This window comes from Melospiza georgiana, chromosome 1 (genome assembly GCF_028018845.1).
Source record: "Melospiza georgiana isolate bMelGeo1 chromosome 1, bMelGeo1.pri, whole genome shotgun sequence".
Taxonomy (NCBI): domain Eukaryota; kingdom Metazoa; phylum Chordata; class Aves; order Passeriformes; family Passerellidae; genus Melospiza; species Melospiza georgiana.
Genome location: NC_080430.1, coordinates 42684620 through 42964159, shown reverse-complemented (window position 1 = coordinate 42964159; position 279540 = coordinate 42684620). Strand labels below are relative to the sequence as shown.

The 279540-nt window shown below is 40.1% G+C and overlaps 3 protein-coding genes across 5 annotated transcripts; 2 read left to right on the top strand and 1 right to left on the bottom strand.

Annotated features, from left to right (window-relative positions):
• Positions 1–63798: 63798 nt before the first annotated feature.
• SNRK (SNF related kinase) lies at positions 63799–103562 on the top strand. The gene is made up of 7 exons (XM_058036785.1): positions 63799–64003; positions 74361–74458; positions 75762–76455; positions 90899–91040; positions 93773–93985; positions 95062–95196; positions 99736–103562. Exons 3-7 carry the CDS (start codon positions 75867–75869, stop codon positions 100952–100954), a joined length of 2298 nt encoding a protein of 765 aa, XP_057892768.1. The 5' UTR covers positions 63799–64003; positions 74361–74458; positions 75762–75866; the 3' UTR covers positions 100955–103562.
• Positions 103563–107657: 4095 nt separating this feature from the next.
• ANO10 (anoctamin 10) lies at positions 107658–229881 on the bottom strand. Of its 3 annotated transcripts, none has more exons than XM_058025904.1 (14): positions 229796–229881; positions 228576–228697; positions 226509–226682; positions 225375–225557; positions 223843–223977; positions 222262–222381; positions 219758–220327; positions 217357–217412; positions 215875–215949; positions 214730–214912; positions 211207–211398; positions 208985–209113; positions 148723–148839; positions 107658–108511 (listed from the first exon to the last, which is right to left on the bottom strand). In XM_058025904.1, exons 3-14 carry the CDS (start codon positions 226666–226668, stop codon positions 108476–108478), a joined length of 1956 nt encoding a protein of 651 aa, XP_057881887.1. In that variant the 5' UTR covers positions 226669–226682; positions 228576–228697; positions 229796–229881; the 3' UTR covers positions 107658–108475. The 3 variants fall into 3 exon arrangements, with proteins under 3 accessions (XP_057881887.1, XP_057881876.1, XP_057881866.1); XM_058025893.1 differs by having other exon boundaries at positions 228580–228697; XM_058025883.1 differs by lacking the exon at positions 228576–228697 and having other exon boundaries at positions 229796–229878.
• Positions 229882–250882: 21001 nt separating this feature from the next.
• On the top strand, positions 250883–279054 carry ABHD5 (abhydrolase domain containing 5, lysophosphatidic acid acyltransferase). The gene is made up of 7 exons (XM_058037821.1): positions 250883–251013; positions 264728–264813; positions 265091–265463; positions 268889–269043; positions 273163–273274; positions 273809–273995; positions 275969–279054. The coding sequence occupies exons 1-7, from the start codon at positions 250883–250885 to the stop codon at positions 276056–276058; spliced, it is 1134 nt and encodes a 377-aa protein (XP_057893804.1). The 3' UTR covers positions 276059–279054.
• Positions 279055–279540: the final 486 nt, after the last annotated feature.

The window sequence follows — 279540 nt, the reverse complement described above, 5'->3', positions numbered from 1 at the left end:
CTTTGTGTCACTCAGTGACTGAATTGATGGTGCTCTGCTCTCTGTGGTGTTCTCTATGTGTAGTCTGCCTGTTTAAGGTGACAGTACTGTCACGTATTTAACTGCTGAGGTGAGGAGCTGTCCAGCAGAAAGTGGGAGAGCATGGGCCCAGAACCCATGAGAAACATTACATAGGTTGTAAGAGACCAGTTCCCTTCTGCACTGAGCAGTGTCCCCAGCAAGATGGATTTTTGGAAGTGGCAGGAGCAGTGCTGGCAGTTGCCACTGTGGCAGGGCATGAGAGGGCTCTAGATGCAGAGAGAATGTGATCCATTTAATCGCTCTTCTTCCATACAGGATGTCTATGAGACCTGCTAGTCATGTCTTGTCATTACAAGTCCTCCAACTTCAGTGCTTGCCATCCCTGTTCATTGAGAATGACTCCCATATTTGATTATGTTCTTGCCTCCTGCTTTCCCAGCTCGTTGTGCTCTGACCTACCCTCTCACACCTGCTGTTCTGCATAAAGAGGGCCTCCTATCACCACAAATTCTTTCATCTTCCCACCCTTCCTGGCAGGAGTTCCTCTAGCAGAGAGCTGTGTCCTGCTTCCATGAGAATTACTGCTGGTAAGAGACATGACTGAAAATGTGCAATGTGTCTGTCTGTTCACCAAACTGTGACTACATAAATTTTGGTCTTTGACTTGGCTTGATACATCTGGTCTTATCTTCTTTTTTGTATATCATGAGGTGTAATTTATCAATTTCCTTTTTTGTTTTTGATTAATATTCCCCATCTATTTCTTCTGCCTCTTCCTGTAAACTATGCATGTATAAAGGCTGATTCCAGCCCGTTGTCACAAGGGGATGCATTAAAGCTGCAGATCTGCCTTTGCAAAGCCTTAAGCACCTGATTTTGTAAATTAAATAAAATACCATCTACATGTTACTGCTAAAACTACCTAGTATCAGCTGCGTTTCAGTACCACAGGGCTTCCCTGCTTCTGTTTGAGAAAGAAAACTAACACCAGCAAATGGTAACATGAAAAAGAATTTGTTCTTTAATAAAATAACAAAACAAAGTCTTCACAGAGGAGTAGTTTCCTTTTTTCCTACATGTAAGTGTTTGTAACAAAATAAAAGAGCGTTTAACTCTTCAGGCTGGTGATAACAAATAAAGATGTGGTTCACCTCGACTTTCACACGCTCTGTCTCTCTTTTCAAAGAGCCTCTTTCCTTTATTCATGAGCTCTTCAGGGACAGGATTTTTAACAGTTCTTTCTGCCAACTTGTGGTTAGCAGAATATTTGCTTTCCTTTTTTTTTTTTTAAGTGTGTGTTGTGGCTCCCAAGTATCCATCTGTAACTCTCTGAAAAATATCTGGTAGCTTGCGGCTAGAATATATTTTGGGATGCTTAGTTTATCACTGGTTAGCTCGGATGCTGAAGTTTAATCTGACACCTGAAATTCACCAAGATGAGCAACCCTTTGGAGACCCTCTCTTCAGCCATCTCTTCCAGGTCACCCCACAGAGATTATTGACATTGGTACTGAGCTGTCACACAGGAGAGAATTTTGATTTTTTTTTTTTTGCTTTAATACTGCTTATGCCACAGATCTTCCGCATTCCCTGGATCCCTTCTGCACCTCTAATGAAATATGATGCCCTTCATTCATGTAAGGTTTTGGCAGTGCATATCCTATTTTTAGGAAGTTATTTTGCAGGAGAGGAATCAGTTTTATGTGTTACACCTCCATAGGAAAAGTGTGAGGTCTGGACATAGAAGATAACTATCCCTCCTTCACTTGATGGTTGAACAGTCCAGCCTTTTGCTCTCTAAAGCATCTGCTTTTTGTAAGATGTGAGCTTTGCCCCAGTGTAGCATAGCCTAACTTCTGTCACCTTCATTTAATGACACACGGATATGAAACAAGGAGGCATTGTACCTCCTCCCAAGACTGCAACTTGAGAGCCATGTCCGTCCTGCAAAACAATGGGAAACATCAAGCCTAGTGCTAAGAAATCCTTGCTTTGCACCCCAGTCTTCCTTCACGACAATTACTTTCGTTTTCAGCAATTTGTTTGTTTTTGCATGCATGCAAAACCCTTGTGGTTCCAAATCCAAGTGGGGATGAGTTACAGTGATTCCTCTGCTCCATAAACACCACTGCCCACCACCTGGGTACATGGTCATCATTCCACCCTTCTCCCACTTGCAGAGGAGTCTGGGCTAGCTGACTCCTGCCTAAAAAGGTTCAGATCTCTCTTCTCAGTGAGACCAAATGGTCTCTTTGTCTTTTCCTTTGAGGGCCAGACTGTGACAGAGAATGGAAACTGGTTGTCCTGCTTTTCAGGATGATCCTGCTCCAGGCCAGGCAGAAGGCAACTACCAATCCTTGTGTGGCATCGTTTTCCAGTGGGAATGTTTGGTCTCAGTGAACTTTCCCACAACTTAGCTAGAACCTTGCCCTCCTTGACAGCAGCCCTAGGTACCACAGAAGTGAATTGGGAGAGCCAGGCCAGGTAATAATGCTGGCTCCCTTGTTGGATTCTGTCTGCCCCAGGAAGTATTTTCCTATGAGCTCAATTTTTACCTAGCACAGCAAATTAAATGAAACCAAGGCAAAGAATAATGCTCCACTTCTCTGGGAACACAGGGCCTCAAGGATGTAACACAAATTCAGCATTTGTCTGTTTGCTGAAGAATTCATACATAGGATTGAAAAGAATACTCCAGGGAACAGCAACACACTTCCCTTCCCTTCCCTTCCCTTCCCTTCCCTTCCCTTCCCTTCCCTTCCCTTCCCTTCCCTTCCCTTCCCTTCCCTTCCCTTCCCTTCCCTTCCCTTCCCTTCCCTTCCCTTCCCTTCCCTTCCCTTCCCTTCCCTTCCCTTCCCTTCCCTTCCCTTCCCTTCCCTTCCCTTCCCTTCCCTTCCCTTCCCTTCCCTTCCCTTCCCTTCCCTTCCCTTCCCTTCCCTTCCCTTCCCTTCCCTTCCCTTCCCTTCCCTTCCCTTCCCTTCCCTTCCCTTCCCTTCCCTTCCCTTCCCTTCCCTTCCCTTCCCTTCCCTTCCCTTCCCTTCCCTTCCCTTCCCTCTTATTGTTTTCTTTTCATTTTATTTTTTTCTTTTTCTTTTCTTGTATTGGAAAACATATAGCATTTGCCTGTGTATTTGAGCAGGGAGTTTGGCTCCTTCCATTCATGTCACAGCAAGACAGAGCATCTCTCAGGCAGGATCATTTCCCTGCTCTTTCAAAGCACCACTGTCTGTGAGCGTGCCCCAGCTCTCCCCTCATGTGCTTTGTGTTGACAGAAAAATCATCTCCATGTGAAGCTGCTCCATCTCCCTGCAGCTACAGCCCCCTGTGAGCTGCTGCTGCCTTCCCCCCGCTCCCTCCCTTACAGATGACACATCCCATCTCATTTATATTATTAAAATGATTTCCACGGGGTCACCTTCTGCTTCACGCCTGAAATGATAGAGAAAATTAAGCTCTTCCTCTTGTGCCACTTGGATTTAAATTGTAGATTTTAAATCTCTCCTCACTTCTGCATCCTTTAATTTTCCACAGGCAGCGCCACTGCAGCGGCAGCTCCTGGTGACTGCATTAGACATTGGGAAAAAAAAAAGAAATCACAGGCACATCGACTCATATGGCGTTATGATGAGTGAGGTGGATAATAACAAACATGCAGTACTCCTGTCACCCACTGGGTCTCTTTCCATTTTCTTCACAGAAAACCTAAACAGCCTGCTGTGTGGAGTATGAAAAAGGTCGTATCAAAAGAACATCTGCACATCACCGTGGTGATTAGCTTGTAGAGTAGCACCCAGTGGTGAAAGGGCTTTTATCTTCTTTTCCACGCACAAAAGGGATGGGTCACGGGGAGGGATGCTTACACTGAAGTCAGACCTGATGTCTGTTGTGACTTCTCAAGCGTTTCATCAAAAGTGTTTCCATGCAGGTGAGTTTGGCAAAAGGCATAGGGCTGTTTAAGGTAAAGTGCTGGACTTTTTTAGGAAGTGTAATTGCAAATACTGTTTCGCAGGCAAAAATGCTGCCAGGAATGAGTAATTCTTGGTATGGGATGCAGACAATACAGTAAATATGCAAACCAATACTTTGGAAATTGTGTCTTTCACTTAAGCTTGATTTAAAAGTGTGAATTCTTTGCAGCTTTCTGGTATCTACTAGTCTTTACCATTGTCTTTCTTTATTACAGGTCTGAAAGAAGCTGCTGCCATATGGAGAGCTGGAGCAGCCAAGAGTTATATTCACCAGCAATGCACCATTCAAAGCAATTAGAAGCTGCCAGTCCTCATGGTCCCAGACCAGAGCTAACCTTTGTAGCAGCACTGTTAGGTTTTCTTGCTTCTTTTTCCAAGTCAGATTGTGTTGGCACTCTCTTGTGAAGAACACTGGATCAGATGGTCTGAGGGGTTAGCAGCTCCTGTGCTAACTCAGATGCAGCTGCGTCCCCAGTTACATTCAGTTCAGGGGACAGAATAATCCTCTGCATTTTTTCACTGTTTGCAGCGCAGATTTGATGGGTCTCACCTGAGTGCTGGAGCAGGGATGGAAGAAAGGAGGAGCTTTTGCTTTTTCTTTGGGCAAATGACTGAGCTATTCCACAGAGAAGGCTACACAATAAAAATTAATCCAGCTCTTTCATAGTGGCTGCTGACTAAATACACAGCTGTTTAAAGAAGCACCAGGCTATCTATTCAGCCTTCCTTGCAGCACATCCTTCTATCCAGAGCATACTCCAGAATGTGGCTGGGGAGTGAGACAGGTCAGAGACACTGGAAAGATCAAAGTTATTGGATTAGCATTTTTGTGGGCTGTAATAGAAATCTTTAGCAAGCAAAGCCCAGGCATGAAAATCACATTGTAGCTTGAAGTCCAATTTTGAGCTGAAATTCACTCCCTTTAGCGGTCTCAAGGCCAAAGTATGCACAGAGACTCTGTACGTCCTATTTTCAGGGTGTTAGCAGCACAGAGATCCCTCTGCTGGTTCGTCTGTACGTGCATGAATTGGATCCAGAGCACAACACAAGCTCATGTCAGAGCACTGCGGTGGGCATGTTTGGAGACAACTTTACCGGTTCCAAAATGAAAGATTAAAAGAAAAACTGACCAGAGGAGTGCTGACACATTCTGAAAGTTTAGAGGTGAAAGGAATCTGAGGTCTTCTAATAAACTGTTCTAAAAGTAAAACTGCAAAATACCACTCTTTTGTGTGGAAACCTCAAGGCACGTTCCCAACTTTGAATCTAACTTGCAGACTGTATTCCACTTCTGTTTCCTTTTACAAGACACAGTGATATTCTGCCTCATGAAGAGGGCCCATGCAAATTCCTCTGAGGTGTAAACATCTCATTCTGCTGATGGGACTCTTATGGACAAATTTATGCTACAGAACTTTTCTTCAAACAGATAGCAGATGTAATGTGTGACTGTGATAGTTATAGTCCAAGCCTTTCAGCTGTGGCTTTGGTTCTAGGATCATTTACTCCTGTAGGATTACCCACCAAAGTGGTCTTAGTTCTCTATTAACACACAATCTGCTCAAGGACAGTCTTCATGCAGAACAAGGAATGGAATAAGGAACCACAGGCAGCACTCTGAGACCAGGCAGCCTCAGACAATAATGCCCCCTACTGATATTTGAACAATTCCAGGGGAAAGAGATGTCTCAGAGAGCTGGCAATGGCAGCAAGGCTGATAAAAGCAGCAAGAATGTGTGTGAGGAGAGCAGACAGACAGCTTGAAGCTCCAGACAATTAAATGCATAGAGGAAAGTAACTGCTCAGAAAAAAATCATATTTTGAGAAAAGGCTGGTTTGAAGATCTTGTATTTTAGGGGAAAGGAGCCTCAGTTGCTAAAAGTTAAAATTTGGCATTTCAGCTGCCACAGAAGTGCATGAACTGTCTCATCCAGGCCAAGGGAACTGTGGGCTTGGGCTGCCTGGGAGCTGCAGGAGCACCACGAGCACAGCTCACACCAAGACTTTTGCAGACCCACACCAAGGTCAATATTACAGACCATGGTCACCTCACCTGGGGGGAAACTGAGGCAAGATGGCAGTGACATCACTGAAGGTATAAGCACGTACAGGTAGGCATATTACTTCCTTTCTAATTAGGGTTTCTGTAGTGCCTGAGTCCTCTTACCAGCCCAGCAGTTATAATTCTTTACAGCCAAATACTGACAGCAATTTCATTGCCTATGAACCACTACTTGTAACAACTTTACTGAAATTTGGTGTTGAAACTTGGGTTGCTCTGCTTTATGTTCCATTATTATATATAGAGCAGTTGTTTCCTGCGTGTCAAAGGAAAAACATTTTATATTTTATACTGGGTATCTGTAGCCAAGGAGTTACAAACTTGTATTTTTAAAATTAAAATAAAGCTCGGATATTCGAGCAAAAAGACTGCTGCTTAGTTTCCTCACCTTCCCAGGAACAAATCCAGACATTCTGTTACCTCCACTGAGGGCCAGCCTTGGCTCAGAAGAGCACTCCTGTAAAATTCCTGTGAGATGCCATCAACTCTGTGGCTCAGTGGAGGTTGCTGAAATTCCATCCACACACCTTCAGCAAGTCTTAAATTGTCCTAGGAGCCACATCCATGCAAAAAATGCAAGGATGAGCATGTCATTTGCTCGTCACACATGTACCCGTGGTCTAGGGGGGAAGAACACCCTCCTCAGCCACAGAAAAGCTGTTTGCTCTCTGGTGATCAGGGCAAGGCATTTCAGTCAATGCAGTCCTCTGGACTGGGAGCCTCAGGGCAAGAGACAGGAGCTGGCTTTGATGCTACCCTTAGGTGAGTTACTTCCTACTGTAAAAGCCCATGTTTCCAAACAGCTTCTTCCTGCCCATGGACTTGCTTAGAGCATCAAGGTAACTTGCTGTAAGTTTGCTGTGGCAGCCTGTCAGCATTTGCAAAAAAAACAAGACACCCTAAGAAATCTGAAAAGTGAGGCTGGATTTTCCTATTCCACTACCCAAAAACCAATGTGTATTAGTCTGCCCTTGGGAATACATTCAGACAGTGAAATCCAGTTTCCTTATCGCGTGCAGTAAACACTGTGAAGTTAAAACCCTCGGTGGCTTCTTAAGCTTTTATCACTGGATTTATGTCAGCAAAATAGCATGGAAAGTGTATTCAAGTGGTTATTATGCACCACTCTGATCAGGCCACATGAAGTTGTATCTGGCACCTTGCATGCAAAGGAAATCTGCTTTTGATGGAAACTAATGCATGGTTAATTTGCTACATTAGCATGTGATAATTAGTACGCAGGGCTTAGGATGTATTACAACTACATCTTAGTATGCATGCATGCAAATAGACACATAATACATCAGTGTGTTAAATGCAGGCATCTCTAGGACAGAAGGTGATATAAACAAATCTAAGCAGAAGTTTTGGACACAGAATGAGGGCTGCATAATGAGTGCCTCAATTTACAGTCCAATAACGTATTATATATTCCTCTGCACACCCTGAGCTGTGTGCATATATTAAAATCTCTAATCTGTCTACTTTCATATTCGTGAATATATTAGGACTTTCTGTGGTTCTTTCTTTTTCAAATGCACAGTCCAGGGTCACTTAAATAGTTGCAGCTTGAAGATGAACACTGTGGCTGTGTCAGAGCAGGACATCTCATCACTCTGAGTTTTGTGCATCTGTAACCATGGTGACTTTGTGGCTGCAGCTTTCCCCAGACTTGGTGTAACCTGGGGTGGATAAAGGCATGCTTCTCCGTCTGCTGCGGATGTCACGTACAGCATCTCTTAGGATACATTTTTAATTACCATGTTCTCTTAATTACTCCTTCTGATTTCCCTGGTGAATTGCCTTTCTCGAGTTTCAGTGACTCATTGTGAAACCAAGTGATATCTTTGCTGTCTTCAGTCAGGAAAATTCATCCCAGACCTCTGCACCTTCTCAAGGACAGCACTTGTCTGAAAAGCAATGCAACCTGGTGCTTTGTGCTTGTGGCTACTGAGCAAAAACAATGTTTTACAAGTGCACATTTACTTCCCTCAGCTGCTGGCCTTGCCAAACCACACTGGAGAGCGTGTCCATCCTGTCCAAAGTGGCCTTTGAGGGCAGCCATGCTTTGGCTGCAGGCTGGCTGAGCTCAAGGTGGGCTCCTCTGTAACATCTCCTCTCAGGGAGGTGCAAGGACTGCATGGTGGTGACTCCAGAAGAAATGCAAAGGTGACACATGGTGGGGTGTAAGGACAAGGGAGGCTGTCATCACCCCCTTGGCCATTTGGTCCCCTCCATGGCTGTCAGGCACTCTGGAGAGAGACTCATGGGCCTGTGGGACATGGTGCCATAGAAAAGCTGTCTTGTGTTCAGTGGGGGCAGCAGTGGGCTGCCCAACACACATACAGCTACAGGCAGCAGTCTGTAAGTCTGCACTGTGTAAATCTCACCAGCCCATGCTGAGAGGGGGCTTAGCCAGGCAGTGTCCCCTGTCACCACAATCTTTTTAGATTGTCCTCATACAGCACACTGTGCTGGGACTAAACAACTCTGGGTTTAGCCTTTTGACAAGGTACATAGCTAAGAGCTGTAATTTATCCCTTTTGAGCAGTCACTTCTCCAGGTGTGTTAAAGCCACCCCTGGGCAGAGGTCCAGGCAGCACAAGCCCTGCACCTGGGTGCAGAAACAGTCCATACCCAGGTTTTACAACCACACAGCATGGGACTGAGCAGCTGGGGAGGGACAGTGCCAGACTGCAGGGGTGTTTTTCTCCCTGTGTACCTGGGGGATTTGTCTTCAACTTGGCCTTCATGAACTGCAAAATCACCTTACACAGTAGATTAATCAGCATTTAACAGAGCACCCATGTATTCTTCCACTGAAACTGCACTAAACACAAGCAATAACTGCACTATTTCTCTTTTCTACCTGGGCTGTCATAGATCTTCTTTTCATGAAGTCATCCTTAGCTGAGCCATCTCTGTGAACAGCTGAGCTGCTGAGGTGCATTATTTATTGCCGTCAGGTGTTTAGCACAGAACCCGAGCAGCAGGCGGCCGTGGGATCACCTTCTCGCCCGGATGGGATCAGAGGGATTTATGGCAAAAGCTGTGCCACGGAGAGAACACACAGTACTTGTTAATAAAGGACAAGCAGCTGAAGACCAGTTCTGCTGCATTTCTGACAGAGGGCAGCATTGAGTTTTTTATCATATAAAATAAAACCCCAACAAAACACTTCTCGGCTCTCCAGTGATTGCGCAGTTCAGAAAGAAGAAAAGCTTCTCACTCACATTTTTCAAAAAACTGTGCTATCAACCGGCTTTTAACTAAAATTTCCTTTTAAAGCTGGCTATTTTTTGAGACTGTTTTGGCAGAGGGAGGGCAGGCTTGGGGTTGTTTGCTCACAGCTTCATGGAAAATGCTGCTTTCTGGTCTACCCCTTGCCAGGCCTTTGCTGCTTCTCCTCTACCCTGGCCATGAAAGTCACCAGAACTAGATACTACCTGGGCACCTTTGTCAGGGAAACATGTCCTGTAACACCCAGCTGCTGTTCCAATGTTTTGGGGGCCTGTGGAAAGGGAGGACCTAGGGGTACTCAGAAATCATCTGGGGAGCCATCAGCTCCTGCTGCAGACAGCAGTTTTGTGAACCAGCTTTGGACTTGAATTCCTTTCTCACTAAAAGTCTCTGTTGCCTCCTGAGTTTTAATAAGACCAGATAGCAGAGAGGGCATGCCCACAGCTGCAGCAGGAGGGGGTGCTGCTGAATGGCACCCTGGGGAAAAGGCTGCACTCAGGGAGTTCTGAAGGGAGGATTTAGCTGGTGCAGTGTTTACAGACACTGTCTCTAACTCTCTGGTTTCTGTTAGAAGCACATCTTTTTTCCCTGCCAGCAAGGAATCAACTGATTTAATTCCTGACCAACATAATTTATGATTAGAAACAATCCCTGATGTGGAAATTTACAGCAAAGTCTGTATCTAACTTTCTAGTGTTCCCAGCCTGTTTCATCTCTGGGCTCTGGCTGCACCTCCATTTGTAATTGAAAGGAGGCAATTCCTACATGAAATTGCTGGAAGAGTGGGTGCATCATGAACTTGACAATTGGAAGCTTGCCCACTTAGGAGACATTTTCCAGTAAATGTGGATGTTTCCCAAAACCAGTGGGTGTGAGAGTGTGTGTGTTATCTGCTGCAATACCGCCTCCCTGTAGGCATTTTCATTATAAGTTTGGGAGAGAACTGCTGCATATTCCATCTTTGCCCTGTCTCATTGATATTCATTCATTCTCCAGTGGGCTTAATGTTGCTGTCTGCACAGAGGAAAAAATTAAAATAACAAGACAAGGAAATAATAGAAGAAGGAGGTGATTCTTTTTTAAACTTTTCTTGTGAGTGAAGACAAGGATTCATTCGTCCCGAGCCTTTGTTCTGGGAGCCCTCGGCACAGCAGTTGTCAGAGCAGGTTGCAGGAACAAGGTATTCAAATGCCTCAGAATACATCTATAAATCATGTCACTACTTTTCTCTGCAGGAGCCAAAGAGTAGGAGGGAAGAGAGATGAGAACAGCGAACAGATCAAACAAGCAACCTTCGGAGGAGACATCAGCCCCACCATGATCCTTGGCGTGATGTGAGCATCTTTGAGGGTTCCTGTGGGTAGTTTTATTTGTCTAAAATAGAATGGACCTTGTGCAAATATTTATGTGTCTCTCCAGTGGCATTCAAAATATTGGAAGTTCTTTGCTCATGTGGACTGAAAATCTTCAAAGGAGTACAAGTCCTCTTGACTTGCAAGAAGATATGAGCACCTATGTCACACGTCTGCTTTTAGAAATACTTCTTGCAGTACAGCCAAGGCAGACTGATGGATTTTGTCCAGCTGTCCCAGCAGGCAGAAGTTGTGCAACCCCTCCAGGCCAAAGGATATTTGGACAATGAAAGGGAAATGAGGATATTCCTGCCTTGCCCAGCCCTGATTGCCTTAGGAAGGATGCAAATGTCTGTACAGCTTTACCTGGAGGTCAAACGGGACCTGATCAGGCCAGGGTCTGTGGAGGGAAGCTCAGCTAAGTGATCACAAGCTGAGTATGAGGGTCCTGGGGCCACTTGGTGCTCCTGTGCCATAGGCTGGGGCCAGGCATTGGGGTTGCTCCCCAGCTCTGGTACCCCTCATGCCACAAAGCCAGGCAGCCCAGCATGGGCACTGCTGACTGTCTGTGGAGCTGGTGGCCAGTCACCATGGGGGGACAGGCTGCTGTGCCCCCCTTCTGGCTCCTTGGGCCCATTGTCCCCTTCCATCCCTGCACATTGCCAGTTACTGTCTTTCTGCTGTAATCTCTGCCAGATCTCACTCCATGTCTGGTCACCCCCTGGGGCCTGAGGTGTGTAATTGGCTGCCATTTCTGTCCCATTGATCACTGCCCACCCCAAGAGGACCTTGAACATTTGTGTGCTCAGAGGAGGACAACATTTTGGCTGTAGCTGCCAACAGTTTGCCTACTTTGTAAGGGGTCTTTGAGTGAAATCCTCACAGGTCCGCTGCTTTCACCTATGGACTGCAGAATTTGTACAGAGGGGTTCATGACAGGCTTTATGAGTTCTGGTTTTATGGGCTTTTAGGTGCTGTGCTTCATTTGTGCCTCCACCTCCCTTGTCTGCCTTTCTGCATGTCTGGGATGTGGAATGAAAAGCTGTTGAAGTTCAGGTTAGCCACACCATCTCCTTACGTGCCTTAACTACTCCAGCTCAGGACTAACGTAGGACAGCTGAAATTGAACCTGCTTATATTTGCACCTGGAAGGAGAGCAGATTTCCCACTTTTATCCCATGAGCTGTGCAGGAATGGAGAGATCAGAGGCACCAAGAGTTCAGCCAAGTACAAAACTGTCCATGGCACTACCATGCTGCTGTCTGTCAGAGCCATGAGGACCGAGCCTTGCAGATACCAAACCCAGCAACTCTGTTTATCTTCTGTGCAAATCCAGAATACTATTGGTTATCTTAACCTTAACATACCAAATTTTAAACTTTGTTCGGAAAGAAAACTTCTAAAGGTGGCAAATGCTTGCAGTGTTGTTGGCAACATCCTTTAATGATCTGCAGCATTCCAGATGTAGGTCATGTTTACTACATCAAATGCCAGCAAACAGCAACAATACAATTTCGCAGAATAAACCACAAATTTTAAGCAGCAAAAATGCTGCTGTTCTAGATTCAGCATCTTTTAAGCCCCAAACAGACAAAAAAATTAGGCTTTCCTTTTTCACACCTTACCTCAAGATGACTGAAGCATTTATTGAGTGCTCCTAACATACTGTGTGATTGTAGTAGCAAGCAAAGCAAACTGGGCCACAGAAGAGCTGTAATGCCAGAGGAAAGCAAAACAGCACTATTGAGCAGATGATTTCATGCCTGGAAGAAAAACTCTCAGAATTCACACCTGGAGAACATGGAGGCTGTGCACAGTTCAGTGCCAGGGCTGAGGGTAGGGTACAAACCTTTAGCAGACAGCAAATCACCATTTTGGATATGAGCTGCCTCCACACCAATGTGGGGAAAGCCTTGAAGGTTCCTGCCCTGGCCAGCCTGGGCATGTGGCTGTGTGTTTCATCCTGCCTGGCATCCAAGTGTAGGTGCCAGCAGGAAAATGCATAAGGGCATTGAGCCAGCTTCCTGAGAACATGGCACTGCTTCACCCTGCAGCCAACAACAGCAATCACCTTCAGTGCAACAAAGCCAACTTTGCTTCTGCAGATACGTCCCTCACATGCTCTGGGGTGCCGGACTTTGCCTCTGCAACCTGCTGGAATGGGTGTGCCAGCATAACTGGGAGATACAGGATGGCTTAAGGCAGTGGAAATGATGGGAAAGAAGAAGGAAAAATCTTCTGAGGGGAAACATCTGTTCTCTTTACCATTAGCTACAAGTGGTACCTTTTTAATTATTGAGATGCTGGAGCTGGCAGAGGTTGTGAATTGACTTGGTAATTATTTAGAAGAGCCCCAATTGCTGGCAAGGATTCCCATGCAGTCATTTTCTAAATGGATAGAGGGAGAAATAAACTCTTCAAGTATTTATTATTATTACAGCCTGTCAATTATGAAGATTTATTCATTCCTGCTGAGCTACCTTGAGACTTGGCTTTATCACTTCACTGCTGCTGCCACAACACTATTATATATGTGAAAATGTGAAGGTGAGGCATGCTTTTTGAAGTTAGACACAATTCATCTTCCTGAGTTTTGACAGCTCCCCACCATGTACAAGATAACACTGTCTAACACACCGACCACGGCACTACAGCCTGCTTTTCTCAGGTTTGATTCAGCACAGCTTCTTAGCTCACACACTGTAACATCTTCAAGCAAGTTGAAAGTGCAGTGAGACCCAGTCTTAGCATTTTCCACAGCTATCCAGACTGCTGTGTAAAACACCCTGGTCCATCGGGCTCATGTGCTGCTGAGGTCATGTTTAAGCCCATTGAAATTGGGATTTCAGTTGATAAATTTGCCATCTTTCAAGTCAGTCAGGTCCTGAATTTAGGGCAGGCTTACCAGGATCTTTAGGAAATGTGGGGATTTTGGTGTCTTGTCCTGTGTAGCTTGTTTAAGCCTGTTCATGGATGCAATAGAGGCTCAGCACAAAGCTATTGTTTTCCGCTTCAAGAAGGAAGTGGCTTATGATGTCATTTCCCTTGGGATTTGTGTCCTTTACATTCCCCTTCCTTTTCCATCCCTTTCCTTTCCCTTTTCCTTAAAAAAAAAACAAAACAAAACAAAAAAAAAAAAAAAAAAAAAAAACAACAAAAAAAAAAAGGCAGCAGTCTTTTATGGTTTTGTTGAGTGAGAGGCAGATTGATTGGGGCAGAATTAAGGAGATAAGAGAATGGGAGCCCCCCTTTTTCAGACCTCAGTTGGAAAGCTGCCTGTCACACTGCTCACAGTGCCCCCACAGAGGCTGATAGGTGATTCCAAAACTTGCTTTATTTTGGGAGCCATCTGAAGGACATGGGCTGTCTGTGAGGATTTGAAGCCCTGCTGCCTTGTGTGCTGCAGCCAGGATACAGAGGGTGCCAGCAGAGAGCCTTGAATGGGTGGGACCCCTCCAGTCCCACCCCAAATGGGGGGTCAAGGTCCCAGGCAGGGGACTTGCCATAAAAATGCTCTTTGCAGTCTCATCCCAAGCAACTGTGACAATTTGGGGCCATCTGCGGATTTGCCACCTCACTGCTCACCTCTTTTCCAGATCATTAAGGCATGCTTTAAACAGCACCGGCCCTCTGAACAAATTTGCCAGTCACTCCCACAGCTAGCTGGGAAAATGGTCCCAATATATATGTAATACAGCCTCACCATGGCCAGCCCTGAGCAATACAGCCCTTGTTTTCAGCCTCCATGTCTGTTTTTTGCTGTGCTTTCCCTGGTGGGATGGGGCGATTTCCCAGTCAGGGTTATGCAAGGTGTGTTAGTCAGGATCCCTCACATCCTGGGCACAATCAGGGCTGGAATTTCTGCATGAGCCTTTGGGGAAGAGCAGGTGCTGCTGCTGTGCTTGCCAGCTTCCCAGCTGTGCTGCAAGGTCTTTGCTGCCTGTGTCAAGGTTGTGCCATGCAACTCTTCCAGAGGCATGGGAGAGGCATTTGGAGAAGTTTCTGGTCTGCTCTGTGGCTTCTTGCAGGAAGCTGTGCTGCACCTGCAACCTGGGATAGGCAGAACCTGGAAAGAAAAAAAATATAAACAGCAAAACCAGAGTTACTGCCAGACTGGGCAATTAGCTGTATTTATACAAACATGCCTCCCCACTGTAGTTTTTGCTTCCCTGGCACATGTTCATTTTTCTTCCTCCTCTCTTCTTCTCAGAACATTGTGGGGCCATGAGTTTCCCAGCCTGTTCCTCTGGCTGGCCACCAGCCCTGCTGCTGGGTCAGCACAAGCACAATGCCCTCGTGCAGCAGCCCCATGGCAGATGTGTCACAGCCAAGGCAGATGTGCCATGGGAGTCTGCACTCTGCACCCCATGCTTCCCTCTGCCTCCCAGTTTTGGGGAGCTGCTCCTGAGCTCACTGTAAGGGACAGGTAGCTCATTAAACTGCTTGCTGTGCTCTGCAGCATTCCCACTTGGCAAGGTCATCACTGCCACCTCGAGCCATTCCTCCCTCCGGAGGGAGAGGTGGGGGGGAACCTGCCAGGAAACCTTCCTGTGTGCTAAACCATGCTTGCAAAAGATATACCATGGGACAGAGCCCTGAGGAAGCAAAACAGCCTGGAGCCAGCCTCATATTTTATCTTCCCTGTCCACCAACCATTTTAAAGAAAGGGACACAACCCCAGTCAGATGGTTTGTACCTTAACACTTGGGATGGATGGCAACCTCATCCTTTGCCGCCTTCCCTGGTTGCCAGTGGTTGCCATTGGTGGCTGGGGCATCATCCCAGTTCTTAGCCATGAACCTGGAGATGGGCAAAGCACAACTCTTCTTCCCAGCATGCAGCCACTCAGAGGAGCCAGCTTTAGGGGTGACAGGAAGAAAAAAAAACCATCCCCAGCTGTGGGATCTCTTGGGGTGGTGGGGAGGGCAGAGCCCTAACTACAGGTCTCTGCTGGAGGGGAATGTTTGCAGCCCCGGGCTGTTCAGAGGATTCTCCAGCCCAGCTGGATTGCATTTTTTTTGGATGCACCGAATGGAAAATATTAGCCTGTAGACAAAACAGACACTGTGAGGAGGAGCAGAGGGCAGAATGCCACTGCAGGAGCCAGGGCTGGAGAAGCAAGCTCCCCACATGGCCAAGCCATTCCAGCTATGGGCTGCTGGGCAGCAAGGCTGGAATGTCGCCATTTTCCAGCATCACTGGGATGTGGTGATCCTCAACCATCCTCAGCCATCCCATGCTGGGAATAGCTTCCACTGCTGCAGTCACCTGGGCAGGCTCCATGGAAAAGCTTTTTTAACAGGCTGAAAATTCCTCTTTGCCTTCCCATCACTTGCTGAGGATATTGGGGAAGGGTTCAGTGCTCATCTGCCTGTGTCTCCAGAGATAACAGGGAGGTGGCCAGCAGTTGGCCTCCTAGCCTAAAAATGGTTTTCTTCTACAACAAACATCCCACTTGTCTTAGGCAGGTGGTAACCATGAGGAGGTCTGACACACAAGCAGGACAGGGCTCATCTCCCTGCATGGTAAATATAGGGCTGGAACCTGCATCACACTGGAGGTGACAACCTAGAGCAGCCCCACAGTCACACATAGGGGAAAATCCCAACCCTGGGCATGCACCTCAGTCAATTTTCCATAGTGCTTTTTTGTCTCCTACTTTAAATAAACCCAGAATTCATTAATTCAGAGCCTCTGTTTTTCTGTACCATCTGCTTGTGGGCCAGCATAGCTGAGAGTACCTGGAGTCAGCTCTCCTGCCACCTGCTCCTGCTGGGTTTTCCTCCTCCAGCAAAGCTTTAACCTTTGGTTTGCAGCCTGCTCAAATGTGGTTCATTATTAATTGGCTGGAAAAGCGGGGCCACTGCAATGGAACTTCTGGAGCTCCTCCCTCCCACCCGTCTCCTTGCATGACCCAGCCTGGTCCAGCAGGCCAGGCAAAGCGTGTCTCTGAGCTCAGCCAAGGAGGATTGCAAAGGAGGGCCACGCTGCATGGCATCCCACAGCTCCTGTGCCCAGTGTCCTCTGCAATTCGCCATCTGGATGCCAGAACTGATGGAGGGTCCTCAGGAGGAGGTACTGATTTAGGGACAGCCTTGTTGCTATCCAGCAGGGCAGCACAGCCTTCCCCATGCTCTGCTTTTACCAAGCTGGGCTCTGTCTTGCCCCCTTGCTGACTCATCCATGTTCAGGCCAGAAGAGACCATCACCAAAATCTGGTTTTATCTTCTCACAACTCAGCTGTAAATCTTCACCCAGTGATTTCTGCCCTGAGATCACAAGCGCTGCCAGAGGTAGCACCTGGCTTTTCAGAGGTTCAGACCTGATTCAAAGACTTTGAACATCATTACAAAACTCTTTGGAATCTCTTCAAAAGTCTATTAATACTCCCTGTCACTTGTTCAGATGGGAAACACAGCTTTCTGTCCTCCCATCCTGACACAGGGCATGGAAGGCTGTGTCCACAGTGGATACAGTCCAGCCTCCATGAGAGGCTATGCACCTCCAACACAGCACTAGTGTGGAAGATAAAGAAAACAGCAACCCCCTCCCCAGAAGATGAGATCAGGATGTTTCCATCCTGGTCATTTTGGGAAGGGGGAAAGCAGCAGCTCACCATCTGAAATCCCAGCCCAGCTGGTGAGGCTGCCAGGCAGGTACTTGTGGTACAGGGCTCCAAGGCTCTCTCTACAAAGTCCCCAGAATGTGGGGTGCCTGCACAGCCAACACCCCTGCTGCTGGTGCCACAGCCCTGCTGGGGGACCAGGGGCTGGGGCAAACCCTCCACAGCTCTCCAGGAAGCACTGGCCATCCAAAACAAACTTACAACCCAAGCTTTCCAGCTGGCCTTCTTTTTGTAGTCCTGGAGAGAACTTCTGGGTACAAAAAAACAATCCCAAAGACCTAAAAATAACCGTGCACTTCTTCAACAGGGCAGTTGCATTTTGAGGTATGTAGAATGTTATTGAGCACTGAGACCTCCTGCTAAAACTGGAGGAGATGAAAGCCCCTTAATTCCTTTTCTCTTGTCACCTGAGCTGACCTTCAGGCCTGGGAGTGCTTTTATTCGAGCTCATTCCAGGACTCAGGCAGTGGCTGGTGCTTGACTGGGACAAGGACATGCATTTGTCATTGGTGTTCTCTGCTCCTTCTGCGTCAGAGGGCTCTGCTTTCTTTCTCTTCCCAAGACTAGCCAGGGAATACACAAGCAATGTTTAAACAAGCAATGGACATATTATTTTATTGAAATGATAAAAAAAATAAATTAAAGGACACATTTGTTTTATAAACCTGGAGGTTCTGGCTCAGGCCCTCTGACAGCATCCCTTCAGCATAAAGCAAATCTAGAAGAAACATGACAACAAGATATATTAGCAGCTTGAACACTCAGCTCAGTTTAAAGCTATGTGTTATTGCAGGTCTAAAATGTTATTTCTGTTGGATATACAAACCCTCTTCTTACAGATTTACTTCTTCACTGCTCTCAAGCTTGTCTCCAGCAGCAGGTTTTTGTGCTCTGTCTCCAGAGTCCAGAGCTCACTCACCCCACCAGGGCTGATATTGCCATGCTTTGCTCTGCTGAGTGCTCCCAATGTTTTTGCCAGCTGCCTGCTGCTGCTCCAACCCTGTTTCAAATGCCCATTTCAGGAAGAGAAACCCGCTTGCCTGGGCTGCAGCAAAAAGAAAAGGCTCTTCTGAACTGGGGGGGATGAATAACCATCCCTTCTTTTATGCTAGTAACTTTAAAAGGCATTAAAATAGAAGGCTTTCAGGGCAGAAAAATCCCCATCACCAGGCTACAGATGCTGCAGAAGGTGTTTTCATTATGAGCAAAGAATGTCTGGAAACAGATATTCCTTTTAACAAGTACTCCAGTCACTGTCTTGAAAAAAAATTGGGTCTGTCACCTGCTCTGCTCACCTGTGAATGTGCATTGCCTCCAAATTCAGAGTTTCTTAGATCATTATATTGTCTACAATGGGGCTGCTGCCTGCAGAGAGCTGCAGATCCCTGACCCCTGCACACACACACACACACACACACACACACACACACACACACACACACACACACACACTCTGTCTCTGTCTCTCTCTCTCTTACCCATGACAACAGCTATCTTTATGGCCACAAAATCCCATGAAAACAGATGGTGCTGTAGTAAAACTATGATAAACAGAGTGATTTACATACACAGGCAGCTCCAGCTCTCATTAAGAATAAATTAAGTAAAGAGACCCAAGATGCAAGCAGCTCTCCAGCTCCAGCTCCAGGCAGTCCCAACATTGTTGATGCCTGAGTCTGGGATGCTGCTACAGTCCCAGGTAATGCTGAAGCCTGGGAACTCCAGACTTGCATTTCATATCTAATTTGAGATGGAGTGTGCACCCAGAGCTTCAATCTGAGCCCACCTCCAACAGAAAGCAAAGGAAAAGATGCTTTATTTAGATTTTATGATTTAAAGTTGAAGCTGAGCCCCGTGGTGCAGGTGTTTCTCCCTTCAAAGCTGGAGCCCAGCACCACTTGGTGTGCTTCAAGCACAGCCTGCAGCCCCCAAGCCTCCCATGAGCTCAATAAAGTTGGCAAGGACAAATTTGTCACCTTTCACCTCCCCTTTGGCCATGGCCTCTGTGCAGGACTAGCCCAATTATCCAGAATGGGGTGGCCAGTGATGAGCCCAGCATTCCCAGCCCCCTCCCAGGGAAGTTTCAAGGGATCTGAGTCAAGGACAAGTGTGACAGCAGGGATGGTGCGACCACACAGGAGCACACCTCAGCCCTCCCTCCCTGTGCACTGAGGAGGAGGAATCAGCATCCTTTGGGCCTCCTGTGCCTGCTGGGAGTGTGCATGGCCCCTCCAGCAGCTCCCACTGCCCCTGGCTCTGCCAGCCTGGACACGGAGCCAACAGCTGAGCAGACAGCCGAGCCCTGGGCAAGGGCTGTGCAGTGCTGCACCTTTACCTCTGCAGAGGGATTCTGAGATGGTGGGCTCAGCCAGCCCTTGGCAGACACAGCTGCTGTACCTGGAAAGATGAAGGGTAAACCCAGAGACCCACTGGTCTGTCTCTGCTCCACAGGGCTCCCCAAGGGCTTGCCAAGGCAGTGTCTCTCCTTGTGACCCCTTTTGTATCCTGCGGGACTTGCTTTGTGAGAAGGAGGGGGAGGAAGGACGGAAATCCCAGATGAAGCGCAATTAAAGCCGCTGGGAACCTGATGAGCTAGCTGGTCCCCAGGCAAGCACCCTCAGGGACGTCCCCAGGGAGCAGCTCCAGGGGCTCTTGCAGCAAACTCTCTGGGCAGCCTCTTCCCACGCAGTACAGCCTGCCTTGCCTTGCCTTTCCTAACGCTTTCATTTACAGGATTTTCACCTGTGTGGTTTAGTTTTTGTTCACAGTGTGTTCCCATATGGTTTAATTTGCACCTCTAAAATTAAAACAAGATTCCTTGCTGTTAGGGGGCAGCAGGTCTGAGCACCAAGCCACAGAATTTTCTATTTTTCTGTCCCAATGAGCTTAGTCAAGCTCAGGGCTCCTTGCAGCCCTGGTGTTCCAAAGCTACAGGAATGGGGAGCTGTGGAAATGCCAGAAAATTTTCATGAAAGATTTTTTATGTGTCATCAAGCTGCACAATTAAATGGCATCGAAAGGTGCCAGCTGAGGAACTCTGAAATTTGCATTTAATTTGGTGTGTGGTTGGGTTTTTTAAAATCCATCATTAATCACTGCTCGTGATATTCACAAGGAGCAAAATATTTCTTTGCAAAACTGAGGCTACCATACTCTTGAAGTGTGAAAAGGGGGGTGAGAGCAAGTCAGGAGCCCTGTGACAAATGTGTGCAGAATATTCTGGCATATCACTGGAAGGCTGCAGTCTCCATGTGCAGCATGGATGGAGATGCACTCAGAGCTCCCTGAAGCGTGTAGCTCAGGGCAGACCTTCCCCACCAGGCTGGGTGCTCTGGGCCCCTGCAGCTCCTGCCCTTTCCATGTCTAATTCCATAGGAAAGCTGGCTGAGGTGATTCACTCAGCCAGAACGTCAACAGAGCACATCAGGCTGCAAGGAGAGAAAGCAGCCAGCCCCTGCCAGCTCCTGCCCAGCAGCCAGAGGAGATGTCCAGCGAGGGCATGAGGAAAGCACAAGCATACAATGAATCTGTCCCATGGAAAGTCCACCCAGTGCCTCACAGGCATCACCTGCTTGAGATGATGTCCTTGAGTTCCATGGCCCTTGAAGGATTTTAGTTACTTAAATCTGTAAAGCTGCTTTCTGACCCTTGACAAATCTCCCAGGGCCTACACCATCCTGTGCCAACAACCTCAAATGGCAGTGAAATGCAGAAACACTGTTTCCTCCTGCTTCTATAAACGCGCTGCCTAAGAAATTTACATCGTGATTTCAGGCCTGGTGAGAAGAAATGGAAGTTTCTTTCTGTTTCCCTTTCCATCATGGACCTCCTGCACGCTCACCCTACAGATGGCCCTGCAGCCATCTCACTTCCAGTCTATCCAGCCCATCCTCCCACAGGCACTGTTCCCTATTTCTGGCTGCCTTTTTCCCCCAGCAGGGCAGCATTAGCCTCTATCTGAGGCACCTCACAATGAATGAATGGAGGTACAGGTAGAAGAGCCACATCATTGGGATGATCTCTCTGAGGGCATTGTGTCATGCACAGCATTGCCTTTTACATAGAAGATTTCCCCATTGTCCCTGGAAGCTCCAGATTGTTCAAGTTCAGCTGCTGGCATGACTGAATGATGGCAGGGATCACTCGGTCCATCTTGGAAAGCAGCACGAGTGAAGAAGGAACAGCATAAGTGCCTCAGTTTCTCAGTCTCTGCCACAGAGTACCCAGAAAGCAAACACAGAGCCCACACTAGAGGGAGGCTCAGGAGCAACCACTGAGGAAATGTCTTCCTTCACATCCTGAGCAAAGAATGCCTCTCTCAGCAGATAAAACAGGCTGGAGGGGGTGGATGCACCTCTTCCCTCTCAGGAGGAGCAGAGGGAGAACTCTCCTGCTGGGCAACCCCTTCCCCTTTGCCTTGCTGTTCCTGAGCTCATGAGCATCTTACAATTTTCTTTAATTACTGCCTTTACCTCCTGATTTGAGAAGCTGCCCTCCCACCTCCTTCTTGAGTGAGGAATGATATTTTACCATCATTAAACCAGGCAGGCTGGCAATATCCCATATGTTTTCATATCTGCCTGGCTTTCACTATGGACCAGCTGTAAGGAGCATTGAGGAGCAAACCCATTCACAATCTATGCAGAATCCCTCTGTGTCTGCCAGTGTTAGGGACCAACCTTGTTCAGTTTTCTCTGCTGCAGGTTGTGTACCTGGCCTGACCACATCCACCTCTCATGGTTTCATGCCCTTTCTGTCTGTTCACTTGATGGGGAGCTGAACAAAACCAGTACAAAAGGAGGCTATGGCAAAATTTGCACTGACATTATTCTTGTTTTTTGGTAACTTGAATGTAGAATGTGTCTGATATTCATCACGAAAAAAAAAGCCACATCCTTTCTCTTCCTCCTGATATTTATTAAAAAATAGAAAGGCAGTCTGGAAGCTTTTAGAGGCCTCTGTTCTTCCACCAAAGACAGTCACAGATGCCTAAATGCTTAAGCACAGATGCACAGCATGAACCCCAAGGAGATTACCTTTCAGGAGATCCTTCCTCATGCTGGATTACTTCTAAATGATGCAACGTGATTCTAGTCTTTGCAGCCTCACGCTTGATGTTCTGGAAATTGCCTGGCCATGTTTGTACCATGGGAAAATGACAAGAGTGGAGGGCTGCATGTTCCCCTGTCCTTGGTCAGTCCTGCCTGCTGGTGTTCCCCTGTAATGAAAAATATTACATCAACAACACCTTCTTGGGTGGAAAAACCCAGCCTGAACACTTGCCCCTCTTTGTCTTTTAGGTGTCTTTTCCCCTTTTTATCTCAATTTGTGACCTGTTGCATGGCACTTTGGTGGAAAGGCCTATGGACAGGAGCAGTGTGAAGCACAGCCATGGTTTCTGTGCTTGCAGATATGTGGATGTAGAGCTGTGAGCCTGCCTGCTTTCATGTGTAAATATGCATATATGCCAATAGGTGAGCTGATCAGAGTATTGCCCCTGAGTATTTATCAGTTATTATAATGCATGGCATTAAAAAGGATAGCATAGCAGATGTAATATGTAATGCAAATATCATATGCAAATAATTTACTTAGTGTCACAGCGAGAGCAACAGAAGAGAAGGAATCCGACTCTCAGCAGGTCTGTGGGGTTTACATTTCACATTACATCCTCACTCCATTTGCTGGGATGGCACAAGGAAAGTAGCTGTCAGTAATACTTTGTGTGGCAGCAGACACAACGTGCAGAGCTGTGAGCAGCCTGATGCAGTACCTTTTATTACCCAGATTAAGGATGGCAGGCAATTTACTTGCTAAAGGCCAACAGCAAATAATCTTTTCCCTGCAAAACGAATTTAGGCAGCTTGAGGTGGGGCTAGAAAGCAATTAAGTATATTATTAAAGCAGGGCAGGAGATTGTAATCATACATATGTATATTACATACTTACATATAGAGAAAGGCAAATAAGTCTGCAGCCACCTTTGGAACCAATATATTCAAGTTTGAAATGCAATAAGGCTGGAAATTAAGTGCTTATCTTCCTCTGTTAATGTGTAATCTTCCCCTTTAATCAGCTGCATTAATTATTCCATCACACTGAGTTTTTTACATTTCTGAAAAGCAGGAAAGTTAATTCTGTTGTGGTTCGTGGCTTTTGAGAATTACCTGGGGCAGAGCAGAGCAGGGGTGAGGATGGGCTGGCTGCTGGCTGCCTCCCTGCCCTTGCAGGCAGCCTGCTAACAGGACCTTCACCCCCTGCTCCAGGCTGAGCCCTCCTGCCCCCCGGGACAGCGAGATTCCCGAGATTGCCGCAGCATCTGGGACAGAGGGACACTCTGCTCTGGATGTTGTCTGTCGTCAAGGAGACAAAGTATCCAGATTATCAGGCCGAGCCATAATATGATGGACATTCAGTGAAATGCAGCTTTCAAGAAAAAGTAATCAGAAATCTTCCATGGTAAGACAGGGATTTTGCCTCCCTTACTTAGGAGGTCTCATTTATCCAGTACAAACAGAAGACAGGGTTTGCTTTTGGCTGTAATGAAGATGCAGACTGAGACATGCTACTTACATACAGAATGTTAATAAATACATGATGGGACAATATTTTCCTCTATCATAAGGGCAACAGCCACAAAAAAGCCTGATTAAGTATGCTCCATTTATGACATCTGATTGCAGAAGATAATCCCTGCTTGCTGAGGACGTGGCAGTCACGGGCACAAACCACAAGCTGAGCAAAAGGTCATCAGGACGTGGAGCAAGGGGTACCACGTCTGCTCCAGGGGCATGCCTCAAAAATCTTCCAACCCCACTTCCACAGGGGCAGAGTGAGCATGTCACCCTTTGGCAAAAGAGGGTGAAACAGGGATCCCAAAGCATTATTTCCCCTCATGGAATAGCTGATATCTGAGGGCAGATGTTGCTCTGCTGGGATCACTGCTCTGAGATGCCAGCACCTCCACTGAGCCCATATTGCCGCTGCTGTGGCAGGCAACGCGGCGGGGCTGAGCGTCCACTGCCAGACACAGATGTATAAACTGCTACTGCTCTAATTAAAATGTGGATTTCTTTCTTCTGGGGCTCTAAAAAATGGTGTCACAAACTGAGGTCAACACAGGAAAACCAAGTCACTCTTTTTACCCACTTCCCCTTTAGACAGAAAGATTGATGTTTCCCCACACTGAGCACACGCCCCACGTACTGGTTTTGATAAAATTACATTTTTCTTTGTTTAAGCAAAGTGTGCTGATATTATTAAAACATCCCAGATCCATCATGTTATTGAAAACCTTTCAGTTAACCCAAAAGCCAGTTGAAAAGTGAATTTTAATTTCAGGACATATTTTAAAATTTGTCATTTACTTTGGGATTAGGAGTGGAATAAAATCAGGAAACTGCAGGAACAGAAACTACCCTGGTAATTTTTATATTAACTGACACGACTCTCAGATTAACTGCTTCAGGGTTTTATTGCAGGACAGGGTTAAATTCAAACTAATGAAGTGAGGCCAATATACAGGCCAAATAACGCAACAGCTGGCACAGTGCTCCGAGAACTAAAGGAGGTCACTAAAAACGATGCCAGCTCACAGTGGTTTATATAAAATGTACTTTTTCAAACCTACCAGCCGCCTTTGATGAGACGATAAATTTTGCTGAAAGCAATAAAATGCCTTGGACTTGGTACTGCGTGACATTGGCTTAGAAACCAAGATGGCTTGAAATCAATGTGTCAATATTAAATGAAATTAAGCAACTACAAGCTGCTTAATGTCAACATCATGAAGTAAATTGTAAATGAGAATCACCTTGTGTGCATTGTGTGCAGGCCCCTCTGGGATCATGTGTTTTGTGCCCATTACTGCTAATATTTTTGATAACTACTTAGAAGAAAAAATTTAAAAAAAACTTAATCATCACTGATGATGCTTGTGGGTGACACAGACCTTGGGGGATAACAGCAATACCAAAGAAAGGATAGCACAGATCAGCATCACCTCAACCTGAGCAAAAAACACTCAGCTGAGCAGAGCCAAACATAAACCCATAAATCTGAGGGCCAGAAGATGATGATGAGGCAGGTGATCCATGCCCACGTCCAGCTTGTGAGGTGAACTACTCCAGCAAGAGCCCTATTACAATTTAACATCCCAGAAGATCCTGCCAGAGCCCCAGAGGCATATACATAGCTAGCCTTGACCACCTCAACATTTGGGTGCCTCCTGAGCTCCTCCTCCTGTTTGTTGACTTGCCTGTTACTCTGTTAAGGGCTCCTCGTAGTTGCTGTGCTTTCTTCAGTCCCGGTTTTGAGGCACTGCACTCCCTATAGAGGCAGGACTGCAATTACATTCCACCTCGACTCGTGGCCTCCCAGCAGCCTTCCTGCATTCATCCTGCCCCTCGGGGACAGGGGACAGTGTCCCTTGCTTGGCTCTTTCCTCAGGGCCTCTGGACTGCTGCTGATCTGGGATCTCTGGAGGACTTGCTCACAGGCTCAAACCGTCCTTCTTTCAAACATGACAAATAAATCTTTGCCTTAATAGCCTTGCATTTTGTGCCATCTTTTATGCCCTCTCAGGATGTTATATGCCACATAAAACATGAGAGGTCATTAAAGTTGAAGTGAGAAACTAATTAGCCCACATTTATGCTGAGGGATGCAAATAAATTATGTTATTCAAATATCAGGCGTGCCTTTTTAAATATTGGCTAATATTCTAGGAGGATCCTCAGGTTATAGAGACCACAGAAGATGCTTAATTTACAACAAGCACCCAAATATGTGACTACACTGGGGTAACACCAACACCAGATGAGAGATGACCCCAGTACCACCTGCAGAGCTGCACTGAAGGCATTGCTACAGGGATTCCTACAGCTGCTGCCCCTCACAGGGGAAACAAAGAGCTGTGGACCCTTCCCCATGAGCCCATCAGCTCTGGCCCCAGAGGCTACAAGGTGCTAACATATGTTCCAACCAAAATATATCCCCTGTATCCTCAAGGGAACCAATTGCCGAAGCAGAGAAAGGATATTTAATCTCTTGTCCAGTGAAGGCTGAGCGCCTGCTGCTTCCCTCTGTTTGCTGCTTTTATTGGGATCTCTGCTATGCTCAGCTCCTGTTTTCATGAAACTTGTGGGAAGTCAATATCTTTGTGCCTTTTGTTCCTCTGTCAGGTTTGTCTGAGGGCAGCCAATGATTCCAGTGTAATACCGGGAATGCAAAAGGAGCAAGCAAGTGATTGCATAGCTGTATTTCCGTACAAAGTAGGCTAAAAATAACAGTGACCTTTACAAGCTCTATTTTTCCATGGTTTGGAGCAGAGTTGTGAAATTTGGCAGGTGCAAGAGACCTTTGGGGTGTGCCTTCTGCTGTTCCTGTGAAAATCTTCTCAAATTTGGGCTAGGTATAAGCCTTTGGAAAACAAGACCATATGTTAAGAACACGGTTCAGAGGCATGTAAGAACTTGAGTAATTCAGAGGAATTCCCCCATAATTTCACCCTCCCCGAGTCTCATGCCACTTTCCTACTCAGTGCCCCTGTTTGGCTCTGGGGTCTTCACCTGGATATCCCCAGGACCCACTGTGAATACTGAGGTGTAAAACAGGGGCAGAGTTTCTTCAGAACTCCATGTTCTCACCCTGCTAACAAACACAAACACATCCTTTCAACACAGGCTGAAAGGATGCTCAGAGCAACCACACAAAGGGACAAGAACATGGAGCAGATGGTGGATCAAGGTGGCCCTGAGTCACCACATGCTGCAAAAGGCAGAGCCAGTGGACAGCCTCTCAAACCCATTCCTGTTTGGAGAAGGTGGACTTGCCCCGAGTGTGCTTTCAGACAAAAGCTGTGTGTAAGCTGCGTGCATTAATCTCTGGCATGTGAGTAAATTTCCTCATGTGAGTAAATGGTCCCGGTTACGCGGGGTTGTCTCACACACGGCCATGTGGAGGGAAGGTCTCAGTCTGAGATCTGAGTGTGCAGCCACAACGAGGAAGAGAATGTTTGGCTTCACAACAGATTAGTCATTTGCTTGTAGTTTAAATAAGCCTCTGAGAAGTTGCTGTCTTGACACTGTTTTCTGGCTGGACTGGTAAGAGTGGCTCTGAGCCGTGTCCGTGGAATATCTGCCTTGCTGAGCCGGAGGGGCGAGCAGTGACAGAAGGTGGTTTGGTGACTCTTGCCTGAGTGAAGGACGCTTCCACAGACAGCAAACAAGTGCTTTTTTTACTCCTTATTTACACAAGCTTGTTTTAGTAGAAGGCAATTTTGAAGCAGAGGATGAGCTTTGAGGTCCTTCATCCCTACAGGCTCCAGCCTGTTTTTCCCCTGGCACTGCATGGCCCTGCTCTGACCTGCACAGGCCACACTGGGAGCTGGCATGAGGCAGGTCAGTGCATGGAAGAAGAGTCACCAAGTCACCAAGTGTTGGCAGGCAGATCATTCCATCTGGAACAGATTGATATGGGCACACCTGATCCCTACGGGACCCAGGAAAGCTCGTCACAGCCACCAATACCAGCAGTGACTGTGGAGGTTGCAGGTGGCAGGCACACAGTGATGGAAGGAAAATTAATGAGGAATTGAATGAGAATTGGGATTGCTTGGGCAGAAAAGAATGAAATTGAACTGAAAGGTAAGGGAGAGACAAGATGGGAAAATGGAAAATACTATATTCAGTAGTGGCTATCAAATAGGATTTCTATCCTATGCACTCATGATGGCAAGGATCCCATAGAAAAAATAGACTTTGATTAACATGCACTCAATTACATTAGTAATTAAAGTCTATGTGTTGTAGGGACTGTTCAATTAAAATTGCACTACCCATGTCCTTAACAGCTCCTGATTTCTGGGGGGCTGACTTTGTGATGTTGCTCTGCCATTGCTGTTTTCTTGACCAAATTCTAAACCTTCAAGAGCAGGGAGGTGCCAGTGGATGCCTGTGGGATATCTCTACACACAGAAATCACAAAGGGAGAGAGAGCTGGAGCAAGTATTTAAAGGAAGCATTAGCAGAAGGGGTGGCTGTCCTTGTGCAATGCCTCACTGCATTCCCCACGGTGTCCTGAAAATGCCCACTTGTGGGCAAAATACTGCTAGAGCCTGGAGTGACTGCAGGGGGAATGTCATGAGCCGCATGTTTTGCGAGCATTACTGGCAGTGGGTTAGGGACTGCCCTTGCACAGTCCTTAACCCTGCCTGGTCAAGCTTGGGGTACCCTGGCATGGGGAAACGAGAGGGTTGTGACACCCTCAGCCCCAGCACTGATGCCACCAGAGCCCGTCTGTCAGAGCCCCGGGTGTCAGCAGGATCGGAGCTGACTATGCTTGGTGAGCAGAGGGAGACTTTGCCCTTGAGATCAAGGCTGGCCCTGTGGTGCAGGCAGGTGCCTGCAGCTGGGTGTTTGAGCCTGGCTGTAATGTGTGCATGGGACAAGCCTGGCAGATCTCACACAGCCGCTCTCTTCATCACATGGTGTGTCCTGGTGCTGTGGTCCTGCTGAGCTGATGGCTCGGGCTGAGGACCCCATGCAGAGCCCCGTGGGGACAAGTCCTCATCCCCTGGGCCCTGTGCTGAGGCCTGCACAGCTCAATGCACGAGCCACGGCACTGCCAGGTATCAGACACCCATCTCTCCATGCCCATTTCAGATTGCAGGCTGCACACTACTAAAAGGGCTGTTTCACAAAGGACTCTCCATCCTATTTGTGATAATCCAAAGCCCTTTTCCTCTTGTTCATGGCTGTGTAATAGCCCTGGTGGCAAATGCATCAGCTGCTTATTCCGGAGAGAAATCCTGGCAAGGCTGAATGCAAATTTACGTAAGCCACATGGCACACAAGTTTTCCAGAGAACACTGGCAGAGCCCCACTGGTTTTCAGAAATATCTATTCTTTTAATAGCTGATGGACAGGTTCATTAGGTACCTATTTTTAACAAGATGAAATAGATTCTGAATAACTGATGTGACCAACACGTCAGTCCTGAGCAGACAAAACTTGGATGCAGTCACTGGGGATTTTTCCCATGTCAAAATGTGGCAAAGGCTGCAATAATTGACTCCTGTGGAGCTGAGGACCCCCAGTTAGACATTTTGTTTTATTCCTGGTCATGAGTGAGGAATTGCCTACTGATCACAAAAAATACAAAACAACCACATTCTCCCCAGACTTTTCTTAGCTAAACTTCCTTATTACCTACTTGCCTTAATTAAAAAAAATATTAAATTTGGAGGTAGCTCAGATGAGAGTTCTGCTGCCACCTTGGCACAGTTCAGGTCTCTTTTTTTTTGAGAAAAAGCTGTGAGTATTTCATGGTTGATTGTCAGCAAGATTTACCTGGGCAGGTGTTAACACTGAGGACAATTTGTTGTGTGTACATATATGGAATTGATTTTGGTTAGGAGTCTAATGAATTTTTAAGCAGATGGCAAACTGGGCAGTGTAACAGGAGGAAAAGCCAGGCAGATACAACTCTAATCTTGTTATACATGTTATATCTACTGGAGACCACCTGTGTCGCTGGGTCTGCAATGTCCCCTTGGATTCAGGATGGCAAGGGCAGAACCACCAAAGTCTGGTGCTCTGAATCCAGGGGCTTATAGTCTTAGATGCTTTCCATATTACTGCCAGGATAAACTGGGCCAAGCAGATCTGGGGAGGTGCTACATTGGTTTTGCTGGGGTCTTCGGGGAGGATAAGGTTGGATCACCAATCACCATGGCATGTACTGTGCCAAAAAAACCTTTTCTGATGTCTAATGATTTGCAGCCCGAAGAGCAAGCTAGTATTTTAACAGATGTAGACTTGCCTCCTTCACCAATCCCCTTATAGGGAGGGTTCATTGGAAGGTTAATAGGATGCTGAGAAGACAGACTGATTAAAATTAAATTAATCCAAATTAAATTAGGGGAAAGTCAAGTAACCTAGTTAGTTCATAAGAATTCATAGGAAAAGTATTAAAAAGAAGCAGTTCAGACTGTAAGGAAACAAAGGATCAGGACCCGAGAGCGTTCTTGCCCCGGCATCACCGGGATGGATTAGGCTGAGGAGTTCGCACGGCTTGTACGACCAGTCTCGGGAGCAGCCGGGAACACGCTGTGCCTGCTCCTCAGCCCTGCAGCGCAGCCAGCCGGCTCTGGGACAGCCTGCGGACTGCCCAGGGGACAGCGTGGCTGCGAGGACCTGCCGGAGGGACCTGTCACACGCCCCTGCACGAGGTCACAAGCATCCCCTGCAGCATCCCCTCCCGTCCCGTCCCGTCCCGTCCCGGGAGCTCCGCATGTGCGCGTCGGGAAGCAGGGTGAGGATCCTCCTCGCCTCCTTCACCCGTGCTGCCCCAGCAGCCTGACCGCCTCCGCACACGGCATCCACGGCACGGGAGGTTTGCACGGTCTGCAACCACCCCCGAGCACTTTGGAGAAAGCACTTAGCACAGGGAAGGGGGTTTTAAAGTAAGAGTAATAAGGATCAAGTGAGCTACGTTCATCTCTCATGCTATTAAAGCTATTTCATAAAGCAACAAATCTCTCCGCAGTTATATCTACGTTATCCACACCCCCAGCACATCCTCCAGGAATTCAGATGGTTATCTGCTTGCACATGCAACAAAGGCAAGCTCCTTTTCCCCATCATGTGAAGTTAGGAGAGAAACTGCTTCAGAAACAAAGGGTCACAAAATATTCACTACCCTAAAGAGCACAGAGCCACAGTTATCCTGCAGTTCAATATGTAACACCCCTAATATAACATGTGCCTAATTTTCTTTTAATTTCAAAGTATCTGTATAGCACTTGTCTTTGAATTTTTGTTTTTTTTTGTTCTTACTCTATGAACTAAGAGAGGCTCTTTAAAATCCATAGTGTGCAATATCTCCGTCTAAGGAGGCAATCATCTCATCACAAGATGAAACAATATGTATGTAAATGTACATTGATACATAAAAACTGAAATAAGGCATTAACATCTACATTTTGATGCACTAATTTGGGCCTAGTTATGTTGACACAGATGGAGTGAATTACTGGAGGAGAAAAAGCACATCTGTTAAATGTTATTGTTTAATTAAGCCATTAGCAACTGAAAGACAAGGGCCTTTAAATTATAGTATTTTATATTTATCCCAGCCCGTGGTAGTCGCATCCCTGAGCACTTGGGGTGTGCTGCAGCCTTTAATGCAACCAGCACAACAACCTCTCTGTGAAAGGGACCAAGAAGGGTCCCTCTCTCTGCCTTGCAGGTGGGGAGCTGAGCTGTTTGGCGTAGGGAATTTGGGCAAATCACCCTGGGCTGGCTGGGGTTGGCATTGTGACACTGACCTGCTTGGTTAGCCTGTGTGGCAGAGCCTCACAGGGCCTCCAAGGAGATCTTTATCTGGGGATGAACATCCCTGAAACCTCTGGTCATTGCTCAGTGAGGGCTTGGCACCCTGGCATTCATGTTCACCCAGCTGTGGGGTTTTGGACACATGAGATTTTCTACCTGAGTGCCAAGCTCTGTGTGCACAGCCAAAGAAATTGGCAATAATCCCTTATTACAGCCACAGGCTCTCTCTGGAAATCTTATTCTCCTGTTCAATTTTACAGAGAATAAATTTCCTAGCTGGAGGGAAATTTCTTCCTGTGAGAGGGAAGAAAATGTCTCTGTGAGACACCTTACCAGCGGACTTACTATGACACAGAGGGGAAAAACTCTCATCTTGTGTTCCAAAAAGCCTTCAAATTCACCTGGGAAGGGTCCACTGCCACTCCAAGGATGCAGGGTCAGCCATGAGGAGATGTCCTGCAGACTGTCCCACTGAACACCTGCCCCCTTGTTTAAGTCACATTTACTGTGGAAATAGAATTTTACAGAGGTCTAGAGAGCTTAAAGATATTAAGCATCCAGAAGCAGTGCAAAACCAGAATCCATAAAGAACAAAGACACCCTTTTAGCAGTTTTAGGGTGGAGGAGGTGAACACCATCAGCCCTGTCTTTGTCCAGGAACTGAGGCTTCCCAGGTTCTGCTGCCCAGCAATGCCTGGTAGCTGTCATGATGGGGTCAAAAGCAGTGCCCATAAATTGTTTATTTAATTTTTCTGTGCCATTTACACCATCACTGCCAGGAAAGTGACACCTGATAAATAGAAATAAGAAATGCTTTCAGCTTTAAAAATAGAAATGTTTTTCACTTTAGCTGCTGCAGGAGGAAGGCCCAAGTCTGCTCTCACTTACACTGGCATAAAATAAAATTAGCTACACAGAAATGAATGGAGTTTCATCTATCAAAAAACTGCACAAGGGGCAGCAGAACTGACCTCTTTTCTTTTAAACTCCTTCCTGCTCAATACTCTATGAACATCTTTTATATTTGATGCAATAATCTTTTAGAGCTGACCCCTGCCCCCCACATCAGAGCTGATGGGAACTAACATGGATGCAGCTCAGAGAGGAAAATCAGCCTTGGTGAAGGCCCAGGCAATATGGGAAGCAGGCCTTGGGCCAGCACAGAGCAGTGTAAAGTGCCACCACAGAGGGCCAGCATTTGCTTTTCCTACACTAGGAAATATTGAAGCACAGCACAGTGCTTCAGGGAGGGAGCTCATGGGGCCCTCCAGGAAGAAACACCAAGGGACTGCTGATGGTGGCTCATTGTCCAGGTTTAGAGCAAATTTGGGGAAGAATCCCCCAAAGGAGCTCGGTGGGAAAAGCAGATCCAATTGGCCCCTCCCCCCAAATGGTCTGGGAGGAAAAAATACCTCCTTGGAGAAAGGTGGAAAAAAAATGTTTATCAAACAATAAAACCAACACAATATCAAACAATGAGACCCTTTGCCACTCTAAAAGAGACGACAAACTGAGAAAACCCCGGGTTGAAGCTCAGCTCACTCAGTCTCTGATCAGTCCCTCAGTGCTGGAATTGTCGCAGGCCAGGCCCGGCCCGGTGGGCCACAGCTGCAGCTGCCGGTGCTCTCCTGGGCGTTCAGTCCAGAGCAGTTTCAAGAGGTCCAAAGAAAAAGGAAAAAAAACAGTCCAGGGAACTTCTTTGCCTCAGCTAGCTAAAACTAACTAAAAAGCAAAAGAAGAGCTCTGTCCCGCTGTCTGTCCGCAGACAACACAGTCCAGGAGCAGGAATGTGGAGGAGTGAGTGCAGTGCCTGAAAACAAACTGCGCGCTTCTTCTCTCCCCCCCCAACCTCACTCTCTGGAACAAGTCTTAAAGGTGCAAAATTTATTATTCAACATAAACAGAATGAGACGACTGGGGATAAAAGCATCATATAGTCAACCCAGGACACCCATTCAGCTGTCCTTGTCCAGAGCCATTGACTTTGGCCAGGCATGACCAAGCCTCTGTGGGACCTAAGGAGGTTGGCAGAACACATGGAAACTTCCCGAGGGATGTGCCAGGGAAAGGTGACAGCATATCCCTCCTAATGAAAGCAGTGGCTCAAAGACAACAAATCCCTTCTCCCAGGGAGCTGGATCCCAGTGCCCTACTGTCTGAGGTGGCAGCAATTTGAAAACTAACCAGAAGCCTTGCTGCTATTCCAGAGTACTGCATTAAATAATTGAAAAATGAATAATTAAATTAAAAGAGGATTATTTCCCACAGGCAGGGAGAAAATTGCTGCCTGCAGGACAAAGAATGGTGGCAACACTTTGTTTTCTGCAGTTCTCAGCAGTTAGGAGAGAGGTGATATGAAAACATCCACAGTGGGCAGGAAGAGCCCCCCTGAGTCACATTGGGATTTTGGCTCACAGTTTATTCCCAAATTGTCTATCACCAAGTGCAAGATTAGTGATTTCTAAAGAGCAAGGAAGCAAATCAGGAAATACAAGACATTCCTTTTCCTAAGAATGTCACCCTTGGGGTGTGGGGGCATCTATTTACGCAGAGGTACCTGAGGGATTTGCACAGATCAGTCCCATTGACTCACAGTGAGCTGCTACGTACATTTGTAGGATACATTCCTATGTTTAGTCATCTGCATTTATTTTATTGCTGGATATGAGGAGACGTGCATGTGTGCTTTGTTCTAGCACTGTATAAGAGCAGCATAATGGCACTATTATATTTTTCCCTCAGATGTATATATCTGTTTGAACAGACGACGCATTGTAAGAGTCTGTATTTCTCATGAACTATAATTAAACATGAACAACTCTCCACATAGGATAACAATACTGTAATATACTTGTTCTCCTCACAAAACTTTAAACAAGTCGACATGCTGAGTGAATAATGATCCTACATTTATGCAGAATTATTTTCTCTGAGTAGCTACAAGCCCTTGGAACACTGATACCCTGACTGTATGAGGCACTACAGCAGGGTCTGACCATGACCTGAGGGGAGTAAGTTGTCCTCTTCAACTCACCCACCTTGCCAGCACCTCAAGCTCTCCTCACCCAGCCCCTACATCCCTTCATGGTGCCACTTCATTTTTCATTCCTTTTTCATCTGGAAGCCTTGTTTTTATCCTGTGTGTAAGGTTCCTTCGGACAGCCCTCCTACGCCCCTCCCTTAAACTCATATTTGTCCAGTGAAGCAATTTCTTCACTCACCACATCAGCGTTGGCTATAAAAGGTCACAGTATTTTTCCAAGAGCTGTGACATTTTCCCTAAGCCCATCTTCTTGTCTCTATCTATCCAGAAACTTTATAGTCCCCACCATGGCGGTCATAGCTGTGACTGAGCTGTCACAAGCCAGATGGCTGTGAGGGTGCCATGGGATTCAGAAACACACATGCAGCATCAGGAAGGGTAAGGCTTCAACCCTGCTAGTTGCCCTTCCTCCCTCCACCAGCAAGTCCATACTCATCACCATGTCACATGTATATCTGGAAGCTGTGACCCAGTGCGGAAGGCCCAGGATTCCCACAGCAGATTTCTCATTCTCCACCCCCTGTGCCACAGCAGATGGGCAGAGGAAGCTCAGCAAGTAAACAGCATGCTTGACACTATGGAGCTGTGCTGCAGCAGAACAATTTCTGAATGCCAACCCAGGGCCCCAGTCCCAAAACCAGCCCCTTCCTTCCTTCCTTCCTCTGCAGAGAGAATGTCTGCAGGCTGCGTTGTGTGAGAAGACATCTTTTGTGAGAGGAGGCTTTTGAACACGGGAGCAATGAAGCCATGCTGGAGCCCAGAGCCAACGAGGCCAGAGCAGAGGAGAGGCAGGGATGAGGGTCTGTCTGGCCATGCAGACAGTGCCCATTGCCCTCCTCTCACAAAAGTCCAGCTAAACCGAGGCCAGCTCTCAGCACTGAAGTGTGCAGAGCAGCACAGCAGCTTCTTCCTCCATGTCAAACCATGAAGGAGGCTGGTGGAGAGGATATTTCAGTACATGCCTTTTCATTAGAACACCCTTGCCTTCGGTAAATGGTAAATGAATCTCCAGTCCCTTCAGGAATGGCTTTGTGGCGACACATTCCAGGGCCAGCCATCACTGATCCAAGAGTAACATTTACACACACAGGAGTTGAAAGCTGGTATTCACACAGGACCCAGCATCAACGCTCCTCTCTCTGTCCCTGCAGCCATTCCCTTGTCTCAGCCTGTCTAATAGCCACAGGAATACAGTTGGTGATGTTCTCCTCTGTCCTGAAGCCCACCCAGCTAAAGCAGTGGAAAACATCTTTGTCCTGCTCAGCTCCAGTCCCATGTCCCTCCATGCTCCAGCGGGGGCTAGAACCGCCTGAGGGACACTCTAATCCCAGCCATCTGTCAGGGGTCCCTGGGGCACAGTCCTCCAGTTCCAGACTGTCAGCGTGCTGCCAGATGAGTGCTCCCTGCTGCTGGAACAACTCCCAGCCAGCTGGCCTCCAGCCTCCAGCCTCTCCTTCCCATAAGTGCAGAAGAAAGAGCTGGTTTGGGGATGAGGGAGGGGGGAATTGAGCTTGGACCCTCCAGAGAGGCATTCATTTTCTCTTGCTCATCAGGAGACACTAAAATACAGTTTTTGTGAAGGCGTACCAGCCCCTGTGATTTAATGCCAGCCCTGGCTCTTTGCATCTTCAAAGCTCTTTACTATCAGCTGGCTGTGGTCTCCTCTCAGGAACCACCAGGATGGGACCAGTGGCACCATGCAGAGCCTGTCCCCCTCCCAAATGACTCAGGCCCTGCAGGGGTACCTTCACAAGGCAGGGAGAGTTATTCAGTGTTATTCCTTCTGACAGATGAGAAAAATGAGAGGAGGTGCAATGGCAAGAGTCGCCCAGGGCCTTCCTGATAACCTGGGTTGTGAATGTCTGAATTACTCAGCCCCAGCCAGTCAGCTCAAACTGCCTCTGGTTCTCTCTGCTGCAAACCACTTATAAAAGCATCAGTGCATCAGTTCTGGGTCAGGCCAAGGCCCCGTCTACCTCTGTATCCCATCTCTGATCAGGGCTTGGCTGGGCACTGACAGAAAGGCTTTGCCAACAAGACTGGTACGGAGCATCTCCTTCCCATTGAAAAGTGAGTGACTCCTTTGCATCCCCATCACCTCTCATAATGATTAAAGCATTGAATCATGCTTTTGGCTTACAGAGCTTGCATTGTGCAGGTCTGTTTGAATTGAAGAAAAGAAAGGCTTTGATGATCTTAATCAGAACTTCCCTCTAAACACACATTTCCGTCCCCGCCGCGGCAGGAGCAAAACCAGCACTCTGCTGCCCAAGAGCTCACGTCCAAAACATGCTTCCAGCCCCAAAGGTCACCAGCAATGGAGGAAAAAATGTAACCCTGCTCTCAAGTCATTAGCCAGACCTAACAAAATATCCCTCTCCAGTACAAAGAGGAAGAAGGTTTCTGGTAGACAGTGGGGCATCAGTGGGAGATCAGTGCATTTCAGCCTGGTCCCAAAGCAGCTGAGGTGGAGAGGAGGTTTTTGGTGGGGTGCAGATGAGGTCCTTGGGAAGCATGTCAACAGCATGACTGGGTGTCTGGATCCAAGATCTGAACCATGTCATAAGAGCACACAGCAACACTTCAGGCAGGAGCTGAAGAAGAGAGTTATTCACCATATGCTTTTGATCCTCCCTTTTACCTTGTGAAGATGTTTTATATATTTTGCATCAGAGGTAAAATTTACCCAAGGAATGTAATAAACAGCATTGCCTCGAAGACTGTGCACAAACTTTACACTACTGGCAGATTAAAAAGTCATCTGCTCCCTAGCGATTTCCTCCTGCACGTACCAAAGGAGTCCAAGTCTGGATAAATTTAACACAGATGATTCTCATTTTTTGCTTCTGGAAAATGTTGCCCTGGCAGATCATGGAGTCAAGCTATGCATCTGTCACTCCCTCCAGTCAAGTCCTTGGGAATCTATATTTATAATCCTAGACTTTGTTCAGTTAGCGTCCATGCCAAAGCCTGCCTCAGTCAATGGAAATCTTGGGGAAGAAAAACATTGAAAATGTTTTATAAAAGCACAGTTTTGATGAAAGTATGTTAAAATGTTAGAATATGTAAAAATTTTTCAAAAATATTTTTTAAACATTTCAAAGAAAAACCTATGCAAGCAGTAGATTCTGAAATGAACTGTGGATGTGTGCTTGTGAAAATGCTCAGGGCAGTGAGATTACCTGAGCACAGCCTGCCATGTACAGCACCTTGTGCTCCTCCAGCACGTCAGCCTCTGAACTGGGTCACAGGGAGTTTTGCATAGCTGACTCGGGTGAATTCCAATTCCATTTTAGTCTATCTTTCTGTTAAATAAATGCCATTCCACAACTTCATTATTTGTTGTTACCAATCACTGAGAAACCAGCAGGTGTTTTCATCAATAAAAACAGGGAGATTTTTCTCACTTTTGAAGTTTGCTGAGAAACAACAGTGTTTCCTACAAGAATTTTTGGATGGGCATCATCTCCCTCTGGGACTCTACTGCAAAATATTGGCACTTTTTTTGTGTATAACTGCATCAATGTCAATATATTTTCTGTCTTGTTCTCTTTCAGCTTTTGCCAGGTTTTACAACCCCCTTGAAATCTGGTCTACAAGGGCCTAGAATGTCTGATCTGTAGGTCAGAGATACAGAAGAAGACACACATACATGAAGGGGGCACACATACAGAGCAACACATGACCGTAAAACCTCAGGGTGATAAATGGATGAGCAAAAAATATGCATCACAACTTCAAAATCCTGCAGCTACTGAAGTAAGCAATAAGAAGTCCTATAAGTAAGTCCAAAACATCAGCTTTTCCAGATTAGGTAACCAAGTCACAAAGTAAAATAAAATGCTGAGCAGGAGCGTTTGTAGGTGGTACAAACACTGTAAGACTTCTCCAGTAAACTTGGCTTCTCAAGGTTGAAAAAGGCTTATACCAACCTTTGCTGAGCCTTGCACAGCTGGCAGAGGCCTCAGCTGAAAGGATCTGGCAAGCCTGAAGCCAGTTTTAGCATCTCTTGGCAACAGAGCATCACCAAGCCAAACATTTTCCAGTGATCCCACATCCACTTGTATTTTAGTATCAACTACAACAAATCCATGACTGAGGATATATAAAAGAAGACATTGATACAGTTGCCCATGGGCTCCCCATGAAGTATCTGTAGCACCAAATTTCCTGTGCAGACGCCCCAATTTCAATATTTAGACACTTCTGTGCTGAAAGAGCAAAGTCAGAGGTGATGCGGGCCCCATTCCTGCCTGCATGCTGCCCACATGGGTATTGTTTGATTTAGCTTATCTACTGCCAGAGCATATCTTGGACGTGAAGATCCCTAGGGCAGCATCCTTAGGGAAGACTGAGTTCAGCTGTAAAAATACTTATGGTCCAGCATGTCCTTCTGCACATTGCTTCTGATCACCTTAGACATGTTTGGACTCTCAAAATCTTGCTTGGGGAGCTGCTGTGTGCAAAAAGCAGTGGGGAAAAAAAGCCCCCAAGCATTTCCCAGACAGTGCTGTCAGGTGGTTATCTCTGTACAGTACAATTTTCATGGGGCTGCATAACAAGGTCCAAAATTAGGAGCTCCTTTACCCATGACATCCATTAAACCTCACCTAGGAAGTGCTCTCACCACACACGTGGCCAGTCCATTCTGCCCAAAATTGTGAAATAAGTAGAGCAATTTACTCTTACTCTGCATCTTCTGCTTTTTACAGCAAGAAGCTTCATCCACAATGTGGGAATCCCAGGCATAATTTCCTCTCCTAAAAGAGCAGGAATATCTGTGTCCTAGATACATGCTGTGACTACCAAATAACAGGTTCTATCCTGGGGAGGTGCTCCATGCCCAAAATAAAACAGGGACACTTGGCAAGAAACAACAAGATTTGGTGGGGAAACGGGAGCTGTCAAGGGAAATTGTGCTGCTGCAGCAGCAGTGGAGAGGAAGAGGCTGCAGGACAACAGAGGCCATCGAGCAAGGTCACCGCTAACTTCAGCAGTCTGGGTCAGGGTCCAAACTCGTACCTTCCCATCTCACCCGAATTCTGGATTTTTAGAAATTTCCTTATAAACTTCATGTAACTTCTCTTCCTCTTCATGAGGCTCATGCTGCTTTTAGCGGGTCCTTTTGCATGCCATGCTACCATGGGAGCTATTTAATGTCTTTCACAGTGTCTGATGATAGCGAGTGGCTTTTCCGTGCCTTGCACAATCATCCTGCTACGTGCTCAGGAAATGCATGTCCCAGGACTCCAGGAACGCCTGTTTCCATGAGGTACCTGTTGCTTTTATAATATGCAAATATCTGTTAGCTGGTTTTGTAATTTGGTGAAGTTATGAGCCAGTGAAATTAGAGAGTGGATGGCTTTGCACTACAGAAACCCAAAGCAGAGCTCCAGCATGTGTAAATCAGTGTAGCTCCTCTGAGTCAGATGGAGCTGGGTCAATTTATTCTAGGTGAGGAGCTCTTGTAACAGGAGACACAGCCCCCAAATGGCCTGTAATAAGACACCATCCTGCTTTTTCTCTCTTCAAGCCTGCTATCACTGCATCCCTGCAGACTGCATGTTATGCCACGTGCTGGCCCTTCGCACACAGCAAGGGGCACTGATGTTTATCACATGCACTGCGTGAGGTGAGAGGGAAACCACCACAGCAAAAGCTTTGGCACTGCTTTATTCTCATCTGAGCCTTGCTTTGGAGTGTTCAGAGGCTCTGCCTGCCTGCTTTGTGTGGGCATGAACAGCAGCCTTTGATTCCCGGGTGGCACTGTTTCCTGCCCTTTGCTGTGGCTTTAAGACACAGGGGCATTGTAAGTGCCTGGCTGCAGTTCTTAGGAATACCAGCACTTTGGGCTCTTGGAGCAGCTGCATCCTTATCCCCAGCATCTGAAAACCACTTGTATTATTAAAGTGGCAGATTTCAGAACTGGCATTTCCCCACAACCACAGGTATTTAAAAAATTTAGCAAAACAAAATGGCACGCTGGGATGGTTCTTATGGGTCCTGCGTAGCACTTAGGCAGGAGACAAAAAAATCCCAGAGTTGGCTCTATGCAAGATGAGCTTTGGATGTGATGCTTCCTCTGTCTCTAGCAGTATTCAACCACCATGCTAACAAAACCATGGAGACTTTTCCAGAAACATTGCTCTTGAAACTTTTCATGGCCTTGTACACAAAATGCTGCAAGACTCATACCCTATTTAAGGTTGGTGATGCAGAGTGGGAAATAGTTGTCCCCAGGAAGTGGCTGGCTGATGAAAGTTCCACTGGTGTGAATAACCAGCACAATTACAGGGAAAGGCAGCTGTCTTGAACAAACTGGTAATGGGACACTGAGCCTTTAACTGCTAGATCAAAGTGCAAATGTGTCCCAGAGCAGCACTGACTCACGTTATTTGATGTCCTATGGGAAACGTGCTGGTAAGGCTCATTCCAGCTCCTTAACTCATCAGAATCATTGAAACTGAAGGAGCTGTGGCATTCAGCAAACTGAGACGCTTCTGTCAGTCCTACCAGAAATGTATCTACACCTTTGGAAACCTGACCTTACTTGTCTCTGCCACAAGGGCCACCAGTGTCACTCACACAGGCTGTCTCAATTTTTGGCCAAGAACAGAAACAGCATGAAAACGAAAATCCCATTTTAGCACTCATGTCAATTATTTATTCATGAATGCTGATTTATTCATCAAGATGTCTGCCTTCAGCTGTGATTTAACAGCTTTGCTAAACATGGGTTTCATTTAAGTAACAAGGAACTTCACTCTGGTCCTTCATCTATCTAATAAGGGCCAGCAGGGGTCCTTATTTAATAAGGACTGCAAATGGACCGATCTGAATTCTGGCTTTAATAGACAAAATTAATAGCAAAGATTAATTTCCTCCACTGCAGGAATGAGCATTAGGATGGGCATCATGAGGAAGTCAAACTAAATGATTGTAATTTCTAAGCCTTAATATCTATTTAGGTAGTCATTTTGCAATAACAAACAATTAGATCTATGCAAAAGGCAGATAATGAATAGGAAAAGGAAGTGTTCTGTGCACCTTTCTGGACCATAAATGTCTATCATCTGGTTGCCCAAGACTGTGTGGAACCAGAGTAAAAGAGGCCAGTTCTATTTTTTTAGTGAACATGAAGTAATTCATTTATTTCTCAGAGAAGATAAGTTACAGCTATCCCAAATTTAGATAAAAAGTAAAAGCCTTTCTAAGCTACCCAACCATGAAAGTCCCAACCAGGACTTTACATGGAGTGCTAGCCATACATTGCATGAAGGCTCTCTATAATGCTGGATATGGTACAGCAAGTCTGAACTGTGGTATGAATTCTTGGTCTAAGCAAATTCATTCTGTAAAACAGGAAGTTCTGACACGGTGCTGCCCTTGCACACTTGAGTGGGCTCAGTGAGGATATTTGATGCAAATGGTATAAACAGCAGCCAAATTACCTAGAGAGCTGATCTAGACCCAGTAGGAACAAAAGGCAGTAAGGTCATCTGATTGTGATCAGTCACCATGAGCCTGAGCTCTGGTAAAAGCACAGCTTTAGTCCATGGTAATTACAGCTCTCCAGTATTGTTCTGCTTCTCAGCTGCAATGTGCCAGGGGCTGAGTGTGGCTCAGATCAGAAGCAAGACTGAGCCCGTGCCACCTCTTACTAACACTGCTGAGCTGAAGGACAAAATGACCAGCCCCAGCTCTGACACAGCCTCCCTGCTGCCATCCACTGTTCCCTCACATCTCCTGGTGTGATGTTGCCAACATCCCCACCAAAGGCACAAGACTGATCAGTTTAAATGGTCCCAAAGAAGTTGTGAAGTGCCCAGAGAACCAACTGAGCACACAGAGTACCTGGGTAGAGAGAGTCTGGAGGGTACCAAGAAACCACAGACAGTGACCTCTTAAGCCAGCCAAAAGAAGACACGCACCCACAACCTAGCTTGCCAAAAAACCTGTAGCTCTGTCACATAGAAATATGTGAAAATACCCAGAGCCACATACTGCTCTACTTTCCCCTCTCTGGATGTTGTTTTTTAACAAATATTTCTACAAGCCTGGGGGAAAGACACTGGGATGAAACAAAGTAGGTACTGGCAGTGAATATGCACCATGGTTTGCTATATGCTTGCCTGACTTTTTAAGTGCCAATGTTTTTCTTCTTAATTTTTTTTTTCTTCAAAGCCTGGCACACTACCATGACAGCTTTACAGTGAGACTCTAGTCCAACATGCTGACATCAACTAACAAGGCATAGCAACAACCCAGCCCTTTCACATACTTTACGAGTACAATGTGTTAGTGTTAAGCAATATTTGAAGAAATACTAGGCAAAATAATTCCCAGGAAGACGTGGATTCTGACTTTATGCAGGCAAAGAAATATATGACAGAAATGGTAAATCCTAATGACATTGCTGGTGGCCCACCTAGTCCATCAGCAATGGAGGAGTTGTAGGACTCAAGTGCAAGCAACAGCCCATGAAAGAGCATCCTCTTTGTTCCTTTCAGTTAATTTGCTCTGCTTTTATGCCGGCAAGTGTTGTTTGGTAACACAAAGCAGCATAATGGGGCAAGAGGTTTGCTTATTTGGCATCTAGTGAAGATAAAGAGGTTAAAAAAGAAAAGCCCTGCTAATAATAACAACTAGTATTACAAAGGGCTGAGGTGTACAATGTACTCTTCTAGAACCACACTGAAGCCCAAAAGCGTGGCATGTTGACACTATCAAAAGTCTGCATGTTTCACAAAGAAAACAGCATTTAATCTCTAAAACTGGACAGATAAAAGGTCCAGCAAAATCTCTACAGACATACAGTCCATCACTTCTTTACAATGTTCAGGTCTTATGCAATTCACTCAGCTTCCCCCACTCCCCTTTGCCTTATTCAGGGATGGAAATGTTCTGCTGGCTTGTGTGCTGTAGCAGCTGCTCCTCTTGACATTTCTGCTGCAGGCTGGGATACAGACCTTGAGAATTAGTTCTAATGAAATAGCTAATATAACCCTTCCTCTCATTTCCCAATATTTCATGTGAATCAGAAATTCTAATTTAGGCAATCATTTATCTGAGAAATTTTCCTAGGTTAGTGGAGATTCAAAAATAGTTTGAAACAGCACAACAAAACCAAGGGTGCTTCAGGCTTTAATTTTGTTCCAACAACTTCTGTGGCTTATTAGAAAAATATAGATGCTATTTCTATCAGGTATCCTGCTAGGAAATTCAGTCTATTAGTTATTGGCTCCCACTCTTGGTGGGTGTTCAGGTGAATAGAATAAGATACAGAAAGCTAATCATAGAACCATAGACTATCCTGAGTGGTGCAGGACCCATAAAAATCATTGAGTCCAACTGCTGGCCCTGCACAGGACACCCCAAGAATCACCTCATGCCTGTCCAAATGCTTCTTGAGCTCTGTCAGCCTTGACCTGTGACCTGCTCACCTCTTGTGGCCACTTCTGTGGGGAGCCTGTTCCGGTGCCCAACCACCCTCCGAGTGAAAAACCAAAGGGTGGTTGGGCACTGGAATAGGCTCCAGTGCCCAACCAACCCAATAGGCTCCAATAAAACAAACAAAAAAATAAATATTCAAACTAAACCCTCCCCTGACACAACTTCACGCCACTGATCACGATAGAAAAGAGATCAGTGCCTGCCCCTCCTGTTCCCCTCACAAGGAAATTGTAACTGCAATGAGGTCTCCCCTCAGTCTCCTCTTCTCCAGGCTGAACCAACCAAGTGCCCTCATCCACTTCTCATACATCTTCTGTAGGTCCTTTGCCATCTTTGTAGCTCTTCTCTGGACACTCTGTAATAGCTTTATATCTTTTTTATATTGCAGTGCCCAAAACTTGAGCGCAATACTCAAGGTGAGGCCACACCACTACAGAGCAGAGAGGGACAATCACCTCCCTCAACCAGCTAAATTCTGGTGCTGAGAATATGTGGACATGACACAATAAGAGAGTGTGGCATTAACATTCTCTGAAAAAATCTCTTTGCCCAGGATTTTTTCTCCTGGGAAGCTGAGAAGCCTCAGAGAAAAAGGAAAACAAATTCTTATCTCATTTGCTTCTCCTATGTTTTGCTTGTCTGGAATGTGTTTTGAGATTGTTTCCCCACAGGTGTTTGTTTCATGGAATTTTCATGTGTTGTTTTAACTCTTTGGTCAAATGGGGCCAAGCTGTGTTGAGACTCTAGAAAGAGTCACGAGTTTTCATTTTTATCTTTTTAGCATTTAGTAAGTATTCTTTCTGTATTTTTTAGTATAGTATAGTATTCTTTAATATAATATAGTATTATAAAGTAATAAATTAGCCCTCTGAGAACATGGAGTCAGATTCATCATTCCTGCCTTCATCGGGACATTCCCAGCAAATACAATAAGAGGGCATGATTTTGCCTCCCAGGGTGCATTTGTAGCTCTAAAAGTACAAGGGAGAAAGTGTCTTTGTGGCAATTATTAATGTTGTGTTTCCATGACAGAACATCCAAGATGCAATTCATGATACAGGGGCTTTGCCTTGTCGGGCCATTTCTGCACCGGGCCTGCAGGAGCTGCTCATTAGGAGGGTTTCAATCACCACCAGTGACCACTGAAGACTGCACAGAAAGACTCCATTCGTTCCCATCACACTGCAAATACACAGCCCATACAAACATTTGGGTTTTTTCAAGATCCACTGTGACTGCTGCCTAACAAAATCATCAGCATCACACTGAGCAAATTTGAAAAAATAAGAAGAAAGCCGAGTCCCAGTCAATGAGACCTGGGAGCAGAGATATCTATCTTGAATTACCCTTTCTGTGCTTCTGCCCATTACCTGAAGAAATGTGGGACATCTGGGAAGCAGGAATTGCAAATGCAATTCAGAGTCAGTTACCCTCTCAGCTGTGACAGATTTAGTTTGAGTTCTGCTTGTATTGCTCAATAATTTCTTTAGGGAAAGGTGTATCGCAGGAACAATTAATTGAAAAAATGGTAATTAATTGACATATACACCCCATCTCAGCAGTAGAAAATGTTTGTTCTTGGCACTAGAAGGAGACAAGTCTCCTCATCCCAAGTTGCTTTACAGCTCCATTAATCACCTGTGTTTGTTCCAATGGAGAATGTGCTTACTGCAAGTCCTTTTTCTCATGCCTGCATACATTTCCATGCCCTGACTCCTGCATAGCCTCCAGGAAACTCCTCAGTGCAGGCAAATTTCTTCTCGAAGTTCACAGAGGCACTCAACCATGCTGCTTGGCCAGCTCCATCAGTATCATCATGCAGCATAGTGGTACTGCTTTATATGCATGTGTGTTTTTCAGATAACAGGGAATTAACCAGCTAAACAGAGTATGTAACCTATGGTGAACATTTCTCAACAAATGCCACCCTGGTGGAAGCTTACTGCTGGATTGCCATGCACCTGTTTCCAAGGTCACTCTTCTATTGGCCTGTTTCTGTATGCTGATGTCTTGTACCCACACATCAAAACAGGGCCTACCTGCCCTAGAGATGCACTGGGTTACTACAATTCAGCAGTGAATTCCCATTGGGAATCCCCCAAAAGATGTGAGGTACAACCTGTTGATCATACAGCCTCCCCTCCAAACACTCTGTCTGTCAGCTTCCTCCCTGAAACCTGCATTTCCCTCAAGATCTAGTATTGATTCCTCAGACTCAGCCCAGAGATTATAAATATCCCCAATCTCCTATGTTCCACTTAGCATTTTGTGAGAAAACCTGAGGAAATTCAGCAACACAGCTAGCTTCTACACAGCATCCTAAAACAGCTCCTTTAAAGCAAACAAACAAGAGCTCCCCAAACCCCAAGCCCTTTCTGAAATGCAGCTTCCCTCCATCTAATTGTGTCCCACTTCAGAAGTCCTTGCAGCAAGAATGGCAAACAGGCAGCTCAGGGGGTACCCTCATACTTTAGCTTTCTTGTGCATCTCCTTCAGACTTCACCCAGGAGACCTTTGAAACCCTCTTTTATCACCTCTTTAACATTGCAGAGTTGCTGGCAAGCTGCCAGTGCTCCTGGAAGAAAGGGTACTAGTTTGTATTCAGAGATAATGTAGTCAATGGAACAAAACCCATTATGCCATCCAGCAGCAGCAGCAATCCAAAAAGTCTTCACATTTGGGAGTATCAGGAGACACCTCAGCTGAAAACCCCTCAGTGTATGCATTAGGGCTTGCCTGTCATCTTAGATTTTAGGGATCAGCCTCCAAGCAGATGCACAATTTCCTGTCCCTATTCCTGATCAGCAATCACTGATGAAATCTCTTTTGAATTTTTGCCAAGAGGAAAACAATAGGCTGCTTGAGAACTTCAGCTTGAGGTGTGAGTTATTGTGCTTCCTCTGCTTAGCCGGATCCTGTGAGAGGGCTGGGGGATCAGAATTCCGTGTATGTGCTGAGAAGAAAGATGCATATCTTCTTTTTCCTTGCATACTTTATTGTCCCACTGGGGAGGATGGAGCTATGGAGATACCACTGCAACTATCAGCTGAAGTTGAGAGATCAGTTCTGACAGCAGCACAGAGAATGTCATGAATGAATGCATCTTATGAATGCATCGACCCTGAAGTCACTAACTCACCTCAAAAATTTTGTTGTTCTCTTTAAGTGCCAGGTTTCATTCTGTTGGACATCAACAATTATATGATCCCACAAACTAGTCAGAGCTTGGGCTAGAAAATGTGTGTGGTATGAAGGTGCACCTGGAACATCAGGAAAAGGTTCTTCACCCAGAGGGTGGTCTGTCACTGGAATAAACTTCCCAGGGCACCAAGCTTGCCAGGATTCAGGGAGGGTCTGGATGATGCTCTCAGCCATGTGGTTTAGTTTTAGGTAGTACTGTGAGGAACAGGGAGGTGAGCTCTATGATCCTTATGGATCCCATCCAGCTTGAGACATCCTATGATTCTATTATTCTCTATCAGGCAATCAATAAACAGGTTCTCCCCAGCAGTTTTAGAAGTAAGAGAACCTTAAAAAATGGCAAGTGGGTAAATGAAGTAATGAAACATAACATCTGTTTCTCTAATATTAGCTTTGTTTTTTGTGAGACTTGCCACAAAAATAAAGGCATGAAGGAAAACAGGTTGGTTACATTAAGTAAAATTCTCTAAACTGAGAAAGATGAGTTTTTTTGAGAAATAGAAAATAAAGATGTTCCTTGCTTTGAGAATCCTGAAAGATGACACTACTATATAAACCAACTACAGACTATGAATATAATTTGTTATTATATTATTTCAGAAAACATGTTTGCTCATCCTCTTTTAACTGTAGCTGAAAAGGATTTTAAAAAAATGCAATCAACACATATTTCATTGTACTTATATGCTAGCAGAATAGCACATAATCCTCTCAGTTTTACTATCAATTTCTCATAGTTAGAATAAAAGTCTGAATTTGCAGCTGTCTGAAGGGACTGTTTGTTTTTGACACATACCTCTTTCTTAGTCAGCTGGTGCAAAATAGTCATCGTGGAAATCTGAAATTCATTGTGGAACAAGATATTGTACACTGCGGGGAATGTTCCGTGACTAACAAGGGATAATTTTTTAAATCTGAATTTATTTTCAAAATGAAGTGGCTTTTGACTTCTCATTTTAGGCTTGGGAATGAAGACTGTGTTGGAGAGTGCATCTCCTGTGTGTACTGCTTGAAACTGCAGAGATGCAACAGCTTGCCTGTGGAGATGGAAACCAAAGGTCAGTTTGCCTAATGTTGGGATGTGGGCCAGGCCTTCTCTGTGTTTTTCTCTCTCTCCCAATATCCCTCTTGTATCAGTGCCAGGAATTAGGATATTCATCTTCTCTAGGTAAACATCAGTTTATAAAACAGAGAATACAATTGCACAGAAGCAGCTATGATATGCCTTGGGATTAGTGAATGCCTCCTAATTGAGCCTCAGTGAAAGCGGCAGTTCTGGCATTATTTTTATTCACCTTGTGGAAAATTATTGGAGCATATTTCATACAATTAGGATCAAGAATGGATTTGGCATCACTTCCAGCAAATGCCCCTGAACACTAATCTGGTTTATTTGGCACCACTGATGAAGCTTCTCTTGTGGGGAATACAATGACAACAATTAACCTGGCAATACAGAACAGAAATGGGAAGTGGGAAATTGTCTTGTCTTTTATCCACATACAGGGTGAAGTGTGGCCTCGTTCAGCAACAAAGCAGTGCCTTGAATTTATTTTCTTCTTTTGTTTTTTTTTTTTCTCCCATCTTGAGATGCCTTAAGGAATCTTCTATTTTTTTCCCCATCTGTCTGAAAAATCTACATTTTTCATGCTCTTCAAGAGGATCCCAACAAACAGACCTATTGAAAGTGTTTGTAGCTTGATGTGCTGGATAGAAATGGGTGTTGTTGAATGACCAAAAGTCTCTTTCTAGAATTAGTCCAATATTGACTTTCAACAGCTGCCAGCTCAGAGCAAGAAATCAATAGCAGGATTTGGGCAAGGTCTTTAGGTTACTGCACCAGGATGTACTCATGTACTTTTTTTTTTTTTTTTTGATAATTGCATATGACCCATACATACTCCAGTTTTCAGCAAGTTCTGTTTGTTCCTTCTCAGTGAGTGTTCTGGCCAATTCAAAAAATCTCCTTTTTTTGTCTTCTTTATTCACTCGTTATGAATTCGGCACTGACAGTACATTTTAAGATTTCCAGGTCAGGTAAAATGACAATTCATCCATCTGTAGCTTTCTTTTCCTTTGATCTAGTCCTCAGGCTAGAGGCCACAGTGAGGCTTGGGAAAACTAGTCCTCCAAAGTTTGTTTTCAGGGAGAATGTTTGGAAGGAGAGACTTTCACTAGAAGCAGGACAAAGAGATTAGGTATTAACCTGGGATATTAAATACAGCAAAGCTTGAGAGACTTAGGGAGATTTACAGACACAGGGAAGCATGACAAAGAAGAGGAAGAGTAGAGTGATTTGCTTTAGCTGCTGAGCCAGCTGAGAAAGGGATGAGAAGAACTCTGAGGGCAGGAGTGAGAGAAGAGGATCCTGTGTACTCAGGGAACCTTAGACTTAACCCCAAAGAACACCATAAAGCAGTGACAAAATTTAAACAAGGAAATATATAGAGTTGCTTATTGGCATTATGCAGGGTTTGGTTTTCTTTTTTTTTCCTTAGAGCAGTATATGTTTTTTGCCAGACATAAGACCTAAAACACAATAAATTTCTTGCCCAGACTCATATTCCAGTCCCTGATCATGGCATTAGGAAACACCATCCGGGCAAGCATGCTCCTTTTATTTAGGACTTGTCACAAAACCTGCCTGTTTCCTCTCTCCCTGGTGGCTGAAAAGGTGAGATGAGAACCCTGAAGCACTTGCAGCTCTGGGGGTCAGGGCAGGAGCTTGCTTAAGCTGCTGAACAGCACAAGGAGGGCAGCTGTGGGGCTGGGACACACGATTTCTACAGAGTCCCAATTCTTTTAGTGGGAAGGCAGAGAGAGCCTACGGCCAAGCAGTGTGTGAGAGAGACTGAGGAACAGTCAAGTGCTGTTGTGTGCTTCTGTGCAGAGCACCTGAGGAACCTCCTGTAAGCTCAGTGTAGTGGGGCCAAGGTGTAAAACCCTGGTGAGAGCCATGCTAGTGTTTACAACAAGCAGCTGGAGATCACAGGATTGTATTTCAGTCATATTTTAAAAAATCTTTACAAACACAACAGATTTGGGGAATGGTGTCAGGTCTAGCCCCATCCTTTCTGAAATCCTGGAAAAATGGAGGAGACTCACAGCCTGTCCTGATGATTAACACCCCCCTCCCCACAGCCCCCAAACAGCCTCAAGCAAACGCCAGAACTGAGAGCTCCTCACAGAAAGCGTCCTTCCATTATCCTGAGCTGCAATCTGTGCTCTATCCTCTTCTCTGACAGCAGAGAGGGGATGCAGTAAATCCTGTGCAAGCTGTTCACATCAAAACCAGCTGATGATCTTGTAAAATTGCTGCTCCTGGTAAAATACCTTGCTCAATAAGAGAGCAGCTGCATTCAGCTCCTGTGTTGACTATAGATGTAGCCCAAAGAAGGGAGAGTTGCAGCAATTTAGCTGTGAAGCAACAAGTAACTGACTTGCAATAGGCAAGGTCTAGTATGGTAAAAAACACACTGTAACAACATCCCAGCCAGACAAAAATGAGAAACTTCCTAGAAAATGCTGATTTGTGATGTGCAAGAGGAACCCAGCAGAGCCTCCATGTGCAGACCAAGGAATGGCAGGCACACAGGTTCCATGAGGAGTGGAAATGACTATTTCTCCTGGGCAAATAACTCACTTTTGCCAGGTGTTAATTTTTGCCAAGCCATTTCATCATGAACTCGGTCCTCCAGCAATTATCTGTGAAGTTTTCAACACCTCACCAGCCTTGTTGCCAGGTGAGCCAGAGAAAAGGGACTGGTTTATTGCCAACACAGCTGAACTTCCATGGCCTATTTTCCCTACTCTGTCCCTCACAAAAAATAATTTACAAAGCAGAGAGGGGCAAAGGACAGGGCAAACACCACTGTACACAGGGGATCTGATCCTTGCTCTGGAAATGCCTGGTGTGGAAGGAATCGCAAATCTCTCAGGGCAGACCTGCCAGCTGCCACCATCATCAGGGGACTGAGCAGTGCCCTGCAGCTGTGGCTGGTCCCTGTCCCATGTTTGTTATGTGTGTCCCCTGGTTTTACTCATGCTTCTGCTCATGGAAAGTGATACACACCATAATGGGGCCCCAGACCTTACCCTATGCACTGGCTTACACCAGATATTTTGGCTCACTTTTCAGCAGTTTTTGTTTTAAATTTTATTTTTATGCACACATAGCATTGCATTTCATTTTTCAATTTAGAGGTTCTTAAATTAATCCTTAACTCAAAAGTCTTGGATACTCACCATCTGGCACCTCAGTTTAAAAGCTCTGGCCTGAATGTTTTGTGTCCTCTCTTGTGCCAGACACTGCACAGCCCCCTAAACAGTGACAGAGAATGAATGAATTTAATGTACTTCAATACCAAGTTTCATGAGCAGAAAATAGGATGTCACCCTTAACCATGAATTTTCTTCTCTCCTCTTCTAAAAACTTGTGTAATAATAATTAGCACAGCTTAAATGTGTACTGTACTCTTTCACAGGATTTGGACACAAATATATTTACCTCACACTACACCAGAATTAGCAATTTAGCAATGTTCCCTGTCAGCACAAAGAGAAGTGAAAGATAATAAATCATTGACTTGTAAACTGCATCCAAGAATCAATAAAATGTAAATGGCTACAACACAGAATGTAGAAACACATTAAATATGAATGATAAGAAAGAGTAATAAGACTGGAAAACGATAAGGCTCTGTATTTCTTTACATGAGACAGAAGCTATGGAGAATGTTTCTGGACTGGTAAAAGGAGAGAAGTTCTTTTCAAACAAAATTGTATCTGACCATGTAACTCTGTCCACTACCTCTTAATGGAGATAGAATATATCATATGAGTGTCAACAAACTTTTACAAACTTTACACATCACTGATTACAAATGAAAATGTAATGCTGCCTACACATGTTCTGGCTCTTATCTCTCCTCTAGGGGAAAGCATTAAATCCTCAGCCTGCCATGGAAAATGTAGCGTTCAGACATCTGTGACCAGTATGTGTAAAGAAGAGAAGATAAGGTGCATATCAAGCCTACATCTGCGACAGGGGTCTCTGAGTCTCTAGAGATAGATGAATGAGCACATATGAAGACTGACTGAAAAATCTCCTAATTAAACCTTTGCTTTCCCCAGAAGCATTTGCTCTCTATGGAGAATTTTCTGTTTTGAAAGAAAAGCTCACTGAAAAGATTTTGGTCAATACCCTCGATATCCAGTGCTCACACACACGCACACACACTCTCTTCTTTTAAGAAATAAATAACCTACTCTTGAGCAAAGATACTTTGTGTTCTTTAAAGACTCCTGGAGGAAGTTCAGCCTGCTTGCCTACTGTGCAAGGCAAGAGGTAAGCTGTTAATGGTTGCAGGATGACACTGGATATTTGGGCTGTGAGACAGATTTGGATCTTTGAAGAATAACTGGTTCTTGAACAATAGGAGACAAATAAACCAGAACCAAGCCACAGGTAAGATGCTTGGATGAACAGTGGCCTGCCAGTCAGAGCTGGTCATTAGCCCACACTGGCAGTGTAGGTGAGATGAATAAGGTACAGCTTCAGCTTCAAACTTCTAGGCAAGGCTCTTGAGTTTTACAGCCAGAATTACAACGGCTTTGTATGGTCAGCAATTAATCTTTTTCCTTTAGAAATTTAAGAATAAAAAATGCAAATGCACCTTTCATGCGTTGATTACTTAGGGATGTATAAAACCATGAACAGTGGCAGGAACTGAATATCTCTTGGGTGCCTCTGAACACCACAGGAGGACACAGGCGAGGTTCCCTAGGAAACCAGAGATGCACTGCAAAGCATGTGCAAGTTTGGCCAGCTGACAGTCACCCAGTTGTGCTCTGAACATCACTGCTAGAAGGTGTCTGATTCAACTCTGGAGTGTAGTCGGAAGGACTAATTGTGGAAAGCCTAGAGGAGGTTGGGATAGATTTATTCCTGGTTGCATAAATATTCAGACCTCTAAAAGAAAGAAAAGGCTGATTGCTAGCTATCCAAAATGAGGGGGAGAGAACGGTGAATAACACCTTCAATTAATCTAAATATTGATCTTAGTCCCAGACTCTGCTGGACTAAATTCCACCTAAATCCTTGTGCCTACTGTGTTCTATTGGCTGGGACCCCAAAGGCTTCAGAATAATTATTCCAGAGATGCGAGTAAGGCTTAGATCCCAGAGCCGCCAGTGCTCAACACTAAGTACTCAGATTTATGTGGAATCTAGTCCTGGCAAAACTGGGATTTCGTGGGGATTCGATGTACCTCCAAGGTGCTTATGAGGGAAGGTGCCTGCACACCCAATGCTTGACCTCGCCTCTTCCAACTTCTAGACAAAATATCAATTTAGGGTTCTTGGGAAGTACAGTATAGCGCCTTCTCCTAAGCTTCATTCTCTTTCTGCATCCCAGCACTTCCAAACCCTCACTGGGTTTTCTCTGAAGAGAGAGTTAAGGCCATATGTACAGGTGACCCTCAGGGGGAATGTGAAGAGAAAAAGCAAAAAAACTTTTGCCCTCCTTGGCCAGATGATTACTAATGCTTTGCAGATCTATCGTCTCTTACTACTAGAAGACCTTTTTACAAGGGCGGAACAGTGGAGTTTCTCATACTGCTGTGGAAGTCGTGACATGACAGAATTCCTTTCAGGTTGCATTTCTCTGACTCCCTTAATGCCTGTATCTACCAAAGGCTGGAAAGCAATCACAGAGATTTCCAAATCAGCGAGTCCTTCCCAATGATCTGTGGATCAAATACCCTTAATATCAGATATTTGAGGATTGGGATGTTTGGAGCGGAAAGGTCTGCCACACATGAACATTCTTACAAAGCTTTCCATGCATTGAAGGAGCACTGCTGTTCCCCAGCTCCCCTGCCCTGGTGTGAGCCAGAGCAGACAGGTGTGGCTGTAACTCCAGCACGAGTAATAAATACATTTAGCAGCTAGATTAGCATAATTGCTTGCCTAGTCAGCTAGCATGCAAAGTGCACAAACAAGTATCATAACAGTTTTATTACATGTACATGCTTGCGTTTCCTTGAGATGTGATAAAACAAACAGATCAGTAATTTTAGAACAAGCAGTCAAAAAACCTAAAAAATACAATGAGTAATTTAAAACAAATGTTAAGAAAATTGTGCCTTTCAGAAATACTCTCCAAGCTCTGCCCCAGTTATACTGTATCAATGTGAATTATATGATGACAAAATGTATTGCTGGTCACAAAAACTTACATTTAGGTAGTTTTTTGTTCCATTACGAAATATGTTTTGTTTTGTTTCATTATGAAATGTACTTCACTGCAGTCATTTATACTCTTCAGTGTGAAAGGTATGATTCGATCTGGAAATATTTTGAATGGGTGATTGCTTGAGAAATGCTCCCACCCTTTTCTTTGTTCAAACAACAGATAAGGAATGTGCCTCTTATTTCTCAAGTAGAATATTTAGTTCTTGCTGATAATATTGCACAGTGCCTTTTGAAGAACTTGAATATCAGTGATTAAAAACTGTTCTAAATACATTTCTAACAACCCACTATAATTTCACCAGTATTACATGAGCTAGCTAACAAGTTTGCTAGTCAAAACAAATAAGCTAAAACATCTTTGGGGTTACACCAAGATGCACTCAGCTGTTAAATGAACTAAAATCAGCTGTTGGAGTTTGTTCCTTTTACAAATGGCCTATTGTGTGTGTTTCAGGGAACAGTGGGAGCAGTGAGCAAGACATGAATGGAGTAGTCTGTCAAATTCTCTGTTTGATTTATAATAATGGGGTTGCATTGACATGAGAATAAAATACAGCAAAGCATATGTTCACTGTGAGTAATACAGACTCATTTATATATTACAGGAGTATTAAATAAATAGTCTTGATGATTTTCTAAAATAGTCCTACAGTGAATGTGGTTATAATGCCATGGGACAAATTCTGATTCACAGGCAGTGATCAAACAGACAGAAAAAATATTAACCCTGGGTTTTCTTTCTCCTTCTGTTGCCAGTCCTTAGACTGGTGGAGGGAGTTGAAACAGCATATATTTTCCTGTTGTGGGTCTAAAGAAAAGCTAATCCTGGTCTTCCTCTTGAACAGAGAACAAGAACAACAGTGGCTTCATGACATAACTTGCTCGGTTTCAGTCCTCAAAGAATCTGGTCGCCTGAATTCTCAGTCAGATGTAGGCAGGAAAGGACCGGGTAGGACTTCAAGACAACATTGACACAGTTTCAGAGATGTCAGTGACAAATCCAACTCAGCTATAAAACAGTTACTGTGGGAACCCTGAGAAATACATGCATCTATCATGAAGACTGGCAACACTTCCACATGAATGTTCTAATTAGGAATCATGACATCCTATTTCTTTTTTTAATACCCTAGTTGTAAATGGACAACAAATGTTATTTACCAGTGATTGAGCAAGAGAATGTCATTGTTTAAACATGGAAATGGAATTTCAAGTTCTGCATTTAATTATGTTTGGGGTTGCTTTTCATTTGGAGCTAGACCTGAAGATTTTTAAAAATGTGGTCCAATATTGTTTCTCTTTGTAAAATGGGAAGAATGTTAATGAACACATCCAAGCTGCCTTTAACAGCATGAAAATTGTCTAAAACACAGTAAATCTCCTACTTGTTCAAATAATCATGCATTGTATGAGCATGGTTATTTTGTGTTGTGGCTCTAACCACTACATTATGTGACAGTTCTTACAAACCAGAAGTTTCTGAAGTCTCATTTCTATTCCTTTTCTTTCCTATTTTTCAGTGAAAATGGCTCTTTATTTATCTCTCCCAGAGACTCAATTTGTGCACCTATTCAGTGTCAGAAGCAAAGTCATCATAAGAAAACTGTTTGGTTTTTTTTTTTTCATTTCCAGCCTGAATTGAGAAGTTCTAAACATTTGCCAGAAACTTTGTAAATCAGATATCTGATAAATTAAGCACACAGCATTCTTCTCAGACCACCTAGAGAAAAGGAAGACTAAGAAGAAAAAGGAAGACTGAACAAAAGTTAAAAAAAACCACAAGGAAAATAGAAGGACTGTTTGCTGAGCTCTAAGGCACGGGCCAAAGTGAAGCTGAGGTGTAGGTGGATACAATTTCTCCAGCTCTGGTAGCAAAGCCCAGGCCAAGGCTGGAGCTGTGAATTCTTCGGGAATGTAGAGCTTCAGTCTGCTAAACCTGGAAAGCTGCTCTGCCCTTCAGTCTTCATTCCAGAGTGTGAGTTTAACCACACAGCTTGAACCATTGGCCTTTACTGTGCTGGCAGAGGTCATTCTGACTACACTTGTTGAGTGCTGATAGCAGATGTGTAAGTGTTCAGTACAGCATACATCAGAATTTAAAAAATAAATCAAACAAAACCCCCTAACTCCAAACCCTTTGTTGACATGAATTTTTGAAATGTTTCATTTCAAAATAAAAGTGTTGTACTTGTGAAAATGGCAACACTATCCTTTTAGATGAACATCAGTTATTCCAAAGAAACACATTTTGCTGTGTAAAACATTATTACTGCTGTTCCATGACTACAATTGCCCTCAAAGGTGCAACTCAAGCTTTCCTTCCAAGAAATATCTTATTTTTAAGTCCATGGCATTACATGGTTGTACAGGTCTTCAGCTACAAGTTTCCACATTGCATCTTGCTAATTCCTACTCTGCACTGGCTGCAATTAAGTGTAAATCAGGGGTATGTACTACTAAGGACCCTTCTGTAGGCAATGTGTGTTTGAACATTGCTGAAAGTAAGCAACAATTATAATAGTGCAAAAAGCTTTTAAATATTTGCTTTTTAGGACATGATGGTCCTGTTTCATCCATTAAAGAGGCAGGGTGGAATATAGGTCATATCCTAGCCATTAGCACTTACGCTTCAGTAGCAAACAACTGGGGTTAAGTAATCTGTCACATGATCAGAATTCTAATTTTGATTTTAATGCAATAATTGTGTGCTTTTTCCCTGTAGCAGCACACATATGGCTGCTTTTCTACACTTTCTACTACATTTAGGGTATTCAAGCCCATACTTCCCAGAGAATTTGAAAGAATTCTTTCTGCCATTCATACCTGTCCTTCCTCATCCCAGGTCAATGCTGCTTTCTTTATTATTCTACCCTGGCAAGGTGATAAGGGGTTTTGGGAATCCAGTTCAGACAAAGTCTTCCCCAGCCAGTGTGACACCTGCACAAGGAAACCTGGCACTTTGTCCCACACAAAAGCCTCCCAACCTTTCCCAGAACAGAGAAGGACAGGGAGTACTCCTGAGTTAGGCTCCTGACTACTATAAAGAAACATGTTGGCACTAAGGGATTTTTTTTCTACAACTGACTCACTTTTTCCTATGCTGGCTCTTCTAGAAGAGTTACTAGGAATCCCTAAATAACTTGGGCCGAGCCCAAAACCATAAGTGAAAAAGTATGCAAGGCACCAGCCCTAGAACCACTCCTAACTTTACTATGTTTAATTAGTTTATCACTTAGAACACTAATACCCTGTCCACAGACTTTCTGCCTCTACCTTTCCTTCCAGAGTGACACATTTTTATCCTTTCAGAATGAGGCATTATGAATCCATGTCAAACCTTATTTCATTCATCATTTCTATGCCTGATGTTCTTTTAATGTCCTGTTCCTTCCTGAGTGAAGCAGGAGCTTCTGAACTGTGTCATCAGCTCACCAGAACAAGATGTGGGACAAAGGTATCATAGGAAGGGCAAAGTTTCTGCACTGCCTCTGTGCTAGTCAGGACCCACAGAGGTTGCATGCTGGTTCTCAGCCTGATATTTTTGCCCTCCTTGCCTAAGTCAATTTGGGCCCCATCCCAGTTTTCCTGTCAGTCCAAGGGTCCCCTGTATCACTGTCCCTGCTATGTGTGTCACCAAGTGGGATTAGTTGCTTTGACTAAGAAGCAAATGAGGAGTTAGGGGATACAAAATGTGCTTCCTTCACAGCAGGCAGCAACTCTAACTGTCCTTGGCACCAGTGGGAAACACTTCTCTCCACCCATGGCAGGAAGCACACACCTTCTTCCTCCACAGCACTAGAGCACCCATGGCCTTGCTTTGTGTTTCCTCCTCTGTAGTACAGGCTGTGTGTGGGTGTTTGTGCCTCTTTCTTCCTAGGAGAAGGAGGGAGAAACCTTTAGGAAAGGCCTGCAGCAGCATTGTAGAGCAACTACATGGTGGTGGAAAAGCACAGTACTCCAGATGCAGTCTGAGTGCCAAATAGAGGACGGTAATTGCTTCCCCCCTTCTCCTGGCTGTGCTCCAGCTGACACAGCCCAGGGTGCTGTAAGCCTTCATCGCTGGCTGGGGCTTACCCCAGCTGTCCCTCAGGACTCCAGGCCCTTCCCTGCAGTGCTGTACCCTGCACAGAGTCAGTCTGTCCCAGATACTGTTTGTCCTGCTTGAATTTCATGAGGTTCTTGTCATACCATTCCTTCAGCCTGAGTCCCTCTGAGTGGCAGCTCTACCCTAGACCATATTGGCTCTCCCACTAATTTGCTGTCATCCACAAACCTGATGAAAGGGCACTCTGTCACTGCCTCTAGGCATTCCTACAGACATTAAACAGGTCAGGTCCCAGGATAGATCCCTACAGTACTTGACTTCTTACTGGTCTCCAGAGAGAGTACAGCCCTTTAACTGCTGGCCTCTGTGTCCTATCATCCGGTATTTTACCCATGTGGTTGTCCATCTATCTAGCCCACAATGTGTTAATTTGGATGCAAGACAGTAGACGGTGCCAAAAGCATCGCAAAAGTCAAGGTACACAACATCCTCTGCTCCTCCTCATCTACAAATCCGGTCATTTTGCTACAGAAGGCAATTGGATTGGTGAGAAACACTGGCTGTTCCCAATCACCTCCTCCTTCCTGTGTTCAGAAAAGTGTTCCAAGAGGACATGGATTTCCACATGGACTGCAGTGAGGCTGATCAGCTAACAGTTTTCCTTTGGAGTTTTTTCAAGACTCATTGGAGAGCACTCCAATGGTTGTGGAGACCCCAGTCTCCACTGTCAAAGACAAAAGCGCAGTCTTGCAGTGAAACCAGACAGCTCCCTCAACAGCACAGATACAGCTCTGTTGATCCCATGAATGTTTATGGGTCAAATCCTCCCATGCAATCCGTGAATTGATCCTCACCCATTGCTGGCAGCTCTCCCCCCATGAATTCTAAGCACAGAGATCTTGGAGACCTTGACGATATGCCTGAGGCAACAGTGGCTCTGAGTGCCACAACCTCATCTGTTTCCATTGCCAGATCACTTCCCCCACTCAGGAAGAAAATCACTCCTGTTTTCAGTCTTTTACTCTTGGAGTTGTGGCAGAAGCTCTTCTTGTTGCCTTTGAGATCGTTTGCAAATCTTAAATACAGCTTTGACCTCAGAAAAGGCTTGATTTCTTTGGATATTTCCAGCAGTTTCTGCATCAGCCCAGAAACTTGAGTTAGCTCCCCTGATCATGGAAATGTACGGATCTGAATGTCCTCCATAAGCTGCAGTATAAATTGTACTCTTCTATATCTGTCCAAAGGCAGCTGCTTTGTTCTGCTTTGTCAGGGAAACTGTTAATAATTTAATAATGAAAGGGAACTAATGAGGCCTATGGATTTGAGCCTCATGCTCCGATTATCCAGTATCTAATGAAGTGTGAATTTTGACTGAAGCTTTTTCCACCCTGAGGGGAAAAAGCCACTCTCATCCATGCGGATTCTCCTGTGACTAATGAAGGGTGAGCTCACACTGCAGCTTTTGCTATAGAGGGAATACAGGTAAGGCTACTGTTTGCTGCACAGGCCTAGTTTCATGACACTTATGAAAACATGTAATTCTGGGAATATCTACCCCTTTAATTCAGATTTGACCAGTGGGTTTGGGAATTACTAGGGAGAATGGACATACTCACAAAGGCTGGTCCAAGGTCATTATTCCAGCCTCAAGCATTTTGACACATCCCAACATTTTCTTGCACTACTTTGCATTTCAAACACATTGCATTGGAAAGGTGCAAAATAATTTACATTGAGTATTAGCCTAATTTTGGAGAGAGGTGAACCGTAATGATTCATCTTTTAAAGAACATATCCCTTCTCAAATCCTGTAGACCAACAATCTCACATGTGTGTATACACTCCAGACTTTTGACAGATGGCTTACACTTTCTGTGTCTTATCTGAAACTAGGTTATTTCTAATGTCAGCCAGTAGGTATTCTGTAAAAACCAATATTATCTACCATTTTCTTGCTGCAGTAGATTATGGATTGGATTTAGCAAGGAGGAATGTCGTCTGGTCTGATCTGGATGCATGTCTGCCATGAGCAATCCCTCAGACAGATGCATGAGGCTGTTGCTGTCACCTTCCCTAGACAAATACATTCAGGCTGATGACTGACAGGGGAGGTGTGTTTTGCTGTGGCACAGCTATCATGCATTAGCTGTCCTGTTTTATAGCTGACGTGGGCACCGAGGCACGGCACTTTTATTGCAGGGCAAACCAGGCGGGGCCAACCAAAAGCAGCAGCACAGGGCCAACCTCCCCCAGCAACCTCGCTGCAGCTCATGTGATTTTGCAGGCAGGTACCTAGCACATTAATTATGTTTTCACTGCAAAAAAACCCTCACAAAATCAAAACAAGGCCCCGGCCACTGAAGACAAAGCCCAGTGTAAGTGACTGTATATGTGACAGGAGATTTACATTACCTTGTCGGGGGGATGGTATTGGTCTCAGAAGTGTCTGATGTGATCCAGTGTAAACAGTGATAAAGCTGCCTGAAAACAGGCAATTCCATCCCACTACAGACTGCCAGACTCCTGCCAGTCCCTGCTGTCTCCACTTGAGCACAGCGTGTAGTCTTGACCCTCTTCTTGGTCTCACACATACTCATCTACAAAGACTCATCCCATTGAGCAAAAGAGCTGTTGTGTTGCACAAGTGACCCTAACTACAGTATCTCAGAATAGCTATGTTGCAGGTGAGAATTTTCTTTTTTCTTCCCTGTAAATGTATACTTTTCCACCCACCTGCTCTCCCACATAAGCAAACATACAGAAAAGCTGAGTACACCTGAGTGCAATATCCTGTGTGGCAGTGCAATAGATGAAAAGGTGATTTCTAGCTGATATAAAAAAGTCCTTTATGCCAAAATATTTTGCTAAGACTTAGTGGCACTGAACCGAATCATCATTTGGCCTTTGTGAGATGTGCCTTCTTCAACATGCCAATGAAAACCAGCTGGAAATACATAATTATTATTAACTAGAGACGGAATCTAGATTTAAGTTTTACAACACAATAAGCACGAGGCATCACCTGAGCACAGCAGGCTCAGAAATCCAAGTGGTGTGTATCACACACGTGTGCAAACTTAGACTTGAGAAATCAGTGATAATCAGGCAGACACAGGTGGTGGGCTGGTTATTGCAATCTCCTACATCAAATCCATCTCATAAATTCAGCAATCAGTTGTGTTTTATTGGGGCCTGAATGGTGCAAGAGTGGAGAATCAAGCCTGATTGGAGACCATGGAGTGGTCTAAATTATGACCAAATAATGAAATTCTCATTCTTGTAGGAGGCAGTGCTCAGACTAAATATATCCTGTAACCTTCATGTATTTTTACTTTATTTCCCTTTTGAAACCTTAAAAATACAGAATCATTATGTTCTTTTTATCACAGATGATCACACTATTTCAGTTTAGTTATTTCCTGAACTGTATTGTCTGGCTTAGTGTATTCACAAAGACTGGTTTCAAGCTAAGAAATTCCAGGTTAATTCAATAGCCTCTACTGTACATAAGCTATTAACAAAAGAATGATATCTAAATTTTGTAAAAGCATGGGGGAAAATGAACAGCATTTCTCAAAGATTTTCTTAAAATTAGGCTTAGCTATATAACGAGGTTTTGTATTCTCTCTCCATAATTCTTGATTGGCTATTTCTATTTGGAAAAAAAAAAATCACCAGGGCACTTTTCAAAGTGACACTTTCAAGTCTTTTGATTCCCTGGCTATTCGAAGATTTTCCTTCCTTGATCTTCAGATCAAACTCTTGCTTTATTTCTGATGCTCCGAGCAACTGCTTTGCTCATCCCTTCTTAGCACCTACTTAGCCCAAACACTCGAGGTGTTTCCCTCACCTTCACTACCCGAACAGCATACATGTACAGGGTACATGAGCAGGGAAACTGCTCTGCCAGGTGTGTGTGTGTTGGGAAACTCTGCTCTGCCAGGTGTATGTGTGCAGGGAAACTGCTCTGCCAGGTGTACATGTGCAGGGAAACTGCTCTGCCAGGTGTGTGTGTGCAGGGAAACTCTGCTCTGCCAGGTGTATGTGTGCAGGGAAACTGCTCTGCCAGGTGTATATGTGCAGGGAAACTCTGCTCTGCCAGGTGTATATGTGCAGGGAAACTCTGCTCTGCCAGGTGTGTGCGTGCAGGGAAACTCTGCTCTGCCAGGTGTATATGTACAGGGAAACTGCTCTGCCAGGTGTGTGCGTGCAGGGAAACTCTGCTCTGCCAGGTGTGTGCGTGCAGGGAAACTCTGCTCTGCCAGGTGTATATGTGCAGGGAAACTCTGCTCTGCCAGGTGTGTGCGTGCAGGGAAACTCTGGAGCCCCTGCCAGGCTTGTTTCTTGCCCTGTTTTCTCCCACTGCCTTCCGCACCATCCTTTCCTCACACTCTGTTTCCAGATGCCCCCCACCATCCATTGCACTCCCAGCCTGCCCACCACAGGGGAATCCAACAGCAGCGTGCCTCGCTGCCCTCACACCATCGCTGCCCAGGGCACAAGGGGCACCAAGGCCTGCTCGGGGAGGTAATGGAGTCACCATTCCTGGAGGTGTTTGAGGACAAACTGGACGTGGCACTCAGCGCCATGGTCCAGTTAACACGGTGGTGTTCGGTCACGGGTCGGACTGGATGATCTCAGAAGTTTATCCCAATTTAATTGGTTCTGTGATTGGTGCAGTCTCATTTATACTCTATTATTTCTACCCAGGAATCACAGGCCTGGCCCTTTCATAACTTTAAGCAGCCCTCCAGCCCAGCGTCCCCTCCAGAGGGACAGGGCGCCGTCAACTCGCCGCAACGCAGGTGGCGGACGCACGGGCTTCTTCACCCTCTACCTCCGACCTTCAGCACTCCGCCCTCCGCTCTTTCTCCCATGTCTAAGGGAAATTGCTCAGGACCTCCTTGAAACCCAGGACAAGACCGAACCGGGCGGTCCCGCTCCGCTCAGACCCCCCATCCGCTGCCCGGCCCCGCCGCCGCCATTGGCCCCCGCCGCGGCTGCGCTCGGCGCGCGGCCTCCCCTCCCGTCCCCTCCCGCCGAGCGGCGCAGGCGCGGCTGCGCGCGGGCGAGCGTTGGCCCCGCCCCGCCCCTCGCGGCCCCGCGCGAGCCGCGGCCGTTGTTGTCAGTCGCGGCTCGGAGGCGCAGCGGGAGCGGCCGCAGCGCCGGGTCCCGTCCGAGCGCAGCGCGGGCGAGGGGCGCCACCCGCCGCAGCCCCGCCGGCCTTCCCCGCTGGGCTCTTGGACCCTCTCCGTCTCCTCCTCTGTCCCTCCTTCCCTCCCCGCCGAGCTCCCCGTCCCCGCCGCCGCTCCCGAGGGCAGTCGCAGCGGGCGCTGCCCATGCAGGGGGCGGCGCGGGGCGCGGCGCCCCGAGGAGACGCCGCCGCTGCCGCCGCTGCGGGCAGTAAGTTGCCGGCGGGGTTGGGCCGCGTTCGGCTCGGGCTGGGCCGGTGGGGTGTGGTGGGTTCCTTCCTCCCCCTCCCGGAGCCGGCCGAGCCCAATGGCGGCCTCGGCCCGGGGGGAGGAGGAGGCGGTGAGGGGACGTTTCCCGGCCGCCACCGAAGGTCGGTGTGTCGGTGCCGGCGGGGCTGGAGGGGAGGGCTCGGGGAAGGGAGGGGAGAAGCGGTTGTTTCTGCGGGCACGGCGCGCTCCCAGGATGCGGGTGTTCGTGCGGGATCGGCGGGTCCCGGAATGCGGGTGTTCCTGCGGGGACGATGGGCTCCCCGGACGCGGCTGTTGCTGCGGGGACAGCGGGCTCCCGGGATGCAGGTGTTCGGCAGGGACGGCGGGCGGCCGGGAGCCTGCCGTGCCCCCGGCGCGGCTCAGTGTCCGTGCGGCACGGCCCCGTGTGACCGCGGTGACACCGGCCCCGCGCGTGTGACCGCGGTGACACCGGCCCCTCCGCCACTCCCCCGCTGCTGCTGCTGCCCGCGCCGGCCCCGCCGCGTGTGCTCTGCTGCCGGGAAGGGGAAAATAAAATAAACAAGCCAGGCGAGAGCCTCGGGTCCGGCCGCGGGTGCGTTTTAGGGGAATGACGGTGCATCTCGCCCCTCGGAATCCGGTGCGTAGCCAACAGGTTTGCCTTGGTCTCCTTGTGCCCAGGGCTGGAGCGTGCCCCTCCTGACAGAGGCTGGAAGTATCCCTCGTTCTTTGTCAGTACGTGCCGTGCTGCTGTCAGCGCACTTACTACGTTCGATTCACTGCCTAGAGATTAGGATAGAAATTGGTAGAATAACTAGCAAGGTCCTGCACAGAGATCTTTGTGCTTATTGTCAGGTGAGTTTTGCACCCAGGTGCTTAAATTAGTAGAAGATGATTTTTAAAAATAGTTGATGTGCCGTCGTGGTAATAGTTGAAGGGCGGATACATGTGGTTGGTTTTATTTGTTTTGGTTTGGGTTTTTTTTATTTTTTTCTAGTAAGTAGGGTTTTACTCAGTAGACTGAGTAACGTGTTGGAGATATCCACTAGGGCAAAACCCCCTGTACTGGCCAGAGGATGGTTGGTGACAAAAGTGACCTATTTTCAGCTTGGATATTTTTATTGGTAGGAGATGCTAGTATACCTGTGAAGGAGAACCCTTTATATGGGATACACGCTTTGGATTTTTGCTTATTCATAGATAGTTTCTTCTTGATCATCTCACTTCCAAGAGCTTGTTGTGAGCAGATGAGGGCAAAGCAGTCGTTTCTTTGGTGGTACCATTACAGTTCCTGGAGCAGCTGAAGCGTATTGTATGATTTTCAGCCATCTAGCATGAATGAAGTGCATGCAAATATGCTTACGCCTGCCCTCTGTAGTGCAGTCGCTACTTAGTCATATCTGCTGCTTTTTTGGAGTTGTTTATTATGGATATATTTGGATCTTCAGGCTCTGGGGAAGGACCAGTTTAACGAATCTCTGCAAAGTGAAATCTGTATAGAAGTGTTTACTAACAAATGTTTATTGTGTTGCAGTTAAGCTTTTTTTTTTTTTAAGGCGTGCACCATTAGGAACTGAGTTAAGGAATCCTGGGACTTTTTTGGCAGATATATCACAGAAAGTGGGGAATTGGCTTGTGGGTGTTTTTGTACTATTGCTGATCCTTCAAAGGAATCTGAAACAAATAAGAACTAACAATTCTTAAGAATAAGAACTGCACCAAACAGTGCAGTCAAATTTTACCTTGTGAAACATGTCAAAATGTTTACTTAGACTAATGTATGCCCCTTTGACTTCTAGTGCATACAATATCCAGATTAGAGGACTTAATAATAAAAACTAAGGGGGAGGAAGTCCAGTCTTGTCTCTTAATTTCCCTGAATATCCTAAATGATGAAAAAAGTGGTAGAATGATGACATATTTTTTTCAAGTGATAGGAAAGGGAAGCTAACCTGACTGCTGGAGCTTTGCCTGGTAGGCAAGGTAGCATCTAAGACAGCACATTCGTCTGGCTCTTTTAAGAGCATCTTTATGATCCACACTTGAGGCTTTCATCAAAAACAGGGAAAAGGGAGAATTGCATCTTAAATGTACTTACTGTGTTATGGTTTTTGTTGTCATTTTACCCAACTGAGAAGCAGGAAAGTACAGTTTGAGCACGGGACACCCTACAGGTTACTGGTGTTCCTTGAATCATTGTGCTATGAGAACTGATACTGCCATGTGGTGTGGGTGGTTGCACTGTAATAAATAGTCTGCTTTCTGATTATTTTAAAGAAATATCATGCTAAGGGTGTGCATGCTAATATGCTACAGCAGATATTCTTTTACTTGCAGCAGTCATCTTGTGCACTGTTCTGACCAGCCTGGTCCCTTCTAACTGCCTTTGAATCATACTTGAATAATTCTTTTGCAGTCTACACCTTCAGTGTATCATTGTCCCTTTTATCCCACTGGCAACTGTAATGCCAAAGTAGCACCTTTGTCTTGCTTGGCCTGCCTTGCTTTCAAGGACACAGTATCCTGATGCAGCTACGTTTTTTCCTCACAATGTGTCTCTTGTGAAATACATTATTTCCTTTTCTGGATTCTCAAAATTTCACTGAAATGCCGTAGCTGCGAAACTTATTGGTGAGCATCTGCCCAATCCTACTTAATTGTGTTTATAATTGTGTCTTAAAATAAGAAACCAATGAAATGTGGTTCAGATCAGGGATATAGAGCTGAGCTGCAGTTTATGATGAATATAGTAATATTAAATTCTGTAAGCTCTTAACTTTAGTAGCCTCTAAGGTTCTGCCCATCTTCTGTGTCACGTTATTTTCAAGCACTTAACTGAAATGCTACAGCTGCTATAATAATGTAAAGTACCTGTTGTTTTAATACACATAACAGTATTATGTAAGAGCTTAAGAGGATTTGAAAAAAACGTATATTCCCTTACAACTCTAGGATAACTCACCCTGGCGGAGTTCTAGTACACATAAGTTGATTGAGTCACCAATGTTAAGAACTTAATGAGAAATAATTATACTTGCAAAGTATAAAACAGTGCATGTTCACTTTCTGAAAAGCTGAAGCCCTCTGTTACAGTGATCTTCTACAACTGTGCTGGGACACAAATGTTACACTGTATTTGACAGCCTGTTTTCTTTTCATTCTTTATGTATCATTGTTGGTTTTTCTGCAGCAGAAAGTTGCAGAAAAAGGAGTTACTGACTACTATCTAGTTACTGACTGGACTTTACTTGAGAGATGATGGCCTAGGCTTTATTATAATCTTAGTTCATGATGAAGCATGGCAGATTTCAGGTATCTGGCTGTTCCTGACTAATTTGGGATGCTATAAATGAGAATAAGCTATTGAAACTGAGTAACTGTTGGTTGGAGTCAACATATTTGTCAAGATTTAAGCAGTTTGTATCCTAGATGGAAAACACCAGTCTCACAGTGGCAACTTAAGTGGCAAAATTCAGTACTTGAATTTTGTGTTACCAGATTTATTGCCAGTCAAACAAAACTATATGATATTTGACCTTGAAGATATTAAGAAATTTAATAGCAATTATTGTTGTTTGTAACAGGTACTAAGGGTATGCACACATACTTGCATCTGAACATTTGTGTTTGAGATGGCATGTGATGCTTTCACCTCCCTTGATATGGGAAGACAATCGTATTTGTGGTTCTGAATTTACAACAAAGATGTAGGTGTTTAAACAGGGCTAACATTGAAATGTTATGCCACACTGAAGTGTTCACTGATTAATGGCAGAATGTTTAGAGCTCCTCTTAATGGTCTTAGCTGCACTGCCTGGCGTGACAAAATTATGTGGTAATGTTAATAAATAGACATTGGAAAAAGGTGAAACAATTCTGAGAGTTCATGAACATGGAGTAGATGAAGCAGCTTCTCTAAAGGAGTTTAGTTTGGTGGAGAAATCGAGTTACCTGCTTTCTGCAAAGTTTCTGCAGTAAGTTTCATAGATGTAAAGATTTAGCATGCTGTCTAAAAGATAGTGATACTGTCACAAATCATCTGATATGCAAAATATTTCTTCATCAGTTCATGTTCCTAGCTATTTTGGGGGAAGAAAAAAGAAGAAAAAAAAAGAAAATATGATGGGATTTAGAATATTAAAAATCTTCAAAAATCTCAAAAATCTACTCAGATACTGTTTATCAAGCTTGGAAAAGTATAATTCTGGGCTAGGGCGTCCAACTACCATGAGTTATCTCTGTTGCTTATACAATTGTTGACAGAAATACCAGATCTGGATTGCTTAAATGTATGAATGTCTGTAACTAAGAAATCCGTACAAATTATAGGTAGTTGATGAAAATTTTTTCTGTTAGTGGGAACTGCAAAACATGAGATTATCAGCTGAAACTAGTTTTTCTATATGTTATGACATCACAGGGTCTGAACAAAGTTTTATAACTGATTTACAGATACAGAAAGAAAGTACTAGCACATATCACAAAACTTGGAATAAGTACTTTTAAAAGACATTGTCACATACTACTATGCAGAAGATAATTTATGGCTATTCAGGAAGATCTGGTATTTATACAGTAATGCTTCAGGAGCAGCTTCAGAGCTTAAGTGCTGTATTGCTGAAGCCTCTGGTATGTAAACAGGGTAATGTCTCTCTTGCTTTTTTTCTTTAAAAATGAAAGGCCACAGGCTTTCCTTTGAGAGAAGGCATAAGAGGAAAACAGATACAACATGAGATTAATTGCTTTTGGAGCTGTGGCTTGTGTGAGGACTTTAAATGGTGTAAAGCTATTGCTGAGTTCTTAAATCTGTAGGGCAACTAGTATTTGTCTTGTGTAATACCTCCTCTTAGAAATGGAAAGTACCTTGTGAACTGCAGCAAATTATCAGCAAGGTTGTGAAAGTACTTTGGGCTTTTAACATATTTCACAATTGGAACCAGTGCCAGTAACTACCAGTGATGGGTTTGTCAGTGGCTCGTAGTTCCATCAGTCTTAGTGCCTCTGTCCTCTTAATAACTTTGGGTCTAGTGTAAAATCATCATCTCGCTGTTACTGCTACTCTCTTACTATTGCTTTGGAGTCTACGTCAGCGTAGCCTCTGTTTTTTCTCATTCACCTGCTTGGAAAGAAAAAGGAAATAAACATTCTTGACTTTTAAAAGGGAGGCCTTGAAGGACCAATTCAGATCCAGTGGCTTCTTTAAGTTGTCTGTATGGAGGGTGATTCTCACACAGATACCAACTATTAAGTGGAGTTTCTACAACACAGTTCTCAAATTTTAGTTTGCTTTTTGCTAGTGTTCTGAAGATCACTTACCACAGCTTAACTGCGTGAAAGAGGAAAGCTTATATTGTCTATGGTTGATGTTACTGCGCTAGTCTTAAGAAAAGAGATGGTAGACAGCAATCTGTAGATCTGAAAGTTTGGGAATTCCTTATTTAAGAAATAAATGTGTTTTTTAATTGATGATATCCAGAATCCTGCGTTGTATCTTTTACATTTTCTTTTTCTCATGCATTTGATCTACTTCAAAGTGTCCTGCTCTTAGGTCATGCAGGCTCTCATCGTTTTCTGTTACAAAATTCTGTTTGTAACTTTTTTCTTCTCAAATCTATAATAGTGCTGCCCTTCCCATCCTCCAACATTTTGCTGGCCCAGGAGCAATGTTTTACCAAGTTTATTGACCTGCCAAATATTTCTGCTGCTGGCTGTTTACTGAATAATGGACCTTAGATTTGAAGAATTCTTGTTGGCATTTTGCTTTTACTTCAATACTAAGAAGAGTTAAGTCTAGACATCGGTGGCTCTAATGCCTGCAATACATTCTAAAATGGTGAAACACATTTCATTAGGGATTTCCCAAATGTTTAGAATGGCAAAACTTCATCAGCAATTGATGCCTCTTGTATCTTTTCAGAGCAAAATTCTACAGACTGTTTAAAACTAGGGAGTACAGTTAGGTTTTGCAGGTTAATTCTTCTTTTTATGCTTGTAACACAGCATTACTTGATAACTCTTCATCACGATCTTCATCATTTTAGAGGTAGTCAGTGCTGAATAGTAGAGAGAGTAGAGAGATTTCCTGATATAGCTTGACATGTCAGTAACACAGTGGACCCTGATGCTTAATAGGAAAATTAAAGAAGTGCATGTACCCCTTGAAAAAATCTCCTGTAGTGTTTTATCACGGAATTTACTGGGAGCAGGAGAGTTTATAGGGTTTGTCATCAGTGGAAGGGAAGATGTGTCTGTATGCTGTGGTGCAGTCACTTGAAGTAGAAAATAAAGCTTTAGAGGCCATTGCATATATACCGGCTGAGTTGTAACACTGCTGCCTCTGTGAATTGTTTTCCTCTGCCCCCCAAAAACGCTGCATGTACAAAATGTTTGGCTGTAGGGTGAGTGTAGATTGCCATGGTTTCTTTGAGTACCTTTGAGTGGTAGTTGTGAAGGCCATAGGAAGGTGGAGGAAGAAAGGCTTTGCTGGATCATGACACCTGCATGCAAACAAAGGAGAATACACTTTCCTGGGATACTGACTCCCACATTGAGTCTTGAATACTCAAGAAATACTGGGTACTAGGAGCTTCAGAAGTCTGAAATACGCTTGAGGAGTTGCATAATGACAAGTTTTCAGGCCATGTGATAAGCACTGAGTGTATGTATTTTTCACATGTCACTCTTGCAATGCCTTTTGCCTGCTTCTAGTGCGTTGGTGCTCCCTTATACCGAAGGAAAGGTGATAAAAAGTCCTCTGGGGGAAAGCAGGTTGATACATAAGTAAAGCTGTAACAGTGCAAGTAGTGGTCATATAGTAACGAGACAGACTGTTTTTAAAGGTTCATAGATTACCCTGTAAAGACACCTTACATTAGGATGGCAGATAAAAATTGGGAGGAAATATTGGAAAAAAATATAAAAAATTATACTTGCAGTTTATTTTACTGAGTTAATATGTTATTCAGATTGCTCTCAGATTCCTATGATTTGTACGAATTATTTTCAGAGTGAAAGAAAAATTGCTTCTGAATCTTCACATTCTGTGTATGTCAGATTTTGTATTTAGTGTTTCTAGGAACACAATCAACATAAGTCTTACCATCAACATACAATTATATAGTAAATAAATAATTGGTTTAGATGCTGTTACTTATCTGAGACATAAGAGAGCAAAAGGAGAAGCAGGGTAAAACTTTAATCTCTCTGGTGGATGTGTGTAATGTGTGCATCCACTGAACTATTCATTCTAAACTCCTGTTACAGAAAATGAAAGCATGTGCTTTTACAAAATGATTCATCTGATCTCTTAGGCTATCTGCTTTAGGGTGCAATTTGTTTTATCACAGACTCTTATCTGTGTTGACCGAATCTCCATTTATCGTGAAGGGAGACAGGAATGGTTAGCTGTCTGTGGACAGACAAGTCCCAGTGAAGATTACTTCAGCTTTTATGTCTGTTGGACTGATGATGCAGGGAAGTCTTTGCATTGATAGTTTTTCAACATTTTGTTTAAATGGGACCATGAAGCTTCATTTTCTAAAGTAAGCTAATGCACACATTAGGGTAAGATGAACTAGGCTGGTCTTACATGCGGTGTGTAATCTAATGAAACTTTTTGAATAGGGTGAAATGCTTAAAGAAAAACTAGTGTCTGAAACATGCTCCTTTTTCTAAACAGATCTATTCATCCATCTTTTAAAGATGGTTGAATCACAATGCTGTTGCTAAGCTTTTTAATAGGATGCATGTGATATTACAAAACAGCTCCTGCAGATCTCCATTAGGGGCTGTTTGCAGTGTTTTGAGGGATAGGTATATGAGCTTCTGTGGAAAGAAGGATCTGTTCTGAATTTATTTACTGGTAAATGTCTACACTGCATAAAATGAGTATTGGGGGCGTAGCTGAGTTCTGGTATAATTAGGGAAAAATGCATTTTTAGAACCATAATTAGCCACGTGGATTAAGCGCTGCTAATGGTTAGTTAACTCACCAACTAGAAAAACCAAACTCTAATGCTGAAAAATGAACTTATCAGGGGTTTAACATAATGTGAATGAAAAGACAGGTAAATATTTTCTGTGATATAGCTGTCTTAAATGCTTTTTTGCAGGCTGTCATTTGGCTTGCTGTTAACATGTGGCTGGTGGAAATTTTGCTTGTTGTCTGCTTTAGTTGGAATTGCTTCACTTGGGAAAATGTTCAAGAGATCACACTGTAAACTGGATCACCAAAATGATCCTTCATTAAAAGTAATCCTGTTTTGGAGGGTCATGGCAAAACTAGAGGCTTGTGTGGTTTCATTTGTAGTCAGCCCCAGAAGTTGTACTGTTGTAACTAAGGAGACAACAACAAAGGGGCTCAAAGAAGCTCTAGCTTGAAATAGTGGATCCTAAAGTACTGTCAGAATTCTACTTTCTTAGTCTTAAGAGAAACTGAGAAAAAGAAACTGCTCTGAAATGTATTGGTATGGCAACTGTGCTCCTTTAGATAGCATATTTAAATTGTAACCAAGGCTTGTATCTATATACACCGTGACATTTTTGCATCCACTTCCTACTACTGAACAATTCTAAACTTTTGTACTTTCCAACCATGTGTTACATCTGAGATCTCTGTATTTAGCGGTGGGAGCTTCATCTATGCAGATTTATTTTGAAACTACAGAGTTAAGGGTTAGTTGGTCTGTTATTGTGGAGACTTTAAGTTAAACTGTTAATGAATTTGCATTAATTTCGTTACAGCTAATGGGGCTGCAACATTAGTAAACATAGTTTATCTTCCATTTCAGTAAGCTCTTATCCTATTGATTACTCTCTGATATATTTCTCCATTGCTTAAATGTAACTGGGTTTTGCTGGAATTCTGTTGACAGGTTGATTTTTATGTGTATTCTGTGATTTAAAGTTAAATCACTTGTTGAGCTTGTACAATGATGTTTGAGAATGTGCCAAGTGAACAAAGTAATGAACATAAATCTTTCCTTACTGCTCAGTGTTGCAGTTGAATTCAGACAAGCTGTCTTTAATTTGTGTGCTCCAGTTCCCTTTAATTTCTTTAATCTAGAAGCAGTTAGGAGTCAGATTGGGATACTGTGGAGACAGCAGCACTATAAAGCATGTTTGTTGTGGGGGGTTTTTTTATTGTTGTTGGGTTTTTTTAAATGCTGGCAATCTCTTCAGGAGTGAGACTCTGGAGTTGCATGACCATATGGGGCACAGCTGATTAATATATCCCCTTCTGCTTCATACAGGCTAAGATTAGGTGGTTTATGTATGTACATGGACTGGTTTTCATTAGTGTTCATTTTGGGGTTAGGTCAGTATGATGGAACACTACACAACTATAAAGCAAAGTATTGCTTGGAAGCATTGTTAGTGTGCAGTAGTAGTGAAAGAACCCTCAAAATGGCCTTAGAAAGTAGAATAGAACAAACCAGAAAATGAGTAGAGATGGGTGAGAGGAATGCTAAAGCCTGTGGAATAACCTCTGCAAAAGGATTTATAGACTAGGATTAGAACAAAATTGAGTTGAAGCTAGGAAGGAAGGAAACTAATTCTGAGTTGCTTGAGGCAAGGTAAATGGAGTATGGTGGTTCTTGTTTTGGAACAGATGGTGAATGAGAAGATGCACAAATTATCAAGAGATTAAAAACAAACAAGAGGAAGTGGTTCTTCTCACAGCACATAGTTAAGTTATTCAGCTCTGTTGCAGTATGTTCTTGATGCTAAAAATTCACATGCTTTAATAAAGCACCTGCCCAGTTTCACAGGGAGGGGTGGGGTAGAATCCATCAAGTGCTATTAAACACAAACCCACTGCTCTCCGATGTAAAGAAGTTTTTGAGTCTCTGAAAGATAAGGAGAGTTTTATTGTTTATTGTTGTATTTGCCATTGTATTATGTTGTTCCCTATGCATTCTGTAATAGTGCCTACCAGGAAGGAGAGTGGGCATTTAGCTTAATGTAGCTTGCTTTAATTCAGTTTTGTGCTTTTTTGAATAAGGATGGGATGTTGTTACATGGGAATGTAGGGGAAGCACTGTAAGATGAGCAGTTTGTGAAATGTTGGGAAGCAGATATGCCAAACATCTTCTAGTGGAGTGGTTTTTGAAAGTACATGTGAAGCATAGTGCTTAGTAGCAGAAGAAAAGGGTGCATACAGCAACACAAAACCCAGTGAAGTCTGTTGAAGCTTGATGACTATCTTTAAAGAAACACAAAACCCCAAACCTCAATGTTTACTTTGTTTGTTATTGTATTAATGCTTGTTGTACTTAACCCTGTTCCTTGTCTAGGTTATGACGTTTTGGAAGCTAATTGATTTCATTCAAATTTTACAGGCGTGGAGGTCTCAAACTGAATTCTATGGGTTTTGTGGAATCAGACAGCTGGATAGCGAAGAGGTTGTACCATGGCTCCAGCTGAGAGAAGCAGTAAGGTGAGCTTGTTAAACATCACAGAATCCTCATAGGACCCCCAACCTTGTAATTGAATTCATATGAAACAGGTTCATTAGTTTCACTGTCTGTGAAATAACTTGTTTAGCAGGGAGTGTTTTTAATCTAATGCTTACATTTCAACTTGAGAATAACTAATGTAAGGGGCTGTTTGGTTGCCAGCTTCCTTTTCAAAGTTTTTCTTTTTGAAGTTCAGTTTTGAAACTGAAAATATATTCTAAAGAGCTGTTTTTTCTGTGTTTTAGAGTTGGCAATGAGCCATCTAATTTTCATATTTCTAACTGCTTTGTACTCAAAGTTGGAGAAATGGTTAGCTTTTTGATAGCTACAGTTTTTTTTTAAACCTCAATCTAAGTTAACAATACAGGAAAAATTCTGGTAGGTTTTGTATGTGGAAAAACAAAAAAAGACAATGGGACATAAGACCTTCAAAACTAGTTTTGAGTATGAATATTTTGTAAGTTTGGTCTTGTTTGCTTAAATGCCAAATACCTGGTAAGCAGGAATTCACTACACAAAAGCTGAACTCTTCCCCTTCTCCTCACTCATTCCCAGGCCTGATGAGCATATGCAGCCTACCTCCAAACTTTTTATCACCAGTTTGTGTAACTTCAGTCAAAATGTTTAACAAGCTTTATTTACCACTGAGTGCATCCAACCCAAATGTTTCATTTCAGCCTTCAAAGCTTTGTTCCTTTGCTGTAATTACAGTATTGATTGATAATGCTTAAGCTAATTAGAGTAACACAATTAAGTATTGTATGTTACTTTACTAAACAGAAAGCTGTTTAAAAGGGGGAGGTAAAAGTCCCAAGTCATGCCATCTGAACTTTGTATTAAAGCTGTTTCATGTGCAATATGAAGGGATGTGCCAAAAAAGGGATGTGTTAAGTATGTTCCTCTTGATATTCTGTGCTGCCCAGCTGTTTTATAGTGTATCTGGAAAAGTTACAGATTTCAGCTTTGCCAGTTTTATCAGTCTTTATAACATCGAGTTCAAGTGCTGCTTGAAATGTTTCTGACTCATGACAATGAAGGCCACTGAATTTGTGACAAGTTTTCATTATTGAAGTGTTAAAACTCACTTTCTTCAAGCATACTGATAATGTGATGTCAGAAATCTGCAAGTTAGCACAGCCTGCCTTACTAAATTCTTTGCAAAAATTTCTGAAGATGATTTCATAAATAATCTGTAGTAATGTGCTAATGTAACCTGGGATAATTACAGGATAATAATTTTGCTTACTTTTATACAAGTATGTAATCTTGTCTCTTTGTTTTTAGGTATGCTTGACAATGATTATGGACTATTTATTTGCATCAGATACTCTTATATGAAAATACCACGTTTCCAAAGAGCTTAAATATTATTTCATCTTCTGAAACAGAATGGCAGGCTTCAAACGAGGATATGATGGAAAAATTGCAGGATTGTATGACTTGGATAAAACTTTGGGCAGAGGCCATTTTGCTGTGGTCAAACTTGCTCGGCATGTCTTTACAGGTGAAAAAGTAGCAGTAAAAGTCATTGACAAGACCAAACTGGACACTCTTGCCACTGGACATCTCTTTCAGGAAGTCAGGTGCATGAAGTTAGTGCAGCATCCCAACATTGTGCGGCTGTACGAAGTGATTGACACCCAGACAAAGCTTTATCTCATCTTAGAGCTAGGGGATGGCGGAGATATGTTTGATTACATCATGAAACACGAGGAAGGTCTCAATGAGGATCTGGCAAAAAAATACTTTGCTCAAATAGTTCATGCTATATCATACTGCCATAAACTGCATGTAGTTCATAGAGACTTAAAACCAGAGAATGTGGTTTTCTTTGAAAAACAAGGACTTGTGAAATTGACTGATTTTGGCTTCAGCAACAAATTTCAGCCTGGAAAGAAGCTCACCACAAGCTGTGGATCTCTTGCCTATTCTGCTCCTGAAATTTTACTTGGGGATGAATATGATGCACCAGCAGTGGGTATGTATGTCTGTTTTGAATTCAACCAGTAATCTATAAATATAAATACCACGATCTTGTACCTCTGTGTTCTGTTTCAAGATAATGCCAAATATGGAAGGCAGCTAATTGGCAAGAAGCAATATAACCTCGATGAGCTGTGGATGAGGTCATGCTGGAGCAGCTCTGTTTGGAGGAGATACTCAAACATTCTCAAATATGCTTTAAAATTATTTTTGTATGAAATGGTGCTATTGTATAGATTGTAATTGTTTTTTAAAAATGAGTAATAATGTGGATGCAATGAGTATATTTGTAAATACTGTTTTAGAGAGAACCCATCATCTTTTCTGAAAAGTTGTCTTTTTTGAATTTATTTTTAACAAGACCCCCCACTCCCTTGCACCCAGCCACGAGTGACTTTCTTTGCTCAATTTGGCCATGTAAGAATAGCATTGTGAGCCCAGGCTGCTTACATGTTCTGCTGCAAGGTGGTGGGAAGCCCTGTGTACTAACTCAGCTATCAAAGGAGGAGACAGGGAGTTAGGTCAGAGAAAGCCTCAACTCCCTCTATCCCACCTCTGCCCTTTCATTGTCTGAGAACCAAAAGTAGTGGATGAGTTCTCAGTTGCTCCTGATTGTGTAAAAGGTAAAAGAAATAGTAATGTGTAAATGAGTCTACATGTTTCTAGCTGCAAAGTGGAGTGTGCAGGGCGGACTGCTACATGTAATTCTCTTGCTGTCTCTCTTAGGTCTGCTGCTTATTGTAGTAGAAGTAATTTAGAGTCTTTTTAGAAAATAACTTTAGAATTGATGGGGTCACTGAATATTGTCCTGTAGTCATACAGATTGCTTAAATCTGTTTGTTGAGGTACAGCTCACTTCCCCAGCAGGTGTAGGCACATATAATTGCAAATGGTGCTCCAAGAATAGCTTCTGGTAATCAAAATGCCTCTTGTTTTTATCAGTATCTGATACTTTCATGGGTGTTACAGCACCCATTAGGACTCTACATGGCTCTGTGTGTTTTGTTATATTTTATAGTAGTGACTGTAGTGATGGTTTAAATTAAGGCAGAGTTGTCCAGGTTTATGCTAATTTTCCTGAGGTGAACAATCAGCTAATTTTGTGTGCTGACAAGCACAATGCTGAACTACAATTCTTGCATTATTTTTAAACATAAATATTTTTAGCTGTTAGGTAAAATATTTAGGTTCTTTGCCTAAACATGTGAATAGCACTTTGTGGCTTCTGTCTTTGAATAGGTATTGTCCTCTGGGTTTTCCAGACTTGAAAGTACTTTCCCAAGTGTGCTATAATTAGGAATTTTGGATCTTTGTTATCTCTGGGTTTGCAAATTGATGTTGATGCTACAATGATACTTTACAAAATGATTTCTGTTTGGAGTCAGATGATTCAGATGAGTTGATTCTGGTATTATTAGTGGCAAACTAGAGCTCCTAACTCCTGAGTTTTTCTGTGTTCTCTTATCTCCTTTTGAGAATTTCCTGAAGCACAAGTGTAACTGACAGAGTGGCCTTCAAAACTAGATGGAAAAGTGCATTTGTTAATTACAAGTTATACAAAGCCTTGTGTGAATTATTTCTTGAAAAATGGAATAGCAGTCAAATTCTGGAGGATGAGCAGAAAATTAGATTTTGATATTGCTGCCCAGTTGAAGATGCTTGGAAAAAGGAGGTGTGTGGAGATTAATGGGGGAAGGGGAATTAGGAGCATTATGACCAGACAGTCCAAACTGAATTATATAGTTAACAAATCATGCTTTGGACCTCTTAATGATAAATGTAATAATGTTTGTTAGAGGACTTTGTAAACAACTAGGGAGGTAAACTTCTGAATAGTGCTAAAAGAAAATTTTTGAATGGATTCAGAGAGAGAGAGGTCTGGTTAATATGGTGTGTATCACATTAATATGATTGATGTGAACAGTAGAAAAATTAGGAAAAAATTTAAATAGTTAACTTTTAACTAGTGTCTAAGGATGCCAGTTATCTTCTATTTCTGAGAATATTTAAATATCCCTCCATGGTTAGTTCTTGCTTACTTATTCCCCAGTATGCTGTCTCAGCTGCTGGATACTTCAAACTTTTATCCTAGTTGAGCAATTGCAGTGCTTGTATCCTAATATTTTAGTGGCATATTTTTCATCACTTTGTAATGCACCATGAAATCTCTCTGAAGTACTGTCAGTTACCAGAGTAAAAATACCAGAATTTACTATTAAGATTCCAATAAGATGATGACCTTGAAGGGTCTGGATTTTCCTTTTCTAACTGTGGGTAAAAAGGTAAGATACACTATGAAAATTTTCTAAATATGATTTATGTATTTTAAATACAAAGATCATGGGGGGGAAAAATAGGGCCTTTTTTAAAGCCCTCTTTCCCCCAAAAGAAATCTTAAATGTAGGTTTAGGAAATCTATCACTAAAATTGTAATTATGTAACTGAGAAATGAGCTTCTGCAAACCTTTCTTAAACTTGAAAGATAAACTTTCATGCTAGGATGAGATTCTACTTGTGGGCTAGGAGTATGTATAAATTCAAAAATAGAAATTTTGAAGAAAGAAATTTCATCAGTTACATTCTGATGCCAGTAATGTGCAAGGTGTGTATGTATAGCTTGAAATAGTGGTGGAGTGCTGTGAGCTCATTCAGCTGTTGGCTGAATGGGGCTATTAATATTGCAATAATAGTGACTGCCAATGGCAAAGATCCTTCCACCACTTAGGATGAAATTACATTACAGCTGAACCAATCTAAAAACTTATTCCTTAGTAAAAAGGAGGTCATGCTCTCCCCAGTGCAGTGACATGGTCATGCCCCCTTGTGAGCATCTGACCACTTGAAATCTAACTCAGTTTACTAAAATGACAAATTGAAATGGATTCCCCTGCTTACACTCTGTGCATATTAAAGTACCTTTGCATTCATTGTGTTTTTAAAACCCCATGCCTGTTGTTATCTATGCCAAATTATTGCAAAAATTATTGGAACTAAAACTGATCAGGGTGTATGATGGGGTTTTTTTGGCCAAAGAGTTTGCCACAAATGTGGCTTTTTGGATCTCTTATGAATAATATTAGAGTGAGTACATAAAGGAAGATAATTTACATCTTCTTTCAACAAACAACTGAAATATTTAGGGCAAGTCTTTATTTTATGCTTAATAAAGATAATAGAAAAGCTTGCTTTTTGAAAACAACTGTTTCAGCTAGTTGAGGATTAATCTGCCCTTTGTGATGTCACTTGAAAGTTTGCACACTTGAAAAGAGCCTAGTTAATTTAGGTCTCTCATTTCCTTTTGTGTTTAATGCTGTAGTTAAAATGATGCAAGAGGAATATTGGGCAATGATCATATGTTCCCAGGGCTTGTCAAAAAGCTGAGTTAGATAATGAGAAGTTCTGTTGCTTGTAATTTCCCATGGTTTTTTCCATACTTAATTAAAATTTGTTCCAATCAAAGTGAGAGGCTTGTTGTTGGACATAAAGTTCATTTCCTAAATCAATGGCTGTGCTGCTTTAGATCACAGTTCTGTCTAGAGCAGTGATGTGTGCTACCATGAGCTCCATCAGTATTTAAAAGTTGATAACTACAGATGAGAAAGAACTGTGTACTTCTGGTAGTACTCTTCCTTTTGCTCTACCACCATGAACAGAAATTGGATCATTAAATAAATAGAAATTGCCTCTTTCCTAGGTGATAAAATTTAGTTGGAGTTTTTTAGATGAGTTGATTCTTTCAGAGGAGGGCAGGTTCTATTTTAACTGCTTGGCATCTCTACAAAGTGTGAAGTGCTGTGTAGGCTACAGTAAGACATAGACACTTGTGATAAGTTCATGTTATTGTAGTTGGGTATTTTGCAAATGCATGGAAACATTTGCAGAGTAAATTCATTTTTCTGGGGATGAAAAATGGGCAAATTCAGATTGTAGCATGGGGATTTTGTATATTTAGCACTGTTGAGCACTGGCCTTTAGAAAAGCACTGTAATACACAAATAACATTGCAGTTACCATCACAGTTACTTGGCATTGCAGTTTGTCATCACAGCAACACACAGAGAATGGTGGCAAGGTGTTCCTCATAAAAGACACGACTAACGAGAATATTGTGGCTGCTGTAGCTCAGTGCTACTCAGCTGGCACTTTGTAGTCCAAATGCAGCTTGCTGCTGCCCTGGAAGTTGCAGATAACTTCTGCTGCTTTAGAAGTTAGATAGGGGCTTGCACAACTCAGACCTGGATATCTTCTGTCAGTATGGTAAAACTACGGATTCATTACCTGGTCATGTGTTTTTGATTGCAGAAGGAAACAGGGGCCTTGTTACACAGACACTCTGCTTTCCTGAAATGGTGATACACTGCCTTTAGACCCACTTTGTGTCTGTTGGAATGAACCCAAATTCTTTTCTTTCCTTTTTGCATCAAACATTTGCAAGGGCTTTTTACTTTAGTATAGTGTTGCTGGAGTGTGCTTAGTGTTTCCAAGCTTCAGCCATGTTCACAGGGTGCTTGAGCATAGCCAGCTAGCCCCAGAGACCCTGTCTGGCCTGTGTGGAGCTGGTTTGGATGTTCCTGGGTGTGTATAACACTTTATTCTCAAACTGAATGACTAATGCCAACCTGTGGCTATATACAGTAACCTTTTGCACTAAAAAACTACTGAATATAAGATTTGACTGACTGGTATTAAAAAAGAAGGTTGTAAGATACTTGCAGATCATAAACAATATTGAATAACTGAGCATACCTGGCAGCATTTTGGAGTTTGAGTATGCTCAAAATCAGATTATAGCCAAGTTCTCAGCAATTAGAAGCATATCTCTGCTTGTTTGGTTTAGAAAATCTCCCTTGTCGTTGTTATATTTCAGCACTTCAGATCATTTATACTTAGATACAGCATGGCATGATCTTGAGGCTGGAAGGGCACTGAAAGTGTTGTGATACTTGGCTGCTTCCAGTATAAGGTGTGCCTCCCCTTCTGTTTTGCTTGCCTCAGTGCAGAGCTACCCCTTCTCCTGTGCTGCACTCTGCTGCATGGCTGGCCCTTTGATGAACTGACTGATACCAGCTAACGTGACAGAAAACTGTTAGAAAGCCAAAAACTGACAAAAACTGCTCTCTGCAAGCTTAAACTTCTGCCAGGTTAGCAGAGCTGCTTGTTCCCTTAGGATGGAGTGGAAGAGGTGCTGCACAGGAAGGGAAGGGAAGGAATCTGGAGCTTGGAGAAGAGTTCTGGGGGAAAGGGGTAGGACCTCTCTTGAGTTAGGAAATTTAGGTAATACCAGCTCTGCCTGGCTCACTTACTTTCCACCTTCTTTGTAAGAGAAACTCTTGACTGAAATTCATCATCATTGCCAGTCTATTTTTAGGAGAATTGTACACTCTAGTTCTTGGCTTCAAATGTTTTTTGAAGCAAAACAGAAGAAACTGATGTGAGTATTAGGTGTATTTTGTTCTGCTGTATTCTCTAGTGTACTGGTGTTAGTGGCCAAGCTTTTCTGCTTCACATTGCTTTGATGGGTATCTCATACTGCTGAAAAAACTGAGTCAAATCAGAAATTAATTTTTTATACTTTTTAGAAGGGGTAAACAGAAGGAATTGGTTGTAGAACACTTTTAGAAAGTCAAAGTCTTGAGGATAACAAAGTATTTATATTCTGCAGCAAGTTGCATGCAAATAGTGAAGTTTATTTTTAATGAAATGGGAGTTCAGTTTTCATGCAGTTTGCTATCCTTTGGTTCTTTTTTCCCCCATCAATCCAATTACTGTACTGACCAGAAACTATTTTTAATGCTTAAAATTGAGGATGTTACATTGCAAATACTGGAGCCTTGAATTCAGAAGTGAAGCTTTGATATGATGGGCTGCAGTGAACAATGGGAATCTGTGATCCTGATAACTTCTCAGTAAATCTGAGCAAGCTAATATTTATCAAGTATAATTTATGTTCTGTTCCGGATTACTTTATGCAGAAGTTTCCATTCATTCACCAGTAAACTGCTGGGTGAAACAAAGAATAATTTATCCAAGTGCAACTACAGAGAAGCTGTCAAGATAGGCTTCAGTTACTGCTATATCAGCTAAACTGTAATTTAAATACAGAGATACAGTCATGTTGCTGTGTTCATGGGAGAACTGTTTTCATAGTATTTCAAGCTGCTGTTGTGCAGCAAGGTTTCGTTGTGATGAATACATCTCCACAGCCAGGAAGCTTAATTTCATCTTTCAAACATGTACTCAGATTACTTATTTCCAGCCTGTGGCTGACTAATTTGGCAACACAGATCTGGTGGGACCAAAATCAGTGGTGTACTACCTAGTTATAAACCAGATGCCCAAGTTTTGCATTCATGTGTAAAGCTGTATTCAGATGTTAATTTTTTCTAAATAAAGTACAAATTATGCATTATACAGCTAAAATGTGTAGGAAAAGATAGTTCATCCAAAATCATGAAGAATTTTTAATATACCAGAAGCAAATTATCTTTATATACCAAAAAAATAGCAAAGCCATTGCAGTGAAACATGTGCAATAGCCGTATGTGCTGTGTAGACTTTGATATGTCCAATGATTTTGAAAACATATTTTATAAAGAAGAAAACTTCCTTTTATTTTTAACTAATTATTATTGGGTTTTATTCTGGCTAATTATTTTCTGGAGGAGTAGTATTGGAATTCATGCAGAAAATGTTGGTTTCGTTTGTTTTTTTAATATAGATTCAGTAACTTTTTGTGGCTGACCAACATATATCAAAGGAGATAGAATATATTTTTAAATGCAGAACTGATGATTTGGAGTAAAACAGGCTATTTTGGAATAAAGGAAGGCATGTGTTCAGTAAGACCTTTCAGTGGTGGTTTTTTCTGTTAAAATACTCAAACTTGAGATGTATTAGTAACTAAAAAAAACCAGTTGTTTTTATTTTAGTGGTTTTACTCAACCAACAAAACCCAAGCTATGGACGTGAGGGAAAAATCATGAAATCATAGAATGGTTTGAGTTGGAAGGAACCTTAAAGACCATGTATTCCCAACCCTCTGCTCTGGGCAGGGAACCTCTCACCAGAGCAGGTTGCTCAGAGCCCCATCCAGCCTGGCCTTGAGCACTGACAGCAAATGGAGCATCCATAACTTCTCTGGACAGCCTGTGCCTCACCACCTTGACAGTGAAGAATTTCTTCCAAATATCCAATGTCAACTTGCCCTCTCTCAGTTTAAAGTCATCATCAGCCTTTGTTCTGTCAGTCCATGCTCCAGCTCTCTTGTCTCCCCAGGACCTTCTCATTTCCAAGTTAAACTCCCCCAGCTCTCTCAGGCTGTCTCCACAGGAGAGGGGCTCCAGCCCTCCTATCAGTTTCATGGCTTTCTCCCTGCAGCAGCTCCATGTCCTCCTTATGTTGGGGCTTGCAGAGAATGAGTCTGGCTGCCAGACTGAATGAGAACAGGAATCACTTCTGAAGATAAGACTTAGTTACTGATGATTGTGTCTTAGTCAAGGGAAATAACTTAGAACAGACTGTTTCACCAGACAGATAAGCTAATTAGGGAAATAATTTGCTAAATGCCATTTGCTATTTATGCTCTTTTTTTTTTGGAGGGACAGGAAAGGAAAAGATTTCCCTTCATTCTCTTGTCTGCTCTGTGTACTAATAGTAATATAGACGGGATTTTTATTGCTTTAAAACAAAGAAAACCCCCATTCTGAATGTTAATTTAAAAAATGCTAGCGTTGATTGTGGATGGTTTCTTCCTCAGCCTTCAGCAAGAGAAAAATAAATGCCATTATAGAAAGAAAAAAAGTTGGGTTAACAGATGGTAGCCTCTCTGAGAACTGGAGAGGTCAATGTACAAATTTATTCAAAGCCTTTTTCATTAAAAATTACAGCATAAAAGAATAGTTAAATCAGCTAAAAACTGAGTTTCTCTGAAAAAGTAATCCTTATTCTTTACTCTTACACTTGAAATTTTACTGGTCCAGTTTGAGCATATTCCATTTTTTTCGGTAGTCTTTGCACATGCCAGTGTAAAAATACTTGTGATATATAGAAATGCTGAATTCTTTTTTCACAATTATTCTCTACCTTCTCACTACTGACTTTTAAAAAGCTGCATCCCTTGCATAGATTTTTAGCTTATACAGGAGTGGAAATAGTTCTCTTACTCTCTTTTAGAAGCACAAGTATATCAACAAGCACCATTCAAATGATTCACTGGTATGATACCAGCTTTTATCTTTTGTACTGTTGTATATAATGTTTTATCACTATTTTTAGTAGAAGTCTCATTTTCTGCAGTGTTTCACCTGTCATTTGAATTTTTACTCTTAAATTGTGTTTTGGTTCTTCAGACAGTTCTGTGAAGCTGTGCTATACTTTGAGTATTCATTCAGTTTCCCTCAGCCTATTCTGTGAACAGGTTCTTGAATTCCAGCTTGTAACAAGCATGCTTGCTACTTATCCTCGTGAGCTGCCAGCCTGTACCTGCTCCTGACCCCATCACAATTCCACCCTGCAATCCACACGAAGTATTTGCAGGGGGGTTTTTGTGTCTTGAGCTCAAAAGAGCAGTCTGCACGTCTCCAGTCGCTCCCTAGCCCTGAACATGCCCAGAGTGCAGAGATACTGATGATCTTACATAGTTGTTTTTCCTATTTAGCTTTGCATACAAGAACTAGGTATTGAAGTGCTGGTGTGTTGAATCTCTTCCAAGGCTTGCATTCAGCAGGTCTCTATGGATTGGGCTTTGTTCATGAAATGTGCTCTGAAGAGGTAGCAGCAGCAGGGGGAACATTCTTCAGTGCCTTAACACAGTGGTTAGAGTGACTGCCCATAATCCTGGAAATTGGGGTCCATTTCCACCCTTCTTTTATCCACAGTCTGTTTGTTGGCAAAATAAACATGTAAACACCTCTGTCATCTCCATAAAAGTGGGTTTGTTTCCTTTTAGCTTAAGTGGCTCCTAGTAGAAAATAACTATAATGTTCAGCTGTTACACTAAATCATGTGAAGAGAAATTTGTAAAACCTGGCTAAATTTACTCAATATTACAAGTCACGTTTGAAGAAAGAGACTTTATGTAGAAACATACATCTTATCAGCTGAGCAATATACCCTGTAAACTGTTAAGCAGTTCTAAATTTAAGTTAGGAGGGAAAAAAATCAACCCTTTGCCCATCAAGGTCTGAAATAAACAACTTCAGTATGTAGACTCAATTTACATTATGTATGTAAATGCAAATATGTCTATTCCAAAATGAATATGGATTTTTCATTGCTTAAAATCACAAGTTCATATAGCATATATAAAGTGTGACAAATGTCTGACTGAGGAACAGTAGGAAGTTGAGGGAATATGAAGGTATCACTTAAGTTGTAACTTGCTGAAGTCCTAAGTACTTATTTTAGGAGTAAATCACAAACTTCAGAAAGCAGTAAGTGACCAATGAAATGGTGAAGCAGATGAGTATGGATAACCTTTGTGCAGTGTGCAAACTTGAACGTGACAGATGTTTGACCACCCCATGTTTTTCAAGACAGGCGTAGCACAGACAGCAAATGTTGTAACTTGGTTTCTATGGCAGTGACTTCATATTATGCAAGGAAGTTGCATATACACAGCCCTGGTTGTCATGGTTCATGGTCCTTTTCTGATTATTTAATGACTTGGAAAACAAAAAAATATATTCTCTACTGCAGCTAGTTACTACTGCTTTTATTCTTATTTTATTCTTTGTCATAGCAATGATGATTTCAAGTTAACCAATTTAAAGGCTAAATTATATCTTGAGATCTTCACAGGATTTTTGAGAGACCTTGATTTTTGGCTACTGCAGAATAGAACTGTGCCTTCCTTTCCTATAACAGCTTGAAGTTTTGCAGGTGATTAAGAATGCTAAATGCATGCAGCATGTTGGGCCTAATTCCTGCTTTTCCATCGGTTTTCTAAAGAGCGCACATTAGATGACCTTTGAAAGACAGAAATAAGCAGTTTCCATAAAGCCTTCATCTGCTAATTGCTAGTTACTAAGAGTAGAAAAAGAACTTGAAATTGTGAAAAATTATTGTTTGAATCTGCACTTTAAGGGTGGTCTCTGTAACCCTTCTCTTCCTTGTATTCCTTCAATTAAGGGTCTCAAATCTAGAACTGGCACTGACACTGATTGACAGGACAAAGTTCTGGTAATGAACACTGTTGTGTATGGCTTTGTGTATTGCTTGGGGAAATAACAAAATTTGGTAAATATACTTATAATAAAGTAACCTCTGATTATCCTTTACTAACTTCTCTAAGACAACCCTACTTAAAGATCCTGCATCTTTGAGCTAGATTACACTATTCTGCAGTAGAAGAATTCTCCAAAATTAACTGTGATTATTACATTAAATGAGTGAACAAAATTTGTATATTTAGAGAACAGAGCTATACATTTAAGTGTTTTTGCAGTATATTTTCAAATTTTTGAATTTTGAATTTGACTGAAAAATGTGCAGCTGTGTTAACAAGAGCCTCATTAAAGGTGGCATTGCATCAGTCATCTGGTTGGTTGGCTTTAGTTGCATGAGGAGTTGCAAACAATTGATGTGGTCTGGTTAAGCTGTGGCACAGAAAAGGGACAAGGAATCAACCCCTTGTTTGGAGAGTTTGCACGTGAAGGGGTAGGACAGAACTCTTGAATGTGTTCTCTTAGTACACCTGCAACATCCAAATGGCTCTGCTTTCAGAGATGAGAGGCTCGCTATAGTGCGGTATTGCAGGGCTTGTGAAGGTGTTGCTAAGATGACATCTGTCGTGTGCCATAACAGGGTCTGCACTAAGCCTCCCAGTGATTTTTCAGTGTTACATGTGGATTAGATTTCTCAGGCATACTCTTTTCTTGCTTCCTGGTTATTAGTAGGCTTTTAAGTTTTGCTGAGGCTGCTCAGCTTTGTCCATGACACCGCAAGCTGAGTCATTTTAGTCACCTTGGCTGTAGGTGCAGTGAAGTTGATCTTTTTACAGCTGCAGCTGTAAAAATAGGCTGAGAATAAAAGCCATGTAATTGTTTCTGTCCAGTGTTACTTCTTGCTCACATCAGAATAAACATCTGCTATGCTGGCAGGATAACAAAATACACATCTGTCAGAAAAGTATAATAGCAAGCATTGCTTGTAGTTTATAAGAGTGAGGTAAAGTGTAGTTGTTGCTGCTCTAGTGCTCTTCACTGAGAGGCTAAGAATATCTACGTAATATGCCAAGGTTAAATGGTATTTAGCACTGTTTTTAGTTTCTAAAAAACTTTTTCTGCATACACATTATGCCCTTTTAGTGTATATTTTTTGCATTAAACAGAATTAGTGATATAGTGAAACACAGTAGCAGTTCAGTGCATGATGTATATTTCATTATTAACCAGAGTTTTTATTCTATTTTCATGCAGCTGTGTTAAAATGATCTCATTTTACTATTTGCAGCTATTCTTATCTGGAAAGACCTATGGGTACAGACTACAAAATACAGTAACTAGTGAAAGAAAAAATACACAAAATTCTCTGTTATGTGCTGGCTAATCAGTAATTACTGTTTTATTTGTGAAAACATAAAGGTTGATGTCTAATGGACATTGCATAATGGCAAGCAATAGTGGTTTGGGAGTTTTTGTTTGCATTTAGACAATCAGTTGGGTTTTGCTTCTAAAAAGGGCTTTTTATTTTTATGAAGTAAGTGTGCATACAAGTTTATCTAAATAACTTTTGGAAAACTAAAACAGCACCTGTTATTACACATATCCTTTCAAATTGAAATATAGCAAAGTGTATGCATAGCCCAGAGAAGAAGCCATGTGTGTAAAATAAAAAATAAATTAGGAGGCTGCCTTGTAATGGAAAATACTTAACTGTAGGTTCAGCATCTGCTCAGTGCAGTTGAAACTTCAAGGTCTGGTAGAGTTTTCTGTATATGGCAATTTCATGGAATTTTAATTCTCGTCTTTGGTTGCTGTCCTTTTCTCAGGACTGTCTTACTGTTTTTAAGCTTGATTTCTTACACTGCTATCTTTTTCCTTCTGTATAAACTTTTTATATGCTTATTTTTAACTAACAGTTTCATTAGATTGCTCCCCTCCCCAGCATTTTTTTCTCTTGGCTTACATTTAGCCAGAATGTATTGCTCTATTATAGCAAATGTAGTTTGTAATAATGAATACTGTGGGGACTCTTGTAAAATACTTCATGGTGAAAGAACACATGAAGCATTCTATTCTGTTGTGGGGAAGTATTGAGCAGAATACTAGGATAGTTCAAATCAGAACATAGATCTTAGGCAAAGTTAAAAAAGATGACTGGTCACAGAAATGCATAAATTCACCTGTCTTTTGTGCTTGTAAAAACCTCATGTAATCTGTTGTGTGATGGGAGGTAGATAATAAACCAAAACTTTTTGGCTGCGTGGAAACTAAACAAGCAGAAAGACAACAATTAACTTTACAAAATTAAATGTGAACCTTTTAGGTGAAACTGCCTCCCTGTCTTGTGAGGGCTTTTAAAGTCCTGCATTCCTAAACATCGCCTTTCTGGCCTCAAGTTATCCAAGTACTAAAATACTTACTGAATCTGTAAACATGGTGATGGTCATGCTGAATTTGCAGGTATGCATGATATGGTGTACCAACCTCAAAATGCTGAGTACCTACAGGATTGAGGCTCTAGTGAGCATAGCAGAAATCCAATAATTGTCTGAGTTTAATAGTATACACTTAGAACAAATTAGAGCTCTAAAGAAAATTACCATGTAGTGTTCTTATTCCCCTGTCAGCTAAACCATAAGAAGAATAGGTCATAACTAGGAAAATGAGTAATTGTTCTAGGGATGAATCTGTGTGATTTACTTTGTTAAATAAAATTGTAGCCATCCTTCAGCATGAAATGCACATTGAGTATTTTGAATGGACAAGATGCAGTTGAGTAGGTAGTTTATGTGGATCCCTCTTGCAAGTCTTTCCAGGAAAAAGCTGGTGTGTCCCAGATCACTGCTGGCTGCTCTCCCCTCTTCCGTGGGAGGTGCCTGCCCAGTCATCTCTCAGCTGTTTGGTTTTCCTAGGTACAGATCTGTAACGTGTTAAGGATTTAAGACCCAAAATTGCTGCTGAAATTCCCAGAGCATGGAGTTGTAGGTGAAGTTTAAGATCATGAAGATTTTATTAACCATATATTGGAGCCAGTCATTTATTGTTCTGCTATATGATGCATTTCTTAATATTTATGTTTCCTTTATTGAATGCAGTGACACTCATTGAATATTTTTTCTTAGGCAGGCTCTTAATAAGAATTTGAACTAAATATTAGCTATTACACTAAGCAGAAAGCAACTACAGGGCTTCAATGCCCCAAAGTGCTTCTTTTTCATCTTTTGGTATGCCATTCCACCGGGGAGCAAGAGAGTTGTTAAATGTTTATTTTACACAAACAGGAATTAGAATGAAACAAGAAGAGTCCCAGAGTGTAGTAGAAATAGCTGTTAATTGTTGTGTTTGGATATTTTTTAAGAAACCTCAGCACCCAAACCCACTACTCCACACTTTGTAGTATCATTGGTATAAGAAGCTGGTTTTACATAAACTAATTTAGTTACTATTGGAAGTTCCAAGTTTTAAAGCAACACAACACCATTGAAGGGACAACAGCAAAATCAGTCTTATTGAAATAAGTGACTTTCTTTGTGATTTCTTACCTCACTGAGTAGGTGGGGATTGGTCTCTTTCTCCAGGCAGCAACTGACAGAACGAGAGGGACACAGCCTTAAGCTGTGCCAAGGGAAATTTAAGTTGGATGTTTGGAAAAAGTTTTTTACTGAAGAAAGAGTGATAAAATACTGGAATGTTCTGCCAGGGGAGGTGGTGGAGTCACCATCCCTGGATGTGTTTAAGAAAAGACTGGATGTGACACTCTGTGCCATGGTTTAGTTGAGGTGTCAGGGCATGTGTTGGACTTGATGATCTTGAAGGTCTCTTCCAACCCAGTGATTCTGAGAACCATGTAAACAATACAGAGAACAGTTTATGCAAGTCCTTGAGAAAGGAATGTGCTTTGAATTCAAATCTCTTGAATAACCTGTGCCTACTTGTTATCAAAAGGGTAATGAATTCTTGCCTTCTAAGTGACCAGATTATTTTCAGCTTTATCTAACACTGCTGTCAAAAGTGTTAATGCATCTCAAACTGTTATGCATCCTTGAAGTAATGAATTTTACGTTTTTTCCCCTTCAAAAACTGTAAAAGCTGTCAAGCAATGGAACTACTGTATTTTGTACTCAGTGGAATTGTAATTTCCATAAGTAATGTTCATAATGAAGAGTGCAATAATCACCCCAGTATGCATTTTAAGAATATTTCATGGGTTGGATGGTAATTATGTCTGTATCCTCAACACTTTGGGTTTTTTAAATATGTACTTTATATTTGCAGATATATGGAGTTTGGGGGTCATCCTGTTCATGTTAGTCTGTGGACAACCACCATTCCAAGAAGCAAATGACAGTGAAACTCTGACTATGATAATGGACTGCAAATACACGGTGCCACCTCACGTGTCCAGAGAATGTAAAGAGTAAGTAGAGTACTAAACAACTTGGGAGTACTAAACAACTTGGAAGCATTCACAGAAGTGGATTTGCATTACTTTTGGGACTTCCCCATACTATATTATCAATGTATAGAATGTTCCTTCATACTCTTCCTTTTATGTCTCTCAGTTGTCATGCATTTTATAAAGAATTGAAGAAATTACTCACTACTGATTGGCTTTGGCCAACGCTTTGCCTGGACAAATTACCAGGTGGTGTTGAGATTATTCTGTCACAAGAGTTAGGAATGTACTGCTGCTTATCAATTTCTGTCCAAACAACAAGTTACTAAAACCTGTCACACAGCAAGATTTGTTCATCTCCTACTGAAATTGCAACTCCAAATTAACATCCTAGGCTGTCAAGGGAGAAAAATATTTGGTCTGGAAATACCATATCCATTTAGGAGTCACAATTCCTTTTGATGTGTTTTTCTGCAGTGTTCACTGGAGCCTTTATTGATATGTTCCATTATTTCCCATGCTTCCCTATTGGTTAAGGACCTTCAGGCCTTTAAATATATATCCCAGTTGCATCATTTAGACTATTTTAAAATGTTTGTTGGGGTTCTTGAATCTGCAGTAGAGTATCTTTTAATTTTCAATACAGACAACCAGATGCCTTTATAAATGCTTGGAAAATGCATTTGGTTCAGTCAAAAAAAAACTAGAGCAGCATCTAGAATTCTGTTACTTACCAAAGAATGAAGTTACAGCTGTGGTCATGATGACCATTCCTTTCTTTACCTATCATCTGTGCAGTCCAGGAGTGTGATGCATAACATGGTGAGCAGCATCCTGGCCTGCATCAGCAGCACTGTGGCCAGCAGGACCAGGACAGTGATCCCCTGTGCTCAGCCCTGGTGAGGGCACATCCTGAGCCCTGTGTTCAGTTTCTGAGCTCTTAGGAAAGACATTGAGGTCATGGATTGTGTCCAGAGAAGGGCAGTGAAGCTGGGGAGCAGCTGAGGGAGCTGGGGTTGTTTAGCCTGGAGAAGAGGAGGCTCGGGGACACCTTACTGCTCTCTACAACCACATGAAAAGAGATTGTAGCCAGGTGGGGTCAGTCTCTTCTCCTAGGTGATGAGCAATAGGATGAGGAAATGACCTCAAAGTTAAGATTGGATATTAGGAAAAATTTCTTGTCAAGCCTTAGAACAGGCTGCCCAGGGAAGTGGTAGAATCACTGTGTCTGGAGGTGATGATGATGATTCAAAATAAGTGTAAATTTGGTACTTAAGATGGTTTAGTGGTGAGCATGGTGGTGCTATTTTACTGGCTAGACCTGATGCTCTCAGTAGTCTTTTCCAACCTTAATGATTCTGTAACTCTGTGCTGGTGTTCTTGTCTTGTCATTAGCACCCTCCAGTAACATGGGAAAGCTGCTCTGAGCTTGAAGAGCTTCACATACAGGAAGAGGTTTTAAGTACAGTACAGGAAGAGGTTTAAGAGGGAGCTCTTATCAGTGAATTGTATCGAATCAATCTCTTGAGATGCTGCATGGTGAGGCCAGGAACCTTACCTTTTGCAGCCTTTTGCTTAATATACTTGCTAACAATGATTTGCTTACATGTCCAGATCTGCTTTCTCTGTACAAAGCATGAACAATGTACAGCCAGTTACCCAGGTCCTTTATAGGTTAGGTTTTCTTAGGGAAAAGACTCTGGGAGTGCTTAAACTTCCTTCTTGGAGTGAAAGCATTTGTGGATTGAGATGCATAAACAAGCTTCAAGCAGGAGGCACATGTACTGCATTTGTGACATTTTACTACAGGTGTAGTTTAAAAAAAAGTCAAATTAAATATGGAGTTTGTTCTCTTTCTGTCATAATATTGACAAAAGCAAAGAAACTTAAGGGTCCCATGTCTCACCCTGTCTTGTGTGTGGCCTTGCAGCCAGAAGTTGCATGGTATAGTATATTCAGTGGAAGAGAAAGCACTATATGAGAACTGGAGAACATGTTGGAGCAACAGAGTTTCTTTGTAACCTTGGCAACAAAACCATATATCCATATTTGTTGAACAAAGCCAAAAATACTTCCCCCAAGAATCTTCCATGTATAGTAAGTGAACAGAGATGTGCTGTGCTAATGAAGTCTTCTTTCTCTGTTTACTTGGGGAATTCATGCACTTACTTTCCAACATTTGTAAAATCTCACTATCAGCTCATTAGTAGATTTGTCCCTACATCATCCCAGAGAGTGCATTGGTCTGTTTAGTTTTTTTATATGTGGGTAGAACAAATCACAGTTTTTTCAAGGATGCTGAAGACTCAAATTTCTGATAGTTACTTCAGAATAGCATATTTCTGTTTATCTGTTGCCATTCCATATACTTGTTCACAGCAGCAGTAATAAAAACAATCACATTTCTATTTCTTTACCATTTACTTTACTAGCTGATAGGCCACCTGTGACCTGTAATTACCCTGTAAAACCTACTAAAATCAAATAAATGAGAAAAATCAGATTAATTATCTAGTACAGTAAATGAAAACTGTAGAGTTTATGGTATTTATAGTTTTAATAAACTGTTTCAGTTTAGCAGTATTTTTAATGTCTTTGAGACTAAACAGTTTCCCATCACATTGTTTACTGTGGGACTTCAGAAGATCTGTGTGACCTGACAGCAGAAAATGCCTTCCTAATGTTGCTCTCACAACAGCTGCTTTTTTAAACACGTGTGTGCATTTTTGTTTAGATTTATTTTTTATTCACAGTCTAATTACACGGATGTTGCAGAGAGACCCGAAGCGAAGGGCATCTTTGGAAGAGATTGAAAACCATGCATGGCTCCAAGGAGTTGATCCATCTCCTGCAACCAAGTATAATATTCCTCTTGTATCCTACAAAAACCTGTCTGAGGAGGAGCACAACAGTATAATACAGCGCATGGTTCTTGGGGACATCGCAGACAGAGACACCATAGTGGAGTAAGTCAGCAGTGTTCTAGATGGATGCACTTTGTTTTGTGCACCTCTTGGTTTTGATTCAAGAACATCCTGAGAACCTTGGGCACTTTGGTGTTTAAATATCAGGGCATTCAGTTAATAAACAAAGTATTGCGGTCTTGCTCTGTGATAGGATATTGTGGGATCAGAAGTACTTAAGTATAACCAAATTTAGGAATAACTTCAAAAAATGTGTTGGAACAGTGCGTTGATTCCTGCTGTAGCTGTCTTGAGTAAACCTAAGTGCTTTGGAATCCATGCTTGTTCTTCATCTCTCATGCATATTTGAAGGGGACAAATTCTAGCATTTTTCCCTTAGCATATTTCCAGTGTACCTGAATCTTTGTTCATTTAAAATATTATTCCCTTTATCTTTGTAATGCATAATGGTCAGTGTCACTGAGGGAGCTTGCTAGAAGACTACATAGGTGCTTCTAATAGAATAAAACTGCCAAATTTCTAAAATATTCCCCAAATTGAAAGAGGTCTTAAATATTTTTTTCCTTTTTTAATGTGTTCAGCTGTTAAACACTGTTTATGTGGAAGGGAAAGCAGCAGTCTCACTTGCTAAGCTTTTAGCTGTGTAACAGGGGCAGCCTTTCTGTTACAATGTCTGAGTTACACTTACTGATTTTTGAACTTATTTTTGCTATAAACTCAATGTGACAGCCCTAAAATAATTAAAGTTTTCTTCCATTTGTTGCATAACCAAATACTGGTACTTTGTGGTTGCATGTGCCAGTGGGAGAGCCCATCGTTGGTGCAGAACATTAATAAAAAACAGTTGTCATTTACAGAATGTGAAATAAAAAAATAATTTCTTACTTTTGATGGATGGTATTCTAAGGATGTCTCCTCTCAACTATAGCTGAAATTGCTGGACTTGTTGGCCCTTTATTTTTAATAAAATTAAGGCATGCTTGTCAAAAGATCAGAAATGGGTAGTCCTGCTTTCAGACACTCTTCCTGCTTGGGAAGCACAGCGAGCTGCAAGATGCATGTCCAATTGTTAGAAACCACTGATGGATGGGTTATTTCATGTTTTGTACTTTCCTCAGGGCATTGGAGACTAACAAATACAATCACATCACTGCTACTTACTTCTTACTAGCTGAAAGGATCCTGCGAGAAAAACAAGAGAAGGAAATTCAGACCAGATCTGCAAGCCCCAGCAACATCAAAGCCCAGTTCAGGTGAGAATTTAGGAATCTAAATGACTGGGAGGGATTTGGGGTTTTTTTTTGTTTGTTTGTTTAAATTGTCTTAATGAGAACATTAAATTTCTCAAGTACTGCTTTCTTGAAAACAGTAAAATACTCATTGCAAATTTTAATGTCTTCAAAGGGCTGTAGACACTTCAGAAACTGTTCAGAAATCAGTTGCACATAATATTTTCAATTCCTACCCTTCTCAGGAAATGACAAGGCAATTTGAAGCCTGTACCTAAGAGGCAAGTTTTCACACCTCCTAGAAAAGGGCTTGTTCATTGACCTTCAGCTCCTCATACAAATTGTGTTATGTAATATCCCTGGAGAAAAATTAGTTGCATAATCCGTAAACCTGCTGATATGGAAATAGTTATAAATGAGAAATCCCTCTAAATTTGACCTGTAGGTTTATGTTCTTTTTCATGTCAGTTGCTGTGCCTGTTGTCTAATAAAAATTATTGAATTTACCATTTCAACCATCTACTTAAATATACTGCAATAGATTGGTTTTGTTTGACAGAAACATGAATTAAAAAAAACCTAATAGTAAGGGTTCCTGAGATTTTCCAAGCTTCAGCTTGTAACACAGTAAAACTAAAAGGAGAGAATTTGGCTTCTGGCATCTAGTTGGTATTGCTATGTTCAGCCAGTTCATTTGCTCTTCAGCCAGTTACCAAAGCATCCCACGTTCTCAGTTACAGCAGAATATGCTTTAAAAAACCAACCAACCAAAAAAAGAACCCCAAAACCAACCAACCAAAACACCCAACCCAAAAGGCAAATAGTATAGTTTCCACTTCCACATAGATATTGGAGGATTCAAGTTTTGAGCAGTTATTTTTCTTAAACATTGTGGGTTTTCTTTCCTGAGTTAAGTTTTAAATTATCACTAGGGATCTGCTGGTATTGGATAAAATATTCATTGGCCCATCTTGACAATTGTTCCAGTGAAGGTGGAGGAGGTACTGAGGCATTGTCATTAACTTTCATCTTGTAACCTCCAGTATTTCCAAAAGTTGCCTATTTAGGTAATACTGGTAATTGCTACTAGCAATAATAGCAATTGTTAGTAGATAATTTATTAATGAGAAAAGAATACTAAGTGTTTGTGCTGATGTTTACCACTGCTAACTCCAGTAATACCTTCAGTGTTGTTTATCTGTATGACCTAGAGAAAAAGACAAAATAACTTGTTCATTCCAAAAGTTTCTCTGTGCAACTTCCAGGCAAAGTCATATGTGAAATCATTTAATAGGAATAAATGCTGGGATGTCCTTCTGGTGCACAGTCATAGTTTTCCTTGGTCTAAATGATAAAAGTAAGATACTACTACCTCAAGTTAAATGTAAAAAAAAATGAGCACCTTTTACAGAGTAAGGACACACACTTGGGAAAATAGGTTAAAGTCTCCAATGGTTGTCACCTTGGATTCAGGCTTGAGATTTTAGAGGCATCTCTTCTGAATGCCATTCTGTCTCCCTGAATTAGGAGTTGATGCTCCATGAATGTTACAGTGTTTTCAGTGTCTTAGTGTCTTTGTCATCCCCAGGTGGGACTGCACCCTGTACTGTGCACACCTAATCATCATTCACTCATGTAGAAATCACTCAGTGATCACTAATGTGGGAAATTTTATCTTAGGTAGTTGCAGGTACTTGAGAAGAGTTACTGTTGCAGGCATCTAAGGGTCTGCAGACATAAATGGTCTGGAGCTTGGTGTTAGAGAGCTCACCTCTGTTACTTTGGCTCAGCAGTTCTCTCATGATGGATCATCCCCTCATTTCAATGTCAGCTTCTTTGAAAAAAGAAAGCCCATCAAATGTGCCTAATACTAAGTATTACATTTAAAACAAATTACTCTAGTGGAAGACCTGGACTTCACCTTCAAATGGAAACTGTAAAACTATAAAGTTGGCTTTTGAATTGTTTGGGGTTTTTACCCCTCAGTGTCACTCTTTCAGTAAAGAGCAGCTCTAGTTATAAAGAAACTGGAACAAAAAGTTCAATGAATCTAAATTGTTGTATGAATTAGTAATGTTGGAGTAGCTATAGCCTGCCCTAGGAGTATGAATTTTCATAACAAAGACATCTGCACAAACTTGGGAACCCTTGCTCTTATGCTCCCAGTAGCTGTTCTTTGCCTCCATGATGGTTCTAAATTCCAAGTGTTTCTACAGAATGACCTTATAGAACAGACAACTCAGTAGTGCATTACTTTGATTTTGAGACCTCAAAATATTTAAAAAAAAATAACTTACTTCCAACCTGGAGCTTGTTTTCTGTCCCTCTCTCCCCTCAGGCCCACTGGGAATAAAGGGAGAGGCAGAAGGGAAGGGAGGCAAACATGGGCTGCTATGAGAGATAAACATACTGTAGTGAGGAGATTTATTGCCTGGCAACTACAGTACTGTAAGGTACTATATTTGCTCTTTATTGTGACAACTACAGAACTCTTCCTATTTTTGCTGACAAACCAGTCTGTTCTTTTAGCATGGCAAGTTCCTGTAAGATTGAGATCTTCATTTTCTGTCATGTTTGTAGTTATGTTTCTAGCGTGTTTAAGTCCTATTTGTTAATTACAGGCAATTGTGTTTAAAATACACAGCAGAGCACAAGTCATCAGCAAACTGGGCCAGTGTTCCCCAGCATTTCTGGAGAGAGCTGGGACCTAAGGGAGGGGGCCAGCATGACACCAAGGAAGACCACAGCCCAGGCTTCACTTCCTGTCTGTGCAGCTTGGCTCAGAGCTGCTGCTTTTGTTGCTTCCCTCCAGGTAGAGCTCCCTCCTCACTGGAGAGAGGCAGGTGAGGGCCACCAGCAGCTCCCAGTGAGACAGGCAGGAGCCTGCATGGCTCCACACAGGGAATGCACCACACAGGCTTAGGAGGTGTGTGGGCAGCCAGGTCCCACTGTTGGAGGGTCCTGGCTTGGAGGTTTCTGGCACTGCTGGTTGAGCATAAGTGACACAAGTGCTTCAAAGCAAAGTCTGCAGCAAGGCTGGGTGAGTTTATTGCTGGTTTTAGTCCAGCCTCCTCCTCAAAGTTTGCACAGCTGGGGAGAGAGTTGTCAGGAGACAACCTGGCATAGACCAATATCTCACACTTCAGGGGCCTTTTCTGTGCAGCCTTCAGCAAATGCAGTCCTGCCACAGCAAAGGGGTGTCTGAGCCTTCCCTCATCCTTCAGCTTGACCTCCTGACATGGCAGAGAGCAGGAAACTGATGTGATTCTTGTGTCTTTGTATGCAGCCTGTCAGGCAGATACCTGGGGTCACACTTGGTGTGAAATGTTCTCTGCTGTCCTCCTCCTGTTGCTTATAAACTGGGCCATGAAGCCATGCAGCCCTTTCTTTTGGCACACAGAAAGTATGGTTGAGAATGTCCTGTAATAGGCTGCCCATATGTGAACAGAGGTCTTTACAACAGCTTTTCATGCAGTAGTGAGAGTATTTTTGTTATATAAATTTAAGAGATTGGCAAACTTTTTGAAATGAAAGCCAAGAAATGTGGGGCCTATGCTTAGTGAAGAAGTTGAAGAATTGTTCAGTGTTAGCATGTTGGTCTGTAGATGTTGGTTTTTTGGATTAGGCTTTTAAAATAGTGAGAGTAAAGACTGACAGTCTTTGTTCTTAAGTTTATTCTGTGTGCATTACTGGAATATTACAATCTATGTTAGGATTTAAAGTTAAATGCAAATAATTAGAGAGTAGCTTGAGATACTGGAGATAAGACACCAGCTGCCCACTTGTAAAACTGATGGACACTCATGTTACTTTCCTTTTGATTTGAGCTAATGCTATTACAGAGTCATACATTTTCAACTTGGATTTACAGTTTATTCAAGTGTCATGTTCTTAAGCAGCTTGAGTTCTCAATTCATGCAGTTGTATCATTCCAGATTCTCAGCTAAGGACAAATAAATGTATGATCTCAGTTTGCATGTGTTTAAGGGAACTTTCTAGACTAGAGCTTGGTGAGAATGAGAGACTGTTTCATCTGACTCACCTTTTCAATCTCACTCATGTTAATTCTAACCTAATTTTTATATTAAGAATATTGAGGGAAAACTCCAGGAGCGTCAGATTAGAAGTAGTTTGCAATACTATCTTCCTTAAGTTGTGCTTGAATAGGCCTGTACCTTTCTCTAGGTATAGTGGTGGTTCTGTACCAATCTCAGATTATTTTTTTGAAACACAATTATTTCAGGGTTTTTTTATTGCTTAATTCATTTTCTGAGAGCAGTGAAATCTTAAATTTTGATTTGACAGTAACCAACATAATTTCTAAACTGTGTTCTTGTATAGATGGTTCCTTTCAAACAGCAGCATTTCCAGAGGAATGCACATTCTCAGAGAACACTTCCTTGTGCTCAGTCACTCAGTACTGTTGTTTACAGACATGCCACTCAGCAGCCCAATTTGTGTGTCAGTACTTGTGCTTCTCTGGTGCAGATCTTACACTCCCTTGGAAGTTCTGCAATGCCTGCCGTGATGTAAACTTCTGTTTATCTTCCATTTTCTATGCAGGCAGTCGTGGCCGACAAAAATCGATGTGCCGCAGGATCTGGAGGATGACCTTACAGCAACCCCTCTGTCCCACGCCACTGTTCCCCAGTCGTCGCCGGCTCGCACGGCTGAGAACGTTCTCAACGGGCACCGGAGCAAGGCCCTCGCGGACTCCACAAAGAAGGAAGAGATCCCTGAGCTGGCCGGGCCAGCACTCTCAGCAGTTCCATCGGTGAGCTTAAAGCCCACTACCAGTGGCCGGAAGTGCTTGTTCAGAGTCGAAGAGGATGAAGAGGAGGATGAGGAAGATAAAAAACCTATTTCTCTTTCTACTCAAGTTGTTCTGCGTCGTAAGCCTTCGGTTACAAACCGTCTTACTTCGAGAAAGAGCGCACCAGTGCTCAACCAGATCTTTGAGGAGGGCGAGTCAGATGATGAGTTTGACATGGACGAGAACTTGCCCCCAAAGCTCAGCAGGTTAAAGATGAACATCGCCTCGCCCAGCACCGTGCACAAACGCTACCACCGGAGGAAAAGCCAGGGCCGGGGCTCGAGCTGCAGCAGCTCCGAAACCAGCGATGACGACTCGGAGAGCAGGAGGCGTCTGGACAAGGACAGCGGGTTCACTTACTCCTGGCACAGGCGGGATAGTAGCGAAGGGCCACCGGGCAGCCAGGGGGACGGCGGTGGGCAAAGCAAACCCAGCAACAGCAACGGAGGGGTGGACAAAACGAGCCCGGGCGATAACAGCAAAGGTGGGGGCAGTCCCTCTGGTGGCTCTGGAGGAAACACCAACACCACCTCGGGTTCCACTCGGAGATGCGCTGGATCTGGAAACTCCATGCAGCTCTCATCCCGAAGTGCAGGGGAACTGGTTGAAAGCCTGAAGCTAATGAGCCTTTGTCTAGGTTCACAGATTCACGGCAGCACGAAATACATTATTGATCCTCAAAACAATCTGTCCTTTTCCAGTGTAAAAGTACAGGAGAAATCATCGTGGAAAATGTGTATAAGCTCCAGCGGAAGTGCAAACCAGCCTTCATCACTGGGCAGCCTAAAATTTTTTTCCGACCAAATGTCAGACACAACAAACGAATTGGAACGGCTAAAGAACAGGAACTTGAAAAACAATGTGCTACAACTACCTCTCTGTGAAAAGATATCTGTGAATATTCAGCGGAACCCGAAGGAGGGGCTGCTGTGTACCTCCAGTCAAACCAGTTGCTGTCACGTCATTTGACAATGACCTGACTTGAACAGCTCGATTCGCTGGACAGAGTCATTCTTCCTGGTCAGAGCTGTGAACACCTTGTCACGGACCCCCTTTTGTTGTCTTAAGATTTTTAAGTGGGCTTCAATCAGTTATTTATTATATTTTAATTTTGTGTTTGCTTGATGGTATGACGATGCATGGTCTTTGCATGCTGCTAGCAGATATGTTTTTCTTTTTCAACACAACAGAATATTTTATTGTGTAATTTTTACATTTATAATTTTACTATGGAAGATCTGGATGAAATTAAAATAAAGATCTGGATCCTAATGTAAATGAAGCACTTAGAAGTTTCATGTTCTGCACTTAAACTAGAAAGAGAAGCTTTTGTTTGCTTATCAAATGTTAATTCTTGTTCTGACCTTCTGTGAAAACTAAAATATGTGATATGTGGCATACTTCTATGTGTCTGAAACAGAACCAAAGCAATAATGTTTTGATGCTGAAAACTCTTCAGGGAGCTTTCAGATGTTCCAAGGCTTGTACAAAGCAAAGATGCACTGAAAATTAGTGATCTTGAAATATGATTTTAAACCCACACCTATTTGTCTTAAGCTATGATATAGATGAAGTTGTGGCTCAAAAATCAAACCGAAAAGATCTTGTTTTGCTAGAGGCAGTTTTCTTTAAAAAAAAAAAAAAAGAGGCAAGTAGATTTGTAAGGCAGCTTTCTCCCATAGAAATATGTTAATATTACAAGCAGACAATCTTTTTTAATATAACAAAGGTAAATTATTAAGTCTACTTCTGAGTTTTTACATGCTAACTGAAAAGAAAGTATTTGTATTAATTACTTTTGTTAGTAGTATATCATGACACTTAGTATTTTAGGTTTCTACCTTGTGAACGTTCTCTGCTGTTCTCGCCTCCCTTCCCTGAGATTCCAGAAGGCAATAAGGGATGGAAAACCTTTAGGTAATTGGATTCACATTGAAATTGTCATTTACAGTTTTGTTATTATTACTCTTTTTAGGACTTAAAATACTGCTGTTCCCCACATGTACATCGCTTATTTTCCCTCAGAAATGCACTTGTTCATAAAGTCCATTTAAAACACCCTGTAGGAAAGTGTTTCTTTCACAGCTCTGAGCCTTCCTGTCAGATTTCCCATTGCCATGGCAAGGTCTTGATTTAGAGTATTTCTGTACAAAAGGATACTTTTGACCAGATGTATTAACTTTGTGTAATTTTAGTATCTAGAATAAAATATATTGCAGATTCCTAGTTTTGGGAAGGGCAAGAATGTTTTATTTTTTCATGCTGTGCACTGGGTCTTCTAAGCAATTCTAGTGAAACTGGGGGTACTATGTAGCAGCGCCCTGGGCAGACCCTGGGTGTCCCAGAGGAGTTTGACACTGTTGAGCATCTTGTAACACTTTCAGAATGGTCAATACAGAGTTTTGTGTCTGCTGTGGAGGGAGCAGAGCACCAAAGAGCGGCTGGGTCAGGATGGCCACAGCTCACAACAGCTCTTGTTGTGATTCCTGCAGGACTTCAGAGAGTCTGACGTGCATGGGGTGTCCTTCCTGGTGAGCTGAGCCAGGGGCTCTGCTTCTGGAACAAGGCAAAGGAGAAGTGTTGTGCTTCTTTAAGTTTCAATCTCTAGTTGCAGTTTAGTTAAAAGCTACAAGCATAGACGTGTGGGTGAAGCCATAGAACATAATTGCTTGAATTTTTTGAGCAGGGATCTTACCAAGGGCCAGAAACGAGATGTGTGGTTCACAGACAGTGAGCGTAACATCCACGTAGGAGACGAGTTTATAAAGGGCATTGGCAATAAACTTTATTTGTTGCAGCTTTTTTCCAAGTATTGTAAATACTCTTTCCTGATATGTACAGCCTTGGAATGGCACCTTTTAACTAACCCCGGGTGTATTTTGTTTCCAATGTTTTTATATACGACTGTATATATGGTGCTCACTTTAGAACAGCAGTGTTGACCATTTATGCTGCATAGTTGTATTATAGCCTTATAGTTGTGTGTGGCTGGTTGGACCTCTGGGTGTACAGATGTGTACAGATGTGTTAGTCTGAGTGCTGTCCTCTCCCCCTCTGTTGATAGGTGAATGATTGTGCATGTGGTGTACGTCGTGTTATGTCGTCACGTAAAAGGAAGGGCGAGAATAACCACTACATTAAGCTAATATTGGACCAAACTATTTAGAGCAAGTAAACAGTTTCTTGTACCCCTTAACGTGTCTTTAAGAGTTGCATATAGTTACAGTAGTGTATAAAGTAAATATTGTGGAAAAACAGTTAGTCTTGTATTTTTCTGTATGTGTGTATATAAAAATATATAAAAAATAATGTACCTCTAGCAACTTAATCTGTATTTAAGATGTGACAATCTTGACACAGAATTTTAAGAGTAGCAGTCTAAATAAGCAGAATTAATGAACAGAAGTATAAAAATTTCTCACCAAGAAAGAATCCATGCGTGTTAAGAGGGTACAGAAATATCAACTGATCTTATTGCTTCTGGCAATGTTTGGCTTTTTCATTGTACAAACATTCATGGTGTGCGACAGAAATGGAAAATCCAGTTAATAAAAGTGATATCCTGACTGATGCACAAGCGGTGACTTGCACATGGCTGGGGTTTGTGTCTCCTGACGCTGGGGGTGTGAGGGTGGCACAGGCTCCAGGCTGGTCCCTGCCCTGCAGCTCCTGGGAACAGTGAGGGGCCTTGGGAGAGCCCAGCTTGGTGTATGGAGGGACAGCCCTTGGTGAACTGCCAGCTGCTCTCCTGCTGTGATCAAACACGTTCATTTGGGCTTAGCAGCTGTCAGAGTCATTATGTGCTGAGATTTTGTCTCAAGGCTGAGGAGCTCTTCCTCAGGCAGAGCTCCAGACCATGGTTCTTCATAAGGCAAGGCAGGTAATGGTAACAATAGAGGGGGCCCCACTTTGCCCCACCAGCATGTGCTGCAGTGAGGTGCAGGGGGCTGCCTGGGAGCGGCCTGGCCTGTGGCATCTTGTCCCTCAGTGTCTGCTGCTGCCTGTGGCTGCAGCAGCTCAGCACTGCTGCAGTGACTGAACTGCTCCTGGAGCACAAAGCGTAACCAGCCAGGGCAGGTATGGACACAGGGAGCAAGGGCACGGAACAGGTTCTGTGAATACCTGGCATTACGTGACCGCTGCTTTAGGCCAGGGCACTTGTGCAGCTGGGACCTTGCCCTGTCTGAGGAGCTTCCCAGCTCTGGGCACTGCAGAACAGGGTGGAGGTGGTAGCAGGAAAGGAGTGGCCAAGGAATTTGCTGGGCTGTGACTGTGACTGAGGAAAGGCGTAACACATTGGGTAGTGCAAGGCCGAGCAGGAACATCTCAGTAGCTGGTAGGGGCAGGTCAGATACTTTTCATGACAGATTTTTTTAAAGGATTTTTTCATTAGCAAAAAAATCCCAAAGCAGCTGGCTAGCAATAAACAGGGAAGAAGGGCAAGCTGGAATGTCCCCATACATCAGACACCCCAGCCACCCTGTTAGCCTTTCCCATGGTTAAGTTTATGTGAATGAATCAGAACTGATTTGTTTGTCATTAATTCCAAATGAACTTGCTTTGAGTAAAAGGTGTTTGAGCAGTAACACCTTGATGTGACTGTACTTGGGAAGGTGTAGCAATGCCTCACTTGTTGAGTTGCTGACTGCATGCAGCCAGCCAGGCTCCCTCACATGCACAGGGTGTTTAGAGGGACTGCTGGACTGCCCTTCTCCAAGGCAGTGTGTCTCTGCAGTTGTTTTAGCCTGCTCCCTCCCTGAACCACAGGCTATGGCTATTTATTTGTTTTCTTAAATTGTAATTGTAAGATGAATCTGTTTGGCCTATCTGCCTGTATTAAAAATGACATCAATTTCTGCAAGTCAAGAACCCTGTATTAGAGGCAGAGTCGAGTCTTATTACATAGGGATAAAGAATGAGATGCCCTCTATTTTCAGATGTGATGGAAGAATCATGTTGTAAGAAAAATGCAAGTATAGGGCCTGAGAAGCCCAGAGAGGTAATACAGACTTCATTGGGCTCTCAGATGATTCATCTCAGGAATTCATTTCAGCAGGCCCTTGTGTAACATCTTCCTCTTTCCTCCCTCTCACTGCTCTCTCTTGAGAAATACAGAGCAGAGGAGGCAGGATCTGGTTTTCTCTCTGGGCATTTGTGTGCCACATGCCCTCAGACAGGCCCAGTATTGCCCTCATGATGCCAGTGGTGACAGAGGCCATCACCACAGTGCTTTGTATCAAGCACTGGGGTGCAGAGAGAGCCTCCTCTCTCAGCACCAGCCTCCAGGGCTGGCACTGAGTCACCAGGCCCTGCTGACAGCCCTGGCACTGCCACCCGCCCCTGCAGCTCCTGGGTGAGGCATGGCAGAGCTGTCCTGAAGAAAGCACATCACAGTAGCAGGCATTGTTCCCAGGGACTTTGCTTACATGAATAAGGAAACAAGCTCAAATTTCTCTGAATGAGATTCAAGATCAATTCCCTCAGGCCCAGGTAGGCTAAAATATCCATAACTGCTTGCCTGCTACAGTGGAACCTTTCCATGTAATAAGTGTTCTCCTCAGTAGATATCTGGAGATCCCTCTGGGCCACACAATTAGACCTGCGCTCACAAGGAACCTGATGAGAGAACTCTTGTATCACCAGCAAGTGGTTTATGAGTGCCCTTCTTAAGAACAGCTTTCTTGGATTGTTAGTGCTGCTGCTTGTAAAATCCAAGTCTTAACAGGCTTCTCCCACACAGTCATCTTCCCAAATAGGGTGCTCCAGCCTCATGCTTGGTTTTTCCTGAAGCTTGAGACCAGAGATAAACTCACTTTATGGCTTCAACTCAGGCACTGGCAGAACTGCCACACAGTGGCCATACAGAACTCTCTGGTGGCCTGCACTCCTGCAGGCCCAGAGCCACAGCTGTCTAGAGGTGTGAGGCTCTCAGCTGGGGAAGGGACCCTGCCTGGACCTGGGAACAGACATTCAGATTCCATACCTTGTGAATGGCAGCTACTGATAAATACCTTATTCTTTCTGACATTGTCACCTGACAACTGATTTTGGTCAGTGAGTTTCATCCCTGGCATTCCACCATTTTTACAGGTGCACCTACAGCAGAAAGGAAACAACACATTCAGGAGCACAGACAGAAAGAGTTTTTCCTCTCAAATGAGAAATGAAAATAGATGCCACCATGAATGTATAAAAAACCCAAAAGACAAAACCCAGTACACCAGACATTATGAAACACAGGAACCCCTCCCCAGGAAAGGACAAAGAGCTGCATACAGAGGAATAGGAGCTAAATTTCATTTCAGTGACAAAATACTACTTGGCACTATGAGGGAAGATTTCTCAACAGGTTAAAGTGAGTGTTTTAGGACAGAAACAGTCTCTCTCGTGACCATGTATGTGGAACAAACTTTAATCCCTACAAAACAAAGGAGTCCCATACTTCTCATACCACTGAAGGTCAGAATTCCTCCATACCTCCTCACTTCTGGTGGAGAAGGCACCTAAGAACAGTATTATCCCTGTTTCTAGATAAGGAAACTAAGCAGAAGTGAAGGGATTTGCCCAAGGCAAAGGCAACAGCCAACATTACTGAAGTCACTGGGTACTTACACCTCACTAGAGATTTTCCTGTTAATCCACAGAAAACAAAATAAATGGATCCCACAAGGAAAACCACGGAGTTGGTTTTGCAGAAGGGGACTTGCTTGTTTCACACGATCACAGTTGACACACGACTTGATTCCTTTTCTAAGCCATCTTAGAAAGTTATTCCAGACACTGATACAGCTGCCATCAGCAAAACACACCAACTTCATGCTCCCAGACCATGATCACTTAGCAGACCAGCAGAATCCCTTCAAAATGGCTGCAAGGTCACAAGAACATACTCCAACAGGAGCCCATCCCATGGATTTTTCTTCTCTGGAACTGCTCACTCAAAACCACTGACCAGGCAAGTTAAAACTTGAAGAAACATGAGCTACTTCAGACCAAAGTGGGCAGCAGACTGCAAAGATGGGGAGTTTTTATGGAGAACACACTGACTGCCTCCTAAGAAAACAACTGGTTTTGGGATCTCTACAGCACTGGAGGAAGGGTGACATGCTTCCCTCAGAGATCCTCAGGGCAGAGCTTGTGCAGCCCCAGCCCTGCCACTGCCTCAGGAACAGGCTGTGAAAGCAGCAGCCCATGAGATACCCCTGAAATAGCAGCAGCGTGGGGGACTAACAGTGGGAGAAGCAAGAACAGAGGAACCATAGGTTTGCTCCCCTTCCCAGGAGAACAGTCATTTCTTACTGGGTCACACCTGCAGAGCCTGAGAAACCCTAATTTTTAGTTCCAGACAAAATACATTATTTTGGCTTAGTTATACTATTCTGCTGTGGGAGCCCTGTGGCAGAAATCTGAAATGTGCAAAGCAGGCAAACACCTTAATTATGGCAGCAGCAGATTTTTGTGAACAAAATTCCAGCAAGTACCACATACAGTCACATCTAGCAAAACTGAACATCAGAGCATCCAAAAATAAACTGTCTCAAGGTCACAGGAGCAAACAGTGTAGATTTTGTCCTATTACTGTCAGAAAACAAAGAAACATTAGGAGAGCTACCTTTCTGTGAAATGCAAGGAAAACCAAATCAGATATTCACTACAAACACAAGTACTGGTGTATCAAGTATCAACTTTAATTGATCTGTTTGCTCTTAGTTCATTTAACCAGAAGATCCATTCATACAATACTGCAGTTCAGAATCCAGGGGAGCAATACCAAAATCCAACATAAATTAGAAAATAAATATACTTCATAAGTCACTGATCAGCAATCTGTTTCCTACTAATTTTTTTTTTACCTAGCTTTTGAAAAGATTTTAGCTGGGACCTATTTAGAGAACTAGCAAACAGGACTATATAATACATACTCTATAAATATTTATGTTCAACTATTTCTCAGATCACATAATGAAATACATTGTTGTTCTCTATGAAATGTATAACATACTTAAATTAATTTGCTGTGGACAAGCAGTAGCTAATAAGCAAATCTTTGAAATAACAGAGGATTGTTTAGCTATTGTAATGAAGGAACAGAAGGGGCAATAACCATAAAGGGAGAGTAAATTAAATAATAGTCTGCTTTTTTTTTCCCCTTTAGAAAGTTGCAGCTGAAAATTCTAGTGAGCTTCTGGATGCTTCCTCACAGGATCTGTTTTCAATCACTCAAAGCACAGGGAGTCTGGCAGACTTCATCCAGACCTGGCATGAGCTGGAGTGCTTTATTTGGTGTTACCTTCACAAGCAATTGCATACGAGAAACAAAGAGAGCAGGAGAAAATAGAGTTTTGTACAGTGTCAGGCAAAGATTATTCACCAAGTTTCACATAAGCAGGTGCCACCTACTCAGTAGATGGCGGAGGGTGCGCTCCGAGCGCCACACACGCCGGCTCCGCCTCGCCTGTGGCCGCCTTAGTCATCCTCATTCCTCCGTGTTTACTCCTTCAGCGACTCCGCCGCCAGCTGCATTTGCTGCCAGGAGAGAAGAGCAGAGAGAGACGCTGAGTGCAGCGGCAGCAGGAGGAATTACCAAAGCAGCTAGAGCCCAGGACACTCCAGAATCCAGCTGACTAATAAAACCGCACCGAAAAAAGAGCTTGAGCATTTAAAAACAAAAACCACCACCCTGTCATGCCTGATTTTTACAAAATACACAATTTTAACAGAGGCAATACTTTCGTCCACCAAAACACTCATCAAATGGCAACGCAATTTGTATGTTAATTAATTATTTTTGTGATGAATAATCCCTTCTGTGAAAGTCATTTATCCCTAAATATTTAGGCTTTTAAGCTGATCTCAAAAGGTCAATGAACTGACAAACTGCTGCCCCCACTTCCCATTGCAACAATCTGTTAACTGTTATTCAGTATTTCTGTTGTTGTGAAATTAAATAAAAAAAAACATCCTGTGATATAAGAAGGAGGTAGCAGACTGCTCTGGTGATTCGTGTTATTTCCAATCCTGTTGATAACCAATTTTGTTTTCATTTTCCTAGGAAGTCACCAGAGACATGTCACCATGTGAAACCAGGATAACAATCCCAGGTGATGAAAATATCTGCTGAGTAAAAGAAAACAGAGCTGCTCTGTGAAGCTTCTTGTTAAAGAGAATGTTTCATAACCCAGAACTTACAGAGGCTACAAGAAAAAGCTCAAACTGTGCTGAAGGCATCTCTCACACATCACCTGGGGGATGCCAGCCAAGGGCCTGGCAATGTCTGGAACCACCCTGAGATACCAAGAAATGGTCAGGGTGACTGAAGTGCCCCAAAGAAAAAAGACAGAGACGACAGTCTCAGGAAGGAGACGAGAGGGAGAGCAGCCCAAAGCACAGGCAGAGGAGCAGAGGCAAGGAGATGCCCAGCACTGCTGCAGTTCACTCATGCCCAGCATCACTGCCTCCTTGGAGCCAATTTGCAGCTTTCAACTCCTAAGCTGCTGTGTGGGCTCTGTGTCATTCCCCTGTGGAGGATGGACACGTGCTACTGAGCTAAAGTTGTTTCTTTTGCATTTGTGTTTGATCTCACAGAAATGGCCCATGACGTATGAGCTATTAGAAAGAGAAGTATCTAAAAATGCTATAACAAAATTGGAAAAGACAAAGCTGCAATTAAAGTGTACACTATCATTCAGTTTCTATCCCACAACACAGGATACAAAGATGTCAGATGCTTTAACAGAGCACCTTCTACCTCTTCTTTGCTGCTAGTCTCGGCCTGAACCTATTCCAAAAAACTACTCTGCATGCTAAAACACACCTACAACAACTTTTCTTTACCATTTTTATCTGTATTTCCATGCCATCTATAAGTGAAGTAAAATTAGTTTGTGATACAAATATTTATATGCTTCTCCATAGCAACAGTGCAGGGAAAAACGCCACAGCTAAAGGCTGGAGCACAGATAGATTCCTCTTCTACATCCTGATTCACTTATTTAAATAAATGTCTCAATAAAATGATAGCATCTTTAATTAAAGTGTCTTTTCCTCCTATTACAAAAACATAGACACAGAAGACAGCACCTTCATTCAGTTCCTGATCCATCAAATAGAAACATTCTCTTATTTTAGAATGATTTTCATAAATTCTGAGTACTGGTGTAATTGTATGGGGATTGATGAGGAATGCAGAAGACTGGAAAGGTATTTTTATTCTCTGATCTCTGCAGGGCTTGCCAAAGTCTGGAAAAAAACCAAGCACGAGTGCTAATGATGACTAAATGTAATCTGTCCAAAAACTCTGTAAAAGCTGGACACCTCTCATTTATTTTTGAAGGCCCTCCTAATTTTAACGGAGCTAATCTTAAACTAGGATTGTCTTCTGCTGGCAATCTTATGCTATCATATTTAAAATACATGACATGAACAAACAAATATCCCAGCTTCTTGAGCAGGCCAGTGAGTAGAAAAACCTCTTAAAATAGCTTCACATGGCACACAAGGGCTGGGCAAAACCAGTCCAAATGCAGTCATACACATATTGCAGGAAATGAATCATAAGCCACGTGAGAACCCCAAGAGCTGTGTATTTAATTTCTTCTTTATAGTTTCTAATAGCAAAATGTATTTGGCAGTACCTGGCAGCAGCAGGCTCCCCCAAGAGCTATCACTTGGGCAAGCAACATGTGGTGGCACCTTTAAACAGAGAAATTCCTTGCCAAGTTCAGGCTGAAGAATTTTACAATTTTCTTTCTTATTTACTGCAAAAGTAAATGTTCCTGCTCAATGGGAAAATATTTCTCTAAGACAACATATGGGAAAGGGAGTGTATTTTTAAATTTTTATTGCTGAGAAAGGGAATTGATGAGGTACCTTTTAGGATCACTTTTCCCTTGACAGCCCCAACAGGTTCACTGGGGAACCTGTGGGGCTGAGTTAACTGCTCTTCCCTCAAAAAGACATTTCTTTGTAAGCTTTAAGAAGTATTTTAAAAATATGGGAGAGAGATTAAACCTAGTAGATACATGATGACAAACCTCACTCATTTGAGGGGTATTAAAAGCCTCTGTGAACTATCAGAGGCACAGCTAAGAAATGAGTTGGCTCAAGAAGCCATTCTTCATTTATTATCAGCTGAGAGTTACTAGTGAAAGGTTTATGCTTAATGCTCTGTTTTATGCAGCACCCTTAGCAACGGCAGCCTGTGCATGCAATACATGAGTGAAACGTGTTTAAACTGGTTTTAATTTTAGTGGGGCTACAGTGTTGTTTATACTAACATTCTACTATTAGGAAATGCTCTAAATATTTATCTGCTCTAATTCAATAGATTTGCTATTTCCATTTTATTAAGTTTAAATTTCCTTGTAAAGCACATGTAATATAATTAGACAGTACTTCCAGGAGAAATAGTAAAACCCCTTTAATGTGGTTTACAAATAGGCTTTGCCAATTACTTAGATTTTCCTACATTTCAACATTAAATTTTCTGAAAGGACTTTATTAAAATGGAACAGATCCTTTCACACCGCACACAGAGCTGTATACCAAGCATGGAAATCAGGCTACTTCCTTTGTGGGCTCCAGAAACACCAACCTCAGTGTACAGGGTAGTTCTCCAGTTAGAGGGGCTATGGAAGCCTAAACATGTGATTTAGTGCTGCCAACAATACCAAAATACAAATTTAAATTGCTAAAACCATGAAATAACAGAAATACACAGCTGCACCAGAGACCTCAACTACAGCAAAACCCCAGGAGCTGCCAAGGGATTTAGCAGAGCAGTGCCAGGGCTTGGTTCCCCAGCACTGGAGCCCAGAATTCCTGTCCCAGTGCTGGTTCTGCACACACTCACAACCTAATCAGACACTCCCACCTTTCCTTTATGGTTTCTGTGGGACAGCCAACACTTAACAGACACTAACAGCACTAAAGCCTTTGCTTTAATGTTGATTTACTGCCCTTGCTGAGCTCTGTATCAGATGCTCACAACACTGTTAATTTCCAGTTATGCCCAGACCTGGTAAGTCAGCCTCTAACTACTCCTAATTTTACCACTGTGTGTGTTAATGCCAACTGCCAATTCAACCACAACCTGAGGAAAACAATTTAAAACACAGAAAGTGTATAAAAGTGAAAACCAAAGAAACCAGGATCTATTGACTCACTGGACTGGTGCTTTTCCACAGGTAAATACTCATGTGTACATACTCAATGTGTACGTAAGTTTGTACATATGAAGAACAGATATGTAAATAGTTTATATTAAATATAAGAATACATGAAAGAAGATGTTTTTTATCAGCAACCTCATCTTCTGGTTTTCCTGTACACACCATGTGGAACAGCTCATAAGCAATTAGAAAGAGCAGTGGTACATGGTATCTTTCCCACTTTCTAGCATTAATTACAATATGAAAACATGACAGATATATATTAAATTCTTCTTTTGTAATGGTGTCCAATCACAATAATAGTAGCTTCTTGGCTCTTGAGCTGTCTCAAGAACCGTATCAGCCTAATCTGTAAGTACCAACCAGTTACAGAAGAGGCAAATTAACACCCACTTCAAAACTCACTAAGTCTCTTCCACATGTAGTACTTTATTCTGTGTAAAGGTTTAAAAGCTTATTCAATGGAAATTTGTTCTCACTGATTATAATGGTGTAAGGTTACGGTAGCTTCATACCTGGAATGACAAATCTTCCCTCAGGGTTTCTGTCTGAGGCACTCAACACTCTGCAGCAAATGGTGCTTCAGGACTCTGGGCTTGGGTTACTTGCATTTCTGACTCTGACCACTTTTCCAGCAACATGTTTGTTTCCTTAGCTGGAGATGGTAACTGATGCTTCTTGACAGCAGTAATAACCAGTCTCTGTACTAGTACACTCCTGTTTATAAATCCCAGGACCACACAGCCACAATGCAACACTGAATGCTTATTTTGAGTTAAGTCATCCTGCACAACCCCTCATTCTTCTTGAAAGCTATTGATTTCCGGAATACAGCTTCTCCCCTACTTCAGTAGTATGATAAAAGATTTGTAGGAACAGTTTCACAACTTCCTCATCTCCCAGAGCCAAGACCAATGGCCCTGTGATGCTGCAACCCAGTGGAAAAAACCCTCTGTATACAGGAAAGCCACACATGAGCATTAAACAGTCAAATGCAGATTTTTTTATAAAAAAGCAAGAAAAATTTTAAACTGAAGATAACAAAGAAACAAATCCTGAAATGTCACTCTCACAAGGACTGTGAGCAATTACAGTAATTTAAATTTCTGAGGAATATTTACTAATCTCCTTACTTCTAGGCTACAACGAAAAGACTGTATCTAGTTTTGGGCCCTCCAGTATAAGAAGGATACTGATCCACTCTGCCAAGCTAACTGTGGAATCCAAGATGGGCAGGGAGGTGATGCACATGCCCTGAGATAACTGCCCACATCTACAAGGAGGTCAGCAAGAAGATGGCATCTGGGTCTTGGCCAGGGTGCACAACCAGAGAACAAAAAAATGAAGTGGTCATTAAAAAATAAGCCAAGAAAGCCCCAGCAGAAAACATTTCACTACAAGGACAACTAAGCACTGCAGCAGAGGCCCAGGGAGGTTCTGGAGCCTCTGTCCTCAAAGCACAGGAAACCCCACCCTCCCACAGCCCTGGGGTCTAAATTTGGTGCCAATCCTGTCCTGAGCAGGCAGCAGGACCACTGACCTTCTGAGGCCCCTCCCAGGCTGGGAGATTTTTACAGTTGTTTCTACAGGAATTGTGACAGGAAGTTTGCCTGGACTCCACAGACCCAAAATGGGAACTGCTACAAGAAATAGCAAGTAATGGGAAAGAGCAAAAAAAAAAAAACAAAACACTCTCTTCTTTCCTTTCTTGTATGCCTAATTCAAGATAGAGTACCAAGTACAAAGCCAGTGTTAATGAAACAAAAGGTTTGCAAAATTAGTAAGTGCAGAGTCAGGAAAACTTGCAGAATCACATAATTTGTGCCTTGGAGTATTGTACCTCATTAATAGCACTGTGAGGAATTGCAGTCAAAGCAACCCCATTTGTAGTACATTTTTTTTCCAAGATTTTTTCCTGATCTACTTCAGATTGTCTCTGATTTAAATTGCAAAGTATTAATTAATACTCATTACAATATTCTTACAGTATTAGTCACCCTTTGCTGAACCTTATTTTAGTTCAGTAGACAGTACAAAAATGAAGAATAGTGGAAGTCACACAAGACAGTCTAACAGTATTTTCTTCAGAATATAGCTTATGCATTCTGCCCCTCAAAATAATTTACATTATTTTTGTCCTCATGTAGCTCATATTTCCTAACTTTTTTCACCATAACTGGCCAAACAGTTGCCAAGTGACAGATAAATACAATGTTAAACAACATATAAATGCCTGATGAGGAGTGTGTGCCCAAACCCCCCTCCCAGGATGCCAGCCCAGCCCAAGGGATGCTCTCCCTTTAGTTTATGCAATTACCTCTCACCCAATCAGCAGCTGGTCAATAGGTTTTGGAGTCAGAAACTATCGACTGGCTATGAAAGAAATGATGCAAAAAATGATGCAATGTGACATGACCTTGGTGACATCTCAAAGGGGAGGGATGGCCTGTGCAGTCCCACACTCATTTCTTTAGTTCTGTGCCCTGGCTCATGCAGACATCACTATGGTTTAAGGGTGCAGTTGGCCCCTAGGTTAACAGCACATCAACAACGCTTTAATGGTTTCAGGGTGAGCAATGATACAATCCTTTTCTCAGGGGTTTTGGAGGATGCAATTACCTGCTTCCTATTACTAGCTACCATCAAGAGAAAATGAGTGAACCACACTATTCTGCCTCTCTGAAGTTTAACAAGCTTTTTCACTAAGCAAGGTGAGCAGGCACATCCCCTTTGGAAGAGAAATACTCAGCACTTGGAGAGTTTAATGAGCCTTCTGGACACAAATTCCTAATATATGGATATGGCTGACATTGAAGCTTAACTGCAGACATAGCTGTGTTAGCTTTATACCAACTGTAATCTCCTTCCCTGGAGATACTCACAAGCCATCTGGACAGAGTCCTAAGGAGCATGCTGTGGGGTCCCTGCTTGAGCAGGGAGGTTGGACTAGCTGATCCCAGAGGTTTCCTCCAACTGATCCATTCTGTGGTTCTGTGAAAGCAGTAAAAGGCTGGATAACAAGCAGGCAGCTCAATCTGCCCTAATTTGCCACTGAAGCTCACATGCCTTGCACTCACTCTGCTGAAAGCAGCCAGACAGCCTCTGGAGCAGTGCTGGCTGTGGTGGTGGCACTGCAGGGGGACAGTGAGAGTCCTTCCTCCTCACACTGCCTAAGTGGCCAACTGCTTGGGTGATGGGAAAAATACACAGCTTCTGCAGAAGACACGTTTCAGACTATGTGTGCTTTCAGGCTCTCTGTGCTTCCATTTTTTCCAGCTTAAAGCTGGAAGGAACCTGCTGGGTCACAGACACAAGCCTCCCTCGAGTGCACAAACCCACGTCACAGAGGTTCAGCCAGGGAGACCACACAGCATCAATTCCGGTGTTGCACAGGCCAAAACCCACAGCTCTTGCCAACATCCTTTAGCAAATCTATTGTACAAAAGGCAAGAGACCAGTTTAAACTATTTAATGCCACAAAATGAGCAGAGGAAAAACTCAAAAGAGCATGAACGTGTCTCCCTGTAATCCATGCAACAGCAGGGAACAGACTGTGTGAAAAACAGAGACAGTCTCTCAAAATGAATTATGCTCAACCCTCAGAAGACAAAAAAAATATATTCCACTACTTTCTGGACACAAAGTTAGTCATCCCTGGACCCCAGGCACATAAACCCCAACATCTAAGCACTACTGAAGTCCTACCCAGCCTCTGCTCTGCCAGTGGACACAAAGGCATGGCTAACCCCAGCCCAAGCCAGCTGGTCTCAGTTTTACCCTGGATTCACATTTCTCTCCAAATTTCCTTATTAGTGGAGTCATAAAGAGCCCACCTTGGTTTCAAATAAAACAAGTAACAAGATAAGAACTTTACTCCTCTGTGCAGAACATTCACTGGGTAATGTAGATCAGCCTCCAGATATGAAATTAAGAACTCAACTTCAGGCACTATCTTTGGAAATTACCATTTGTACCATAAATGTGACACAAATAAGCAGAAAGATTTGCAGGGGGCATGGTGTCCTCTGTTCTGCTACCACACAGCAGCCACAACACTGCAAGTACAAAATTTCCATTTCTTTGTGGCAGGCAAGAAACTTCAGCCTCACAAATACATCTGAAAATGCCAGAGAAATCAAATGTCTGAAAAACAGAAGTAGAAAACTTTATAGTGTATCTGAAGTAAAAACAACACGTTAAGAAATACAGACTTCAGTGCTGGGCAGACACATAGGGAAAGTAACCACTCTTGTGAAGGGAGTTTGTTCTAAGAGGAAATTTGCCTCTTTCTTTATCTCTTGTATCAGCATGAAAAGTAAGTGTAAAGTATTTTAATGAAGTAAATGAAGTAAATGAAGTAAATGAAAAGTATTTTAATATAGTAAGTAAGGTAGGAAAAACTAGTCAATGTTTAGATTATTTGATGAAGAACTATTTTCAATTCTGCTCAGGAGTTTATTAGGCAAGGAGTCCCAGGCCAGCAATGAAGGGACCTGCCAGGCAATCTTATTTGTTTTCCTCCCCTGCAGAAGCTCTCCCAACCCAAGCACATGTTATTACAATATAATTTTGAGTAATATTTTCATTCTTACTTTTCTCTCTTCTACTTCCTGTGAGGGCTCTGCAATTGCCTGGTTACAGTCTAGTGAAAAATAATCAACATAGAGCCAGTAAACAATTTCTAGTTACAGTAATTTTATAAATACTCTGAAGCAATCAACTCTGTGAATGTTAAAGTATTTCAAATAGGTCTTTAAATACTTACAAAATGGCAGTGGCACCACTGACAGAATTTCTTCCTTCACCAGAGATACCTGTGAAAAGGCATCCTGCCACATTCCCAGCTCTTTGGGAAGACTATGCACTCATAGAAAGAAATAGTTTTCCCTTAAACACTGGGCCAAACACAAGTATCAACTGATTACAGGCCATTGATTTGCTCTTAAATCTATATTTAAGCTGGTATGTGTCTGATCAGATAAAGTCAGTAACTCAAATTAGTTACGGTGGATTTATGGTTTGATCTGGCTCAGGAAGTTCTTGAACAAAGCACAGGCAGAGGATGGAGAGATAAATATTATTCCTGCTTTTCACCCTATCCCAGACATCTGCATGTTGCCACTTTAGAGCTTTAGGCACCAGGATGCAATTATACACAAAGGACACAGCTGACCAAATGTTCCATTTTCATTGAAGGGGCACACCTGGACAGAGAGCACGACCCTCACTGTACTACAAAAGTCCGTCTAATAAGCAGGTAGGAGAGTAAAAGGTTGGTTTGGTAGTTTAAAACTGCATATCTTCAAAATTAGTAAAGTTGTAATAGCTGACATAGTCCTAAATTATAGGTATGGCAATATTTACAGATTTATAATCTTTATGAATTGCCCTGCTAAGCCTGTTGCAATTTTGAACAACTTAGCAAAGGGTAAAGGTCTGGTTTCCATGAAGGCAATGGCAAAGTTCTCTTTTATTCAGTGAAACCAGACTTTGTCTTTATATGCTTCCTGTGTTAGGACTGAACAAAATACTTTTTCCATTTTTCCAACACATTAGTGGGAAGAAAACCTCTTTGCTGCTCACAATCTTTGTTTTGAAGTGATGAAGTGCTCTGCCTCTACAGCCTCCTGTTCAGAGCTACCTCCACTGTATCAGACCCTCACAAAATTCTGTGCCTTTCTGCCTCTAATACCACCAGCAATTTCTTCTCAAAGCTTTATGAAATTCTTTTGCAATAAAGAGCAAATTAAAGCTGTATAAGAGCTACTATTTTCAGTCTGAAGAGAGATGATATTTTAAGCAGCTCTGTAATATAAAGACAAACAATGACCTCTAGGCATGTTGAGTATTAGCGTTTATTCTCTTTCTGAGATCTGCTTTAGTGCCTTTGAACACCCTATGCTATGTAACTGAGAAACTACAGAAAAAGATTTTGGGATGAGGTTTAAATTGAAAAAAAATGGATGAATGATTTCTGACTATTTAATTTATTATTTTCATGCCTTGCCAATCCTATAATCCCAGTTTCTTTCTGGTAATTTAAATTTTGTTCAGTATAATACATAAAGGCAGAGTACATGTATTGTATAAAATACATCTGCATTTTTAAGAATTTCTTTTAATAACATTGTGGGTTTTAAGTTTAGAACTTAGTGTTAAAATTTTTACTTTCTAAACAAAACCTGAATGATTACCAAAAAGGTCACACATATGGCAATTACTCTTCTACTTTATCAACACGAACCTTGTGTCTCTGCAGGCTTTCCATGCACAGAGTAAGTCAATTTTCACATGCCTTGGTAACACTCCTCCTTATTTTTTCTGCTTTTTAATTTTCTTAAGTACTTTCACTTTATTAAAGCATTTTACTTCCTTTCCTTATTTATTCCTTGCAGATTTGCTGCTGTTCTACTGTCCTAGCTGTACCCTTTCCCTTATATTTTAACTTTCAATTCCTTCAACATGAGAAATCTTTCCCTTCTGCCTCTAAATTCACAGGTGGCTAAGGGTCAGATTTGCTGGCAGAAAAGCTGCCGAGAAGAGTGGCCCTGGAGGCTGGCAGCTTGCTGGTGGGAAGAGAGCCCCGCTGCTCCTCCCACTCCCATTGTCCTGCTCTGCCTTTCAGGAGCAGTGGGAACCAAAGGAAGGACAAAGTACTGCCAGCACAGCCCTGCTCCGGGGCTCTGCTCTGAGGGGCTGCTTAAAGCCAGACAATAAACTGAAGCCTAGAAATGAATGTGTGGAACAGATATATGCAGCTCCAGTCCAGCTGCTGTTCTAGACTGACCTCCTTCTTTTGCTTCAATGGAAATCAGAGCTAATGGTGCCAGCTTCAGCATGCACTGGGGGATTAACTATTGTGATTCATGTTAAATTGCCACACTAATTTAATTCTATCAGACATCAAGGCTTTGCTTTGGAATGTTTTTTATACATACCCTGGGTCACCAGTACCATCACACTCCTATTCCTCAACTTCAATCTACCACAACAAATATCTATTATCTAGCATGCAATACAAACATCTAAAGCAATTTCTCTTCAACATATCAGCTGTAGCACATCAAAAGTGTCCAACTGCTATAGAAACACTGTACAACATTACCATTTGTAAGAAAATATGTTGTCTTGTGAATTTTATAGTAAGACCTTTATAAAATAAGTTGTTACATCTGTCAAACTAACCGTATTTTAAAAAACATGCCAGTAAGTGCTGTGAAAAGACTCTAAATAAATGCTGAAAACATCATATGATTTTGCATCAGTAAAGTGAGTCAATATTATTCAGTGAGTCACCTAGCTAATTCACAGCAAATTTCTGTGATGGTATAAGATGGAAGGTGAACACACATTTCCAGAGATCCTTCAGGGCAAATCAAATATACAAGCTAGGGCAGGACAAATAATTGCAAAATATTAACAAGCTGCAGAAATCCATTTTCTGCACTTTGCGCTTGATAATATGTCAGTGCTCACATGCTCCTGCCTCATTCTTGGCACTGGAAACAATCAGAAAGTAAAGACACACCATTATAGAACCAACAGAACTGCAGGAACCATGGCCATTAGTTACACCCTTTTTGAAAACAGTAACATTTCACAACCACAGCAAAAGACTCCTTCAATAAACTAAAGCAAATATCTCTTATGTATTAAAATGACAGCAACATAATTTCCCTTACTAATAGGAAATTACAATAATTATTAGTGGTGAAAGAAAATACAGCAGAGGCTGTGGTTTACAGTAAGCCAGTGTAAGAATGCATCTACCAAGGACCTGAATAGAATCCACACACCCAGACTCTCACTCTCTCTCTCTGTACCTGTATACTGTATCTATTTATCAATCTAAAAATAAAGAAAATGCATTCATAAAGAAGACTTTACCAGTTTGTATTTAAAGGGGCATTATCCACAATATTAATGGGAGGCTGTTAGGTTTTGGTTTCCATGTGTTGGTTTTTGCTACCCTGAAAATTCTCCTCCCAATGCCTTCCTCATTTGTAACAGTGAAATTTGGGAACTGGCCAATATTGCTACCATAATGTTATAGGGAATTCAAACTTCAGTCCAGAAAAGGAGTTTTTCAGCAGGCAGTACTTAATTAGCATTGAGCACTAATTTAAAATATGTATTATATATGTTACTCTGTATTACTTGGTATGAATCTCATATAACTAACTTTCAAGTAATTATATTAGAATTTTGCCTTCCTATTAACTTTTGATCAAAGAAACATATCCCATTGAAATTGCCATCCGCTGAATTTGCTTCTTGACTTTGTTTCATCTTTCTGTGACATGGGAATAATCACCAATACTATTGGGAAAGGGATATATAAATAACACCTTAAATAAGTTTTCTCTCTTCTGAAATCTGCAGGGGTTTGACTAAAAAGAAGAAAAGAGGGTTTTGTCCTGTGTTAGTGAATGGCTCAATCTCCTTTCATGATTTCTGCTGATCAGTGAAAAAATAGAAAGGAAAATACAGCTTGGAATCACTACGATCCTTATAAATGCTGTTATATTAAATGCTTATGCAACAAACTGGAAGATTCACAGTGGCATTAGAAATAATCTCATTTGTGAAGCAGATATGAAAATCCTCCCTATTGATGAGATAAGCTTAAAACTAATTGATACAGCACGTAAGGAACTGCTCCCATTAATTGTTGCTCCAAACACTTTCATATACTTAACATGGAAACAAGAGGACAGATCATTCCCAGAGAAGTTACTGGATAAACTAATTAATGATTCGGTCTGGTAATTTCAACATCACCATGCTAAAAACAAGTAAGGGAAGCTCTGGGTCTCTGGGTGTGTCCCAGCTGCAGAAGAAAGGTGTCTTCTTGCCACATGCAAGTCTAATTTAGCCACTTAAGAGTTTCTCAACTGGCAGACCAGTTAAATTCTGGCTTTACTCAACAGTACTTCTACCAACCCACACCAATCTGTCTTTCATTTCATTAGGAATTTACTTCACTACTGGTTACCAAATGTTAACTAGAATGTGTTAAGAGCAGATCTTTCCATCTCCCCAAAGAGGGAAAACACAGGCTGATTAATTTGATAAAATTTCTCCAGTCAGAAAAAGGAAGGACCAAGAGTCACAAGAACCTCATCTACTTAGCAGATTTACTCCTCTTTTATATATAAAAAGTAACCTTACCTTTTGAAAAAATCCACCCCCACCCCTTTCACAGAAACAGACCTCCTCAGTTATTCAATTTATTTCAAACTATTCAAACACAGAATGTCTCTTCAACAAACACCCAACAATCCCTGCTGTGTTATGGACAGTCCTGCTCTTCCAACAGCATGTAACATTGTCCTTGAATATCTAAGGCTGTGTTGCTGCCAAAACTTTTTCAAGTCTTTTTTTTCCTTCTTAGGTAACCAAAAACAATGCACAAGACAGAATTGTAGAAAGCTTTTGCAACTTGCATGGGCAAGCAGATGGTGACTTGTACCTGCAGCACAGACACCCAAGAAGACCTCTGGGGCAGGAACTTAACACTTTTGCATTTTTATACAGAGCTGAGGCAACACAAGTCTTAATGCGCTTAAGCCTTCTAAGTGCTACAACTAAATAAACTGCAGAATAAATTATCTAACACACAGTTCTTTTGTCTCAGAGTCTGACCTGAATAATAAAAACCTGGGTTTGGTGCTCCATTCTGGCAGATGCATCATATCCTACATGAAAGTTACCAAAATAATTACAAAAACTTTTAAAATCCTTCCACTTTTTCCTATTTATTTCCTATCAAAAGCTATGGAGTCACTATGCCTGCACATGTCTGCTAAACCTGCAAAATATTTTCTTTGCATTGAAATTTTAACTTCTAGCATGTCTTTGAAGGAACTCTAATTGGTCAGATTGATTACCCAATCTGGACATGAGAACAATCTTGCTCAAAATGGAAGGAGCCTTAAAGATCAATTAATCCCCCTGCCACAGGCAGGGACAGCTTTCATTAGACCAGGTTGCTCAGGGCCCCATCCAACCCAGCCTTTACTTTCAGGGATGGGACATTCACAATTTCTCTGGGCAACCTGTTCCAATGCCTCACCATCCTCACAGTGCATAATTTTTTCCTAATAGCTAATTTAAACCTACTCTCTTTCAGTTTGAAACTATTACCTCTTGTCCTATCACTACATGCCCACATAAACAGATTCTCTCCATCTTCCCTTCAGGCTCCCTTCAGGTACTGGAAGGCCACAATTAAGTCATCCAGAGCCTTCTTTATTTCCAGGATGAAAATAGCACTTGCTCAGGTATCGAAAACTGGTTTTCATCTTTAAAAAGCCATAGCTATGCTGAACATCTTTGTTGCTTTTTCCCGGGGTTTTAGAGTTGTTAGCTTTTTCCTTCTTTTTTTTTTTTTTTTTTCTCCTAAAAAGAGATTGACTACTCTCCTCACATCTCCATCCTTTCTGCTCAGCTGCCCCAATGATTAATTTCAGAGTTTTATCTGGGAGATGGTCCTTTCTGGCTTGTACTTTTGTAATAAGCCAATATCCAACCAAACATTCAGTGTGTGACAAGATAACAATTTCTGGCCCAACAAGACATGTATTAAATGTTGCCTCCTCTGCCCTGAGGGACCAAGGAGAGGTCACAGAAAGGCAGCAGACTCTTGAGTTGAGAAGTGCATTACATATTGCTCTGGGACAGCTTTGCTCTGAGATAACAGGGTAGATAGACCAGGCTATGGCTCATTTCTCTACACACATTCCACATTCTTTTGACTTTTGGAAGTTTTGTAATTTATTCCACATGAAACAAAAATTGAGACAGTAGAGAAAAAAAATACCCTTGGAATATGAATAATAGTATTATCATCAGAGGAAACAGATAAAAAGAAAATAAAAAAGGTTCTCCTGTGAAAAGAAGGCAATCAGACAAAAAAATCATAGATTGGCTACTCAGCTTAATAAGGACTCAAGAACTAAAGCACTCTCATTAAAAAAAATAAAGGTCAGCAGTGCTGGAAAATGAAGAAGAAAAACCAACCAACCAATCCAAAACTAAACAAGGCAGCTAAACTAATAAACTTCAGATTCTCCAAATGCTTCCCAGAAAAGTAAATCTTTCTGTTTTCAATCTATTTCAGAGGATATACAGCCATAAGTAGTGCACATTGCTCCTATAATAGAGTGAATAACCTAGCAAATGACAGAGACACAATTGCTCTGAAATGATAGCTGAAGTTTTACTTGTTGTCAACAGAAAAGAGAGGAAAAAGAAAGGAAAAGAGTATTACAGTACCTTAACTTATAAAATGTTCTATTTTATTCAATCCTGCTTTTCCATTTAGTTTTCCTTTATTTTACTAAAACTTTAAAATACAATAAAGCTTTTAAAAGAATCTGTCTGAATTCAGTTCTTTTGGCAGATATTCCTCCTGGCTTCTCTAATCCGTTTTATATGAGCTGGCATCTTAAAAAGCACGCTTTAGTATGCAGAGCCTAACAGTACTGCTGAACCCTCCTGACAGCCTGCTTCTCAGAAGCAAAAAAAGACATTATCTCCCCAAAAGACCTGCTCTAAACAGTGTTCTCTTTTGCACACGAGCTACCTGCCACCCTATGCCCTGTTACTTGTTATTCATAGAGCTGCACATCAAAGAGAACCAATCCTGAGAGCACACACAGGAAAACTTTCTCTTTTGGTTAAGCACACAGCTATTTATATCATAGTGTGTTGCTTTCCATGTACATAAATGAATTTGGTTCTTATGTAAATTCCCTTGGAATACTGGAGGCTTCAGTCTCTTATTAAATAAACACAGAGCAGCAACATAATATTGTTTCTATAAGAGAGCAACACTGGGACTGATACACATGCAATGATATATAGATGCTTGTCTATAGAAAGCTGCAATATGTGCCCCACGATTTCAGAAAGTTCTGAGCAGAATGTTATACTGAGCTGACAAAAATGTAGAATGTCAGCCATCTCAGTTTAATACTTATTTCAGGAAGAGAAGGTTAAAGGAACTCCATTCTTGTCTGCTTGCTAAATTACCCCAGAATACATTTTAGTACTTTATAATCCGTTACATACAACATTCAATATCCTACTCTCTGTATGAATAATAAAAAATGTTATTTTCAGCTTGTCAAAAGAAGTATTTCAGTTTTTACAGCACAGTGCATAATGAATTAATTACACATTAGGTAATTAGAATCTAAAATATTCACCATGCTAACTTAAAAGGATGCTGAATACTACTTAAAGACTGACATGCTCTTTGACCCCAACCAGCTTTCTTTGAACACAACACCTCTCAAATTTCTCAAATGTCAAGCCTTGCTGCTTTTCCACAGAAGTGTAAGAGCCTTCAAATGCAGCAGAAATCCTGTCTTTATGATGCCCTGCAGAGCAATGAAAGAAGAGGCAATGCTTGTCTGTTGGCCGTTACAGACATTCAGGTTACAAACCCCCTACATCCTTCGTAAGCTCATCAGGCCTTATTTGCCCCACTTAATGTGCTCCCTATTTTGCTTGAATATTGAAAGTCCCTCATATTACTAACTTTCTTATATTAATTTTTCTCTGTTTAATCACTTCATAATTCAACCATTTCATAGTTCAGCTGTTGCTTCAATGGGAAGGTCTCTAACAGATTTGTTGCCAGTCTGAACTACATGTAGGTTCTGTCCAGAATGGCATTTTCCACAATCTTGTGCAAGAAACAAATTTGATTTAAGGAGAAAATGCAATCGTAATGAATCAATTTCCCGTGCTCTAAGATGTATAATCCTACCCAGAGTTTCTCAGTTCTCTAAAGACCTGCCTTAGCCCTGAGGTTTTGTGCACACACTAGATTTCCTCTCCCAGGAAGACTAACACATGCCATCCACACACAGTTTCCTCCTGTGGGTGAATATTTATAACAAAGTGTAGAAGGAACACTTCGTTGCTTGTCCAGTACCTGAAGATTTTATGTATGCTGTGTCCCCTTATGCTAAACTAAAGGACTTGGAAGTAGGTAAATGATAGATTTGCATATCAACAAAACAACAAAACACTTCTGACAACTCCAGCTATTAATGGGTAGCTTCCCTTCCTCCCTTCAATGCCTGTCCACATGATCATTCACACTGACTGTGATTCAAAGCAGTATCCTCCCACATATTCACAGTTGATTAGGAGTTAGATTAGAGAATCTTTCAGCTGCACAGCTGACACAAAACTGCCAAGAACAGCTTTGCTTCTGGATGTCTCTAGAAAAGGGCAGAGTTCGGTAACAGGGTAGCAAACAAGGGGGTTACTTTTGGATGTCAGGAGTACAGAATTTCCCACGAGCTCGGCACTAACTCAAACATTGATAGGTGTAGCTGGGTAAGTAAATGCAAGTATCTCAAGGCAAACTCTGATGACTTGTTACTCTGTTAGTCTCCTTAGTGACAGGCTTATATAGAGTATAATTATTTTGAGTAACCAAAACATCCGAGTTAAATAAAAAAAATAAATTCTGATGCCGAAGTGTTCAAAGTACACAAATTGTACTCATCCAAATTGTATCAGGACAAGCAAGTAACATAATCACATGCCTTGAACTGACAGCGTGAATTGCTACAGAATAATTATTAAATAATAACTCTAAAATTCAAGCAAGTCTGAATTTCAGTGATAGCCAACCACTGTCTCCTAAAATTTGCAGTTTTCACAGTATGTCTCTTTAAAATCACCTGAGTCAGATCTTTAAAGGGCTAGAGGGCCATGGAGCAAGAGACCACAAAGTAACCTTCCACCTTTCTAGTGAAATTGGCCACCAGCCAATTCCATCAGAAGTCATAACTTTGCAGAGGTCTCAAGGATGCCGAGTGTCTCTTCACCTTACGAAAATCAGTAGCTGTGTATGCACAGAAATCCAAACCTACAACCTATCACTGAAAACAGAATTGTAGCTCAGAGTAACTGCTACTGGTTTAATGAAGACATGTGCACTGCTGCCCATAGGCTCAGGAAAGGCAGGACATAAATCCTGAGGAAATCAGGCTTCATTAGTTCTGCTGCCTATAAGGAAGCTGCAATGGGAGAACATGCAAATGGAAAAGTTTATTGTATAAGAAATCAGTCCAATCTCCTTCACAGTATCTGTCCCTTTACAGTCTTGATAAAATACAGTCTTGATTTTCATTCCCTTTCCTGTTTACAACCTGCATTTATCAGAATTCTGCCATTTTCACTAGTCTCTCAGCATACAGGTACACAATTTTTTAATTCCTTTTTACTTTAATCTAAAAAAGACTGTAAGACTTTATGTCCAAAATACCTTTTAGCCTTTTTCTGTCTCTAAATGAAAGTTATTGTTCTATTTGAGAGAACACACAGGTAAAATAAATTTTATAACATTTTTAAAGAATAAAATTAATGCAAGCATGACAGAAGGAAACTGTCAACCGCAACAAAAATCAGAATAACTACAACTTAGTGCTTTGATAAACTTGAAAACACCCATAGTTTATAGAAATGTAGCTCTCAAAGGAGCCAGGAGAATAATATGTGCCATGGCAACCAAACAGAGCAGTCTTCTGGCACTTTCTGAATGAGCATTTAGGAGGAGATTAATTCAATACTCTGCATGATGAAAGGGCTCTTGAGATCCATAACTGTCTCCCACAAATTACCCTTATTGTACAACTGGATGTTTAGAACAGATTGCACATTATCTATATTGAACTAGAGCTTTCACAGCAAATTTATATGAAACAGATTAAGCCCACATGATGTGTCACACTATTTTTCACCCACTCATTTCAGGGCATTTATAAAAATGGGCATTTTATTAAATGGATCGTTGCCGTTTTGCAGGATTTATTTTTAAGCTTATTTATATTTAGAAGTACTCTAAAGCCTTTTTACTATGAAACTTTGAAATTTCTGAGACACATAAAAGCATAAAAAGATACTACTACAGAATTTACAGTCTGGTATGTAAACAGACAGCAGAAAGTCTGCCACATAAGCAAGCATTATTGTCTTTGTTGTGCATTTCACGCTTTTTTGAACTTACAGTAAATTAAAAAGATGACATATCTCAATAAATAATTATGTCTTCCTATTTATATATATGAAACCATATTTTTCAGGAAATGCAGCACCTGATGAGCACCGGACAGCTCAATGAAAGCAAGTGTCTTATAGAACATGTTTTAGAAAGAGTGTGTTAAACCTCTATCTGCTTCATCAGAATCTAAATTACTATAGAATCTTTCCTCCCAGGAAAAAAGTGATTTGGTATTTTGTTTACTGATTTCCTTACATTGCATCCAATCACACTGTACAACATAACAACCAGAAGAAACTCGGAGTAAAACAAGATCTAGAGTGCAAGCACATTATAAATTACTGCAGGAGAGAAGAGCCAGCCAGTTACTCTTAGGAAAGAGGAAATAATGTATTTTCTCTTCTGAGGCTACTGAAAACTCTTCTCTGCAGCCCAGCAATGCTCAAGATGAAGTATTTCACCTGCTGGATTAAATGAAGAGCTTTCCAGTTGTCTGCAGTTATGAGTAACACCTGAATTGCACAAAATATTCTGGAGGATGCACACCCAAAAAGTAATCTTAGCCGAACTGAAGAGAGCTACTTGAGACTGAAGATTATAAATAGCTTTGATTCAGTTTTGTATCTGGCAACTGCAATGAATGAGAGGTGAACTTTTCAAAAATTTTCCAAAGGCCACACAATTTGTAGTGATAGACAGTGGAAATTAGACACTTAATCCATCAGCATTTCTGAAAATCTCACTTTGGCTTTGATTACATTATCATACATTATTTCTGAAAAAAACCTATCTTCTTTACAAGTAGGAATACATTAGGCAGGCAACAAGAAAAACAAAAAAGTAGTGAGTGTAATTACAATTTTGAAGATCCAAGACTTATGTAGAGCTACCATTTATTTGCAAATGAGACAATTCTGAATCTACATCACTTATTTTGTACTCTGTACTGTGTGTGGAGGCACTGAGTATCCTGAATAATAAACACCATGTAAATCAAGGAAGAGCAGTTAGGTTCTAAGCAGAGAAAAGTAAGTATTTACCTTGCCATTAAACAGTGAAAATAAAAATAAATTTAGGTGAAGCAATCTCACTCACTGAACATCCTGTAAATTAGACTGAGCTAAGAACATTGGGTGGAATCGAAATCTAGAGCACAAGGAGCAAAGCTGTGGTTTGCAAAGTTCCCTTCAATTTACTACTTCTCACTTCAGTCCCATTTTACAATTATTATATCATTGACAAACCTTCAGCCTTCACTTTGCTACTGATAATTAATGCTGTTGTAAGTTGGAGAAGGTATTTAAAAACATTAGGCATTTTAAGCATTACTCCCTCTGGGCTTGAGAGTAAAAGGCTCGCAAACCTAATGGAGTTGGGCTGATTATTCCAGCTAAAGACTTTCATGTTTCTTGACTCTTTAAAAAGCAATGAAGTGAAACAGATTTGTACATTTCACCATTTAAACTCTACAGGAAAGCTACACAGGTTTTAATACCTGTATTTTAGAAAACAGTTGAGGCTTTGCAAAACCAGTATAATGATACCTCTCCCAGAAGCACATCTGTTGATTAACAAACCTCCAAAACAAATCTTTCCTGTATAAATAGAATTAAATGTGCTACAATTTCAAGTCGACGTATTTCCAAGGAATTAGAAACACTAATTTGAAAATTGTCTCAAAGGATTTGCAGAAGTACTTGCATGATGGAGTAAATTACTTCTCCCCAATACTACTGCCTCAAAGATCATTATTTTTCAAAGCTCCTCTTCACAAACAAGCTAGAGAAATCTACAAAATGTGGTAAGAATTTGAATTTGCAATTCATGAAAGAAAATATGTAACCAGAGAGCAAAGAATCATTTACAGATATGAATCTATCCCAAAACCAAATTTCTCTGTCTCCATGTCAGGCGAATCTGAGGCTTTATGCCTGCACTCTTCCCTCCCTCTCCTTCATAAAAACCCCAACCACAAATGTCATAGTTAAAATTATCTTTCTGATCTGTGCCTTTAAATTTTCACCATTCTCTTCAGCCTACTGTTCCTTCACATGAAACTAAATTTTTCTGACTTTTGGAAGTTTTTTCATCTATTCTGCATCCACTTGCTCCATTCTGACACAGAGAACTTAACTCTTCTCATGGCTTTGCCAAAAAGTAATTCCTTGCTAGCAGGCTTCTCCCTCAATATTGCTGTTCATTCATGAGGCCACACAGGCATGGAAAAGCTCTCCATGAGCATTCAGAAAAAGCATCCTGAAAAATCACTTTGACCATATAAAGAACAGTTCAGAGAACTCTGATCAGGCACTTATTAGTCATTTATTGTGAACATGTTTTCCTGGGAGGGCTAAGAGCTCTTCATTAGATCTGATTAGATCTGCCAAAATACTTGATTGGGGTTTTTTTTACCATGTCCTCCAGAACCTATTTTTGCTATAGTTCTAATACTGTAGTTTAATGTAATAGAAAGTATTATCTAATCTTAGCTATAGATATCACTACTTGTCTCCCATAATAGTTACAGTGAGAAACTGGAAATGCAGCATGACCTGTAACATATTTAGAGTATAGTATTAGGAAGGGAATATATTTTGTAGGAGTGAGTTCTTTCTATGACTGAGTAAAGACATAATGAGAGCTGTACTTCACATTAGGAAAGTTTTAGAGTTTCAGATATTCTGAATGAATGTAAAATTTAAATTTAGTAAGATGTGTTCTGAAGGCAACCTTGTCATTTAAACACCTTTTGAATCCTTAGGAACAGGGCTGACTGTTGCCTTGGAAACAAAGACTGCTCTAGTGTGTTCATTTCAATGGATTCAGTCAATTTGAAGTCAAATTTCCAACTGCTAATTTTATAGACAGTGCAGGTGCAAAAGTTTTTAAGATCAGAACAGAAATGGTTTGCAATGCTGCTCCCTGACAACAGTGTATATTTATTTATTTATTTTGCACTGCCCTTGGGAAATAAGGATATTCTTGCATAACACTCTCCAGGAAACTCAATTATATATTGTCCCTCTGCATAAGAGGGTGATTATGATAATGGAGGAAACAAACCTGAAAGTAAAAATGCAAAAACCTTCAGGCATAAACAAACAATGTATAATTTGGTCCTTGTGTTCTTTAAATTGATCTAGGATATTAATATATAAAAAACAGGAAAACAAGCAAAAAACCACCCTATGCTCTACTTCTATGGATACACTCTTTTTTTCTATGTATCAATGTTTAGATAAAGTATTTGTAAAAATGAGGACTAACATTTAAAAGGACATTCCATTCATCATTTCAGTGAAGCCACTTTGTTTAAATGAAGCACAAAAAAAGGACAGGAAGAGACACTACCAAGCAGGACCTTGGATAGGGAATGACACCCATATTTTCTGAAGCTCAAATTCAGTCTTGTGGGCTCCATTATTCACCCTCAAGTAAATCATGACATATCTAATTTTGCTCTTTACTTGGTCAACATATAAACATTCCATTTTCAAACAGGATTTAAATTATGAGCCAAGTTCTTAGCTGGTTTCTACCCATGAAAATATTGACATTTCACCCTGAAGGAGACTTGTCCCAAGATGCTCCAAGTACAGTTAACAGAGAGGGGTAAATTCCTTCATAGACTTAGATTCCTCTTCAGAGGAACCTCTTTCTCTGTTTTCTTCAAGATATGGAGGAGACTGGCATATCTTAAGCAATTTTTCCCAGTATGTATACTATTCAGTGCAGGTAATTTAGCAGTCCTAACTAAGATAGCAAAATGCCAGTACTACATAAATATCTCTATTCAGCTATACAGGATTAATGCTGTTAAAAATATTTTTTCTTTCTTACATGCAGAGACCCCTTAACTTCTATTATCTCCCACTGTCAGAAAGTTACAAAGCACATCCCCAGAGCATTCATTCATCAATGCAGTTTGCAGAAACTATTGTTTCCACTCAGCTGTAAAAGAATCACTCACTTGCCCATCTTATATCTGCATTCTCCATTCCTACTGGTGAAATTCAACCACACTTTACTTCAGTATTCCAGGATTTAATATATATAAAACTTTCTCATGACTAGTCTTGCCTTTCTAATCAAACTGTAAAACCCCTATCTAAAAGACTGATGAAAATGGAAGTAATTTTACAAGAGAAAGAACAGTTCATACAGAAAAAAATTATTTTCACATAAGCATATGCAGTGTAGGGGCCATAGGCAGTACATACACCCCAAGGGGGAAAAAAATCCCCAAACCTTAAAAAAACCCCTGAAATAATAAATAAAATTTATTAAACAAAGCAGCTACTGAATGATTCAGCATTTAAAAACTGCCATGGACAAGTTGATTCAGTATCACCAAAAAAACAGTTGTAAGGGTAAATGGCTATGTACAGACTCAGAGGCAAATGCAGGTGTATAAACATGTGTATATATGCACAGGAGTTAGTCTATTAGGAAAATAAAAATGTACTTCTAATAGAATAAGAGAACTCACAGTTAACATACATTTCAACATGATAATGAAGGCAGGAATTGCTCATTACTTTTTCTACTATGGAGACAACGAAATTGCTTGATTTTGGTATCAATGCGAAGCTAAAAAGCAAATGAAGGAACAAGATCTTCTAAATGTGCCATGTGCAACTACCTTTCCTGTCACTCCACCACCCTCCTCAACTTTCAATTTCAGGTTTCAGTATTCAGCTGTTTTTGCACCAGGCTTTCTTTGGAAACCATCACATTCTGTTATCACTGAAATGAAGGCCTTGAAGAACTAAGTATTTTGAGTGATATAACAAAAATGTGTTCATAATGAGGGTAAATTAAATGCCATTTAATCTATTTGAGAGGCTGGGATATGTTGTTCAAATACTGAATATTGTGATGAGTGAACTGAACAATTCAGAATAGATTCTTTTCTTCCGTAGTTCTTTGTTTGTGTCCTTATAAAATCAATGTAAACAAACTGCCTAGCAGAGCAAGGCTGCCATGGGTACTTAAATGACTTTTTTCAGCTTGTTTCTTTTCCTGGATTAATTCCATTGTCACTTTGTGTAGAGCTGTGGAACACTCATAGTGGCAAATAAATGATGTTTACAAAATACCCACTGTACAGGGACTTTAAAACGCCTAACAGCTGATTAGAGTCCAGGGCGAACCGCAATGAGGCAAGGAGTGCAGTTATGAAATCAGGTTCAGGAAACTCACTGCATGACAACCTAACAATCTCTCCCATCGAGACAAGAAATACTAAGATAAGTAAAACAGAGAAATGAGAAACTGGGAAGATTTGAAGAGTCCATACACAAAGATGAGTAAAGACAAAAACTCTTCCAGAACAAAACACAATGTACAGAATACAAAAAGCAGGTACAAAATTTCAGAGAATAAACTGGAGAGAGGAACGGGAGGAGACTATTTTTATAACAAACAATTCTGTAAATCACATTTATTTCATACTCAGGGACGCTTTGTCAGGTAACAGTAACCAACCAGCTGCAGATTGACGTACAGAACTAGCAGAACTAGCTTGTTGCAAGAGTATGAGCTAACTTGTTTGTCCCTTGTTTATATAAAGACTCAAAGCTAAAAAACACACTATTTTACCTTAACTGGTTCTTTAAGTTATATTGTATGGATTTGCTGCTGATACACTTGACTCACATGATTGTTGTGGACAGCCAGTCCTGAAATCCCAACTGGAGAAGAAACAACCAGCTCCCCATTTCTTTATAGATAAGAAACCAGTAAGAGATAAACTCTGCTGTGGCAAAAAATTACAGCGCAGCATGATGAACACAGGCTACACATACTGCATATACATATCTCCACATGTAAATAATCATACGATATAATTTCATTACATAAAAATGCCTGCAGAGATCTTGCTCCCAGTGACTAGTGACTTGCAAGTGGACAGGATGTTTGTGCAAAATGTTCTACTTAAACAGAACAGGAACTGCAGCATGGCTCCATGGGGCAATCCTCCCAGACATGGGAAATAAGGACAGAGAACTTCCTCAAGGAAAAGACACGAAACTCAGTTTGCACTAACAACGCAAAAAGCACTTATTCACAAAGTAGACATTGAGATCCCAGCAACTGTGAGGTGACAAAAAGTGTTTCATGGCACTGAAGAAGGAAAACAGGCTACAGTAACTTCTGCCAAACTTCTGTCTCTTCGTAGAGTTCACGGAAAGCTGAGATTCCTGTAGGACCAGCCAAGAGACTGAAATAGCAGAAAGCTTTCTGCAGGAGGCTGGGGGGAAGGTCTGACACACAGCTGAACTGCCCCTCACTCTGGCAGTGAATTGCACCAACAGCACTGTAACACACCAGAAGCAGCAATGCTGGGTAGGAACACAGAACCCAACTGCAGGTCTGAGAAGCACCACCAGGCAGAAGAGGTAACTGGGATACAGGCTGGACTCAGGTATTAGCAGTCTTTAATTAAAAATGTGTTCAGTTTAGTTCAATATTTGTCAGGTACAGAGGCTTCACCTTAATGGTGACTGTCCCACAACCAAAGCAAACTGTTTCTGGACAAAGTGAAACTAATACTGCTCCCATTTTGTTTGAACAGTGACCATTACAGCACTCTGTCAGCTTTTGGCTCTGGACACGTGATTTGTTCCACAACATCTGGATGAGAAGAAGCTCCTTGCAAACACTCCATGCCATCTGCACAAAGGCATTGTGCTGCCTTTCCCAAGCAAGTTTTTGAGAGGAGAGTGAAGGATGAAAAAGAATACTCCTTTGCAAAGCTGAATTCAATTTCCCAATAACTTAAGAAGAGAATGTCTTATAGAGTTCTCATCTGTTATCTATTACAGTTACTACAGTGATTTCAACCATTTAACCTGTAATATAAATTATATCTGGCACCCTGTCAGGAAGGAGCTGTAGCTATGTGACCGAAGCATGAAGAATTGAGCTCTTACTGCTACCATTAAAATGTGCTGCAGAGGGTGGAAAAGGCTCATCATCAAGCACCTTTCGATTTTGATCTTAAACTGCGATGGATTAAAGAAGCCTCAGCAAATATTCCCCCATGAGAAATATCCATGCTTCTATTTGCAGGAGAACTGAAGTTAAATCTGCAGAAGATTTTACTACTAGTAACAAAATAACTAGCAAAAAAAAAATGCTGAGCTGCAATTCTTTTTTTGCAAATGCAAAGAAATGGTTTTTCAGACTGCATGTAAAGAGCAGGCCCTTCCTGCTGGGCCTAAAAACTCCCCACCACTTTATAGTACTGAAACACATTCCACTGCAATATAAGTTGCTGTATGTGATTTATTATTTTATACTGATACCCAGTTAAAAAAAATTCTCACGGACACTTGATTCTCTTCTTCTTACAAATCATTGTAATACTTTTGAATATTTTGATATGTGTCTCTCATGCAATCATGCTGCCACTGCTGCAGCAATAACAGATATGCCCATTTTCCAAGAGTGCTGTGTGTGTTTCCAGGCTGGTTTCAGGCGGGTGGCACTGAGTTTTGGAAGCACAGCCGGTGACCTGGAGCACAGGGGAGCTCTTATGTAACATGCTTATACACCTTACATAACTTCCATATACTGTGACAGCCACACCATCTCCCAGATATTTGACTATCTGACAGCTCTCCCTCTCTACCTCTCTCACTATCTGGCTTTCAAGGAGACATTTTAAAGAACTCCAAACAATCCTGCCTCACTTCCCCCGCCCGCCGAGCTCCCCAGTTACAGACACTAATGGCATCATGCTAGCTACCAGCAGGAACAGATGAGGTCTCTGCTTTTTGGACATTTTCACATATATCCCCTGCCAGTAAACCTAGCTTTAGAAAAATCACATTTTGCACACTACAGCCATGGTTTCACAGCAGGAGAAACCTGTGTTTTTACAAGTGCTTTTTCTTCTCAGTCCCCAGTAATTTAATCTCTCACTGAGTGCATGGCAGATATTAACCAAGGGCATTCACTAAGGAGGTAGGGAAAGAAAATTTGTTGAGTAGTAAGTAGTATTTAACTCAAGTATTTAACAAAGCTACAAGTTTTGAACATATTCTGTGAAAAAATAGTTCTTACCAAGTGATATCTGAGATCTCTGCTGGTATCAATGTAAATAACAAGGTATTTTTAAGACAATTACCTCTATTTGCCTTTTCTAGCAGAGTTACACAATACATAATGCATTTTTTTAATATGATTGTTTATAATAATTTATAGCTTGCAGAAAACATTTGTGAAATAAAGTCTTTTCCAGAAACTCTAGGTATAAATAATGAACTCCTACATTCTTGGTCAACAAAAAGTTTACCTCCTAACACGTTGTAGCCTAACAGCCTCATTTAGCACCAGTATTATAATGACACTGGCAGAATACAAAAACCAGAGATGCTATATATAAAGTGTATATATATATATATATATATATATATATATGCAAGTATAAAACAACCATCTTACTTCTTAAGTGCCAGCTCTAAGGAAGAAGAACCACTCTGGTTTTGGTTTTCTTGCCATTGAATTTGGGACCATAATTGTGAGATACCCTCTCTTTAACCTTGTCAACAAAAACAGAACACAGAATCTGAATTTAAAAAGTAGCATTTAGCAGTAGCAAGCTTAGAAACACAGTCAGAGGATACAAGATAAATTGACCTAAAAAAGCTAAGAGGCTTTGGGCATTAAAGCAGACTCTCAAATGTTTATCTTAGTGCAACAGTTTTGCCCTCAAAGCTACCCAGTACGATTAATGTTTGCTGGAAAATATTATGCACACACAATACCTAAGTAGAAAGACAGTAACTTTTAAATGCATATCCTCCAGGGAAAGCAGCTGCCTACAGTCAGCTGAACTTTTCAAAACCTGCTTATTGTGACTATAAAGATGCCTTTAAGAAAATAAATAAAGTAAATCAGTAGTTACAAAGGAAAGATGCAACTCTAGTGGTAGGCAGAAAGCAGGGGCTGCTGGAATTCGGCTATACATTATGGAGGTGCTGGCCAGAACTCGCTAAGCAAAATGTCCCCCTAGAACTACAGGAGATTCCAAGCAGAAAGATTCAACTTCTGTGTTTTTTAGTACTCCTTGCATGAGACAAATCCTTCTGCACATAAGTGCCTCTCATAAGAAAGCTAATTACTAATGGAATGTTTAATTTAGAATTAAATTAAAATTTCAGATGCACAATACAACTTTATGCAAGAGTCACACATGTAAATAACACAATATATGCATGAATATGCACCTATTCCTCATCAGTGCAATATTTTCTTCTTCCATAAAGTTAACAAAGCTTGAAAGACAGGACTTTTAAGTGTCCCTGTACAAAGTGACAGAGATGACCTTAGCTATTTTAAGAAAATAAACAATATCATGGCACTGTTACGTTGTGGTCTAACTGCCGAGCATACTTCAAAAACACAACAGGCCATGAGACCAAACCAAGTCATGATATCTTGTCTAACAACAACTACCAAACTGGCAGTGCTCCAGACTTTCCATGTTTTGGCAGATGAAGCAGTTTTCCATTAAAAATGAACAGGAAAGTACCCTTAGCACCTAATATCCCCACTCTGGTGGCAAGAAACAGATTAGGTAAATCAATTCAGGTACTGTAATCAGGTGGAAGAAAAGAAACTACAGGAATCCTGCCAACTTGAATTTCCCCAAATTTGGTAATCTGTCTAGCTTTCATTGTGTTAGCAAAATGTTAACCTGGCCTCCAAGAAACAGGACTATTTGTACCAATGCACATTATTTGACCATCTATACATAAACAGAGGAAAAAAGGAGTCAGCTAAAGCCCTGAAGCATGTGATTTGATTATAATAATTACCTTAAAGCAAATTTGCAAGCATCATTAACAAGCTAAAAGTAAATCAAGCCATCATATTTTCCACAAAGCCCATAAAAAAAAAGTTACAGAAACTCAAAATCATGTATTACAGAAGGCAAAAAGACCTCCATGACAATTTGGCCAAATATCTCTTCTCATATACAAAAGCTAAAGACTTTTTCCCAGTAAACCCAACTGAAATATATTAAAACATCTGCAAATAATCATCCTATATCCTTGGCACCAAGGATAATGAGTTGTGGAACAGCTTCCTGAAGGAAACTGTAGATCCTAAAGCCAAAAATGGTTCAAAAGGGAACAGAATGCTACCATGGAAGAAAGAATAACTGAAGATTACTAAATACAAAGATACTGCAGCTGTCCTAGAAAAATCAGGAGCTAGAAATGACTGGAAATTGTGGGAGTTTTAGGAGGAAGTACAGCACCTAGTTGCCACATTTTCCTATTCTTTTCTAGACATTTTGGATGCTGGTAGAGATGGCATACTATCTTTGACGAAAGTTCTTTTTGTCCCTCATACACTTGTTTCCTCCTAATTTGGACCAACATCCACCTATTTTTACAGATACAAAATCATGCCTCCTTTATGTAATGTCTGATTTCAGACACTGGGCCACATGACCTTTTCATCAAGAAGTCATGCACTAGCAAATACATACCTACATAACTCACATAACGACATCTCTCACCCTTTTCTTGACAACCTAAATAAATTGTCCCTAAATAATCCCCCCTGTATTATGGCAGCAAAGGTTACAAACTGCTGGTTCAGGCTTGTTGGGAAAATTAGGTGACTAGAGACTGGAAAAGTACAAAGCCGTGGCTAATTCCAAGTTTTGCACCTGCTAGATAGTGTGTCCTTGGGCCTAGCTGTAGTATGATAACAAATAGTGAAAGAGACGTGAGAAAAGAGAGATGTAGGCCCAAAGGAATGAGGAAGAGTCAATGGTATCGTTTAACCAATAGATTGCTTGGCTTGCAGAATATTCATAAGCTTATTATTTGCTGTATAAGTGTTTGATGCTTTCTTCAATAAACTGGACCTGTGATGAACCAGCTGGTGTCCTGGTCCCCTTCCTACGACACAGGCTGTCACCTCATTTATGAGAATCACTAGTACATGTATTAAAAAGAACTGCTAAAACTGAAACAAAAGGCTTATAAATGTCCCTGTGGTAAACAGAGACTTCTCACAAGCATCTCAAACGTGCATTAGCTGGAAAAAGCATCAGAGCTTAATCTCTGCAGACTTTCGTATCATCATCATCATCTCCTGTATTCTTGTACACCATCACAGCTCCTTTCTGATTCCCTAATAATACAGGCCCATTAAGAAATGCCAAAACCAAGTTCCTTTGACAGTACAAGTGCCACCAGTCTCCTCGTCAGGAAGCTAGTCGGTTGCAGGAAATGAAGATAACAGCAAGTTAGAACTTCTTTCTGGTTGATACCTCACACCTGCTTGTAGCAAAGTGACTCAACATAGGGTCCTGGTTTTGTTGCCTGAGGTGGCACAGGGAGAAAAAGGGACTCTCCATTTTCTTTCCCTTTCATGCACAGACCCTCTGCATCTTCCTCAGACACTGGACATCCTGTCATGCCCTGCTAAGGGATCAAATTTTCTGCAGTTCCTCATCATTTACCAGTTTTATTCCAATCAAGCAGTGTCCACCACTGAACAGCGTATCTCCACCAGAGTTACACAATCATTAGTGAAAATATTGCTTTCCTCACCATATCTGTGAACCACATATACTAAATTTTGCTGGTGTTGTTCTGCCACACATACCTATCAACTTGGAGTTAGTGTGCTTACATCTCTCTAGTGACAGAGGTTGGGCTTTTTTGTTGTGACACATGCAAGTTTTTTCAAAGCAAATCTCTCATATAGTTCAAACTGTTCCAGAAAGAAAAAATATGGATTTTATTTTAATCATCCAAAGCAAATAGGAGAAAACTCCCAAAAACCTCTCTAACAAAATGTCACTCTGCACAAAGTGTTTATTTTAAAAGTATGACCTTTCCTTGTCCACAAGGAGCTTCAGTTACATCAATTAGCTCAACATGGGGATGTGGGCTGGATGACTTCTTGCTGTCCCTTCAGAACTACACCAGTCTATAATTCTGTGAAATCACAAACTCTTAAAGAATGTGTTTAAATACAGTTTAGGTGTCAGTCTGGATACTGGTAAAGGGCAAAATTATTTATGACATGGTAGCAAAATTCCTTATATCATGGATCCAGCAAGTCTTAGAAAACAGGTACTGACACAGATCACATAATTGCTCATTATCTATGAATAAGTGGGTGGTGTCTATTCTGATACAACAGAGATACCATCAGACATAATTACATTTCAGCTGACATGGATGAGCATATGTAGAGTTTGCAGAAGCCTTCAAATACAATGGAGTCAAAACAAATAAAACCACCTTTGTTGGACCAAGCTGCTTCATATCCGTCTGTTCACTTGGAAGGTTTTCCTCAGCACAAATTTGACTACGTTCAAATTTTTGAATTATCACTAATTTTGAGAAGCAGCAAAAAGGACAAGTAGACAAAACTGGGTTGCCAAATAATGTGCATAAATTATAAGACTATAAATGAAATATGAATTGATAATTTGTTCTAGGAAATTATGAGTGGCAGAAAAGCCCCAAGCCAAATTTCAAATGTTGCCATATGTTGGGAACTCAGTGACTCCTAGGGAATGGTAATCTGACTAAGAGTCAATCACTTGCACTACCTGCCAGGCAGATGTCCCCAGACAAACACCTCAAGAGACAGATGCATTCAAAGACTGAAACCTCCTGCAATGCAGTCTTTGCCTAGTTTTGGAGGAGGAAGAGCAACCATTCCATCCATCCTGAACTCCAACCAGGTAAGAGGGTGAGGGAAAGTTAATGGTTTAAGGCAAGTTTGTAGAAAAAAATATCGTCTTAATGGATATTACTGGTACAGAGCAGTAGTTGGGAGATACACTGCACAAATTGTCACTGCTTGTGTGACAGGAATCCAAGCCATGCTTGATAGGGTTCACTCTGTGACAGCCAAAGGAGTGGTCTTTGCAGAAGAGATCCCTAATGAGATTAAAGCTCAAGGCATAGCTGTAGCAGAAAGTATAAGGAAAGATGGTACTGAGCATGGATTCAGTAAGGGACAGATCAAAGTGTCAGCAGCTTCTCCTCTCTTACTCTGCAACACAGTCCTTGACTGCACCAAGGGATTTTGCTGTCTCTTGTGAATTAAATGAAAACGTTCTGTATTTATATCCACTGGTGACACTGTTTATACCTGGTTTGCCTGAACATACCTGTGATTATAAAATAACCCTGGGCTGCCCATTAAAATAATGCCTCTAACTTACAGGTTCAGGTCAACACCATAGATTGAAAAAGAGAGAAAATAATACACAACAGAGACAAGTATCAATTTTTACCTTTTTAAAATCACCCTGTCAATAAATTTTCAACTATATCAGCTCTTTAGATGCTGGGAGAAGGTACAGAATTAGATATCTGAAAGAGTCAGAAGCAGCAGTCCATGAAACCACCTTCACAAACTTGTCTGTGATGAAAGTGTGAAAAACATTTGCACAAGGACTCCTCTAACACACCAAAAGCATGTGCTACAGTTATGTATTTACAACAAAATTAAGTATTAATGCACACCATTGAATTTAAACAAAAGGTACACACATTACCTACTTTTTTTCTTTTTATGTTATCCAGACAAGCAATTAACATCTCATTTTGAAATAAAAATTAATCAATATGGCAAGAACTTTACTATTTGCCATGAGTTTTATTGAAATGGCAAATATATATCAGAGTGCTATTTCTCATACCACAGAAAGTGGGAGTATTGCAGGCAGCACCAGGAGGCATAGAGATTTTTTCAAAATCAAAAATGAACAAAAGCCCATTGGCTGTGTAGGCAACATACCCTAGTGAAGACTTGTTCTTAGAATCACCATAATCAGGCTGTGCAGCATGTGCAAAGACCCAATCTTGGTACAAGTGTCATCACTAGCAACATGCAGACATGAATCCACTTCGAAATTTTTTCCTCTTTTTCAGGAATTCTGTGGGTTCCTGCTCTTTGGTCTCCAGTTACACCTCAGAATACTCTTCCTGTAGACAGGATGACAGAGATCTTCTTGGGAGGAGGGGTGGTAGTTGTACAATCAGTAAGAGTTAAACACCTAAAATTTGCCTGAAATAATCATCTCCGAAAAGCTGAGATGCATCCTACTTATTTGTCTTCCTGCTCACAGAGAAAGTTTTCCAGAGTCAAGTTTAATTATTTCTAATAAACTAGCATTACCTCTTAAAGTCCATTATTCTTACAGGGATCTTTTGAGGTGGCATAGGGAAAAGGATATTTAAAATGCAATAGGTGTTTAGGAGTCCACAGCTGCTTGCAACAAATACTGTATTCTTTTATCATCAAATTCTATTCAGTTCTATAAGACAATCCCATTATCAAAGCATGGTAAGTGCAACCTGGTGGGATTCTTTTATTTCGAAGGAATTTTAACATGAGAAGAGATTTAATTTTTGCTTCTCACTCTAGTTCTTCACCTTCTCAGTAACAGATACAACCACATTTAGAAGTCTGTAACTACACTTGAATGCCCTGTAAGAGGCTGTTACCAGAGCTCCTGAGATCAAATCTCACTGTGCACTTTACCCTCATTTGTATGGGAAGTGGAGCAGCCTCTTGCCTTGCATTCAAACTAGTACACACATAATTGGGAACCCCACTGGGTTCTGAAACTATGAAAGCCTCACGTAGCTGCAGCAGTCTTACAGTACGGACAATTTTAACCTAGTTTTTATCCTATCCCCTTACTCCAGGTTTCCTTGTTGAGATCACATCTTGTCAGTGACCTGGGACATCAGGCAAAACGAAAGTACTGAACTGACTGATGTTCATTCCACCACCAGGCTCTAGGTCAGGATGTGAAAAAAAGGTAAAATGGGTTATCTTTCCAGAGAGATTCAGCTGTTATGGAAACATAACGTGATGCACAATTTTACCCCAAGCAACAGCCACAGAGTTGGCTGAAAAAGAAAGTTACACCTGCTGGAAAGTTGGTGCATTATTTGTTGCAAAAGTACCATCTACCATCTCAATATGCCTATTAAAAAGTTTATATTTCTACTGTTAGCTCTCAAGGGTCCCGTAGTTCAATGTTGAACTTATTCCAAACCAGATAAACTTGTTGTCATCTCACCTTCAGCTGAAAAGTAGCAAATGGGGAGACACAAATCTCCTTCCCAAATTTGATTTTACTTTTCCTTTCTTCAAAGAACACAATTTATTTTTGTTCTGCTAACACTTTTCTACTGAAAGAAATTTTCATTAACATACTCTCAAGAAAGCTCCAGGATTAAAGGAATTCATGTTTGAAATGCCCTGTCAAAACTATGTTTGAGCACAGTATGTTCTATGACTGGGTGCAAGTCTTTCTAGGCTTAAAAAAAACTGATATAAAAAACCTGAAAATATAATGAATCTTACTTGCATTATATCCTACTGCTACCAAACATATTGAAATGTTATATTGACATGCCTGAAAGTGTTCTTCCTATTCAACAGGAAAAAAATTGAATTTGTGAAGTTGAAGTAACAGGTTTGCCCTCTTAAAAGAAACCCACAGCAACCAACAATGATTAGCAATGGTTTTATTTTAACATCAGCTGTGAGTTATATCTGATTACACAAACCCATAGAGCCAAAGAAAAAAGTGCAGCTGCATATTTCTTCAGAAAGAAATGAGGCTTTTTAAAAAATATTTTTTTTTCTTTAGAAACAATGCTATTTTCAAGGATTTTTTGGTGGGAGAGTGGTGTCAAAAGATAAAGCAATTGGTTTATGTACTCATATTCTGTTTCAACCTAAATTCAATATTTAAGCTCAAGTTTCTGCAGTCTTTCCTACAAGCTGTTTTGCAAATCTTAGATTATCTGAATGACATCTTTTCATGTCAGCTACTTTCCCTTCCTCCAGTCTGACTGAAGCATTGCCAGCAAGCATGGAACAAGCTTCAGTGGTGTTTTGAGGGCAGTCCTGAAACTACAGGTCCCTCTAAATTCTGGTAATTATAGCATCAAATAAGGCAGAATACAGGAGTTTGGTTCAGACTCACAAAAAACTGTCTTCAGTTCCATGCACGATAAATAAACAGGATGTTAAGAACTAACGACTTACACTCCTCCAATGTTAGACAGTTAAAAACAAAGATCCTGTTCTCTTCCTTCCACCACAAAAAGAGAAGGGTCCTTTCTGAGGCTCACTGATAAGTCACGTCATCTTGGCCCATCACCTCCACAGTCATATTTTGAGACACATGATATGCTAGCACACAGAAAATCTCTGCAACAAAAACAGCTTGAAGAGGTGCAAGGAGACTGCACAAATGTCACACATACAGAAGACCCTGAAGTCTGCAATACTTCTGTTTTGATCTGAGCTAAAGGAAGCTGTTCTTAGAGAGGCTACACACTCTTACAGGCCAGCACAGAGTATTCCTGCTGGAAAGGATGTGATTAGTGCTAGTGGGTACTATTCCCAGGGGAAATGGCAAGGTTCAGCAGTTGCAGTCAGAAACCAGAAACCTTGCCATTATTAAAGCTGCTGCAGTGTAGTGAATTGCAACAATAAGGCACTGAAACTACCTGAATCCGGTTTTCACTGAGAGAACAGCAACTTTCTCATACCAAAATACCTGCAGAGGGAGGGAGGAAGGATTTAAACTTTCCATATGACTGCACCTAGGTGAACAGACACCTGTTTCTTTCTGTCATTGTCTCACTATCTTTTCAAAAAGAAGGTTGTAAACACACTGCCATGTTTTGAAGAAGCCTCTGGTGAGTGATGATGATGATGCAGAGATCAGTCACAGCATTCCTATATTCTTCCATTTCCTTGAGAGGGAACTGAGAAACAAGACCCATTTTCAGGAAAAGGTTGACATTGCTGGAGAAATCCTAGTGAATGCTGCACCTACTGTTAATTAAAAAAACTTGTTATTCTGCTGGAAATCATTAGCAAGGAACAGTAGTGACACACAAACACCTGGACATCACTCTAAAGCAACTGAAGCAATTGTTTACGGATATCCAGACCACAGCACTGCCATTAAGCAATTGCATATGGATGGTACAACTGCCAAGGGAGATACTGTATGAAAGAGCAAAAGGTCTTAACTGCATTGCTTTATCACTCTCTGAACAGAAATACACCAGGGAGGATAAAGGAAGCATCTTTTCATGGCTGGTGCTCACTAAGCCTGACCCTTTTCATTACTGCCAGTTGAGGAAGGGTGACAGCTGTCACTCAGCTGACTGGGCCCTTTACTCATGAGCCTCTTATCTGTCTGGAGTCGCTTTCTGGTGGAATATTTACAGATGGACAGCAGATACCTAACAGATGGGCTCGCTTCTTCAGAGGAAGCACTGAAAGGCTTCACATATCAGAAGGAAAGGCATTCCTGTTAAGAGATACTGCCCACTGATGGCTAGAACACTAAGGAAGGAGTCAAGAGCACAGGGATGACAGGATATTTATAGATTAGGTCCCCTTAGAGGTAAGGGATAGGGATGAAACTGGGAAGGGATGCACAGAGCAAAAAATCCTCCATATCTGCATTTCTGCTCCAGCTTAAGAACAGTTTTTGTCCTCTACAGTTACTCTGAAAAAGCCAATTCTTGCATGAAAATGTATTTCTCTATTGTTGCCATCAGGGCTATGTTTATCTTGCTCAGAGACTGGTGCAGGAGATGCCATAAGAAAGAACATCTTTACCTGATTTATGTAATTCAGATGTTTTAATGCAGAAGTACCACAAAAAATGAGCATTTTCCTATCAATGAGCTTGTGTTTTCAGACCTGGTATTGATGCTGTGTAATGAGTTGCACTTTGTGAAAAGATAGGCATTCCCCATCAATGTCAATCAGTGTTAACACACTATCTTTCCCTGAAAAATATTAACTAGTTATACATTATCTTGGAGTTCATACTATCTGTACTTCATGATCAGAAAGTAATTGCATGAATAATTACTGTTTCCCAATTGGGCTATCTTTTGCCTGGGTCTAGTTTCAGTGCAGAAAAAAGGTGTATATTTGATGTTTGCCTCAGTTGGAAGAAGGTAATACTGGGGAGATCTCCTAATACCTGAAAACATGAGTGTAACCTAGTCCATAAAATGAAAATTATGCTGTTTCATCTGTAGTTGTCTTGTGTTTCTGGAACTTAAACCTTTTGTAAGGATATATGGCTGACCCAACTCCAACCACGAGGGTTTTTTGTCTATTCATTAAGCTTTGATCTATCCAGAAGCTGAAGTATTTATTAGTGAAACTTTTACTGTCACTGCCCTGAAAACGCTAGATAGTGACCTCACACAAGTTTGTCATCATTATTTCCATGTGCAATGTAAGCAGTGGTAACTCCTGAACCACTGGAGAATTAACTGACTGTTCCCATGCTGCCTGCAGGCACATCTATACTTAGGCCTCCCTAAAATAGGAACTAGACCAAAGAGCATGGCATGCTTCTGTGCTTGTAGCAAGTACTGGCACAGAGCAGAGTACTGCAAAGATGCAGGGAGAGTCTCAGGCACCTGACTCCACTTTACCAAGTGGCTACTTCCCCAGAAACGATCCTGATGGGCCCATCACCCTGGCAATACCCATTTCTAGTTGCCCATTATCCAGGCTTCCTTCCAGACGACAAAGAACCTGACAACACTTTAGGGAGTGTGAAAGGAGTTGCTCCTGCTCCTCTTCCAAGAATCTTGATCCATAGTCTCTTTAGTACTCTACAAAGAAGTTCACGTTAATTTACTTTCTGCCCCAGGTCCCATCAAAAACAGAGTCTAACCAGCCTCCTCTATCATTCTTTCCATTGAAGGATACCAGGGAAATCCGAAGCAAAATCTACAGCTGTAGCACATCCTCCAATTTGGATTTAGAAAGATGAACACACTTTGTCTTGAGTTACATTAACAAACAAGTTACATAAACAAACAACACTAGAACTGTATCATAACAAAGTATTTCTCAAAATAAACCACATTATTCAACCCATTCAACAGTCTACCCCTTTTCAACAGTCTTAAACTATGTAAAGAAATGTTTCAAAGAAGCATTTCAAGAGTTTCTAAAAACCTTTCCTAAAGTTTGAGAACTTCAAAACAAGACTGACATTCCAATATAAAATGACTTCTTTTTTTTTTTTAATGGCATTTTTTACCCTTCAAAGTAGGATTTTTTTAACAAGCTCTAATTTTGACTATTCATCTCTATTAGAGACCTGAGACACTCCAGTCTCTAAAATCCCTTTCAAATAGACACTCAAGTCTTCAAATGGATTTGAACACAGAATAGTTACAGTCCCACTGCACCATGTTAAAAAGCAATTAGCTTGGCATTAATGAAAATGTAAAAGTACTCCCACTGCCTAAAGTTAAGGATCCCAAACATAATCAATATAACTGTTCAAAGCAGCTGTATTAGGAGATCTTGTCTCTATGCACTATATACAGAGCCCAATAATCTGTTTTGGCATCTCAGAGTTTACAGTATGGCACTGTTAGTACCTTTCTAATAGCTACATCCCAAGACAGCAGTACTCCAAAAGATTGTATGGTAAAACACAATGGAATGCATGTCTGGATAGCATCAAGAAAGGAATGTGATGCATACTTGCACAAAAGTATACAAACCAGTTTCTTCATAACACTTGATCCTGCAACATATTTACCCCAGATATTTATGCCTGTTGTTTTGAATACATGTTTTGGGGGATTTTGTTGTTCTTATTTTTTGCTTCAAAGTAAGATATACAGCATAAATTACCATGTTGAGTCTCAGTAACAAGAGGAAGAAATATAAAATGTGCTTCTGAACGAAATGTTTTGGTATCTTCTTGCAGTGCCAATGTACTACTTTTAAATGCAGATCTTTTTCACTCAAAAAACACTACAGAACGAGGAAGAAAGTCCAAATATCTACATGTCTGTGGCATATATAGCACAGTATCAATCAGGGGAAATCTAAAAAGGTGATGGCATATACTTGCATTTAAACTACCTATCAAGGCACTTGAAACTCAGCCAATACTCTTCCCTAGATCCTTTAGGAAGTCTGAAAGCATAGGTGAGAACTAGGCCAGGTTTCTGGCTTTTGCTGAAATTCAGACTAGCTTTTTGCTACTGAATTAATGAAGCAACCCTGAAAAACTGGGAATCAGGCATATATCATTGTAGGAATGCACAGATGCTAGGATAGGAGATGAAGACCTAACTGCTGACATGCACACTCATAGAAAGAGACTCTGCACATATTCCAGCTGGAACATTGCGACCAAAGGTGACTATATTCACTTGGCCTTAACATTCCAGTGCGTGACCTAGTTTTGCCTGTCTACAAAATGAAAACAGAGAAAGAACAGCTGAAATAGAAATGTAGTCCTGTTCCTTTTAATATTATCTAAAAATCCCATGAGATTCCCTGGTCAGCTCCTGGTAACTTCATATTGACCTACTAGAGAGAAACAAAACAAAACTATCAGGCATTAGATACAACTGTGATTTGGATTATGTATGTCAGGGCTGATTAAGAAACACAGCACCAACCTCAATAGTGATGTTCTAGTATCACACAAAACTGTGGGATTTTAACTACAAAAGGCGGTGGATTGCTTATAGACTCAGTTTGTTCAGAATCAAGAGATCATTTTGTCAAATGCAGCTACAGTAGACACTTTAAAAAGTAACTTTCCATTTTACACACATAATAAATAGTATAGAGGAGTTTACACACGTGCATGTCAAGCACACAAACAACATGTTCACGTAAAACCACCATCAAGTACAAAAATATCTGAAACAACAAGAAATAGGGAAACCAGTCTCTGCAGCTCAATGCTGGAGTTTTTATTCTTAGCTAATTTTCTGATATGTAAGATAGCTTAGAAATCCCATCTAGCATTGTACAGTCAGAAACTCCTAAAGAATGCCATCATTGCAAAACCAGCTCTGTAGGATCTCTATATCCTACTGAAGGCAATCCCATGCAACTCTTCATCTCTTGTGATCTCCACCACTGACTCTACAGAATCATTGGCCAAAACAGAAATTTTCAGTAAAACAATCTAGTTTCTTATTTTCCTAAATTGCTTTGGAATGTTTGTTAACTATATTTTTACACAATAAAATGAGACTACTGTATGGACAGTAAAATAGGGCAACATTACTATTTCCTCTCAAAACAATTATTTCAAACATGTTCAGACTATTTACAATTTCTGATTACTACTAGAGCCAAGTTAACTTGTTTTACTTGTGATGGTATTTCAGAAATGAAAGAAATTCTAGTGTTGTAATAACAAATACCTCCAGGAGTTGAAACAAGATTTCATAGAGCCTAATTTCCTTAAAAGTGACAATATAAACAAGGTATGTTTGCACACATGAGGAAAATAGACATTATAAGGTGCCACACTACCAGTCACATCAGGAATTTCAAGCTGTCTGAAAGGGCACATCATTTTCCTGAAGTGGATTTGCATATAATGGTGGGTTGAAAGGACAGAAAAATATGTCAAAGCTCCCTGCTACACTTCTTAAGTAATGATGGATTAAGAGAAAATGAAGCTGCATCTGAAATGCTCTTACCTGTTGTTTGAGAGCCTCTAAAGATTCAAATTCCAATTTGGCGAGTTTCATCTGGATATCTCTTGGTTTATCAGGAATTACAAACGCCATGATAAACTTTATTGCTAGTAGCAAGTGCTGTAAAAAAAAAAGGAAAAAGAAAAATGTTGTTTTATAGAGTTTGAATCGTGGAGTAAACAGCATAATATTACTAAATTTTAGTAACAGAGGTATAAACAATGATTTCTTGTGACATGTACAACACAGCTCACTATAACCACATTAAGCCTCAGCTACTCCATATGTTTTCTGTTTGCAGTCATTCATAATTTGAATCTAAACACAGATAGTCTGCCTTATTTCCATAGTAATCCTATTTTCACTATATACTATACATTCTAATTGAATTTTGTATTTGTGATTCCAGATAAAATAATAGCTTTTAAAATGTATTATTGGTGTATAGGAATTGAAGATAGTATATACTGCACCCAGTATATACAGTTTCAGAGTGAATTTTTTTACATGTATACAAATATATATATACACACACAAATATAATCCTTAAAGAAGTGGCACACCCATGAACAGAAACTTTTCAGGAAATGGAGAAACATTCCATATATAAGATGTCAAATCAGTCATAATTTATTGCAAAATTAGAGACTGAGCAGTTTCTAAATTTCACTTAAATATGCACGATCTCACAAAACACAAATGCCAAACTGTCAAGTCAGTAATTTTGTTTCTTCATTTATGTCAATTACAATCTGAATAATAAATCTTCTATCAAGGCCTGAGCTGACAATATACTGCATATTTGTAAGCAGGAACTTGCTCCCAGCTGAGAAAGATAAAGCAACACTGAAATGTGCCTTATATGTTATATATGCTTAACTTCAAGCACATGCTTACACCACCATAATGATACTCATGGAGATGCTTAAATTCAGGTAGCACATACAAACTGTTTCCCAAATTCCCTCGAATTTTAACATATAAAATGAAGCAGAGCAGTGCTCCTCTCTGAAATACCATCTTGCTGAACTGTATGATCTTTATGGACTTGGGCACACAAATAACAACATAACAGACAAAAAAATCCCTCAGATTATGGTATTACACAAGCAAGAAGCTAATGAAAATACTACAGGCTTCAAAGAAGCTGTGATGAAATTCTAAACAAGCTAATATATAAGAACTAAAGTAAAAAGTATGATTATGCTAACAAGAGACAAAGAGCCATACGTTAAAATATTTCTTAAAATGTATTGCAGAAACGTAGGTCAAAGAAACAAACATTACAAGGAATAATACCTTCTTTAAAGAGGTGAAAGAAAGGCTGAAAATTGATACAATCAACAAACAAAGACTAAAAGTTTAATGAATCAACTGGTATTGATTTGTGTGTAATGCAATGATTAATACCATATTATTAAAAAAATTATGTCAACAGTACAACATTCTCTTCCTCATTTAGATCTTCCTTTCCCCCTCTAGTTAATACTGTCTGCTACTAAGAAACCTTTTTTCCAAAAAAAAAATGATAGCAAATAATGTTGGTTTATGCTAAAAACACACAGCAATAAAACATGGATCAGAGTCAGCTCTGGAGGAATTTCTTAAATGCAAAAAGGTAAAATGTTGAAAACAACAACTGAACAAGACAAACAGTACTCCTATGCAGAAGTCAGAAGTAATCACAGGTTGAAAGGGAGTAACTAACCCACAGATATAATTTTGATGTGTAAATGTAAAAATAAAGAGATCAAATTGGGAATTACTCAAAACTAAATAACAGAATTGGGCTAAAATCTTATGCTTAAGGCAGAATTAACAAAAATTGAGGTATCCGGAGAATTATATTTATCTGAAAAGTTACAAAGAACAGTTAAAAAGAGACAGCATCACACAATGTCACTTCTAGATGCCTAAAGTCCTTTGCACTGGGGCTCATCTCACATTACTCAACCAAAAAAAAAAAAAAAGTATTTTTGAAATCATATTAAGGAGTGAAAATCAAAGTTTGCAACTGTAATTATTCAAGCACTGCCTCTTGAGGAATTTTAAAAAACATGAGATAAGTGAGTAACTTTATACAGAGACTTCAAAGTAGTTCCAAATTCAAACAGCTTTTAAGAAAATACAACAAATAATTTCAAGGAAATGTAAATAATATTATGGAGGATAGAGACTGCCTATGTTTTCCCCATTTTTAATACAGGTGAGGGAGGAATAGAAGAGACATCTAGGGAAATCAGAGCAAAACGCAGCAAAACCACTGCATTTAATCCTGGAAAACACTGTATCTTTTAAAATAAATTTAGAAGAGCAACATGTTTTAAATTACTTTTCTATGTAATGACTTTTACTGCAGGATTACCTAACTAGCTCCTTCTCAGAAATTACTTTTCATGCAAGCACTACTCAGCCAACAAACACAAGGATACAGTCTTAAACAAGAAGGCAGAACCTCTGACTCATCTTCAAGCCAGAGAGGGATCAGAAGTTGGAGTACAGATGTGGGAAGTCACTACTTTTGCCTGCCCCACTGTCATGTCTTTCCTAGGCATCCACTAAAAGCCATTGTTAAAAAAAAAATAATTAAAAATTACAGGGTTAGGTAGATCTTTGGTTTACTCCTCTGAATGGCTTTTTAATGTTCTTTTCTCTCCCATGAAAACAAAGCTTTAGCAGTCATAAAGTGCCCAGACTGTGGGGGATGTCCCTGTGTGCAAGACCTGTGACTTCAGAAAACACACTGGACTTAACACACTGCAGACTGAGCTCAAGCCCAACTCGTAACTCCCATGAACCTGAGAAGAGCCAGCAGATAAACAGTCTCCCTTGGATAACTTTTCCAGCTGTTCGTATTTGCAAATTTAGAACAGTATTAATAAAACTGTCAAGGCAGAAATTATGAATCTGGGTCATGTGATGCATGAAACCTCTTGAAAATAAATGGATCTATTTTATTAACAGTTTATATTTCGTTTTGAAATTGTAAATTGGCAAAGGAAATGTAAGTTGTTATTCAAGAGAAATTGAAGGGAAAAGCAGGAAGTTGAGTAGTTAAGTTCATTATTTCAGTCACATTTCCATACTGATTTCTTAATCTTGTTTAGTGTAACTCCTGGAAGTCAGATCCACAAAAAGCAGACATCTACTTTTAAAAAAGAAATGTCTAAGGAGTATAGTATAAATCACCAGAAGACAAGATTTACTTTCATTACATTCACACTAGTACAAATATGTTATAGAACCAAAATACTAAAGTTTATCCAAATTTGCTACACTAGCATGAATGTACTTGTTCAATATTTAAAATATCTTCATAGAGCTGATTTTTGGTTTGGGGTTATTTTATTTTGGTTTTTTATTTTTTGTTTTTTGGGGTTTTTTTCTGAAACCAGGTTACAAATCCAACCATTATTTCTATCTGCAACCATTCAAAAGCAGTGAAAGGCAAGAACATGCCTTTCGTGATTACAAGAGAACTATTCCACAGTGAGCAAAACCCAGGGTAACATTCCCACAAGCTGTAAGTTCTCCAATGCCAACAGCAAGGTCCCCTCTCATTTTGCAGTGTGCCAAGTGAGCACACAAACAGCACTGAACCTCTTCCCCCTGATAAATGCAGTGCCATCAAACTTGTGGTCCTGTGCCAGGTGCTTGGTGAGCCAGAAGAACTATTCTGTTCTGCACAGCCACCAACAAGAGCAGAAGCAGCAGCAGCTGTGTTTTGCAGCAGTGGGTCCCCAACCTCGGCTCTTCCAAAACAAAAATTGCCAATTAGGGTAAAATTCCTGAAATTATGAACAGTTAATTTGATTTCTATAGTGGATTTACCACAGCAATTCCTGACAAAATCTACTCAACTGAACAAAAAAAAGAAAAAAAAAAAAAAACCAACCTAAAAAAACAGTAGCTGTGCTGCTGGTTAGCTGATAAAGTGCATTCCAAACGTCAGCTTGGGGAGACGTTAATATAATTTTGCATCAAAAGTCTATTTTATAATCTACTACTTATAGAAACTTTCAATTAAAGTCAGAAATCTGGACCTAGACTAGCCTAGAACCAGTCCATACTCTGAAGCAAAGTGGTCTCTGGTTACCAACTGCACAAGTGAAGAAGCCAACACCTGAGAACATCTCCTCATTTGAACCTCTGTCCTCTGCTGGCCTTTGCCAAAGGAAAGTACCACAGCAAAATCATGTTGTTGTGAGAGCAGAGGGCAGGGAGATCATTAGTTTCCTTGCTAGGACTCCAGATACCAGTGTTCTGACATTAAAATAAGCTAAATTCAAACACTATGAACAGATAAAACAAAATAAAACAAAACAAAAACGCAACCAAAAAAAACCCCCAAAAGCCACCAAACCAAATTTTATCTTTTAGTGGCAACAGTTTTTAGTTTAGTGGGTCTTGCATGTTTCTGAGAGGAGCAAAAAACACAGGAGGAAAGTGAAAAGTAATTCTGTCAGGGAAGCAATACAGACAAAGAAAAATTTTCATAAAGCTCAGGAAGTTCAATTAAATTAAACTGTCTTTAATAGATGTCAATAAATTTATGAGCAAACATTTCTGTAATATACATAAGAAGAAAGCATGACCAGACCTCCCTTCCCTCCTGTAGACTGAACTGGCTTCAATAGAGAGTCTTGCTAATGGGACAAAATTATCACAGCTAAAGGACTTCAAAAAGAGCGTTTCTTCTGCTACTTCGATAAACGCTGCTTTTAAAATCACATATTACTATGGAATTTTATGGAATAATAATGGAATAACATGGAATTTTAAAATCTATATTATTAAGGAATTTTTCTTTCGAAATTTCATTTTATCCACAAACATGTCCAAAATCCTGGGAGAAGAGAGGGGAGAAATGACAAAACAGTTATTACATGTTGAGTCTATTTCATGGCTTCTTCACCTCTCCCATTAATCTTCTCTTCCATGAACACCCACATGCACACACTCACAATCCTGACACCTGCCACAATCTGTAAGCTCCATCTACCCTATTTATTTATTTATTCCCAAAGCAGCATAGCCCATTTCTCCCTCATTTCAGCCTCCTCCCTGCTGAAACTCCAGGGAAGCACTAGGACTGAAGGGCAGCCTTCCTGCCTCAGATTCAATGCCTCTTGCCACTCCAGCACAGTGAAATGTGTCTCAGTTCTCAACTGGAATATGCTCAGTACAGGTGGAAAGTTCATGTGTTTACACCTGATGTGCCTCTTTAAGACATTACAAAGCACATAAACCAGAGATGTTTCAGAAGCTTGTATCTTTGCCAAGTTTGGACAGTTTTCTAATAGGAGCATCCCAAAGCACATTCTTTAGATCAGAGTGAAACTTCTGTCAGCCTGCACACTGCTACCTCAGAGCACAAACACAATGCGTCAACACAACAAAAATCTGATTTTTATATATTTATAAATAGTCTACCTTTATTTCTTCACCTACAGATCTTCAACTTTCACAAAAGGTGGAAGGCATTTACTTAAAATACAAAACCTCAAAACTCCAAACTTAAAAGAACCTGTCCAGCAGGAAGAGTTTCAGCCTGTCCCATTAAAGTGTGGCTGAGGCAGATGCAAGCGAGCAGACGCTTATTACAGAACGTGGTGGGCAGCGTGAGCAGACAGCATTATCCAGTCCATTTATCATCTGTAACAGAACATCCCTTTCCTCCCCTCACATCCTGAGCACACACACACACACACAGAGGCTGCCCAAGGAAACCTGGCAGCTCCATTTCTGCCAGAACGTTTCACAGACTGTCAGAAGGGCAGCAGCAGATCACCCATCTTCTGTTCACTGCACCAGCACATTTGAAACCTGGACACGCTCAATGGAGTGCTTAAGCTTATGTTTAGTTTTGAGCATATCTATGAATATACTTAGGTTCAGAAAAACATTTAAGCCTGAAAATGCCCAAGTCATTTGCAGAATCTGGATCTTAAAATTGAACGGCTGAATCATGGTGCTTTCTTTTTTTCCTGGAGGTGGCTGAATGCAAAATGTATTAAATTAATGAGTTTGAAAGGAAAAATGCCAGCGTGCATGGTGTTTCCTTGCATTTACACTTTAGAAACTGCTTTAGGTAGAACAGAAGTCCTGGTCTGTATTTTTACTACTAATCCACTGTAAAACGTCACAAGTAGAAATCTATGCTGAAAAAGATACCAGGTTTAATATGCAGTTATATTTCAAAGTAAAAAGTATTAAACTGCATAATGAAAATCTGGGCTCATTTTACCAGCTCTGGTCTCTAGAAGCACTGAAACACACCTCTTTCCAGATAAGTCTGTCTTACGCCTTAAAACTAATTAATTGGTTTCTCTCAGAAGAAGCAAATTTATTCTGAATACTACAATTGCTTTATATACTATCAAAATGGAAAAAAAAAAAAAAAAAAAAGAAGACATTTCCAGACCAGCACTGCTGAGCAAGAGACTAACAAATAAGACAACAAGAAAGGGTTTTTTCTTAAGTAAACAAAAAAAGAAAAAGTTAAGATAATCTCTAAGGAAACAGATTCTGCGCTCATGTTTCCAGGAAGCAACTGCATAAGCAATGAGTTAAGCAAAGCAAAAAATAAAATACTGAAACATCATCTCCTAGTGAGGAAACTGGTCTTTTCTACCCTTACATATTTTTGTACTCTCCTTCTGTTTTCAAGAAGAAATCTAGAAGACTGGTTGGAAAGCAAGCACAGCAAGCCAGTCCTATTTCTGGAATTTAGTCCTGCTCTTTGAAAGCCCTAGAAAGTATTTAAATTATAATATAAAAATTATATAATATATCTAAATTAAAGAAATATAAATTAAGACATGTCAAATAAACAAATATTTATTAAATCAAGGGAAGTCAAATAAATATTCTATCAAGAGATATACTAATAAACTCAAAAGCACAAGTAATCTGGTCAGTTACATAATTGTGAGTATTTTTCTGTCTTATGGCACCATCATGCTTTCTAGTAATTCAATTTTTTTTTTAAAACAAATTTTCTAATTGTTTATAACTTATTTTTACTAGTGTTTAAACCACAGCTGTTACGTATCATATTCAGCCAGTAATGAACTAAAGCATTATCTGGTTTTTATTAGACTTTTGGAAAAGATTTAGAAGCCCAACTGTTTTCTGCAATTTTCTCCAACAATAACAATTAAGATGGGAGGCAGCCCAAAATCTTTAGAAATTTTGTCACCAACTTACCTTGAACTGGGAAAAAACCATTAGTTCATTACTTCTCACCATGTACTTATCTGCTCAAGGCTTTTACGGATATTTTACACTGGGATTTTAAGCCCACCTTAAAGACTGAAGTATGAAAAAAAGAGGGCCAAGTGCTAGCAGGGAGGGTGTTTTATACCAAACATACCCAAGCAGCATTTCCCCCTCTCTCCAGGGAAATTGCAATTTTTTTTTTATCTATCACTACAAATTAAGGATTCAGCAAGTTCTAGAAACACCTGGTGAAAGAAAAAATTCTAAATAAAAGGTCTTCTGGTATCAGTCTTCCACAGAGACGCCTAATTGACTGCAGCTTGGGAAAAAGCAGTTGACCCAATAATCTTGTTGTATAAACACAGCACATTCTGTGACACAAAATATTTTATGATACAGCACACTTGCAAAACTGTCTGTATAAAAGCCTCTATAAAACTCCAGCATACACAAATGAGTGTTTCAGACATGTTACAGGAACAAGATTTTTCTCACATTCATTTATTTAATCCTGTAGTCAATTCAGAAGACATGAAAAAAATCACTGCAGGTGTAAATTTTTCTTGGAGGTTGTAAGTATCTGCTAATGGTTAATTTTACAGTAACCCAACAGTCTTCAAACCAGCATGATAATACACCCCTCTCTATGTTACCATTAGGTAATCCTGAAATGTTTTGGCACAATGCTTATCTCAATTTATGGCCAGCGTTTAATAGGAACTGGGATGAGAGTTGCCAAAAGCCAAATTAGCTAATGCTGAATGTAATGAACAGCAGAGCTTTGATCATGCTCAGAAATAAATTCCAAGTGAAAAGTGGAAAGAAGGATGGCCATGGAATTAAAATTGACAGTATGATTAATACAAGCCATATGAAGGTGCCTCTTAGCTGATTGCTAACGTTACATATTGGCTTCCACAGTGACAGGTATAGTTTACTGTCAAAATGCCCTAATGCTCCACATCAAAGAAGGGGGGAAATTGCCATTTTCTATTAATCTGTAAAACTTATACTTCTTTCTACATTTAAGTCATACATTTTTCTCTGTGAAAAGAGAGAAATTATGGCATGAGTCACTGTACTTATGCATTGTAAGGAATTCTGTTCACCAGGGCTCAAAAATTCCTCCTTGGTTGGACGACCTGTGATTAGTAAGGAGATATGAAGCACCATTTCTGCCAGGGTTTTAAAACTGTTAGTTCAGTAATAAACAGAATTTGTCACCTACTGCAAATATCACAGATTTTAGGAACTCTTTCTTCCTGCCTGAATGAAACCTCACTTGTCCTAGTCCAAGCTGAAGTGAATACAGGTCCTACTGAGCTGTGGACAGATTCAGGAAAGATATCAAAATGTACACCTATGAAAGCAAATCCACTGTAATTCAACAAGCCTTACAGATGGTTTTCCCAAAACTGTGGGGTGATTCTGGAGACTGAAAGACAATTAGACTTATCTCTTTTTTTTTCCCACAGTTTGAAAACTGGCGATAAATGGGTGATGGAAAAGGTGATGTAGCATCTACATTATAATTTAAGCTATTTTAAACATTGAAATTTATGTTCTGTCACCTTGACAGCAAGAAACAAAAGTGGTAACTGGTGTTTAGTTTTAAGGGCGAAATCTCAGCCAGTCATTCTTCAAGATGGTACACACTTTATCTTTTAAGTTTAACTGTGAATAACAAGTTCTCCAACTAGATGCACTGCATTATATTTACAGCCATTTGCTTATTTCTCTCACAACTCCCTCGCTGTAGTCTTAGGATGCTTTCAAAACTGATTCACAAGAACATTCATCCTAGTGAAAAATCTCTTTGCCTTACAACACCAAGATAAATAAAGAACCATAACTGAATAAACATGTTTTAAACAAAACATAGTGTTTCACCACACTGCCAATGCATCTCCAGTGAATGAGTCAAGATTTTAGTGTAATGCACAGCTTTCTTCCTACTGTATGGCATTCACCCTGTTCTAAGTGGTTTGCTTTGCTCTACTTCTTTTTGAAGTTGAAAGTAAATTCTGTAGGACATGGCACATTTTTTAATCTGGACCAAAAGGTGACTCATGCAATGTTAAATAATAAACAAAATGTCACAGGCATGACTCATCAGAGAATAAACCAACGGTATTGCAATATATCACACTCTAATCTGCAGACTGTCGTCTCTATTCCTGTGCAGTTTTAATCAAAATGAATTAATTGAAAAGGGTCCAATAAAACTAGCTAATCTGAAACAATTATGGAGGGCAAAATCACAACTGACTATTTTTCATATTGGGAACTCAACACCTGCATTTCTTCCTGTAAAAACTAAGGGGTTTTTTTGTCAGAACTATGCAAAGTCAAATAATCCTTTGCTTTTCTATAAAGGTCAGGAGGAAAGCTTTCCATTCAACTGGAGTATTTTATTAAACATTGCAGCAGGTGTTTGGATATGCTGCCAACTCCTAAAAAGCTTTCATTAAAACGGTATCTTAAAAAAAAATAAAGACCTATACATCCTCCTCAAGCCCTCTTTATCTGTCTTTTCTCTGGATGGGTATTCACAAAATTACACACCATTTTCTCTGGTTTGGAACACCATTACCTGCCCTAGCTATAAAAAAAGTTCTTCATCAAAGCTGCTGGAAGCGTGCCATGCAATTCTCACATCAGCTTTTATGGCCATAGCAGATCCCTGCAACAGAGTACAGCCCAGAGTTTAGCCTTAGCTGCTGACCTGCTTCAGCTTCTTAGGAACATAATTGGTTTGTTCCAGCTGACAAAAAGGGAATCTTTAACTGTGTGCCAAATTCAATTTTGAGACAAAATCCTGCAGTTAATGCTGAACTCTTTGTGTCATCTGCAAGTAATGGAGTTTTGCAGCAGTAACACACCTCCTAACTTTATGCACTCAAATAAAAGCAGCCTAAGAAACACTTCCAGAACTGCTCATGTCTTTAAGGAATGCACAGCCCTTGGAAAGGAGTATTCCTCACAAGAGAGGAAGAACAAGCCATGCTCTACTCAGTGGCATTCAGTGATTCTGTCAAGTACTTCTGAGAAATGTGAGTCAGAATGTGAATCCCAGCACAAAGATTACAAAGCAGTAATTCCTATACCCTCGGATACACACAGTTCCATCAGGGCAGTACTGTTCTCCAAAAATATCAACATAACCCAACACTTCCAGCTTGACAGATTCAGTGGGCATTTGTGACATCTCAAAAAATTCACGCTCGAAACAGAAGAGACTGTCAATTGAACTCCGATGTATAAGGAGAAATGAATACCAGCAAATATGATAATACATCAACAAATGCCTTTACTTACTCATTTAAGAGTTTTTTTTCTGAGACTTGGTAGTTTGCCTTTTGGAACTACAGTAAGAACAGAAAGCCAACAGTTTAATCTCAGTGGTGTAAGAGCTTTGACAACATGTAGTGAGCACAACTTCTCATCTCCCTACAAACAGCAAGGCTGAAAGCAAAATAAAAAAAAAGATAAAAAATAAAATTAAAAAGCTCTAAAAGAGCTCTATTTACAGATTTAATTGGAATTTTAAGACCATTTGGAGAAAGACCAACTTGCATCAAGGGCTCAGCATCACTTTGTTGCTATGAAACACTATCATACAGGAATAATCAGCTATAAAAACCTGCAGCTGACTCGTTCCATGGCAGAAATGATCTCAGCTGAGAAGGACACTTTCAATTTAAAATAAAGTAAGTAGCAATTTTGAACATGGCTCTGAAATATACCTCAAGAATCTCAAACTGCTAACACTGAGATGTCAGATAAGATCCTGGACCTTAGTAACTAAATCTGGACCAGTCCTTGTGTAATTATCACAATGCACCAAGCAGAGACAGGTGGAAAACTGAGACACTTCACTCATGAATGTCAACAGAACTGACCCAGGCTGTCCTGAGATTCTGATCCGCCCAGGGACTAAAGGAAGAAATCACCTCTATCTGTGGTAGTACTAGAAGGTCTGCTACTAGTAATTCAAAGAGGTAACAATACCAAAAAGAACATTATCTCAACTTCAAAACTCATTCTGGGAATGAGAGAAAGCTGTGAAGAGGCATTACTTCACTACAAGAGTAACTTCTGGCAACGGTGACTCGGGCTTGCTGTGAACCAGGACGATGGTGTTACAGATGGTATGTATCCACAGACTTTGAGTTTTGAACCAGTCCTGGGTCTGCACACAGAGACTGATGAAAAGCAAGTATTTACTTCCTGAATCTGGGGACCATTTGTACTTACTGATTTGCCTTATGATCAGACTGAAAAGTAATACTCTTTCTTCTCTTGAGTTAAGAAAAAACGCTGGAAATGAAAGTATTCTACAGTGCTTTTCCCTCTGCTTGTAGATGAAGCAAGTTACTGCTCCTTTTTTGTGCTAAGTGTGGCTAAGGAGAGTTCTTCAGGACAAGCGAGAGAAGCATGGAGAAAAAGGCAAAAGCATGTACAAGAAATGTGAATGCACATTCCTGTACATAAAAGTACAGGACTGAGCAAAGCTGGTGCATCAGGGCAAGGCTTGCTGCAAACAGAGCACGCCTTGGAATGGACTGTGATGCCCCAGCACTCTGCCAGCTTCACTGCCCCCAAACAGTAAGGTAAGCCAGTTCACCATCTCCACACCCTGCTGGCTCCAAAAGGGATAAGATGACTCCTGGGGTGCAGAGACAGGTGCTCACCTCTAAAAATAGGCAGTCCTGGTAAACTAATGCAATTAATGTCTTCAAAAGAAACACGTTTATAGAAGAGAAAATACTGAAGGATCACAACACTTCAAATCTTTCATCCAAACAGACTCCCTCAACAGCACACGAATCTCAACTACAAACAAAACAACAGCACTGTGAACTGTCAAAACATGAACAAAATTTTCACTTTGTTGAAACCCTGCCTTTTTCCCTTAGAAGTTCTTTAAGAGCTAATACTTGAGAGTAGAAATCTCTAAAACCTCCTGGCCTAGATTTTATCTTTTTTCCCCCTTTTTTATATCCTTGACCAAGTGCCGTTTGTTAATCTAAACACACACATCCTTGTGTACAAAAGAAGTCTTCCCAATATTCTCAAAAAGGTTAAAAAAATACAATGGGAGAACTTGTCCCCATTGGAATGCTTGAGAGATTTGGCAGTAGTTGATATATAGGGTTTTGTGGCATAACAATTAAGGAATTATCTTCTAACTTAGTGAATTGTTACATAAAGCAAAAGGTTAAAGTCATGTCAGATAAAAAACAGGCTCATAAATCAGTTTGGCCATTTACATTTTTTTCCTAACATCTTATCCAGTATTTTTACTCAGAGAAGAAATATGTTTCAAACACAGGAAAAAAATTTCTCAGTCAAGCAGTATTTGAAAGTAAGACCTTCCAACACGACAAAAATCATTATGAGAATAAAATTGAGCATATTTTTCCTTCAAACCTTGGGAACATTACCATTCTTTGATAATACTGAATGGTTTTGGATTAGATAAAATGACTTCATTGTATATAGCAATTTAAAATCCATTTTTATGATGATGCACCTAAGCACCACAGATACCAAGTTCTCTCAAGCCAGAAATAGCATCTTTACTAGTCAGCAGACTAGTTCACTAGACCTGGATCACTTTCAATGGGAACAAACATATTACTCCCACATCTGAAAAGTATCTAAACTGTTTACAGAATGCACAGGGATGTCAGATGTAAACCAGAAAAGTTCAAACACTGTACTACTTCTCCATTTGTTTTACATGACATGGTTTTTGTTTAATTTTTTTTTTCTGCATACCTGATCTTTTAACATTCATTACTATGTTTCAAACACTATATCATTGAACACATAGCACATATATATCACCCTATTTTATCCTGGCCCAGACTTTTAGAAATTTGAGTTTTCTATTGTTGCCTTGTGGGGAAGAGATTCTTTTGTTTTAAATAATTTTGCATCTTTCCATGTTGCATTTACTCATTTTTGCTTAACTTCTCTCCCACAGACAGAAAGCATTAGGTAATACAGCTCAAAACAAAAATATTTGAGGATCATTAATGTCCAGGATGCTTCTGAAGATATAAGCCATTCTTCAGAATCATTACTCTTCCAAGATGAATACTCAGACTTTGAAACCAGGTAAATGGCAAGAGTATTTTTGTCAAATTGCCTTGCCTGAAGTGAATATAAAACATGCTTTAGCATTCTAAAATATCATTTCTAAAGGAAAGAATGCCATTGCAGAAAAGGTTTACTTAATTATCCTGTAACACTGAAAGAGAGACAACAAGATACAGTTGTATTGATTGGAGAGGTGCTTTGTTACCCTGTTCTGTCAGAGGTTAAGTCCTTGATCTCATTATGGACATGCTTGGTTGTTAGTAAGGGTAATTTTTCTGACAATGCTCTGCTTTTGAGGGACGCAGATTTAATTTATTTCAGTTGGGTTAAAAGTTCACCTCTCCATTTCTTTCCCTTCTTTTTATTCCCCATGCCAGCAATCTTATCTTCACATGGCCAATTCAATTTTTTTGTCCTTTGTTTTTTTTTTTTTAAAGCTTAAATATATATGGCTGACCTTTATTTTAATTTAAATTCTCCTTCATACTTTCAGAATGTTGTCAAACTTGTTATCTGCAGGTGAACTTGTTGTGGCACAGTAAAAGTAGTCTTTTTTTGCCCCATCAGCAGCAGGATATGTTTAATAGGATGAATTACTGGGTTTCTCTGGTCAATCTATAATTCACTCTGCCATTTTTCAACATATTCCCTTTAGAAATGTACTCTAATACTCTTCTTGTGGCCCAAAGGTGCTATGCCTCAGGAGCTCTCAGCTCTGTATCTGGTATTAACAGTGAGGATATAACCAACACACAATTAACATGCCACTCCTGTGTAATCCAAAGACTGATGCACAAGACCCATAGTTTGCATCCAACACAGCAATCCTGGCCCATTCCAAACATGGTATAGTAACAGTTTAGCATTTAGGTTTACTGCAAGAATGGTAGAGATTCAATCATTAAGGAACTGCTATAAATAGAAAACCTACAGTGATGGCTCACATGCTGTTTTCAAGTGTTATGTGTCTTCTCTTTCTAGAGAAGACACATTTGTATATTTGTATAGCAACAGCATTTTAAAAGAAGATTCATTTAAAACCATATGGTTTTCTGAATATATAATGCTGCTTGTAACATTATACATAGAGCTGTTTTTCAGAATGCATACTTGTCTCTCTTAAATGCAGAAAAACAATAGATACAGCCATTATTTGCTTCAAATATAATAGATGTTTTCTTGACATAAAACACTTACAGTTTCTTAGAGTAAGTCTGGTTAGACTGTGTCACTGTGAAAAAACTGGTATTAAGATCAGGGATCCCTCGCATTTTTCCATAAGGCAATAAGGAGTTGCAAAATCCAATTTTGCCAATAAAAACTTGCAACTGAATAGAAATTATTAAAAAGCACAATGCTAATCAAGGCTTTGGGCTTGTTTTTATTTCTTTCTTTTCCCTTGCTATGAGACTTATATTCAAAAGATCACAACAAACATGTTAGAAATGCCAACCAGGTCTGCTATCTAAAATGCACATGCTGTAACTCTCAGTCAATAATAGGTCTAAGAGAGATGACAGAACAGACGTGCACTCCCTATGTAGTGCATCATATTTCTTCTTTGTATGCACTTAGATGCTTCCCAGTGGACAATCTATTCTTCAATAACCTGTATGAACTTCTGTTACAATCTTCTGAATAATAGATCTACTTTACACAAAATTACTTTATGAATTTTGCTTTTATATATTCACCTGCAAAGTAAACTCTTTATCTGAAAGTGCTGACAACTGAGCAACGCTCCATCATGAAAACAAGGTTTTTAAATTGACTAAAAGCATTTTCAAGAACACTAACTTTGTTTTTATCTTGAATGATTGCCAACACAGTTTCCAACCATGAGGGAGCAGACTTGCGTTCCCCTGCTCACTTACTCTGCTGAAGCTTAAATAGTGCAAATAGCCTTTGCTATTTTGTATTTTGCTATTTTGTTTGTAGTCCATCAGCAAAGCATTCCCTCAGTGCAGAGGAAAGCCAGCTGGGAGCAGCAGCCTTCTCCTTCAGCACACACAGCAGGCAGGGGTGGGCCATGTGCTGCATGAGGATGGGTGGGAGCATGAAGGCAGCATGACTGACATAAAATTTGTAATCAGGTTCTAGGCAAGGCCATTTTAATTCAGTCCAGCTAGATACCTGCATATTCCTCAGTCCCACACACTCCATGTGCACTGATGACTCAGTCTGAGATCCTGCTCCAAACACCACAGTTTTGATCAATGACAAAAGAAGCAAGAAGGCACAGATTTATGATTAAAAAGGAAAGATTAGCGCTGAATGGTGAAGCACAAGCTCATCTTACTGGCTCTTTCTTAAAACTTGAACACTAATAGCAGTTTTTCCTTTTACCTGCAAAACTAATTTAGCTATGAAGCTCACATGACAAAAAGCCCTGTATGCCTCAGAGCAGAGAGGGAGAGCAAGACTAAAAGTGGAACAAACACATCTTCCTCCACAGATTGGAGTAACAAATATTATCAAGCCAGACAATAGCTCTGGAAATGAAAAATGAAAAGCAATCCCCTATCACCACATACCTCAGAGCACGAGTTTGAAGATCATATGCTGAAAAACAGTTACTGAGAAAGTGTCAGCATGCTCTATTTTTGTTGGCATAACCAGCAGTGCTCTAGTTCTGAAAATCAGGTCAATGCTACTTTTGTACCTACATGCAGATGCTTGAAATCAGACACCTGTATTTTATAAATTCTGTCTTACTATACAATATTTATGGTTTGTCCAAGTACTTGAATCACTGAAACAGACAAGCACTAATAATAATTACTCTGAAATTAAAGACTAGACATGCAAAGTCAGATCAAGACTTTTTTGTTGAGCAAAAGTAAATTAAAACCATGTATGAGATTTTCTTTCATCTAAGTTTAATTATCTAATAAATCAAGCGTAACCAAAGCTAGCAGGTTCCACATCCCCAGATGGCATATTGCTCCATTCCAAATGAAGGCAGGAATGACTCTCTGCAGGTGTCTCTACATTCCCCTTGCCCAGACAGTAGTCTAGGCAACTGGCCTCAGACAGATACTAGCTTTCACGTTGTTAAAGGTTAGGGGAGACTTTCCAATTTGTAGGATTTTAAGAGTAAATGCCATAAAAACCTCACCAGTTCAACTCAGAGTGAAATAAGCACAACAGTTTTTGAGCAGAAGAAATACTCCAAAACCTTTTTATGCAGAAAAGTCACTTTGAAATATTAAAAACAGTGTAACCTATGAAACAGGAGGTACAGTTCATAATCTGTTGTGATTACTGAAGGTAACTACTAAAGCAGTTATCTTGCTGAGGTTGTCAAGTGTGTACTTAATAGGTTCATTTACATGAATGGGTGCAGGCAGAGGTCTCACATTTTACTACGCTGATCTCTCCAGGGCTTCCATACAGTGTTAATGGTAATAAGTTCAGTATTTTAATAATAAGAAAAAGAAAGACTTCAGAAAAACTTTAACCTACATATGAAATACAGAATATTAGAGAAAATTTTGTCAACTATTTTTGCATAGGTAAAGGATGCTGAGACTACAAAACTGGAGAATAGTTTAGAAAATGTCTTGTATATGCTTTGATGTGCTCAGTCTCAACTATTTTAAAATTACTGCATTGTGCTTACATTGGATAATCAGGAGATAAGCATTTTTCTAAATTTATGACTTCTGCTGGAAAAAAAAACCAAACACACAAAGCTAGATCTTCACTAACTCATCATCTGGGACATCCCAAACATTTGTACATGCACATCAAAAGAATATCAGAGAAGATGCACTGTTTTCAAGCTTCTGGAATGAAATTACGGTACACTTAATGTACAGTAAAATTACTGTATCAATTTCCTTTCCCAAAACATAAAGATTACTTCAGCTTTCTGGGTCTCTCTCATCATCATCCATCTGTGCAGGTTTCTCTAGTGCTGAGGAAATAAACATAGAATTGTTTAGTTTGGAGAAGATTTCTATGATCAAGTCCAACTGTTAGCCCAGCCCAGCAAAGTTCATCACTAAATTGTGCCCTACGCATCACATCTACAGATCTTTTCAATACCTCCAAGGATGGTGATTCAACCACTTCCCTGGGCAGCCTGTTCCAATGCTTAACAACCTTTCAGTGAAGAAATTTTTCCTCATATCCAATCTAAACCTCCCCTGGAGCAACTTGAGGCCATTTCCTCTTGTTCTATTGCTTGTTACTGGGGAGAAGGCACTGACTCCCACCTTGATACAACCTCCTTTCAGGCAGTTGTAGAGAGTAAGAAGGTTCCCTCTGAGTCTCCTTCTCTCCAGGCTAAACAATCCCAGCTCCACAGCCACTCCTCACACAGTCCTCACTCACCTCATGATCCAGACCAGCTTTGCTGTCCTTCCTTGGACTCACTCCAGCACCTCAAAGTTCTTTCTGTCCCAAAACTGAACACAGGATTTGAGGTGTGGCCTCACCAGTGCTGAGTGTGGGGTGGCAATCCCTGCCCTGGCCCTGTGGGCCACACCATTGCTGATACAGGCCAGGATGCCATTGGCCTTCTTGGCCACCTGGGCACAGACTGGCTCATGTTAGCTGCTGTCGACCATACTAACAACAGTTTCTTGCAGAAAAGTGAACTTTCATCACACCAGCCTGTCTCCTATCAAAAAAAATTTAACTTTGGTTTTACTGGTGCAGCGGCCCCTCATTTACATGGCTGAAGAAAATGCACTCAAATTACAGAGAAACACACAAAGAAAAGCCCATCTTCCAGGAACATGACCCAGATAACAAGAAATTAATTCTAACTAAAAGCAATGAAGAAACAAAGGTAATTGGGGTAAAAGCAGCGTTCTGAAATTCTAAAGTGGACATTCATAGATAATTTTTTTGTCAGATGTAGTCCAGGAATTCCAGATCAAAATAGGTAACTTGTAGTACCCCCATACACTTCCAACTATCTATGAATTCCCAATGCAGATTAGTGCAGTCAAATGTGCTTTTAAGTGACACATTAAATTAGGAGTCTCATACCTTTTTAGAAAACTTAGGTCAATTTACTGGTAAAGCCCTCTGGCCATTAGTATTTCCATTTTAGTATTTCCCATCAACAAGTCAAATGCAAACATTTTAAGCTTCATTAGTCTTCAGCAATTCCAAATGCCAGTTTCTTGATTACCTACTGGGCTGTTGCATACTACTCCATCTCTTAAGCTGCAAGAGGGATTACAGTATTATAAAAGCACTTAGAACTTGCATCATAAACTGAACTATTCATACCATCTGTTAGGAAAGACAGAATTGTTCTCCCTGCTGAAGTAAAGATTGAAGTTAATCTGCTCCCCCAGAGCTGTGCAGCGAATCGGAAGAGCAGGGTACACCAAGATGCTGAAATCTATAGTTGCCCATTTAATGACAATTCTATATTACCTTTTCAACAACCTGGATGCACAGCTACCCCAGCACATCAGTCTCATGTCCTAAAAATTCTAGGACTATTCTAGGTCTTGTGGCTGCAAATGACTTTTTTCTTTTTTAACATTTGTATATTATTAGCTATAACATTATTACTTCATGCCCAGATAGTTCAGCTGGAGAACCCAGCCTCTGCATGCAATGTTTAAGACAGTTATTTCAAGTGCTTCAGGTCAATAAGCCAATACTACTGCACTCTTGTAAATGAGGCCAGGATTTCTCATGAGGTTTTACCAATAACTTTAGAAATATTAAATTATTCCTTTCATCCTCTTTGTCTTACCTAACATCACAGATCCCATTAAAGAAAAAGTTCATTGTGTTCTAGAAGACTTTATGCAAATAAAACTCTGAACACAGATTCAGCTGGAAAATTAAACTCCTACCTACACCGCCATCTTATTGTTTGCAGAATAGAAAAATTAGAACTTAGAAATACATTCAATTTCATGGCAAAATTAAAAACAGAAAGCTCATTATACAAAGAGTAAACCAGCTTTAAAGAGGTGTATTTTATTTTCCCATTTAATTATTTTCTTATGCAAGTATTTGGACTGTGTGTTTAGGCTAAATTTTTATCTCATCACAGCTCACTTTTTGATGATGACTGAGGTCATAAATGCTGGATTAGAAAGCAACAATAAGACCCTTCCTGCAATAAAGTGTCATATTAGAGCTCAAATAATATATCTAAAAATATGAAAAGAAATACAGGAGAACAGAATGAAAATAACAGGTGAAAATTTGTCCTACATTCAAGTGCAATGCAGAGAAGAAATTCCTTTTGAGTAGTTCCAGGTAGGTGCTCTGGTGGCAGATACTATGAAGAAAGAGGAAAAGAAGCATCTTACAGACAAAGGAGAAATAATCTGGGCTCAGGCTCACTTTTTGATTTGGAATGATTTGGAAATATTATGCATACTTGGCTTCCACAACAAGAGCTCTTAAGCTAGTTTGTATTATATGACAAAGTTATTTATCATTTAATATGTAAGATTCATGGTGAAGAAAATTTGCAAATAAGAGGAAAAAACCTAAAGATTTCATTGGTCAAAAGAGTTCAAGGAAAAAAATCTGCAATTCTGCACTAAATTGTAAGAGAAAAAAACGCTTAACGGTTTCTAACGAATGAAGAAATAAATTCTAGTTAAGTTACTTTTAAGACTTCAATATGTGTTTTTGGTATGATGGGAAAAATGAACTAATGAAAATATTTTATTTTTAATTACAGGAACATAAAAAAAAGCAAAGTAAATCTTAGTGAAGTAAACCTCTCATTTTCTCACACGTGCACTGTCCCCAACAGATGCATTATTTAAGACCTACATGCTCTACCATATGAAAACCAGATGTAACCTTACCCATGTTACAGACACAAACAATTCTACCAAGACTGCAGTGCAAGCTTCAAGGATAGAAAAATCCAGAAGGCATCATTTCTGAAAAAGTACAAAGCCAACTTAAAATCTTGCTCTTTACTGTGGCTGCATATTCAGTTTGTCTCTCAGAGGAACATGCACACAGCATCAGGTGATGATAAAATCTAGAGCTGTAATGCTGTTTACAGTGACTATACATGAATCAAACCATGGCTTTATCCAAGTGTGACAGAATTCCTATGAGATAGAAGGAGCTCAGTGAACCATCACACTCTTCTAATGAGTAAACACCTTTCTGTCTCTCCTAATCTCTACAATAAACACCAATCAGTAATTCTAGGCTCTCCTCTTCACTCAGTATGACACCTAATTCTGAAAAGATAAACGTGATTATTTTGACAGAAAAAAAGATGATGCAAAACAAATGACTAACATCAGCTCTCCTGCAGAATCAAGCCAGAATGTTCCCACTTTGTAAACAAAAGCTTTTCTCCAGTCTAAACTCACAACTGGTTACATACCAAGTTTCTAATACATAAACCTTGAAAAATAATTTTGTTTTTATCCATCACACTTAGGTAATTGTGAGCAAACACTACTGAAGGCTAAAAAAAAGTAAATTATCTGGGTATACACAAATGCAGACAAACTGTGGAGATTTAACTCTTTCTGGTTTACCAGAATTACAGTAATGTGCAACATTCTGTCTTATTCACTGGGCTGCTTATGAAGCATTTTAATATCATTATTTCATGAAGTTTTAAAAAAACCAGTAGAAAATACTTTACTTTTAAATTCAAAAACGCTCACAAGATTTCCATACTGAACTGTTTGCTATAAGAGGTCCTTTACTTATTAAACTTCTAAGACAATGCTGATGAGCAGATGAAGAACCTGTTTGTAATAAAATTTATCAGGTTTTAGAATAATGCTCCCATCACATTATCACCATTTTTAAAAAATTCCATTTTCCCAGATTGAAGTTACTGTAAAATCTGATAGAAACTAACTCTGTCATACTGCAGCAGTACAGCAAAAGCTTTGAAAAAAATCAAACATGCCCAGTATACAGAACTAGACCATAGCATTTTATTTCTTTGATAAACTCTTCTAAGCTTTCACTCACAAAATATTTGAAGCATTAACTAGACATTTGGACACAGCTATAAGACTTAATTATATCCAAGTTGTTGAGACACTGTCAGTGTTTGATGGTAAACAAAAAGCTAGAAGATTTTGTTATGTGATACATCCCCTTTAATGATAAAGCTAAACATGTTCCCTCAGTAGTGACAATTCTTAATTAAAAAAAGAACATTAGGACGCTGAGGAAACATCTTAACCCAGCTATACAAGTCACTGCAACATGGCTACCACAGCACTTACAAAGTCAAAATATTTTTTCTCTTCCTTAAAAAAAAAGAAAGATGTCAGGGGGGTGGGAAGAGTATATTTTACTCCAGTTATTTGACTGTGTATTACAGAATGAATAATTTTGTGTATTGCTCATTGTAATGCTGCATTATTCCTCCAGTGAAATTTATGCTTTTTGGTTAAAGGACTTCCCTCCCTATATAAAATTTGCCTATCTCTAGTGAAACAGACAAAACCTCTTGTTCGTTACACAAAAAACCTCAGGAATATAGGATGTGGTTAATCGTTGGTTTAACTTGCCTAGCTTGCACAACTTGCTTGCACAACTTGTTTAGCTTGCACAAGCGCATGGTAATCATAAGATCTTAGCACACTTTATAGGGGAAGAGCCAGGGCTCTCCTACCAAATAGGGAATTAGGTCAAAAGACGTAGCCGAGGAAGACTACCAAGATCTTCATCCTCGACCACCAGGAGGCAGAAGAAGACGCCCTAGCAACAACAGACGGAAGCGCAGAGTACTTCAAAGTGACATGTCAGTCCGGAAGGACAAGGGACTTAAAAAGGGGTCATTGGGGGATGAGGGCGCGGCAGTTGGTGGAGCGGAGACTCCCTTGTTGCCCAGCGCTGAATCTTTTGCTTAGGCTGTATGCAATGAATTAATAAATTCAAATTGGAAATCTCACTCCTTTTGAGTCCATTTATAACATCTAGTGAATTCAGAAAGATTTTTCATCCTTCTCTAGGGGACCTGGTAACCAAGGCTTTTTTTTTCCTACTGTCCTGGGGTGACTTTAGGATGCTGAATTGTATCCCCATTTGTCCGTTTAGCTCAGAAATAGGTTTTGCACCTTTAAGACTGGTTCTGAGAGCAAAGAGGGGGAGAGAAGAAGCACAGAGTTTGTTTTCAGATACTGCACTCACTCCCCCACATCCTCTCCTGGATTGTGTTGTTCTGTGCACAGACAGACAGCAGGAGAGAGCTTCCCTTTGCTTTTTAGTTAGTTTTAGCTAGCTGAGGCAGAGAAATTCCCTGGAATCTTTGACCTATTTAAACCTACTCTGGACTGAACACCCAGAGGAGCACCGGCAGCTGCACCTGTGGCCCACCGGGCTGGGCCTGGCCTGCGGCATTTCCAGAGGGACTGAGAACAAACTGAGTGAGCTGAGCTCACCAAGGGAACTTTCTGAGTTTGTCATCTCTTCAGATTGGCAAGAGGTTTTATTCTTTAATATTGTTCTTTTTTGGGGTTTTTTGTTTGTTTGTTTGTTTTGGTTTTTTGTGCTGGTGAATGCTTTGTGCCTGTTAAATAAGCAGGTTTTTTCCACTTTTCTCCAAGGAAATCTTCTCCTGAACCAGCTGGGGGAGAGGCTTGAATCTGCTTTCTAGAGGAACCCCTTTAGAGGTTTTCTCCCAAATTTGCCCTAAACCAGGACAACTACGTATTTTAGAAAGTGCAGGTGTTTACGATCTGATTTATCACCAAAGGAAAGCCACAAAAGCAAACTCTTTTAAAGAATATCACACATGTCAGAACTACATAATATAGCTGGAAGCTATTTCATTCCTTTTGACCTTGTGTTCACTAGAGGAAAAAAAAAACAAATAAAAACTCCTCTGTGCTCAAGCAACTCCATCCAAGGTAACATCCTATGGAAAACAAAGTAGCTTTTGATCATTTAGGATAAAATGGACAGGCTCATTTGAATTAAGTGAAGAGCAGAGATTAATCTTTAAACCCTTTCAGGAGTTAGTGAGAAGTCATTACGGTACAAGCTCACGGTGCACCAGTGAGGTACCTCCCATTCACAGGTACAGATTCAGCTGGTTTGCAACCACTGTCTGCACCTTCCAGTGCAAGGAGCTGGGGCAGTGAGCAAATTCATACCAGTGGCACTTTCCAGGAAATGGATAATCAGCAAGAGAGACAGGAATCCTGGATGCTGCCTAATAGGGCAAATCAACATGGACAGATGTGAAGACCAAACACCAAATTATTTTGCATGTTATTTTTTGTAATTCATTTCCCATCTCATTGCTTCTGCTTCTGTTACAGGATTAATCAAAGCCTAGGACAGGGCCTCTTCTGAAGCAGTGGCAGCACTTTTTCCTTCCTTGTGTTAGGTAAGATGCCTTACCAACTTTGCCTCCTTTTCCTCTCGAGAAGTCACTGTCTTTCCTGGTCTGAAAGCTCAGAAATAAATCATTGCTTGTCTCAGGCTATTTAAACTGTCAGTATTTCACTTCAGCAAAAACTGAAAGTGTAGTCTCTACTAGACATGATACATATTATCATCATTTATTTGTTCTATATCACAAAAATCACAGGTTAGCAAAGGCAAACAAAAATTAATAGTCCATCAATGGCGGAAATGAGAATTTTATTTCTTAAATTAATGACACTTTTTCAAAATCTTTAGAGAAGGGAAGCACTGATGAATCTGAAGTTAGGGACTCATGGCCAGCACTCAGGAGATCAGGTGTTCTGATTAAGTGTGGGGAATGCTTAATTCATAGTCCAAACACCACTGACAGCTCATCAGCCCTCTCAGGTAAAATACTGCCCTGCAGGACACATTCACTTTCCAGTTCATTAACTAAGAAGTTCTGTATTTCAAAGATAGCAAAGAAGGTTAAAAAAAACCCCAAATAAATAGTCTTTCTAAGGTATCTTAGTCCTAAGTATAAAAATACCTTATGTTAAATCACATATATTCATCGCTCCATTGTATTGTGTTTGAGATGTAGTCCCAAACTACATCTGAAGGCTTTGTGTCACACTCGATCTTTGAAATCAGTAATATCTGTACGTACGCAGCAGTCCCCTGATATTTCTGGTAGCAGAATGAAAACCTTTATCCTTGATAAAATCAAGTTCAAATTCATAGATTTTCATGGAAGTGAAACCATACTAATGGATTATTTGGGCCATAAAAGTATTACACTCTCTTTATATAAGATATTATTATTTTAAACCAATTCAGAAGCTAATGACACAATCTAGGAAAAGGGACTGGGATTTGTTGAGAGAAGACAGGGAAAAAGGAGCTTTTATTCCACTGGAGAATTACATTAGAATAATTATCACGTGCTTACCAGAAAACCAAAATACTCCTCACAAGAATTAGCATCTATAGTCTCCTTTTACTTCATTTTCTTGCGGTGGAGAGGTAAATATACATACTAGGACTTTCTCAAAATAAATCCTTGACATGCTATTAACAGAAAATAGTCTTTATTAATTATGAGATTAAGTGTTATATACTATGAGTTACAGATGTTTCATGGCACAAGTCTTACAACATTAAAGAGGGCAGAACAAACCACTACAGAAATGCATGTATGGGATATAATCTAATGAGTTCTTTTGTAATTTATTTGGGTATACAGGTGTCAGTCACCTGCAACTATTTTAGAAGTTCATATTTCAAAACACTGTTTCAGTTTTACTTTTCTTCCCATGAACAGTATTAATGCTATGGGGACTTTTTTTTCTTTTCAAAGTGCTTTAGGCTGGCATCAGAAAGTATTATAAATTTTAAGAGTGCCTCCTGTGCATCCCTGTCTAGCATGTCTAAGAGGAAATGTTGTCAATCAAGTCTGACTAGAAGCCACACAGGTCATGAAAGCAGCTGCATAACCAAACAGTGTGGACAGCCTTTGTATTCAAAAGATAATGCAGTGCAGGTTTGAAAACAACAAAGCAAAGGAGGTGTGTTCAAAATCACAGCTAGGAGAACAGAAACATCGACATACTTTAATCTTGGAGAAACATTTAGGACACTGAATACCCCTCTGTACCTTCATAAAGACAAAAGAAGCCTGGTACTATTGGGAATGACTGCCTATTTTGTTTTGCTGCTCCAGTAGTTATAAATGCCACATCTCAGGCACTGCTGCTGCTGCTTTGTTGCTATAAAGTGACAGCTGAGAAAAACGATGATGCTAGAGATATGTGTTATGAATATACAAATAGGTGAGAGACAACTGATTCCCACAGACAGGAGTCTAGACATTTCATTTACTAAGTGCTTGTCCCTTTCCTTAAATCCAGCAACCCACCAAAGGTACGGCCTTACCAAATACCTCATAGAAAGTGCCTCTGGAACTCTACAGGTAGATAATGGTGCAGACATTAATTACTACAGCCTGAACACAGTCCACAGCTTCAGCAGCAGCACTGATCTCACACAGTCATAAAAGAGACTAGTTCAAGGTTCCTGGGCCTACTGGGATGCTGAATAGTCACCTCCAGACAGTCCTGCTTTGTGTGCACAGAATAAACTGAACTATTGACAATGCGATATTTGTTGTCTTTTTAACAAGAAATCCTCGTGAAAAAATGTAGTGAAAGAGAAAACAGAACTACCATACAATAGATAAAGAGTGCAACTTCCTTGAGAAGTTGCACATTAGTTCTAAAATACTATATATATAAGAGCTTCTGAACAATGCTGAAACGTAAGGGGCATTTGGAGTTTGGCTATGCTGGTACATATACCTGCTACCCCGTCGTGCCACACAACAAAAGGGTTTAAGCTATGTAAGAGAGAGGAAAGAAAACAATCCTTTTTTTCCCTTCTTTTAAGCACAATTCAAAGCAAATCTCCAATTAAACCTTAAGTGTATTACCAAATCACTTATTTAATTCACACCCAAAGGACAGGGTTTCATATCCATAAAGAATATATTCTTCTATTGTGTTGACACTGAACTAAACTGAAAAAAAATTAGGCATGTAACTGAAATAGAAATATAGTATCAAAAGTATGTTCACAGCATCAATGCATCCATTCTGGCAGTTAGACAGTGATAAAAACTAGAATGGTTTGGCCTTTTTGATTCCTTTCTGGAGCTTCAGGGTAAGATTTCCCTGCCACACATCCCAGTACAATTGTTTCAATTGCTCTTAAGAAAATAAAAGGATCCCAATGATGGATAAATTTAGGCTTACAATTTCCAGCTATTTCAGGTTTTGTTATATTTCTATACACTTTCTAATAATCCACTTCAATAACAATGTAGTCTTCTTTTTAGCATCTTTCCAAGTTAATAAAAAGCACAAAATTACAAAACTAAAAATGCTATAGCTTATACAATGGCATATAAGAGGAAGCTGAACTATTTGAAGTGAAATCAAGGACTTGTCAACAGTACAGCACATTCAGTAATGACATCAGGAGTTTTTAAGAGTCCTACCCCATTGTAGAGCACAGTTATATTATACTTAGAATAGCAAACTTGGTATGGCCATCACAGTAACAAGTACCTACAGGTAACAAAGAATCCCAGCCAGTCTCAGAGCCCCCTTGCCTGCAAGCTCCTGAATGCCAAAAGGAACAATAAGAAGACTGTTTCTATTATGGTGCTCTCTATTATTAGGCCAAGTCTTGTTTCTGCAACAGAAACTTTTTTTTTCATGTATTTATAATCACAACTAAGTTTCCTGAATATCTTCATTCCTGAGTAGCGTGATTGTTTTCATGACACACTGTGCTAACTAGGAAAGACCAAAAAGAATGTGAGTACAAACATTTACCAAGTACCAACAAGAATCTGATATACAGAAAAAGAGCACAACACAGGTTTACACCATCACCACCTGGTTTATGCCTCAATAAAAAGGCATAAAGGTGCCTTCTTGTCACCACTAACAACCAACAATTAATGCCAATCAACTTGCAACAGTATAAAACTGTTTCTTGAGAACACTGTAAAACTTAGTGGATAAACAATTTTGATGAAGAATACTTAGAGCATCTGAAAACACGTGACTTGAATTACAGAAAGTTTTGATTACACAGCATCATATATAAAAAGAAGGCTTAAAAATGAGAGATAGGATAGAGCTCAAGGGTACCATCTTAGTATGGTTGTACCTTTTCTGCAGCAGCACATGATCCATCTCAAAACACAGTACTTGTTGATCAGAATATTAATATTTTCATTATTTGGAAGACAAAAAACCTAATTTTGGAAAAAAAAAAACCCTGTGGTGCCTAAGCAACAATAAATTCTGAAGAAACCAAGGTGCTGACCAGAGGTACCACATCTCTTCACTGACCACATACAACCAAGACAAACTTTCAGAACAAGCAAGTGAAAGGCCGTACCGACAAAGGGCTACAAGGGTCAGGTGACAGAATGGGGGAGTCACTGTCCTCAGAAGCAGTAACTCAAAATAAGAGATCTGGATACTGACTAATAATAATTTGGATATTATTCCTTGGACAGCATGGAAGTATTGTACTAAATGTGGTAAACAAAGGAATCTGGAGAAGACAGAAGGCAAAATTACTTTGCCTCTGATACTGATGAGACTAGTAGTGGAAAAGCAAAGGAAATGAAGGATTTCCCACCTCAAGACCAATGTTGTAAAAATGGGAAAAAAAAACAAACCATATTGGGGTTTCTTTGACTGAAGAATCACCCTGACAGAGTAAAGAAGCCTTTATTTACCAAGAAGAAAATGAAAGGGTAATTTGATTAAACTATACAAGATATCAAAGGGAATAGAAGGGTCCTAAATTTAGGGAGGCAATGAAGGACAAGAAACAGAAGATGGTAGAATGTAAAATAGATGATTTTTCTTTTCTTAAATAGCACAATTTATGCTTGAAAGAAGATACTAAGAATCACCATTTTTGCAACTTATGAAAGCATAATTTTCATCAATTGTTTTTGGGGTTTTGGATTTTTTTAAAAGACAATGTACTACCAGCTCAAATTTTTAAGAGACAAGAACTGAAAACATAATTGAATTCATGTCAATATTAAGAAAACTTGAAGGGTTTTCTGGCTTTAAAACCTGGCATGTTTAGAAATTTTCAATGCAAATAAAGTACTACTACCTGAACAATATTTTTTTCTGTGCATAAAGTGTTCTATGCAAAATACCCATTTTCAAAACTTATATGCAGTACTTTCACAAGTGCAAATGTCATTTGGCAATCTTTGTAGTTTTACTGTAATAGCTAAGGAACATTCTTTCATTTGATGAGCTGAAAGTGCCTCAACAGTTGATCAGCACATTGGTACAAACTAAAGACTCACCAAATGTATAAAGTCTGTGTTCTCTTCACTTCAAAGTGAAGAATAAAAAAAAGAGGCAAGATATAAGAATAATAACATAATAAACTCTTAGAAATCAGACTGCTTATGTTTCAAAAGACATAAATCACCTAATTAACACTGAAATAAATTGTCTTTTCTCTGACATGAGCAGTGAGAACAGACTGAAAATTATGGCAGCAGAAATGAACCACTGGCATAAGAACAGAATGAACAATCAGGCCAAGAATTCAAAGGCTCTCCTCGTAAGTTACTCCAAAATAAGTTTAGCATTTCACTTATGTTTTAGATCCCTTTTTCAGTAAGATACAGGACCTAGAAATCCTGTTATCACAAAAGAAGCCTGATGATGCAGAATTTTATTTGCTGTTCAGAGAAGAAAAGCAGTTGACCCTGTGCTGCATTAATTTGTGAAAAGTCAGTTCTTCACAAGAACAGCATTTTTAGTCAAATCTAAAGAATGTTGCAGGGCCAAACATTTATTTTGAAATAGGTAGCTCCTGAGTAATGGAAGTGGTGGCATTTTTTTGTTGTCCATTTTTGCTTTTGCTTATCACCTTCTAAAAGGAACCAAGCTTTTCAATCTATTTGAAAAGGCAAACTTCAAAGAAAGGACATCAAATCTGCAGAGAGCACTCACACAGAAGATAAAACACTTCCTATAATGATCTGTGAACTCGAGTACAGGTAGCCCACCTTTGCTTCAAGGGCTCAGTGCAAAGACAAAGCAACAAAGGAAGACAAATTGATCAAACCATTTAAGATCATGTCAGTCTCCAGCAGATACATAGCCCTTGTAAAATGCAGTTACCTTGGAGAGACTTAGAAAATGGCCTAAATTAAGATTCTACTAGTTCATATAACATTAATTTACATTAAAAAAAATACATAAATGAAGGACTGCTGATAAGGGATTTAAGGGAGTTAACAGAAGAAAAGAATTAATTTATCATATAGCTTTACACTGTTAATAGGCTGCTGTATAATAAATATTTAGTTGTACCCTGAAGTAATTTTAGCAAGCCAAGGGATTCAGCATTTCTTAACATTCTTCTGAACTTCAGTTAGTAAAATATGGAATAAAGGAACTTTTCAAGGAGGAGGAAAATGTGAGTGGATAGGCACCTCTAATGTGGATATGCACCTGTGATGCTTTAAAAGGCATGAGATTAACACCACATCCTTTCTTTTGCCAGTTCCCAAATTATGAGGTATTTTATACTCCCATTCTAGGATTAACTCGAAAGCAGATCAAGCTAGCTGCCTAGGAGACCTGAGAAGCAATATAATGGAAATTTTACTAGTTTCCTACTTTGGAATGAGAACAACTCATGAGACACACATAAATGTGTTTCAAAATGCAATCAGAATGAAAAAAAAAAAAAAACAAAAGTGAAAAGGAAGTCCTTACAAGTATTCAGGTGGTATTCCAAGCAGCTACAATTTGTGAAGATATTTTATTTTTAACTCTAGTAACCTGGCTCCATTTTCACAGATGAAGAGAAGATTCTGACAGCAATCAAAAACAGGAAATAAAGCTTATGTGAATGAAAATTATAATCTGCTGCTTCCATGAACAAGTTCTTTTGTAGACAGAAATTTTTTATGAAATACTTGGAATTTGCATAAAGCCATCAAGGAGCCTCCTTAAAATGCCTATGAGAAATTGAGCTATCTTTTCCTTTTGGAAGTGGGGGATAACTTTGAATAATTCATTTGGGTTGATATTGAAAATGGCATTACACAACTCTAAAATGATTGCCATATGTACTTTGAAAACAAGAAAGTAACAAGCAACAACCTTCATGGGAGTAAATAATTAACACAAGAAAAGTTTTAGCCTTTCTCTTCCCTTCTTCTTGGTTTAGTGAAATAAGAATAATTCAAACAGCATAAAAGTATTTGATACATGAGAAGCCACAGTATCCCAATGAGGTAAGTAGAGACAATTGCCCAGAGAATTTAGCCACAGAGGTAAGTCTCTCACCCTGGGCACCACGGACTGCTGCATCTTCAGGTTCATGGCATTCTGTGCTGGTCCTCACCCATACCTCACTCAGAACTCAAGAACAGTTTCATGGAATTAATCAGTCATAGAAATGACACTGTAAAAGGAGACACATTCTAGATGATTTAACATCTGGAACTGTTCAATCCCAGGAGATACTTTTATTGCACAATTCCAGAGGTTGGCCCATGTAATCATTAGGTGCTGTTTAAACAGACTAGCAGCATTCCCTGTCCACATGGATTAGGAGTCAGTCTTCATTTTCTTATACATAAAAATGCTGTAGACACTCTCATTTTTTTCTTGCAAGTATTTTCTATTTATTCATTAATTATATCCTTGAACAATTTTAGGTTGTATTATTACGATTTCATAAAATGTAACTATTAGTAATGCAGGAAATTATTCAAATGTATGCATAAATTACTTGTTGCAGATTCCAAACAGTTTACCCAGGACTATCTGGATCATAAAGATGCACTGAACTTCACAGACCTTCAAGACCCTCTGGTATTTTCTGTTCTATTTCCTTTCAAGAAACCAGAAATCTGCACATGTGGATGAGGAATTGCTTGTGTTTAGATAAGCAAGAACTTTTTATTAATTATTTCCTCTTGGTTAATTCAACTGCTGTCTGCCCTGTAGTGCATCTGTGGGCCGTATAAAGACCTTGGTCCAGACCTGGGCTTTCTAGTAACCGTTGATCCTCTCTTTTCAGCCATGAACTTACGCATGAGTTTTCTTAGGAAAAAAAAATTTAAAAAATTACTGTTGCCTTTCAGCACCCCCTACAACCAAAATAGAAACCTGTTATATTGTACTAGCTAGCTACCAAAGTCTAGGAGAAAAGAGAATACAGGCAAGGGTATTTAATTTAGCTATTCAGCTGTACTTAAATGCCACTTAGCACTGCCGAGTTGTACAGAAATTAAAATGTGAACAGCTCAACTGTCTAATCTATATTTGTGAAATCAAACTAGGCCCTTTTTTTCTGTTCAAAGACCATGTTTTCTTGTAGGATAATCCATACATTTGTCCACACTCCCTATTCCTTTGTTAAAACTTCCCACAAAACCTTAGCTGAGCCTTCCTATGGAAAACTTCCTTAAATTCATAGGTAACAATAAATAAATAGTAACACAAACAGATGCCTGACGTAGATGATTCCGTACATAACCTTGATTTACGAATTTTCCTTTTCCAAACTTCTTACCTATGATCTATCTTCAAACATCCTGTTTAACTATAGCACAAACTTTTTTTTAGACTGAAATAGGTATGAACTCACTATAAGCAGCACCATGCAGAAATACTGAGTATATGTAATTCCTACTGCAATTCTGGGTGATACAATGATCAGCATCTCTCAGGCACAAGCCCTAGGTACAGCAACACATGAACAGGGATATCCATGCATATTCACTCAGTGCACTCATTTAAATCCCCAGAAGTTGATAAATTTAGAATGGGAAAAGTTAAATGTTAATTTTTCAATTGCTAAGGATAATAATTCAGATTTTAGAACTCTATTTTTGTGTTCATGGGACAGAGATACTTGGATCTTTGCAACAACTGACAGGCTCAAGGCTGATCTACTTTTGAAAGCAGAGCACGATCCATTAAAAAAAATCCATGAAGCACTTGTCACATCCATTAGTCACTTTTTCCTACCAAAATAACATCCATTTGTAAATTATCATTTTGGTAAAGGATTAATATTAAAGTGGGTAAATGCAGTTTATTCTATTGACTTTTTTATTAAAATCATCTAAATTTCTACTAAGCTCTCACACAGCCTTACAGTATAATCAGAAATTTAAATTGTCCTCCTTCCATCTTTAGCCAGGAGAGGTGATAGAGTTTTAAAAACAAAAAGAAGATAATCTTCTTAAACAGGATGAAGCAATCATACTTAACTGTAAAATAACTATGCAGCTGTTAATAAGGCATAAGTTAGCTCTTATGCCAAATTATTTTGTATTTTAGTAAGTACTTTAATAAGTAGGGTATTTAGATAAGAACATTGAATCTTTTAACCTAAAGCTATAGATACACATCTCACAATAATTTTTCGCTTGAATTAATGCACAGGCAGTTAAAGCAAACAGTGAAGACAAAACTCAGGTATGTCCATCAAAGCATCATTCCAATATACAAAATGAGGTTTAAACTGTGTTTGTCATTACTGAGACTGAAGTTTTATTGCTGTTTTTGGTAATAAAAGTTAAAATAAAAAATTCTCATCTGTCAGCTCAGCAGTTTCCTAGTAGTTGAAATCAACCAAAGAAAAACAGAAAAGTTGCAGGCTGACAGTGCAGGCTGTGTTATGCAAGAAGTATATAAACACTTCCACAACTTAGAATAATCAAATATTTTTAATATCGTTCAACTTCCTCTCGGGCTAGCTCCTTTTTCAAAACAAAACCCCAAATACAGAAATTAAAATGTTATTGTTCTATTTAGAGAGGAAAGAAACAATGAACTAACAAATTTGTGATCTTTCACTCCTGAAAACTACTTCTATTTGACAGGTAACCTGCAGAGTGAGTGATTTTAAGAGACCCCTCCATTGTTCACAAAATAGACTCCAAACAACTCATTTTGTTCACTGTTCCTCCAAATATCACATAAGAGTCCTGCCTGACATCCTGCCCATGTTTACTTCAGCATCAAATGCCATGAATGCATCACTCAGATCTTAATGTTTAGCTTCCAAGGGAAATAGGCAGTACAGTTCTCAAACAAAAAAACCCAAAAAAAAATCATCCAATAAAGTTCTGGAACAAAAATCATCTGAAAAAGTCATGCATATATGAAGTTGAGCTTTTAAGAAGTACGTATGAGTAGTTTGAATTATGTCATATTTGTAAATATATCAGGTGGAAAGTCAAATATACAATAGTATATTTGTAAAAAAAAAAACAGGTGATGCCACACTGTAAGGCCTTGTTTCTCTTCACTATTCATCATGAACAGCATAAGCTACCACTCCAAAAGCTCATTCTCCTTTATTTTTCACTAGACACTGAGCCACATAACTACCATGTCCCTCATTGTAACACTCCTATGCAGAGTAGAGCAAGTGTAACCAGAAGAATTAAATGCTAGGAAAGCAGTAGGTAAAATCTGTCTCTGTGGATTTAATGAAGGCAAGAGACTTTGGCCTTTCTGGACACTGAGAAGGAACAGAAAGGCATGAAGCATTTATTCCAACAGCCTGGGAAAACACTGTTTAATCTGAAGGAGAGAGTTCTGTCCCTTTGAATAAATTCAGATAAGGTCTGAGGGCTAAGACATGTAAGTACAGAGAAACAGCCACAAAAACAAAGGCAGCAGTCCCTTGGACAACTAGGGAGGAAGGGAAGTAACACAGGGCCTGAAATCCAACTGCACCATGAAAGGAAGAACAGAACAGAGAACTTCAACAAAAATCATGAAACAACATTAGGGGGAGCAATTACTGTAAAGAGAGTTTTGGTAAGAACAGAAGCATGAAATTAAGTTTGGGCTGTCTGCAAGGTAGGGAGCAATTTTTCAGTTAGAAACTTTCAGTTTGTATATGAAAGCACCATAAATTTCTATACAACATTTTTATCTACCCTAAAAAAATGTACGTTAGGCAGCTGAATAAGAGGTTAAAGATTTCTTCTGGAATTATGTCTGTGTATTTCTGTGAGTGCAAGTTTTAGAAGTATCAGTCAACTTTCCAGGCTTTGCAGTAGGCCATCATGTTTCTGGCTAAATAATATTTTACAGCACTCTCTTCTGCCTGAGCAAAAGCTTAGCCACACACTTCTCTCTTCACTGCATGCCTAAGAAAGCCATGTGTATTTTCCAACCTTACCCTGCATTAAACACAACAGAGACTGCAGGATCAGGTACAGGAGAAATGACCAAGCATTCTAAAAGGCAGTTCATTGTTTCTAATACAATTCACATGTGGATTTTTCCCTTCAAAACCAAACCAAGACTCCTCATTAACTCATATGGTTTTGCTGCTGGAAGTAGCAAGAGAAAATTGCAGGAACATAATTTATTACAGAGTAATACTTGAAGATTAACAACTCCACTGTAATATTTATCATCTCCTTCCATGTCCTTTCAGACAGAAGCTACCAAACATGGCCACAGTAAGCATCTGTCCACTCTGCTTAGGTCAGGTTTTCTTAATCTTACCTACTATTTTTGGAAGTTTCTCCTTCCCAAAGATCATTGTCAAACTAGAGGAGAAATATACACTGTTAGGTAGAGGTCTGACACAATTTAGCACAATTTAATGCTTTCAAACATTTACACCAGTCACCTCTTCTTAAATAAAAACTCCAAGATGTACAAGGGAATTATGCTATCACATGTAACCATAATGCTTTGGGGTTTTTGTTGCTGAATATTCCTTCAGATAGACAAGTGGGAGACACCACCAGAGGTTTTCCAAACAGTAATTTGTAACTATTCAAATCACTATTTGCATAATTAAAAATAATTTCAGCATCCATTCCCTTATGCACATAAACATACTAAAAGAAGCAGTCTCTGCGTAGTCCCATCCACATAATGATGCACTATAGAACACTTTTTGAGCAACTGCTCTAAGCACTTTGTGCAGCTTTTGTGACAACCTATTCCTGAACCGGCCCCTTTGACTTCATGAACATGGCGGACAACAACTGCCAAGTTTGTCATTGGTAAGAAAGACCAACAGAGCCACGCCAACAAAGTTCAAAAGTCAAGAAGAAGACACCAGAGACTGAGAAAATGGCTTGGAAATGTTTTTTGAGATCTCAAGAGGAGCCTCACACATTTTGAGGAATTCAGAGCTAAATGTAAGAAAATGCAAACTCCACAACTTTTCAGAAAGATTTCCTACCCAATGCTTCTGCACAGCATCCCTACTCAGATCCTACCATCTCCAAGCAACCCCAGCCTTTCCCCAGAGAGCCTAAATTCTCTTCTGTCCTCAGATGCATCTCACTGTGCATGTTATGCTTCTTTCCTTGTCATGAGGCATTCTGCACTAATGCTTAGGCTTTTCAAACCCATAGTGCTCGATTTTTGCTCAATACAACAGTCTGGGGAGAGGCAACTGCTCCTGCAGAAGCACAGTGGTGATCCCCGGTCTTTTTGTCCTTCCCTCCAAGTTTGTTCCTCTTTTGACTGGTTCTGCTCACTGAAACAGATGCAATTTTTTCAGTCTGTCTGCACAATTCTCCATGAAAAAAACCCACCTGCCTAGGACCATACACACTGAAGAAGTTAGTGCTGACAGCAGTACCAGACTGCAGATCACCCAGAAAACATCTTGGGGAGAAGCTCTACCCTCACCTTCTGGGTCTCCTCAGACTAGCTCTTCTTCCCTTACTCTGTCCCTTTGATAGTGGGTTCAAAACTGAAAAATATGAAAGCTGCCTTTAGAAGGTTATGAAAAAAATCCTACTGTATTACTGATAACAGAGTGTAGAAACATTCAACATTGTCTCTGCAAGGAGGTGCAGAAGAAAAGATGTGGATAATGGTAATTTCCCACGGCATTCCTCTAAACAAACTGCTTCTTCAGAACCACTCATTCCAGAGGTTGTGTCTGTATCTTAGGCTTGGTCTTTCCATTCATTAAACATTTTGAAAAACATAATTGAAAACACATCAATTATTCCTTGCAGCCTGATCACTGTGCATCACTGCTAGAAAGAAACTGACCAAATTGTTTACATCAAAATGTTTTTTTAACCCTAAAATTTGCTCTATACATAAAGTGCATCCCTGATTAAGGTACTCATCCTAACAGCATCTCAAAACCCCAAAAAATAGTAACAACTATTAGCAACTACTTCTAAAGAACTTTGACAACACTGATGAAACCTAGCAACTCTCATCATAAGGTTCCTTTAAAAATAGATGGACTTGGACAACCATGATTTTGTTCTGAAAGTATCTTCCAGATGTCAAGATAAGAAGAGCAAACCGTGCTTTAATAAATAAATACACTAAATCTGAACTGCAGAGGAAGCTAAATTAACCCCACTGGGGTTCCCATCTCTGTTGTTTTGCCAGGTTTTTGTTTGCTTGCATGTGATATAAATATTGAAACATTTGGCTCAAAGTACTCCTGAGTATACGCAGGAGACTTGCAGAGCCAGTTCAGTGTCAAGCAGAGGAAAAGGAGAGCAAATGACATCCTGTCTGCTTATGTAATTTTTTTTCCAAAGTTTGCTTCCCACAGTTGGGATTTAAAATAGTATCTTAGCTGCATTATAAAAGCAGAGTATTATAAGTTCACAAGAACTTTACTGTTTACCACAAGTTGAGTATGCCATAGATAATTAAAGGAAATAAATTAATTTCCCTGTACCAAATCCTAAACCCATCATTACACATTTTCCCACATACTTTAACTGAAACGGAGAAAATATGCCTGGAAATGGAAAATGAAACAGAACACTGCTCTTTGTCAGACCATTTACTTGGGCTTAGGCAATTTCCCCAACTGCTGATGTAATACCACAACGTGTGCAGGATCACTACATACTTCAACCCAAGTTTAAAACATTTTTCTTCACTTAAAATGCATTACTGGTTCAAAGGATCAGCAGCTTAGTTTTACTGTACTGCAAGCCAGTGTGTCTTTGTAACAGTGAAATGGGTCTTTTTCTGCATGTAGTATTTAAAAAGTTGTCAGTATTGAGTGAGAACTGTTTAAGTACTCTTATTTCAAGTCATTACAGACTCAGTCTTCTCCATCGAGAAAAATCATTATTTTGCTTATTCTGGCATCACACCTATATTGTCACTAATCATAAAGAGCTGTTAAAGCTATTTTAAGTCAACTTTCATTGAGTTTATTTCCCGCAGCCCAAACATCCTGTCACTGGGGAAACATCTGTGGGCAGGAATGCAAATTACCTATTATATCTAAGGAGGCATAAAAGGAAGAAGTGTAATAATCTGCCTTTGTTTTCCAAAAATTCTACAGATAAAGTATTTCTGAGAACTGATTTCACAGTTCTGCTAGACTGAAACAGTATGGGGTTGTTGTTTCATGCCATTATTTTCTCCTTTTAGTGTGTTCCATAAAACCCTCCAAATCAAAATTCAAATACATTTAACAACTGAATGCTGATCTGGTCTAAAATCCCCATCTCCCAAACAATACTAAGGAACTTCTAAAGCCCTTCAAGTTCCTGAATACTTTTAAAATGCTAACACAGACAGAATTTAAAGCTCTATGATAAACAAGCAGGAAACTGTTTTGAGTTCTGAGTACCTTGGTTAAAAGAGCAGGGAGAAAGGTCAACTTCCAAAACAATGGAATGCATATTATAAATGTTTAGAGTTTGCCTAATCCAGAAGTGACACCAATGAGATAACATACACATTCATAATACTAGGGTTACTTCAGTATAATTCCTAGCCAATATTTTTATTTCTAATAAAAGAACAGATCAGGTTGCTTCTAAGGCCTACTAGAACTTTAGTTCATGTAGCATAATGTTATATCAACCAAAAAATTTTCTACCATTTTAACTTTTTTAGGCTGAAACTCAAACACAACAAAAAAAAATCCCCAAAAATCCTAAACAAAAACAAACAACTAAAAAACTCCAACAACACACACAAAAACCTCCAAACCTCAAACAAACTGCCTCACAAAACAACAACAACAGCAAACAAACAAAACCCTGAACAGGTCATCTAAAATACAAATAAGACAGCTGTCTCAAGTTTTGAGGTAGTGGCAGTTGTCTAGTAAAATTTTCTCTCTCTCACATCAATACTCAGAGTTACAGATACATGTAACACTTTGATTTATTCAAGCTATTTAAAAAGAAGCATGGTAACAAACAATCCTACAAACTGCTTCCACTTAGCTATATATTCTCACACATCTTGCATTTCCAAGTTATTTTGCAGAAAGAGCTATGAGGTAACTATCTGCAAGAAAAAAAACTCTCTGCTGATCAAAGATTATGAACAATTGTGTGCAGTGTAACACTGTAAGCAAAAATAATTATGTTGTATTCCTGGATGTACAAACTGGGTAACATAAACCGAAATCACTTTCTTATTGATACATATTCCAGCTATCTGATGTGGACCACATTATAAGTATATACAGTTAAGTAGGAATATACAAATGTATTCCAGGAAGGAGTCAGAGATATTCATTCAGGAGACAGAGTTAAACAACAACTGTCACAACTAATTAACATACATAACAATACATTAAATAAGAGTATCTTTTTTTTCCATATTAGAACACATTAGAAATTAGTATATGAAATAACAGACAAAAGCTTCAAAAGTTTGTTAACTTTACTTGAATTATCTTCTTTAGTACTCTCAAAAAAACCATGTTTTGATGACAATGCATTAACTTTTTCTTTCAGCCCTATTGTTGAGAAGATGTTTTGTATTTGTAGAGGCAAACACCACTCAGAACAAGTGCAGTAATGGATGTTCACTTAGAAAAATGCATTGTTCACTTGGAAAATTTTAACACAAAAAAATCTATTGAGGAAACAGTCATAAAATTAAAAAAAAAAGAAAGATACAATTTAAAAAATCCTTCCACCTTATATTCTAGGGAGATAACTCACACATGGACTATAAAATTATCTTTCCCATTATAAATTCCATTTTCATAATTAGCTCTGTCCCATAAAGTGGCTCTTTAATCCCACTTGCTATACTTTCACTTTGCTAACAGGCTGTAAACACACTACCTCTCCTTTTTATTAACCTGCCTAATTAACCATCAGCTTGGAAATATACACATCTGTCTCACAGATTTTTTTTGCAGTTTATTTAAACTAACATTAGGATGCTACTTTGGAATAATATCATAGCTATGCAACTGAATTAAGAGTTTTAACATAATGCTCAATTAGACTGCATACAATTTTAAATGGGAAATCAAAGATTATCAGTCTGGAAAAAAACAGGTTGAAAAATCATTCTTATACATAACTGTACAAACTTTTTCCCCTGTTTTTTTTTCTCCACAAACACAACCTATCTGCATGGAACCTTTCTTGAACACATTTCTAATGATCCGTATCATTCTGATACTGAAAGTGGAACTCCAGAATGCTTTAGTGATTGTGTATTCATTTGACCCAATATTTCAAGTATTTGCATTGAACCACGGAAGTTTCAATTCAAAGCCATGATCAAACTGCATCTTTAATAAATACATTGTCAAAGTGCCACATACAAAGATCTGATGCCAAGTTACAAAATAACAGTACATATGAAAAGGCATTGTAATAAATTATTTCCATGCGACAGCAAACTTCAGCTCTGAGGATTAATCTAGAAGACACATCAAATTCACTATCCTGCTTATGCCCAGCTACTCCCAGTCATTAACATCATGCAAATTACCTGGACCATGTACTATATATGCCTCACTGGATAGTAACTGTACATTTTCTATGCATTTAGGCGTTCTAGCCTTCTCCAACTTTTTCTAATAGTGGTTTTCCAAGAATACATGGAAATATTTTAAAGCTAGTTATTCCGAGACAACTTTTACAGAATTTGAAGGTCACCGACGCCTGATCCATTTCAAATTAGATATGCAAGTACACATGACTTACAATGACTCCTTTTGACTGATATGGATACAGGAGTACTCTCACAACAGATTAGCAGGGAAGTTGAATCTGACAAAGGAGTGGAAAAACATGAGAGGAAACATTCAGTGAGATCCAGAAAAATAGAAATCTGCCTAGTGATTTATTGCTGGGGGAAGAGAGCCAGAGCTACAAGTCAATAATATCAATCACACTGGGCAGGAGTTCTGTTCTATGGAAAAAGACAGCTTTTAGGTGAAGAAAACTGACCACATCCCAAATAAGACATTTATACTTGTTCTATTATCTAAGTTAGATAAATAAGGAATGTCAATTCCTCATTTTCCTTCCACCAATACATGGACTATTGCTTAGCTCTAGTAAAAACAACCCCATCCCTCAACTTCTGTTTCCTAACTTGCAAATAATGAAATTTAATTTTGGTTTAAACCAATTTTAAGAACACATTATCATGTATCAATTGATTATTTTTGTATAAAAAACAGATGCCCTTACAGTGAACATTCTCCTCTGCATGCACACAAGGAAGCATATTGCAATTAATTATCACAATTTTGATTATCCTATCACAAAAGTTTAATTTTTTTCTCTTTCAGATACACTTGAGTAGATTTGAGGTATTTGCAGCTATATTCTAAAATAAACCAGTTTCATCAAGTGGCAGGGCAATTCACCAGGAAATAAAAACATCATGCAGGGACCAGGCAAATGAGTCCCTTCATTTACAATGTGTGAATCCTTCAAGCAGGAAAACCAATTATCAGGTAAAGATCTGCACACAGCCAGGATGGCTTCAAGCTCACTGGGGGCTTGAACGTGCATTGACCAAAAAAACCTCAAAAAAGCACACACACACACACACACACACACACAGAGTGGCAGAAGAGTTTATATAAAGTTAGGAAAGCACACATTTGGAAATGGCTGCCAATGCTCTTTGGTAGGCAACAGAAAGCAGTTACACTGGAATGAAAAAGCACAAATACTAAAAACAAACCCCTTTAAACAGAGGAGCACACCCCTCATATCTCAGACACAAAGTTTTCAAAGAATACCCAGTATTCATGGCATCCAATGGTAAAAAGACTTCTCCTGTGCAAAACAAAGGCAGTGTTCTGCTACACGTCTTCATAGACAGAGCTGAAACCCAGACTCAAACATTCACCAACACAGAGATTCAAAACCTGACCCCACGTTAAAAGATTTCCAGAAGGGAGAGGCTGAAGACTTACTCTGTTAAGGGAATATCTCAGAACTGGAGGTAGGTATGGACAGAATTTTAATTTGGGAACATATACTTACAATTGCCTAATAGAAAGAAAACTGTCAGTGTGGTAATTTTTAACACTCAAGGTCTTGCAAAACTGTATTCTCATTAAGAGACACAAATCACTAGCATGAAATCAGCTCTGAATTAGACTTAGAATAAAATCTTGGCATTCACAATATTGAGTTTATTCTATTTTTTTGTTACTAATGTTTACACTGTAAGTAGTATAAAATTAAAAACTACCTACAGCATGGAATGAATTTACTTGTGTAAATTACAGTGTGTATTTCTGGAGATATTTAGCAAGTTAATATCTCCTTCTTGTAACCTCCATTTGTATTTGTCTCCTGCTCTGAAATACAACTACAGGCATTGAAATAACCTCTCTATACGTTTATCTGGTTACAGCAGCTTTTCTTAAAACCCTGCACACCCTCTGCCAATGTGCAACCATGTAATCCTCACTGAAGGGCTGATTTTGGCCCTGCCTTTTCGTTTTTCTAAAGACATGAGTAGCTTCACCTCCAATGTCAATGGTCATTTACTTGTATTTTCTTACTCTAAGAGGGACTTCGATGATACAAAATTTCAGGTTTTTGTTGGATTTTAAAACGTCACATTTTCCTGAGATTAAAAAAAATAATAAATCGTTTATTTTTCATAAATTCCAGTTGTCTAAAACAAGGTTTAGACATACCGCCTGGCCCTGCACCCTGTATTGACATGCTTGCTTCTCCTCTCCCCTTTAATAATCTACAGAGCCTCTTCCAAACCAGATCAGACACTCTTCATGCATAGCTACTGATACTGAATCCATGAATAGGTAACACATTCAATATATTCTGGTCCTCAAATTATAAGCACATTCATTTTAAGACATTTTAAACAAGTCTCAGACAAACTTGCTTTTTACAAAGTCACTGAAATATTTCATACAATGCAAATACCGTCACTCTCTCTATCCAGAAAGCTAGTGCCAACAAAACCATGAAAGGATGGAGGATTGCTGTTCTTTATGCCTTGCACTAATATTCAGACTGTTTTTCCTTCTAAGAAAAGCAGAACTAAACTTTCTATTTGCAGTCAGAAAATTTAAAAGTCAGTATTTGTAATCACAGTAACTTGAGAATTTTAAGAATTCCTGCTCTAGGAATATATTATAAACATAATTCTCCCTGAGCTAAGTCTAGAAGAAGTGGCATCAACAGCGATGAATCACACTGCGAATGAGCCAGCCCTGCATCGATCGGCTCCAGGGACGATTCTGCAGCTGCCCCAGCAACCAGCAGGGGAGCTGGCCAAAAGATCAGAAAAGAAGCCCAAAAGCAGGTCAAGGCTTGCGAGCCTGAACTTGGCATCTGGGTCTTACAGCTGTCAGGGATACTCATGAGAGAAGTCACTGTTGTCTACAGATTTTGAAAACAGTTGGGGAACAGGAAGAGGAAAAAGAAAAAAACAAATCTATCTACAGCTATTACGAGCCAAGCGCAAGCGGAAACGCAATGCATGCCACCACTTGTTCTGTGGCCACAGCATTTGTGATACCAAACCACTACACCAATGAGAAAAACATTATCTGCACAGAAATACGGTTTTATAGTGATTGGGTACATCAGACTTCCAAAGAGATTTTTCTTCTGGAAAAGAAACATTAGTGAACAAGATGGACATAAAAACTAGACAACTCTTCCTTTTTGTGTATGCATTTCAAAATATAAAATTTTGCCTTAATTTGTTTTTAAGGGGGATAACCTGTCAAATTTTCCTTTAAACTCTCCATTGTGTAACTACTTCCAGCACCAGCAAGAGCTCCAATATATATGATCAACTGTTTTGTTGCCAAGTTGAACGTACCTTTTATTAAAAAAAAAACAAAACAAGAAAAACCACCACACTTTATCTAGAGATTACTGAGAATATATGAAGCTGCACTCCCTTTATTAGGGATTCCATACTATCTAATGACAGACACAAAACTCAGAAGGACAACTGCACATTTCAAGAATCATTATTAAATAGAATTTTCAGTATCTAAACAAAAGGAGACTCAGACCAAGAACTCTAGTTTTGCAAAAATTAATTTAAGTGCACATGCAGGCAAAAATCCAAAGCTAGTGGCAGTTTTTGGGAAAGCTGTCTCCACAGATTCTGTACTGACAAGCCAAGCAACTGCCAAGCAATGTTTCAAAACAAAAGAGAGACTCTTGGAAAGTGCCAAAAGAGATGTTATATTCTGCCATTACAACTCATGCTCTATGAAAAGGAAAGAGAGGACACTTGTACTGGGATTCTCATTGGCACTGTGAATCAGGCACATTCCGTACTAAGCAGATTCCCAAAGAAACACACACGCCAGCGCGGACTGCAAAAATGAAGAAATGTTCAGCTGTGACGAAAATCATAAGAAAAGTAGAAACAAAGACAATGCAACTTATGTCCAAAAAATGATGCTTCAAGCAGAAGTCAAATGAACAGCAAAACTCTTAAAACACACCATTTTGACAGGATATTTGAATTTATTTTCTGCATTCCATTCTTCCTTCTAATCAGCCTCTATGTTTGGTTACAGATTGAGATACTATCTCTTATTTCATTTTCTGAGTTTAGAACTAGCTAGTTCATTATATTCTTGACTTTGTAGTCTGACATCCAGTCCCTGAACGTCACACTTCCATCTGTTTTTCTTGGACCATATGAAGCATCAGAAAGCTGTCTCAATGCACCCTTCTCCACAACAATCTTCACTGTTATACAAATAAGCCCTCTAGTGGTAAAACCACTGTGAGACCCACCATACTGAGTTTCTGTGCACCCCCTCTCCAGGATAAAAATCTTACTCTCATAATACCTCCTGTCTAAAACTGAGCCACTAACAGTCTATCTATAACCTCTTTTGAAAGCTATTCACTGAAGATGACAAAATTTATCTTGGGCATGAGTGGTGGCTTTGTTACTGAATCCAGAGATAAAAATATGATTATCAACACAGAATAGAACTGTCAAAGGTACAGAACAAATTTAGCATAATGTCAGAGAACTCCCCAGATTTCATGATTGTTGAAAAAGTATGCCAATACAGAGATAATGAACTCCACCACATGCTAGCACTTAGCTAAGCCCTCTGATTACCAACATCATGAGTGAATGCTTGTGTTCTTTTCATTCTAAGCTACTGCATTTCCTTTCTCTACCCTAAGAATATTTATTCTCTAGTTCTAAATACTAGTCAGTGACATGATAACAGAAACCACCACCAACACTCACCTATGTTTGTGCAGTGATTTGCATTATAACTGCCCAAACATTACCAACGCATCAGATACTTTATCCGAAGCAACTCAGCTTCACACACTGCCAGACTTAACACTGTCAAAAATTCATAAATATTATGCTAACATTTCATAACAGAAGACTAACATGTTATCTAGTTTTAAAATAAAACAGCTCTATTCTATATTAGCAAGCATGGGCAAAAACTTCCCATTCACATACTTCTCTTACTTTAACACAGCAATGCAACAAATTGTTATTACATGAAAAGGAGTCTGAAGGGACAGTGATTCTGTATTGGCACATATTTCCACATATTCAGCAGTACTAATGAAACAGAATTATCTGTGCGGCCAGATCAGAGCTTGCACTGTGTTTTTAATGACTCAAGAGCTCAGTGACAGTACCATGGTGTGTTTGCAACCTCCCTGCAGGAATAAAGAAGGAGACTGCTGGGAGAGGTCACTAATCACCTTCCACAAAACACTGCCTGCTTAGAAACACCTCAGACCCCCTTTCTGTTCTGAGTAGAGGTGAGCTTAGGGAATCATGGTGCACCATCAGTTCACAAAACAGACCCCTATCCTTTCTCACTTGACAAGCCTAAAGCCTACCAGGTAGAATTCAAATGGAAAGCTTCTTTGGAAGTGCAAATGCCAACAAAACTCTACCAAAACAACAACAACTTTTTTTTTTTGCCTCCATTTAAACATTTCTTGTGTGATTTCTGCCTATCATGCACATGCCCTGATGTAACAATAAATGGTTATAATTCAGAGAACAGCGGCAGAGGATGAATCACATGTTCTGTTGCAACTTGACAGCTAGAAACTCAGTATTAATATATATTTCTGAAATTCCTTGCAAAACCATTCAGAAATGAAATCAGTGAAAAAATGCATAAACTTGAAAAGCAGGTTCAGAAGCAGCAATAAAAGTAAATGTAACTTCTCTGACAAGATTGACAATAGTTGTATTACTTACAAAATACTCCAAATAACTGAATAGGAAAACACACAGATGACTGGAAGAAAAAGCCCCCCAATAGTAACTGTTGACAACTATTAGGCTGGAATGTCCATTCTGTGGGGGCCTACAAAGATCTGCAATGGATTGGATTTCGATTCAACAGTTTCACTGACAATTCTAGTGATTAAACAGGAAAATTTGCTTAAGAACTGCATATATGATACCAAGCAAGGAGAAATCCAAGTGCTCTGATGAGCATGATCAGAATTCAGCAATCCTGAAAAACTGAAAAGACAGTCCTACTAAAGAGAAAAATGGAGGTAACAGTCACAATGAACAAGACAGCATAGCTACACATTAGATGTGTAGCACTAATTCAGGAAAAAGAAATATTCAGTACAAGGTTACTGCAGGGAACACAAAAAACCTTTTGACATGCTAAAAAGAGCATCACATACAAACACAGGATGTACCTGAACCTTTTTATATTCAGAAATATGTGCACTTGTAGCTTATTTCAGGTACCATCATTTTAAAAGCAGAGACAACCCTGGTGAGAACAAAATCAACTATTTTGAAAAAACTGATCTGTGAGGAAAAGTTTAAAGACAGAAGTTCATGTGATTTAGGAAACAGCAGCTGGAAAGTGATCATGAAAGGAACAGTGACTAAAGACTTTTCTATGCTAAAAGTATCAACCAGCTTAACTTGTACTTGGGAGATTATGGTTAAAAATTCGTGAATCACAAGAAGAGAAAGCTCATAAATAGGTTACTTTGCAAGGCTCAAAGCCCTTATGTCAGCAATCTCACACGGTGCAGGTCTGATGAAGATGGCATGATCTGGGTTCAGAGCAGCTGAAGAAAAGTTAGATACACTGAACTTAAGGCAAGGTCTACAAAACACTTTGAATCTTCATTCCCCAACCAGCCAGACTGGCAGAGCTGATACATGGTACTGCAGCTCCTCCATCTTCAAACAGCCACCCTCAACTTCTCCTGATGAAAAATGGGGTCAACAGAAGCAGAGGGAGAATGATGCACACCTGAGTCCTGGCCTACAAAAGTGAAGCTTTTTCTGAGTTACACACCAAAACACTAGGTAGCTCTCTTGGGCCCTTAATGGTTTTGACACTGGTTTTCCAAATGTAGCTAAATTCTGTAATATAAAGCACACTAGAAAGTTACCAATGGCAAAGGTGCAGTTTATAGCTATGGCAGTAGGCAGATGGCAGTAGGCCTAAGGAATCTAACATGTATTTACCTCTAGGTCTTGACCTTTTGCCAAAATATTGAAGCTACCATTCTGTGTTATACAATGCATACACATGCATATGGACACTTCTGTACCAGCAGAATCCATCATTATAATTATACAAGGGCGATGTCTTGAGGCAATGCGCTAAGAGAAAATGACAAGAGACGAGGCATCTTTTGTTTGAAAGAGAGTTAACAAAGTTTAAAGTCTTCCCCCAAACTCTTAAAAGAATCCACAATACAGCTTTTTTTTTTTTCTCCATGTATTAGCCACAATTACTCTGTGGGATAAAAAGAAGCATCTGTCCCTTTCTATGGCTTCCAAGACTAAATCCTATCATGCACTAGATATCTGCAGCTCAGACGTCTTCAGAGGGAAGCTGAGCAAAGCAAGATGCGGGTGCCATTATTAATGCAATGTGACATTGCAAAGGAAACTGGATTTCCTCCTCCTTTTTGTTCAGTTTCTGGCAGAAAGGCAAGTCTTACATTTAGCTTCCCTAGCTATTATTTGAGTGTAAAATAAAATATATCATACAGCCGTATATATATATATATTCTGAGGCAATATATACTCTTACACTTCAGCTTCAGAATTCACTTCACAACACACAGCTTTTGGTCCCTTGCTGCAGAAAGTCTTTTGTACCTAAACTGCATGACTGTAGATACTACCAATCTCAGAGTTTAATCTGCATGGAGGGTGGGAAGGAAGAGCAAGATGCCAACACTGTTATTCACCCCACCTTCAGGAGCAGTTAGGGAGTGATGGGAGGGGACATGAAAAAACAGGCTTAAAACTAAACAGGCTTAAAACTCAGTGCATTTGAAACTTCTCATTTTAAAGATTTAAACCAGAATAAAATTATTAAAATACTGTAACAGAGCATCCATATGAGGAGGTGCATTCCTAATATTTCTTCTTCAGCATTACTGTTAACTTCTCTGGCTAGCTGAGCTCTTGGTGTAGCCATCACAGCACCTTGGAAAGCTTGATCAATTTGCAAAACTCATAAAAACAGAACAACAAAATGATACAAGGCTCTACCCATACTCCGCAAATTGAGAACCTGCAATTCCAAGCACACCTATACAATACCATCCCGTTGGCAAAGAACGGCAGTCTCACAGGAAATTACCAGTATGTTTTGTGCTACATGAAGCTGCAAGATAAGCACCAAAATAACTACAAATTCTAAAGAGGCAGATCCACTCATTCCTACTGACATACCCAGAGTCAGCTTTATTTGGCTGTGACAGGACCTTCCAAGTTTATGGAAGACCAGTTCATGAAGCTATTAGCAAAATGGTACCACAGTATGCCTTTTCCACCTGCTGTCTCCTTGGGGAGGAATATGGCTACATCCCATTCTCACTGCCAGCTGTGCTCTTGTCTCTTAAAGGACAGGCTGCAGACAGAATTTAGAAGTCATTACAGTCTATTCTAATTACAGGAATTGAAACAGAAACAAGAGGACTGACAGGAATACTCTATAAACTGTTTTGTGGACTCCTTTGCTCACATGTAATGAGTTCACCCTAAAATCATGGTTATGTATGCATTTTGTGTTTTTAAAAATAATGTAATACACTTTCTACAGAATCAGTTTGTTAAACCGGCATCAAGACCACTGGACAGATGTCACACTAATACCCATCCCATTTCTCCTGCTTCGTCCTGCAATTACTAAAATTACACAGGAAGCGAAGCAAGACTACCAAATGGAACCAATGTTAGCATGGACTGATACTTCCATGTGTTTTCAACATTTTATAATTCAAGGTGTAGTAATAATTTTTCTGTTACAAACCACTCTTGGTATATCATTTTTCTTAAACAGACTCTTAGAAGCTAGGAGAACAAAAAAAGTATTTGAATTCAGTAATTTAATTTGCTAAGCTATAACAGCAAAAATCTAAACATTTCCTATAATAAACTGGTTTTTTCTCATTTCATTAGATTCTAAAACAAGTTTTGTCTCAGATTTTTCAGTCGTTATGAACTTCTGAAAAAATACAAAATATGCTGAGATGCAGATTAACTGCAGTATCACAAATGATACTGCAAGTTTAATAAAAGATACCCTAATATTTGACATTGGTTTATCCATAATCCATATACCAGGCACAGACACACACACTTTTCATCACAGAACAAATCCTCTGACTAAAGCTAACCTTGATCAAACATATTATGGTTTATGAATTCTCAGCAGCATCTATCTGTATCTCCTTTGTGTAATTCACTGTAGAGATTTAGCTGATGATAGGCAAGCATGAGGAATCTCCCTTGATTTCAAAAGGACTGAAAAAAGCAGGACACACCTCACAGCTTGCACACTGCCATGGCACATGAAAAATCCTTTTGAAAATTACATATCATTCCACTAATTTCTTCTGATCAGAAGAGTGAAAATCTGGATTGACGCTCTCTTCCACTGTAAGATAAAAATTCAGTGCACAAATAAAGTCATTAAGCCCCAGTTCTTTTGACATTTACTTTCTAGCATGACTCATGACCATCTTCAGCCTGGGTTTAAAAAAATGTTTTCAGCAAGACTATTAAAAACCCCCAACAAACTCTCTGCTGTAGCCTTTCAACCCAGTGCTTCATTTTCTTGCACAATTTGAGCTCCAAAATCAGTTTTCATCTAAGTGTGCCAGGTGGCATTTAAAAAACAAAACAAAGCAACAGGAAAAAATTTTTTTTTCATGAATCCAGCACATGATTCTTCAGAGCTTTTGTAAAAAAAGGGTTGGGAGGGTAAAAACTATAGCAACAAATTTCCCTCATTTAAAAATAAAACGCTGTAGAACTCACGCTGCAAGCGTCCAATAAATGACTACTAATTATGTTTATAACACCAAGCAGGTATGTAAAAATGTCAACAACAGGAGTACCAAAGTTGATCCTGAAGGTTTAACACTCCAAATACGAATGTCAGAAGTTATTGCAAAGAATTTTAGCACAAGAAAGGTAAATTTTCCTGCAATTTTCTAACAAGGAAACGCAAGCAACAATACTACATTACTAAGACTCTTTCTGTAAAGAGGTGTTTATATCTAATCAACAATACAGAGACTCCAACGTGTTTGACTGGCTTTCTCCTGCTATTTATAGTCAGTTTTACTGATTTCTTATTCTCCATCTCTTTTCCAGCTGCAGCTGCAAACCCCACATTTTCTACCCTACCTGCCCAGAGCCACTCATTTTCACTGTTAATCATCAGAGGATACAAATGACAAAGTGTATTTATTGTCCAACCCTGCGCACAGTTTATAAACCAAACAAACCAGCCAAAACATAGCATGTTAGACAAAGAAATTACAAAAAGCTTTTCCTGGACACAGGAAAACATTGCAGTCCCTAAAAAGAGAACACTTCTAGTAAGAACAATACAAAGCAACACTGCTGCAAACTGCATCAGAGATAAAAAGATATACAGTGGAGCCCTGTAGCTCTAACCTATTCACAGATTCCTAGGAAAAGCCATTATTCAGGCTTGTGCTGGCAGCTACGGGTAGCACATTTGCAGAGAATTATTTAAATAATTTAAGAGAATAAACTAATACATTATTTACAAAACAAAATAATTCAGCTTCACGAAATGCTAAGCTAGTCTTGAAATGGTCGCTAAGCAAGAAGGCTTTGAATGTTCATACTCTGTCTTGTCATTAAACAATTACTAATCCTAATCAAGTGGAAAGTAAACAATTAATATTAACAGGTATTAACTTGGTTTTTGTCTGGAAGTTCAAGTTCCAACTGCCAGCAAGGAAGTGTATTCAACATAGTCAGGCTTGAGCTGGAAATATTTACACATTAAAGGAAACTTCTCTGTGGGAAATATTAAATTAAGTGGGTTTTAAAGAGATCTGAATATCTGATTCTTAGAGAGTTCTCTAAAATGTCTTGTAATTGTCTGCAAAGATCTGTTCTCTATTCATCCTCCCTTTTGAAGTTTTGTCATTCTGGCATCCTTGCACAATCCCAGAAGAAACAGGAAAAAATATTCTTACTCTGTCTTCTCCTGCTGTTCTTCCAGGCTGACACTTCTGAAGCCCTTATTAGCATAGTTAAGAAATGTGCTCTCTTCCTACAGTATCTCTCCAATCCAACCTTCCTAATAGGAATACAGCAGTATCTACCAGATAATGGTAATTCATGAGGAATGGCACCATCTCAGGCACATCCATTTCTGATTCCTACTGAAGGAACACTGAAGTACCCTTCTGGAAATTCCAGATCTTTTAGCTAACTAGCACCTGACACCTTTGTGGCTCTACCACCACTGTCGCAGACATTTTTACATAGAAATCCTTTCTTTGGGATTTGTTCATCTTCTGGGAAGCTGAGGCCCCAGAAGAAGAATGTAAACAATTGTTATCAGCTGGTGTGGAATGTAACAGGTGCAGCGGTGATTGGGCTTCTGTGAGTGTTTGGATTTGCTAACCACTCACAGGAGAGTTTGTCCTTGCTTTCTGCTGGACACAGAACTTTGTTATTCATTCTTTTCTATGTTATTCTTAGCTTAGCAGCCTCTGCAACTTCTCTCTTTATTCCTATTAGTATAGTTATAATGTATTATATATCATATATCAATAAATCAGCCTTCTGATCATGAAACAAGATTCTCGTCCACTTCTCTCACCTGAAGACCTCATCAGGTCGCTGTAATACCACCACCCAGCTGACAGCAAGAAGAGAGTATTACCTTTTGCTATCATTGTTTCTACTAAAGACACCTACAAGGTTTTCTCACAGTGAGAAGGTTTCCTGTGCTCTTAACCTTCACTGTAATGTCACAACCACACTCACAGAATCCAACTTAAGAATTAAAAATGCTTCTCAGACAGAAAAGACAATTGAAAAAAAAAACCACAGAGAAAACTTATGAAAATCCAGGATAGAACCTATACATATGGTAATTACTTATGATGCCAAGAGTATATCAACATTAGCTGCTTAAGTAGCATTTCACTAGAGTATAATTCAAACTATTTTGAACAAGTAGGTACACCATTGTATAAAAGCATTGCACACTTTCCCAGGCAGCTCTGGCCAGACCATTTTCAGTTATTAGACAGGTTACACTGGAAATCACCAGATTCTGGGAATTAACTTTGAAAGAGCGTGACTACATAGTTGGCTGTACTAATTTACTCTTCCCTTGGCTTCTGCTGCAGAAAGGATCCTGGCCTGTAAAGACCCCTGATCTGCTCTAGCTCAGACATCCTTTGCATACAGTCTTCTTTAAAGATAAAAACACATTCTGAATGAATTCTGTCAGCAAGGAATGAACATTACTGTCAAAATGCTCCAGTTGGGGCAGACACAGTAGTAAAACACATTAACACATTCCAGCTATCAGGGTTGAAAAACCTGATGCAGTACCTTGATTTCTTGCTGTCCTACACAGTACTGTATGTGCCCATTTATTCAACACATTTCAGTGCTTGTACACAGTTTGAAGAGCACAATTCATTGTGATTATTTTTCAATTTCAAACATAGCAAATTGAGAACCTGAAAATGGAAGGGTTTGAGTACAGAACAGAAAATAAGGAGAAACAAAAGAAAATTAGTCACAAATAGGAAAATACTGTTTTAAGCTCTGAGACTTTCAAAAATCTGTTGGACTATTCAAGCATAGATGTTAACATGCATTTTCATTTCTATACCAGCAGAAAGCTACGGAAAAAAACTTATTTAGATCTTCAAATTTTTTAGTGTTTGTTTTCTTTCTGACACACTTTTGGCATTAAGTTTTATTATTTAGAGTGACCAAAAAATTGACACTAAATGAGAATTAATATCTCAAAAGAACCAGTAGATGGCAATAAAAAGATCTGTGATAAATTCTGATTTTGCAAATAAATACAATCTGTAGTAATGTACAACCAGAAAAACTGGAATTTTTTTTAACTCATTGATATGGTTGCAGGAGGCTTCTTGAAGCCGCTAACATTTATAAAATTTTATACAGACAAATCCATGAATCTTTCCCCACATCTGAAGGTGAGGAAAAAAAAACAAACCCTGAGAACAATCTGTTCCTGTAACATTTGACTTCATTTTTACTCTTAAAATATTGCCAAAGAGTAAAGTAAACAACCAGCAGAATCAGTAAAGTCTTTAGACATAGTCTTTAAATAAGTCTTTATAGCTTTAGAAGTTTTCATTAAGTCTCACATTGAGGCTATTCAGCAACTACTGGAAATCTTTGCCAGGGTTTCAGCTTGAAGTTAAAATATCCAACTATTTCTATGTCTCACAATTTGAATTCTAGGAATAAACTGCAGTGGCTTACCTGTCTAGCAGAGAAAAAAAAAATCAAATTACTATTTTGCATAGTATTAAAAAAAATTACATATTTGATTTTTAAAGAAGGGCTTTCATATATATATACATATATATATATATATATATATATATAGTAAATGTTTGCAGCTGAGGTAGGGGTATTCCAGAACAGAACAATATGTTAATTGAAATCACTACTGCTTTGTATAAACCTTTTTTAATACTCAGCATCAGTAATACTACATTGTTCCATTTTCCCATGTTTTTCCATTTTCACCACATCCAAGCACAGATAAGTCTTGGCTAGGAAGTCTGTTTCACTGAAATAAAATACTTGATGAATTAAATTGCCAAGTATTTTCCCAAAAATGAACCATAAAGCTGTCAGTAAGGTTTTCACCTTAGCATGAACCATTTTTAAAAACAGATTTATTATTAATTATATTTAATTAATATTTTCTCATTATCAGTAATTCATCTAGTATTTTTTCATATACATTTAACTATTAGCAAGAAAATGAAACCACGCATCAAATATTCACCCCTATGTACTCTACCTTACAGTTCTATCTCAAAACTGACAAACCACTCAGGTTATAAATGTAGTATATATGTATACATGCCAGTTTGGAAAAAACACATTAACACAAAAATGAATTAGTACATGGAAAGAGAGATACCTCAAAACTGTTGCCATTCAGCAGTAAGAACATTAAAAAACTTGCCTAACATTCCCAGAAATTATTTTCTCTAACTAAAGAGAAAATACATTGAAGATAAAAGAAAGAATACCAATTGCAATTTGCAGAAAGATATAAGGGGATAAGCATGAATTAAGAGTACTTTTTTTTTTAATTTTTAAGTTGCACTGACAACTTGGAAAGCAGAGACTGAAAATTTGGAGGCGGCCTCTTGAAGAGTCATATACAGGGTTGAAAAACCTGATATATGAGCACAGGTTGAAGAAACTCAGTTTGTTACATTTAGATAAAAGAAGGCTTGGGTGGGTGGGTAAGATCTAATCACATTCTTCCAGGGCCTAACTGGTAGTTTTCAAGAAGACAGAGGTACCCTCTTCACAAAGTTGCACAGTGGAAGAACAAGAGGTCATGAGCTACCAAGTTGCACCAGAGAAACTTTTTTCTTCCCATAGGAAAAAAAACCCCTATTATTTGCCATAAGAACAATTAACCAGTGGACCAGGCTGCCCAAAGAAGTGGTTGACTTTCCCCCACTGGTAGTGCTCAAGTCTTAGCTTATCTTGATAAGAACATTGAGAATTTAATCAAGGGTCCTGCAGAAGGTTTGGGCAAATAATCTCCAGGGGTCCCTTCCATCTACACTGCTCTTTAATTCCCCATGTGAAACTCTGCAGCTCATTTATCCTATGTTAGTATCTGGCAATAACACAGAAATAATGTAGCAAAATCACCACTTTATGCACAGCTGTTATGCTTCAACCTTTGAGCTTCTGTAACTCCATCAGTATCAAAGGATTCATACATGCGTGTATGCTGATGCAGCCTATTTTTCTGATTTTTTCCCAGTTGCTTTTCTACTAAAGTTGATCCTTACATAAATGTGTATTTAGCATATGTTCTAAATCCCAAACTCATGAGTTCTAGATGAACAAAGCTGTCTGCTCCACACATGCAGCACACTACACCATGCAGGACCATGCCTCACTTCCACCTGGCCAGAACGGAGTCATGTACATTACTGCCAGGAAATAATTCAACCAGAACTGTCTTGTAAAAAACAAAATTACCCAGCTTCACTGGGAGAAAACAGATTACACTGAAATCTGTTGCAAAACATTTAAGAAATTTTAAAGGGGAAAAAAAGAGGAAATACTTTAATTTTGACATAACAATCGACCTAAATTTGCTTTTGCTCAGAAAGTGGACTCAAAAGACCTTCAACTGCACTCAGGATGCAATGTTTACTGATTTTGAAGTTTGTGGAGAATGCAAATTACAGTGATGCCTAGAACTAGATGATAAATACACCTTGTCATCCACTAGAATTCAAACTGACTCTGGTAGTTTTTCCCAGTTTCTCTGGCACACCATTTCAGAAACAACTGTCAAGCTTACTGTTGAGCTGATTGAGTGTTGAGACTACTACACCAAGATGGTTCAGCAGAAGCTCAAAGACCTTCTAATCTATACAAGGAGGCCTTTGATGAAAAAATACACTTAATAAAATGGAATTCTGAAGAAAACTTGTATGCCAATCTCAATCACTTTGACTTTTGATCAGCCTCATTGACACACTACGATTCCTGCTTTCCAGCCTCTTATAAATGAGCCATCAGCTCCTTCTCACTCAGAAAAAGAAAAGCTCAAGAAAGGATTACTTTATTTATTCTACTCCATACTTCTTACAGAACTGACTTTTCAATACAGGTTTTTCTATTATGCTGATAAAGATCTATGTCCTTATGAGGACACCATGAAATTAAATCAACACAGACCAACTGTGTAAGCCATGTTTACTACAAATACACCACCCATGTCCCTATTTCTAGGGACAAAGGTCCTCATTTCTACAGCACAGCTGATTACATTCTTCCCCAAATCGTTTTTTGATGGTACTGTCAGATTTTATATTACCATTATCAAGAAGGACCTTCATTACCACTTAGTATTTCCAAGCTAAGCTAATTACCAAATCCCTCATGTGATGTAGAACATCCAGGCTAAGTGCACTTCTGCAAAAAGGCTTTCCATTAGTTTACTACACTTCAGGGCTGGATACATGAGTTGCTTTTCAAGGCTAGGACACATTCATGAGGAGCTGTACTTCACAGCAACTGCTTCAAACACCACTACTGATGTACTGTTAGAAGGAAAAATGACTGTTTAAAAGTTGTACTTAAGAGTAGAACTGATTTCTTGGACTCAGTTCTTAGAGTAGTCCTGACACTGATTTAATTTGCATTCCTTAAATTTATCAGAGTCCACATTAAAAAGAAACAGTCATCAGGAACAAAACTCTTTGTCAACAATTTTTGCAAGAAAGATTTTTTAAAGCACTGCAGAATTACACTTGTTTTAACCTACTTCCCTAGCTATGCACCAAGTTTCTTCAGTTATTTCCTTTTTTTGTGGTTCAAATCAGTGTAGGCAGTCAGAAGTGATCTGGAACAGTTTCACACAACCACAGACACGTGCTTGGAATGTCCTACTTTGCACCTGAATTCACACCAGAATTATGCATCTGTGGTGAAGTCTGAATAACTAAACACACAATGTGATACAACTGTTTTAAAATTAGGTTAATAAGGATATATTGTTTCCTGCTTTAAAGGCATTCAGCTACTTCTTTTTGTTTGAAAACTACACTGGCTGCACTCAGTTAGCATCCATCCATAAGAAAAAGAGTGGAGTTTCATCATTCTGCTCCTGGTTCAAATCACGTTGCCATGGAAGCAGAGGTTGAATTGATGAAAATAGGTCAACTGTTCAAAAAAAATGACTGGTTTAATACTTTAAAAATTATTATTATATTTTATTATTTTAATGCTTGCCATTATTTTGAAATTGGCAATATTTTATCCTGTGGTGTTCTAATTAACATTTACTTTGCTCACACAACACAATACTCCCACCAAAAATGTAGACAGCATCAGAGTAAAGAGGTGTTAATGGGAAAAAATATTTTGCATAAATCAGTAGGGGCTGGGTACTGAATGCTTACAAGAATATCACACACACAATTCTTTGTTACTTCAGTAGTGTGGTGTTAAATGTTGCATATAAGCTGTTTCCATTCGAAGGGTATTACTATTATTAAAAAGTACTAGCATTAAAAAAAAAAAGGACTAAAAAATCAGGACAGCACTAATACCTGTCCTTGGCTTTGACAGCAACAGTGCTTTCCTGTTCAGTTTTGCATCAAACAGATATATAAGTACTCAACTGTAGTCTCAGTTACTGTAAACTTATTAAAATACTTAAAGACAGCTAAGATTTAAGTAGGCTACCCCATCAACAGAACATGTGAAAATACACATAGCCAATTCAAAGAAATTTCTCTCCTAACATTTTCAAACTGCCTGCCAAGATGCTGTCAAAATAGTGCAAACACACAGTAAAATGTTCATCTTCACCTGCAGTAAACATCATAAAATAAAATAACTCACCTGTATCGTGTTTTTCTGAATCTCTGTTAGGTGATCTAAAACACTTTCCTATCAACACTCTGACACATTTGAATTTTTTCCTGCCTTGACATTGACATACTTTAGATGCATCGGGTTTGTCCTAAAACTTTAATGTACTATATTCTGTTCCTGAATATTTTTTTACAACTGAAATGCAGAGTTTAATCATAAATAGAGAAAGGTGCATGAGAATACTGCCAATACATGAGATTTGGGCTCCTTTCATAGTTCAGAGATCTTTCTATAGATTAAGAGAGACATAAAGTAGAAAGGCTCAGTGGTGTAGAAGTCCTGCAAATTTAATCCAGCACAAACCCACCACAGCACTGCTGTGTGTGTCCCACACACTGCTGCTCCTGCCCTGCTCCCTAGTGGACAGGTCAGACAGCTTCTCCCACACCAATTCCCTGATCTGGTTCATCAGCACTAGGTAAAAAAAAATCCCAGTGCAACAGGTAAGATGGGAATAAATTCACAGGAAACAAAAGCAAAAACATCCTCATCTCTTGAAGCTACTATTAATCTATAATGCCCCACAGCATGGCCCCACATGGCCCCACAGCATCCAGTAATCCTCCTTTCTTTGAACCTTTTGTAATCAATGTTTTAACCTGAAATATGTACAACAGAACTTCTGATTAAGAAAAATAAATCTGTAACTAAGAACAGGTTGACCTGCCAACACAATTGAAATTATTTTCAACAGAAATAAAACTCGTGTTTGCTGTGCTCATTTACATATAGTTTTTTAAAATTAAATTTCTGTATAAAACGTGTTTCACTTTGGAGAACTCTTTTTGACTCTAGAAAGTTCAAAATTTGTGTTATGAAACTTTTTGCAATATTGTATAACTTGAGCTCTCTTTGAAAAACCCAGATCTCTTTTAAAAACTAAAACCAACAAAAAAACCCCAAACCGCACACCTGTGAAGACGTTAAATACTGTTTAAAATGTACAAAAAGAATGCCCTTAAGGAGATAGCAAAAGTCTTACATTTCACATGGAGTATTTGAAACTGTTTATAACCAACCAACAACATTCCAAAAAAAACCACAAGGCTCATTATGCTCCAAAAACATACTGTAAGACTCACATGTTGGTTTTGTATTCTCTCTGTTTTCTCAGACAATACATAGCTGGTAGTAACAGAAAAACAACCATCCAAAAAGAAAAAATCAGAGACTGGCATATTTTAAATCATCAGGCATAGTGGATACTTTTAATCAAAACTTTTTTAATAGATCTTTTCTGACCACTGCATTATGGCTTGTTGTTTGGTTGTTTTGGTTTTTTTTAATTAAGCAGAATAATTAGAGAAAACTTAACTTTTCTTTAACCAAATTAATACCTTTAATTTCTTCTGGCTCATCCAGCATTAGCCTCCAACAGTCTCTTCATACAATGACAATTATAGATTGGTGGTCTTCACTGAAGGTGCTTCTCTATATAACACACCATTTTTCCCCTCTCCTCCCCTCAGGACTAATTCACCTTTTCTGTCCAAACTTTCTTCCTTTTGTTTTCTGAATCTCCCTTTCCACAGTATTTATAGATAATTTGAGATACAACATTGAGGAGTTCAAGAGCTACTTAGTTATTGTGCTGCAATTCATGTTCCCTAAAGGGTTGCATATAACCAGAATTCAAATTTAGAGAAAAGTGCTGGTATTCTCCTTTGGTCTCCCAAGAAACAGAGGTCTGCCTAGAGATCAAATAGCCAGCTTCACATTTAAACAGATAAAAGTCTAGCACACAGCAAGCAACATCAAAAACCACCCCATCTCCGAGCTGTCAGAAATCCATACTGCTTACATTTATTCATCCAGTTTTCAAAATATCACCTCTCTAGATATGTTGTCCAGTAACGAGCTATATCATTACATTTGAGTTGCTAAATTAGTTTTATATTAAAACTACACCTCACTGAGATCAATGTAAATGTCCACACGTGCATAACAGAAGAGTGCATCAGGCTGTCTGTAAATTCCAGCAAACCAGCTGACATGATTCATATTTACAGCTAACTCTGCAAACCTTAAGGCTTGGAAAATAAAACTCAAAGCAAGCTCATAATTCATTGCATAACACTTAATACCTGTAAAATGAACAAATAAGAAATAAATACTCCTGATGCACCTCTGTAAGATGATGCACTTTTTGACTACACATACAAAATCCAGACCTTTTGCCATGACAAAAGTAATGCAGTTTCTAAAAGCTAAAATAGAGTAATGGAAAAAGTCAAGGTAATGCAATACAAGAAAGCCCTGAAGGAAAGATTTATAAGGGCAAAGTCCTGCAATATCAGTTCTGTAAAATACCCACAGTCATCCCTCCATGTCTGAAAGGGAATGACACTGATGTGCTTACTACACGGAATTAGGAAAAGATTAAACCCAAATGCTGTTACAACCACAAATATTTACAATCATGACACATAGTTGTTTCAGATAAGCCCTACAGGATACATCCATAAAGATTATGTAGGAAGTCTTCTTAAGAAATGCTCGGGTCACAACTGAAGCAGAAAAATAAACAGTTCACAAAAATGTGATTATTTTGCTTCTTGAAATAGCACTACTAAATACTTGAAGTACATGAAGCAACAAATGCTTGGTATCTTGGGAATGCCTGGGAAAGTATAGCAACAGCATTCACAGTAAATGAAAACACAGAGGAGAAAGAAATCAAAAAGAAAGACTTTGAAACACTTCTTTGATAGGGAAATCTTAATTTCCTTCTAATATAGAATGTAAGGTAAACTCTAATTCCTGATATCATTTCCACTGGTGTTTGGGTTATTTGCTACAACATGCATTTTTGAAGGCAGACTTACCTCTACCAATGCCACAGTCAGAACAAGGTCCATTTTTGAGTCTGGGAAAAGGGCATCCACTTCTGGAGACATTCCAATCAGTATACAATTAGTAACAACTGATATTACACTCATAGTTTCAAAGGCCAACTGAAATAAAACAAAAATATATTTACAGTTATGACCATTACCTCTAGCTTACTAGTCCCCAAATTGCTCTGCATGTTACCTCTCTCTTCATGAAAACCTCAGAAGACCCATAAGTTTAACTTATTTTCTGTTATCCTCTGAATTCTACGGCACAGGACTTGTTTTGCAAGCAGTCCAGACCTCATCAGCTTGACAAGACCACAGCAAGGCTGTAACCTGAACACATGAAACAGCAAGCACTCCCAACAACAGCTGGAATCCCAAACAAACTTATTTCAGAATAAAGGGAAAAGTGCAAAATTCCAAGAGGAACTAGTAATGCTAACACTGGCTTTGGAGGTTGTGTCTGAATGTTAAGAGGAAAAGGTTCAGAACGCCTTTTTAAAATCACAACCACTTGAGATTTGTTGACAGATTTACATTTAAACACATGCAACAGCACAAGTCTAAGAAGCTCTTACCTACAGAGCTCCCACAAAATGTCTGAAAATATTAATACAGCTTAACAATTGCATTTGCAGTATAATGGTTACTTATTCCAAGGTCCTGTATGGAATGAGAAAGACTGACACAGAATTGTAGTGACTGTCACAATGAATTAGCAGAAATAACTTTCTCCTTGACAAGAAGCTGGTGACTCAGTTCACCTGATAAAGTAATTCCAGTATTCCTTTAACAGAAATCTTTCAGCAAATGCTCTTATTCCCCATGTGAAATGGATGATCTGAAAAGTTAGTTATTTTTAATTCACAAAGCACATTCATTTCTGCCATTAGTTGAAAAAATGACACCATAAAACAAAATTACAGTACTGTAGTAATGTTATAATTTTTCAGCCTACTCCCTTGATTGAAACAAACTATTCTAGCAGAAAAAAAAAAAAAAAGCTATTAATACATCTGCAGCTATACTTGTATCTTATGACCACAGCCTGATTATTCTGGTAGTTACACAATGGTGGTTACACAATTGGTCAATGCAGCTATGGCATTAAGATGTTGGCAGCACAGATCTGGACTGAGAAAGTACATTCCATGTTAAAATGCAATCAGATTATAATTATTAAAAGACTTCACCTCTAAGTCCCCTTCATTAATATCAATGTATGTGTCTAATGAACATTGCTCAGAATCCTTGGTTTGCATGTTTTTACTGTATGTTTTACTTGAGGTTTCAGGATTTCCTTTCTCACCTCTCACTTGCTTCATTTGATAACATTTACAACCCCTCCAAACTGAATAATCCATTAGCTCACTGTGCCCTTTATCTCCATTACATAACATTTGAAAACCTGTTAAATAAAACTAGAATATGAATCATTTCCTAGAAAGGTCCCCCAACCTTATCACATTCCCTTATCAAGCACTGCTATTATGGAATGCTAAAGTTTCTGGGTGCAATTTTGTCACTCCAGAAAACTCTGCTCAGGATCAGTTCACTGATGCAGCACTCTCCACAGGCCCCAAAATAGCTGGTGGCAGCATGACTGCATGGACAAACAAGCGAGGACAGAAAATGCTTAACCCAGTACTATTACCATGAAATTGTTTAGACAGACTACAGTGCTCAGGCTGTGCAGAAAGTTCCAGCTCCTGCTCACAGATCCAGGTTATTTTCAAATTAGTCAGCTTGAGCACCAGTAACCAAGGGTGCATAGGCCACAAGCCTGGCATAGGAATCCAACTACTTATCTATTCTTCTATTCTTTTGAAATCCCTGCTGCGCTCCACACTTCTGAGATAGCATCAGAAGGTACCATTTCTAAAATACACTGCCTATAAAGAATACTGGGCAGTAGCTGGAAGCTTTGCTTTGTTGAAGTTGCAACAGAAGTACAATACATGCGCAAGAACTAAAGAAAAAAATCTGCTTTTTTTTTCCAAGGCAGCTAAAAGGCATGTGGTCAAAAACCACACCAAAAATATCACTAGGATATACAGCTGGACAGATGATATTCCAAGGCATTGAAGAGAACAAAGTACCTACTGAACTTTGAAGTGGCTCATGGGACAAACACAAAACTTTCATACTGGTGCTGAAACCTCTTTCAAACAAATGAATAGAAAAAAAAAAAAAAAAGACACAAAAATTACCTGCCAAACACCAATATTCGCTGTGGGTTCTGCAAATGGACGCTTGTAAACTCTGCACATCTTTAAGGCATCAGAATATATCTCTGTGATGTTGTTTAACACTGCAAAAACAGCTGCCAGTGGATAAACACATGAGAAAAGACTCACATAGCCAAACTGCAGGAACAACTCCAGGTAATCATCAAAAGTACCCTGAAAAACAGAGGAAATGTAAAAACAACTTTAACCTACAAAAACCTATGACAAAACAGAAATAGCACTGCAGTTGTAAACATGTTTCCTCATCCCAAATCAGCTGTTTGGGAATGACTGCTGATAATAGACAAGAATAATAATTTTTTTTTTAATCCAATTAATTTGGAATTATTCAATCACTAAAAACTTCTCACAAGGAGAGGCCCAGGTCTTTACTTTTGCCTAATGCCACACTTCCTATCCTTATCACATGAAGTAACTACATAAACCCATTCAACCTATGTGGGTTTCTGAGCATCTCAGTTAAACAGTAACAGAAGGAACAGTGAGGAACAGAAAAACAGCACCATGCATTTCAACTGGCAGAACATCCTCCTGAGAGCACTGGGGCAATGAAAGTCCTAGCATTTCAGACTGTCCATGAAAGACCTAACCAGAATGCTAGGCTGGTAGATAGGCAAATCTTTTCTGGTATTTCTGCTTGTTTATTTCAAGGTGGGCAGGACAAGCTAGTGGACCACTGGAAGATTGAAATCTACAAGGCAGTGCTAGCATCTGAAAGGAAAAATTAATGCAAACAAAAACCCTATTTAACAAATCCCAATAGGTTTATCCCCTGATCTTTGAACCAAGAATGTAGGTACTTAAATGCTGATTAAGTACTCACATGTAGGTGATCATACATTTATTTGCATATTAGTTTTGTAGTATTAATAACAGTTTGCTATGATTACAGCAATTTTTTAATGAAAGAATCAAACCAACCCCTTTTAAAGAAAAAGTGCTCATTAGCAAAGGATGGTGAAACACCAGAAATTTAAAGTAGGATCTAGGTATCTCGTATTTACACAGACACATGTATTGTCCTCTCTCAAAACTGAAATTATGAAGACTTGACAGTAACTGAAATTATTGCAAGAACCACATGAAAGTGGTTTTGGCTCCCTGCACCAGACACATGGTTCTCTACTCTTTTTTGCCCATCATAGCTGTTAAACTGACTGCCCTCTCCAACACCTAGTGTTTTTTTCTCCTAGGAAACAGAGAGGTAGTAGAAGTCTGCAAGCTCACAAATCAACATGGGGTACTCATTAATTGTACTTCTCATTTGAGCTCATTTTGCAGTTTCCCAGCATAGTTCAGTCTCACAAACCAGTCTGCAGGCCAGACTATGAGCAGCTACCTAACTTTGAAAGCCATCAAGACTTTTTCCTCAAAAACATTTTGTGCAAGCTCTAAATTTTACTAAGGCCTTCTTTAGGGACATTTGCAGGAATGTCCACTGGAATGGCAGCCACACATCTGCTACTGCTATCGTTTTCTCAGACAAGCACTGCAGGCAGGCAAAGAGCTTTCCTTTGTGCTCCTCCTTCTGGTAACTGCACAGTATTCCCGCTGCTTCCTCACACTTCTCATTTCCTTGCCCAATACCTACTGGCTTTTAAAACAGCAGAGTATGAGGTAAATAAGTATTTCTTTTTCTCCTACTCAATTTATGAAACTCTGTAGGAAACAGGAGTCTGAGACAATGTTAAAGAAATTTCTAACTGTGCCATTGGCAGCCGCAACATCAGCTATGACATCAAGGAAACAAAAGCAAGGAATAAATTAAGGGAGAAAATTAACTAGAGGAGTGAAGCAGAAATTAGAAAAATAATAATTAAAAAATTATTGCACGATATTTTTATATCTTAAACGGGGTTAAGGACTGGATATTTGAAAAGTAAGTGAGAATGAGGACAAAAAGAATAGAGAATTAAATGCTGAAGAGTATGTGAAAGGAGGAATCAAAACAAAAGAGCCTGAAACACAGAATTCTGTCAAGACTCCACAGTTACTAAACAGTCAAATGCTTCCCCCTTGTGACAGTTTTAATTTTAGAAATATTCTTGCTTGCTGACAGCTCACTGCTTGCAAACAAATCAGTGGTCTAATATCGTTTATTCACAAGCACAGCAAAACAATAATCTTTAGATTGAGTATAAAATTAAGGCTTTGAATACACAGTATTTAGAACTGAAACTGAGGCTAGCAGTGGACACATCCATGGCAAAGTTCTCACTCCCTACAACTGACCTCTTGGGTAGGCATGAAAAACTATTCAGGGTACAACGGTACAACAGGTGCAGATTCATTTGATCCAACTCTGCACAAGAAGCACTGGGCAATGTGACTCAGAGACACCACACTGGCTTTGTCACTGGCTCAGTGACAGCTGAGAATCAGGAGTCAGCTCAGGTCTAAGAGCAGAGCTTACTTGGTCAGGCTTGATGCTGACACACAACTCTGGGAGCTGTGCTGGCCGATGTGCAGGTGTAGTGCTGGACTGTGCTGGTTTACCAGCTCAGACACTAACACAGGGACTTCTGCTGTGTTCTGGACTGCAAGACAGGCTGTCTATCTCCCTCCAACCTTCACACAGGAACACATTTGTACAGTTTTTAAATTGTAAAGGTGATAATTCTTTCTCCTTTTCCTACGTCAGGGCACTTCAAGCAGGAAGAATCTGATACAGTGTTACTAACAAATTTTCAAACTGCTAACGTCTACCTTTTACATGAAAAGTACACTATCTACATGTACTTCTTATTCTGTAAAAGCAAACATCATACAGTACTAAAACCCTTGTGACTGAGCTTCCAGCATCTGATCAAGTTGTCAGCCAGTCTGTGAGGCCTTAACATACACACTGACGTCCACTGCATAAATTCCTTTAGAATTTTAAGTAATGACTTGCATGGAATCTGCTAAATACAATTAAAAATTATACTGGGTAGGAGGTGGTGAAGAACAGAACCAAGAAGACAGGGAATACCAAAGCTGTGGTTTCAAGAGGCTAGAGCATCCAACAGGAATATTGTTTTGAAAAGCTGGTTTCTTCTGTTTCTGGCCCCATCCAGACCTAAGCTCTCTCTTGTAGGCTCTACTTTAACTGACCATTTAAACTAATACCACTGCAAAATCAAACCAAAACAGAAATAATTTCCCTCTTTCCTGTGCCAACCTACTCATCCTGGTAGTCTCTGGGTAACCCTTGGGGATAAGGGCATATTACACAAATAATTCTTTCCAGTGGCATGGGGTTAGGCAGCTCCAGACAGAGCTATTCATTCCTTCCCCTCCATTCTGGTGTTACTAGGATCCTGCTCTGTATCCACTTCCTGACCCAGCATAACACACAGCTGCATAAACAGCTACCAGCAAAGCTGATGAAGCTGGAAATAAGCTGCCACGCCAGAAAGCCAAAAATATTCTTGTTTGCCTTGGCTGATGCCTCTGTGAACTACAGCTCAGAAAAGTTTTAACTCTTTTAAGTACTACAACTTACCAAATAGGTTCCCATTTCTTTTTCCATGTTGACCTGTTCATCTAATGACAGGTCCATATCAGTCTTTGTGGAGCACATGCGTTTCCTCATCCTCCTGTTGTATCTCTTCTGGAGCCAGTAAGGAAGCAAGGATTCTGCAAATTGGTTGAGGATCTGTGAAGTTATCAGCAAAGTGGCCAAGCTCTTAAGTTAAAAAAAAAAGAAATGAAAATTAATATAATTGTGAAGAAACTATGATCATTTGCAATTCTGTGAGCTCAAGTAACACTCTAAGTTCTGTACTGTGAAAAAAAGGCCAGCCTAACAAACCTAGGAATAGCATATGAAAAGTGTAGATGATCTAGTTCCCATCCTTTGCTGTGTGCTGAAAAGGGCTAATTAAGAGTTAGTAGTCCAAATATTTTGTGTATCTGGTTGTATCTTGAAAAGAGTACACCAAGTACAAAGAAGAGCAATGCATATTCAATATATGCCAACGACACTAACAGAACTACAGACAGATTTTTTTTTTTTTCTCTATGTTCTCATTTCTTGATTTTAGCTGAAAGTAGAGAAAATGTCACAAATATTATGTCTGGTATAGGTATGTAAAATGTTTTGCTAGAGATCACTTCAGAGTAACAGAGGTCTTGAGCTGAAGTTCTTGTTGTACTGCTCATTATGTTCAGAGCAAAAATATTTTTCTTATACCAAATTTTCATGCACTGGAGTGTGAAAGTTGATTTAAAATACCGACTACAAATCATTTTCGCTTTTATTTCTTCTCAGATCCTCACTGCAGTCGAACTTAATCACGACCCTATCCTCAAGAGTCTCTCATTAAGAACACTACAGAGAAGAACATCTTCTAACATAAAAGGAAATAGAGAGGAAATGAAAATTTCCCAGTCTCATCTGTGTGAGAGAATAATCAAATTTATTTGAAAACAGTTCCTCATTTATACAGAGAAAGAATTACTCTACTCTGCTATGATTCTGTAATAATGTTAGGGGAACTGAAACATGGAAGCTAGATTTCTAAGAAAATATAGGTGAAATATATTAATTGTCAAGTTTATGTTTTAGAATAAATATTGAAGTCTGTTCTAATCAATCCTTTATTTTCCTAGATTCATCAACATTCTTAAGATGTTTTTGGAACTCACCTGCCTCAAAAGCTTCATATCAAACATCACAAAGGCAATGTAGAATAGAGATGCAAAACAATTTAAGAAGTTGAACTGCAAATAAAAATATTTGACTTTAGTACTTGAGCAAAAGTTCACACGCAGAATATCATCTAACTTAACAGCACCCTGACTAAATGGCTTCCATGAACATGTAAACTGCCCATCAAAATTTTCTTTACTCTTAGCTCAGAAGAAACACATTTTCAATATTGTTCTTACTCAGCTTTTCCACTTAACAAGCTTAATGTTCTCCTAAAGCAAAGCGAACAAAGAGAGCTACAACTGAATTACAAAATGCGGACATTAAAAACACATCATCTTCTACTTAAATTTAATTTTTTGGCAATTTCTCCAGATAACATTAGAAAAGGGATATATTGATCTTTATTTAGAGAAGTGACTTATTTTAAAAGAGATACTTTGTCAAAATATACGTGTTGGCTGACATGTCTCTCAATCTCTAGAAACAGTCCTTTATATATGTTAGCTGCAGTTTATGTTTAATCACTTCAAAAGGTTTTATGGCCAAGAGAAATAGTCCCTACTTCTAAAATGAGACATAATTACAGTATTTAATCAAACTCTGAAGCTTCCTACATGCTCTAAGTGCTGCAGCTCCTGTTTTGGAGCTTTTGGCTAATATAGATAAGATTGGGAGTGCAGAGAGCCATTCACAGACTGAGAATGAAAACTGCGGGAAACTTACACTTGATAGTTCATAATTTTTAAATCATTTTGTATAAATAACCTATGGAGAAAAAGAAATGGTCCTAAGTTTTATGAGAAAGGCTACAGGAGAAGACAAAAGTTTAAGTGATAGCTACAAGAGTTTTAGATCCAGAGGTTACCAGCAACAGATGGGTAATACCAATATTTAACACAAAGAAAGCCCCAAAACAAAACAAACAAACCCCAAATAAACACACACACATATACAAAAGCATGGTGAAGGAAATAAAGAAGGAACTCTAAGGAAACTGAGAAAATAAAAAAGGAAGAAACTTCAATGATCTTTTCAAAAAGGAAACAAGAAGATTAGACAAATGAAATAGATCTGGATCTGCTATGAGCTACACAGGAGCAGACTGACAGGTTGTCTGAATGTTAATATAGGAGGAAGTTAATACATGAACTTTTCAAAATATGATTTACCATAAAATTGAGCAAAATATAGCTCTCAGTTGAAGACAGGACCACACCAATTAAGAGAAACTTATACATACAGCATCCAATGAATGAACAATTCAATACAAATAAAAAGCCAACTCTCCACTATAAGAGAGGCATCTAAAATAGTCACCAGTTACTGCAACCATAACAGAAATCTTGTTTACTCTGATATTTGTGCTACTATTTGGCCTTGAGCAAAACTGCAGGTCACTGTGGTAATGCTAGGAAAGCACTAATAAAATACAGCACAAGCTGTCTTTTTAAAAGCTGCTTATATGACATACTTACCACTAAAACCTTCAGAATTAAGTGATTCTGATATGAGGATTCCAGCCTGTGATTTTCTAAAATAACAACAAAATTATTAATTAGTAAACAGCAGAAGCGCCTACCATTTAAACATTGCTATCCAAACAGTGAACAGACACTGTTAGTTCACATGAAAATTACTTATCTAATAGTTGTCCAACACTTCATGGTAGAAAGAATTTATACTGTACCAATACCTCACCTAATCTATAAAGCTAAATTGAGCCACAGTATTATCCATCCATATTTTTGACTACAACTCCAGTATGTTTTCAGCCACAAAAGTTCCTTCTTTTATCTATTTCTTACCCTGAAGAGCTATTTTATAAAACATCCATTACTCTTAAGGCTTAACAAAATGTGTCTAGTTATTGATTGCTCTTTTAACTGAAAACTAATGGGAATATATATAATGAAAAGTAAAAATAACAAATTTGATTCAAAACCAGTAAATGCTCACAGAAATATTCCCATCTTTCTCCAAGGAATTTAGATAAGACCCTACACTCTAAAGCAAGACTAGAGTATGTGAAGTTCAACAGATGCATTACTCATTCTAAATTGAGATTTTCAGTTCATTGAAGATAAACTGTCAGAACCTGATGGTTCAGGAAGGCTGATTTACTAGAGGTGAGAAAAGGGAAGTGGATGGGAGATTTTCAATTTCTTTCTGCTATTTTGCTAGATTGTACCTTTAAAGCCCTGGGTAAGCAGTAACTGGGAAGGCAGCACACCAGCAGATGTTGTGTCAACAAGGCTGAAAGGAGACACCATCACCTATGGACCTTGCTCAGGACAAACCAGCAGAGCTCTGCTCTGCAGGAGCATCAAGTCAGGCCTGACACGTGAAAATGCACTCAAGTGACTGCAATTTTTGCTTTCAGCTTTCACTACACAATCAGCTTGCATGATAAACAGGTGCAAGAGGGGTGCTTAAAACACCCCAGATTGTTTCCCATGCTTTGTCACTTTAGCTGTTAAAGTCAGATACTATCTGGAAATATGCCAGGTGTGAGAGAAGATAGGAGAGCCAGATGAGCTTTTTAGCCTATTTGAGAGCATGGCAGCAGAAACATACTGGACAGCACAGAAAAGGCACAAGCTGTCAGTGTAGCAGGTTACATAAATACTGCCTCTGCTGAATATGAAACATCAGCTTAAACCCAAAAAAGTCTGGATTAAAAAATCCCTTGAGTCGCCTGTTAAAGACATTTTAGTCTATCAGGTCAACATAACTGGTATTTCACAGAAATGCCTTTTTTTGCAGTACAGTAAAAACAATGAAACAAAACAGCCAACTGAGCCCTAGATATGAATTTTTAAATCACTATTTAAGTAAAAACCTTGAACAGTCACAAACAAAGAAATTGCTTGCTATTACTATCACGGATGTCAGCTTGAATTTGCTGAGCAAATCATTTTGGCAAGCATAACCAACCCCCACGTCAGCACCTGTTTTTATTCTGTCTTCTGCATCAACCTCCCTTTTGCTTTATCTTTCTTCTGTCAATTTTCTGGGTTTCCATCTTTAGTAATCTGGATTCTGTCCTGCAAACCAATGCCATATGGAGCTACATGAAGCAGTTAATTCTCCATTAGCTTAACTTATTAACTTTGTCTGAAAGTGACTTCATATGTCTGTAGAAGTGCTAAAATTCAAAATAAACACCAGCATTTCACTGTCCTTATGTTAGGTTGCCAAACACAAGGCCCAATCTGTTAAATAGATCACACACACAGGAGGGAATAAAAGGTAATCTCTTATAACATTCCTCCTGTTCTGAGAGTGCCCAGAGAAAGACATTTTGATTGGGATGTGGAATCCCAGTCTTTATTTTGTATATAGCATACATAAACACTCTCATGTGACATTCAGAGTGGGCTTAGATTAGGTTCCATTATCTCAGTCCTCTGCCCTCTGCACTGATGCACGGTAGACTAAAGCACAGTAAGCAAAGCCAGGTTGTGGGTGTAACTTGCCAGGACAATCCCTCCTGCCATCCATGCACCTCTGAGCTCTTATCCTCATGCTCTACCCCCACCCCTTTTGCCATCACCATCGCTGAGACAGCCAGACAAAGAGCTAAATCAGGGAGGGGAAACTTCTGCACCAAAGGCAGAGAGAGGCTGAGGAGCAAGGCAGGATCCCCCCTTCTGATGGAATGTCAGACTCAGACCAAATTAAACCAAATCTGAAACTGCAATCTCGCAACACTCAAAATATAAGAAGTTAAAAAGGCCATCTCTTTTACCCTACAGCAAGAACCGACTTTGGGAAAGCTCTTTAGCATTCTGTTGAACAAGAGCTCACAGTAATGGATTCTACAAAGAAAGACAGATTTTTCTAATTTGAAAGAAGAAGAATGAACAACTTTCTTACCCCAGGATGTTAAGAATTCAGCGGCATACCGATAGATTAGGTTCATAATTTCAATGACAACAGCATAGATGATACTGGGCACGTACAGCATCAAGCTGCTGAAGTTAGACTCATTCTCTTTGTGATAATCCAGAGCCCACTGCTCCAAGTCAAAGTAAATCATCATCACGTACAGTGAGAAGTAGAGGCAAAGGCACACAAATGGTAAGGACACCAGGTAAATCCGTAATTGTCTCTTAATGCTTGAGTACATTGGCTCCTCCCTGCCAGTGACAGGATTGATCCCCAGCACGCCGTGGAAGCCTGGTCTGGGCTCCTCAAACTGTCGTTTCATCAGCAGCGTGCCCCAGCGGTAGGTCAGGATGGCGCACATGCGCTTCCACACCTCCAGAATCACAGTGGACCACAGCAGATTGAACGTGGCAAACATCACGTATTTGTCGTAGTCTTCCCACGCAAACACGTAATAGGGAATCCCAATGACAGCCATTGGAATCAAAGCAAATGTGAAGTATTCCAAGAAGCCAAAGTAGAGAGCAATGGTTTCGCCAAAGTAGCAGCGTATGTCATCTGCAGAAAGAAGTAAATCAGCTAAGACTCCACTTAACAGAAATGTCAGTGCAATATCAAACTTGACCTTACATGAACTTACAATTTTTCATTGGCCAGAATGCTTTTTCTAAATAACACAATAAATATCATTGCTTTTTCTTCCTTCCTTCACCCTTATTACAAAAAGTCAGATGGCTATCTGAATTATTATTTTTAATGTTACATATATACTCACATAAACATACCATTCAGATGCAAGGTAGTCAAACAGATATCCAGAGAAAGGGAAAAAAAAAAAAAGAAAAAACCCAACTAAAGAGAAAACACTATAATTCTTGCAGACAGAATTGATCACTGAATGCCATGGAGGGTATCTGATGTAATAAAAGCCACTTTAACAGCAAATGACACACAGCTTCTGAAAATTCCCACTGGCATATGTACTCCTGGGAAATAAATTTGTTTCAGGTTGCTCAGAGACAAAAAGGGCTAGCTGTCCTTTGACAACCCTCAAGGAGCTAAAGGAATAGATGGACAGGTGCATCAAAATCTTAAATCTTAGACACATCAGATAGAGTATGCAGGTTGAGATAATCTCTTCAGCAGACAACTGATACATGAAATACATACTTGCTGTACTCACTAAGTTTGTCTGCTCAGGTGCTACAGAGACTTAAAAAGTGCACTAACAATGGGTATATTTCATTACAGATATATTACCTCCAAGAAGACATGTCACTTATCTTACTAATAAAAAAATATAGGATTATTATTCATATCATCTAGAAATTATTAGATACATAAAGGCCTACCAAACAGTTTAGAACGCTGAAATCTCTTGTCTTTGCCTGCTTGGACAACCAGATTGCTTGTATGCCACTGTTTTGTATTTACTAGCTTAAAGAAACAGCCATAGAAGCATGACCTCTGAACTACCACAGCGCATTACCTCAGTAATAAACTACCATCAAAAAAAACTCACATGCAATACCAGGATATTCTTATGGCTTACAAAACACTACAACAGAAGTTTACAGTTGTCAACCAGATAAAGTCTCTGAAAGCAAGAAGGAAAGGTAAACAGACAGAAGGATCAGCACTCCAACATCCCAGTCAATCAAAAATTCATTGACAAATACACTCAAGTGTAGGTCATTAGCATCAATTCACACTCCAACATGAAAGACATCCCTAAATTAGTACACACTTAACAGGCTCCTGGGATTTACTTCAAATTTTTGTATGGATTCAATGCCAGTCCAAAAAAAATCCCCTTTCTGACATAAACAAAAGAACAGCACACAATAAGGCTCCTAACAAAATACTCTAGAGGCAGGAATTATCAAACCAGATCTTTAACTTCCTGTAGCTCAGGAAAGAACCTCAAACAACTGCAAGACCCAGAGATTTATAATTAGGCCAGCTCCCAAATGCTTATTTTTTATTTTTAAATAAAGTTTACAGGTTTAGAGTTTAGAACTTAACTTTCCACATTGCCTGACTAAAAATTATATTCATTTTAAGATTATTCAGTGTCTAAAGTATACTCCATTGATGCTGGCATGCAACAACATACAGTCTTCATTCGACACTGAATTTAAAACAAACAGTTGTAAACACAATTTTGACACACCTACAACACAAAAAAGCTTTGGGAATTCCAGACGCGTGGGAGCTTGGCAAGAGTCAGTTTGAAAAAACAGTCTTGACTTGGACCATTCCTGTTTTACTGATGGGTGGGGAGAATTTGTGATGTGCAGAATGCTGTTACATGGAAACTCACAGACTATAGACTCTGAAACCACCAATTCTACAATCTACAAGTCTACAATCATTTCAGCATGTCACACAGGAAACACTAAAAGAGGAAAAACTTGTCCAAATGGTAAAAGAGCAGTGGTCTGATTTCACAACTCCACTGCATGACCACAATGCAAAGGCTGTTCACATACCTAAAGGTTGATAACCAATTTTCACTCGGCCATACCAGCTGTGAGAAAGCTTCTTCAACTCTTCTCTATCATGCAGAGGGAAAATTTGAATAAGAATACCACTGGTCAATAATCTTCTCACTAGAAGAGAAAAGAAAAAATAGATACCTGGCACTCCTTCACAGGATAGTGAAGGTGACATAAGTAAACAGGTTATGTTGTGTATTTACCAAGCCTAAAGTCCGTTCAAAATAGATCTAGCACTCAAATCCAAAAAAAATTGTCTCATGTTAATTAAAACATTGAGAGCAGTTATACCTATTCCTGCAAATACTGTGCTGCCCACTGGAAGACAAAGAGCAACCTTTTTACATATAGTAACAACTCAACAGCTTTGCAATATAGCCAGATGCAGCTTCAATAGCAAAAAGTGCTACAGGTCAGGACTTAAATGCCACATGCAGCTTTGCAGAGATAGCCACAAAGCCATCATGGTACTAATTATAGGAAAGATACAAAAAAACCCCTTTGAATTACCAGTTTACACTAATTCATAAATTTCATCACATCTTCATTGCAAGCAAACTACACATTCCTCAATTTGTATTTAGCTTTGTTATGGAAAGCAATACTACATGTGTGGATAAACAATTAACAAACTGCTCTGAAGCTACAACCATAGAAAAAATAAAATATATTAAAAAACAGGGAGGCACTGAAGTGTGACACTATTTCATTATTTCCCATCATCATCTGCTTCACACAACTAGAAAAATACTTTAGCTATATACAAAAATCACCAATGTAAACTCATCAGTCATCTACATTTATTTACGTTTTTTGAACACAGTTTTTTTGAACAAAATTATTAAAATACATTCTCCTAAGAATCTGTAGCATCTCTGCCAACAAACTACTTTGAGCTACCATAAAAATAGCACCAGCTCTCATTGCTTCTTTCTCCCATGAAAAGAAAAAGCTCTTAAAGCAAAGAGGAATACCAGTGAAACAAAATAAATAAACCTTCCTATTTTGAAATTTGTAACTCTGGAGCACTGGTACTCATTCCAGTATTTTTATACAGGAAGAATCAAAATATACAATCATGTAACTTAAATAATAAATACTTTTGGTACTAATTAAAAATAATTGATAACAACAACATGTGCAAAAGCTACTCAGCTGAAGAGAACATAAGGCCAGAGCCCCAGCCTCACAGAACAACTCAGGGTGGACAGCGCTCTGGAAGTAATCCAGTCCACCTTCCTGCTCAAGATAGGGGTGGCTTAAATCAGGCTGCTCAGGGCTTGTCTAGCGAGGATTCAGAAGCCTCCCAGGACAGTTATCAACAATCTCTTTAAATATCTGATCAAATGTTTGCTTACCCTGTTGAAAAAAATACTTTCTTGATACCCATGCAGAATTTATCTTGTTGCATTGTGCATCTATTGACTGTTGCCCTATTCTGAAGCAGTGAAAAAACAAATTTGGTTAAAAACAGTGGGACTTGAACATCTGAAGGACTTCTCTTCATTTTTTTTCACCATGAACACTATCCTACATCAACTCAGTGAGTCAGAGGCAACAAACTACATTACTTACCAATTGATTTTCCTGGGTACAGTTTTGCCTGAGGATATCCAGGGATCATTTTTTCATCTCTGGCTCTCAAATTTTCAAGTTCATGTTTGATGATGTACTGACATTCTGCCATTGTAAGGAAATCGTGATTGTCATCTAAATAAAAAGGAAGGTTGTATGAAATGGTGCAGCACATGGATACAACCCTGGCAGCAAACAACTGAAAAAATTACCAGAATCAGGAAAAAAAAAATTACAGCAATAAACCCATGTCAACCCCATCCATTTATCATCATGGAAAAAGGTTAAGATTTTCTTGACATAAAAACAATTTTTTCCCCATTAAGAATTAAGAAACTATAGGGATTGCCCTAAATACGCTAAGTAAAAAGCTAATATATCAACAAAACTCTAATACAAAGAATAACAGTATTTATAGTTTAGCTACCACCAGAAATGCTACCAAGACAACACAGACTGCAGGGTTTCTTTCATAGGTGACAATTTCTCTGATTGTACGTGGACAAAACTAAAATTACACTAGTGTTTTTAAAAAGAAAAAATACCAGGAGATACAGCCAAAAATATGTTTACAGCAGTTGGAAATCCAGCTAATCCTAGAGATTCTGTTAGCAGTGAAATTTGTGACAGATTTGCATTAATAATGTAATGGCATGAAAGAAATGGAAGTGGCACTTTTGCAACTGACAATTCTTTTGAAGGCTTCCTAATTTCAGGAAAGCAAGGTCACAAAACTGAAGGCACTGCAACAGTTATTGCACAGCAGTGGTGTTGAGCAAAACTGCCACTGAACAACAAAACTTAAAAATTGTCTGAGACAGACCCAAGAACCTTTGTATTGAAAAATGTGGTGAAAGGCATCCTTCAAACAGGCATAGTAACAGTATTAGCAATACTAAACTGGAACTCCAATATTTACCTGCAGAGTAAAAAATGAGTTCTGCCACTGTAAGGGCATTAAATACCTTACAAGCAGCACATTTAAAAGGAAATGTTCCTGCATTAGCATTCCCACCAAATAAAAGAGTAAAAAGGAACAAATCCACTAATCATGCCCAAATCCCACTGAATGCATCTGTAGTGTTATTGTTTGTTTGATGTGTACATGTAACAGAGAAAAATGCTTCTATTTTTTCCAACTTATTTTAAGATCATAAGCCTCAAAATTGGCTCACAGAAATTAAATTGCTCCATTAATTCATAACATGGATTGATAATCATAAAATCATGTTTATCAACTCCTTTTCTTGTCTTATTTTCCAAGGAAATCTTTCATACAAGTAAGAGACTATTTAGAGCATAGAAAAGCATGAAGGAAAAAACAAGCAAAAAATTAAAGCCATGTGAAAGAAACCAAAATTAATTAAATTTCCATAGTTAAAAACAAGTATGTTTTTTATGGCTTGGTCTTCCACTTACTGTTCACAGTTACCATTCCAAGGAACAGAAAGACTGTAAAAGATTTAGCAGCATAAATGCTTATAATCTTTAGTCACCACTTTGCAATGACAAAGATTCCTACCATTGCTTACCTGCATAATGTTTGAAAGTTTTTCTACTGCTGTAGGTAAAAGTTCTCATTGAGTTATCACTGCATTCCTTCACCAAACCTACAGCTTCAGCTCCCAGCAACAGCCTTAAGTGGGAAGCTCCAACTAGATAAATATTTTCAACTCCATTTTCTGTAACCAGTGGTTTTATCAGTAGCTGTGCACCTTTAAAGTAAACAGGAGTAAAATAAGAAAGAAAATACATTACAATTATGTCTAAAAGCCCTAGCATTTTAGCATCCAATGTATTGGCTCTAGCTAACAGGACTGCTGAAAATGTCTGTTTTTAAGGGCACAAAGAGTTAAGGTTTCAACAGTACTTGACATAGGTTCTTCAGAATTTTGCAGGGTCACCCCCTGATTTAGCCTGTTTCCATTGAAACACTCTCAACAATGAACTGGAAGAATGAGGACTGTTTGGATCTATTCCCCTAAGGTTCACACCATAAAAGCAAGAAGTGCTTCTGCAAACACTTCAATTGGTTTTAAGGAGACTAGATTTTTGAAGCAGAAACATCCCTAACTTGCCTAAAAGAGGCCTGAAAGCAAATCCACAGCCAAAGTCACAAATCCATCAGCCACAGAAATATTACTGACCATAAGCTATAAACTACAACAGCCACAAATAATGACTTTTTAAAAAAAGTTTTAAAAAAGTCCAAGGAATTACAAATAAATTAGACTAACTTCAATTACCAGAAGCATACCAAAATGAGTAATGAAATATTGCCTTTTTAGGACCCTTCATGCTAACAAAAATATAAATAAAACCCAACATGAAGTTATCAAGATTAAATTGCTACTACATTTCTGCAAGCAACAGGAGAAACATGTCTAGACAACTGCTTTAAAAACTGAAATCAAAACTACATTGAAACACAGGTAATCAGGGCTTCAGTGCAAAAAACTGAAGAATCCTTGAGCTCAACTGGCATTTGACCTTAAGCTAATGTCTTCATTAAGAACAGGGTTAAGTGGGTTAAAAAAACGCAAAACAACATTGGCAAGCAATCATTATACCCCAAATCCCCTGAAAACTAATTTTCTGTAAGCCTTCATATTATGGTGACAGCCAATTTGATTTCAAAGTGCTACAGAAGATCATACTGTACTCACCTCCATTTGCCTTTTTGTCCACAATTCGTTTAGTGAACCATTCTATGGTTTCTTCTTTGGTGCCTTTTGCAAGTTCAATTACTACCAGGGGCCTGAAGTTAGACTCAGCAGTATCCAAGAAAGACCAGCTTTCCACCATCTCTTTCGTTTTTCCCGCCATCTCCTGAGAGCTTCCTAAGTACAAAACCAAAATAAAATGCAAGTGCTAAAAAATAGCTGGTACAAATCTAAAACCAGCAAAACTTTACTGAAGTGAGTTACACACAAGTCTGTGCTTATCAAAGGCATAGGTGTGCACCAGGTTGAGTAACCTCCGCAGTTGTCAAGACGTTACTGATCTCCCATGGCATTTAAGTCCTACTCTCTGTGTAGGAAAACTGCTGTTGCTATGTATAGCAAAGCAGTAGTGACAGGAAAGCAAATAAACAAATTAAAACAAATCAATAAGGTGAAACTATCCTCAAAAACAGCAGCCTGCTACTTCTACTATACTTCTTAGTATATTTATCAGCAAATGAAAACATTAACTTAGTCAAACAGATATTTAAAAATCAATAAGCTTCTTGTGGTAGGAGTATGCAAACACATTATAAGGAAGAACCTTCTCAGTTAATCTTGTGAAGCTTCAATTGTACCAAGGAAATTTATTACCATCTTGGGTAGGTGAGTAAGACACCTATCATACTGACAGGCAAATTACACTCAAAGCACTGAAATGACTTTTTGGAACCTACATACCAAGTGTTCTGTGACAAAGTCCATCTGTAAAGCACTGACAGGACAACTTTATGTGTAAATATTCCAAATGATCTAAGCAGGCCTTTATAGACTCACAGACCCACTGAGGCTGGAAAAGGCCTTCAAGACTGAGTCCAACCATTAATGCAGAAGTTCCAAGTCCAAGACCACTAAACAATGTCCCTAAGAGCCACACCTACAGAGCTTTTAAATACCTTCAGAGATGGTGACTCAACCATTTCCCTGGACAGCCTGTTTCAGTGCCTGGCAACCCTTTCCATTATGAATTTTTTCACAGAATTTTAATGGCCCAGCTTGAAGCCATTTTGTCTTGTTTTATCACTTGGCAGACCCCCACCTTGCAACAATCTATTTTCAAGTCGCTATAGAGAGTGATGAGGCATCCTCTGAGCCTTCTTTTCTTCAGGCTGAACAACCCCAGCACTTCTCTTTAGTCTTGTTAACAAATTTTGTATGAATTATTCTACAGAGATCATTGTATCATGCTTCATAAAACAACTTAGAGATGTTGATATAAAACAAATCTGCGACCTAACCTACTCCATTGAAAAAAATGTTTAAAAACCCAAACAAATAATCTATGACAGATTTAATTTACTAAATTTAAAAGTGAGGGGAAGGTTTGGTGATTTTGGTTTGGGGGTTTGGGGTATTTTTTTTATATTAACTTGACTGAAGAAGGGAATTTACCCACGGCCTTTAAGCAGTTTCCCCACTCCTGTTAAAATATTAATTTCTAAGGAAGTTGCTTTAAGGATGCAGTTCAGCTTCTATGACCATTTTACTTCTGTGATTCAAGGACAAATCAGTCTCCAGTATTTATTATAAATTATCCTACAAAATACAGTGATACTGTAAACATATGCATATCATAATAAACAAGCATATTCAGCTTGTCAATTTCAACTTAGAGAAGAAAGCTTTCAAGGCAAATTTCAATGGGGCTTTTGGTTAGTTTCACTTGCCTTTTCACAGGCACACAATTCTGCAGCATACAGATTTACAGCTCTGAACCCAAGTATTCATATCTTTTAAAAAATGCACTGGATTAATAAAGTATTTTTTAAAAATTCAGATGTGTGTCTGTATAAACAGAATGAACCAGACAGAGGAAAACATAATCAGGGGTGAGGCACTGTAACTGAGCTTGTCAGTGACTGTCTTGACAAGTCACTGCACCTTAATGCATCACTATCCATAATCAAGGGTTTGCAAGGGTTTGCTAAAATTATGTCTGACACATTGTGTATATTGCCATTTCTAAAGAATGCAAAGAATGAAAAACACTAGATAATTATTAAATATTACCTACTGGTTATTTGCTTTGCAGAACAGTTATCTCTTGAAAACAGCCTTTTCAATAAACAGTGTGCTACTCAGTGAACTTGGCTCCGATCATTTATTCAGAATCATCGTCCTTGGCATGGTGACTGTGAAAGAATCACAGAATCAAAGAATGGTTTGGTTCGGAGGTACTTTAAGGATCACTTAATTCCAATTCCCCTGCCATGGGAAGAACACCTTCCACTAGACCAGGTTGCTCAGAGCCTGGCCTTGAGCAATGCCAGGGATGGGGCATCCACAGCTTCTCTGGGCAATCTGCGGCAGTGCCTCACCACCCTCACAGTAGAGGACTTCTTCCTAATATCTAACCCAAAACTACTCTCTTTCAGTTTGTTATTTCCAGGCTTATCACTACTGAAAACTACAACAGAGTAGACATACTCCTCCAAATCCTGTCTGCATGATTTCTACATTTATTTTCCTAACAGGTTGTCCAACGCCCAGCACAGACTCTATGGGAGGTGATTTAGGATGTAATTTGGCCTGTTCTTTCATCCTACACACTGTGCAACCAGTGACAGACCAAAAAGCACAGAGAACAACCCAAGAGGGCCCTCGAAGCCCCGAGGTCCCGCTCTCACGGAGTGGCTGGGTGGCGGTCACAATTAGTTAGGTTGGAAAAGACCTCTGGGACCATCGACTCCAACCCACGACCGAGGACCACTCTGTCATTCAGGGCAGAGGGAGCTGCAGCCCTCTTCCATGGGGTGTGGGTGCACAGCGGGTCAGAGCCAGGCTCACCGCCCGGCCTCCACCCGCTCGGCGGCCCCAGAGCCGCCGCGTCCGGGCCGTGGCCGCTCTAAGGCGGCGGAACACGGCTCCTTCCCACTGCCAGGCTGCGCCTCGCTCTCCTTTTTTAGGAACGCAAATACCGGGGAGGAGAGCAGCCCGGCCGGCCCCGCCGCCAGCACGGCCGGTGACTCACTGCCTGCCCCCGGCCCGGCCGTGCTCGCCGCCCCGCGCCGCTCCCCCGCCGCCGCCCGCAGCCCACCGCGGCCGCTAGCACCACCCGAGCGCTGCCGGGGCGGCGGGGGAAGCGCCGGGGCTGTCACGGCCGCCCAGGCTCGGCACTGGCTCCGCGCCGCGGTGGGGTGGGCGGGAAGGGCGGAGGCTCCTCCCCTGGCGGCGGCGCAGGCATCGAGAGCCCCTTGCCGCGGAGCGCCGACCGCCCACTCCCCACTCACCGCCGGTGCCGGCTCCACATCCGCTGGGCAGGGCGGGGCTGAGGCGGGCGGCGGCCGCAGGCACCGGGCGCTGCCAGCACGGGCTCCGGGCCGGCCCAGCGTGACACCGCCCGCCGCTGCCGCCGGCCACGCCCCGCGCCGTGGCCCTTCCCGGCCCGGCCCAGCCCGGCACCGCCGCCCCTTCTGCGGCCTTTCAAAATGCTCCAATGTCAGCGTTTTAAAAATGCTCCAGTTTCAGTGTTTCAGTAACGCTCGTATGCACCCGCCCGCTCTCACTTTATCCTCTTGTTTATTTCCACCTTTTGCTGCCTGTGCTGCCTCCTGTGCCAGAATCACAGGATCAATTAGGTTGGAAAAGGCTTCTAAGATCATCGAGTCCAACCTATGACTGAACAGCACTGTGTCAATCAGACCCTGGCACTGCATGCCACGTCCAGTCTTGCCTTAAACACCTCCAGGGACGGTGACCCCACCACCCCCTTGGACAGTCCATTCCAATGTTTATTCATCCTTTCTGTCCAACATAAACTTCCCCTGGCGCAGCTTGAGACTCTGCTCCTCTTGTCCTGCACTGATTTCCTGGGAAAAGAAACCAACCCTCAACTGGCTACAACTCCTTTCAAGTGGTTGTGGAGAGCGATAAGGTCATCCCTTGAGCCTCTTCTTGTCCAGGCTCAACAACCCCAGCTCCCTCAGCCACTCCTCATAGGACTTGTGTTCCAGACCCTTCACCAACTCCATTGCCCTTCTCTGGACTCACTCCAGCACCTCAATGTCCTTCCTGAACTGAGGGGTCCAGAACTGAACACAGCACTGGAGGTGTGGCTTCACCTGTGTTAAGTACAGGGGGACAATCAGTTCCCCACTCCTGCTGGCCACACTATTCCTGACAGATGTCAGGATGCCATCGGCCTTCCTCGCTACCTGGGCACATTGCTGGCTCATGCCCTTCTCTGGACGTGCCCCAAACCTGCTCCTGGAGCTTGAGTTATAAACAACCTGCACTTCAGCAGGATATTTTCCAAACATTGTTTTGTACAGAAAAAGAGATCATTTTTGCATTTTGATACCAAGACTTATGCAGAGAATATAGTTCCAAGCATCTATTTGTAGCTAGGAAGGGAGCAGTGTGACTGTAAAGCAGTAGTGGCAAGCAAAGGATGTGGCCAGCAAAGCATTCTCCCCTGCAGGGCTTGGAGAAAACTTTTCAGCATATTTTGATATAGAGATATTTGTATGTAAATTTTGTGATGAAATTTTGATTTGTGTTTGGTAGCAAGTGTAAAATACTAGCTTTTGGTGAAGAATTTTTCTAGTATTCATAGCCAATGAAGCAGTGAGGGTCTAGGGCACCATGGAAAATGGGGAAATGCGAATAATTGAAATTTAGGAACTAGAGACTGCAGTGGAGAGTAGAAGACAGACACCATCTGTATCAGATAGTTTGGGCAGAATGTCAGACCTCTTAAACTGTGTTTCAGTCTTCTCCAGCTTCCAGTGGCCTCACCATATAGTTGTTAATCTCTGTTTTAGTCATCTCTGAGCATCAACTACTGTGAAAACTCTCACTTCCTGAAGAAGTAGCATGGCAGTAACAGAAAGGTGAATTTAACAAAAAGGGGGCTTTAGACCTTATAATTGTGTTTTGCATGTTGGATGTCTCCAGTTACGATGCATCTCACGAAGATCCACAATGTCTTCATGGGCCTTGGGCCTGTGGCCTCCTTGGCCTGTCATCTTCAGTCTTCTAGTAGTTTATAAACAATTATTTTTAAACTGTCTCTGACACCTCCTACATTTATGAGTTTTCAGTGGGGACTTGACATTATCCAGTTACTTTGGCCCATGCAAATAGTCATTCAAAATCAATCTCTTTCCTGCTATCAAATTAATTTTTCTCTTGGACAAGGTCATCTTATGGCAATATTGCTTGATGAGACTGTCACATTTCCTCAATGTCGTGTATCCACTAGGTGTCACATTCTTGCTACGCAATGAATTCTTTACAGTCACACCCTCAGTTTCTCTCTACAAAGTTAACATTTTGCTAGCCATGCATAACAGTTATCACATAATGCTGTATTCACAGAAGAAAAATAGGATTCATAAGTGGAAACAGTCTCACCATGCTGGCAAAAAGTAAATTACGTTGTGCCAATCAGTGTTGTAGAGGCTAGGAATTTGCTCTTAAGAGGATTAGCTAATTTCAAGATGAATCGGTTGTGCCCATCCTAAATTGCAAACTGCACTAGCACTATAGCTAAATATAAATCCCAAGCTTGTATCTGTTAGTGACTGTGTCTCTTAGTGACTGTATCTGTTAGTGACTGTTTCTGTTGGTGGCTGGACCTGTAGTCCAGCCTTGTGATTCTGCTAGCTGATTATAGCATTTTCATGGTCTGTCTCTGTCAGGCACCATGCAGACTGCAGACACTGTAGAATGGATGAGCTGTGGTAAGGCAGGAAGAAAAAGGGGAAAAAAAGAGAGACAAAAAAAGACTCCATGAAAATTTCAAGAGCAGAGGATTTATTTTTATTCTGTGGTTAACTCTCTTCTCCCTGGACTAATGACTACCACAGTACTTTACTAAATAAAGAACACAATAATTTACTGTGAAGTGAAACTGGCTTTTACACCTGGTTGAAACTTTGAGTCATATTTCGGGTATAGTTTAATGGCTAGCTGAGCCCATCTCACTGCCACTAAAAGGGTGATGAGATCTCACTCCCACTCCACCATTATCACCTCCTTCTCCCTGTACCCACATTGTCAGACCTAAGACTCTGCCCCACACTTAAGCCAACTCTGGCATTCACCAGATCCATCTGAGTCCATTCAATTTACCAGCTCCAAAAAAAAACCACCCACTTTTGGTTTGTTTTGCTTTGTTCTTTTTCTGTGATTTAAATAAACTCAGATAAAGGTTAAAGAGCTGGTACAAAGAAAACACCTTCCCATATAGCAATCCTCATTAATTCAAATGCATGTAGATATATGTACAGCATGACAACCATATTTCACATAGTCACATAATGAGATTAATATTGACTCTTAACTGAAGTCATATATAATAGCAATCATTCTCATAAGATTTACCTTTATGGTTTTGAGCCATACTGGAACACTGTGTTATCATAAAATTAAGGAGCAACTAACAGCAGAATATCCTTTCAATTCACAGGCTAATGACATATTAGTTTGAGTGCAAAATGGATGATGAGGTTCCTACAGTTTAAAGCTAACATTAAATTACCTTATTATGTTATTAATAACAATTGCATTAAAATTTTAGTAATTAAATTTAAATTAATGTGTTTGTCAGAGTAAGATACAGTGACTTTTTACCAATTTTCAATGACATTTTTTGTCAGATTATAAGGGATCTTTCCAAAAGTGTTATAAACATTATTAAATTGCATTCCTGCAAATGGAGGGTAAGTTATTTTTTGAGTCACACTTGGCACAACTTTTACATTCTGATAGAAATTTTAATATAAGTGTGTTCAGGCAGTACAAGCGCTGTTTGTGTCAAACTATGAAAGCTTTGATTCATAAACACTGAGCAACAAAGCTGATTGTAATCTGTAAGGTACAAGGAAGACATCTCTTCCATTTCACAGTGTGTCCATCTGATTAGAAACATTTAGTTTTTACTTAGGTATCTATTTCCAAATAAGATCATCACAGAACAAAAAGCCCTGTCCAACAAAATGGAAACAATATAAAAAGAGAAGGATCAGCCTGCCTAAGCCAGGAAGAAGTGAGAGAAACCATTCTCAAATTATTACCAAGGAGGACCAAGTAAAGGATAAAACATGCGTAAGATGTTATTCATCATTTATATGTGAAGAAAAATAAATTTAAATTTAGGCAAACAGCATCCTAGCCTGTGCCAGAAATACTGTGACTAGCAGGAATGGGACAATGGTCTCTCCCTGGACTTTGCACTGGTCAGGCTGCCCCTCAAGTCCTGTGTCCAGTTCTAAGCCCCTCACTCCAAGGAAGACACTGAGATGCTGGAGCAAGTCCAGAGAATGGCAAGGAAGCTGGTGCAAGGAAGAGATCACAAGTGCTATGAGGAACAGCCGAGGGATCAGGGATTGTTTAGCCTGGAGAAAAGAAGACTCAGAGGAGACCTTATCATTCTCTGCAACCACCTGAAAGGAGCATGCAGCAAGGTGGATGTTGGCCTTTTCTCCCAGGCAACCAGTAGGACAAGAGGAAATGGCCTCAAGTTGCACCAGGGAAGGTTTAGATTGGGTATGAGGAAAAATTTATTCACTGTCAAGGCTTGGAACAGGCTGCCTAGGGAAGTGGTTGAGTCACCATCCCTGGAGGTATTTAAAAGCCGTGTAAATGTGGCACTTAGGGACATGGATTAGTGATGGACTTTGCATTGCTGGGTTAACAGTTGGACTCAATGATCTTAGAGGCCCTTCCAACCTAAATGATTCTATCTTTATTGCCTCAGTATTAGAGTAGCCTGCACAGCTGGGCAATATGAGGGAGATCCAGCAGTCAAGTGATCTTTATGTTTTAAGAAAGTGAATAAAGTCAGTAATTTTACTGTACATGGAGAAGTGTTTCAAAATGTCATCACAGAACTTTGAAAACAATGCATGTTTTTTGATTTTCTTTTGAGATGCATGTGTCAGTGTTTAGGATGCCCCAAATAACTGGAAAATTGGGTTACAGAGCCTCCCTGAATTTGTGAAAATAATATATGAATTCATGTAAAAACTTCACAATTAACCACTGGGGTCCAGTTAACATAATTGTGATAGTGTTAGGAGCAAAAAGGCTGAATTTTGCTGCATTTAGACAAATGGAGCCATGAGGTAAATAAGCTTACAGTGCTTCTGATTAATCTCTATGGCCTTCTGTTTCTACTAGCTATCCCTTAATTCCTAAAACAATGTAGTTTACTAGACTTCACCATCCACCTGCTGTGGAATAGCATCCTATATCCTGTGATCACTGGCCTACTCAGAAGTAAGTCATCACTGGAATTTTCAATACATTCAGTTGGACTGCCTCCATTACTGAATAGAGATACAACACCTGATTGGCATACAACACCTTTTTTTTTTTCTCTTACCTGGAGACTTCATCAATTGTAAAGGCTGCATTTAGCATGTCCTGCAAAAACAGGAAAAAAAAAAGCTGTGCATTTTGTATGTTTCAATTTGACGATATGTTTCAATTTGACGATAATTTTCTTTCTTTGCATATTCTGTATTGTAGACAATGGTGTCTATCATTCTACCTGGGCAGGAAATACTTGGGTTATCTGTTAGTGCATGGCTAGAAACAGTAAATTGGTTAATTACTATGATTTACTGGCTAGCGTAGTTTAACACATTCTAACAAAATGTGCAGTCTGGATTCCTTGGCAGCATTGATGCCATGCCTGGGGCTGTGCCTCAAAGAGGCAGTCCCTGACTATACTGTGTGATGCAGCCTTGCAGCCTTTTGTGTTTTTCAAATACCTGTTTTAATAATATTTCTGCCTGGATTTAGGAACTGAATAAAGATTATTCTAAAAAGCTGAAAGAGCTTGAACAAGGTTTGGGCACGTCAAGTTCAGGGATTTGTTATTCAGCAAAAGTCCTTCCAGCCACTACCTTCAAAGTAACACTCACTGAAGATAACAACATGATAAATCCCCTTCCAGTCCTATGCTGAGGGCTCTGGATTATGAATGGGAATTGCTGTAGGAGGGCTGAAGAAGTTAATGATTCCAGTTGTCTTTCACCTCCTGTGCCTGAATTCAGCTGTTGGACAACCACAGCATGAGGCTTTAAGGCAAACCAAAATCAGAGAGAAGGAACACCATCAGCCATTCCAAATGACATGAGATATGTACGTGGTGGTTTTTATCATGCTTTGTGAACTATTTAATGTGTTCTTACAGACAACTTCATGAGGTTATCTGTATTGTTTGTAAATGCCACACCTCTGTATAATCCCTTTTACTCTAATTTTTAAGTAACTTGAAGCATAACTTGGGAACTGGTCTTTTATGGAGCTCTTGATTATGAAAAGATGAGTTTTGTAGGTTTTCTAGCTGGTTCTTCATAGTGTCATAAACTGATTTCTCTAGGGAAATACATTCACTTATATAGTTAGGCAAGGCTGTAGCACTGACAGACTGCTGGCAAAGCAATTGTAGATTTGACAGCTGTCCAACCGTTTTGAATCTAAAGACACTGAGATCTGTTTTCCTTTCTTGCAATGTACATGTTGCACTGTAAGATACATTTCCCAGCCTGGATATAATTTCTTTGTTTAACTGATATCCCCTAGTATGAATTGTACACCTGTTTATTCTCACTATTGCTTGGAAAATAATTAAACTGTAAAACTACAAAACCACAGATATCCTACTGCTATTAATTGCTATTTCTAAGGGCCCAAACTTGTCATTATTACTGATGTCAGTCTAGTTTTATGTACTACATCTACAGACTCAGATTCATATCTTCACCTTCATTTTCAGGTGACCCCAATTACATGCATACAGGTTTTTAGTCATCAAAGACTTTAAAACAGAAATTAAAATTGCAGGCCTTGAATAAATCAATCTTAATTTTTTGGTCAAAATAAAAAATAAATGTGATATAAATGTGATCACTGGACTTCACAAAATTATGGCCCTTGCCCCCTTAGAAACCAACAACACCAAGAGAAGAATATTGAACTAATGAATATAGCACCATTTGAAATGTTCAGTGAAACATTTTAGCAATCACTGAAGTAAGACTAGCTATTAAAGAAAAATGGGATGAGTCAAAAGAGAAAGCCTTTTGCCATGAGCTCGTCTACAGCATACTGACAAGAAAAGCACTGACAGAACTAGGAGGTGAGCATATGCTATTGTTAACTGACTGCATGTGCTGATCTAGTTCAGCATGTACTTTTGGTATCCAGCTAGTTCCTTGAATGCAAAGTCAGGTACAGTTTTTCAACATCTGCATTCACGTGGGTCCCAGTGCTGTCATCAAATGTTCAGAGCACAGGGTAATAAAGATTTATGATCTCTTCTGGCACTTCGAGGGAACACAAGGCACTCAAAGTGAATCTGAAAAAATATTTAACCTGACTTGTCTGCTACAGTCATACATTCAAAAACACCAGACACAAAATATTTCTAATGTAAAATATATTTTATAAAATTTCCAACTTAATAGAGACTAGTATGTTATCTTTCTTAGTATCAAGTCTTTAACTTAAAATCTAGTACTGTGAGTCTGTGCAGTAAAACCTTGATTTTATCAAGGTCTTTGAATTTCTCTTTTATTTCTGTAGTCTATAATTCTATAATCTGATTTGAAGCACACTCAGATATAGCAAACCTAATTTTAGGAAGAATTTATTTTAGCAAAAATCATCTCCAATCAGAAATTAGAAATGCAATGTAGTAGAAAACAGAAATTCTATTTCTGTTCTCAGTTCCTTCTGAAGCAGATGTTAAGTGTTTGCCAAGAGGGAATGGCAGAAGAGTGTAGTATTTGCCCTGTTTTAAGTTGCAGAAGGGAGTGCTCCCTTGTGCAGGGTACTACAGTGAAATAATCTAAGCAAAACATTAAATTAAATAATTCTCCATTCATAATGGCAAATGTCAAGTACAAGTCAAAAAAAGATTACCAATTAATGTTGCCCTTAAAAATCTTTTGCCTGGGGTATCTGAAGTCATGTACTAAAAACAGAGAATGGAATGCAAGTTCCATTTGGGATTTCTTCCTTTTTCAGGAAAAATTATGTTTTACTTTGGCATGACATTATATAACCAGGAGTCTGTGTTCACTTCAGATTTAATGAGGGTGTCAGGTGTGTCTGGGTACAGACAATCTCAGCCACTCCAGCCTAGGTGTGAGTGGGTGTATTTAAAGCTGTATGGCAGTCACAGCAAGTCTCACTAGTATTGCATGTAAGGCCCTGGAACTCATGGGAACTCATATAAAGCTTTATATGTTACTGCATTACTGGGGTGCATGGGGGCTCTACACAAAGTCAGCAGATGAAGGCTTCTGTCTTCTGTGCAGGGCCAGGCATTGCAGGTGCACACCCTGGCCAACCTGAGCTGTGTGGCAAGAACCCACTGTCCTGGAGGCTCATGAGGCAGAAACACACAGTGTGTGGAGCAGCAGTGCAGGCAGAGACGGACCTTTCTTGGAGACAGCCACAGCTTCTCCCCAGGTGCCTGGCACTGGTGGCTCTGAGAGAAGCTGCAGTGCTACACTCACAGCACCAGTTCCCTGCACTGCCACAGGGAACAACCTGGTGAAGGCCAGTGTGGAGGTGTGGGAGGATTCATCCATTGCTTCATGAAATCCACACCTGCAGCAGCATGATTCTTTCTCACTTAACTCTGAGAGAACCTGACTGCTCTTCCAGACACTCTGGAAATGTGGGGAAATCCTGAGTGTCTGTCAGCACCCATTTATGTTGTCACTCTGAAGCTGACATCTTGCTAACAGAAGTAAGAGTAAGAAGCAGGGCTGGTTCTGTCCCCCAGCTGAACCAGCTTGTCTGAACTGAAATTCCACCTCCAGACTAAGTGAGGTGGTTTCAGGTGTCCACAAGCAGTCACCGTGGCAGTGTGAGTGCACAAATAACGTGCAATCCCTCAGGCACTTATAAAGTTAGGACTGGTGGCAAGGGTTGAAAAGCTGCCCTTAGTGGTATTTAACAATATGTTCAGAGAGGTGGTTTTCCACACGTCAGATAGGCAGGTCCTGCAGAATTGAGGATCTCTGTGTGTCTGGAAATATGGATCTGTGCAACAACTGGTAGGACAGGCTGTTCTGGGCCAGTTCCAGCTTAATATGGTTGTGTACTTGGAAATGGATGAGAATTTGTGCAGCTGCAGAGCTTTACCAATTCAGGGAAGTTGGAAACTCACACTAACCTAGGTTTGAAGCATCTAAAACATTCTGGGCATTTAATGTTCTTAGAAGCAGGGTGATTGGTAGAATTGGCAGCATTAGGTGGTAGCAGAATTAGGATGGGTACTGGCGATATTAGATGGTGTCAGTAACAGTATCCCACACTGAAGGTCATGGTCTACTTAGCAGCACTGACACAGCATGCTGGAATACTAGCGATATCAGCATCATCTATCCAGAAGAAAGACATTTTGTGAATATACTTGGATTTTGCATATCCTTTGATTAGGCACCTGTTAATAAGCAATACTGAGTTACCAGATACATTGGATTTTTTTCCTTGATCATTAGCAAAGTACTCAAATATACATTCCCCTCTGACTTTTTAAAGGAGGATCTTAAATTCAAAGGTGAAATGTGTTTTGCCTTCAGTGGACAGTATTTGTGTCCCACTTAGTTAAATGATCTTTTAGGAGACCTCAATATGCTCATGGGACTTGATTCTATGACCAAAGTAATGTTTTATGATAAATACGATGAAAAACAATATGCTTAAGCTTCCCAATATGCTTAAATGTTAACGCTGATTTAAAAAATACAGAACTCTTACAGTAAGATGTAATATTATTTGCACAATATAATTTAAGTTATTTTTATGGACATTTTGCAGCTTACTCTATACATTGCTATCTTTTTTTATTATGTTACATGGATCTGCAATTTTTTTTTTAATTTGTTTGTCATGGAATGATTACATTTAATTATTGTTTTATTCACTGTGACATCATTCATTTTCTGAGGGATACAGTGGGTAATAAAGGTACTTCACAAATTTGGGAGTTTTTAATTTCAAAAGCCATAAACATTTATTTATTATTTTTAATGTCCATATTTGGTATAGGACAAATTCAACATCATTTGAACCTATTTGAACAAGGAGGAAAATTGTAAAAAAATTATAGTTCATTGAAAGACCAGAAGAAACAATACCTTAGCCTTTAACTGACATTTACTAAAGCTTCTTCCATACTAGATAACAAAATCAAATAAAAATTGAATCCAGGTAATATAGCCAGTACTGTACTCTGTACAGTGTGGAGTCTGTTCTTACATAACTCACACATGCATGATTTTTTAATGTGATTTATTCGTCTTGACTCCACTAAGTTCAGCCCATGTAACTGAAGAATGAATGTTTATATTTCCAGGGCTGCAGATCAGTGCTCTGACACATCTAGGTGAGGAATTGGTTCCCCAGATAGGTTCCTCCACACTGCTGGTACCTGGAGGAGTGTCAGCCGAGGCTCCCCGGGCGACCTTTCAGCTGCCACTCGCAGAGATTATCTGCATGATCTAGAGCCACTTGACACACCCTTGGGTATCAAATTGATCTGCAGAGGGCTGGCAGAGACACCACAGGACTCAAGACAGACCTGCACTGTCCTGAAGCAACAGTGGGAGTACAGGAGATACACCACACAGCAGTGAAAATGGTGCTAGACAGATATGCTTAAGCAGCTTATTTAGGTTGTTGCTTCTCTAGCTAGGTGGGCATTTTATCTGTCTTCTCAAGAGATTTCTGCATCAGCCTCAAAAGCCAACAGTTCACACAAGAAATTACCCAACAAGGACATGACTGCATACATTTTTCTCATTTTGATTAGTAAGCATAAGTATTATTTTTTCTTTTGCACGGCCTACAGTAACACCTTCATACATACATCTTTCTATTATTTCTCCAGCACTACAAACCATAATGAAACTTTGGGTGTGCCCACAAAGAAAATACACAGTATTAAATAAACACACATCAGTATGATTACTTAGTCACACACCAGTAAGCACACAGAACGTTTTGACAAGAGTAAACTTTAAAAGTTTCCCCTTTCTTCTCGGAATTGCTTTACATGACCAAACTACACAACAAAACCAAGATATGCCTGTAGGACAGGGAGGTAAATGTGTGCTATGTTTAATCCAGTCAGCATAGTTACAAGAAGCAGCGTAGATGCAGCAGCATAGGCCAGACATTATATACATTTATACATTATATAAATCAGAATACAAGCCATACAAAAATCTAGCAACATGCTCTGAACCTTCTTGTTGTTTTCTTAGGCTTCCAGGAATCAGTGACCAAAGGATTGAGATGTGATTTGTCTCTGGCCACTAACTTCAATGCCAATCAAGACACACCTCCCATTGCCTACTCCCTTATCTACAGTTCTGTCACCTCAGTCTTCAGCAGCACCACATTCCATTATTTCTGTCACATGAAAAAGTACTTCCTGATGATTTTTTTTCATCTACACCATGATTCTCAGGATCCTCCTAATTATTGTATTGTGAGTTTTGTGAATGCTTGCTCCTTGTTTTCCTTTCCACACCATCCATTGCTTTAAAGCTTTTTCTTGTACTGCTTTCCATCATCACTCTTCCAGGCCAAGAATTCTAAACTATTTAGCTTCTCCACACATGAGAGAATAACATGGTAGTTACTCTTTAACTCTGAAAGTCTCTGCCACACTTCCATCAACTTCCTCTTGTCCTAGGCTACTATACCTTTTTCAGAGTGGCATAAGCAAAACTCCATACAGGAGTAAGAATACTTCAGTCCCAATTAAAATGCTTGATTTAGTCCTTCTGTATACTTACTTTCCCTATCCTGTGACTAAAACAGAAGAATTAATGTAAGGCGTTGCAGGAAATAACTTGCAGCCAGAGCACTGCAAAAATTAAATTTAATCTCTCTCTCTGTGTTTATTTCTAAATATTAGTATTCTCATAAGTTACACAGTGATTGGCCTTTACTTGGCATAATTGTGGAACTGACTGTAAAGAAATGCAATAGTAAGCTGTTTGATGTTACAGAGGGTATATTATACCTAAACCCACAGATCTGCAATCAAATACACAAGTTCTGCTGAAATCAAGGTGCCAGGCAAACCAACAACTACATTTAATACCCTGAAAAATATTCAATAACGATCCATTTGTGTTGCCCAAAGCACAGGAAAAAAAGCAAGATTAAACCAAGTATCTCATGTAGAAGAGAAAAGCGTATCCAAGCAACAACACTAAGACTCAAAAGAAATAGGTCATGTGAAGAGAAGCACTAAATTTAGTAATTAAATGTATATTCAGCAGAAAAGATAAAGAAGCTTTAGTGAAATAACCTAAAGAAAAACAAAAGAAATTAAGAGATTTCTAAAGCTGGGAGACACATGAACACAAAAGATGTGCACTTGGTTGCAACTGTACTACTGAAAAGAAATTTCATGATAGTTAGCTGAGTTAAATTTGTATGAAACATGAAATAACTCAGAGCAGATTTTGGTACAGTATTGTATTTTTGGTCAGAAGCTTGATAAGAGCTCTAGTTCATTCGGTCTCTGCACAAGCAGACTGAAGTCATGATATGTTAAGCTGGTACAAAAGTACAATGCTAAAACTTTTACAGATATCACAGGGTCTTGCAGGCAGCCACTACTGTTTGCTTTTCATTGTAATTGGGTTGGTGACAGAGCTCTCCTCCATTACACAGAATCACACACATGACTTAATGAAAAGGTGTGACCACAGCTGCTGTTGGCATCCCATCTGAGCCCAGTCAGTTCAGCTGAAGAACTTGCTCACCAAGGAGCTGACCTGGAGGTGTGACAGCTACCTGTCTGGAGCCACAGATGTGGTAACACTGGAAGAATCACTCTGTTCCACAATTTGTTGCAAAAAAACCCCTGAAATAGTACCCTTTTCCTCCCTGAAGGATTTCTACTCCATTGCAGAGACTGTCTTGTTAAATCCTTGAACACTCATGGATGGCATTTTTTGTAACAGGGGAGTTTCTGCCACTTCAGATGCACCAGCTTTGCCACTCACAAGAGCTTTTCTTCCACTCTTAAACTGCAGGTTTTCTCACCTTTGGATAAGGTCTGAACTCCATGGGAACTCCCTGCAAACACAAAGGCAGATCATGCAGCTGCAGGACAGCTAAATTAGGACCTCAGGAGGAACACAGAACTCACAGCAGCGAGGAAAGTAAAGGGCTGACTCATGAGCAGCAGAGCCACTTGTCCTTTCCTCCTACTTAGCTCAAGACTCAGCAGAAGCTGTGCTCTGGGGGTGCTTGCTTCCCACAGCAGTAGTTCAGCACCATTCTGCTGCTGTGGGAAGCAGCAGTTTCAAAGCCAGCCCTCTCCTGAGGTCCTGTGGGAAATATCAGTGGCAGAAAGAGTACACTTCTCTCAGAAATGACAGCATATTTTCATTCAGAAGGGTAAAAAACCAACAAGAAAATGCAGCATATATGCTACTGTATACTGCAGCAATTTGAACATTATGATTATAGAAATACATATTTCATGTTTAATATAAATTCATCCTGTCAATTTACTGTCTCTGGGAGTAGCCATTGACTTTGCTCTGAGGGCACTGCTGAGAGTTGTGGGCAGAACAGGATTATCTAATGATGCTAAATTTGCCTTTATTTATCAGTAACTGACATAGCAAAAAATACTGGCTGAAACCCAAACATGACAAGTGTGGGGTTGGAACTAAGATATGTGGTATAAAGGGTAGCCCTGTGGTTTGAATGTGAATGCAAAGGTTGAGTATATTTAGGAAGGACAGTGCCTATCTGTATGTCATCAGCACTCAGTACACCAACAAAACAAAACAAACAAAACAAAAAAAAGCCATGGAGGGCAAGAGAAGCAGCAGTTATGCCTCCAAGAGAAAGCTGAAAGAACAAACTGTAAGCAGATCTTAGGCTCTGTGTACTTTGATTCTCTTTCTTTCTAAGGAAATAGGACTTTCTGAACATTTTTTTTGTAAATTAAAACAGTGCACCATAGAAATAACTGGCACAGCATTCCCTTTTTTTTTTTTTTTTTTTTAACTCATAAGGCTGAATCTGGCCAGCAACAGAGGCTACAAAGTAGAGGGGGAGAAGTACTTTAAACTGAACTTAAGCAGCTACTCATTTTGACATTGCTTTATAAAATCAATCTTTATGCTGAAAAAGCCAAACTCCAAGAAAAGTATTTTCCACTCTACTACTACTTACTATTGCCATTTTCTACAAGCTAGAATGAGTACAAATAACAACTATTTCCTTTTTTTGCCTTATTGAACCCTATTGGAAAAAGGCTCCCAATAACAGCACACCACAACAGAACCCTAATACTTAATTATCAAAAGAGAACAATAAAAAAGGGACATTTTCTCTCAAAAGAAGAATTATAACAAAACATGTTGACTGGCTTTAAATACTGCTTTCAGTGTTCTCTTCACACAAACAAAGAAGAAGACTTTACTAGTAAAGGTAATTATTCTTTATTCATGTTGTATACATAAATAACTGGGACCTAACAGGGATGAAAAACTCTGAGCTATTATGACTAATCTGGTTGAAAACACTTAATGTATTTCAAGTACAGAGGTATCAAAATAATATTTTGACCAAAAAAAAGCCTGTAATAAGAACTTATTTCACAAGAGAAATGATTGGAAATTCTCAGGTTCAGAGTTTACCAGATACCAAGTACAATACCCATAGGAGGCTTCCTGTATTTACTCATGGCAGATGATTGTAGACTGTTGACCAGTTTAGTATTACAACATATGCTTTAGGGATCAAAATGAAACAAAAGAAAAAAAAAGAGATGTGGTTTTATGTACAAAGGAAACTCCAAAATATTGCACAAGTTTTTATTTACAACCAACAGGGTGAAGATGAGATCAAGATTACACCACAGAAGTTGCGCTGTGTTTCATAGGTAAATTAATTTAACACGGAGCAGGATTGTGAGGAGGATTTTTTGGTTTGAAATCTTCCACTAGTATCAAATGGAGAGATATGGGCTCCAGGCCATGAGATGGGACAGAAGGTGTACTGCTGGGCAGGATCCACTTCTTACCAAAGCCTGTAGTGATAGGAAAAGGGACAATATTTTCAAACTTTAAACCAGAAGATTTATAGTTGGTATAAGCATGAACTTTCTTATGATGAGAGTAGTGAGATACTGGATCAGGTTGCCCAGAGAAACTGAGGATGCCCCATCTCTAGGGGTGCTCAAGTTCAGGTTGATAGGGCTCTGAGTAACCTGGTCTAGTGGAAGGTGTCCCTGCTCACTGCAGTGGGATTGGACTGGACAACCTTTAAAGCCCCCTTCCAACCCAAACCCTTCTTTGATTCTATGGTTCTATGACATTATAAACAATCAAAACAGAGGGCTGCAAGGTCCTGAGAAAGTCATATTAACAGCCTCACTATACTTATCACATTTCTGATTATGAAGATGCACTCAGCCTGTACTTAAAGTGACAATGACAGTCTATGTTCCTACCACTGGCAACTTTTTTCCAGTACTCTACCCGTCAAAAACATTTTTCCTAATGTTTAATCTAAAATATTCTGGTTGCAATTTCTGCTCCTGGTGGGCATAGAAAGGAAGTTATTCTCATCTCATCAGTAACTTCTCATATACTTGCTGACTGTTGTCATTCTCCTACTCTTACTCTTCTCTAATTAATCAGTCTGAAATAATTTGCTATTATCTTTAGGTCCGTTGATATTCTGGTTGCTCTTTAGGTGGTCCACATAATTTTTCACATGCAGCACTCAAAACTAGCTTTACAACTCTTAAGCAAAGCAGAATTCCTTGCCTGGTCTTGCAAACTCTAATCCTCATAATACATCCCAGCAGAATGCTAATTTTTTTTTTTTTTTTTTTTTGCAACAACAAGCCATGGTTGACTCACACCCAGTCTGTGACCACTCAAAGCCTGAGTTACTATTGTACAGAATTTCTACCTAATCAGTTTGCCCTACCAGCTGATTATTCCTGCCTAGAGTTGTATCTGGTTTGGCTGAATAACTTTCAATTTTTTTTTCATATTTCTAACTGAAGATATTTTTTTATTTTGTCTTTGCCCTCAGCATACCTTTTCCCTCCCAGTCTGATACATATATCAATTTGATAAGCATTTTCTCTTTTATAAGAATGCATCCATGTCACCAGATTCTGAATTGTGCAATCCAACTTGATACACATTTCCATTTTGATGGAAAACCACTCTGTAATTCTGGTTTTCCAACAAGTGTTGCACACATTACCTGCAGACCAACATGGAACACACATTATTAACCAACATGGAACACACATTCCATACGGGCAGCACATAAAAAGTTCCCTGAAAATCAAGACATACTGAATCTAGAGCTCTTCTTTATCCATAAGGTATGTCATGTGGTTGCAAGGGCAATTAGATTTTTGAGATGTGAGTTCTTGTTGCCAGTTACTCATCCCTATATTATTTTTCAGGAATGTACAAATACATTTTTCACTATTTTTCTAAAAAACTTAATTTGCTTAATAATGTCATACCTTTTTTCTCCTTCCTCTCTCCACCAGGCTTGTGACTTTACAGCCTCCCTCTATCCCACCTAGCATCCATAACTTCTCAAATACATTGATTACTGACACTGAGATTCTGTTAGCAAGAGCTTTAAATACTCTAGGCCATAGTTAAAGAGAGAATTCAGGTCAATTTGAAAATATGTGGCTTATACATTCCACCTTTTCTTAACTGAAAATGCACCTCACTAATGCATTAGTTTCATTATTTTACTACCTTAGATAGTGAAATCTAGAAGGTACTGCATTCCTGACACCTTTTAGTCTTCTCACTTCACAATTAGAGTACACTTTCTATTTCACACAATTAATGAGCTTCTGGAGTGATGTGGGGGTTTTATTTCGCTTGCTAGTTGCATTTCATTTCACACTTGTCTTTCTGATTTTGTTCTCACATGCTTCTGTTGTACTTTTATTTTCAGCCCTAACAACCAACATAAAAGCTAACTTACTTTCTCCTTTCCTGTAGGTTTCTCTCCAGTTTGAGTGATTTAGCCAGGCTGGTTTCTTAACTCCAAGTTCATTGAAAACTGCCTTCCTGACTCCTGTGGGGTTCATGTTGATCATACTCCTTGTTCTGGTCCTGCAGATCACTAATCTCTCATCACTCTACCATGTCATGTACAGTCTCAACTAATGCTTACCCTGACCTTTTCAGTTACTTGCTTCTTTCTGTCTGCAATCAAAACTAGAATAGCTTTACTGCACTGTGCAGACTTCTCTGGAAAATCTGGAAGGCTCAGTTGTCTCCAGCCTTGGGTTCATGCAGGTATTGACAGGTGAGGGAGACAAAACAAGAAGGTAGTGACACTGCTTAAATTACACGCTCTGTCTCACGCAGCAAATGTCTCATCATCATGGGTTCTTCACAGGGACCATGTATGACCCAGACAGACACAGTCACAGCACTCTTTCACCCACCTGAAAACATGAGACCTTGTCTCTCCTCAACCACTCCTGTGTCTAGGAGGGAATTTAGGTTAGTCACGTGTGAGTCATGAACTCTGGAATAGCCAAGCATGACAAGATGTAAGTTCTGCCTAGGAACACAGCCTGTCACGGGCTCAGCTGCTGAACACGCTGATATATTAATAAATATGTATCTAAGCACCCTCTTTGCAATTCACTCGCTCCTTGAACACTTAAAACTTCTTCTGGCCTTCTCATAGCTGACTCTTGCACACAGTTGCTCAACTTTCTACTGCAACTGCCATGGGCACATTTTCAAAACATTGCCTTTAGGGCAGATAGAGGCTGTGAATGCAAACCCACCCTGAGATGGTGTGAACAGCAGCTCAGTCAGGACTGCTCTGTTCTATACTCCCATCACATGATCATGGTGAAGAAACCAGCAAAACTTTACCTACAATTCTCTTCAACTATACCTCTTTTCTTCAAGTGCCAAAATTCACAGACACTCTGGTTTGCCCCAAACATTCAGTCCAGGACTGGCCTCTTACAGTCATGGCCATGTCATCGATTTCCTGGTTCACAGCCTGCTCTCAGAGTGGGATCAGACATGAGCCCTGGAAGGGACACAAGAAAGCTTGCCCTCCTGTACAGCAAGGATGTGAAAGGACAAGAGGCTGAGACAGACTGCCTTCCCATTCAGGACAGGCCTTGGGAACAAGGAACATAGTAAAGCACTAGCCTTGCTTCAAGGAGGGCCTCCCACGTCACCAACATCCCTTAAAGCTTCCAGGAGTTTGGGAATCTGTACAAACAGCCTCCTTATGCCCGCCATAGGCAGACATGTGGTTGGAAGATGTTGACAAAGTGAATGTGAAGGAGGATTTCAGAGTACTTGAACAATTCTTGATCAACCTGTACTCATTTAGAACTCTGCATACACCCACATATATCTAGGAAACAGGAAAACATGGAGCAGACACACGAGGAACAACAAGCATGTTGCCACTGGTCTCAAAGTGCCGCTCCAGTTTGGAGGGGAGCTCAGAGACAGAGTCCACAGAGCAGTATGAGAGATCAGAAGCTGAACAAGCTGCCCAGGGCTGCCATGGCCCTGCAGACAACTGGGGTCTGAGAGGGCCCAACAGTAGGGATCTCCAGACTCCACTGGAAACTGACACAGTTCAGACTTTTTGTTTCTTCAATGACTCAGCCAAGGCTGAAACATCCTGCTGCATACTACTGAGGTCCAGAATCAGGCAGAAGCTCAGTTAATGCAAGAATTCCTCCCACACCTCAGTAACACAAAGAGCCCTCCCCAGAGAAACACAGCCAACAGGACTCGGGGTGGAGTTCCTCATCTACATCTTGCAGTGCTGCTTGGGCTTCTGCTTAGCCTTAGCCACAGCTAACTCCAACCCCTGCACCTCCAGTTCCTGAGGCAGCTGACAGACAGCCTTCTGTCCTGAAGGAGCACACAGAGGAAGCCAAACCTCCAGGGACAGCAATACACGGACACGAGATCCCAGGGGCATTCTCCCAGGGCTCCAAGGTCCTCTTGCCATCCCAAACAGGTTCATTTGCAGAAACCAATAAGTTTTATACTGCTTTCTCCCTGCTATTCTGAGGCCCCATCAAATGTCAAAATAAGAGCAGGCATAATAAATGTCCTTATTTTCATATAAACATGTTTAAACAGTCTTAGGCTGTAATACTTGGCCAAGTCAACGCTCTCTGCAGTTTGTTGCTCAGACTGATTTTAGCAAGCTGCAAACTGCAACTGCTGCAGTTTGGAGAAGTAGCTTACTCATGGGTAACATACCACTTATTGAATAGAATGGTAGTAAACTAATTCAATAATGAGGGCCAGATACAAGCCCCACTAAATATCAACACAGAAAAGTGAGAGATTAAACAGTAGCAGGGATCACTCCTTTTGAGACATTTTCAGCATCCGGAATTTTTTTTGAAATACAAAAATGGATAAATTAATCTGAATTATTTGCTTCTCATTATAATACAGCTGTCCTTTATTCATTGACACTCCACTGCAACATTTGCCAACTGATGCACAACTCTCTTTCTTCTATCAGCATTATCACAGTCATTTCTTCATGCACAGAAATGCAGCTGATTTATCCACATAATCAAATCAGCCCTGAAGAAAGTGAGTCATTCCTCAGTAAGAGAAAGAAGGGCTGCTAAGTGGGAGTAGGCTGCTTGTACAAGTATACTCTTAAACAAATGTAACCAGTTACTGTTCGGGTGAGCACCACTGAATTAAAATCACAGAGATAATTGTGTCTGAACACTTGCACATTCCATGAGTAGGATGTAAATCTCATTTATGAGGTTTTTAAATTACTACTCCATTGAAATTAGAAAGAAATAAAACCATAGCATTCAGAACTATTGATTCAGGCAGTTTGCAAATTCTAATGACCATCTTTGCAAACCTTTGCCAGTGATCATATAGTTCTACACACACTGATAGCCACTTTTCTCGTAAATAAAATTTTTCAGCGCCACAATAAAAATAAATACACTCTCCTGAGAAAAATATCAGATTGCCAAACCATTGTGACACAGCCAAACAAACTTTAGCTGAGATTGTGTAATCTCAATAATCACTGTTGTCAAATTGCAAATGGTTTTAGCTGAGAATTATTTCAGCTATTACCAAATTCACCTTATACTTTTTAATCAAAGGATTTCAGAAACCAAAAGAAACAGTAATCATCATTCCATTTGTTTTTCTAAAAACAGCTTTAGAGGTCAGTGACAAAATTCAGAAGAAATGCAAGACTTAAAATCTTCTCGCCACTCCTTCCACTTGATGCACATTGCTGCTTTGTTTCAATTAAGGTTTGTTGATTGCCCAATATCAATGCAGTTCTTATGCAGCTGAACAATAACACAACCAATACTATGAGATCAAATGTGGTCTAAAACAAGCACACCCCAGCATTCTCCTCCCCATAGGCACGGCTGCACTTAAGTCTATCAAAACACTTAAAAATGACAATCGCAATAGGCATTCTATTTGGAATCGTCTTAGAGACAATTAATACTTAAGTTGCATCCAGAACTCCTAATTTGCTTCTTATACAGAGAAACAAACATTACAGCCTGGAACACCTAGTGCTGTCTAGCCCTGCTGCCCTCTTTGCAGGCCTCGCTGAGCGAGTTGGCCCAAGGAATGTCTGTGGGGGAGCCGACGCTTCAGTTTGGGTTCTGCCGCCTCTCCTGCTTTGCTTGTCAGCTGGGTGCTGCCACGGGGGCATTGCCACCTCTCCAATGCCACTGCCCGGTGTTGTGTCCCTTTACTTTTAGCTTTACTTGTCAGCTGTGTGCTGCCACGGGAGCATTGCCACCTCTCCAATGCCACTGCCCGGTGTCGTGTCCCCCTGTGCGCCACTCGGTGGGAAAACAGTGGGGTGGATATGCTCAGTATGCCCGGTGTGTAGGGTGCGTACACAGCTATGTCCGCACAGTGTACAGTGTGCACGGCACAGGATATACACACACACGCACCGCGGGCTCCGCGCTCACGGGGCAGGGACGCCCGGGAAGCCGCGGCCCCTCTGCACAGGCCTCATCTGTGCCGCCATCCCGGGATCAGGAACCAACCAACGGGAGCCTTGCTCCAGCCATGCCGCTGGCTGGGGAGGGCCCGGGACCCACTCCCGTCGGTGGGGCGCCCATGTGCCCAGTGCCCGCCCGACACCCACTCACACCCCGGGGTCCGCCCGCGGCGCTCCCGCACTGCCGGGCCGCGCACGGCGGCGCTCGGGGCTGTGGGTGGCCCCGCGGGGGTGACGCAGGCGGCGGGCGGGCAGGAGGGAGGGAGTAAGAGAGGGAGGAGCCCGTGATGGCCGGTGCCGCCGCCGTCGCGCTGTCCCTCGCTGCGCTGCCGGCCGCCGCCACCGCCGCCCCTCCGCCGCTGTCAGCTGCCGACCACCGCGCCGCCGCCATGGCCGAGGAGGAGGCTCCTAGCGAAGGGTGAGTGGGCTGACCCCCGTCCTCTCCGCGGGTGTCCCGGACGGGGCAGGAAGCCTTTCGGGGCGCTCGGGCCGTGCCGCCGCGGGCGCTGCTCGCCCGCCTCCTCCCGCCGCCGGCCCGTCCGCCCGCGGTGCCTACGGGCTGCGGGCGGCCCCTGTGCCGGGGCTGCGGGGGCTCCCGCCTCCCCGAGCGCTCACCGGGCTCCGCGCTCCGCACCGGCCCTGCCGCGCTCCGGCATCGCCGCTCGGGCGCTCCCGGAGTGTGGGCACGCCGCCTGCCATGTTTTGCTGCCGCACAGCCCGCCTTCCTGCCATGGCTTCCCGCCTTGTGGCACGGGCAGGCTCCCGGCAGGGTTTACCGCCGGCTCCCTGCGAGCCCCGTGTCCCCGCCGCCTCCCCTTGTGCTGCGGAGCTCCGCCGTGGCTGGCCAGCTGTTGTTACTGCACACCTGCCCGCAGGCGTGTCCCTGCGCCTTTGCCTTGGCAAAGTGTATCTACGCGCTCCGGCTGTCATCCAGCCTTCCCCCTTGCGCCCCAGAGGTCACACGGCTGTGTACAGTGCTGGCCCGTGCTCCTGTGTGCATCGGCGGCTTTATCTGGGCGCACAGATAGCCCATCTTCTCGTTCTGTACGTTCACTTTGATATAGAGCAGACAGTGCACTTGTCAGCCTCTCTGTGTCATCATTCTATACTTTATATAAGTAGGAGATGAGACCACATCTATAAATTACAAGCATACGCTGTTGCTCTAACTTTTCCGTACTATATGCTATCCCTACTAACTTTTTCTTTCTTTCACTGTCCCAGGGCATTCACATCTACTGAAATAACTCCTATAGCATAAGTTACCCTGACCCTGTTCTTAACATGTGTCTCTAATACCTGTTTGTAACCACTTACACCCTTGATATATGACTTTATTATAGCTAATAATCATTCTTCTGCCTTTTACATAGTTACATAAATTACACAGTTCCTCACTATATCTTTTGTGAGTGTACTGTATACAAGTTACTAATCAATGGTCTGTTCTTCAGTTCACATGCCTTCTTAGTGTATGCTTTATTTCTTGTTACACTTAAGCTTCCACTGCAGACCCGTTTTTATACTGTTCCATTGCCCCCAAATATGTTGTCTGCCCCCGTAGAATAATATAGTCATCCCATCTCTGAGTTTGTTTATCAGACATACTTAAGATATCTGCTGGTCGCTTATCTCACAGTTTGTTCCATCATATTTTATGGTTCTAGTCCAAACAGTGCTCTATCAGAATATATCTAGCTCTGCTTTAGTCATACATGTGCTTTATTCCTTCTGTCAGATGTGTAAATATGCTTTATATGCATTGTTGACATTAACTTTTCCTCTTTCTCATATGCTTTAAATGCATTGTTTACATTAATTTTTCCTCTTTCTCTATGCTTTAAATATTAGGTAGTATATCCCATTACTGATTGACTAGTCCTCAAAAAACTGATTTCTTGCCTTTTCTTCTACATCTCCCTTCTTGCGTAACTAAGTCTTGTGTTATTTTGAGAAATCAGACTTAAAATTCTTCAGCTGATTGCATGCAAATCATGCCATGCATTCATGACTTCTTAATTAAGTATATTGCCATTTGCATGTTGTCATGTTATGTGTTTGTTTTGTAATCTTCCAAAACTACCTGCATCGTCAATCTTGTGCTTTTTTTAGTCATTTTTCCAGCTTGGGGTTTTGGTATTTCATCTTGCGTATTTACCTGCTCTGCCAGCTCAATCTGACCAGATCTGGACTCTCCATCTTTTCCAAATTCCCTGTTGTGCCATTATCACCATATGTTCACAGCATTCTCATTTTAAATGCAAACTCCAAAACCTTCCCTTTCAAAGCACTCTGCAGTTTTGTCTACTCTGTAACTCCACACTCTCTTCCTTTCCTCAAAATAGTTTTCCAAAATCTTCACCTCCACACAACCTCTGCAACATTACCCACCTGAAAACTACAAGTGAAACGCTTCTTAGTTCCGTGTTCTTTCTGACCCCTTCACAGTCTTAAATACAAGTAGTTTGTAAAGCTTCTTGTTGCTGGTTTACAGGTTTCCTAAGTACAAGCCTTAAAATAGCTGTGCCTCGGCCTGTTTTGTTTGTGTGTTCATTCAGCGCATTAGGCTGAACTGCATTAGCTGTCTGGTTTGATCACACAGAGTGCTGAGTGCTGCTGAGACCGTGCCAAGCGCCCTCCACTCCAGCTGCCGCTCAGGATTGCAGGATCGTAACACTCCTTGATCTGGACATAGGGTCAGGCTGAATTTTCAAGAGGATTACTGCAAGTTTCTCGTGTGGTTTGCACAGCTGGGTGGCTTTTAAGAGGTGTTGGTTTTCAGAACTTCTGAACAATTAGGCGTTGATGCGGTATTTTTCAGAGTAAGCCTCCCAATTCACTAGAAACTTCTAAGAACAAAATATCATCATCCTTTTCCATGAATTCAAAAAGTGCATTTGTGTTGAAATGTTAGTGCTTTTATTGGTCAGTTTCTAGCAATAGTTAAAATTAGCATTTCTTCATGCTAATGGACGAATTAGCATGAAATTTTGAAGTGGAGCAACATTCAATAGCCAGGGGAAGTCTATAAACAAGAGGAATATGTTAAATGATTTTTCATTGAGAATGCTGTGGCAGTGATAGGAAGTTACAATATACCATCAAAGCCCTAGAATAAGTTACTAGTGACAGGTGCACACAAAGAATAAATGCAAAGTTTATCTGCTTTGAAAATAATAGTGTGACTCAACTTGTTAGGCAACGCACTTGCTTTGTTGCAATTTGGTTACTGTGCAAAGCATGGTGAAAACTTTCTATCTGGAAGATCTCAGCTGAAAAATATTCATGAAAACTATTCATGGCCCTGTCCTAACTTTGTATTAGAAGATTAACTAAACAAATGTTTTTGTAGTCACAGTGATTGCTTGGTTAACATGTCACCTGCTGGTGATTTCCAAACCTCTTTACAGCCTTGGACCTCCTCTGTGTAGGTTTTAGATGGAGACTTCTGCCTGTGAGGCAGACAGCCTCATGTGAGCCTTTTGCCAGTATTGAATTAACTTACTCACTCTGGATGCAGCAGGACTGCTTATGGCTTATAATATAACTAGGAAGAACAGCTACTAAATGTGTGTATACATACAGAAAAAGATCCCCAAACTGCAATACTGGGGGCTTTTTCCCCCTATAAGTGGAATAGTTTTCTTGAAGTTTTCTTAGAACTTATTTTTCTTAAATAGTTTTCTTAAAACTTTAAGACATCTGCAGTTTCAAGCCCACATCAAATTGCTTGTAATTGGTCTTTAGTCTCACAAAATGGTGGCTTGGAGTAAAGGAGAAGACATACTCTCTAACACCAGTGTTCACAATTATTTTTGTGTTATCCTTCGAGCTTGTTTGTATTACAGAACTCAGTTTTGAAGTGAGCTGTTCGATTAATAACAGAGGAAGAGTTTATTAGGCTTGATAGAGCCTGTGTCTTCTCCTTGGTAGGATGGTTCACAGTGTTACAGCACGAATGGACACTCTCAGCTCAGAATTTTTGCCTGAACTTTTTGCTAGTTACATGATCTAGGTTTTACAGCAAACTGAGTGGGTAAGCTGCTGAAAGCAGGGTCCTGTTTGCTTTTCTTCTTTCCTGTAGTGCAGGTGACCAAACACAGGCTTGGTAGCTACAACTTGCATTTTTAAAAACTGAGTGAGACGTCAGTGCAGTGTGGAAAGCAGATGTGGAAAAAAGTTAAAGGCCATTTCCTTCCTCTTTTCTGATTTTGTCTCTTTGGTTAGCAGGGTTGTGTCAGTCACAGCTTCAGTACTTAAAGTCTTTTGTGTTACATACATGAGCTCATGAGAAGGTGTTTGTATGAGCAGGTTTTCAGGCATTTATGGGATTATTTCTAATAGTTTCTGGTGCTTGTATGAATTTGGGGAGGGAAGGTCTGTCTTTATCAATATCTCTCATTTCTCCTAATGCAGACTAAAGGGAGAGAGGGAAAGATGGCAAAATGTAACAGGGGCTATCTTCTCATGGTAGCAAAAGAAAGATGCTCATAACCCCACTTTCCAAGTATCAAACAAAGACACTTCTTCAGAAGCTGCCAAAGTAGAATTAGGGGGAGTCTTAGCCCCAGTGGAAATGACAGTGAAGCTATAAATCCAGAGGGGCAACTAGCTGTGGTTAGTGTGCTGGTGTCTGTGTGTCATTGGAGATCACAGTTTTTAGCCAGTATTGCATATATTTGGGTATATGAAAAGTTGTTTGAGAGCCTGCTGGGGGCTGATAGGCCCAGTCAGTGACCTACCTTTTTGAAAGGGAAAGTGTTTGTGTGCTGGGGGTTCTCTGACTGTTCTGAACTTCTTTGGGAGGCTCTGAACAACTCTCCTGGCTGACAAACTATTAAAACGTTTCTTCTTTTATATAGTGGTTTATTAAGATTTCTTGCTGATGAAATTTTGATGCTTGTGTTTCATAACTTCTGAGTATTTCCTTGCAATTCTGGTATTCTTTTGGGATAGTTTTTTGCACATGGGTTGCATTGACAGGCAGGGAGAAGAGGGCATGAGAGGAAAGGTGAGTGTCTGCATTTATATTGGCTCAGAAAGATCCAGATGAGAAGCTGAGCAGCAGGAGAGAGGTCAGTGGAGAAGAGAGATTTGTGAGTCAGTAAAGCTGTGTAAGGGAATGAGGTCGATCTGGAATGAGGTTAAGAGGGTAGAAGGAGGTTTTTAAGTGGCAGCAAGAACACATGGTGCTATGGTGAGAAATGGCAGAGAAGGAAGGTGCTCTGAGTGTGTTGCACTAGAAAACTTAAGATGATAGAAGACTACGGAAAGGCAGGGAAGACACAAGCATAACAAAACTGCATTCTCCAAAAGAAGATGTAAGAGCACCTCTTGCCATTGAGAAAGTCTGCTCTCATATTGAAGTGACAGAGAAGGGTGTGGCAAAGGGCAAAATACAGAAATAGGGTGGGTCAAAGCTCTAACAGACCACTGTAGAATTTGTTTCTTGGTTGTATTTAGTAATTTGGTGTCATACTGACACCAAAAGCTTCTTAATTACATCTTTACCTTTCCATAAGGGGACTTTTGATGCGATGACTTTTTAGATCCATTTAACTTCTTAACTATTTTCAAGACTACTTGCACTTCCTTGACATCTAAAGCATTTGTGGTGTAAGCATGTAGAGGAAATAGTCTGCTCTCAAAAGAGTTGTGCGCCTCTTAGCTTTTCCAGGAAATGAAATGGAGATAGGTAGTTGAAAATGTTGAATACCAGTGCTTGCATTTGGACATAGGTAGCTCTTTGTCACCTTAGGTGACTGTGATAAAGGAACACATCATAGAAGCTGCTCGAAGGAGCTGCAGTGAAACACCCCTCAGTGTTGTTCATACTTGTGTACAAGGGGGTTGTGTATAGCATGTTTGGAGCTAAGGGAAGTGATCATATGCTTTAGATAGTCTTTTATCTGTGTGCTTACATGGGCCCTTGTGGAAAAATGAAAATATTCACCTCCTAATGTTGTGATCTACGTTGGGCATGATAGACAATGGAATTTTACCAAAAGAGAAGCAGGGTAGAGTGTGGATGGGCAATGGTGGAGGTTAGTGAGGGGTGCCTGTTGCATGTGTGCTTTGCTCTCATCCAGTTTGATGGAATTTGGGAACAGGCTGAAATGTGGGCTGCTGGCATGATAGGTATGAGAAGGCTGACAAGGATTAAGCAAGGTTGAAGTAATGCAATATCTGAAGGGCAGCAGGAGTACATCAGTTGATGTATGAATAAAATAAAAGCAGTACAAAGTTGAATAACATCTGAGGGGTACCAAGAAGAAATTTTCATTTCCTTAATTTTAGTTATGTTTTTCTTCACAAATTCTTACTGCAATGTGCAGTGTGTTGTTTGTTAAAACGTGAAATGGGTGGCATTGCCAAGTTCTATTAGACATGAGTTTACTGTGGAGGGGGCAGAGGTAGGACCTCTGTGGTACCTAACCCATGGTCTCTGTCACAATGTTGAGGAGTTTTAGTAGAGCTGTGCAGCTTCCCCCTTGCTTCTCCTCTGTATCTTAACTCTGTATTCTGTGTTATTCCATACTTGGTTGCTAATATGTTTTTTCTTTGGATTTTTTTTAAGCTTTTAAATAAGAACGTGAATCTGAGTTGGATGCTATCACAGCTTCTTTGTAAGCAGTATGAGCATTGCAGGTTGCAGGCTTGGGTAGCACTCCATGGGTAAACTTCATTCTTGTGGTACACACTGAAAAAGCACTTGCCGTGAAATGGACACCTTTGGATATAGCTAGAAAGAGGGTGGAAGAAATTGTAAAAGCATAGAAACAAGGATATGTATGGTTTAAAAAAAAAAAGGCAGTGCTGAGAGACTCAAGAAAGGAGGAGGGGGCTGCAGTGGTGCAAGTTATACTGCAATATATACCTATGTCTGAGGCCCAACATGGGAGGGAGCAGAATTGTAGGTCCTCTCTACTTCTTGAATGGGCAGGTTGCTCAAATGACTTAAAATAGTCACAGTAAACTTTGATATCTCTTAAATAGCCAGAAAATCTCACAAGTTATGGATTCACCTTCATGAGGTAGAGTTTCAAGTTAGTTTTGATAAGTGATGGTTGATTTTGATAAAAACCATAATAAAACTTCCTTCTGAATTTTTATATTGTTTCTGATGCTGGATGTTCTGAACACACAGTTCAAGATGCAGTAAATACATGAGGAATGCATTGTTTTCACCTCTGCCCTAATGTAGAGCAGTATTCTGCAATAAACTATCATGGGTTTTGTGTTGGAATGGGGCTGATGTATGTTACACTTCCTAGAAATATTATCCAGAGGTTTTCAAAACATTCTGTTTTAACATTACTGAAGCATCCAAGAGTTTCACAACATCTAATTGCATGGAACATCTTGGCTCAAAACTCATCTAAACAGAACTTTATGGGCAGGGTTATAATGTCATCTGGGAAAAAAATCGTTACCCTTTTTTAACCTGTTGACAATGATTTCATCCATTTTTTGTCTCCTTGTGAAAGTGGTAAATAGGTATTTCTTAAAGCAAGGAATTTTTTTGTTCTCATACTGTATTCCTGGTACTTGCTTCTGGGTCTTGCCTCTTTAGTATGCACTTGAGGGTCTTTCCCTGAGGATTTTTAGTCTGTTCATGCAATGAAAGTGAAATATGGAATGTTTTTCTTCTCCTGATTTTTGTCCACAACTGCCAGAGTGTTTTGTCCTAGGAACATCTCATTCAAATTGTTGTGGTTGCCACATCTGACTGCTATTGTACATGCAGAAGCTTTGTCCCTGGATATACAGCCTTCACAACAACAGTTACTGTGTATGCCTGAATAATTCTGACTAAATTCACTGCTCTCAGAAGACATAAGCATGAAAGAACATGATGCACTTTAGGGACAGGAGTGAAGGACTTCAAGGACTCCTAAAATTGCTTATGCTCTTCAGGTTCTCGTGAAATCATATCCTGAGCCTTGCTGCAGAAACATCCCTGCCTAGTTAAATGTGGACTTGATGTCATGATTATATGTTACTGTCTGTCAGTGGCAGCTCTGACTTCAAAGCTTGATGCCCTCCACCTTGACTCGCGGTGTTTCTTTCCACCTTGATAGTTCACAGGGCTGTTGGTTAACTTTCTGGCTTTTCTGTAGCTGTGTTAAACCATAATTATCTGGTTTAAATCTAATGCCTTTTTCATGCCTGAATTTCACAGATCTGGCACAAAGAACAGCCTCCAAGATGGACCTTGGATATAGTGATTACTAAAATATTTTTCTTTGCATATTAGGGGTTTTTGCCGTGGTGGTGTTGCTGGTAACTCTTAACAAAGAAGGATCAATTCTTGCCATAATCAGTCTTGTACAGCACCCAATATTCTTGTATTGCAGGCTATTAAATTAATGAAATGGGAAAGGAAAAGTTTATTATAACTCAGTTCTGTCATGGATAGAAATGAGCCAGATATAAACCTGCTATTTTTCTCTGACATTTTGACACAGAAAGTTCTATTTGAAAGTGTCATCCTTGACTGTTTCTTTTTTTTTATTGTTTCAGGTTATTACCCATAAACTTGAAATTTAGCAACCAAATATAGAATTTGTGTTGATGGTGGAAGAAACCATCCTATGTACTCTTAAGCTTTGTGCAGACTACTGCTGATGCTGAGGAAAATGCAGAAAGCATCCAGTAAAAAGGAGATAATGAAAATTATTAAAAGATATCTGTAGTTACTTCACTTTAAGTATCCGTGCTGTGTTAACTGTGAAGTGTTTATAGAACATTATAGTAAAACAGTTTTATTTTTAAAATTGGCACTTTGCCATAAATTTTTTATGCTGACCTCTTTATCAGTTATGAATACCTGATGCTTCTTTTCACTTCTTTTTTGCCCATTCTTAGTATTTCTTTAACAACTGAAAGGGCTGAATGAGTTGTGAGAAGTAACATGGTGTTTTTATGGGCTGAGGTTTATGTAAGACCTTAGGAGACTGAGCCTTATGTTGCTTGTACTTAGATTGCAACATACTGGCAATTTTGAATTCCTTTGCCAGCACAGTACTGCAAAAGTACTTTATGCATGAACAAGAGGGTAGAATCTGAGCTGCCTTTCCAATAGTTTACCTTTGGTTTTTGGTTTTTTTTGTTACAGTGTAAGAGTCTCTTAAATTGGAGCTAGCTTGAATTGCTGGGTGCTTATAGCTGCATTGTCAGTTGAAAGACCCTGAAAATCCCAATGCCATACTGGGCAGAAACAGTTCTCCAAATTCTCTGCATTAATATGTTTTTCTTTCCTTTCTTAGTTCTAAGTGGCTGAAATTAATTCTGAGAGTCAGGAGAGGTGGAGGTTAGGGTTTTCCAGAGATCAACTTCATTCTAAGAAGATTTAAGGGTAAAGGGTAAAGCTTGAAGTAGTGTACCAGTGAGTTCACTCAATTTTTCAGCTTTTTAAGTTTTTGAGCTTGCTCCCTAGCTCAAAACTTGGTAGTTTGCAATATTGTCTGCAAAAGTTCAATTAAAAATATTAAATGCATTTGTTTCCTGAACAGATGCAGCTCTGTTTCTTGTGCAATTCAGTTACTTTCCCATAATCCTTCCTTTGGAAGTTACTGTGTATTTGTTGTATAACCTGAGCACTGGCTTCCTTACTGATGTAATTTTAAAGTCCAAGTAATTCTTTGTGACAGGAAAATCTGTTCTCCACGCTCCTGTCACTGCTGCATGGTTTTTGGTCTGTACTGGGAGTTTTGATTGCCATACTAACTTCAGAGTTCTTAGTGAAAAGCTGATTTTACATTCAACATTTTAGAAAGGTTTTTGCATGTCTGTCTTGGTGGGTCAGAAATTTTTGACAGGTGGTCATGTAGCAAATGGTATTGTATTTGTTTGCTGTGGTTTGGTGGAATTCTGTTACCTTTTTGCAACCTGTTTGGTTTGCAAAGGTTTTTTGGTTTGGTGTTCTGCCAAAACCAGACTTTCCATGGGTCATGACAGCTAGGTCTGCAATGCTGGTGTATGTGGGGAGATGCTTCCATTGAATGACTTCAAGCTTAATACATCTTGTAAGCCATGCATTCCTGTAATTCTAATGTAGGTAAATCCTAAGCTTGAAAAGGGAGAGCTTGAGCTCCATTTCTGTACATTATATCTCCTGCATAGAGTTATAAGCAACTTCTGCTGAATATTTTAATGTGGTAGAGCTTCATTTTTTAAATTCACAGTGCAGGCCAGAAATCAAATAGACTGTTTAGCTGTTTAAGTACATACCTCATTGTTAGAATATATGTTTTCAGTTCTTCAGCAGTATCTAAGTTTTCACAAACTTTTTGTGATTATGTCAAATTTGTGACTGGCTTCAGATCCATTAATTGTCTTGCATGGATTCAACTCTCACCAAGCTGAATAGGGTTAACGGAGCTGACAGAAAGCTCCAACATTGGTGGTACAACCAATCTGCCACATTCTTCATTTGGTTTGATCTGAGCAGTGGAGGTGAATGGGTGGGTCAGGCTCACTGTACCTCTGCCTCTACTTGATTCTCAGCTCTTTTGAAAGTTACCCTCAGGCAATTCAAGGAGTGCTGACAGTAAGATCTTGATTCAAATTAACATTCAGGCAGCTGAGGACAAGCAGTATTATCCTGAGCTACATTCAACACAATATTTATTCACTTATTAAGTGTCAAAATATGGCAATAATTATTTATTTTTATCCTTTCTTATGCTTGCAAGCAGGGTCTCAGACCACTTGCTCCAGCCAGCCAGTGTTTTAGATCCTGCCTGGTGACTTGGCCCCTGCATGTAGTGGTTGCAGCTCCACTTAGTCAGATGTTTGTGCATGTGTCCCTTTTGTTTGCATTATTTATTACAGTATTTAATCATCAACATAGGCTACTGATGGTCCCCACTAATCTCCTAGTCTGACACTAATCACCTTGACTTTCACTAAGGTCATGCATTGGGTGTCTCCAGGGCTTTCCCTTCCTTCTGGTCTCCTTCCCTGGATGTGTTAGAAGAAGCGTGGAAGTGTGTGTGCAGGTCTGTCAGCAGAGAGAGTGACTTCTTTGAATGCCTGGCAGGCCAGCAGCCCCCCACCCCACCTGCTAGCCTCTGATTTTTCCAGCCTCTGTTATTCCAGATGTTTTCAGATGGATGTGAAGAATGTGACTAACCCCAAACTGAAGATGCAAGGAATCACCCAATGCAATGCTTTGCCCTACTGCTGGTTATTGATTATTTTAGCGTGGATGTGCACAGTGGTTCATGTTACTACATGGCCACAAACAAATACCCTGGTTAAGTTCCACCAGTTATGTGCCTTGGTATTTGATGTGTAACACCTGTAAGTACATTTGGTAAAAAATTACAAAAATTTGGGCTGTCGGTTGCCAGATTTATTTCCCACTTTCTGAAATAGCAAGTAGCTGAGGCCAATGGACCTCCTAACTCCTCACAATACAAGGTTCTGCTCTTGACTTTTCACAAAAAGGCAGGTGGGAACACAGTGTAAGGGAAGTGGTGGGTGATGAGAGCAGTGTGGGGTCTGACTCCTGGCAGTGGGTAGCTCGCTTACAATGTGGAACTACTGCTGGAATCTTTTGTTTTCTTTCATAACTCATTTCCATTGCTGGTGTGCACACTGTTTTGAAAGGTCCATTGCTTCATTTTTGACATTGTGTAGCACTTACAGCTTTATAGCACAGAAATAAAAATGATAGACCACGTAAGCAATGGACATTCCTGTATGCATTTAGAAGACACATTGAGCACAGATGTATGAAAGAAATTATACAACTATAGCCTTCCAAAGTTATCAGAAAAAATATTCAAATAGATTAAATAAGTGTTTGTTCTCTATGTGTGGAAAACATCTAGCAATGTGGTAAGTCTTTTCTGGAAGGAGGCAAACAAAGGATTAAGCCTTGACTATAGGTAACTAAATATTTTCTTTCTAAAATAGTATTTCTAAAAAATACTCACTTTTTTGCATGAAAGCCTTCACCGCTTACTCTTTTAGTTCAGCAAGTACAACAGGACAGAATTGCAAACATAGTTTTAATTTTAAAAGCTTCAGGTTGCTAACTGTATTTGTCAAACTATACATGTGTGCAATGCCTCTTCTGAATTAAAATCTCGGTATTTCTAAAAAGATCTTGTAGGTAACAAAAAACGGAGTGGGCAACTTTACCATTCTGATACATTTTCCTAAATAATTTTTCTAAGTATCCATGTGCCTCCCTAGGACTAGGAAATAAAATTCTGGGACTATGATCTGTAGATGTCACTTCTGTTTCATTGTGGCCATATCCCTGCACTGTTTTCTTGTTGGCGTGTTGCAGCTTTACATGTCTGTGAATAAATAAATAAGATCTTTAAAGTGTTTTCTTTGCTTATTTAGTGGTTTTTCTGAGAAGAAACAGTACATAGAGTTTCAGCTTAGAGGAAATAGTGACTAGTTTTGTTTCTGACCCAAGAATTAAGAATGAAAATGCCTAGTTGAACATGTAATTAGCAGAAAGCTTGACTCAGAAGAGTGGTGACCTAGCTGTTGTTTAATAATTTACCAGAGTAATTCATAGCACTGGACAAAATTAGCGTTGTTGTTAAACTCTGATTTCACGGTTACTTGCGGGTAAAATTACTTTTGGCTTGTCCCAGCTTTAACTTCTTAAAGATCTTACTTTTAAATCAATGCATAACTGTGCATAATGTGGAAGCAGAATGTTTGGATGCCCATTTTCCTAAAAGGTAAAGTTCCTTCATTTCTTAGATTGCATGAGCACATGGCATGGAAGGACATACAACCACCTGTTGCCAGCTCCTCAGTTAAATTGATGATAACAATTCCCATGGTCCCTCCTTGTAACTTTTAACTCCAGGGATCTGGTGGGTCAGGAGAATGAATATTTACAGAACAGTCAGATATCACTGTAGAGGAATGAATAATACTGAATAGCAGTGGGCCTGAGTGATTGGATGATTAATCTGGTCTGTTCAGATATGGTTTGGGGCTTTGTTTCTTAAATGTCCTCTCACAGGTTTCTGTGAATCTGAAAAATGCTGCTTGCCGTTGCATTGTGCATTCCCAGAAAACCATCTTATCATAAACTTAAGGAGCTATGCAGCTCTGGTAGATCAGCCCCTTAGAATGTGTGGAAAAGATCCTTTGGGTAAAGAACTTGTGGGGCCCAATCTTTAATGTATTACTGATAAGTTGTGCACGCTGAAAAAGTGGATGTTAGTAACCTAATAATCTTTCAGCATTAGTTGTTCTGTAACTAATACTCTCGGTGTTCAGTCCTGAAAATTCTGTATGTAACTAACTGGAAAGCAGTTCAGTGTAGAAAAAGAGTGCTAGAGGAAGTTGATTTGGTGACTGATATCCTCTTCCCTGCGAGGTCCTGCAGTGGCAGCTTTGCACTGGTAGTCTGAGATGGAAAAATAAGATTCTGTTTTAAAATCAGGGGGTAAATTAGCACCCAGGAAGATCTGGGTATGTACCAAACTGCCGTACGCTTTGCAGCACTGGGCTAGGCAATGGTGCCAGCTGAGTCATTCCCCCTGCTCTCATGGTCAAGCTGGCTGTACCAAGATAGTAACTGACAGCTGGAAAAGCAGCTTCTGCAGAGGGAATTGTTGGTTTGTTTTGCTCTGGGACTTTGTTTCTAAGTTTGTAATTAAGGTCCTAGGTTTTTGCTCGGTAGGATAAACCTGCTTATTTTTCACTTTTTAAATTTAGAGTAATAATCAGGTTAGGCCGGTGAAGGCAGAGCTTATTGCTTTTTTGGAAATAATAGGTTCATGCAAGGTTATGCAGGCAGACTTCCAAAGGAACTTGAGAGGAGGCTGGAAACTCCAGTGATTGTTACATATCCTGCCAAGCTTGTTGGGTTGATGTGAGGGTTCATGTCTCCAGATCAGTATGCTCTGATAGGAGGACACGGTGGAAAAACTGCTCACCCTTTGAAGAATGCCCCTGTTTGTGATGCCACTTTATAAAAAGTCAGGAAAAAATTAATTCCCTCCCAGTGCAAAAATAGTGTTCCTCACACCGTGTGCTTAATGTGGGCTCTCTTATGAAGAGCAGCAAAAGAAATGTCTTCAAAGCATCAGTGCCAAAAATTACCGTGCTGCTCAAGATATTTTTATTCTATGTTGCTGTTGTAGGTTTGGGTGGTTATTCAGCTGGCTTCCTGCCTGGTGTCCCACATCACTGCTACACCTTAAAGAGGCTGAGGACAAAATGCTAAAATGTAAGTCTTTGGTTTTTAATAAGTTTCATAGATATAACTAGATTTTTTATAAATTAACGTTAAGTATAAGCAAGAGAAGTTTTTCAGTATGTATTTTACACTGTGATGAAATAAGCAGGTTTAAAATTACACTTTCATTTTTCACTTATGTAGATACTTGATTAGAAGCGATCTCCTTTGAAAGGAGCCCCTATTTAAAACAGTGGTTTCCGTAGAATGTACTTTATATTTTGTCAGGTGTGTTTAGCAACACAATTTTTTCCCCTTTTTTCTCCAGGTATTGCAAGCATATACAATAAACGATACGTGTATATATCTAATGGAAATAAAATATGGACATTGACATTCTCTCCAGACCTTTCAAATAAAACTCCCCTTGTTCTCCTGCATGGGTTTGGAGGAGGTGTTGGACTGTGGGCTCTCAACTTTGAAGATCTGTGTGAGAACAGGACCGTTCATGCTTTCGACCTCTTGGGATTTGGACGTAGCAGTAGACCCCACTTTGACACTGATGCTCGGGAAGCAGAAAATCAGTTTGTGGAATCCATAGAAGAATGGAGAAAGGAGGTGGGGCTAGAAAAAATGATTTTGCTTGGACACAACCTAGGCGGATTCCTGGCTGCTGCTTACTCCTTAAAATATCCATCAAGGTATGTGAAAATAAAGGAATAAAGGGATTCCTTCTCTGTATTTGACTATTGATTTTAATATAGATTTTCTTTTTCAGGCTCTTTGTCGATAATATTTATGTAGATGACTGTGATGATTTAAAGAAGTTGTACAGAATTCTAAGACCAAAATATTAATTGTGTGGTTTGTTTCCAGGTGAAGGAAATAGGTAGATATGGTAAACATGATTTTCTGTATACTTTTCTGTACCTCTTCAGTTCAGTACTCCCTTGCCATTTTATAAGGTGAAATAGCAGTTAATATATTTATGGGTGAACGTTTTGTCTCAAAGATGGTTTTTGTGAAGGGAAAATAGGCCTGTTTCTGCCAAACTTCCCACTTTTATGGATAACATTGAAACTTCTGATTCCCCTTGGTAATTTATGCCTATATTCTAGCAGTCAGTCTGGTGCCAGTAGAATGATGTAAAAATTATTTTAGTGACTCTTTGATTTAAATTGTCTGTGTGCCACTTCATATTTCTTTGTAAGACAACCCATCTGCAGTAGTTCTCTAATTGTATTTCACCAGTATTTTCTGCACCGGGTTTTGTCCAACAGTTAATACATTTTTTCCCCTTAAAGTAATATTTTTTTTTAATATATCTGATTATAAGTCCAGTTATTTATTCCCTGCTGAGCTAGGATCTCACCCACCGAGGCAATTCTGTATCAAAAAATGGCAATGCTTTTGTTGGGATACACTTAGTGGTTTCCTATGAAAAACTGAATGTAAGCTTAACTCTCCACATCATATAGCAAATTCTATATTTTACTAAATATATCTTATTCTTTTCTATTCATGTCAAGTTTTACTGTTTCTTTGTTTCTCACTTGGATATATTTGAAGTAATTTCATGCATCGTTTTTCCCTAAAACACTTGGCCTTTTTCTTTCTAAATAGACAACAATTAGCACAAGTGGCTGGAAATGATGTGTGAAAGTAGATGTGTTTCTAAATCCAGCATTGCAATAAAGATATAAACCTGTTAGCCTTTTAGTTATAAACCAACTTCTAGCTAACTGTAGTTAGCTTTTTGTAGGGATCACTTATCATTTCCTTACCTCTTTTTCCAAAGGATCTATAAATGGCACTGTACTATCCCCATGGCTTGGGATATTGGTTTTGCCCACTGCTGATTTACATCAAAAGTGATGCTTTATTTTCATGCCTCACTGTGCTTCAGTTGGGGTTAATTAATTTGGAGATGTTTCAGTTTGTGCTCTCACATTATTAATATTTCTCTGAAATTAAACTAAGACCACCAAAATAACAAATTGACTGTTAGGGTCCTAAAAGAGCATTGAATCAAGTGATAAATATAGCACAGCTTTCAGCCAGGTTATCTAACAATTCATTAGAGGCTTAAGGGATTCTGGATACATATTGTTAGGAAAGTACATCTGTTTCTCCAAGCATAGATGATCCGTTAATTTGCTATACTGTACCAGAGTCCATGGAAAATCCGAGACTACTAATCCAAAAAGATTCCCATTAGCATATTGCCAACTGGAAGTGGGCCATGATTTTCAAATCGTGCAATTTCTGGACATTTACTTAGGAAGTGATTCTCATAGTCAATTTCCCGTTATCCTGGGTTATGTTTTAGGCTTGTTTACCAAAAGGAGAAATGCCAAACAGAAAGGAAAGTATTAAGAAAGGGAGCATGAAGCAAAGGTTACTTTATTTCTATTAATTTGTTTGCCATATTATACTTGATGCCGTAGTTTGTGCACGGCGTGTGTGGCTGTCCTGAATGGCTCCTCCTGGCTTGCGCTGCTGTGCCTCTGATCTCCCCTGCTTGGTTTGTACAGTTAGGTTCTACCCTGTCCTCTCCTACTATTGCTGTTTGCTGCAGGGTGCAAGTATGCTCATAGCTGAGCTGACAACCAAGAAATGTCTTTGTGATGTTAATCCTTTCCAACCCTTCATTCCAAGCACAGGGTTTTGGTTTCCCAACTGATCATAAGCCAGAAATAACTTTTGGGATCACTTCTGGCATCATTTTAGGCACTATGAACTCTTCTGTGTTTATATATAATCTCATGGCTTTAACAGGAAAGGAAGAAATTAAGGAAAAAGTAAAGATAAAATGGTAAAAAGATAAAGATAAAAGTAAGATAAAAATATTGAAACCGTATATGGATTTAGGTTAGATAAGACTTTTAGGATCTAGTCCAACTGTTCACCCAGCACTTCCAAGTGCACCACTAACCCATGTCCTTAAGCACTGCATTCACACATCTCTAAATACCTCCAAAGATGGGTACTCAATCACTTCCTCGGGTGTAGCATCATAAAATGTTATAGGTGAGATGGGACATAAAGGATTATCTGGTTCCAACCCCCCTGCCATGGGCAGGGACACATCCCACTAGACCAGATAGAACAAGACAGCCTGTTCCAATGCTTGACAGCCCTTTCAATGAGGACATTTTTCCTAATATCCAATCTAAACCTCCTTGAGGCTGTTTCCTCATGTCCTATTGCTTGCTACTTGGGACAAGAGACCAACCCCCAGGTTGCTACAACCTCCTGGCAGGTAGTTGTAGAGAATGATAATGAGAAAGCTGAAATGGAAAACCATCTTTAAATTGAAAACTATAGTTGAGTCACTTTTTCCCAGAAATCACCACTATCTAGGACATGTAAGAATAGGTGTTATTATGGGATTAAATGGAAAAGGGACAATTAAAGGGAAAGGGACAATTCTAATCTACCAGGATGAATTAGAATTTTGCTTGAGGGGAACCCACAGCATGAAGTGATCAATAGTTGCATGTGCTGGAGACTTCTACAATGCTTTCTGTACTGATATTCCTTTGAGTAATAATTTTACAAATTGCTTCTCTGATGTTTTCTTTCATGACCTAAAATCAATCAATTTGGAAGACTACTGCTAGTTTTACTGTCTTTTTCAGTTCAGATTTTACTTTGATGATTTTTCAGTTAAATTGTGTCTCTTCTTTGAACAGAGATCTTAGACTTCTAGAAACTTCACTTTAATGAAACAGATGCAATTATCCTCTTTCCTATCAAATTAAACTGCTCCTGCAAATAATATTGACTAAGCATTTAGATTAGGCTATTATTAAAAATAGAAACAAGACTATCCTTTCTCTCAAAGGTTTGTGATGGTGGGTATTTGTAATGTACTGAGTTTCTCTTTGTGACACTTGCTTCCATGTTTCTGGTTCATACATATGATTAGGTGCAATTCACTCTCTAATTAGTAACTGAAATCAAAATAGTTGATGAATCAGAAACGAGGTAATAAGCCTCTGTGATAGAAGTGACCTAAAGTAGGCTGTATGTATGTATCTGTAAAACAGACAGCATGTTTTCATCATGCTCAGTTAAAGAAAAGCTACTGTACTTTAAACCCATGAACCTTTTTTGCCAACAGGGTCAAGCATCTTATCTTAGTGGAGCCATGGGGTTTTCCAGAGAGGCCTGACAATGCTGAGCACGAAAGACCAATTCCAATCTGGATCAAAGCACTAGGAGCTATATTGAGTCCATTTAATCCATTAGCTGGGCTAAGAATAGCAGGACCCTTTGGTGAGTTTTAGCTACTCTTAAATACCATTTCTATTTTGGTTAAGCATAAACATGGAGCAGACAACACATTATGATAAGTTTTTTTGCAAGTCTGTATCAGCCACGAAGGAAAGAGTTGGAGGAGAAACTGGGAGAGGATAAAGAAAGTTTGAACTCTTTAGGAAAGAAGGCAAACTCTTGCTATTAGAGGTACTAGTACAATAGTCTACAATAGTCTACAGCAAGCTACTCTATATGATCTGTTCAGTTATGGTGAGTTGGATTATGCAGGTGTCTGTTGGGGAACCCTGACAGAGAGGTGTGAATGTGAAAGGGTTTTTTCTGGTTGCCTCTGGTCACAGTCCATTTCAGTTCTAATTTTCTCATCAAACTTCTAATTCCAGTTTAATGAGCAAATGGGATTTCCAAATTCCCTTAACATTAGAAGGCAGTCTGTCATAAATGCAAGAATTGGCCCGAGTTTAAAGAAGTTGAAACTGGGTTCTTTCCATTAGCCATTTTCTTACTGCTCTAGGAAATCTTGTGGGCCTCATTGGTGTCCTGCATTATGGTGGCAGTTCATATTTCCATTTCTTCAACAGCACTGATGGAATGGTAGATAAACTGTCTATACTCTAATACTAGGGCTAGGTAGTGCTGACCAAAAATACTGGTTTTAGTTAATCTGGGAAATGAAGAGTGTAATAAAATCTAGAAGTCATTATAGCTATTCCTTCTAGAGGAGAAAGAGATACCTGTCTGTTACTCTCTGTGCTACTGAGTTATCTTCTGGAGAGTCTTGGAAAAATACATCCTTAAGATCCCTCACAAATATAATTAACTAACCTCTTCATCAGTTTTGGTATTCAGTCTGAAGATAAACTCGTGAGATTTCTAGGCATTGTTTACATTTAAACCACATCTGTTTCCTAAATCTATTTCTATAGAATATATATTTCAATATGCTGCATATGCTCATTTGTTTGTTTCTTTTCAATAGTGTGACAAATTTTATTTTTCAGACAAGCAACATGTTTTGTACAAACAGATTTATTTTTTTTTTAAGTAAAATGCTAATTTGGTTAAGAAAACAACCTGGAAAATATTGAGTGTTATGCACTGTTTTAATGTGTTCTATCCAATAACAAGAACATGCATAAATTAATCCACATGGGAAAATTCAAAGCTGAAATTGTCTTCCTTAGCAATAAGTGAAGTCAAACTGTGCTGCAGAGGCAGATTCTGTCCTGGCAAGGTGTCCCCACACCTAGTCTCACTTACAGGTTGCCATGAAGGGCAGTGCCTTTAAAAAATTTTTCATCTGTTTCTCACTGCACTGGTAAAAAAGTTTTTCATCACCAAATTAAGTTCTTGACAGGTGAAACATAGTTCTTAGAGAAGGGTAGGTCTATACACTGTGCTGCAAGTAGCCATCAGACCTGACCTGATGAAGGCACTGAACCGATCCCCAGTTTCCTTCCACGTGCAGACATGTTTAAGCTGATGGGCAGACCTGGTTGTTTGAACTTCACTCTAAAGCCAGTTGCTCTTATTCAAAGGTGTAAGTTCAAATGTGAGCAAGTTCATTGGATATCACCATAGTATCACATGGATATTTAATCAGTCCCATGGGCAAATACTTAAAACTGGAAGAGAGACAGAATCCAGATATTTTTTTCTTGGAGTGGTTTCCAGGTAGTTGATTTGCATGTTTTCCTTCTTAACTGGAACACTCACCGAGGAGTTTCACATTTTGGTGGGGCTTTGGTGCTTAGGTTGGATTTCTGAATTCCATTCCTAGAGCTGGATGCCTGAAAATTCCTCACGACAGACATGTCAGTGTGACCACACCCTTTTTGTGGAAATCTGTGTCTTCAGTGTTAGAATTTCTTACAGTATTTTCATAGACACTGTGGAAAACATCAGCCAGACAATTCAGAATTTCTTTAATAAATATTACAACAATGACTTACAGTCTGATTTAATTCCAAAATTTTTTCCAAGTTGCCTTGAATCCTTGTTTCATTCTCCCCTGTAAATTCCCAGGGGAAAAATGTTTTGGAATTGGACCCACAGACAAGGCACTTCTTACCAAAACAGAAAGTGAATTCTAAAATTTGGGAACACTTTGTGGCATGGCCTCTATGCTGACAGCTGGACAAGGCGCAGAATTAATTTCTTTTTTCCAAGTACTCTTATTCCAAGCCAGCTGTGTTCACTTGTATTCAAAAAACTCAAACACACAGAAAAAGAAGTCCAGCAATTGTACTCTATGCAGGGAAAATAGAGCAAAGCCAATTGCCAGATTTTTACAAAATCTTCATTGCTTTGGGAGTTAAATCACTGTTTCATAAGGGAATTATTTTCTCTTGCACTGTATTCATTTTCTAAATCTGTTCAAAGCATGTGTAAGGGTGTGTTGCAATAATCTCCAGGTTACGAAAACATAGATCACTGTGACAAGGTCTGCATAAATAATACCAGGCCTTTGCCCAGGACTGGGTGGGAAGAAGTGACATCATCATAATTGCACAGATTAACAAGAGCATGAAGTTGCTACTGTCTGGGACAGGGGAAACATAACCACAAATAGTCACACTCAGTCAGCTCAGTGTCCACATGGAGACCAGTGATGAGTATGGTTCCTCACAGATCACTGTTGGGATCAGTTGTTATGCACCTTTGTCAGCAACACAAACAGTGAGATTGAGTGCACCCTCAGCAGCTCTGCTGATGGCACCAAGCTGTGTGGACAACAAGCTGTAGGGGAGAGATGCCAGCCAGAGGGCCCCTTGAGAGGTGGGCTCATGGCAACCTTGTGAAGTTCAACAAGGCAGTGTGAAAGCCTTGTGGCAATCCTGATCACCTCTGAACAGAGAATAGATGGAGAGCAGTCCTGAGGAGAAAGATCTGGGGTGTTGGTTGGTTGATGAGAAGTCCAAAATGATCCAGCAATGTGTACTTGCAGCCCAGAAAGCCAACTGCATCCTGGGCTGCATCAAAAGCAGCATTGAGGGAGGTGATTCTCCCCCTCTACTCTGCTCTCGTGACACCCCATGTAGAATACTGCATCCAGCTCTGGGGCTCCAGTATAAGAATGTTGGAGACATTCCCCTTGGAGATAGTCAAGAGGAGGGACATGAAGATAAGAAGGCTGGAGTACCTCTCCTATGAAGACAAGCTGAAAGAGTTGGGCTTCATAAGAGAAGGCTTTGGGGACACCTTGTGGGAGCCTTCCAGTACCTTCAGGAGGCCTACAAGAGGGCTGGAGCGCAACTTTTAAAAAGGGTCTGTAGTGATGAGACAGGGGTAATGATGGAAGAGTTTAGATCAGATATTAGGGATGACTAATACTCTTAAACTAAGATTAGCCTTGTGATGAGGCTCTTGTCCCAAAGATCCATCAGGTCAATGTAGAAGAGGCTTCTTCCTTAGAGAAGTTATTCAGAAAAGACTCTTAAGTTTAGAAGGCCTGAACTGGCCCCTGAAAAGGCCTACTTCTCTATTGGCTTGTTAGGAGAGCATAAGGACAAGGTTTTCAGCGTTAAGTCTCTTCATTTGTACCAGTAGTTGTGCCTTATGTTAAGATTTCTACACCTGTTTTTCATCATAGACTTCTGTTCTTTCAACTATGCTCTAGTTAGAGGAACTAGCTTCAGAAGCAGACTGTTCTGTAAGAGGAGAAGACAGACTTAAGAAAGAAAACACCCCAGCTTTTTCAACAGTGCCTTCTGGTCCTGAAAGGTGTAGTGCATTTAACCTACCCAGTGCTGCCAGAGCAAGGAGAACGTGTTGGTATCATGTGAGACTAAACTGGTGACACAAAGGCACTGCTTAGCCCTTTTGCTGGTCCCAGTCTGTAGGTTTCCTCTATTGCTGTAGTGACCCGACTCAAACATTCCCCATATATATTCAGTGGGGGGAGCAGCATAAGATTCTTTATAGTATTTAAATTTCATTCCTATTAAATGTAATTCCATTGTGTTTCCCTAAGACATGCAAGTGGTAAAACCACATACACATTTAGAAGCCATGAGTTTTAAGGGGATGTGTTCTCAGGGCTCTAATGAAAAGCATTAGGCAATCTGATAAAGCAGTTTATACACATTTCCACTCTAACAATGTTTCCCGTTTTAACAGGATTAAGCCTTGTTCAGCGTTTAAGACCAGACTTCAAGCGAAAATATTCATCAATGTTTGATGATAACACTGTGGCTGAATATATCTATCACTGCAATGTACAGTCACCCAGGTGAGTCTGAATTTCCCAGTGAATATTTTGAAGTCTGTTGTTCATTTACCAAGTGCCTGCTACTCCCTCCAATGGCCATGGCAGCAGTGTGCATGCTGGTTTGGTTTTATTTTTAATTGTGTCATTTATTATACTGAAGAAAAAGGTACCATTGCACTTTTTCTGAATTCCAGATACTGATAAATGTAAAACATATCCTAATTCTATATTTATTCTCAATTTATGTTAATTCTGTGAGAGTTTGGGCATTTCACTTAAATAACTGTTGGAGAATTTTAATGTATAAAGAATTCCTTTAAAAACTGTAAAAATAAGGCATTTCATTCTTTGAAGTGCTACTACTCAGTCATGCAAAAACCTGGGCTCTTCCTCTTGAACATTATATGTAAACCTTGGAAACTTAGTGTTCTTAATTGTAAAAAATCCCAGCCTGATGTACTCCATCCTGCCAAAAGGCACAGATACTGCATTTTAGATGAAAAGCAGATCCAATGGCAATTTAAATTGGTTTTTACCCTTTTTGATGCCTTGAAGTGGTGAAACAGCTTTCAAGAACATGACGATTCCTTATGGATGGGCAAAAAGGCCAATGCTGCAACGGATTTCACAAATGGATCGAGACATTCCTATCACAGTGGTCTATGGAGCACGTTCATGTATAGATGGCAATTCTGGCAGCACTATCCAGTCTCTGAGACCAAATTCCTATGTGAAGACAATAGTAAGTTTGACTTCTAAAGCAGTTGTTTGTTTTTTGTGTGGATTTCTTTAAGTCATAACTATGTGGCCAGGTTGGATGGGGCCCTGAGCAACCTGTCTGGAGGTGTTCCTGCCCATGGGGTCGGAACTAGATGAGCTTTAAGGTCCTTTACAACCCAAACTATTCTGTGACTCTCTTTTTTCATACCAGCTGTGGAAATGGTGTCACTTTTGATTTAGAGCCTGGGGTAATAAGTTCTGTTTTCTGTAACAGAGAGAGAGAAAACAAATGTTACATCAGAGAAAACCTAGACAAAAGTGTTGAGTCCCCAGGCTAAGAACAAAACTTGCTGTAACCCTAGAAGCCTAGGTGATTCTTTATTTTGTTCTACAACATGCTAATAGAAGTAAGTATTGTGGTCACTGTGTATCAAACCACACCAGCCCTACTATTTCCATGTATATATAAGATATTGGGGAGGCTCTCATAAACTCTCTTCATCTGTCTGTATAATATATTTGTTCCTCTGATGAGAGAGCAGTTTGTACCTGCTGCTTAGGATCTTGTGAGCATCTTCCTTTAAGTCGTTAAAAAAAATAGTTAGTGTTGTCTTACTACCTAAGATGTTTTTGTTTAGAGGTATGATATTGTCATTTAAAATGTGCATAATTACAGCTTGATGTGAACGTGCACACTGCATTTTTTGTTGTTGATTTCTATAAAAACTAACTAATTCAAAAGTATTCTTCACACATTTTCACATCAGTCAGCTGTGATAATTGAATATGCATACATGTTGAAATGCTGTGAGGTGATAAAGTGTTTGAGCACACCAGCTGTGATGTTACTGATGTCTGGAACTATCTGGACAGAAGTGTACAGTATGTAAGGTTTATCGTATACTATAACAAGTCACCCAGATAAAATTTTATAACTTGATACAGCTGGATTTAGAGCTGTAAACCCAGAGAAAAGACATTGTTATCCAGCTGTTTTAAGTGTGTTAAAGAGCACAGATACATTTCATAAATGTTGACATCCAGACTGAAATTGTCACTTAACTGCTGAACCAGAGAGAGGGACTTGTAACAGAAAGTCAGTGTTAAAATTTGTACAATATATTACTGGGATAAGCTTATACCATTCAGGGAGATTTTTTCCACTCTGGTTAGGGACTTTTAGAAGTAACTGTAGAAAATGGTATTATATTCCAGGCTAAAATTTTGCCAAGCCACATACAGATTCTAAAAGGTAAATTGGAGTGGTAAAATTACAGGCATGCTCAAAAACCCATAGGAGGGCAAGGGCTTTAATGAGATGGAGATGTGGACTTGGCAGTGCCAGGCTTGGTAAAATGCACAGAAATTCTGTGGTTTTGTTACATGCATTTATTCCTAACTAATTTTTACTTTGAGTTTCTGGGAGTTTTTAACGCAATAACATAGCTATACTTGTATGACATTTGGTTAGAGACTTGAGAGGGTGTTTTAAGGAGGGGAGGGGAAAATATTTTTTTTTTAAAGGTTAGTTCTGGACTGACTGTAAAATAGAGAGCAGGTCAGGTACCTTTGCTGTACACTGTGGTGACAATTTACTTCATAGCATTTTTACAGATAATAACAAATTCTAGAAGTAGGCTATTTGAGTGGAGAGTGAAGGGACTTAAGATGCATCAGAAATTTGATATGCAAGGCTACTAAATTTGTTGTTCAGTGACTTGTTCATGTCTCCATGGTGGGTTTTTTTTTTTTTTCAACAAGGTGAGCAGTTGAAAAAGCAGTGGTTTTACTTTCTTTTCCTGTGTAGGAAAGTTTCTTTACAAGGAAAGAATATTTTGGTATTCCTTATGTTTAGAGCATCATGTAGCTGGAGCATAGTTGCATGATGCCAACTCTTGGGTAGTGTGTAAAAGCTGGGTACTTCACCTATCCCAGTATTTATTTGTTTATTACATATTGCTGATACTGACGTGCTTCTTCACCTTTATCCTCCAGGCTATCCTCGGTGCGGGTCATTACGTGTACGCCGATCAACCTGAGGACTTCAACGAGAAAGTGAAAGACATCTGTGACTCTGTGGACTGAGTGTCCTCTGTTCTTTAGAAAGTCATACCATAGATAGCATTTAATGGCAATACTCTCTAGGAAATCACTAAAGAATGCAGAGCTAATGGAACAGGCTCTGCCTGCACACTGTTTCTTCTAAGAAGCCATTTGCACATTTAAACCACTGAGTGCCTATTTTTGGGGGGAATGAAGAGATTTGAAGCTAACTTTGTACAGCTTTTTTTTTTTAAATTGTCCTGTCAGATACGAAATTACATGTAACTTTTGAAACTGGAATTTTCTTCAAATTTTAATTGAACTTTGCACATGTTGAACTCTAAAAATGCTGAATTCTCCAACGTGGAGAACTATATCAATAGAGATACAATGTACCAAATGCAATTTGGTTACTTTATGAATGCTCGTACTTTTTAGCTGATGTTTCATAGCAAGAATATGAAACTGCATATGTATTTTATTTTTGGAACCCAGAACTCCATATACAATATTTTAAGAGGGTTTGTTTTTTAATTGAAGTGGTAACAGCTTATGAAACTGATTTTGGGAAAGGGATGGGGCCAAAATAATGAGCAATGTCTGTCACTGAAATATGTTTGTTAGTTTATAAGAATTTGAGGCTCAATATTGGGAAATCCATCTTTTGTTGGATTTTATTTCCATTTATCTCAAGGCATCCTTTTCCATCTGTGCAACTTTTACGGAAGACTCAGTTTGTAAGAGTCGATGATGTCACCAGCACTCATGCTTCCATAAATATTTTGATGTGCAGATTTCTGTGATTTAAAATACAAAAGATGGCTTGTTAGTTACTCCACCTATTTTTAACACTTTACTGCACGATTTGTTACTAGTCTAAATCTAACAGTTGTGGGTAAGCTGATAAGATTTTGATTAGGGCTAGGAGATATCCACCTGGATAGTGAGCCTATTTCCCATTTTCTTTCAGTAGAAAGCCTAGTCCATATTTTAGTGAATTTGAGCTGAAGGAGAGGCAGAATATTGATGTTCTCTAATTGGGAACTACAACAGCTTAATGTATTTTATTTAACATTCAGCCTCCTTATAGGAAGGATTATTATTGGAATGAACAATACCACTGTAATGAATTATAATTACATGTTTTGGAGATTGTTTATATATTTTAATTGAGTATTTCAATATCAGAGATAGTCCAGTCTCTGCTACTTTGTGAATTATAGTTCGATGTTAGTACTTCACATGCCTAGTAAATTATATTAAGAAAAATACTTTGTCACTTTAAAGCCAAATAATGTGGTGGTTTGTTTTTTAACAAGTTTACATAAAACTATTGATCTGTTTTTGAATATTCAATTGACTACTGAAGAGTTCTTGATACTTTTATACAAAGAGAATTTGAATTAATGATAGCACCATCTTAAAGCTTGAATTATGTGCAATTTTTAATCAAATTAAGGAATCATTGCACATATTTATGATGTGGAAGGCAAAGATACCTAAAATATTCAGGAGATAATGTGATTATGTTCCCCAGCAGAACATAGTCTCTCTTACTGAAAGAGATATTTATCTATACGGTGCTATGTAAACATCAAACAGTTGTTGTGACTGCCTTGACTGGTAGCACTTCATATCTAGCAAGATAAATATTTTAATTAAAAATAAGTATTGAATTAAATTACTTTTTCAATTAGCAGATGCCAGAACTGTAAAACAAAATTTTGAGTTATTTGCTAAAATCTTGAAAATATAAAATCAGAATTGTCAATTATCAATTCCATTTTTTAATATAAGCTATAAATTATCAGTCATGCCACCATTTAGGTGGATGCCTTCAGCATGTTGGTTATTTTTCACCCTTTTCAGTGTCTTATTTTTTATTTATCAACTTAAACAGCTGTTTTAGTTGTGCATAAAAACCTAATGCAAAAATAAATTTTGAGTCTTCTCCAAATAATAAAAGGTGAAACAAATTATTGGAATTTTCAGATAGCACTTACTGATGGGAATTGTAGATTCCGCATCAAAAGTTGGAAGTAGGGATAAAAATTGCACACTGGATGTGAATATTGTTTTAAATATACCTTGCTTTTTCAGCTTATTGTACTAATAAGACTTATTGCTTATGTTTTGCACAATAAAAAAATTCTTTAATGTTATATTTTATTAATGTTATGACATTATATTGCTTTTTAAAAAAATTATGTGCAATTAAGCCCTGGAAATCAAGAGTTAGTAGTAAGTTGAGGTAGATTATCCAAAATACATTAAAAATACATTAATGCTTATTTTCAAATGTCTCAATGTTCTTAGGTTTCCTTGTATTTAACTGAAGTTAGTGAGTGTTTGTCAACAAGCAGCTGCAAGCTGAGAATGTTGTTTGTATGTATAAGGAAAAGGATTCTGTGTTATCTTCCAGGAAGTATTAGATGCTACTGTGAAGGTCAAGATGGAATTCGGAATGTCCTACTGTGTGCAACATAATCTGCTCAAATTACTTTAATAAATGTCATAGGAGGTGCTGAACAGAAAATGAATGGCTGAAAAGACTTGGGAGCTAGACCTTTTGTGGGCAATTACTGTTCAGAAATAATCTCAGTTTCTCCAGGAGTTCTGTTTCAGTGCAGTGACCAGTTGCTTAAATGTACTGTGGTGAGCACTGAATGCTGATGGTGCTGGTTTTGTTACAGCACTGTAAAATAAGACAAGAATAACAGGGATAGAGGCACCCAATAGTCTATCCCATTCTAACATCAAAATGAAGACAGCTGTGTACCAGAGGCTAGAGCATAACAAAAAGAATCCAAAATATTAATAAAAATCCAAGATAAACTGCCTAAATCTCCAGGACACACTCTTCCTGAGGTTGTTGTGATAAAATTTATTTAAAGTAACTTAGTAATATTTTGTTTGACATGGCTGAGTTCATCTTGTTACTTATTGAACCCTGCCAGATTAGATTTTAGTTCTGAAAAACTGATTTTCAGAGAACTTGTTGATAAGACTCTATAATAAAATGTTTGCAACCATCACAAGGAAGTCCCTGTTTGTATCTGATTGTGAAATGGAAATGGAAAATATGAATTCTTATGTGTTGATCTTGGAAAAATGGGTCCAAGAAAGAGAAATGTCATCATGTGGTTTCCCTTGGATTAAACCGATGCTGGCCTTTCTTTTTTAAAAGTTAGCTTTTTAAGGTTGCTGCAACTGTTTGTGCTGAATTGGTGTGCCAGTCTCTGCCTGAAATGCTTTCTGTGGTCATTGTGGTTCCTCAAATTCCCAGCCCTTCCAGATCACAGTTACTCAGCTTTTGCAGTGGGATGAAAACAAGACTAAATGCAATAAAAACATCTGGAATTAACCTATGGGCAGACATTTTCAGGAATGCCTCTTTTGTTAGCCTTCATTAAAACATGAGCCTGCAGAATATTAAGGCTCACAGTCAAGTGCTTTTGGGCTCCGTGGCATATCTGTAATTTTGTTGGGTCCTTTTGGCCATTTGACCATCAACCCATCCTGCA

Coding starts and splice junctions, on each gene's coding strand:
- SNRK (XM_058036785.1), top strand. CDS start 75,867: ATGGCAGGCTTCAAACGAGGATATGATGGAAAAATTGCAGGATTGTAT. Junction 93,986..95,061: donor GACAGAGACACCATAGTGGA/GTAAGTCAGCAG, acceptor TACTTTCCTCAG/GGCATTGGAGACTAACAAAT. Junction 95,197..99,735: donor AACATCAAAGCCCAGTTCAG/GTGAGAATTTAG, acceptor TTTTCTATGCAG/GCAGTCGTGGCCGACAAAAA.
- ANO10 (XM_058025904.1), bottom strand. CDS start 226,668: ATGGCGGGAAAAACGAAAGAGATGGTGGAAAGCTGGTCTTTCTTGGAT. Junction 223,978..225,374: donor AACTTTCAAACATTATGCAG/GTAAGCAATGGT, acceptor CTTTTTATTTAG/ATGACAATCACGATTTCCTT. Junction 215,950..217,356: donor TAATTCTGAAGGTTTTAGTG/GTAAGTATGTCA, acceptor TTTTATTTGCAG/TTCAACTTCTTAAATTGTTT.
- ABHD5 (XM_058037821.1), top strand. CDS start 250,883: ATGGCCGGTGCCGCCGCCGTCGCGCTGTCCCTCGCTGCGCTGCCGGCC. Junction 264,814..265,090: donor TGAGGACAAAATGCTAAAAT/GTAAGTCTTTGG, acceptor TTTTTTCTCCAG/GTATTGCAAGCATATACAAT. Junction 265,464..268,888: donor TCCTTAAAATATCCATCAAG/GTATGTGAAAAT, acceptor TTTTGCCAACAG/GGTCAAGCATCTTATCTTAG.